Below are 236,893 nucleotides of genomic sequence, written 5' to 3' on the forward strand. Positions count from 1 at the left end.
CAGACACAGGGACCAGCCCCTGTGGCATGCCCAGATGCCAACACTGTCCCTGTATATGCTCTGGCAACATTATTACAAGAACTAATGCCATCCACAACATTGAGCTCATTCACTTGCTTGTCTTCCAATTTGATATCTGCCAGCAGTGCCTTTCTGCAGTCCATGTAGGAAAAACAGGCCAGCCCACATGTATAATTAGGCCCAGTAGGCCATTTTGGCACAAACCATGCCCACCTGCCATTCACCTGGTGTCAAGTGGCAGGCAAAAAGGTTGGCTGGCTTGGGTCAACAGGGTGCACCATGCAGGGCTCTTTGCAAGGGGCAAAAATGCTTTGGAGTCCCCCAATTGGCACCTTCAAAGCATTATGAAAGGCTCTGTTGCTCAAAGTTCCAGGTCACTTTATGTCATTGTGATGTGCTGGAACCTGTCAAAATTTACTCACTGGGCAACTCAAGTTCCACACACTTGCTCTACACAAAAGAATGACAATTATATATATATATAAAAAAAACTGAAGTAGCAATTTTCGAAAGCTAGAGGGAGAATATTTCAACCTCCCAGGGCACTCTGTGACATTAGAGTGACCTTCCTAAGGCAAAGGAGTTTCAATGGGAAACTATCACTTGTGGTCTGAAGCAAGAAACAGGGAATTTTAGCACATTAATCATGTTAACTGGCTTACCAAGACCAGGATGCCTTTGTTATCAACACCTGCTTTGTGAATTACCAGTTAATTATGTTATTATCATTCCCTGCATTTTTCTGCAATTCACTTCCCTTTAATCCCACTGTTCACATTCCCCGCCCTAAAAAAACCAAACCCACCAGGTATACTTGCAATTTAGGAGGACGCTTCATGCATATGATGAAGTGGCCTGTAGTCCACCGAAGCTTATGCTGTTTGTGAGTCTTTATAGTGCAACAGGACTTGCATGCTTACCCCCCTGGGCATATCCAGGATTTTGTTTGGGGGGGGGGGCCGCCAAAGTTCTGCTTCTGTCGGGAGGGCAGGCTTCCGCTGGGGGGGGGTGGACCTCAGATAACTGAGTAATTTCAATGCGTCTCAATAATCTTTGTGGATATTGAATATTTGTGAAAATCCCCCCCCCCCGGTTCCCGCTAACACATGGTTACCCCATGAAAGTAGTTACATCATAATTAGCTTCATAGGCAGAACAGAATAACAGTGTCATACACAGAAAAACAATCTCTCAAAGAACCTGTTGATGGCATTTTACCATTGTACTGTTGAGAGTGTATTAACTTATGCTCTGTGTGTGTGGTTTGGGAGCTGCACGGTCAGGGGGAAAACAATGCTGTCCAGGGTTGTAAAGACTGTGGAGAGAATAACTGGGTGCACTCTTCCCACCTTGGATCAAATCTATGCTTCCAGGTGCTATAAGAAAGCTGCAGAGATAGCGCAGGTTAGTGCACACACCCCGGAAATGATCTCTTTCAGCTTCTGCCTTCTGGAAGAAGGTACAGAGTTATAAAGACTAAGACTAGCCACCTGAGAAACAGTTTCTATCCGAATGCAATTTTGGTTTTAAACGCAGTGTAAGGAGTCTCTATGGGAGTATATTGTATTTTTAAAATGGGGTGTCAGAGTTTTTAGGGGGCTAACCAGGTTGGGATAGCTGGGATAGCAGGCTTGTTGGTTTTGAATTTCTTATTTGGTTGGGTTTTTTCCCCAATTTCGTTGTTCTGTATGGGACAATGACAATAAAGATTATTGTATCATATCGTATCGAGCAGGAACATTGTACTGTTTACAACTTGTAATGGTTCTAATCCTGCCCCCCTTCCTTTTGCCCATTGGCATGTGTAATCCAGAAAATGTGCACATCCCTTTAACATTTTTTAGTCACTTCCAGCCTCTTTGGTTCTCTCCCTTTCCCCCAAATGTCTGTGGGCCCCTCCTTCTCCTAGGCCTGCCTGTTGAAGACTTACCCTGAAGATAGGAGAGAAGGATTGCCAAAGGAATTGAGAGGAGTACAGAGAAAGGCAGAGAAGCTCCCAGTTAATTCAAAATGTTTAACAGCTCTCTGGCTTGCAGCACAGCAGTAAGAATGTGTTTTGACTGATAGCCCTTTAAAAAATCTAAGCACTGTTCCGAAGTTAAGAAAAAAGAAACCTTGCCCACAGGCTCACAATCTAATAAAAAGAACCGCTATATATATTTGGGACAAGTTCGCTACCACTTACTTCCTGACATCCCTGCTGATGAACACCAACACAATTTTATAGATGCTGTGTGCCATCAACAGAGAAGAAACCAGTTTATTGGGCTTGCACTCACTCCATCATCTGTTGGTGTCATTATGCCTGCTATCCAAATACAGAAATAGGAACTAGCAACAGCTGTACTTGGCAATATGTTTCTCCTCTGGGACACTGCACAAGCAATAAGCCAATCACAAACTGGGCCCATCTGTTGGGAGACGCAGCTCAGCTCAGAAGAAGACTTGAAGCCTGGGAGAGAACCATGCAAGAGCAATAGGTGAAATACAAGCGCTGCATGTTATTATGCAATGGTTGGAGTTGCCACCAAAACTAATTAAAACAAAGTGTGCAGTTTTGTCAAAAGCACCGCAGTGTTTCATGTTTACAGCGCTCTCATTGAATCTGCTGCATCAAGCGCACTAGTATTTTTGACATCAAACCAACAAATATTAGCGGATGCAAGTGGCTGAGATGGCTCAGTACTGTGTGAACCCCACACAAGGAGGGCCCAGACTGCATGCAATGCAACCCTAAGCATGTCAATTCATCAATGGAGATTGATGGATTGGATCCAGACTAAGCAAGGTCCCTTTGGGGGCGGGGGATAAGGTGAAAAGTTGGCCACAGCTAACTTTAAAGTCCCATGGATTTCAGTGGGAACAAAATAGCATAGTCTGGATCCAGCCCAATGAAACTAACTCCCAGTATGTTTGCAGCCTTAGGCCCATCACTGTACCTGGTTTTAGAAGGCAAATCAGATTACCGGAGTCAGAAAAGTGTTTTAAAATGGCTACAACATGGACATGAGTTTCGACAGCTACTTGAAGAGCACCCTTGCCTCCCACATTTCAAGATGGGAAAGACTGATGCTCAGTGGCAGAGCAAGTGCTTTTCATGCAGCAGGTCTCGGGTTCAATCTCCAGCATGCGCATATATATATATATATATATATATATATATATATATATGCAGGTTTTGGTGTCCTCGGGTGTCTTCCCGTGTAAATGTTGGGGTGTCTAGGCGACGTTTCGACGAGGTCTCACTCGTCATCTTCAGGCTGGTGCTTTCGGCTTCTTGTATTTTTCGCCCTATAGGACGCACTTTTCCCCCTCTAAAAATGAAGGGGAAATGTGTGTGTGTCCTATGGGGTGAATGCAGGCTTTCGCTGAAGCCTGGAGAGCGAGAGGGGTCGGTGCGCACTCCAGGCTTCGGGTAGCTCCGCGCAAGCCGCGGGAGGGCTGCCCCGGCTTGTGCAGAGCTGCCTCTTATCCCGAAACCCCGGCGCGCTGAGCAGTCGCGCCGGGGCTTTGGGTAGCTCTGCGCAAGAGCAGCCTGTTCTGGGGGCTGGGGTCGGAGGAAGCTATTTCTTCCATCTTCCAATATTGTGCAATCAAGATTCTTGCCGCTGTTGTAGCATACATAAATAATGTCCATTTTTCTTTTGGTAGCTCTTGATTTGAGATACCTAATAAAAAGGCTTCAGGGTGTTTAACAAAATTCATTTAAAACATCTTTTTCAATTCATTGTATATCATTTCCCAATATTTTTAATGCATTTGCATTCCCACCACATATGAGAAAATGTTCCTTCCTTTTCCTTACATCTTCAACATATGTTATTTTCTTTCCTAAACATCTTTGCCATTTTCACTGGTGTGATATACTATCTATACATCATTTTCATGTAATTCTCTCTTAATAGTATGCAATCTGTGAAATTTATATCAACTTTCCATAATTTTTCCCAGCTTTCAAATTGGATGTTGTGACCCACATCCTGAGCCCATTTAATCATAAATGATTTAATCTCTTCCTCTTTGGTTTCCCACTCTAATAAAATACCTAATGCTTTTTTTTAACAATTTAAAATTCTCTTCCACTATTTCTTTTTGAAACCTGGAGATTGTATAACTGAACCCTTTTTTATTGTCTTCCTTAAAAATTTCATTTAATTGCCCATGGTGTAACCAACTTTGTAAATAACCTTTCAGCTCATCATACTCTTTTAGTTTGAGTTTAACTTCTTCTTCTGTTAACAACTCTCTATATATCAACCAGCTTACCTTTTTGGTCGACTTAAGTGAAATGCTTCAGTGGATGACAGCCACCGTGGTGTTTCCCGCTCTAACAAGTCTTTATATTTTTTCCACACTCTTAATGACTTTCTTATTATATGGTTTGAAAAGCCTTTGTGTATTTTCCCTTTCCCATACCATAAGTATGAGTGCCAGCCAAATCTATTGTCGTGGCCTTCTAATTCTAACTCCTCTTCTTTTTCTAATTTTATCCAATCCCGTATCCAAACAATTCATGCTGCTTCAAAATACAATTTCAAATCTGGGAGAGAAAAGCCTCCTCTATCTCTTAAGTCTGTTAGTATCTCATGTTTTATCCTTGGTCTTTTCCTATTCCAGATAAATTTTGAAATATCTTTTTGCCATTTTTTGAATATATTGTTATTTATCACCGGGATCATCTGAAATAGAAATAGTATCTTTGGCAAAGCACTCGTCTTTATTGCTGCAATTTTCCCTAACAAGGAAAGATTCATCCTTCCCCAGATTTCTAGGTTTCTTTTAATTTCATTCCATGTTTTCTCATAATTATCTTTTTATATATTTATGTTTCTCGTTGTTAACCATATTCCTAGGTACTTAACTTTTTAATGAATTTCAATTCCTAACTATTGGGGTAGTTCTTTCTTCTCTTCTTCTTTTTGATTTTTAAGAAGTAGCTTAGTTTTCTTCTTGTTAACTTAACTTAACTTGGCATCCATCTGTCTGGAGAGACAATGGAGTGCACCTCCAGGGGTGAAATCAAACTGTGTGTTAGGAGCTATGGATGAGAGCTGAGTGCAGGGTAGGGACCAAAGGTGGGCAAAGTATCCCAGAAGGACTACAACATGTCCTCCACCAGAGGTACTACCCCTCCCCTAACACCCCATACACCCTCTGTGTGTGTGGAGGGATGATAGATAAATAGATTACTAAGCTATTTCTCATGGGATCTAATACATCTTCATATGTCCTTCCTTTAGGATATGTTATGCAATTCAAATTCAGATCCTGCTTACACTTTGACATCAATTTCAGCCATACCCCCTTGTTTCTCCTGTCTACCTGCTTCCCACATAGCCAAGTACCTTGCACTCTCTGAAAGTAATAATTTGATACCTGGGCTGCCATGTTTACACTGAGAGACTCTATGACAAAGGTTGGAGCAGACCGCAAGCTACCGACATTGCAGGCTGGGTTTAATATGTAACGTGAACTTCCACTGAATGTTGGAAGGAATGTTGGTGTCTTGCCAGCTGTGCTCATGTTCAAACAAGGATGCAGCCTGGAACAGGTATGAGTCATACATACGAATGAAATGTGGGTGACAATTGTTCACCAAACAGGTTTCCTCCATTTGCCATTCCTTTAATATTGCTTCAGACTTGGCACCCTGGCATGGCACCTGCAACATTCCCATGGAGAACCAAAGGGAGCAGAGATGTTACCAAGTCCAAAGGCAGAGGTAATCTAGGCTTAGAGGTGTTGAGGGCAGTCTCCCATACACCCAGTCAACCTACTGGATGAGTCACACACTTGTGTTCATCATGCAGCTGTCATAGGATAGCAGTTTTCCAAAATCATGAAAGTGGAGATTCACAAGCTAGGAGCTCTCTTATCCTGTGAATATATTTTATCCTATCAATGGGAGGCATGCTTATTGCTGCCATGTTGGTCAATCATAACCCGCAGCCTGTTGTGGCCACTCTTGGCTGAACCATCTCTTTACAAAGCTTCAGCTTCTAACGGCAGCCAAAAACACCAACGATCCTTATAGCTGCTTCCTTGTCAGGATTGAAGGGAGTTTTATGTTGCTCAGCTGAGTTTTTAACTTAACCTCATTTCTAGCCGATGAGTCATTTCAAAGTGTGCAAAATAAGCTGCCTGTTCTCCCCAGCTCTGTCGCATCACTTGGAAAATGGATGTGCTGCATAGGACTTAATGGGGAATGGGGGCAGTCAGGACAGGGCAGGATAGGCTAGGAAAGACTCTCTACTAAGTCCTGGCTTTGTAGCAAGATAACCTTCTACCTCCCCAAACTGTCCAAGGTAGACACACACACACTTTCAGCATTTTGGGAATGCCCCTGAAAGGATGCGGGGTGGAAATCAGCTGCTGATCATGTGACCACAACCTGCATCCTTCAAGGCCAATTCTAACCAGATTGGTTAGAATTTATTAGTAAAACAAAAAACAAGACCAAATGATCAGTTAATAGGTTATAGAAGGGATAGTAACCCCCCTGCCTCTTCACCAAAAGGATGGGAGGTAATTGGACTCTCTCTGTTACTCAAAGGGATCTGGGGAGATTTCTCTAGATCAGTGATGGGGAACATGTGGTCCTCCAGATGTTGTTGGATTTTAACTCCTTTCACCCATGATGTCCATTGGCCATGCTAGGTGGGATTGAGGGGAGCTGGAGCCCAAATACATCTGAAGAGCCACAGGTTCCCCATCCTGTAGTAAATGAAAATGTTACTGCTCTTCATAAAAAAACAGACACCTAGAGGTGCTGGTGTTAAAAATGTCCTGACCCGAAACCATTGATCTGCCAGGTGATGAACCAAGAACATACAACCTAATTTTTCCAGCTGCTGGCTCCTCCTTAATGTGTTCAGCTTTTTATGATCAGCGGGATTTAAAAATGGAGCTTCTTTCAAATAACCAGGCCCCTATGTGCAGGCACTTCCAAAGATGTACCATGTGCCCCCTCCATTACATTTGAATCAAACCTTTGGCTGCCATGCACAGGTGATTTGCAGGTGAGCCACAGCTCTTTGGTCCTTCGGCGGTGTGTTCACCTCTGACAAGAAGCCATCCTCTAAACAAAAAAATCCTCTCACTGTGCCATCCAGATTCCCCAGCTCTTTCGCTCTTTCACAGCTGACTCACTGAAAAGAACTACCTGGTTTGTGGTGTGGGGCTTTTGTAAGCATTGTTGCTGCCTCACACCCTTAACAAGTTCCTGCTTTCTCTTTACTTTGGGCATGTGTGCAAGCATACAAACACACACCGAGTGTGACCTAGAAAATGCTTATTAATTATCCACAGGGTGGAGATAGCAGGGAAATGAGGCAGGCAGTTGCTCAGAGTTGTTTGTGTGAAATAGTTACGTAATATCTCCCTCTTGACTCCACAGAAGTTTCAGAGACCATTAACTAAATTCTCTGCTATGAGAGAGGGAGGGAGGGAGGGAGGGAGGGAGGGAGGGAGGGAGGGAGGGAAATAGAGTAATTTGTCCAGTGCCATAGGTTTGTTGTAGAGATGGGGACAAGTGTTTGAAGCTGAGATGCTCAACTATACAAGCACCCCTGCTTGATTGATTGCAAATGGACTATTGTGGCTGCCTTGAGCAGGTCCCCTGCCTTGATTCTGCTTACACCTCCTCTCTGGCTAAGTGGTCCAGACTGCTTTTTGCAGCCCAACACCATAGCTATTGTCAGTGGTGCAACTAGCACTGGACCTTGGGGCCAAAATCCAGAGCCTCGCAGTGCAGGGAGCCCCCAAAGGACATCCATAGAGTGCCTATGGCAGTGGCAAACAGGCTTCACATCACCAGCTGGGCTGGCCTAGGAACGTCAGGGCCCATTAGCTATGATGCTTGTCACTGCAGCATCATTTTTTATTTTCTTAGAAAAGATATATAGCCAGGAGGACAACCAGGTAGGCATCTACAGGGTTTCAGGTGCTCATTTTATTACTTCTACATTATATAAATACTACCCTTTTCTGCAACAAAATGGAGCTTATTCCCTAGTAAATGTGTGCATGAGGCAGCAGAAGCAGACCCCATTTTAATTCTGTAGTCATGATGGTGCTATGATTTTGAGTGGGTTTAAAATGCTCAGAATATATACACTTGTTTAATTGGGAGTTGGCATCTGTGTTTGTTTGTTTGTTTGTTTGTTTGTTTTTTCTCTAACATATCAGGAATTAGAAGCAGATGTAAAGCATGGAGCAGCAGAGGAAAGTCCTCTTGAGTGTGTGCTTCTCATCTGCATCAATACACATGGCTATCTAAAGGGTCCAGGGTCTAAATTACCTAGCTGCATCACCGGCTGCTATGAGCATCCATGATCTTGGGTTGCAAAGCTTGCAGCTCTGAAAATGGCTGCAGCAAGATGAAAAGCTGAAGATCCACTACTGAAGATCCTCTTGGCCCAAGCAGGAGGCTGAGTTAAGCCCTACTCCAGCCATTGTTGGAGCTGCAGCATTTTTAACTCTACCCATTCAAGTAAACTGAGACATGAAGCTTAAATTATCTAAATTCATTTTAATAGGCAGAGTTAATAGGCAGAGAGTGTTGTGTTTTTTTAAAAGTCAAATTTGCCCATATTTGTGCATCCCTACTTTGTGGAGACCATTACTGGATGGCCAGATATTCTGCTACAAATCCTTTACTACATTTATACCATACCTTTTGACTCCAGATGGGTCCACAAATAAATTTACAACAACTAAAAATAATAAGGAATTATTTGCATTGTTAAAGCAAATAAAAACAATGAAACCCAAGAGTCTGGCAAAAGCAGCAGCAGCAGCAGCTAACATAAATCCGTAGCTCAATCGATCCTGAAGGCTCTCTAAAACTAAATTGCCATGATCAGATGTCTAAAACTTACCAAAGAAGGAGCAATGTAAGCTATCCTGTGGAACAAGTTGCATAAGCTTGGTGTCACAGGCAAAAAGGACCAGTTTTGCATGTTTATCCTTTGCACCACCATCAGAGAAGAAGCAAAGAGCAGGAGCATTTGTATGATATAGTGGTATACAGTTGTACCTTGGTTCTTGAACAGAATGCATTCCGGGAGTCCATTCAACTCCTGGAACTGTTCGAAAATCAAGGCGTGGCTTCCGAATCAGAAGCCACAGAAGACACACCAGACATTTGGCTTCCAAAAATCATTCGAAAACCGGAACACTCACTTCCTGTGTTCAATCGTTCGGGAGCCAAAACGTACGAGTTCCAAGGCGTTCGGCAACCAAGGTACTACTGTATAATGACTTTTTTTATAACTAACTAAGTAAGAAAACCATAGGCACATAAGAAGGCACATAAGAAACCATAGGCACATAAGAAGAGGCCTGCTGGATCAGACCAAGGGCCTATCTGGTCTAGCATCAACCAGATGATACTACCTTGAGTTGGGAGGGGAAACCTCCTGGAAGCCAGAGAGGTTGTTTTGAAATTGAAGATAGATGTTACATGTAGTTTGTCCCTAGCAGCCAGGGCCAGCTGCAGTTTTAGGGCATAAGGAAAACAAATGTTGTCAACATTGATCAATAGGTGAGCTGAGGAAATAACAGCAAGGCATTTTTTTTTTTTCAAAGGAGGGGAGGATGCCGACCACCCTTTGCTGCCATTAAGTGACACCTCTGTTGTCAGACATCCTGGCTGTGTGGTGCTCCATCTTCATGGATGGTTTCTACCACCTCAGAATGTATGTGGGAATTTGCTTGTTTAAAAAACCGCCCCTGCATCAGGTTAAACTATGGAACTCTCTCCCACAGGAGGCAGCGATGGCCATCAAATTAGATGCCTTTAAAAAAGTATTGGACCAATTCATGGAGGATAAGTCTATCCGTGGCTACTAGCCCCAATGGCTATACTTCAGGGACAGTAACACTTCTGAATTGCTGGAAACCACTGTGAGAATAGGATTCCCGACTAGATGGCCCACTGGCCTGATCTTATTATATTATTATGTAATTCTCTCTGCATAAGAAAGCTTAGCACCTCAGGTTTAGATCCTGAGATATAAGTACCTCAGAACACGTACGTATGACTGTGCAGCAGTGATTCAGGGAGAAGGCTGCTTCTTTGGTCAAGGTTGCATAAGAAGTCTGAGGAAAACAGAAACCCAAATTCAACCTTTCCCAGCCAACACCCTTACTCTCAGGCCAATACTGCTCCTTCGCTGTTGAAGTGGAACACCTCACTGCTAACTGTAAAGGTTTCTGAGGCCGAGGCATTTTTATTTGGCCAACGAACTGGGCCTTTGAGCCCAAGGTTCAGGATCTGGAACAAATCCTGACTTTCTAGACAGGGTGTGCTCAGAGTGCATTTCAAGTCCAGGGCAGGCTTCAAGAATAGGGAGTTTCCATTTCCACACCAACCTGTTAAGTGAGTCTTAGCCTAGCCACAAATGTTGAAAGGCTTTGATTTTGAAGTTCACACCCCTAAGTAGGAAAAGCAGAAGCTTAGGCATCTATTGTGTAAATAGTCCCATTGTATAAAGATATCCGTCTGTTGCCTCAACTAGGAAAAACTGATTTATTTTTGTGGCTATACTGGACTAGATGGAGCAAGAAGGCTTCCCCTTCAGCAATGAATTCCCCTGGCTGGAAATCTCTTGAGTGCTCAAAGGAAGCACCAAATTAATAATTTTCAGCAGGGTGGTTTCCCCCCCCCCCCCAAATGTCTTGCCTTGAACACTCAGAAATGTAAGTGTTCTTGTCACCGAGTAAATGAACCTATCACAAAACAAGGAGTAATAACTTCCCACTACTCCAGACAAACCGGTTATTTTCCCTAAGCGTTTAGAAGTACCTCAGATTCTCAAATAAAATCAAAATATACATTTATCAGTAAGGTACAGCACGCAGAGCAGGGAGCAGTTAAATGTGAGTGGGTGTGCTATAAATATAGGGAACACGGTACAGATTCAGAAGAAAACAGGGATCATAATCGAAATTCATATAATGGGGATTCTGCTCTATAATAAATATGTAGCTGCTACCTGTGAAGTCTGAACATGTTATTAAATAATATCTCTGAAGTTTCCCTGCTCCAAAATTCCTCTTCTGTCTTCCAAGGTGAGTTATCCTCAATGGTGGAGAATTCTTATTCTGTAGCACTGCAAGGTCCTAATTCATTTTCTTTTAAAGCTACCATTTCCTTTCTCCTTTAGAAAATGGTCCAGTGAGAGAGGTAGCAACAGAAACCACACCATAATCACATTATGCTGAATGCGAGCATCTGGCTTCCTGCTGAGAGCACTATTAAAATGCAGTCATTGTAAGTCACGTCCCATTACATTAAACAGGCTTTGGCTTGCGCCAACTGCGAAAAAGGCAACCATCTTGCAATAATGAGAGACGTTTAATAAGAAAGAGAGACTTTTGTGCTCTTGCAAAAGAAAGGCTCGCGTTCTGGGTAGTGGAAGGTGTAACTGCAATACCCACCTGAATGTATCAGACAGGTCCTGGTAGCTCCCTGTGAAATGGGGAGCTGGGTGATTTTTAGCATTTAACATGGGAGAAGAGGAGGAGAAAACTGATCCCTTCCTACCTGTCCTGTTCTCTTACTATCCACCATCTCCATGTCCAGCACTTACAGAATAAGGCAGTGGACCTTTAAATGAGCAGACTGCTCCTCAGAGGGGGCGGGGCCAATCGGAGGGTTCAAGCCAGCCTTTAGAAAGCTTCAGCATACTGCTGAGGTAACAGCTCCCTCTGAGTGAGTGCTACGCTTCTGTGAGCTCTCCGGGGTGCTGATAAGGTATTTTGTGCTCTGCCTGGCCCTGTCTGAGCTGTGGTAGCATCTAGTCTTACTGGAGTTGCCTTGCTGTGATTCCTGCTCTTTGGGATGTTACCTTTGTTCTAGGAGTAAATGCCCTGCTCCCTTTGCCAGGGAGAAAGCAGGGCACCGTGGCGCTTTCCCTCCACAAACCACTTTTTCGGTCTCATTTTCTTTCAGCTGGGATTATGTCTGCCAGAGCAGAAAATGGCTTAAATGTAGGTTTGGGGGAGAAGTACAGGTGTACCTTTGCTGCTTCATGGGGTTCAGGAGCAGTCCTGACCCTCCATATCTAGTTTAGCCCCAGTGGTGCTAATCTCAAACCCACTGAAGTATATACCAGCTTACATTATCTCAATTTTGTGAACAGAGAAGCAGGCACAGTAAGGTTCCATTAGCTAGTCCATGTTGTTTTAAACATCAATAAGAGTTTCAGCAGTTAGAGACAGGCCTTTTCAATGCCTTAGTCCAGTCCTGGCATCAGCTCCTGACATCCTACAGCTGCTGCCAGGGCCCCAGTAGGGTCCACCTGCAATGGCATCTTGTCCTAGGCTTTGTATGTTATGCCTGTGAGCTTCATGATGCCCCAGAGTGACACTATGTTGGGACACTGTGGGAAATGTAAATGGCAGCTTCCAGCCTCCCTTGGGCAATGTTGTTTCTGCCACCACTACTGCCATGTAAGCCTGAGGGGACTCACCAATGTAAGAGGGGGCCCGCCAGAGTACATGTACTCCAGAAGTCCCTCAGACCTGGAGCTGAACCTGACTTAGCTACCCTGGTCACCAAAAGTAGCATTTCCCTACTTTTTTGCTTATCAGTGGTGCAGCGATTCTAATTTGCAATGTGAACCACAAGTTGTACTTATTCTGTTAATCAACCTGGAGTAAATGGATAAGATCTGACGAATGTGCCTTCTGGGTTTCCAGTCACTTGACATTAAATCGCCAAAAAGGCCTGAGTGACATGGCAATCTATAATTTTCAAAAGTGAAACATGATATCATTGATACCCCACTTAAAACTTGCATGCTGTTCAGTCCTTCAAGGACTTCAATGTCACTGAGGCTACTGAAACAGCAAGGGTGAACCATATTATTGTTTGCCAGTTGCAGCTTTATACATTGTTAGATAGATTTGCACCACAAGCATACTGAGGGAGAGAAGCTGCTTTCAGGGGGAACTGAAATGTTCTTCCCCACCCCTCTCCATTCCAAATGTTCATCTTTTTCATTCCTGTTTGCAGCCTAATCTGCTACTATTTTGGCACAATTCCCACCTGCCCCTTGGTTAGGGAACTTACTTGCAACCTTCAACTTACCTGCCCCTTGATTAGGGAACTTACCCACAAGAAATGTGATGGCATCGTAGTGTGAAGTAGCTAATACTCTCTGGCTCTGTGATGCTATAATGGGGGCAAATGAAGCCGGTTGAGAATAGGGTCAAAGAATGAGGTTGCACAGAGAACTCCAGGGAATCAGAACCATCCCTTGCCTTTATTCTAAAGCAGCTCCATAGAGAAATGCATCTGCAGCCTTTTGAAACATACCCAAAGGGTTTAAAGGGTGACAGGATGATCAGTACATTAACTAATGATACTTTGCTCTGCTTCGCTTCATCCTTAAAAAATTGCTGTTAAAACAACAAGGCTAAGCACTAAAGTAACTCTGCTCAAAGCATGCCTATAAAGAACGATGCACATTGCAAGTAGATACAGGAATGGGACTATTTGGTATCTGTTTCCATTCTTTAAGCTGCCTGCTATGGTAGCACAAGCAAAAGGTTCCAAGTTCAATCCCTGATGTCTCTAGGTAGGACTGGGAAAGGCTCCTCTCTGAAACCCTGGAGAGCAACTACAGCCAGTGTAGACCAGTCTTTCTCCAGCCTGACACTCTCCAGATGTTTTGGGCTACAGAGGCTGTGCTGACAGGGTCTGATGGGGAGCTGTAGTTCAAAGCATCTAAAGGTACCAGCTTGGGGGTGGGGGGAGCTTGTGCAGACGATGCTGAAGTCTGGCTCGGTATAAGGCAACTGCCTATGGTCCTATCTGCAAACTGCATCTAGTAGCAATTCTCACTATTGGCTTAGATTGATCAAATACCAGTTGCTGATTGGTGGCGAGAAAAATTCATACAACTTCTGACTGAATCCCATACTCTGCTTGGAATATCTCAACAACATTTCAGCTTGAGACTGGCCTGCTGTCTCTTTCCCTTTGGCTCTGCTTGGTTAAGTCCATTGAACCTTCTACCGCTTTGCTTTTAAAGATAAACTTCTATCTTTTCCGATTTTGAATCTGGCCTTCATCCTCCCTGGGAGAAAACAAGCCAGAGATAGTTTTGTTACCTGGAGATGAGAGGGTACTTGGAAGGCCAAATGTTGCGGATGTATTCTCTGCGGACAGATTGTTCTTAATTAGGCCAGATGGTGTATGACAAAGCACATTTTCATGCTTCTACTCGTTTTCATGCAGTGATCTGTTCTGTGCAGGAAAGCATGTTAGTGACTTCAGGATATGGTGCGAAAAGAGCTGGACAAGGGCGGCTCACAAACATTTGGACTTCAACCTGTGATGGGATATATAAAAACCAATATAAAATCAGCAGACACATTGGTTCAGTTACAAAGAGCCTCACCAATCAAGTCCTGGTTCTCCCAGTTGCCAGCCAGGTGCCTCTGCGAAGCCCCCAAGCGGTTGTCCCTCCTGCAACTGATATACAGTGGCATGCCACCTCTGAACACTTAGCCATCTTTCAAAGTGGGCTTCCCTTGCTTTTTAGAAGCCTGATTTTCCAGGGAACCTCCAGAGCTCATTCAGGGCAACAGGAATAGCAATGGGAAGTGGAACTAGCTAACATTCTTGTCCACACACACACACACACACACACACACCCTTGTAGATTTACGAAATGAAATGAAGAACAACTCTAGAGGGCCACACCTCTCTTCTGAAATGATGATGTCCCATAAGGCAATTGAAAGGCATCAAGGTCATGGGTGAACAGCAGAGAGGGGGGGGGTATTTCTGACTGTGTCATTAACGTATAAAGGACTTGCCCAAGGCTGTCTTTCTGCTCCAGCCATTATTCCTCCAGCAACTTGGTAGATGACTTATGATCCAATGTTGTTGAGATACCTCCTCAGTTCAGCCTCTGAGTGGTAGGTTCAAAGTTGTTTATCAACTTGGCCTGTTTACCTCCTTTGTTCCGCATGCTAATCAATGCTATAAAATCTTTTACAACGAGGCCTGATCTACACTTTAAGAATCCAACATACTCTCCTACCTCCCACTGCACCCTATTAGCTGCAGAGGCTGTCATAAGCATAAGAATGTTTTGTAACATGCACACCACTTCTAGAGCATGAGTCAAAACCAGCCACACACTCTTCACCCGGCTAGCGCATTAACCTAAATGCAACGATCCTTCCTTTAATGATGGTTCCCTTTGAAATTACTGTTTTGCACTAGTGACATGTTCTTGCCACTCCTCTTAATTAGCACTAATATAAATGGGATCTATCTAAATGTTTTGATTCTTAAATTTATTTACTTGCTTTATCTAACATCTTTCTGCCAACGCACTCCCAAAGTTGTTTGCCGTTTAATACCACAGCTTACAGTCTAGGAGGCATGCTACTAGAGGGAAAAGGGGTGAAGAAAATAAGCAAATTAAAGTCACCAACTATTTCACAATGTTGTATTGTGGAGTTGCCTAAGCAGGACTACTGGAGGCAGTTCTGGGGAGGAAGGAGCTAATTGTCAGCTGGTCCTGGCTGAGCCAGTGGAGGAGGCCTTGTTGCCTTATCTCTCACTCTGATGCAGCTGGAGGAATGACCACTGAGAGACAATCGAATAACAGAATCAAAGAACTGTAGAGTTGGAAGAGACCTTGAGGGTCATCTAGTCCAACCCCCTGCAATGCAGGAATCTCAACTAGATCATACATGACAAATGGCCTCTGTCTTAAAAGCTTCCAAGGAAGGAGAGTCCACCACCTCTCGTGGGAGTCCATTCCACTGTCGAACAGCTCTTCCTGGCAAAAAGCTTCTTCTCAGATCTTATGTTTAGTCAGATTCTCCTTTCAACTAAATCGAACTAAAACAGGCCAAACAGATAGAGCAGTGTTTCCCAACCTTGTGCCTCCAGCTGTTTTTGGACTACAATTCCCATCATCCCTTGCCACTGGTCTTGCTAGTCAGGGATGATGGGAGTTGTAGTTCAAAAACAGCTGGAGGCACAAGGTTGGGAAACACTGAGATAGAGAACCTTTCACACTCCAGATGTTGCTGAACTACAATTCCCATCAGCCCCAGCAAGCATGGCCAGTGACCAAGGATGATGGGAGCTGTAGTTCAGCAACATCTGTAGGGCCAAAGGTTTCCTACACACATAATGGCTTTCTAGTTTGATTTTCTGAAACCTCCCATTCCCTACTCAATTTCCACTATTCATTTTGGGAATGCATACTAACTTTTTGCAATAGAGAATGTTTTTTAAGACATATTTTATTTTTAATTTTTTTAAAGATATTTATTAAAGTTTTCAAATTTAATACAATCAAAAAGAATCAAAAAGAAAAAAGCAAAAAAGTTTAAAAACACATAACGTTCACAATGCTTATTTTTCAATAACATATTTCCCTGACCTCCTCATACCTCCCCTTCTTGTATTCCAATTCAAATTGTTAGTTCAGCAAATCCTTATCCGTAATTTTTAACCTATTTCTGTACCCTATTTTTTTCCCCATATCACTCACAACATTACAGCTAAAAACCCCTTAATTTCTGTCCGACATCATTCAACATTCATTAATTTTACAATATTTCTGTAAATAGTCCTTGAATTTCTTCCAATCTTCTTCCGCCGACTCTTCTCCCTGGTCACGGATTCTGCCAGTCATTTCTGCCAATCCCATGCAGTCAATCATCTTCATCTGCCTTTCTTCCAGAGTGGGTAAATCTTGCGTCTTCCAATACTTTGCAATGAGTATTCTTGCTGCTGTTGTAGCATACATAAAGAAAGTTCTATCCTTCTTTGACACCAATTGGCCGACCATGCCCAGGAGAAAGGCCTCTGGTTTCTTGAGAAAGGTATATTTAAATACCTTTTTCAATTCATTATAGATCATTTCCCAGAAAGCCTTAATCCTAGGGCACGTCCACCAAAGGTGAAAGAATGTACCTTCATTTTCTTTGCATTTCCAACATTTATTATTGGGCAAATGGTAAATTTTTGCAAGCTTGACTGGGGTCATGTACCACCTATATATCATTGTCATAATATTTTCTCTTAAGGCATTACATGCCGTAAATTTCATACCGGTGGTCCACAACTGTTCCCAGTCCGCAAACATGATGTTATGTCCAACATCTTGTGCCCATTTAATCATTGCAGATTTAACCGTCTCATCCTGAGTGCTCCATTTCAACAGCAAGTTATACATTTTTGACAAAATCTTAGTTTTGGGTTCTAACAGTTCTGTTTCAAGTTTAGATTTTTCCACCTGGAAGCCGACTTTCTTAACTAAATTGTAAGCCTCCATTATCTGATAATAATGAAGCCAATCTCGCACTTTATCTTTTAATTTCTCAAAACTCTGCATTTTTAAGACATATTTTAAAGATGACTGATACATAGTTTTTATTTGGCTGCATATGTTTGCCTACTTATGCGCTTGTTACATTTTATGTGAGTCATGCTAGGAGACCCTCCTGGTACTAGAAAGTGTCCTTCAAATTTTAGTATAAACCAGGGTGGGAAACCCTGTGGATTTTGTTGAACTACAACTCCCTTAATCTCTTGGCCATTGGTCATGCTGGCTGTGGCTGATGAGAGTTGCGGTCCAACATCTGAAAGGCCAGTTTCCCTGCTCTTGGTATAAACATGGACACCACAAGGAACTGCAAGATTAATGCTATGTTTGCACAAGCCTCCAGATAACTATTGCCAGGCATGCTGCCCTTGAGACAGAGAGGGATAGCTAGCTGGAAGTGTGTTTGTATATGTGTTTTTGTCAATTTGTGTGATTTTGAGGAGACACGTGTTCAGCTGTAGCACCCTAACTATCTCAATACTTCCAGTTACAGATAGGTAGCCGTGTTGGTCTGCCATAGTCAAAACAAAAAAAATTCCTTCCAGTAGCACCTTAAAGACCAACTAAGTTAGGTAGTTCTTGGTATGAGCTTTCGTGTGCATGCACACTTCTTCAGATACACATATATCTGTGTATCTGAAGTATCTGAAGAAGTATCTGTGTATCTGAAGAAGTGTGCATGCACACGAAAGCTCATACCAAGAACTAACTTAGTTGGTCTTTAAGGTGCTACTGGAAGGAATTTATCTCAATACTGAAGGAGTTTGAGCCTGCTTTCCTACTAGCCTTGTTGCAAGGGCGTATTTATATTGCTGGTTTTAGCTTCTTCTAACATGATTTGAAGGTGCCATGCACTGAAGTGCTGGAGAGCCTGAGCACAGTGATCTACTTCCAAAAACTGGACAACCATCATATATACTAATATCTATGGGAATGTTATGGGATGTGGGTGGCGCTGTGGGTTAAACCACAGAGCCTAGGGCTTGCCGTTCAGAAGGTCGGCAGTTTGAATCCCCACGACGGGGTGAGCTCCCGTTGCTCAGTCCCAGCTCCAGCCAACCTAGCAGTTTGAAAGCATGTCAAAGTGTAAGTAGATAAATAGGTACCGCTCCGGCAGGAAGGTAAATGGCGTTTCTGTGTGCTGCTCTGGTTCACCAGAAGCAGCTTAGTCATGCTGGCCACATGACCCGGAAGCTGTACACCGGCTCCCTCAGCCAATAAAGCGAGATGAACGGTGCAACCCCAGAGTCGTTCGCAACTGGACCTAATGGTCAGGGGTCCCTTTACCTTTACCTAAGGGAATGTTATGCATGTTTAGGAAAGGGCTGTGGCTCAGTGGTAAAGCATTTGCTCTGCAGCCAGATTCAATCCCTGGCATCTCCAGGTAGGCTGGAGAAAGACTCCCTTCCTGAATCCCTGGAGGTAACTGAACTGTTTCGCAGATCTGGGAACCTCTCACCCACAGATCCTCTGTCCATGTGGAGAAGTATTTCTAGCCAGCATTAGCCTGCATTCAATCAAACTGAAGTATGTTCTCTAGATTATATAATCTGGATTCTGGGACACACACACAAAATGTGGGGGTGTTGGCAGCAAAACCGCCTCCCACACATTGCTTGGATGCCTGGCAAAGGAACAGGCTGAGGTAGGTACTGTTTAGATAAGATGAGCTTTAAAACAACAATTGCGTCGCACAAATTGGCACCTTCAACCTGTCAAAACACACATCTCAGGAGTGGGCAATGACATTACGTGCCTCCCCAGAGCACTCAGGCACAGGAAGAGGAAAGAAACCGCAAGACGCTCCAGCATGCACTTGAATCAGCTGAACACGTCTGTGTATTGCTTTGCCTTGGAGAAGAGAGAGGAAGCAAAGCAAGAGCGTTCTAAAAATTGCCAGTTAGCGTCTCAAATGCAGCAGGTGAAATATTTATAAACTCAGCCTCCTCCAGAGGGAGTTTTCTGCGTAAACAAAAGCATCAACCACTCCAACCCAGCCCCAGATTTGACAGTCATAGTAGTTACATATATCCCTTAAGCAAACAAATGAAAAAGCCATGGAGAATCGACAAAAGAAAAAAATATTTTTCTGCCTATATCGCAAGTGTGCTAATTACAGTATTAGTATTCAGAGGTTGCCGTGTGTGTGTGTGTGTGTGTGTGTGTGCACTTTCTGCCTCCTTTCTGCACTTTGTGGTACAGAAAGGCACAAGATTCCTTATTACCATTTCAAGGAAGTCAAGCAGAGCTGAGGTTTTTTAGTGATGCTGGATCCCAAAAAGTCCTTCAAGGAAGGCTCATGGCCTGCTGTATAAATACCCTTGCCCCAGAACATTATGCATCACCGGAAGTGATACATAATGTTCATGGCTGTCTTTTTTGTTACTCTTTACATGAAGTACAGTATTGCACATCAGACTCATCGTCAGGTGAGCCCATTTATGTTGTTGTTGTTTAGTTGTTTAGTTGTGTCCGACTCTTCGTGACCCCATGGACCAGAGCACACCAGGCACTCCTGTCTTCCACTGCCTCCCACAGTTTGCTCAAACTCATGCTGGTAGCTTCAAGAACACTATCCAACCCATTTATATCTTATTGCTATTTTCTGATATCGCACTCAGCTAACAGACTGGGTGGAAAGGCCCAAGATTAAGGGAAGTCAGAATCCCCAAGCAGGATCAGTAAAGGGTTCAACTGAACTCAGATGAAAGACTGGTCTTTGGCTAAGTGTAGCTTCTGCAGGCTTAGGGCTAAACTAGACCCAGTGAGTGCAAGTATCAGTGTGCTGCCCCTTTGGGTTTGTTATGTACACAGCAGCATACCCTCCAACATTTCTATATTAATAATAATAGCAATAATTTTATTATGTATACCGCACTCACCTGACTGGGTTGCTCATGTCACTAGGGGCAACTTCCAACACAATAAAACATTAAACATTACATAGACTTCCCTATAGGGCTGCCTTCAGATGTCTTCTGAATTTGTATAGTTACTTATCTGCTTGTCTGGGGGGGGGGGGGTCACATAGCTCCACACCCTCTGACATTTCTCTGATGAAAATAGGGAAGTCCTAAGGAAAAGTGGAGCATTCCAGGATCAAATCAGAAATCGGGACAGCTTCTGTAAATCCAGGACTTGGGAAACAGGGACACTTGGAGGGTCTGCAGGGGAAACCTCTATATTCTCAGAATTGTGAGTTTAGGAGTCACCTCCTTGGGGCCCAGGAGTCTTCACCCCCCCAATAAAACATTTAAGGGGGCCAGCCCCCCCATACTTGATGGGCATTGCCATTTAAATAGTGTGCATGCACAATGTCATGTGATTGATTATGCGGGGCGGGGCTTACCAGCCCCCTCCCCAATCTTTTATTCAAGTTGGGCCCCCTGTTTGCAGGGGTGGGAGAAGAGAGGAAATATAACAATTTTGCTGCCCTGGTCTCCACAACCATCTCCTCTCCTAAGCTTCTATGTGCATTTCAAGGGACGTTTCCACGACCTTTACCCACGTGTTCAACTTGAGTCTCTCCCTGTGAAGCGAATGGTAAGTAAGCTACTCGTGTCAGTAGCGCTGACTTCAATAAGGGAATGATGATGGTGTGGATGAGAGACTGAGGTCACCTGCGAGTCTCACTTACGGGTGGGGGGAGGGGGAGAGAGAGAGAGAATAAAGGAGGGAAAAGAAACCAGCGCAAAAGAGTTGTTTCAGACGTTACGATTTACTTCCATCCCGTGTACGACAAATGATCGTCGCGTGTAATTACTGCGGGTATTTTCAACTGCCTGCAAAACGAGATAAAGGCAGGTAGCTGCGGTGGGCCACGCCAGCCCTCTCGCAGGCGGGCCGCGTTTCCGAAGTGATGGAGACGCGTGTGCAGTGATCACACCTGGCGATGGGTAGCCGCGCAGGTGTTTTCGGTTGTAGGGAAACCACTTGCAGCTGCTTCCTCGCCCGGAAGGTTTTGCTAGCTGGCGGCGCCCCTTTTGCAAAGCTGACCCCGCCGGGGCTTCGCCTGGGAGCTGGCCGGGGGGAGAACCAGAGCTCCCCGTCCGGCGAGCCCAGCTTGGGACCCTCGCCGCTCCGCCGGCCCGGGAGGCGGGCGTTGCTGGCGCCTGTGCGCGGCTCCCCGGGCCGAAGGGGCGGAGCCAGTCCCCGCCCCGCGCGCGGCACTCCGCCTGCTGCTGCTGCTGCTGCTGCTGCCTGCAAGCCCGGCGAGCGGGACGCGGGCAAGGCTGCAGCGCCCGCGGAAGGAGGCGAGCGCCGGATCCTCGGGGCGGGGGCGGAGGCTCCTCGCATGTGATCGACGACGGGCTCGCCCAGGGCGGGACGCGGCAGATCCGGCGGGCAGGTGTTGCTCTCCGAGGGGATTCCAGCGCGAAGACCGGGGCAGCAGCGAAGACCCGGCTCTCCCTCTCGGCCGCGGCGGATTGCGCGCGGCTAGGGGGCGCCACTCGCCCGCTCCGGTTTCTCTCTCGGTCTTAGCCCAGGGACTTGCTCTCGAGGGCAGGCAGGCAGTGGCGGGAGAGCGAGCTGCCGCGGACGCTGCTTCCTGGCGGGCGGCGGGAGCCGAGGATGTGGTGGTGGGATGCGCGGGTGACGACGCTCTTCAAGAGGAACCTGCAGCCCACGCTGACCTACTGGAGCGTCTTCTTCAGCTTCGGCCTCTGCATCGCCTTCCTGGGGCCCACCCTGCTGGACCTGCGCTGCCAGACCCAGAGCTCCCTCTCGCAGATCACCTGGGTCTTCTTCTCGCAACAGTTCTGCCTGCTGCTCGGCAGCTGCTTGGGAGGCATTTTCAAGAGAACGTAAGGCGACCCCCCCCTCCCCAAATCTCCTCCTCTCTCCTCCCCCAGTTGCGGGCGCTTCGCTCTCCGGCCATTAGCATCGCCTGCCTGCCTACCTACTCCCCCCACCCCCAGCCCGCTTTCCTTCTGGAATGAGAAGGGTCCTGATGCCCCTGAGAAGCTGTCTCCCCCCCCCCCCATCTCTCACCTCGTCCCCCTTTCAAAGCCTCCAGAGAGGTCTACTTTGCAACGTGGTCTGTGCCAGGCTTTGCCCTGCAAATCAGCACCCCATCCTTACAGTGATCTATTCCTATCACCCTCTGTGACGCTCCAGCCTCTCTCTTGGGTCTCTAACCCTTCTTACTTAGGGATCCCGGGCAAAGTTAGGTGCGCCTGAACCCAGTGGGAGCAGTGCCCAGCTCCTCGTAGAACCGGGATGCTCAGCTGCATTTCTGCCAGCGCTTGGGTGAATGAACTCAGCTGGGTTTGTTTCAGAACAAATGGATGTGCATAGGAACCGCCGAGCTTGAAGCAGCCTGGGGGGGAATGTAGTCTGTGAAAGTGACCTGGTGCCTGTTTATAACGTGGGCACCTGAAGGTCTCTTGATGGTTGCTACACATTCATCACTGTGGCTTGGGGAATTTGATTGAAGTCTCCAGGGACAGGGAGTTCTGGTGTTGTTGGGCAGCCATGCAGAAAGCCCAACGGCGTGGCTGCTCAGACCTTGTGCATGGATGGTAAGATGAGATGCACTGTGCCTGGGTTAATTTTGAGTGTGTGCATTGGCAATGGAACAGAAAAAAATGGGAGATATTGTAGAACGGTGGTCATGTAGAGCTTTGGTGGTCAACAGCTCTAGTTCAGTGGTGTTTACTCAATGCCATGACACCTCTAACCAGTTCTAGAGACAGAGTGGCCAAATTTATTTTTTGCCAGACATGCTTCTGTGCCTGTAGTAGCAGCCCCCCATGTCAAAATCTTGCAGCTCCAGCAGTACATGTTTATCTGTGTAGACCACTTTCAAAAATAAAGTAAGAATGAGGCATATTTGCAGTACAATTTCAGAAGAAGTGAAAATTCAGTTGCCCTGGGAACAATTAATCACTTAAGCTTCCCCCAAGACTTTCTTGTGATTGTCAATACAACAGAGGCTATCTTTTTCCATTTTGTTGCCTTTTTAGCAAGTCCAGGTTCTTGCAGATGGGTCCTGTTCAGTGAGCATGTCGTCATCGTCCAAGCAGTGGCGTAGTGTGGGTTGCCAGCGCCTGGGGGCAGGGCAAGTGTTGCACCCCCTGGTGGACTGGGCAGCTGGGGTGGAAGTGCGCACCCAAGCCTTGAATGCCTGGACACAGCTTGCCTTCCAGTGCCTCCGGAAGGTGGCAGGAGCTCAGCCACGTGGTCTTGATAAGGGAGCCTGTCATGGGGGAACCTGTTTGCGCCTCTCTCCGAACTTTACACCCAGGGCCACTTCCCCTCTGTCCACCCTCCCCATGCTACGCCACTGCATCCAAGTCTTTGCTTCTGAATTCTTTATACAGTGGGCATTGGGATAAGCAATGTGGCAGGTCTTGTACAATGTCTCAGATTTTAAAGGAATATTACTGTAACTACTATCCTGGGACTGTGCCAGGCATCTGCTGAATTGCACGAGGGTCAGAGGTTTCCTGGTTGGGTATTTTTGGAAGAGCTGGTAGCTTTCTCATCCAAAATGTGTGTGAGCATATGATTCCAGGAGGCAGCCTTGACTGAACTTGGTTTTAACATCTCTGGTTGTGTATGCGTGAATGCATCTCTCCCTCTGTCTTAACTAGAGATTTTGCTACTGCAGACCTTATGGTCTTGTGAAACCAAGAAAGCCCTCTTTTTAAAAAGACAAAGCTTACAATACTCTTGACCATAATGTTGTGTCTCCTATGTCTGATATTTGTATCAGAAGTTAAATAGCTTAATGTGGACACCCATTTCAATGAGTAACAGTTCAGTCATAAGAAGTAGGAAGAATGCATTTTGGAGAGTTCCTATTATTGATCAAAGGGGGGTTGTATTCTGAGTACTTTTCAAGATTTGATAGCTCATAATGGCAACACATTCCATCCTTGTTGTAGGAGTAAATGGGCAGGTAATACCTGCTATTCCACATTGAAAAGTTGGAGGTTTTCCTGGCAAGCGTTCCACCATCAGGTTGTTTAAAGGCAGCAGAGGCAGTAAAACAAAAGTTGACTAGTGTTGGTAGCAGCGTCGTGGAATTTGTTCACCTATTGTGAGCTAAATTCCCATTTAGCTCAATACTCTTCTTTGCTCCTCTCCTGCTACTTTCCCGTCTTTCTTTCCCCATTGGCCTAAGCCCATCGCCAGTGTCTCTGTTCCACTGGCATCTGAGAAACCTTTCCCCACCCCCACCCCATTCCTTTCCGTCTTCCTTTTTTGCCTGTGTTTATCTCCTCTCTTGAATTATTTAAGGGCATATCTTCAAAAGCATTCAAAGGGCTCATCTAAATAAGATCAAAGTAATCTGGGTGCTTCTTGATCGATCCAAAAATAATTTAGACAGGTTTGACACAGAAGCCATGCAGAATGAGCTTTATATAACTTCTAGAGCCCTGAGTCACTTGAGTGACTCCCCTGAAATCACCACGGCTGCAGGATTTTTGCTCTGTGGGACCCTGGCTCTGTTGCAGGGCCTACGCAGGCAGACTCTCGGATCTGCTTGCTGTTCCTGTGATGTCAGCATGGATATCTGAGGTCTCTTCCCACATGGAGCTGGTTTCAGAATTTGGGGAACTGGGGGCATATGGCATGATCATGCAAAAACATATGTCGTTGAGGAAACAGAACATTGCTGTACATTGACAAGGAATCCTCAGGCTGCAGAAATCAGCTCAGGGATTTCTCAATGTGTTTTTCTGTAACCCAGTGGTTCTCTTGTAAAGGACCTGTTTTAATAACCTTGATGTCAAAACTCAAGCTGGCCTCCCATTCTCCAGAAAGTTGGCAAGCAACATCCAGTGTCAAACAAGCACTTAAAGGTTGACGTAGGATAAAACAGGCACAGTAAAGATTCCATTGTCACACAGCGTTGCTGGAAAGAATAGTGTTATGCTTGACAATTCATCAATGATACCATCAATGAGGAATTAGTGTCTCTCGCATAGAGATCACTTTAAAACAAACAGCTTGTGAGTGGTGACTCCTCTCTCTCTCTCTCTCTCTCTCTCACACACACACACACACACACACACCAATCTTCCTTTGCTGTAACTCCTTAGCTGCTGTCGAGCACCAATCTTGCTTGGATTTGTTTTAGGACTGAAACTTCATGCTAATATTTAAGTGCTACTTTTGAGGCATTTAACTTATGAACATCTTCAAACTACTGTTTAACTGGTCTGCAGATATATTGGCTTTCTCAGGATTATAAATTTGAGAATTGAACCCAGGCTAAAGTCTGCTGTTCTAGGCAAGCCTCAGGGGACACAATGGATTTACTTATCTGTAAACATTCATAGGATTTTGCTGTAAAGTTATTAGCACTTAGATCCCTTTGGAATATGTAAAATTAATCCCGATTTAGTTCTCATTTATTTCAGTGGGAACGAATTCATGGTTAGTTTTGCATAGATTCTAAAGGGACCCAAGTGCAACTTACTTATCCTGGATCTAATCTTGAGCATTTTAAAGATTGGAGTTATAGTTGATTAAACCAGTCAGCTGATTATTAAGCAAGGCATGAAACTCACTGAGGGACCTTGGGCCAGTCACTCACTCTCAGCCTAACCTACGTCACAAGGCTATGAGCATCTGTGTCACCTTGAGCACATTGGAGGAGAGGCAGACTATAAATGTAAAAAAAATGAATCCAGCAGAAAACCCTTATCTTGCTTATAAATATTATATTTACATTATATTTAAAGAGCTGTTTCCTTACTGATTCATGCTTTAAAGATCCCTCTGAAAACACATTGCTCCAATCAGGGCAAGCATGTAGAGTAATCAGAATAGTGTTCTAGATAGAGAGCACAGTTCAACAGGGAACAGTTCTGATTAAAATTAATTACACCAATTATTATTTTTCAGCCCTACAATTATGGACTGGGTTACTCAGCTATCATGGCTTACTAGCCTATATAATTTTACGTTGTTTGCACAGCACATTAGAAGTACAAGTCCAGCTCTTTTAACTGTTGATATGCCCAGGTTTGCTTTATCCCTTATAACAACTTGGCATAAACATGACGGTGTTTATGGGAGTTTCTGTCCAAAACATCAACACCAGGTTGACGTTGGCTGCTATCATACACACATACTGACCTGCTGCAACATTGGGCTGTAGTAGTCCAGGACACTGTTTGGAAACAGAGGCAGAAAGCTGCTCCCTAAGCTGCAACCATAGAATCATAGAGTTGGGAGGGACTGTGAGGGTCATCAACCCCCATGCAATGTAGGAATCTCAGCTGAAGCATCCATGACAGATGGCCATCCAACTTCTGCTGAAAAACCTCCAAGGAGGGAGAATCTTCAGCCTCCCGAGGGAGATGGTTCCACTGCCGAACAGCTCTTACTGTCAGAAGGTTGTTGGAAATTTAGTGCAGAAGACCCCTTGCTTCTGCCAACTAAATGCTCGATTGTGCTACCTGCACTGCTCTCCTTTGATGCAGTCATGCCAGATACGTGGGCTTCTGGTCTAATAGATACTTAATGTCTTCTGTGGATCTGGTGACCTGGTGAGCAGCATACCTTTGAACTCCTCATGAGAGCTGGGGATGCGCTGACAGTGGGTCGTAAGTGTGCTCCTTCCATCTGAGGTCACCGAGAAAACATTGAGCACAGGCCTGTCTCTGCAGAGCATCTGGAAAGTGCATGACTCCTTAATTTCCTTCGACTCCAGTTACTGCCCAAGATACTATGTGTTCAGAAGCTGGCTTCATCAGCAACATTTCTTCTAAGCAGAAAGTATTTCCATGATGCAGGAAGTAATTCACCACCTCCTGTGTGCAGTTTGGCAGCTAGAAGTGTGTGTGTGTGTGTGTGTGTGTGTGTGTGTGTGTGTGTTGCTTCATACAGATGTACTGTGACACAGCTCCTTACCATACACACACCATAAATACACCCAGAGAACTCTGTTTTTGTGCATGTCCTATGTACACATGGATTTTGTGCATGAGCAGCTTGACATAGGAAGTAGGCACTCGGTAGGCAAACTTATCTATGGACTCATGAGCAAAAATATCAAGCTTTCAAAATCAGGGATGTGGCAACCTGTAGCCTTCCAGCTTCTCCTGGACAACAGCTCTCCTCATCCTTGCTGGCTGGGGCTGATGGGAGTCAGGATCTGACAAGATGGAGAACCACACACATTCACCATCCATGTTTTAAATCTACATATTCACAGCAGTACCTATTGAGAGGGGGAAGCCAGTTCCCCAACATTTAAAAGCTGTAGCAGAGACTAATTCTTTGGCTGCAATCAGGCTGTGGTCATTATTTCCTATTCTGTTATGTGGTTTCTTGATCTTGAGCTGGATTCTCCAGCCTGTCTGCACAGTAGAACTAATTAGAACGCATATTTTAGACTGATGCCATTGACGAATTTGTATCCCATTTACTGATTCTCAGAAGTTCGTACAAAACTTACAAGACAGAAGGCAGCTAATTACTTGCCATCCTACAAAAATGCTTCTAGGGGGCTTTTCTGCCCATCCTATGTAACAGTGCCAGCTCTCAGCATGGGCATATATGAATTGGTACTTATTTATTTCATAATGTAAATTCCATTCTGCTAATACTTGTTTAAAGGAGCTTTAAAACGTAGCTCAGTTATGTAAATGATCAAGCACACAATCATTAAGCTTAAAACAAATAAGCTGTGTCCCATCCTAATAAAAACTATTAGTCACTAAAAAAAAAAGCATCTCTCAAAGCATGCTGAGAGGAAGTTGCATAGTCTGAATGGATATGCACTCTTTCCCCTCACATCCCATTGGAATAGTAGTACTTGTATATGGTCCTGCCAACCTAGCAGTTCGAAAGCACGCCAAAGTGCAAGTAGATAAATAGGTACCACTCCGGTGGGAAGGTAAATGGCATTTCTGTGTGCTGCTCTGGTTCACCAGAAGCGGCTTAGTCATGCTGGCCACATGACCCGGAAGCTGTACGCCAGCTCCCTTGGCCAATAAAGTGATATGAGTGCTGCAACCCCAGAGTCGGTCACGACTGGACCTAATGGCCAGGGGTCCCTTTACCTTTACCTTTATATATGAACACAACTGATCAGTCCCCAGCTCTTCCAAGCAGGACGGGGAAATACTTGGCTTCTGAAACCCATGGAGGAAAGCTACATCTAGTATAGGCAATAGGGAGCCAAATGAACCATTGACCTGGCTCTGTGTAGGGCGGTTTCCTGTGTTCTTCACTATATTTTCAGTGACTCTTTCATATAATCATAAGCATTGGAAGATACCTCAAAGGTCCTCTAGTCCAACTGCCTGACAGTGTAGGAAATCTGGTGCTGCAGCCTCACTGATAGGCAGCTATCTAGTCTCTTATTAAACCTCTAACAAAGGAGAGTCTTGTCACCTTCCACGGCACTGTGCTTCACTCAGTGTTTGAAACTCCCATTGTTCTAGGCGCATTTTGTGACAGGGAAAACTGCCACTGCTGGAAGGAAAGGAGGACCTGTTTCTGCCTCCCCACTTCCAGCTACTCTCTGAAGACTGCAGAAGAGACCCTCTTAAGAATATTAGGGGGTGGGCAGGGGAAGGACTAGACCACATGAAAAATGAACATTTTAGCTTAGTTTAGTTTAGTTGCAGTTCATTCATTTTCAGCTTTGTATTCTTGTTATTTAAAAAAAGTGCCTAGACATTCTGTTGTTGCACCCATAACCTAGGATTAAGGTGCCATTTAGCTCCTAGCTTTCATATCTCAGTTTCTAACACTGGTTTCACTGTTAAACAAGTTGAACTGTGAAGACCCTACAAGGAGGACACTGGTGCAACAGCCCTCCCCATTTGTATACAAAGCACCTGGTGTTCAAGGTACACTGCCTTTGAACATGGAGGCTCAGTAACATGGTTTGAGTGTTCAAAATTCCATTTAGAAAGCTTTACTTTGATTGTATCCTCTAGAGACCTTTTGCTAGCCTTAATGGCTTTCATAAAAAGCACTTTCAACCCCCTCTTGCAGTGCTAGTGGGAAGCAAGAGTTCTAAGGGGAGGAATGGACATAATAGTGAACAGAGTTTTTATATTTGCAGCACAGACACAGGAAAATACAATACGTTTATTTAGCAATATGTGTGAAGGAGCCTATACTATTCTCTCTTACTCCTGGATTCCAACTTACAGTGGGGAATGTAAGTGGGGAAACATGCCGTTCTTCAACTCAGAGCAGTTTTATTGTGTGGTGACACTGTGTTGATGCAGATGGCCAGGTTTTGATGCTAAGCCACTGAGCAGCCACCAAGAGCCACTATGTCTGCATCATCAAGTTAGAATAGTCTCTAAACACTGCTGCCCTGATGCTCCACAGTGAATGGTGCTGTTCCAAAATCTGGGGCCACCACAGAAAAGGCCCTCTCGCATGCTTCCACCTTGCAGACCTCCAAGGGCACTGGAGTTGCCAGCATTGCGTCTGTTGTGGATCTTAACTCCTGAGCTAGTGTATAAAGGAGGAAGTAATCTTTCAGGTATTTGGAAATCAAGCCATTTGGGGCTTTGTAGATCAAAGATAAGATATTAAAGTGGCTAGGCAGCCAATACAATTATATCAGAAGCAGTGTGATAGGAGTGCCAGTCATTAGTCCAGATGCTGTTTTGCACTAGCTGCAGCCTCTGAGCTGTCTGCTGCCCCTGTTGACCCTGCTGCCCAAGGCAGTTGCCTCACCTTGCCTTGTGGCTGGGCCGGCACTGCAAGCAAGTGGTACAGAGAGGACTGTTTTGTGTTCCTGGTGCCTCTAGTGGGCCCTGATCGATACTTAGCATCTGCCCCAGAGAATCCTAAAAATCTCAAAAGAATTTGTGGCTCTCCAATTGAGGTGGCGTCTTGCTCTTAAGACAAACAGGCAATTGAATTCCAGATACGATATTAGGAGGCAAGCAGTTCCTCCATCTTCCTCATGGCCAGGCCCAGGGGATCGATGCAGTGGAGCAAAAAGCAGGCTATTGCGATGGTTGCTGGCAGTGCATAACAAAGCTTTTTCATAATCTCTGTTTTAGATTAGGGAACGAAACTTGGTCTTTACTCCCCAATTGCCACCATCGCCACACACACTCTTTTAAGTAGCACAGATCTTTATGCTGCTGCCCACAAGCAATGATTGATTGTTTAACTGCTCTGTGTGCTCTTAAGCCAGGCGAAGATAGAGGGGGAAGCTGTTCCTGTTAATTCTACAGAGCACGCATTGAGTTCCAGTCTTGGCGCAGTTCCCATCTCCAGCGTATCTGCTGCTTGCACCTGCATCTTTATCCCCTGGTGTGCTATTTTGTCTCCCAGAGGTGTCATTCTGCAGTTCTGGACCTGTTGCTGAGGCAGCATTAGCATTTGGCAGTTGTTTTTCGTCTGGCGATCCTAAATTTTGTTCGCATGGCTGTGTGTTTTTACGTTAAGCACCAACTTAGGCTGCTTACATGATGCCCTCCTTTGTAAGAAATTGCATGTGTGGAGTACATCCATGTAGCTGCAAACACAGCAAGTCTTTCCTATGTAGGAAATCTGTTGCATTTGGAGAAGTCTTGAGGACATTTGCTATTTCAGAGTGGGTTGGGGGTTTTGGGGTTTTGTTTTGTTTTACTAGGTTCATCTCAAGTGTTGTGAGTAAACTGGTCCAGTTTGCTGATTCATCACTTGCATCAAATTCATAATTAGGCCCAATATTAATTTATTTATTTGTATAAAATGCTTAAATACAGTTTACAGGATGGAAACATACCACAATGCATTAATAAAGGCAGCCATAGACAATAAAATCATCCAGAAACACAAACGTTCAATATCAAATGACATTCGGTAACAAAATGCAACTAAAACCAATTGTGGCTCAGTTGGTCTTCCTGGGGAAGGCCAAGAACATCAGGTGTCCCTTCAGAGTTTTTGAGTAGGTCTGCTGGCCTCCAGGTGTCAGGGCATTCCAAAGGCACGGGGACCACGGTTTGACTGACTTCAGTGGGAGAAAGTAGAAAGATATCACCCTCTGGTATCATGATCCCAGCAGCTGGAGACAGAGCTGTTGCGGTCTGCTAGCTGCATTGGACCTAGCGTGCAGTCCTTGTATGGGATTGCAGGCACATAATGTGGCCATAACTGCACAGGTGAACAGGCTTTTAAGTATGAATTGCATTTCCTATCCAGTATGGGAGCTGTAGCCCTTATTTCTTTATTTGTAAGAATACTTTTCTACTGCAATTTCATACACACAAAGAGAGAGCTTTTTATTTTTTAAAAATGAGGTGCTATTACCCATCTTGATTAAAGTGGCATGGGTCCTGGCACAAAATGGCTACTGCAGGCAGCAGGAAAAACATGATGGTACTCCACACCGTGTGGGGGGGGGGTCACAAAAACATACATATTCTCCCTGCCCCCTCCCCCCGGCAATCCTTTCTCTCTGTATATAAATATAGATATGTGTGAATTGTTGCCCCTTTGAAATTTGACCTGTGCTCAAGGGAAGCCTCATAAAAAAACAAAGCCACCCAACCATTCTCTGAAATGTATCTGCAGCTACACAGATGTGCTCCCTACATCTGACGGCCAACACACAGGTTCACATGCTTGAGGCATTGCTGCCACCCACCACCCATTGTACCTGGCCCCTCCCTTCCCTAGCTGCCACTACACGGGCTTCTGCAGAACTATCCTGCCCTGAGGGACACAGAAAGAAGCAGTCAGTTTCTACTAAACATAGAAGTTTCTTTTCCATTTTATTGTAATTTTTTTAAAAAGCAGTGTTTATTGCTGCAATAAGCTTATGTAAACCACTTTTTTATGTACACCGGAGAAGCAGTATATAAATACCTCAAATAAATGAATAAATGCACACTCACAACCCCATGTGAAAACAACCAGAATTGCAGATCACCCTCTAGCTGTGAAAAAGAGGCATGTCCACATAAGCCATGGCAGTGTAAAGTTTTCAACCATCACCTAAAATTTAGTATTAAAAGATGCCTAGTGAATCTCTGTCGGAAGAGCGTTCCATAAGACTGGGTCAGCGATACTGGAGGCTCTATTTCATGTTCATATCAATGAGCCTCACCAACACAGGGCAGAGGGGATGGGCACAGCCAGAGATGCTCCTGCAAATGATCTCAGGGAGGGTTCAGGTGGTCGCTGAGGCCCAAGCTTATGCAACCCTTAAGCATTCCATTTTGTCCCAAGTCATTCTGAGCCCATATAGTGCACTTACAGAACTGCTGCTAAAAAGAACTCTTAAGGATTTCACCTTCCATTGTTCTTTTAAAGTTTCTGGTCCTTAACATTACAAAGGTAAGCTTTAAAGTGTGAGTGATCTCTGGCTCTGTTGCACCAGAGGGATGCTGAGCAGAATTCCTCCCATCTGCTGCCTCTCACTTCCTGCTCCTTCCCAGGTCTAGCAGAAGCCGAACGTTGACCTGACAAATGCATGTCCCTGTTCAAAGCAGCAGTGTGCCCTAGAAACCACCGAGAATGAAGACATCACTCTTCCTGTCTAAGGGAGATTTATATGTGGCTGCTTCTGCTGCCTGACTCCACACTGATTTTGCTTCTCCCAGCCTTTCACTGCCTGGTATCTTATTGCCTGCCTGTTTTCAGTCTTCAGCAGCTTCCTCTTTAGCAGTGGGCTGATCAGCTCCTTGGCCGTAGTGTGAGGTGTTCTGCTTGCGGGAGGGAGCTGGACCAGGAAGCGCCAGTCTGGGTTGTTGTCAGCATTGCTCTTTCCTTCACTGTGATTTATTCGTTGTTATATTTATAGTCAAAGGCGCCATCTTCTCCGGATGATTGAGGGGGCCCAACGCGACGTCTTGGCACCACTCGTGTGATGTCACAGGACATCCTGACATCACATGTGTGATGTCATGAGGAGCCAGAGGGTGGAGCCAAATCACTCTGAGCAGTTTGTGTGTGTGCACAGCCCTCAAAGTCCCCCCCTTCTTGGGGACCCAACTAGGCCTGCCTCCCTCCCTCTCTCCCTGCATGTAGCTCTTGTGTGGGGCTTTCTCGGCTGGTGGCTGGTGGGTAAAGTAATGGGGAGTTGCCATTGCAGCTCCTTGCCAGGGACTCAAGGAGCCCTAGATATTCCTCTGTTCAGATCAGCTCTCCTCATAGTATCTTGTGATTACATATAATCATTTTTCCATGTCTTTCTTAATTAAGACTTTGAGCAATTTTCCTGTTCGTTAAATGTTTCCCAGCATCCTCTTTCATCCGTCTACAAAACAATGCAAGATGAAGCAAAATTGCCACACCTAGCAGATTTTATTTTAATGCATACAGTGTTTCATGCATCCCATCAGTCTATTCTTTCAGCATTCCAGATAGAACAGGCATCACATAACAGTACTGTACTGGAAAGCATTTAGTTGGTTCTGCACAGTAAAAGTTAGGCACGAGCCTTTCCAATTTAGCTAGACCACAGGCTCAAAAGAAAAAGGAATCTTTAAAATGATACAGTTTTATAAAATTATTATTTTCTCCATCATGCCTACTAGTTAGGAAGGTAGTAACAGTGCCTTCAGGATAAGAGGCCGCATTGGAAAGCCCAAGTGAATAGAGATCTACACAATAGAGATCTTTCCCGTGCAAGCGTTCATGCCTGATGCATGGCTGCTGGGCAGATCCAGAGGCAGGTTCTGCCCCCCCCCCCCCAATTCTAAATGCAGTTCTTCCTGCAGTGTATGTGGCAGCCTGAGTATATTTAGGCTTTTTTCTTTATTTGACAGTTGTATAATTCAGAATGTGAGGCCAGTTTCTTTAATGCAGCCTCTTTTGCAAATAGGCAACTTATATGCACCTAAAGCCAAAATCGTGTATAGTGAAAACACATTGAGTTCAATAGGGGGTGGGATTACAAAAGTATTTTCCCTGAATTTCCGCCCCCTTTTTATTTATTTATTTAGCCAACTCCTAAAGCTGAAAGCACAAGTTAAATGTGCGTGAATTGCGGGATTACTGTAGCAAACATAGGAAAACTTTTTTTTCCCTGTTGAAAGCTGCTATTGTGTTAGCTTATTAACAAGTCCATCCGTCTCCCTTTTCTAGACATTGGCTGCAATTCTAACCTCATCTACATAGAAGCAAATCATACTGAATTCAGTGGGTCTTACTCCTAGGCAAGTGGGATTGGGATTGCAGTCAGATTCAAACTTCTTCTTTTTTTAAAAAAAGGATGGTTTTGCCTGGTTCTCTATGCAGAATTAATTGCATGTCTTGAATCACTAGATTCTACAAGTGTTACAGTCAAAATGCACCCACTCCACCAGCTGCTATCCAGTTTTATTGATGCCTCTTATAGCTGTCCTTCCTGGTTTTTCTGCATTTTGCTAACTGATTATAGCCTTTTATGAGGTTAGCAAGATTATCGTCTCACCTCTGTAACACAAAACCATAGAACACAACAAGGCTTCCTTTATTTTACCTAAAGGCATTTGACTTGAAGTTGTTTTCTATTTTTATTTTTTAAAGATTTTATCCCACTCTTCCTTGAAGGAGTTTAGGCAAATATACATGGCTGTCCTTCCAGTAGGTTAGGTGGAAATACTGTTTTGCCCAAAAGATACCCCAGTTGAGCTTTAAGGCCAGGCTAAAATCTCCATGTGAGATTGGAACATGGTTCTAGTCTAAGGGCAGAGCCATACTGTGGGTATTTGGAAAGCTCCGAGGGAGGTTATTTGAGGATTTGGAGTTAGGTGTCATCAGCATAGTGGGGGTGGACAGTTCTGTTCCTTTTTTATATCAAATACAGGTGAAGTGATGTGTTGAAAAGGTGGTTGAAATCAATAATGGGCTCAATGGGGTGCCAGTAAACTGGGTCATCCTATTGGCTGGTGATAAAGTTGGTCAAAGACTTGGGATACGGCTTGTTCTAGGTTGGGTTGCACTGCCCCCAAAGCAGCCTTCGTCAACCCTCCAGCGCTTTTGGACCTATTTGCTCTGGCCAGCACAGCTGTCAATGGCAGATATAGTCTAAGACAGCTGGAAGGTGTCAAGTCCCAAGGCTGCCCTAAAGAATCAAACTTGGTACTATTAGTTCCAGCCCTGCAGACACTCACGTGTCATTTATAGCGTAAAGCACCTCTAGACAAAGTTGATTGGTTTATAGCTGTGACTCATACTCTGTTAGCATTCAGGTGTGACTACAGTAATGCACTATATGAGGAAGTGCTCATGAAAGTTTAGTAACTTTGATTGGTCCCAAATACAGCTGCTACTGTGCAGATTGGTAGAAATAGGAGGCAGTATGTCTGGTCCCATATTAACATCACCAATATTTTTAAGATTGGGACGGTAAACCTGGTGATCTCCAGATGTTGATGGACTCCAGCTCTCAACATCTCCAGCCAGAATGGCGAAGGGTCCATGATAACGGGAGCTGTGGCCCTCTGGGTATTGCTGGACTGCAGGTTCCCTACCCCCTGGATGGTTGTTTTTTTTAAAAAAAATGGAAACCCACCTTTACTTTTGGAGGTAAAGTAGTGGCAACCAGAGACGGGGCCTTCCTTCTCTGTGGTGGTGCCTCAGCTGTGTCTCCTTTATACATTACTCTGATTCCTACACTGATTGTTTTCAGGTACCATGTAAACATCTTGTTGTACCGGAGGTCCAAGTGCTCAACTCTGCTGGTAATAATAATAATATAATAATAATTTATTATTTATACCCCGCCCATCTGGCTGGGCCTCCCCAGCCACTCTGGGCGGCTTCCATAAAAACCAAAAATACAATAAAATATCACATGTTAAAAACTTCCCTGAACAGGGCTGCCTTAAGATGTCTCTTGAATGTCAGGTAGTTATTTATCACTTTGACATCTGCTGGAAGGGCGTTCCACAGGGTGGGCGCCACTACCGAGAAGGCCCTCTGCCTGGTTCCCTGTAGCTTTGCTTCTCGCAATGAGGGAACCGCCAGAAGGCCCTCGGCGCTGGATCTCAGCGTCCGGGCAGAATGATGGGGGTGGAGACGCTCCTTCAGGTATACTGGACCGAGGCCGTTTAGGGCTTTAAAGGTCAGCACCAACACTTTGAATTGTGCTCGGAAACGTACTGGGAGCCAATGCAAGTCTTTCAAGACCGGTGTTATATGGTCTCGGCGGCCGCTCCCAGTCACCAGTCTAGCTGCCGCATTCTGGATTAGTTGTAGTTTCCGAGTCACCTTCAAAGGTAGCCCCACGTAGAGTGCATTGCAGTAGTCCAAGCGGGAGATAACCAGAGCATGTACCACTCTGGCGAGACAGTCCGCAGGCAGATAGGGTCTCAGCCTACGTACCAGATGCTGGTGTTTTTAATCTGCAGAAAACTGTACATTTCTGTTTAGTCCTGTTATAATATATGTGTGTGCGATATAGTTTTTCTTTTAATGCACAATGCCTCAAAGGCTACAGTTGGACGGTGGGATGTCTATATTTTAAATAACGAAACTGCTTTTTTTCTCTCTCTCTCTTTTTGGTCCAGGTTGGCTCAGTCTCTGTTCGCCCTCTTTGTGTCATCACTTGCGATCTCTGTGGTTTTTGCCATCATCCCAGTCTGCCACAATGTGGTGGTGCTTGCAGTGGTCATGGCCGTGGCTGGCCTGGCCATGGGCTGCATCGACACCCTCTCCAATATGCAGCTGGTGAAGATTTATCAGAAGGACTCTGCTGTCTTCCTGCAGGTTAGACAAGTAACAGGGGGCGGCTGGCCCCCCTTTTTAACTCTCTCTAGATGCTTGGAGATTTTTTTCCATCTTGAGCCCTTGTTAGGGACCCACACATGTTGGCTGGCCTGGTATCCTTGCACCCTCCCACCAAGGAAGGAGTTGGCCATCTCCTCTGATTTGCCACACTGAATGTGACCATTAGTGAGGAACTCCTGCCAGCGCTGCCATTTTTTAGCAGGAGAGGAGGATGAAGGGTATGTTTCTGTTTTCCTGAACACCAGAGGCACTTGGAAAAACTGGCCAGTCTTGCTGCTTTCTTGGGTGGCTCTGGAATCAATGCAGCCAGAAGAAAAGTCCCTACCCTGTCTTTAAACTTGGCAGAACGGTAGGACTCTCCCTAATTCAGGACTAGTGGCCAGAACAATCTGCAGTCACCAATGGCAGGTGCATTTGTGGACCTTTGATCTTTCCTTGTGTCCCAAATCCTTGTTCGTCTCTGTCCACACACACACTGTATTTTGTAAGGTTGAATGCTACCCCTATTGTACAGCTAGAATCGTTGAGTCACATCAGGACAGAACCTCTCCTGCTTTCAGCTTAACATTTAATTGTGAAACTGGAAACAGTTTCCAGACATCACTTTCCAAAAGAAGGTGCAATTTAGCATCAGAATCTAACCCACAGAGTGTTCCTTAGTTGCTTGGATTGTTCCTTCATTGCTGTGCTGCCTCCATGTTCTGCCCATCTTTCACATAGACAGTGAAGATCACCAGCGCATATGTCTTTTGAGAACACAGGAACTGAATGCCCTCTGTAAGCACATCCCATTACCTCACACATGCACAACGTCCTGTGCACAGAAGATGGTGGTGTAGCAACACTTGCATCAACATTGTCTTCCTGAAGTTATTTGCACCATTATTAATCTCACTCTAAATAAGCAGGTTCAGATATAACTACTCAATTCTGTTTTGGAAGAGTTCATGCTGACATTGAATATCTGCACAGAAGCTGGTCTGTGTAGGTATTGCCAATTTTGTCTGTCTTGGGGCATCTCTGCACAGCCCATGTCCCCATCCACATGCTTTGACATGGACTCAAAGTGGAAGAAGCAGCACTTTTCTTAAAAAATGCTTAGGGGTACTCTCATTTTCCTACTCATATTGAAATACTGCCCCTCAGTGAGGTCAAACTTAGATCCACAAAATGTTTAGGGGTATGCATACCCCTGCATCCACCCCCCCAGCAAAAAAGCATGCGAAGAGGTAACCCTGTGGTGCAAAGCTGGCTCCCTTCACACTCACCCAATACTATTGCAGCAGTGATGCCATCTTAATTGTGCTAGCTGAAGTCCTAGTTCATACTGTTTGCAGCACATCATATGTCTGCACACACAATACGCCAGTCACTTGTATCACAGCAGCAAGAGCACTTCAGTTGCTGAGGATCACATATAAAATCATTTGCAGACCTAATGAAATTACACGTTCTAACCCACAAAGGATTTGTGTGCCATTAAAAGTTGCATGTTGGGAGTTTTTTGGAGATAATGCAGCAGTGGTGATGGGAGAAGGCTTGTCCCAGGAAGGATGCTAGAGCAGAACCTTCTGAGTTGAGGGTTCTTACTGTTAAGGGTTCTAACGTGCTGTCAGAGGTGCTGTGTGTGCCTTGTTGCTGGACATCATAAGGATATTTTCTCATTCCTTTGTGTAGGCCCTTCATTTCTTTGTGGGCTTTGGTGCCCTGCTGAGCCCTCTGATAGCAGACCCTTTTCTCTCGGACACCAACTGCATCCTGACAAACAGCACGGCCACTGGCAGCAGCAACCTCCCTCACATCCGGAAGTCGCTCGTCCCCCATCATCCTGGAAACTTGTCACACTACGACCTGCCAACAAAAGGGCTGGTGGTGACGCGGGTGTCTTACGCCTTCTGGATTATGGCCTTGATCAACGTAAGTAGTGACACCCTCCTCCTGGCTGATCATTCCAGCCCAGCGCTTAAAGTGGTTTGACCAGTAGGGCAGCGGGGGGGGGGGGGCAGGGATGTGTCTCTTGGCCGGCTTCTTCAGAGGAGCCTGCATAAGGCGGTGTGTCAGGGAAAGTAACTTGATTCCACTTTGCACGTCTAAAACCGTTTTTGGTTTTATGTTGGCACCAAATCAGCTCTTCTGTCTTCCTGCCTTCATTGTTCTCTCATTAAAGTGAAATAGTATTGAAAGAAATGTTAACTGCAACAGAATGTGGCAGTGTGGGATGCTGCTGTCCAGGATTTCAGCCACTGTGTTCCATCATTCGTCGTTCTTTCCATTATCCTTTCCCACATCTACCCACACACCCCATGCAGCCAGTCAGCGTTCTCTGGCCTCTGGGCTTGTTCAGTTCTCATTGGGCCATTTTGAGAGTCCACACCAGGTTTATTTCTTTAAAAAAAATTTAAAAAATTATACTTCTGCAAATCTTTGGGCTTTAATATTTTATATTTTTTGTATTACGATCAATTAAAATCCACTTTGATACCACCTTTCATTCAAAAATATCAAGGAGGTTTACAGCCATCTGAAATACAAGCTTATTAAGATCAATACTTTTAAAACCACAAACACAATATAGTCAATACCCTGCTAATATCCACCTATTGCCAAGCAACACACAGCTACGTTGCCCCCATTAGCCACTGAAATGAAGTCAGAAATGCTAATGGAGGTCCAAAGAGCAAAGAACTGATCAACCACTTTTGAGTGGCAGCACAGGCAGTGATAACCTTGGCCTGGAAAACACTAGAAGGAATTTATTTAGACAGGGGGCACAGACAGGCATGGCAAATCACCCTCCTGGGAAAGTTGACCTTTGTTATGAAGGTCTCTAGGACAAAATAAGCATGACAAACCTATGGCACGATTTTATTGTGTACGCATACCATAGGAAACACAGGCAATCACCCCCCTTAGCATATAGAAGGCTTTGGACATACTGATATCAGGGGCATTGTTGCCTTTCCGCTTTTCTTCCTGCTTTTGGAATTGCCTGTGTGTAGCTTCCAGTCTTCCTGCTGGTTAGCATGAATCAAAGGGCTCTGTGTTGCTTTGGACGTATGGTTGTGTTTCTGTTGGGGTGTGAATGATCTGCACATACATGCATGTGCAAAAGCAGTTGACGTGAAACTCCAGTGCAGCCTTCCCCATCCTGCTGTAGCCTCCAGACGGTGTTGAACGCCATCTCCTGTCAACCCCAGCCAGCATGGCCCATGGTCAGGAATGGTGGGATCTGTAGTTCAGCAAACTTTGGGGACAAATGTTCTAGAGAGGGGGCACTACAGCCCTGTTCACCAAACTCCTCCCGAGATTCCGCACAAGCCATAAGTGTGGCAAGCTTTTGTCTGGGAATCAAATGGAGAAGTGGAAGGTTTTCACTGTCTCTGTAAAAGTAGGGATTCTCACAAGTTCCCTTCTCCAGGAAAATTTGGTACTGCAGGCAGAGCCACCCCATACATTTAAGCACACCCAATGCAAGTTAAAAACATGTGATTTCCCCCAAAGAATCTGGGGAATTAAGAGTTTTCCCCTCACACAGCTACAGATCCCAGTACCCTAAACAAATTATGGCTCCCAGGATCTTTTGGGGCAAGTCATGTGCTTTACATGTATGTTTAATGGTGTGGATCTCCATCATTGAGTCTCAGCAAATGTGCTTAGTGCAGCCTGGCTAAGCTGGGTGGCAGGAACGCCTCCATCTTGAACATTGTCTTGTATGGTACAGCCTCCACTGTGAGCATTATGCATGGAACAGCTGTCACACATGCCTCTTGGTTTCTAAGATGATAATACTCACTATGCTTGATTCATGATGAGAGGTAGGAAAGACTTGGGAGACAAAGGGGAATATTAAAGGAAATGGAAATGCTTTTTTAAAGCATCTCTGTTATTAAGGTTCTTGCTGGTTTTTGAGTGTCAAGTTCAAGCACAGGCTCTTCTCTTCTCTTCTCTTCTCTTCTCTTCTCTTCTCTTCTCTTCTCTTCTCTTCTCTTCTCTCCATCCCTCTCTCTATCTTTTCTCCCTATCTCTCTTCTCTCTAGCCTCATTCCCTGTGCTTTGCAGTTAGTTATGAACTAAACCAGTTATTCGAGCTCTGTGAGAAGCAGGGCGAGATTCAGAAATATTACTGCCACGTTACTGAGAAAATATAGGTGTAAACTAAGCAAACAGGACAAGAGTTCACATTTAGCGAAAGGCTTTGTTTTCTTACATCATTGATTTGTCCTCACCTTGCCAGCTTCTCCTTGCCAGCTTCTCCTTGCCAGCTCTGGCACTGAACCTAACCTGGCTGGTCCCCTAAGCTGCCTGGATGGGAGACTGTTTGGGAAATAATATAAGCCACACTGAACTTCTTGGATGAACAGAAGGATGCAAAAATGTCATGCCAGAGTTTTTAACTGGCTTATCAGAATACAGTAAGATCCCTGGTGCTCACTGCCCAAATTTTCCCCTCCTCCTTTTGTCACACTGGGAAGGTGAAAGCTACAAGAATGAGCTAAGAATAAGCCATGGTTTGTTCTTGGCTTGTCCCTGTTGTTTGTTTGAGAAGAGCAAGCAAGGAATACTGGTTTGCCTGTAACGGTTTGTTCCCAGCACAGCAAAGGAAGGGTGGGCATCAGTGATCTGTGCAGTGTTCACCAGCATGTTTGCTGTTAAGATGCAGATTAACTGTGCCTTATGCTTATGTGTGTCCTTGGGTTATTGCACACTTCCCGTTTCCTTGACTGCTGAGAAGATCCAGGGACAGGGCTGCCTGGTTTGGATGAAAGAGCATCTCAAGACACAGGGTATCTTTGCCTCTATAGTTTTACCTAGAGCAAAAATTACAAACAGCAGGTGTTCCTATGAGGCAGCTGGTCTGCTGGCCCACATCACATCTTCAGGGTGAGACTCCCTAATTCAAAAATAGGGTTACAGCTGTTGCTGAACTACAACTCCCATCATCTCTGGCCATTGTTCATAGCAACTGGGGTTGGTGGGACTTTGAGCCCAACAGTGTCTGGAGGGCCACAGGTTTCCCATGTCTGCCCTATATCCCAGCTTTAGTGAACATGTAGTTCATTTTCTTCTCCATGCGTGCGCACACACACCCAGTTTTTCTTGCAAACTGATATCTGTTCATGTGCAGACACACTTCTGCCCTTTTCTCTTAGCCAGGATGGGGACAGGTGAAGTCTCTTTCTCCAAGACCTGGTAGGTGTCTCATTCAACCCAGATTTCTGACCGTCTTTTGACCATTCAGTTGCAGGAGCTAACTGTTCTGGGCAGAGAGCCAGCAATCTCTGGCTAGTAGCCATAACAGTATTGCGTTATTAGGTAATTAGTGTCAGTCCCGCACCCCGAATACATTCAGAATGTATTTCTGGATACATTAGAAAAGTATTCTGAATACATTTTGGAGGTATTCTAAAGCAGCATTTTGGTACCAAATTATGACTGAACTTCAGCAGCCGAAGTAATTTTTTCTGGGTAGCATCTCCATAAGTTCTGTTGCTAGAGGGACAGTTGGTTATATTTATTTCCTCCTGATATCATAAGCCTCTTCTTTTTAAAGATATCCCATACAATATGCTTGCATAATTTTTTAACACTTCGCAGCCTCTGCAAGGATTTCTAGCCCTTGGGTGGGCGTTGAAACTTCTATTTTCTGCCTCGCCTGTGAAATATTAGAACCACCTGCTTGTATGCCAGATCTGATGTAGTCAAGCTAAACATATGGAGCTGGTTGGATAAGGAGGACATGAATGTTCTCTGCCTAAAGAGGAGGCTGGCGAAAAGCTCCAGCCTGAGATTCTGCAAAATGCAACAGAAGCACTATAACCAGGTTCAGTAAAAAGTGCAAAATCTCTGGTCACAGAGGAAAGAACAGGTGAAAAATGAGCATCAACAGTCAACATATTACATGGAATTTATTAAAATGATGTGAATCATGTAGCTTCTCTTTAGTAGCGGAATACAGGGCAGTTTACAATATACAAAACAAAAATATGTAAGATAGTGACAAACAAAAACAGTTTAGAAGGCCACTGATTGCTTAATTAGCCCATGGCCTGGTTGTAGAGGAACATTTTTGCCTAACACCTAAAGATATGTAACGAAGGTGCCAGGTGAGTCTGCCTGGGGACAGCATCTCACAAGCAGGAAGCCACCACAGAAAAGGCCTTTTCTCATATTGCTGCCCTTTGTGGAGGAGGCACATGAAGAAGAGCCTCAGATGATGATTGCAAGGTCAGTTAGGCTCAAGACACAGGAATTACTGAATCCCATTGCTCAGGGAAGACAATATTGCATTGGATAGCTCCTGCATCTAGCAGAGCCTTTGCACAGCAGCTTTTGAGACAGAGCAGTTGTATCTGATAAGTGGGAACTTAAAATTTCAGCAGTGGTACTCTTAAAGGTCCACAGTCATTCTTAAATTGCCTGAGTGCTGGTTTTGGGCAAGGTTTGTGTGTAAGTTCATTAACCCTCTCCCCTGGTTATAGAAACGAGCAGTTGAAGCACTCTTAAAACAGGTCTTGGCTAAAGGGAGAACCTCCCGCCCCATGAACTCAGAGACTTTGTCATAGTTGGCACCTGAGCACGGAAACACTTGACAGCTCTGCTGAAAATGGTTACGTTTTTCTTCCTGTTACACCAACCTGTTGAGTAATAGAACCTGGAGGTGAATGCAGCAGGTGACAGCAAAAAGAGCAACTGGGCTTATCTCAATGTGTTGCGTGAACAAGCAAGTCCTCCTCTGTGCTGCCTGATGCGCAATTCAAGGCAAGCCTTTGGGGGCCTTTCTAAAAATGGACCCTTGTCCCAAAGGCTTTTGTTTGTTGAAGCAATGGATATGGCCATATGTTGGTAATGAAGTAATGAAGAAAACAAGGGACTTTTTAAAAACTGGGATGATAGTCCATAGAAATCTCTGTGTTTGGGGAACTCAGAAGCTTATACAGTCATACCTTGGTTGTCGAACGCCCTGAAACTCGGACATTTTTGCTCCTGAATGCCACAAACCTGGAAGTGATTGTTCCAGTTTGCGAACGTTTTTGCGAACGAAGGTCCGATTGGGCTTCCACAGCTGCAGCCAATCAGAAGCCGTGATTTGGTTTTCGAACGTTTTGGAAGTCGAACGGACTTCCAGAATGGATTTCGTTCAACTTCCAAGGTACGACTGTATCTATATCTATAACCTCACTTCTTACGGGGATATACTATATCTGGGCTATTTTCCTGAAGGTCAAACACACCAATAAACTGAGTGCATTTTGCTGAAAAATATGCCCACATATTGGTAGAGGCACCTTGAAATGGGATCATGACTTTTTTAGAATTGGGACAGAGGGCAGGAGGTACTAAGTGAGGGTGGGGGTGCTAGTCTTCTGCTTACAGTAGACAAACGAGGCAAAATTTGTACTTTTTTATACAGTGGACGCTTGGGTTGCGAACGTGATCTGTACGGGATGCACGTTCGCAACCCGCAGCGTTCGCAACCCATGTCTGCGCAGGTTGCGATTCGACGCTTATGCGCAAAGTGCAATTTAGCACTTCTGCGCATGCGCGACCGCCGAAACCTGGAAGTAACCCGTTCCAGTACTTCCGGGTTTCGGCGGTCCGTAACCCGAAAAAAAGGCAGCCTGAAGCGGCTGTAACCCGAGGTATGACTGTACTAGCAGCAAGCTTTTTCTTGAGCAAGCTTGGAGGTAGAGCACTAAATAAAAACAAATGGGTGATGGGTCAAGGGATATAATGGGAGAGGACCAGTTCAGTATGAGAGTATCTGCTTTGCATGCAGAAGGTCTCAGGTTCAATCCCTGGCTTCTCCTTTCCTCTACTAGTTGTTTGATATGCAGAGATTTATCAAATGAAGATATTCCGGAGCCGGCTGTAGGGAAAGGTTCACCTGCCAAATTTTCCGTGACAGACTGCTGTAAATAGCACAGGAGCAGGGCCAGAAGAAAAAGCTGGCAACTGAAGTTGCATCACTCAGCCCCTGATGATCACCTGAAAATTACCCAGTTCAAGGCACCCTTAGATTTGTGTGTGTGTGTGTTTATCATGTCCAATGTGCATGGCTGAACACCACTGGTGTTTTTAAAAATTTGGTGTGTGATTTACTCCTAGCGGCAGATGTGCGACCAACAGAACCCTTGATGTTCAGAAGAGCAATGTCACCCAAGTGTGAAACTGCTAGTTTTGTTAGAGAGGCAAAGACCTACTTACTTAAATACTATTATACTTTTCAGATCAGATCAAATTAGCTGTTTGGACCATATGCCAGCAATAACAATAAATACTTGTTATACGGCATACCGAATGTGAATTCATAATTAAGCCAACCCACTGCATCCACAGGATAGCAAAACCTCTTAGATGAGCATTCTCTGCCACAAAGACATATGATAGGTAGAGCCACCTTTTCCGTGACCTTTTTCATCAATGCACAGGCTGGGTTTTGCTTCGCATTGTGGGCAGAGCATTTAGCCATGAAATGATTTTGCTGTTTGTTTAGGCTGGTGAGGCCTGTGCCAAGGCCTCGCATTAAACAGTGTACCAGGAGGTCTAGTATATTACCCCAAAGCAAGCATGCCGAGTTGTGAGATCCTGTAATAAAATGCCTTGGCCCTGCCTGTGTGTATCTTGGCAGATGAACCCAGCTGTGGAAGCCAAACAAGCTCATCAGCACCATTCAGCCTCCCCTCCCCCCCCCTTTTTCTTAAAGGTGAAAAACACAAGCAGATATTGAAAAGGGGTCGTTGTGCCTGTGAAACACTTGGATGGACTTAGAAGAGGGATTTCACCCAAGCATAATATTCAGTTGTCCATCTGAGACTGTGCTATAATAAATCTGTTAAGTCTTTCAGGGGCCACAATATTATGTTATTTTCCTTTTTTTAACAAAGAAAAAGAAAGAGTTGCCTGCATGGAAGCTTCACTCCCTCCAAGTGGAGGCCTAGCTCCCTTGCCCCAGATGTTTTGAGTGGGGGTTGTGCTTATTCAGGAGGGGAGAGGAAAGCACAGCACTCTGCCCATGCTCAATAACATTTGTTGCTTTTTCTTAACATTTGGATGCCTTCCTACCAAGACTTTTTGCACCTGGAACTTTGCAAAATAAAAATTGCATTTGCAAAACTGATCCTTCCACCTGTGTGTTTCCAACGTGGTTGATCTGTGGATTGTTTCTCCTCACCTGCAAGATGGCTGCCCCAGCACCACTATTGCAGAAGTCAATGGTGCTCCCACTATCGGGGAGGCAGAATGCCATCTGCCATGTGGCATGACAGTTCAAATGCTAGACTAGATCTAAAGGACCCCTGGGCAGTTAAGTCCAGTCAAAGGCAACTACGGGGTTGCGGCGCTCATCTCGCTTCAGGCCGAGGGAGCCAGAGTTTGTCCACAGAAAGCTTTCTGGGTCATGTGACCAGCATGACTAAACTGCTTCTGGTGGAACAGAACACCGTGACGAGTGCTAGAGCGCACAGAAATTCTGTTTACCTTCCCTATTTATCTACTTGCACTGGTGTGCTTTCGAACTGCTAGTTTGGCAGGAGCAGGGACAGAGCAAAGGGAGCTCACCCCATCACACGGATTCGAACTGCCGACCTTCTGATCGACAAGCCCAAGAGGCTCAGTGGTTTAGACCACAGCGCCACCTGCATCCCAGATGACACCCATATTCAAATCTTCATTTGTTAATGAGGCTGGGGGCAGGACAGGGAGATCTTGAGCCTTTCAGCCAAAACTACCAAGCAGGTCTGTTGGAGGCTTAATTGAGAGGGGAAAAGAACAATGTATAGTGTTCTTGGAGGCAGGGTAGGGTGGAAATGAAATAAATACATAAATCACAGCCCTGTGCATTATAAAATTGCTTTGGGCATCGTTTTATGGAAAATCAGGACCAAACAGCAACTCCTCTTGACTAAATATTGATTTCTCAATAAATACATGATAAGTACCCACACTCTTCTGAGAGAAGCTGTCTGTGCAGGTATGCAGGCTTTAGATCTCATTTGTTCTCATAGCTCTACCAGCAATAGCCCCAAATTTCTCTTTAAGTTTTAATTTCTGGAAAAGGAGGATATATGGCAACCATAGAATGCATTCTGGAGCTTTGTTGATACTTCTGAAGTTCTGGAACAGTAAGCCTGCAACCTACGCACATTGAACGTGTGCATTCAGTTTTACGTGAATGAAAGGGTTGGGGTTCCAGGGGAAATGACATTGGCAATCAGAGCTGCCATTGCACCCAATGAATTTTGACTCTACATGATTTTGGCTTTAGGTGCGATCCACAGAATGTAACCTCTGGGTAAGTTGCGGGCTTACTGTAATTGTGGATCAGGATCAAAGTTCTGAGTAGGGTTTTCAGCGTCCTGACTATTGGCTGATACTGGGAACTTTCCAGGGGTGTGTTCAGAAACTTTCACCCCAAGGAATTCTGGCAGTTGCAGCTTCAGGGCTCAGAATGTGGCTTGCATGGGCAAAAGTTGTGCCAGCTGCCCCCTGCAAAATGAACCATGCAGATCTAGCAGACAGTAGTGCTGAAGATTCCATTAGGGTCACTTTTCCCCCCTAAGAGCAGTATCCAATATTTCAGCATAGGCAATATGGCTCGTACTCCCAGTAGTGTTTGCTGCTCTATAGGCAGAAAAGGAGCTTTGGCCAACAACAGATTAGCAGACCTTGGAGGTGCATCATAAGCTACTGAATGCTACCTTTAAAAATTATCATTTCAGCTTTACTGCACCAGCACTTAAACCAGAAGCAGGAGACGGTTGTGCGTGTAGGGTTTGTGTGTCTGTGATATCTGTAGACTGTAATATCTGAAGGCTGTGCTGCATGTGTTTTCTCTAATTTGGCTTTGTTTATTTTTAGAGGAGCTAGCAGAAGAAAAGCTGTAGCAAAGATTCTAATTACCATTTTCTTGCTTTTGAACTGGACTAACATGCTGACCCAGTTAAGCAAATCACCGCAATTTGGGGATAATCTTCCAACCTTTGCTCACAAAGGTGACACTAGATGAGATTCCTCTTCACATACTGTATTTAATTCTCTGTGTTCATTAAAATCCAAGCCTTCCATTTGTCTTGAGTTTTCCATTCTTGGGAGCCTGAGATTGATTTCCTCATTTTATTCTGGAGCATTGTGATGGCTTGTGTGCAATTCAGAGACCAAATCTTATTTATATCCCACAGGGATCCCACAAGAAGATTAATAGGGATATTTTGTATGCTACTTTAATGTTTGGTGGTGCTTTTCCCCAGCCAGAACTCACCTTTGCAGCATTTGCAAACGAGGTCACTATTGCCATTTCACAAAGTAAAGGCTGAGACAGTAGGGGAAATACAGGATACCGGCCTTATACATGTCTAGCCTGCTGTTCTCCCAAAGGGCAGCGTGAGGTCTGTTTATTCTGCTCTGATTTTTGTGGCCATTAACGCAAACTGCTCCTGACCTCCGGAAGGATTCTAACTATTAGGGGAAAACGTTTTTCTTCCATGGGACCGAACTGGCTGTTCTTGTTCCTATTGTTCTGTGAACAATGGAGGGCTCTTAAATGAATTCAGCTGAGGAGGGGGAATCAAGAGGGAGCAAATGCTCCATACATTGAAAGAATACCTCCAGCCAACAAAAACCAGGAAATGTGCACTTGCAGCTCCTGCTCATTCACAGAGGAGAGCAAAAACAATATATGTGAAACCAGCTGGTAATGACAGACGACCTGGCTTCTGCCATCAGTCTGGTGGGGAGAGGAGGAAGATGGCTTCATTTATTCCTTTCATGCCCCACCACCATCCCACACATGAAAGAATACACCCAAGCAGATATTAACACTGTGACATTTCAGAGTTTTAAATTCATATGTTCTGTTTTGGGACCGCAGAGGAACAGCAGAGGGCGCTGCTTCTGTGTACCTGAACACAGAATTACACAGCGGTCTCTACAGTAAAGCAGGACTGAATTGTCCCATGTGAAAGCTTAGGCAACGCCTGTTCAGATTTGTGGGGAGAGAGGCGAGGAGACACCGTGGCTTGTAAGCCCCTGCTTTCTAAATGTGTAGCTTCTCAAGGCAGCTTGGGTTGGACACAAACGCTGTGGGCATCTATGCTGCTCGCCTACCATCTGCTGGCAGAGCAAGAAATGGCACTGCATTCTGGACGTCAATATATCAGCTGAAAACGGGTGTATTCTTTATAACTCACAGGGAAAGTTAGGTTTTAAAAAAGGGAATGAGCCATTTAGTGGTGGTGAGCTGCAGGAGGAGGTCTTTCCAGAAGATGTCTGAAATGTTAAGTTCCAGGTTAAGTTTTTTGCAGCTTGGTTTGCCGGGAGTCCCAGTATACCAGGGCAGAACTGAGGAACCTCTTTCTTTCTCTTTCTTTCTCTTTCTTTCTCTTTCTTTCTCTCTCTCTCTCTCTCTCTCTCTCTCTCTCTCTTTCTCTCTCTCTTTTCTTGTGCAGTGGGTGTTATTGTTACAAAACTGTTGATTTTAAAGTTTTATAGCCCACATTTCATCAACTCAGCTACAAGCAATGTTGCTGGACTCGCAGCCCCAGTGTGAAACAGAGTGCCAGACTTGGACCTGGGAGGCCTGGGTTCAAATTCCTGCTCAGCCATGAAACTCACTGGGTAGCCTTGGGCCAGTCACTGCCTCTCAGCCTCGCCTACCTCACAGGATCGTCGTGAGGATAAAATGGGGAGAGGAGAGCCATGTAAATCACTTTGAGCTCCTTGGAAAAAGAGATATCTAAATGCAACAGATAAATAACTCCAATCATTCCTGACCATTGGCCATGCCAGCTGGGACTGGCGGGAGCTCAGTGGCATTTGGAGGTGCAAAGGTTTACAAGCTCTGGCTTTTAAGATGTGCCCTGCATAAATAAAAAATCTGAGCCAACAGCAGCCCCCTCCTGTGGAGAAGGGCAGGTATCAACCCTAGGGGCTGAAAATTGTTATAAGACACACAACTGACTTTTCTTTTTGCCTGTTTTTCTGCAGCTCCCAGTCCCCTTTGCCGTCTTCCTGCTGCTCTACAAGGAGAGGCTGGTGCCTTGGTGTCAAAGCGGCAGCCCCCCACTACTGCCTGCGGATGAGCTGGCACTGGAAACGCGGATAGCCGACCGGGATGACTCTTCCACCTCCTCGCCAAGAACTCAGCCAGAAATAGGTGAGAGCTGCCAATCCGGGCTGTGCATGCAGAGCCCATTGCCATGGTATCAGAGCCCACTTCTCTCCACAGGTTGTAGCAAGAGGGTGTGTTGTTTTGCTGCGGGAAAGGGATGAAGCAAAGCACAGAGGGAAATATTCTGCATTAAGCTTCCCAGGTTTACCTTGTCTGTGGCTACTGCCTTGATGGTTGTGTTCTACCTCCTCCGACAGAGACAGTGTGCTTCTGGCCAGAAACTGCAAGAGGGCAAACCCTAACCCTAACCCTGTCAAGCTCAGGTCCTACTTGTGAGCTTCCCATGGGTGGCCACTGAGACAGCGGCATAGCAAACCCTGCTGCCACCTGGGGCGGAACATTTTAAGAGAGCACCCAAAGTGGTTGAGCTTTTCTAAGGACACCGGTAAAAGCCGTCAAGCTTTTTTGGTAGAGCATTGCCAAAACCTGCTCAGCTGGCACCCTGCCACCACCCACCTGGTGCAAAGGCTGAGCAGCATCAACAAGGCCCCCGCTGCCCCTCCGGTTTCTTTGGGGCTTCCTCCACCCTCACTGAGGTCCTCTTCAGGCTCTGTGACCTCATGAGCCACAAGGACTTTTCAGCTCTCTCCTGCCATTTCTGGCTTTGAATTGGATCATTTAATTATTTCCTGGCGCCGCATGTATACACGGTTGCGTGCAAGTTGATCGCACATAAGTTGAGTGAATACCTATACAGGGGGTTGGACTAAATGGGCCACTGGACCTGATCCACCAGGCTCTTCTTATGCTCTTATCTTCTGAAATGTTCATGGACAAGTGAGTCAAACACATGGAAACAGTATTTTGGAAACTGAAAAGGCTTGAGTACTAGGCTAGAACCCTATTTGTGCTATCAGCTACATAGTTCTGCTTAGGAAATTGAAGCAATTAAATGCACAAATTGTCATCTCATCTGTCCTCCCAGTTGAACGACGTGGCCCAGGGAGAGAGGGAAAAATAGTGGAAGTGAACAACTGGCTTCGCAAATGGTGCAAACAGGAACGGTTTGGATTCTTAGATCACGGAATGCAGTTTCTTGAAGATGGACTTCTGGCAAGCGATGGGCTGCACCTCACAACGGTTGGGAGGAATGTTTTTGCAAAAAATCTCAGAAACCTCATCAGGAGGGCTTTAAACTGACTAATGTGGGGGAGGGAGACAGTGCTCCTGAAGGTAGGAGCATGAAGATGATCATCCAAATGTCATAGACCGAATGGAGCAAAGAGCATGCAGACCTAGTGGTGGGAGGAGAAAATCCTTAAATAAGAGACACGGGGGAATGATTAATGGACTTCAATGTCTGTACACTAATGCGCAAAGCATGGGAAATAAACAAGATGAGCTTGAGCTCCTGGTACAGCAAACTAAATATGACATAATAGGAATCACTGAAACCTGGTGGGATAAATCCCACGATTGGAATGTAATAATGGAGGGATACAATCTATTTCAAAGAAACAGACCAGACAAGAAAGGAGGAGGAGTGGCGTTATATGTCAGGGATGTGTATACATGTGAAGAGATCCAAGATTTAGAACCTCAAAGCCAAAGTGAGAGCATTTGGGTCAAAATTAAGGGAGAGAAGAATAACAGTGACCTCATTGTGGGAGTTTACTATAGATCCCCAAGCCAAACGGAGGACATAGATGATGCCTTCCTGGAACAGATGGCCAAGCATGCAAAAGGAAGGGAGATAGTAGTAATGGGGGACTTCAATTACCCGGATATTTGTTGGATGTCAAACTCAGCCAAGAGCATAAGGTCAAACAGATTCCTCACTGCCCTTGCAGACAACTTCATTGTCCAGAAAGTGGGAGAAGCAACAAGAGGAACAGCCATTTTAGATCTGGTCCTAACCAATGTTGATGACCTGGTTAGTGGGGTAGAAGTGGAAGGATCATTAGGCGCGAGTGATCATGCTCTTCTGAAGTTTACTATACAGCGGAAAGGAGCAGCCAAGCATACTAGGACTCAATTTCTCGACTTTAAGAAAGCCGACTTCATAAAGCTTAGGGAAGTGCTGGGTGAGATCCCATGGACAGTAATACTAAAAGGAAAGGGAGTTCAAGATGGCTGGGAGTTTGTTAAGAGGGAGATAGTAAAAGCACAACTTCAGGCAATACCAATGAGACGGAAACATGGAAGGTGCCTAAAGAAGCCAGGGTGGCTATCTAAAGAACTTTTAACTGAGTTAAGATTAAAAAAGGATGTGTACAAAAAATGGAAAAGGGGGGAAACCACCAAAGAGGAATTCAAACAAATAGCCAGCACGTGTAGACACAAAGTCAGAAAAGCTAAAGCACAAAATGAACTCAGGCTTGCTAGAGAGGTTAAAAGCAACAAAAAAGGCTTTTATGGGTATGTTCGTAGCAAAAGGAAGAACAAAGAAACCGTGGGGTCACTCAGAGGAGAAGATGGTGAAATGCAAACAGGGGACACAGAAAGGGCTGAACTCCTCAATGCCTTCTTTGCCTCAGTCTTCTCCAATAAAGAAAACAATGCCCGACCTGAAGAATTTGGAGCAAATGATTCAGCAGAGGAAACACAGCCCAGAATAACTAAGGAGATAGTACAAGAATACTTGGCTAGTCTAGATGTATTCAAGTCTCCAGGGCCAGATGAACTGCATCCAAGAGTATTAAAAGAACTGGCAGATGTGATTTCAGAACCACTGGCAGTCATCTTTGAGAATTCCTGGAGAACAGGCGAAGTCCCGGCAGACTGGAGGAGGGCAAATGTTGTCCCTATTTTCAAAAAGGGGAAAAGAGAGGACCCAAATAATTACCGCCCAGTCAGTCTGACATCAATACCAGGGAAGATTCTGGAGCAGATCATTAAGCAAACAGTCTGTGAGCACCTAGAAAGGAATGCTGTGATCACCAATAGTCAGCATGGATTTCTGAAAAATAAGTCATGTCAGACTAACCTGATCTCGTTTTTTGACAGAATTACAAGCCTGGTAGATGAAGGGAACGCAGTGGATGTAGTCTACCTTGATTTCAGCAAGGCATTTGACAAGGTGCCCCATGATATTCTTGTAAAGAAGCTGGTAAAATGCGGTCTTGACTATGCTACCACTCAGTGGATTTGTAACTGGCTGACTGACCGAACCCAAAGGGTGCTCATCAATGGTTCCTCTTCATCCTGGAGAAGAGTGACTAGTGGGGTGCCACAGGGTTCTGTCTTGGGCCCGGTCTTATTCAACATCTTTATCAACGACTTGGATGATGGACTCAAGGGCATCCTGATCAAATTTGCAGATGACACCAAACTGGGAGGGGTGGCTAACACCCCAGAAGACAGGATCACACTTCAAAACGACCTTGACAGATTAGAGAACTGGGCCAAAACAAACAAGATGAATTTTAACAGGGAGAAATGTAAAGTATTGCACTTGGGCAAAAAAAATGAGAGGCACAAATACAAGATGGGTGACACCTGGCTTGAGAGCATTACATGTGAAAAGGATCTAGGAGTCTTGGTTGACCACAAACTTGACATGAGCCAACAGTGTGACGCGGCAGCTAAAAAAGCCAATGCAATTCTGGGCCTCATCAATAGGAGTATAGCATCTAGATCAAGGGAAGTAATAGTGCCACTGTATTCTGCTCTGGTCAGACCTCACCTGGAGTACTGTGTCCAGTTCTGGGCACCACAGTTCAAGAAGGACACTGACAAACTGGAACGTGACCAAAATGGTCAAAGGCCTGGAAATGATGCCTTATGAGGAACGGCTAAGGGAGCTGGGCATGTTTAGCCTGGAGAAGAGGAGGTTAAGGGGTGATATGATAGCCATGTTCAAATATATAAAAGGATGTCACATAGAGGAGGGAGAAAGGCTGTTTTCTGCTGCTCCAGAGAAGCGGACATGGAGCAATGGATCCAAACTACAAGAAAGAAGATTCCACCTAAACATTAGGAAGAACTTCCTGACAGTAAGAGCTGTTCGACAGTGGAATTTGCTGCCAAGGAGTGTGGTGGAGTCTCCTTCTTTGGAGGTCTTTAAGCAGAGGCTTGACAACCATATGTCAGGAGTGCTCTGATGGTGTTTCCTGCTTGGCAGGGGGTTGGACTCGATGGCCCTTGTGGTCTCTTCCAACTCTATGATTCTATGATTCTATGTTCCCAGAACACATATAAAACTAAGGAAGCCAAACCAGTCCAAATAGGTTGAATCCTATTGATCCTAGAAAATTGTACATTATTCATTCTTGGCTTCTGTTTAGTATTAGCTCTGTAGGTAATGAATTGAAATCCCTGGGAGCAGGTTTCTCTGCTGGCATTTACCCAGGACTCAGCTATACAGCTGCAAATAAAACGTTTTAAATCTGTTTTAAGTGCAATATAAAATGTGGCGCTAGATGGCGATCATGAGCCTTATAGAAAATTCAATGTATTTTTAAAAACGCTTTTTTAAAAAAGCATTTTCAGAATGATTTTTATATGTTTGTGGATTCCACCCCAGTTTGTAGCAGAGAAGGAATGTTGGTGTGATTGCAAAAGCTTCTCTCCTGTCCTGCATTTAATACCAACCTTTGTTCCGGTCCATGTCAAGGCCTTTGCCAAATTGGGAATGATGTTTTATGCCCACTCTGGCCTCCTAGCAAGGAAGGTGTTTCCTTCTGGGCCAAGGCATCTGTTCCCCTGCATTGCGATAACTCCCATGAGCAAAAGGGAGGCAATTATCTCACACACCAAGTGGTTTGAAGATGAAAAGCAGCCTGTCTTTCTGCCAAGAAGGTTATTACTGGAACTCTGAAAGAAGCAACTTCTGTGCACCTTCTAAAAATGTCTCATTTATTTATTTGGTGGCTTTTGCTGCGGTGTGTAGCAGCTTACAGATGCATTTGGCCATATGCATCAAGAATGCCAGGTGTTGCATATTTCTGTCGTTTTCTATGCACACACACTGGGATGCATTTATATACATGCAAACATTTCTGGCTGCTCTTAACCCCACAAGCCAAGCAGCAATGACATGGAACACATCATCATCATCATTATTATTATTATTATTATTATTATTATTATTATTTATTAAATTTGTATACTGCCCTTCATCTGAATATCACAGGACATTTTACAACGTAAAAAAACAAAATGAAAACACATAATAATACATAATAAAAGCAAAAGCAAAATAAACCAATAGCCCGTCTCCCACAGACACATTTTTAAATGCCATAGAATATTAATGCCCATTCCACTTTGGTGCATGTAGAAAACCAGTAAAATGGTGGTATCTGCCTTGGGGCCTCAGCTCCCATAGTACCAGCTGCATCAGACCAAAGGTCCATCTAGTCTAATTATGGGCAGCCTTTATCCTGCCAAGGACTGCATTCCTTCAGAAGTAACCTGTCAGAATAGAAGAAGACATCTTTACCCTGGTATGGCTCCCTTCATCACATACACAGCCCAACAAGACAACGACAAGAATCCACCAACAGCATACGAATCAATATGGCTAACCTGATCCAAAAACACCCACTCACCCCACTCACACACGAAAACAAAGTTCACCACAGTCAATCACAAACGAACAACCACACCCTAGGCCAACCCCAACTTCTCTTACCACCAAAGGAACACAAGCAATTAGTAAAGAGAACCCACACAAGCGATGCTAACACAAAACCCCACACATACACTAAGGAGAACAGAAACATCGCCTCCTGAGCCCATCCCCACCCACCACGGCCCCCTCCACCTCTTCCCCCCTTTTCTTCCTAATGTAACCTTAATGTCTCAACAAATGAAACTGACCTATGGAAAATGTAACTTGAAAATGAAACTGACCTATGGAAAATGTAACTTGAAAAAAAAGACATTGCGCATACTTTTGTAAACCAAGGAATCTCAAATAACTAAATAAATAAATGTCTGTCAGGAACCATATTCCAGTGGTGGATGGGGCTGAAGCCATCAATTAATGTGGGGCGATCCATTTCCTGCTTTCTTTTTTCCACCCTCTTCTCTTCCCTCTTCCTCCCTGTCCAGTAGGCTGTCGAGGGAGGAATTGTTCTTGCTGGAGGTGTTAACCAATTGCTTTCAGGGGGCTTTTTAAGTTAAACTGAGGGCCACATGAAATTAAGCCCAAGGACCATGCTCGGTTCTAGGGCTGCAGGCTGCCCACCTACGATCTAGTCCCAGCATTCTGTTTCCAGCACCATCTAACCAGACAACTCCTGGCCACAAAAGCAACAACCCCCCTCTGCTACCCAAATTAATTTTGTGTGACATTCCTGAATGTGATTTTTTCAGTTGGACCACTCTGAATTCAGAAGCACTTCTATAGACGAGGAGCCGAGACAGCAGGAATAGAGTCCCAAGTCAGGCCTCCCAAGGCTCACAGACTTCAGCCCTGTGTGTTTGTGTGCTTAATTAGTGTCAGGCCAGCCTCTCCCCTGTCTGTGTTCACCACAATTTGGTGGAGTTGGGGAGTGACAGGGATGTAGTCTACTCATTTTAACCATAATGCCACATTTCCCAGCCTTCAGTTGTGGGAAGTGGGTTGCAGGAGTGATAACCCCTCCTTATTATTTACCAGAGGAGACCTCTTGAGTGGTTTGGAAGGTAGACACAATACTTTAGTCATAAACTTGTTGCTGAACTCTGGAGCCTGTTCTGGGGCAAATCTTTGCTGGAGAGAGAGAGAGAGAGAGAGAGAGAGAGAGAGAGACCCCATTTGGGAACCCAAGAAGCTTCACTACTCTTGTGTGCTATTGTTTTCTCTACCCAGGGCATGAGGACCTCTTCGGATGCTGCCAAAGCAAGAATTTCATAGGAGCTCCTTGCTCTTACTTTGCTGTCCATGTGATGGGTGCCCTTCTCCTCTTTATGACCGATGGGATCCTGGTAAGAGCAACAATTGAGGAGTCAGTGTCAGACCTACCCAATTTTCACTACTGGGGCACTCCAGATTCCCTAGAATGGGCTGAACAAGTGCTTTCAAGACTGTCTTTTACTTGATCTGTGTAGCTTGGCTTGAGTGCTCATGGAGAGCCTTTAGCTAAAAACTTGTCTCCCTCCACTAATTGACACTCATTCCTGATAAGACAGAGGTGTGCTGTGTGGGTCAGCAGTTTGTCTGCCCAGGGAGGTGGTGTTCAACCAACTTTGCTGAGGATTGTACTCTCTGTGAAGGATAAGGTGCCAGTGTGGGAGTGCTGTTAGATTCATCTTTATCTCTTGGGCCTCCAGGATCACGAGTTCCTTCTGTTGGTTGTGGCTAATCCACCAACTGCAGTCCTTCCTGAGTAGATACAATCTTGACCGTTGCCCATGCCCTGGTAACTTTGAGGGTGGGCTGCATGGGGCTGCCTTTGAAAACTGTTCAGAAATTGCAGCTAGCCCAGCACACTAACTTTGTTTCCTAACATGGACTGAGTGAAGAGCTCACATCTGGCTGCACTGAAACACCACCCCTGGCTTCCAGTGAGATTTAAGGTGCTGGTCTTAACTCTCAAAGCCCTTCATGGCTTAGGACTCAAATATTTTGTGGCATTGCCTTGTCCCATCTGAATCTGTTCATTCGCTGACATCCCCATCACAGGCCCCTGCTGTCTGAAGTGTGGTGTGTAGTTACTGCACAGATGGAGGGCCTTTTTGTGGTGGTTCCTCATCCTTGGAATGCCCTTTTCAAGGAATCCCACCCAGAGCCCTAATGTCTAGAACTTAGGTGCCAGGCAAAAGCATTTCTGTTTCCCCCAGGCTTTTCAGAACTGCTAAGGCAAGCATTCTCAAACGCTAAAAAGTAAAATAAATTTAAATGCACTATTGCGATTTCAGTTTGTTTTAATTTTGTATATAGGTTCACATGTGTTAGTAAACCAATTATTTTACATTATGCTTTTTCATTTCTTTTTACTGTGTGTGTGTCCTGGGAATATAGATCTATATTGGAGGTTTGTGTGATATATAGATTATGTAAGTAAATCTGGTCTCTCCTGCAGGGCGAGTATTCTGGGTTTGTGTACAGCTACGCCGTGGAGGAACCACTCTCCGTGGGACACAAGGTGGCTGGTTACTTGCCCAGCCTCTTCTGGGGATTCATCACTCTGGGCCGGCTCATCTCCATCCCTGTGTCCTACAGAATGAAGCCAGCAACTATGGTTTTCATCAATGTGGTATGGCGATATCTTCTTCTCCCTCTCTTCCGAGGTAGCAGACAGACTTATTCTGGCTATGGCGTGTCTGGCAGACCAGTAACATGGATATAACCAGCGACTGGCACCCTCATTTGGAAGCAAGAGCGTATTATTTCTGCAGCTGAGAGCAATGCAAGCAAGTTGGTTAGAGCAGGAATGGGAAACCTGTGGCCCTTCAGACATCATTGGCCTCCAGCTCGAAGCAGCTCCAAGCAGCTGAACAACCTCTGGGTGGCCCCAGGCTCCCTATTCCTGGGACATTTCATTCAGAGAACCCTGGAAGTTGTGCTGAAGGGGGGGGGGGCGACTGGAGATCTCTAGCAAAGCAGTCTCCTTATCCTTGCATGCCTTCCAATTCCAGGGTTTCTTGAAGGAATTGTTATTAGGGTCGGGCGATATATCAATATACTGTCTTATATCGATATTAAGAGTAGTTTGTGATAACCGTTTTTTAAAAAAAAATTACCTGGCAATACAGTCATACCTCATGTTACATTTGCTTCATGTTACGTTTTTTCAGATTGAGCCCCAAGGCGACCCGGAAGTACCAGAAAGGGTTACTTCCGGGTTTCACCACTCGCACATGCGCACAAACGCCAAATCGCACCATGCACCTGCGCAGATACGGCGCTTCAGGTTGTGGGCTTTTCGTGTTGCAAATGGGCCTCCGGAATGGATCCCGTTTGCAAGCAGAGGTACCACTGTATATTGTGAATTGTGTGTGTGTGTGTGTGCTTGCTTCCAATAGTGAAAAAACACGATACGGTGGTACCTTGGAATGCGAACAGGAACAGGATCCGTTCCGGAGCCCTGTTTGCATCCTAAATAGAACGTAAGATGCTTCTGTGTGTCTGCGCATGTGCATGTCATGTTTTGCCGCTTCCGCGCATGCATCTGTGCATGCGCAAGTGGCAAAACCCCCGAAGTAACGCCCTCCGTTACTTCTGGGTCGCCATGGAGCGCAACCCGAAAATACTTATCCTGAAGTATATTTATCCCGAGGTATGACTGTATTGCAAAAATTGGGAAGCTGGTGCTGCTTCCTGTCCTGTGCGGCCACTGCTATTGCTAACTCTGCCTTAGCTACATTTCCGTGCATCCTGTAGTGGCAGCAGCAAACTGACGCAAAAATTGCTCTTTGAGAAATTGTGTGTGCACTCTTTACCATCTCCCCTGCCTGCCTCCCTCCTCAGCGCTCTTGTCTCCCAAGCAGGCTGAGCTTGACAGCCTCCAAGTGGGAGCTTCCCTCCCTCAGAGACCCCAGGTTGTTGTTGAAAGGCAGGCACCAGGCTGGTAGGCTTCTTAGGTAGAAGCATGGCTTCTGGAACCAGGCCCCTTCTCTCCTCCTGTTCTCACGTAAAAATATAAACTGGGGTAATAATAAAAAGAAAAAGACACTGCTCTAGCATAAAAGCCGATTCCCTCTTTCCCCTGTTGTGTTTGTGGGTGTGCGATTGTCTGTGTGTATGTCTCCCTCCCACCCCGTGTTTGTGTTTGTGTGTTTTGTGAAGAAGCAGAACACTTAAATTAATTAAATCAACCCCTCTCTGCTGGCAGGCAGCAGGATGTCTCAACTTTACTATAAAGTAGTTATCTCCCCCACTCCCCGCTTCCCGTGTCCCAAGCAAGCTGCAGAGAAACTGCAGCCACCAACAAACACGTTTATTATGCCTTAATCTTATGTTAGGCAGGAATGGATTTATGCCACAGTAACTGTGTATGCTCTTACCCATGTTCACCCCTGAATTCCATGGGGCTTACTCCCTGACCCTGATAAGCGTGTATAAAAATGAAGCCTAAATTGGTTGGTCTCAAAGGCCCTAACTATGCAGGACTGTCAGCAAGGGAAGTAATAAGCTTCTAGTCCTTAAGGAAAAGAGCATCTGCCCCCCCCCCCAACTTCTTGTCTTCTTCATCTTCTTTTCAAGAGTGTGGAGTAAGGTGGAAGGATATTATCTGGACTAGGATCTTGGAGACATAAGTCCACTTGGGCATGAAGCTCACTGGGTGGCCCTGAGCCTAACCCACCTCAACAGATGGTTGTGAGGATAAAATGCAGAGAAAGGAAACCATTAATGCCACCTTGAGCTCACTGGAGGGAAGGTAGATACACACACACACACACACACACACACACACACACACACACAAATAAGGAGTACAGCCAGTGGGGCAGACATGCAGAGTAGAAGCAATTTGCTGTGTCCTGGGTTAGTGAAGTGAGCCTGCTCTTTGCTCCCGCTGTGATGTCTGCTGGGGACATCAGATACAGTAGTTGAGCTTGGTGGCCATATCTGTAAAATCAAAGGGGGATTTTCGATGTGCTACACTAGTAGCATCAAGTGGTGATTTTCATGCATGAAATGGCTCAGATCAGCCGCCTTCTGCTAAAGCTCTCTTATCTAAGACACACAACGTGTGTCTTTTCTGAAGCAGTTTCCATGTTCAGCTGGGCATTATCGGGAGATGAGATACCAAATGATGCCCACGTGTCTGTGGCTCATACAGGCTCATACAGTCAGGGTTGTGTGTCCCCGTCCCCCCGGTGGCAGTGGTGGTTACTCAAGTCTTTTTAGCTGAGCACAAAAAAATTCTTACTCCATATTTAATTTAATTTTTTTCCCCGTTCCTTTTATGTCATTGCAGCTTGGAGTGCTTGTAACATTCTTCCTGCTCCTGATCTTTTCCTACAGCGTTGTCTTTTTGTTTGTGGGGACTGCCTCCCTGGGCCTGTTCCTCAGCAGCACTTTCCCTAGTGTCCTGGCCTACACTGAAGACATTCTCCAGTACAAAGGTAAACCAGATCTCTCCTTGTTCTTTCTTTCTACCAAGAAAGAATAGCTTCAACAACCACAATAAAAACAGAGCCCTTTAAATGAGGCCCATGCTTTTAACTTTCCCATTAAAGGTAATCCCTGGTTTGTTTTTATTTTATTTTATTTGTCACAAGCTAAGCAAACAACTAAATCCTCTGCGTATTTGTTTAACTGTAGGCATAGTCTGTGAGTTGCTGCCAGACTACAACTCCCATCAGTCCTGACCACTGGTCTTGCTTGCTGGGACTCATGGGACTTGTAGTCCAACAGCATCTGGAAGGCAACAGAATGGTGACCATAGTCCTGTTATGTTCACTGGAGCTTACTGCCAGGGGAATGTGCAAGGATGACTGCTTTAAGCATTTGGTTTATCATAAAAGAGCAACATTCATGTATCTTACTTACTTGCATAGGAAAGCCTTCGTCCTTTCCGTCAGCATAGCATTTGTACCACAGACTTCTGCCATTTACATTTGGGTGCCCTCTTCTGTTTCATACTTTATCACACACCCCGGGGGGGGGGGGGAATATGTGTATATTTAAAATAATAAAAAATAAAAAAAATTATTTATATCCCGCCCTCCCCAGCCGAAGCTGGGCTCAGGGCGGCTAACAACAATAAAATAGTGCAACATTCTAAAATCATTTCATTATAAAATCAGTTCAAATCAAATTAATGGCAACCATTGGGCTACAGTTCTGTGAGGATTGCCAAAGGAGGGGGTCAGGCTGTGCCCTGGCCAAAGGCCTGGTGGAACAGCTCTGTCTTACAGGCCCTGCGGAAAGATGTCAAGTCCCGCAGGGCCCTAGTCTCTTGTGACAGAGGGTTCCACCAGATTGGAGCCGCAGCCGAAAAAGCCCTGACTCTAGTTGAGGCCTGCCTAACCTCTCTGTGGCCTGGGACCTTTAGGTTGTTTTTATTTGAAGATTGTAAGTTCCTCTATGGGACATACCAGGAGAGGCGATCCCGTAGGTACGAGGGTTCTAAGCTGTACAGGGCTTTAAAGGTTAAAACCAGCACCTTAAACCTGATCCTGTACTCCACCAGGAGCCAGTGCAGCTGGTATAGTACCGGGTGAATGTGATCTCGCAGCAAAGACCCCGTAAGGAGTCTCACCGCGGCATTCTTCACCCGCTGGAGTTTAAAAGCATTTCTATACCGCATAACATTTCAAAAATCTCCAAGAATCCTTTGTATCTTGCTCTTAAAGATGGGACATGTGCATCTTGCTGCATCTGTTCAGTCTCCTTTATCTGCTTCTTGCAAAAAGTGTAACGTGGTGCCACTTTCATTCCAGGCTGTGCCACTACTGTGCTGGTGACAGGAGCAGGTATTGGAGAGATGGTTCTGCAGTTGCTGGTAGGGTCGGTAAGTGTGCAGAATCCACCAACGCCCTGCTGGGCGTAAGCTTTCTTTTGGTCAGAGCTTAGGAGACTGATTCTAATGGCCATCAGCTGGAGCACCAGTTCAGTATTGTCTGCAATAGGGCAGAGAACCTGCTTGCTGGTTTCCCATGGGCATCTGGTGGGCCACTGTGGGGAAAGAGGATTTTGGATTAGATGGTACATCGGTCTGATCCAACAGGCTTCTGATGCTCTGTGGCCCTCCAACTGTGGTTGGATTCCAGTTCCCATAATTTCTGAGCATCTTCAGTTATTCCTAGCCAGCACGGCTGGTGGCCAGGAATGATGGGAGTTGGGAGTCCAGAATATCTGAAGGTCTGCAGATTCCCCATCCATGGTCCAGCAGCTCAACCTGAGACTTTCCCAGCCTTATCTACAGAAGCCAGCAATTGACTCTGGGACCTTCTGCATGCAAAGCATGGATGATAGCCTGTGTACTTGTTCCATTAGTGCAAGGATTTATACTTGTGCAATGCAACTTCTCCTCTTCTCCTCCCTCTGTCTGCACCCCATGACTTCCCCAAATCTTTACCAGAGGGTTGGGGGGAAACTCAGCGCAGATTGGGGGCAAACCTGGGGAGGTAAGCAGGAGAAGCCCCATTGTGCTAATGGAATACATTGCTTAGCGCTGCTTTGGCTACAACCCTGTGTGTCCCACCACATGCTTCATAATGCTAATGACTGTCTCTATCCAAATACTCCTGCAAGAAGGAACTCACCATGTATGGAAATGCTGCTCATGGTTTTCTGGAGTTTTTAGAAAGTCAAGCTCATTCTGAAGCTAAGACTGAAGCAAAGGGCAATTGATCTGTTTCTAATAAAGTGTGAAAGGAACAGAGGAAGCAACCTTCTGCCAAGACAATTTGTCTACCTAGGCCAGGACTGTTTGCAGCTCTCTGGGGTCTCCTTAAGAATTAGTCCACACCCCTTGCCACTTTTAACTGGATTGAATCTCTTATCTCCTGTATGCAAAGTGTATGCAGTACCACTCATGATGGCTATCACCTGGCGGCCTCTGGTGGCAGAACATGCAACCTGCAGCTATCCTCATGTCATCAGTCCTGCGGCATAGCCCCTTGGGTGGTATTCTTTCAAACCCTTCTTTCAAACCCTTGAGGAAGGAACCATCATGTGTGCTCAAATCCCTCAGTGGCATTTGGGGTGGGGGCAGTCTTCCTCGCTCAGCCTAACCTACTTTGCAGGGTGGTTGTGAGGATAAAGCTGGGGGGGGTAGGTCAGAGGCGGAGCTAGCTGCTCCAGCACCTGGACCAACCCACATGCTATGCACCCGGGGGTGGGGCAAGCGTCCCACGGGGCTGCTGCGGCTATCTCCACCTCTGTCCCACCGGGGGGGGGTGTGCCGCCTGCGATGATGTAACCCCATCTCAAGGATGACACCTGGGGCAGACCACACACCCCTTCCTCCGCCAGTGGGGTAGGATAAGAATGGTGTGTATTACCTTGAGCTGCTAGGAGGAAGGGCAGGATACCAAATTAAGAAATAACACAGAGGTTTAACTCGAGCAAATTTCTTGACAGAGAGCCTCCTCATCCAGTGGGTGAAAAGTTTTTCTGTTTTGAATCAAGGCGTTGCATAGAGTGGCTCGAGACACCTTTGCAGTTGAAAGCCGGGCAGTACATTTCTTGAACTCCTGCTCTTTCCCTTCTGAGATAGGTTTTCTGGCAGGTAGACACCCTGGGGAAACAGATGGCATCTGCTGCTTTCTCTGAAGGTCAGACAATCTGTCTGAAACAGCCCACTCATGGGAAATGGATCATATCCAACCCCCGTCAGCACGGCTGGTGCACTCTGACGTTATTCCTCTGGCTTCCAGGCCCATTCGAGGCAATGTGTGGCTCTCATTAGGTGCGAAGGCTGCCCTGAACCTTGCTGTTTTTCTTTTGCAACAGATCATTCATGACCAGGGCAGTTACAGTTTCCTAGTGTGTGGGACCATCTTTGGAGCCTTTGCCTTCGTTTTCTACATCTTCCTTCTGTTCTCCCACAGGATGCACCCTCAACCACAATCAGGTAAGGGCTGCCAGCCCATTATCCCAACCTCTCCCCCTTCCTTCCACCTTCTGAAAAGAATGGAAGAGGGGGGTACGGCATTAGTGCAAAGCAAGCCAGGGTGTCTTGCTCCAAGGAGAAAATGCAAGGAAGTGTTTGCTTTACAGCTGCTTCCTGCCTGTTCTTCCTGCCTGGCTTGGCCCACAATGATCTGTCTGGCACCCCGAACTTTACTTTCTTTACTGTTGGACAAAGTGGCTAAGGGGTGAAATAAAGCACTTTTTAAAAACAATATAGCAGGAAAGTGGGGGTGGAGGAAGAGCTTAAAAGGTGCTCAATCAATTTTTAAAAACAAGCATGAGTCAGCTTTCCTTGCTTAAGCTGCAAAGAGACTTCAACATTTCAAAGCCAGGAGTAGCCAATGTGGCATCCTGGAAATGTTGGGAATTCAACTCCCAACAGCCCCAGCCAGCATGGAGGACCATCTTGAAGGCCACAGATTAGCCATCCTGCTCTTCAATCCTAAACTGGGAGGTAGTGGTTAAGGTGCTGCACTTGCACATGAGAGACCAGGGTTCAAATCCCCCATTCAGCCATGAAGCTCACTAAGTGGGTGACCTTAGGCCGGTGATCAACTCTCAGCCCAGCCTACCTCTCAGGGTTCTTGGGAGGCTAACATGGCGAGGGGGAGAGCCATGTACACCACCCTCCAGCTCTTTGGGGGAGAAGTAGGATATAAATGCAGTAACAACTAAATAAGCATGGTTTGTTTTACCCACACATTACAGCTGGTGCACACAACTCACCCTGTGGAATGGGGATAACATGCCACAAAGCTGTCAACTCACCAATAGAGAATACAAGATTGCAGTCTCGGTAGAACCAATAATTTAAAAATTAGAATCTAAGTCATGGCAGAAGACAGCTGGTGTAGCTTTGCATCTGTACCAGCACTTGTAGCATAGAGAGAAACAAAAAAGCCACAATCTGAAGCCAAGGCTTGTTTCTGCCTTCCCAGTCGTGGTTTTATTTTATTCTCTCCAAAAGAAACCAGAGTTTGGGCTGCAGCCAGTGGTTCCATGAACTTTCCCTGCTTGGTTAAGGGAGGAGAAGAGCAGGTGCGCTTTGAGCTTTGTGCATAGGATGGTTAAACTAATCCTATTTCCACTTCTTGTTGCATCTGCACACAGCCGCTGTCAACATGAGCATCTTACTACAGTGTATTAAGTCCATTGTTTTTCCAGATAAAGAGATATGAGCTCAACTGAGTTAGGTGTTGACTGTATTATGCAAGTAGTAGCAAATGTCCCATTATGAGCTGAAATGGCTCACCAGGTGGAACAGAGCCACTGGCTAGCTTCCTAACAGGAGGGTTGCTATTGCTTACCAGGAGAGAGATGGATGAGGCAGTGGACACAGTGCAAATGCACTGGTAGGAGCACCAGATTGACTCCACTGGTGCGTTCATGCCATGCCGATTTCCGCACGATCTCACCACCCTCCCGCAGTAAACAAGAGTGACCCACCTGCTGGGAAGCTAACGGAGCAACTTCACCCCGCGACCCGATTAAGAGCCAGTTGTAGGCAAGACTCGGAACCACCCAGTGCAGTGCCATGAAGACACAGTGAACCAAGAAAAGTGAAATGGAAATGCATGTCTTAGAACATGCATACAGCTAAACCTAGCTCTCTTTGTTGTGTGCACATGGTTGTGTTTGGAAAGGGCAGAAGGTACATATCCTGCCAATGACTTCCACCTTAAAAGTCAAAGCTCATCCACCGGCTGTTTCGTTTCTTAATGAATGCTGAGTGGAATCTTGTTTTACAGATTTGGATCTGTCACCGGACAAGCCGCCACCATCAATGGAAGAACCTGGACTTTATCAGAGCTAAAGGAAGCCGTGAGTTTTGTATTTGGATCAAGCACACCGTCACACCAACCAAAAGAAAGATTTGCTCTTACCGTCTGGTTTAAAACTACCTGGATTTTCTATTCTCAGACTTGTCGGTTACAACTCATTCACATCAGCCAGTCGGTCTGTCACTAGAGAAGAATCACTGTAGCAAGAATGAAGACTAGAAGGGCTGGAATCTTGACATGTGAAAGTTTAACTCCTCTGGTAACCTCCCATATCCCTTCAGGAACACAGGCAGTGAAAGGTGTATTCCTGTCACTTTAGAACCTTGGGGGTGGCGGGAGGCTTCCTAAAGTTCATTCACTGCAAACCAAGAGGCAGCTGTAGATATTTCTAATTTGATCAAGTTGCAAAACGTTTGCTGCAGCATTATGAACTCTATTCACTGATGCTGTACAACAGGCATCCAGAATTTTATTTTTAAAAAAATACTGCATCACCCGGGTTGAAGTATTCAAGTTTTGTGCATCTCCAGATGGGATTTCACATGGCGGAAATGCCAGGGCAGTGGGAAAGCTACAGTGAAACTAATAGTGGGTTGAGGTGAGTGGAACCAGAATATACTGACGGTTCACAATTAGTACAGTAGAAGGAACAGGAGAGCTGTAGGCTACTTCTGTTGATGGGACAGCTTTACCCATGAAGTATGAAAATTTTGAAGTACATGAAGCCAAACATCAAGTCTCTTCCATTTGTGCAATATAATGAGGTGCCTTCCGGAAGCAGAACTTGAGAGGTACTGAATATTAAGAAGGCAGCCATGTTCTTGACTGTTCTAGAGAGAGAAGGTATTGGGATAGTTTAAAACTTAGCTTTAGCAAACTTGAGCTGGCTTTGTTGCAATTTCTGTCCCACAGATAGATATACATGTGTGTGTATATATAAAGGAATGTTTAATGTGATTGCTCTTGTCGCATGAACTCGTGGAGTAACTAAGATGGGACTCAGCAACTTCACTCAAGTAGAGCTATTTCCCCCTAGAGGCTTGTTGCACTGCTCATTTCAAAATTGTGCATTATACTGAATTTTTCTGTTGTCATTTGACTTCAATTGCTATGTTGCATGGGTATGCGCCCTCATCTTTGATTTTCATGTTGTCCAATCCTTAAAATATACCCGCCTTGATTACAGAGCTTGTGTCATCTTGTGCTCTAAGTTTATATATATGTGTGTTGGGCCACAGCCTTTTCCAGTGGACTACCTACAGCAACTGCTCCCTAGGATTCTTGGACAAGGCGGCAGAACCAGGTAGACCTTAATCCGATTAAGCAAAATAGTGTATTTCTCATGTGAACCTGAGCAACAATATAATTTGTCTTTAACAGAATGTTTGCAAGAATATTGAGTTATCATGCTGGTTTACAGCAAGCCATGGTTTACCAGGTGTGAGTGAAACAGCAAAATATCATTTGCCATAAACCAGCAGTGGGGACTTTTAATTTCATTCCACTGTGCAGATGAAGAACATGCTTGAGCAAAAATTACACCTGCTTGTTTATGGCAAACCATGCTTTGCTGTTGTATCTGACAGCAACCATTGTGTTAACAGCAGGAGTAAAAGTTGCATTCCTGATTTGGCTTATTTTGAGGTTACACCTCACATGCAATTAATCCATACCTACTTCGTTACTTATTTAACAAGCATAGACACTTTACATGTACTGCAGCATCACTGTTCATCCCAGTAGCTAGCAGCCTTTATAGAAAGTTAATTCTTTCGTGTCCCTTTCAAGTGTAGAGAGAAAAACAAGCATAATTTTACAATTATTCTACTAAATAGGTATAGCTTCTGTAATAGCTAAAAATAACTACAAAAACAACACATGTGCCTGCTCAGGAAATATCAGTTAGAAAACTGGAACCTTGATAAATTCTCTTGAACTGTTTCAGATGCACCACGGGTGCAAGGCAAGAGACATGAATGCAGAAAGTCTGAATGAGTTAAAGCTTTAAGGTATTGGGCTCTAAGAAAAAGGAATCTTTTTTTGGGGGGGGGTAATTTAATTCAAGCAGAAAACTGTCGTAAACTGGCACTGAACGGCTGTATATACATCATCCCTTTAAAGCACCCCAAAATCCTAGGCACTGTGGTTTACCCCTCAAAGCTATACTTCCCAGCACTGTTAAACTACAGTTTCCATTATTATTTGGGGCAGGAGGTGTTTTAAATGTATGGTTTGTAAATAGCCTCGATCTTTTAAATTTGCTTCTCCAGTCTGATTTCCTTGCTATTCATGTTCTTCAAACCACAAATGGGTTAATAGTTGCAGATATTTCAAATGCCAGAAAGCAAAAAGAAAGTAGGAGGTTCAGTCTGTTTCTTCCAAAGCAGGTTTCTCAAATTGTACCACGATGCCACCAATCTATTTTTGCTTACAGTGCTACAGCTGTGGCTGAGAAACCTAGAACAGTACTTAGCAATGAATAGGCATCATTTGAATACATTCAGATCTTCGAGAATGGTACCATCACTACTGATAGAGAAGAGGCACATCTACATTTATATATTACATGGTTCAGACAATGCTTGGTGATTACACTGCTACTACCTCTATTTCAAGAATCCAGAGTGAAATGGCTATTATAACTGAACTGCAGTGACAACTTCTTTCCACTGCAGAAGAGTAACACTCCAAATAATGACATTTGTTAAAAAATATTTATTTAAAAAAATACAATTATTTTGCAAGTCTGGTTGCACATATTAACATGATTTGCTACACTGTTTAAAGCCATCTTGCATTATTATACAAAACATATCCCTCTGTCAGTTCTTAAACAAAATAAGCAATGCTTCCCCCAAACTTTTCTTTTTTAAAAAAAAGATTACCCTAAACCTTTTTTGCACAAAAGTCTAAGCAATAGAAAATAGTCACCTGATTTTGCAGCAAAGACCTTCATTATGTTTGGATGTGCAACAGCCAATATATACCGACTTTTAATAGCAAACCAATCCACAAAAACGGCATCACTTTACAGTTTCTTGAAGACTTTTAAGACTAGCTTTTGACCGAGAATTATACTCCTGTAATAAAATTGTTTCTTAAGAGGCAGATTATTCTTCCTTTTCTAAATAACCTGTTAACATTTTGAAGGCCTCCCTCCTATCTTAACCAGAGGTGCTTATATAGTCAAAACAATAACACTGAGAACATACTTAGAACTTTGGCTATTATGCAATTGCATTACATATCAGCAATATTTTACAGAATGGCATTAACATACTGGATATATATCAAATGGTACAGATTTTCAGTTTTTTTAAAAAATGGGAACAAAACATCAACAACCTACTGTCCCCCAGCTAAATTCACTTATTTTCCTAATAAATCCTGTTTAGCCAGCCAAGCCTTCCGCACACAGGCTTGTATAGTGCATCCATTCTAAGATGCACCAACACAGTCCCCTCCAGGTTTGAGACTGCATGCATATTGCAGAACATGCATGCAACCCAAGGTCCTCTGTACTGGAATGAGTACTTGCCTGGGAGAAGAACAGGGGCTTTATTCCCAAAGGGAGCTAAAATAAGAAAGCCCTTTCCCTTCTGTAAACCTGCTCTGTTACTTCTTGTAAGTAACAATAACCTGAGGACCTAGCGTAATCCACTGCCAGTGCTCTTCCCTGCATTGGTCTGCTTGGAGGATAACCAATTGGAGCCCTTAAGTTGAAGACTCAAGACAGTTCTACTTTTGATGCCAGAACTGAGCAAAAGCAGAGATTTTGCTCTAGGAACAGCAGTCATTTAGAAAGCGGGCCGGGGGGGGGTGTGTGAAGAGAAATCAACAGTGCATGAACTTATAAGTAAAATGGCAATTGCAGGAACATGCTCTGCCATCTTAAAACAGGTGTAACCCAAACAAAAAGAGATGGAAGGCTCAGATCTGAAAAGTAATGTCTCAGAGCCACCACTTGAAACTCATCAGGAGCCTCCAAACTTGCTCCTCCTGCCACAAAATGGTGCTTATAAATGCACTAGGACCAGGAGTCCTCAAGCCTTTTCAGACATAGCATTACCTCAAACATGCATTTGGAAACCCATCCCCTTGAGTGGCATCCAATGAAGTAATTGTTTGTGCAAGGACTTCCAGTTGTGCAACAGAACTTCTCTTGCTTCTCCTCTGATGCCCCCTAAATCTGTTTGGGGGTTCCCTAAGTCCTCTGAGAGGTAAGGGAGAGAAAGCTCCATGGCACTAACAGAACTAAGTCGATGGATACCGTCCTTAATTTTTACCATATATTTGTATGGTGGTAGAGCTGCTGCTGCAGCCAGCTTCAGATCAAGTCTCCATCATGGTAATGACTCTCAACCCACCAACTGAAAACCAATGCACTAGATAGTGTCCTGCTGAACAATATAACACAACACAACGGCCAATAACAATGGCACTAAACACTATTTATAGACTAATACAAATAATCAGAAATTACAACCAAAGTCTCTAAATCTTCTTCACCAGTCGGAGTAGAATAATTCAAAAGTTCAATACACAGTGGTACCTCGGGTTACATACGCTTCAGGTTACAGACTCCGCTAACCCAGAAATAGTACCTCAGGTTAAGAACTTTGCTTCAGGATGGGAACAGAAATTGTGCTCCGGCGGCGCGGCGGCAGTGGGAGGCCCCATTAGCTAAAGTGGTGCTTCAGGTTAAGAACAGTTTCAGGTTAAGAACGGACCTCCGGAACGAATTAAGTACTTAACCCGAGGTACCACTGTATACATAACCTGTCGCCAAATATCACCGGAACAGAGTTTCCGGATAACCAATCTGTTTTGTTCAATGCTTCATCAGCCGAGACAGTACCATATGAGCACTGATCCAGAGCACATTTTCTACAGCGTTTATATTTGCTTACATGTAAGATTGGCTTGTTAAGAAATTGAACTGCATCCTTCTCGTATTAATTCTTACAAGTCTGGCTGATGAAGAATTGATCAAGATTGGCTGATGAAGCAGATTGGTTATCCGAAAACTCTGTTCCGGTGATATTTGGTGACAGATTATGTATATATCAAACTTTTGAATTGTTCCCCCGTGACTGGTGAGGAAGATTTAGAGACTTTGGTTGTAATTTCTGATCATTTGTATTGGTCTGTAAATAGTGTTTAGTGCCATTGTTATTGGCCATTGTGTTGTGTTATATTGTTCAGCTTGTCTATATTGCCACACAGGGGTCTGTTTACAGACTAGATAGTGTCGTGACAGAAAGACAGAACATTGAAGCGTTTTGGAGTCCTGGAATTTATGTAAAGCCATCGGCTCCTTCACAATATTAACTCTGGCTTTTTTCATTTGCCAAGTATTTCATGCTAGAGCACTATGTTCTAGCTTCTCTCATTAGCTTCCAAGCCTCTACCTTTTGCGTATTCTTAGATACACATGAGCATACTATTTACGAATACAAATATAGAGGGGGGGGGATGCATGAATTATGCTACTGTACCCACACTGTGACGTACATAAGGCCATCTGGTAACACTGCTATAAAAAATACAAACACTATTTTAAAAATACTTTAGAACAAGACTTTTCTATACAAGTTTGAAAGAGTAGTTAAAAAACAAACAAAAAACTTCTAGTATGGAGCATTTAAAAGTGGTGCAACTGAAGAGCAAGACCAAAAGTCAACGCCAAGCCACAGTTTCAAAACATTTCCCCAAAGAAATCTCACCACTCAAGAAGGACCAGCTAGAAAACCTGTGCATTCAACTCACTACTTGCTCCTCTGATCACACAAAGCTTCCCAAAGAGAGACTTTCTAAAGACTCCCACATGGGAAAAGAAAAGCTTCCAGTTATTAATACAGTGCTCCACTTACGTTACGGAGCTCACGGTGACAAGATGTTCTGATGGCCGATGGCTTTAAAGCGGGGATAGGATCAATTCATAAAACAAGAGGGAGGGTCTTCTCCTTTCAGGGAAAAGCTGTCACCAAATATCAGTTGTTAGAAGCAACACTAAGTTCCTGCTTTGGGACTTTCTGTAGCACCCATTTAGCTATGCAGGGGGAGATAAGACGTTGGCTTATATAGACCTTTTAGCAGGATTCAGCAGGATTTTGGCTACTCACTGATCTTCTGCGAGAAGCTCTGAGACCAAAATGGTTAGCCAGCCCTGATCATAAATCCTATTGTGGTACTGCCCAGCCCTGAATTAAAGGGAAGAAAGCATTAATATATATCTAAGCAGATACTGGCCCATTTTGGATGCTGAGTTCGCAGCTTGCTTAAACCACTGTTCAGTAGCTGGGAACAAATGACAAAACTGTGTGCTCCAGCCACAGCAAGCTGTTATGTCAAAAATGGGGAATTGTGGTTTAATGTTGATTTACTAGCCAGGATATTAAACTAGAGTTTGAAGATGGTTTAAGATCGGGGTGAACATTCAGTTCCCCATTTGGGATGCAACAGCTAAACGTCGCTTTATTAAACCAAGAAGCAAGCAGTGAAATAGTCACGCTGCTCAATTCCACCCACTAAGCTATGGTTTAGCAAGCTGGGAATTAGCACTGTTTAAGATTATTAGTAACTTTACCCAAGCATCTCCAAGCAACTAACAAATATGATACACAACATGTGAAAAGCAAAATAAAGCAAAGCACAATACAAGGTAATCAAATATTATCCATCCATCTTTTAAGATAGGTCTAACCACTACAGCCCCTGGGGGGGGGGGGGAGAAGATGCGTTTCCAAATCATACCACAACCCATTAATTGTACTTCAGTTTCACTTTGCAAATGACTGTATTAAATACTCTCCTCTACCCTTGAGCCCTTTAAGGACCACATCACACTTTTCTCCAGGGCCACAGACATCAGCCTAATGCTTTCTCCACAAGAAAAAAAGGCTGCACACATTGGCAAGATTAGGAGCTGTTGTGTTCAGCGGCACTAGATTAGGTCATTCCCTTGTGGCTTACTGATACTATTTATGTTCCCGTTAACAGCCGTGGAGAATTTAAAGTTCTCTGGCATTTCTTAGAATCACAGAATTTAGGGCCCTCTAGTCCAACCCCGTGCAATGCAGGAATCTCAACATAGAATCAAAGATAATAATGGGTTCATTGCGCCCTCTCACAATCTGTTTCAGCTTCAACTGCTGTAAAACTTGGTGGGATGACTGTGAATGGCGGCTGAAATCCAATACACGTGCTTGGGGAAACTGACACAAGGTAAAAGAAGGAAGTCCTTTCTGCTTACTTAGAACTTGAAAAACAACATTTAGTTTCTTGGGCATCCCTTAATCACTCTTTCTGTTTTAAAAACAAACAGCAGCCCTCTTGCTACAATACAAAGATGTGCTGTGTGAACAAGTGCTTACATGCAATTAGATACTTCAAAAGGCAATAAAACAGTTGGCAACAATATAACTCTAGCAGATACAATGAATGATTTAGGCTACCCCAAAGACTGCCAAAACTGAGCAAATGAGGTAAAGAGCAATCGGACACCAATTCATGCCAACATAGTATGCAGAATACAAATCAGAATTGCTCTTCTCTCCCAAATAACTCCCAAATAAGAAACAGTTAACTCCCTTAACTCGGTGACACACCTGGTTATTTTCCTTTCCGCATACATACACACACACACACACACACAAATATAACATCCAGCATTTAATGTTAGATCAGACCCTAACTTAAGTTTGCACACAGTTGAAAGCATAAGAAAAACTTCTTGTGAAAATTAAAATGTTTTCAACACATCAAAAAACAAAACTAAAAGAGAACATGCATGAAAGTAAAAAGACCTGTCCAACCTTGGAACTGGCTGAAACACAAATACAAAATATATATATTAGCTGGTTATCTCTTTTGAAACCTTGCAGCATGAAATCCCAATTCTACTAGCACTTGGATCACTGACAGAATAGAGCTGCACCAATTCCACCCTTCAAAGGTGGCACTGGGGTCGAGGGAGGGTGCTGTAGCATAGTGGCTAAAAGCACAAGACAGTTGTTCGCTGTAAGCCCTCCAACAACCTACCAAGTCAAGGATGAAGCAGAGAGCTGGTCAAGACCAAATAGAAAAGCAAAGCCTCCACAAAATGAAGCCACGGAGCTCTATCAAATCACTCGAAACAGAAGAGCAATAGGTGTATGTATACCTCAGCCCAGTATCACAAGCCAGCTTACAACAGTGCATCTTTTTGAGACTGGTGGGGCTAGATTGTGAAACCTGGATAAACAAAACTGCTACCAAGATGGCCCAACTTTGGTTCACTTACATGTTTTTAAATATACATGCGGCACAGGTGCACCATATACGACACAAGAAATATCTGACGAAAGATACCCTGCCTGTTTCCTTTGGTGATGGAAGAAAGAAGACAAAAGAACAAATAGTTTGATTGCATTCCTTTAGCACTCAAGAAGAAATGTAAAGCAAAACAAAACCTCGCTCTGACTTCTCTCCTACCCCCAATACATATGCCAAAAGCAGCCAGCCTAGATTGGCTGCTATTAAAAAGTGCTGTCATTACTTTAGCCCATGAGGCAGAATACAAACCCCCTGTGCAAACTCGGGGGCGCAGGTTGCCTCCTCTCACTTACTACTTGCAGCTATTTTTCTGCATGTCTGCATTAAACAAAATATATGGAAATATTGCACATTCAATTTAGGCACAACAGACATGGACCTTTCAAATGACTTAGCTGATCACGTCTGGAAAATGAATGACAGCAATGCACCTTCAGTAACAGACAAGAACACACCTTCTGCTGTCTCTTTGGGTTCTAAGCTATATTACACCATTCCTTTCCTCTTACCAGAAGTGGTTTTGGAAGGGTAGTCCAAGAAATTAACTTCTGACTGTTCTTGTGAATGGTGCATCACAAACTCTATGGGAGAAGGAGAAATTTAGTATATCTATTTCAGTGGGCGTGGGGGGGGGACCAGCTAATGTCTTCTCCTTTAGCATGGTACTCAGCCCTAGGGGACTCTCATACATAGGTACATATTTTGAAATTGCGTTTAGTCCTTAATAAGTAGCGGGTCAACACTTCCCAATTAAAAAAAAAAAAGCAAAACCCTGCCGAACACCATTCCTGGTATTTATCTTACCTTTTCATCAAATAGCTATGTGACACTACAGGTCTTGTGGTACTTTCGGGACTTTGGCCCAAATCTAGAAGATAAGGGTAGCACTTATGCAGAAATACTATGCCTCTCACTGCATCTCTTTCTATGGAGAGATAACAACGAATGCTGTAAACATCTATCCAGGTTCCCATCATACTTTCAATTTCCAGTCATATAAGCCAGACCGCCACATCAGGAAGCCAGCATAACATGACCACCAAATTACCTCTAAACTATCCTCATAGTGGAGACATCCAAGAACAGTTCAAGTATGGTTTAACCACTCCCTTGCCGCAAGATTAAGTGCAGTCTGAAAGCAGCTTTTAGCTCTTTCAGGCTATAAAGCAGCCCACACCACCTTGCCCTTTCCCACTCACACCCTCCTCTTCGACAGGAACACTTTCAAATAACCACACATTATTTCTACTTTTAGGAGCATCAACATGCTCAAACTTTAAATCCGAGTGAGAGTGTGGCCAAAAAGAAAAGTGGATCACCCAGAGGTATCAGGGGCCAAGAGCAGCACTGACTGTTCTTTGGATACCTTATTTGTTGAAAGGGGACAGGGGAGAATAAAATAATAGAATACAAGCAAACATTCACTGCTCAAATGTCAGATCTACATACGACCTTATCAAGCATCAAGACAACACCACACACAGCATATCAGATATATGGTTACCCCAATGCCACAAAACATCAGTTGCCAGGATCTGCAGTTAAAATGGTGTGCTTCTTTAAATACCAGGGTTTTGTTTTTTAAACCTACCAAGCAATATCAGACGTAAAACATCCAAATATTTCTAAAGACCAAAACAATTCATTCATTCCATGTGCTATGCATTTCTCTGGAGATGAATCAACAATTTTGGCTAAAGGATACACAACTAGATCTTCTCTATTTACAGGCAACACCCTTAAAATTTTGCCCAGTTCTTCTAAATCACCATAAAATGCTCCTGAAAAGTTTCCTCTTACAAAGAGATAATATATTTTCGTACAGCATTCCTGCATTACTAATAGAGAAATTATCAACCCTAAAGCAAGCCTTAAAAAAAAAACAAAAACATTTTCCAAGTATTTCTTGGAATGCCAGCTTCCAATGGAGATTAATATTTTGATAGGTTATACAAGAAGCAAAGGGGCAAAAGGTTACCAGTCAAAAAGGAAAGTTGTGACTGGTATCAGCTGCTGCAGAATCAATCATTGCATTCCACCCCCCTCAAGAAAAATCGCTTTACCAAGAGAAGCCTTCTTAAATCAGAAGAACCAGGTGAGAAAAGTGATCTTGGAGAACAGTCTCCAATTAAGGCGTTTCCATAAAAATTCCCTTATGTCTTGAAAGAAATTTTTGAAAAGGCATTTAAACCGGGAATAGCAAAAAAAACCCCTAAGCCTCTTCATATTGTCTCTGTGGAATTGCAAACCCCATATTGAAAACAGATTTCATCATTTTGATGAAACCTCTTTATCTTGATTTCCACCTGTCCTTTTTCCAGAAGGCCATACCCTATGTCTTCTGCAAATCTGGGGAGAAAGGCCCAGGAGTGGAGGGGCCGTCCATTCCGGACATCGTAAATGGTCCATGAGTACTCAGCACCGATGGAAACTGAAAAACAGAAACCGATACCAAGATTGCACCAGTGTAAAAGGTTTTCTGTGCACTAGCATTTATCTTTTCCACTGATAGCTGGTGTGTTGAGACTATTCATTTCAGCAGAATAATTAACAATTTAACATTACCATTTCTAAGAAGCTCGTCTGTTCATACTTGCCTTTTCAATTCACTACTCACACTGCAAAATGATCTTACAGAAACAAACCAGGGGAGCAAAGCCACCAGAGATGACGTGGCGACAAATGCCTCCGTTTTTCTAACCTGGTACTATAACAGTTTGTCACTAGAGGGCGCTTTCACTGGGCCACTTTTGACTACAGTACATGACTGAGATAAAAGGCTATCCTGGGTTGAATTCTTTTACTCCAAAATGCTTGTGAGACTGTTATTTTTTTTATTCTGCCAATTAACAGATCAACTGGAAAACCTTTTTAAAAGCAGCTTTGGACAGCTGTTCTTAGCTCCTGCCAGCACATAATATATAAATGCCACTTCAAGCTTCAAAGTTTGTAGATTACGTTGAGTATTCTCTCTCTCTCTATATATATATATATCTCATACGCATACCTGAACCTGCATATCACAACCTTGGTTCTCTCATCTCAGCATCCATATACAAGAACTGAGTAATTTACTTACGCCATTTTGATGTACACACCACGTCACACAAATTAAAGATACAAGCTGTACCTTAATTTTTCTGAAAGGCTTGAATAATAGTGAAAAATTGTACACCACCCTTCATCCAAAGATCACAGGGCGGTTACAACAAAAAAATTTACTCTTATGTACAGTGGTACCTCGGGTTACATATGCTTCAGGTTACATATGCTTCAGGTTACAGACTCCGCTAACCCAGAAATAGTACCTCGGATTAAGAACTTTGTTTCAGGATGAGAACAGAAATTGTGCTTTGGCAGCAGCAGGAGGCCCCATTAGCTAAAGTGGTGCTTCAGGTTAAGAACAGTTTCAGGTTAAGAACGGACCTCCGGAAAGAATTAAGTACTTAACCCAAGGTACCACTGTACACAACATAACAACATACTCAATGTGTTCCTATTCAATCACTAAACGGTATCCTTCACCTGGAATCGGGTGTGGCACTCAAAGCGAACAATTATTTGCTCATCTTACCATTGGATTATCCCAATGACAAAACTATGCTTACTCTTCGGAATTAACACAAGGTCTCCACTGTGCTCATGTTCCATGTTTCATTAAGGATTTTCCATTAAAAGAACAAAGCTAAAAAGAACACATTAAAAGAACATTTTCCAATCCATTGTGCTTAAACTGGAAGGCTTCCAGAACTAAGGGTACTACAAAGTCTGGATTACATGGACTATTGTTAGCACTCACCCTCCAAGTCAGAATTGGAAAAGCATGCTTTTTAAAAATTCTGGTTTGCAGTGCAAGTGTTAACCACAGTTTTCTGATTCACTGTCACGGAATCTAAAATCAGCAGTAAGCTGCAAAGTGAAAGTGAAACTGTGCAGAAGAGGAGGGAGCAGAGGAGCCCATGGCTTGTTTCTCAAATGGAGAACCATCTGAATTGAGATGAACTTCTAAATGAACCTATAAGAAGAGGAGATATTTCTATTTTTGCAAATCTTGTTGGCTCTTTTACATAAGTCATCCACTGGTGGAGTAAGGGGGGGTGCGGTGGGTGCGGCCCGCCCCTGCTGTTATCCCTGAAGGGGGGGTGATATCGCCCCCCATCCCCCATTCCCCTGGGATGCTTGCCCCGCCCCCCGAGTACACAGCAGGTGGGACACTCCAAGTGCCAGAGCAGCTAGCTCCACCTCTGAAGTCATCCACTGGAACTTACCTGGAAAAGGGTGTTAGCACCTTGCAATCTTGCTGGGCTGAGAGGGGCAACTGGACTGAGAGTGCTCCAGAAATGGATACTGGAGAGCAAGGGGCTTGGGGTCAGCAAAATAGGCGTCTGTGAGACATACAAAACAATGTCACAACACCAGTTTAATATAGGAACTTAACATAAGAAACCATTTAACACCTGAACTTCCATTACCAGCAGTATAACTAGCAAGCATTTAACACTTCCAAGCCACCGAGGTCACCTGGGCTTAGAATCATTGAATTGTAGAGTTGGAAGGGATCCTGAAGATCATCTATGCCAACCCCCTGCAATGAGGGAATGTGCAGCATACGGGGAGTGAACTTGAAACCTTGGCATTATCAGCACCATGCTCTAAGGAAGCCAAGGCAGTTGTTTCAGCATCAGTTGATGGCACCAGACACCCAAAATAGCAGGTGATCAAGTTTGGAAAGTCACTACTTCAGTTTAATAGCTTTTGGTGAATGTGTGCAAATCTACAATCGAACATGAACTAGATAGAACAGATTCAAGCAAAGACGGTCACTTTTAACAGTGATCTGAACTAATTTCTGACATCTAAGCTTTGTTCATGCTGTACTCACACAGCTAGTATTTTTTAAAAAAAACAAACCATGCACCTAAACCTTGCTGTATACTTTCTCTCTTTGAAATTAAGCTAGCACAGAAATTTCTCTCTTTGAAATTAAGCTAGCAAAAAGAGCATGACATTTGCATTGGCTTTTCGTGTATCCAAACATGAAAAATCAGCTTAGGATGTTTGGATCTCTCAAATGATTTTCATGCCACCCTTGCCAAAAAGTTCCAGAAACGTGAGGCATTCTAAACTGACTCTATGCTCTACCTCCATCATGTAAAGATCAGTGCATATTACACTAAACACACCTTGGTCTGGTTGGCTATGTACCTGATCACAGGCAACAGGTTAGATTTCCATCCAGCTTAGAAAAATCCCTGTCTGCTCACTCATAACCTTTAGAAAAGTTAGCACACCTCTTCTGAAGAGGTCATCTCTCTGCCATGCTTCCTGCACACATACGGGATTTGGTTTAGAAGTAACGGAAGACAGGATTACCTGTGAAAAAAGTGCTGGTGTAAGAGAAGCAGTAGGGAGAGAAGGGCTTAGTATCCCCAGCGGACTTGGGTCACTGCCAGTAATGACCAGAGTGGGAGCAATTTCCAGCCCTTTAGGCTTTCTAGTTCGGCTATGACGAAACTCCTTTTCTAGCATGGAAGAACCCTGCTCTTTGAACTCCAAGACTTGGTTCTGAGAATGTTCCAGCTGCTGGCACGACACAGGCTCAGGATCTGTGTCTATAGCCAGATCAGAACTTAAAGGTGGCAAAGGAGACCTGGGAGGAACCTGGAGAGGAGGAGAAACGGAGGCTGCAGGAGGAGTAGGGGCGAAATTGGCGGTCAAGCACGGCAAGGATGTGGACGTCTCAGCTTTCGGTGTTACCAGGGACTCCAAAGCCTGGAGACTCTCATCTGAGCCAGAAGGGAGAGTGGAAGCAGCTGACAGAGTAGAGGGTGGCTGAGCGGTAGAGGCGAGGGGGGAGATCGAAAGCTTTCTGGAGGACACGGTCACAAATTTTATGACCGACGGTGTCGGATCCTGAGGACCCTTTTTCTCCACCAGTTTCTCAGTCGGGTTCTCCATATTGATTGGCTTAAAGAGTTTTACACAAGAGGAAGAGTTCAGGGAGTTCAAAGTGAATGAAGAATATAGGCCTGAGTGGATGTAATCGTTGCGGCTGGAGGACTTTGCACAGGGCTGAGGCTTCTCCTTCCCACAGTTCTCCACGTCCTTTGCAGCATTGCTAACATCTATCAAGCCCGCCTGAGACTCGGCATCACCCTCAATCCTGCCAACCGCTAAGGGGTCCATATTCAAAATCTCCGGGTAAGACACAAACTTGTAAACAAACTTCTGGCCATTCACTTTTTTGATGATGTTCTGTGGAAACATCAAACAATAAGAAGGCGTCAGGCACTCCTCTCATTTGAATTCTTGCTTCAGCGCCTCAACCCAAGGACGCCCCACTTCAATAAGAAAATTACTTACATTTGAGGACAAGCTTAGTTACATAGTTATTATGTGTTAGATCCAGGCTAAGTTGCTAACACTTCATCAGCAACGACCAAGCCCCATTGATTTTAATGGAAATGAAGTACAACTAGCTTAGCCTGGATTCTGCCTACATTTATATCCCACCCTTCCATTTAGAAACTCAGAGTGGCTTAAGGGGGTGGGGGGAGTCCTAGGTACTGTTCATCCCTGCAGCAATCAGGTCACACCCAAAGTTAGCTTCAACAAGGCTACAGCACTGGCTGAATCCAGAACATTCACCGATCATGGAAAGTTTTGCCATTTCTCTCCTGTCTGGCCACCCACACACTAAAAAGCCCATCCGCAATGTGCATTAAATCATAATGGCCCTGAACTTATGTCACACATAATAGGCCCAGACTCAGTCTACTACCTACACATTTTATGGCCTTGATTTAAAAGGCAAGGAAGCTTAAGCCCAAATACTGAAGATGGGCACTGTGTTTGCATCTGTGGGCGCACTGTGTTACAGCACCAAGGTTAAGTACTCAAATGAGAGAAGATTTATGTAACTTTTATGTAGCTGATGGGAAATAAGCAGCTGACATTCAGCAAAACAGCATGAACTGCAGCCACTTCAATGCCTCTAAGCCGTATTCAGCAGCACTTATTTCCTTCTGTACTTACTGAAGTACTGAATTGTAAGTTTAATGAGCAAGCCAATGTTATCTCAACTTTAAGTTCTAATCTGCAGGCCTCCGGAACATTTATTTTCTTATCCCATGCACCCACACAAGGACAGTTTGAAAAATAAGATCATATGAAAATATCCCTCTTCCTTCTACTTGGGTAGCACTGAATAGGCTCCTTCTAGGGGGGAAGCAATGTACTTGCACAGGAGGTGGGGGAGCTTCCTATGTCGTTCACTATTCTGGAAAAGGCAGTGCATGTATATGTGAAGTAAAAGGGTGGGGGAGATTAAAGTCTATTTGAATTCAGACTTAAAACAAAATATTTTAGGACAGTGCCAAATACAAAATGGCATCACAGGAGTATAGCAAGTTGTAATTACTTTGTGTTTTTAGGGCTTTCATTTCCCCGAAATTTGTACTCATTTTTGGCAACCTGACAGGTGATTTTCTTGGAAAGCCTCACTTAAACGTCTAAGACACTTAATAACTCTTTAGAAGTACTTCAGGGCCTGAAAATCTAAACTCTCAGCCACAGAAAACAGCTCTCATGATACCCAAGCTTGTACAGTGGTACCTCGGGTTACACACGCTTCAGGTTACATACGCTTCAGGTTACACACTCCACTAACACAGAAATAGTGCTTCAGGTTAAGAACTTTGCTTCAGGATAAGAACAGAAATCGTGCTCCGGCGGCGCGGCAGCAGCAGGAGGCCCCATTAGCTAAAGTGGTGCTAAGAACAGTTTCAGGTTAAGAACAGACCTCCAGAACGAATTAAGTACTTAACCCGAGGTACCACTGTATAGCATTGCATTACCCTTGGAACACAGAAAAGCTCATTAGGCTGGGGCAGAAGGAAAGGAGGGTTCCACATCTGATACAAACTAAATGCTGGAGTTACCTTCACATAGTAATATCTGAGAGCACGACTGAGTTTGTCGTAGTTCATACTGGGCTTGTTTTTACGGATCCCCCAGAGGCGGGCCACCTCTTCCGCCTGCAGCAACTTGAACTCTCCGTCATTGGAGGTCCAGCAGATGATATCCTTGTTCCGAGGCTCCTGGAGGAGTTGTAAAAGGAACTGCCACAAGGTGATCGCACTGTCCATAGCAGTGAGCTGAAATGCAGAAGAAGAGAAGCTGAGAAGATTCTCACAGGGGTCGTACACAATGCTTTGGGGGGGGGGCACATGCACATCCCTCCTAAAATAAACGGTATGTTTGCAATAATTAGTACTGCCGGAGGAGAAACACGAGTTACCAACAGAAACAAAAAACAAAAGTTTAGGAGGGCCACATTCTCTACACTGGGACTATTAAGAGTCTCATTTTGTTAAATCAAAACCGTTTGGAGAGCCACACTAACTCATTACATTTATCTATGAAAAGTCCCTCCATAGGTCTAGCTTTGCTCATCAGAAACTGTGCCAGTTCAGCAGCCAGATTAGACTCTTTGCAGAACGTTCAAAACAAAAATAGCGCAAATAGCACACAAAGCGAAACAGCCACAATTACAATTTACATTTTTTTTCTCTTAAGAAAATGCATTACTACTGATGCTGGAGGGGCAAAGGTTGTCGTCTTGTTCAAGGACTGGCCACCATGTTGCTTTTTATTTTAGCACTCAAATTCTACTTCTGAATGAAATCCAAATTATAAAATAGAACACATTAGAGAAGGGATAGTCAGTGTGGTGCCCTGCAGATGCTGTTGATCTCCATCTCTCATCAACCCCTCCTAGCATGGCTAATAGTCAGGGATAAATCAAACAACATCAGGAAGCTACTACATTGGCCAGCTCTGGATTAGAGAATGAAAGGCGCCCAGGCCAATTTTCATATTATGCAAACAAATATACCCTTCATAAGCAACCACCAATCCTGGCTATCTGATGAATGTTCAAGTAAATCCACACATTTGCAAACATGTGTTGGGTCATATTCACATGTTACCACCTTACATGTACACCTGAAAAACTGCCGTGTCTGAACAGACAGAAACCTGCTACCACATCCTCATTCAAAGAAGGAGAGATGAGCAGCCAGGCTACCCACTGGTGCAGGCACCTTGCAAGTTCTAGCCTTAATATTACATTGTCCTCCAAACTCCTACAACTGAAGAAAGCAGGAGAGGTGCCCAGTTACCGGTAGATATGCAGCACACTGAAATAAAGAGGTTCTTCAGTGGTGGAAATATTCATCTCACCTGGCTCTTATTTCACCCAAGTGAAATTTACCATTGGCAAACCATGTGCAAAGTCCAGTGTAATGGGGGCTATCTTTTCCTCTCACACAGGCCAAAGCGAGATGTAGACACAGCAGAGGCTGTAGCAGCAGGACTTATTGGAAGGTCACTATGAGGATGGAGCTGAAGTCTTGGCCCACCACTATCCTCAAGGTCCTTTCACTAAACTACCGTATTTTTCGTCCCACAGGACGCTCCATCCCATAGGACGCACCTAGTTTTTTGGGGGGAAAATAAAAGGGGGGGAATTTTCCTTTATTTCCCACCCAAAAGCAGGTCGGGGAAACCAAACCAGGTCGAGGAACAGTGGGATGGCGGCGCTGCGCCTCCCAGCTGTCCCCCGAGCTTGTGGGGCTGGCCGATGTCTGCCCGGCGTGAGGGGCGCCCTGCTTCAGGGCGCCCCGCCCACCCGCCGGGCGGGAGTCTGCTATCCGCAGCGTTGGGAGTCCTGCGGGGAACTCCTGCAGGGCTCCCCACGCTGCGGATGTATGCCCGGCGCGAGGGGCGCTCTGCTTCAGGGCACCCCGCCCGCCAGGCGGCAGGCTGCTATCCTCAGCGTGGGGAGCCCTGCGGGGAACTCCTGCAGGGCTCCCCACGCTGCGGATGTCTGTCCGGCGCGCGGGGCGCTCTGCTTCAGGGCGCCCTGCCCGCCGGGCGGCAGGCTGCTATCCGCAGCGTGGGGAGCCCTGCGGGAACTCCCGCAGGGCTGCCTAGGCTGCGGAGGTGTTCCCAAAGCGCCGGGCGCTCTGCTTTCAGGGCACCCGACGCTCCGGGAAGCAGGCTACTATCCGCAGCCTAGACAGCCCTGCGGGACCTCCCACAGGGCTGCCTAGGCTGCGGGTGTGTTCCCGAAGCCTGGAGAGCGAGAGGGGTCGGTGTGCACCGACCCCTCTCGCTCTCCAAGCTTCAGCGAAAGCCTGCATTCGCCCCATAGGACACACCCAGATTTCCCCTTCATTTTTGGAGGGGGAAAAGTGCGTCCTATAGGGCGAAAAATACGGTAACTCCTGAGATATACAAACTGCCAGTTGCAGGGCAGGTGGTGCAAACTGATACCCAGAATAACTTTGGTAGCATGTACACATTACTGAATCAAGACAAAAAGTAAGAAATAATTCTGTAGGAGAAACTCTTCGGCCTATTCAAAGGAGATGATTGAATGTAGTTGGCTCTATAAAAGGATTCACAGCACAATCTAGCATGACAAAACAGGGTTAAGCATTCCTAATTAAATTTTGCCTTGGGGCAGGTACTTCTCCCTGCTCCCCCTTTAGGTAGAGTCTGTCATTCCGTCTGTTTTTAATGGGACCTTGCCAAAGGAAGGAGTCATTTAAAGAACTCAAGGCATGCACCACACAGATATGCAACACTAGCAGACTGTACTGTTAAAAGAACAGACCTGTGTTGAGTCTTTTAATCTGTTTCTTGCTGGATATTCAGAAGGAGCAGATCACAACCCCCCTAAACTCTACTTCTGACTAGAACCAACAGGATTATCTGCCTCAAGACACAACCAGGTAAGATAACTGAGGAAAACCCAGTTTTACATGCAAAGGATCAACTCTGTCACTTTGCACTAATCCAGCTAATAAACTATGATTTGGTTTTTACTTTTCAGTATAGAACCCACCTTTCTAAGGAACTGCTTACCGTTTTGCTTCTGTTCAGGCATTTTGCTAGCAAATAATGATGTCTTATAGGAAAAAAACCAAGCTATAGTTATGCCACTATCCTATAGCTAGGACAAAAATACACATGCACCCTCACTACAGGGATGGGTGGGAGCTTTGTGCACTAGTACACTTTCCTTTTTATCCCTCAACAACTCTGATTCTACTCCAGCACAGCTGCAAAGGTATTCTTACTTACTGGACCTATTAGTTGCTTGTTACTTAAAAGGTCTCCAGGTGGTTTACACTGAAAACGGAAGCATAAATTCAACTAAGTTGTTGCATGTGCCATGGAACAAGGTCTGCTCATGCAACTAAACTTTCCTCCCCTCACACACACCCCACCAGCTCTGGAGGGTTAGGGGGCATGGAGGTCCTATTATGCAAGCATACCCCAGTCACAGCTACGTTCAATTCCACCCCACATTACACTGACATTTACATTCAACACCTGGTGCCAAAAGGATGTCAGTATGGGCTTACTTCAAATGGTGCCTGCACATTTTGCTTCATGACTTTCATTCTACAAGGTTTAGTGTCTAGGTCCCCTACTGGGGACAAATAAAGCAGCAGCTCCTGTTCCCCACCCCCTTTGATGGCTCTGTCCTTGAATAGGCCAAAAGTATTCTCCCTGGGTGGCCCCATTTCAATGCCTTTTTTTGGAACAGAGCCATTCACTTTGTTATTATAGGGGGGAATATTTATAAATGCATCCTTATTGTAGTTCAGATATTTTTGATTTAAGAAAATGCTGTGATCTCAGTAAGCATTTCCGGGGAGGAAATCAAAGTTCACAGGAGAAAGGGTAGGCTTGCAGAGCTGATTACAAATAGCTACCATAACCTTACAGAGATCAAAGTCCTGAACGGAACGGCAAGATTTCAATGCTTTTAGCAGTTGCTTTCATTTTACAAGTTCCTGGCTTGTATATGCGCGCACGCACACACACACCAGACTTCAGACCTAACACCACAAAAATGAAGCCCAAGGATTTTCATACAAATAACTCAGACACTGACAGAGCATCCCATCTCACCGATTGCTTTCAGAAGCATTTCTACAGGGATCCTGCGCACTCAATGAAAAGTTATTAACATACTTTTTGCAACTTTTCCCAATGAAAGAGAGGTAGAAAGATCCCCATAATAAGCAAATTCAAGTGTTTGCAGCAGTTTGCAAACATGAACCCCTCTGCCAGTTTACGTTTTCAAAAATATACATTTGTTTATTTTTCTAGTTTGCTCCTACCAACCACAAAAACATCCCGCTCTGTCTCCCTGCTCCAGTTCCTGCCCACAACTGCTGTCCCATCTCTTGGCCAGGTTAGCAGCAGCAAACCAAACACAACACAAAGCTGGGCAGCTGGGTATGAAGCAAGCAAAGTGGAGCAAGGGATATTTTGCCACAATAGCAGTAAGAAGAGGGTGACAATGGATGAGGGTCACGTGCAATGAAGCAAATGGGGATACTTAAGGAAAGATAGGACTCCCTTAGAACAGAAGCAGACTAGTTGCTGCAGGAGTAGATTAAAGTAAACTTAAAGTAAAGTGTCTTATTTATAGGTAAAGAATGCTAATTTGTGTTAACGACTGGAAACCAGAGGCATACCTTAGTTATCTGTGTAAGGTTGTGAGTTTAGCCAAGAATTTCATTGCTGAGCAGTAGGAGAAATGGCAAGGCGATATAAAGGCAAACCATGGGAGACTATGGAGTGTATGGCATATACGTGTGTGGCAACATGATGCCACTGTTGTGCCAAGATCAAACACAGCAGTGATTTATTTATTTTTATTTTTTGCAGGGGGGAGGTGATACAGCTCCTTGCCAAGCCCTAAGTATGCCTCTGCTAGAAACACAGAACTAGGCTTAGGGTATAATTCAACCCCCACTGCCCACACTGGGGTATGTGTGTGTATTTGGATTGCATCACTCCATTGGCACAGAGCTCCTTTTCCCCTCACAGCAGCTGGTATGGGGGACAGGGCTATAGATGCAGAGGTGTCTCTGCCACACTGTGCAACTGCCAGGCCACAGTTCAGATTCTTTTGCCAATCAATGTGATCTTGTATAATGGCAGGCTCTGCAGGGGTGATTAACCTGTATTTGACCTACAACTCACATCATTTGTGACCACTGGCCACACACGCTGGAGCTGATGGGAGTCCAACAGCTTCTGATAAGCCACAAGTTAGCCACCTTGATACAGATCCAGATCATATTCGCATTAGGAATTTCAGCTAACAAATTATTTTTAAAGTCACAACCTCTTGAAACATGCAAAAAGAGAAGCTAAAGTGAGCCCAGACTCTTCTTTAAAGAGGTGTTTGTTCACATGAGCATTACAAGAGAAGGGCTTATCCTTTTCACTCCCAAACTGTAAGTTACAGACTGTATTTTAGGAAGGACATAACTCTGGGATAGCTGTGTATGACATCCTGTTGTTATGACACACACAGCCAGTATAGAAGCTGTGTAAACCCTGCAGAAATACCCAACACAGTTTACTCACATTCATGCAAATGCAGCCTCGGGTAACAAGAAACTGACTATCATAAGTGCTAGAAACCAGAAGAGACAGACAACACAAAATAGGGGGACATGAACTCCAGGAAAGCCATGATGAAAGATTCTGAAAAGCAAGGCAGCTGGGAAGATAACAACATATTTGAGGAACCACATTTTAAGATTTCTGCAGAAACCAGAAGACAAAAACTGAGATTAAATTCCATAGGCTGGGTCTGTAGTTAAGCCCCAAGGGATGCAGGGCAATGTATAAACATCAGTTATAAAGAAAAATAATGGGCTTCTGCCAGTATAGTCCAGCAGACAGATTTCAACTGCTCGGGCCAGGAAGGAATTTCCGAATTATTGCTTAGCCAGAACTCTCACACCCATTCGCTCCTTCCTTTACCTGTAAAAAAAAGGCAGTAGTTTGGGCAGGGCTGCTTGAAAGAAGCCAGCGAGATAACACGCTGTAGAGAAGCCTATGCACCAGCAAGTGGAACTAAAGTAACTGGCAGCAAATGCTGACCATTTTGATTTTACTAATTACAGAAGCGACTGGGTACAACACAGCCAAGTCTGTGAGTAGAGTTGAGAGAAGGAATGGGAAGAAACCCATAAAGCAGCTGCAACAGGGGGAAAGTGGTTAGCAGCCCCACATGGAAGGGCGATGGGGGGTGAGCTTAATCTTGTACGAAAGCCCCAGTTTAGCCCCTGGATTAATAACAAGGCGGTTCCCCTGAGCATGGGCAGAGAGCACTTCTGCCACCCTTGGAGGACACAGCCGACCGTCCCACCCAGGGAAGAAGAGGCCACCGCGCGGGCTGAGCGTCTTCCAGGGCGATCCTGGCCGGGCCGGGGTGTGTGGCGCCGCGGCCCGGGGCGGGACGGAGGTCGACGGGGAAGGGGTCCCGGCCCGGCACTCACCTAGGCGGAGCCCGCCCGCCCGCGCCAAGCGGTCCCCGTGCGGCGGCAGGTGCTGAGCTCCCTGCCGAGCCCCTGCCTTTCATGGCCGGGAGTCCCCGCGGAGACTCCGAGTGCGAGTCCCCATCCCTTCGCGGCCGACGCGGAAGCAGCGAGCCGCGTCGCGAAAGGGGGCTGACGGGGCAGCAGCTTCACTCCCTAGCAGGCGGACTCCGCGGTCTCATTACGGCCGCCGTACCCGCCACTTCCGCCCCTCCACCCTCCCGGGAAAGGGAGGAATGGAAACTTGCGGGCCAAGCCAATCGTAAGCAGGCGCAATTGGAGGGTGGGCCAATGAAAACGCTCGGCCCGCCTCCCGCCCGCAGGGCACTGTGGGGGTTGGAGTTTTTTCCCCAGTGGTTGCTGGCTGCCTCTACAGGCCAGAGACAGAGAGAGGGGAGGAGCGTATGCTTGTGTTTTGTCATTTTGTAATATTTATTGCATGGACTCGAAGCAAGTGGCCAGGGCGCCCGTGGAGGCACGCCCACTTTCTTGTCGATTATCTGTTTAGTTTGCTTCTATACACGTTTAATGCCACAATCATTTTGCAGAGATTTAAAGCGATAGACCCACAGACCAAAACCCATACGAAGCATAGGAGCCAGCTCCTGAGGTCCCTTTGCACATACACTCCAATAAAATATCTGAGGGGCCAGCCCCCTCCCCTCCCAAGTTGTTGGGCATTCCATTCAAATGGTGTCTTGTGATTGATTATGTGATAGAAGGGCTTACCTGCCCCCCCTCAAAAAAATATTTTATTTAAGTTGGCACTCCGGATAGAGGCCAGTGGTTTCTAAGCCAGAGGATGTGATTGCAGGATGAATAGGTAATGATTTAAGAGGAGAGATGGTGTTCTGCCAATTGTCTGATGTTAGAGAACAAGCAGGAGATAACTTTCAATAGGGAAAAAGGCAAGGATTCAGAGACAAAGGAGCATGGGTGGACATACTCTTTCTAAAGTAAAATTCATGTTCTGAACAAACTTTGCCCCCCACCTGCCTGTGGATACTTTGCCAAAGTCTGTGGCTGCAATAAAACACTGAAACCTGTGGTGTTTTTCGATTTATTTTTCTCACTTTATTTAATTGGTTTACAAATGATGATGTGCCTTCCTCAAAGGCAGAGGTAGGATGAGGACATTGGATGTCTTGCTGTAAAACTAGAAAGGTAAAGATTGATTCTGCTATATTGGATTATATAGCACAAGTGTCCATAAAGGCAGCCCAATTATCAAGTAGCTAAAGTGAAAATTCTAAGAGTTACAGAGATTGCACAAAGTAGGCAAAGAGTAACTTGTTTCACAATTATTTGGTAACCCTGCTCACAATAAAGATAAAAGGCACAAGATGCAGCCATGAAAAGCCACTTTTTTGAACTCTCCTCTGGGCTGCTTTGCTTAGCACTTTAACCTCTAGGTGCAATCTAGATGAAGTCAGATGAGACACAATTCAGATGAGACTACATGCTGTTGGAGCTGTTTCATGCTTCGCACGCTAGAGCATCTGCCACTGCGTGCCAGTTTTTGCTGCAGGAAACACCGTAAACTATAAAAGAAAGGCACACAGCATCGGCATACGTGCAGTGGGAATGCTCTGGAAGTTAAAATTGTGGTTAGACTCCTAGTACATGCCAATTGTGCATTTACAAGCTTGCCTTCTTCACACTTTACTGCTACAAACACCAGTGTGCAAGCACATAAAGAGCCTGAATTATATGTTGCTGTTTGCATCCTACCCTTCTTCCAAGGAATTGAGGGTGCTAGGCATGGTGATTTTATCCTCACAACCACCCTAGGAGGCAAGCGTACAAGAAGAGAAAGTGGCTGACCCACAGCCGCAGAGTTAGGTTCATAGCAGAATAGGAATTTTAACACAGGTCCAACTAGTATCATTTAAGCTGTGCTTAAGGATTTATTTATTTAGCTTTGGCTTCGCTGACTGGAAACGGCCGAATCAAAGCACGCAGATAACCAAGTAGCCCCATGTCATTCAGTGAAGCAGGCTAAATAAATAAATACTTAAGTACAATCCTGCATATAAAATGGGACAATATCTTCTAAACCAAGGGTCAGCAAACTTTTTCAGCAGGGGGCCAGTCCACTGTCCCTCAGACCTTGTGGGGGGCCGGACTATATGGGGGGGTGATGCAAGAGCACCATGAGCCCCGGTGGCTGCTTACCTATGTCTTGCAAGCGGCAGGGGCTGGCGGTGGCAGTGGAGGGACGATGAGCAGCATGCGAAAGGGCTCCGGAGAGGGGCAGCTTAAAATGGCGGCGCTTGAGCGCTGCTGCTGCTGGCACCAACAAAGCCCAGACACTTCCTCCTCTAGGCAGGGCAGGGAGAAGCCGGGAGGAGGGAGGGAGGAGGCGGCGGCGCCTTGTGAGGTGGAGGGAAAGCATGTGCGTGCTGGCGATCCACACAGTGATTCCTGGACCGTCTGCAGGCTGGATCCAGAAGACAATTGGGCCTGATCCGGCCCGCAGACCTTAGTTTGCCTACCCATGTTCTAAACAGTCAACAGTACAGTGCATATGTGTATTATGTGCCTCACTTGCCTTGTATTCTGCCTGTGGTACATTTGCAGTGCCACACCTTCCTGAGCTGCCTTTATATGCCAAGTCACACCCCAGGGCCCACCCAAAGACATATTCACAGGTCTAGGCCTATTTTCCCCTACGAAATGGTGGAGGATATGAGGAAAATTGTGACATGTGAGTTCCAAGTAATTCTGTCGGACAAAATTGCATATAGCTGACCCATACTTTATTGTAGGTAGCTGGAAACCACACAGCGGTAGGTTTTTGTATTGCCTCCTTCTCCAGCACTTGTATAAATACACTCAGAGCTCTCATGCATCATGTAGCAGTCCAAGTGCAAGACGTCTCACACACAGGAGCAGGCTACAGCTACTGTGTGAAGCCATACTCTGTCCTCCCTATCCAACATGTATTAATGTAAATATTTTAAAAAAACCCAGGCAATTTAAACAGACCTCAAGAATTCCAGCCTTGACAAGTCTGACACAGATAGCCAAGCGTGCACCACATCTCTTGCCCTTGCCTGAAAAACTATTGCTGTCAGCCAGACATTCCTTTCTTTGAAGCCCAACATGCAGGCTTCTTTGAGAAAGTAAGAATTCACTCCCACCAATGCCAAAAAAAGGTCATCATGCCAGTTTTATCACAGTTCTTTATCCCTTTAAATCAGGGTCCAGGAACCTGCAATGGGTTGTATTCCTGTGAAGATAATATCACAACATGCCAGCACCTTGCTGAAGTTAAAGCAGAGTTCTTTAATGAGTGCCTCCCTGGAAACCAGATATACACTGCCTAGGGCTCCATGAAGGAAGAAAGACAAATTGTAAGTGTCATGAACAAACAGAGAACATATTGGCAGCTGAATGTTGGTAGTGGGTAGGGATAGAGTTAAAAGTAGGAAGGAGTACCCTTCCTCTGTGGCTCTTCCCCTCCCCTCTCTCCCTCTTTCATTCAATTTTCTCTGTCTGTAAACCCCTTTCCCCCCTCCTTGTCTCCCAAATTGAAATTGGGCTGATGGCGTGTTGCTTGCCCCTGATTGAACTTATGTTATATCTGAAGATACTTGGGTTAGCCCATCTATAGGTTGATTCAGGCAATGGTACCTGCTATCTCAGGGTTGTTAGCCCAAGGTTGTTATCCTGAGCTAACCACCCATCTGCCTAAATTGATAATCCAGTCTGTTTTCCAGCCATCCTTCCTTGTGGACTGAATTTAGAAAATCACTGCGATTGGCAATCAACCTATGAAACTGTGAACTGTTAATGACCCTGGTAGTATTGACACGATGGTGTCATGCTAGGATGAAAAGGAAGGAAATGGGGATTCCACTATTGCCATGGATTGTGGACTCTCTCAACTTTCAGCAACCTCTGATTGAACTTTAGAACATGTACTTTATTTACACAGCCAAGAAGTTAATCTGAGGCCAATGTGAGATAAAGGGCTTTTATCACAGGATGACTGATGGATGCCTAAAAAGAGATATTTATATGAAAACTAAGAAAAGAGTGAGAGCGGGGAAGAATCACACAGATTGCCAAAACTCATTTTCCTTTCCGAGAGGGAATGCAGCAGTTGACAAGTAACTCTGTCAGCTATGACGACTGATTCAGTTTGTTTTTCTTTACTGTGACATATGCAAATATATCTGTCTGCATGGCTGGGCATGAATCCTGGATTTCTGCACCTGTGAGCACAAGTTCTTTTTCAGGGCTTTAAATAGCTAGAATTGTCATAGCACAGTTTCCCGTAGGAGGTGCTTTTCAAACATCCTTTTAGACTAAGTCGATATTGCCAACAAAAGCTCATTCTGTGGGAGGAATAATGGTGACAGAGCTTCTTTAGATGTTCATTTAGAGCCCAGTTCAGAGCCTGAACATTAGTACATGCTCTACCTTGAAAGCACATTCAAAACACATTCTTTCCCTCAAAGAATTCTGGGCACTGTAGTTGACCTCTCTCAGAGTTAGAATTCCCAGCAATCCTTAAACTACAGTGCCTATGTTTATTTTATTTTTTTGAGAGAAAGAATGTGCTTAGAATGTGCTTTCAAGGTATAGTGTGTGCAGATCCAAAGAACGTAATGTGAGATAATGAAGCTGGAGAAAGGAAAGTTATTTTTATGTATAAGGAAGCTGGAGCAAGGAAAAGAGAAAGAGGTGGTGTATGAGTCACTCAGGCTGGCACAGACTGGAAAAAAGAAGGTGCCCGCAGGGGAAGGAGGCTTGAATAACCAAGGCAGGCAACAACAAGAAGCACACTCAACATATGTATCGCAGAATCAAAACACTTCCAAGTAAACATGTTTGAGAGCAGGCTACTAGACTTGCACTTGGTAAGCTATTGTTCTCAACTTCTGGCAAGAACCATTGCATCAAAACAGGGTGGAGACACATAACAAACAAGGCATCTTGCCACGTAGGTTCAAGACACATGAGCATTGGAAGCTATTTTATACAGGGTGAGGCTATGAGTCCACTTAGCTCAGAAATGTCTACACTATCTGTGGCTCTCTGGGGTCTCCACCCCTACCAGGAGATGCCAGGGATTGAACCTGCAACCTTATGCAATAACAACGACATAAGAAAAGCCCTGCTGGGTCAGTCCAAAGGTCCGTCAAGTCCAGCATCCAGTTCTCACAGTGGCTAACCAGATGCCTGTGGGAAGCCCACAAGCACAGCCTGTACACAACAGCAACCCTCCACCTTGTGATTCCCAGCAGTTGGCATTCATAGGTAATACTGCGTCCAACAGTGGGGGTAGAATGTACCCATCATGGCTAGCAGTTACCACCCCTGGCCACTGAGTATGCTGGCTGGGACTGATGAGAGTTGGGAGCCCAGCAAGTGGAGCACTGCAGCTTGCCCACTCCTGCTTTAAGGTGCTGCACAACTCTTCGTCGTTTTAACTAAAGAAAGAAATCATCAGGTGGAAGTTGTCATAATGGCTACCACAGGGGACCTGGTAAAGGTAAAGGGACCCCTGACCATTAAGTCCAGTTGCGGACGACTCTGGGGTTGCAGCGCTCATCTCGCTTTATTGGCTGAGGGAGCCGGCGTACAGCTTCCGGGTCATGTGGCCAGCATGACTAAGCCGCTTCTGGTAAACCAGAGCAGCGCACAGAAATGCCATGGTAGACCTGTGTTAAATCCCCACCCAGTCATGAGACTGACTGTGTTGGGACTTGCATCAATCACTCTCTCTCTCTCTCTAACCAGCCCTGAATTCCATGGGTGCAAGGTAAGTTAAGCAACCTGAATAATAAAAGCAAAACAAACCATAATGACAGCTCTGGTGGATTAACAATGCTCAAAATAAGTTCAAACAAAAGGCATGTGAGGCATTTACAGTGCAATGCTATAAATGTCTTCTCAGAAACAAGTCCATTGTATTCAGTGGGGCTCACTTTCAACAAAGTGGCATAGAATTGTAACCATAGGCAATGTGTGCAATACTTAAGGCTGTACCACCAAACATCATAGCAAGGATGGGGAATCTGTGGCCCTCTGGCTTTTATTGTACTTCAACTCCCATCAGCCCCTGCTAGCATGACTAATGGCTAGGGATAATGGGAGCTGTAGTCCAGCAATCTGGAGGTTCCTCATTTCTGCTTTACAGTCTGGGGCAGACTCAGGACACTCTTGTTTGTCTTATTTCAGAGACAAATCAGATTACATTTCCCACCATGGATTAACATGTGTACAGGTTAGGTCTTGGACCCCAAGTCCCATTCTCAGGCACAAGCAGTGTACAGCTCACAGAATAAACATTTAAATTGGGGCTATAGAATAACAACTCACAGTAATCCATAATGCAATTCATTTTCCTAAAGACAAACCATTACGCATCACACAAATTACACTATCTGAAGAAGTGTGCATGCACACGAAAGCTCATACCAAGAACTAACTTAGTTGGTCTTTAAGGTGCTACTGGAAGGAATTTTTTTTGTTTTGACTATGGCAGACCAACACGGCTACCTATGTGTAACTGAAACAAATTACACTGAATGCCATGAAACCAATTTGGCTTTAGAGAGGTATAGTCTGAAAATAAAGACTTGGGAAAATATGATTTCCTGGTACTGATATTCAAGCTCTGAACTTTGAGATTTGCCATTTTAGTGAATATTTCACCTGTAATTTCATTGCATTGGTTATAGTTTCAGAATCAGTGGCTGAGTGATCAAGCAGGATGCTAACTCAGAAAGAAATGCAAAAGAACCCACACCCTCCCATTCAAATACTGTTCTATGTGTACACCACAGGAAAAAGCATTAGAAATGACTAAACCATAGATGGAGAACCTGTGGCCTTCCAGATGTTGTTGGATTCCACCTCCCATCAATCTCACCGAGCATGGCCAATGGTCAGAAATAACGGAAGCTGTAGCCCAACACAATCTAGAAGACCAAAGGTTCTTCCATCCTTGGCCTAAACAGTCCATATTCTAAAATTCAGATCTAAACAGTGAATCTCACCCTGCCCACCCCAACATCCTTTATTGTCACATCTTTCCCACAAACTTAATTACAAGTTTTACAAGAGTTCACAAGTATCAGGGACCTGTTTGGAGGCAGGTCCTGATTGAAAGGCATGTTCAGGTAGAAGTAGGCTTTGGTCTTTCCAATAGACTTTACACAAGTCAATTCCTTTCCTCCCTTCCAAACAAAGCCGTCTTTTATATTTGCATTTGTCATCTCACTTGAGCAGGAATTATGTTCTTGGCAAGGCAGCAAAAGCAGAGTCAGCTATGACCACAACCCTGAGCTGTCCGGATTCCCAAACTGAATGACCCTTTGTGGATCTTCATGTGTTTGGATAAGTGGTCACTGCGGGCAAATTTCTTCTCACACACTTGGCACTGGTAAGGCTTGAGTCCAGAATGGGAACGCTTGTGGCGAGAGAGCTCATCCGAGCGGGAAAACCTACCAGACAGAAGAAGATATGTTTACTGCACAGTTGCGTGAACCAAGAAGGTTGTTCTCACCAAATGGCTTCACACACAGTCAAAGCAAACTACAAGAGAAGATTCTGGGATATAAAGCAGATTTGTCTAGCAGATGCTGCTCTAGTGTGACTCTCAAGAATCCAGTGTCTATTTCAGAAATAGAAAAACATGTGCCCTACTCACATTTTGAAACCGCAAGATGCTAGAAAGCAGCTTCCCTAGACATGAATCTTTGCCACTTGGAAACAGGCAGGTGCAATTCATTGGCTTCTGGTGCATTGGGACTATAGGTCACGAACCACTCTTGGGTTCAGGCAGGGCAGGGATGGCACAACCTGATGGTCCTTCAGATGTTGTTCATCTTCCACTCCCAGCAGCCCCAGCCAGCATGGCCTATGATCAAGGTTGATGGCAGCTAGAGTCCCAACAGCTTGTGAAGGGTCACAGATTTACCATCTCAGGTGAAAGGGATAATGTAGTAGAGTGAGATGACTAGGACTTGAAAGCCCAGGGTTCAAAATTCCCATTCAGTCATAAAGCTCACTGGGTGAGCTTGGGCCAGCCACAGTCCCTCAGCTTAACCAAACTCACAAGGTTGCTTTGAGGACAGGAAGGGGTCAGGGAGAACTATGTATGTCACCTTGAGCTCCTTGGTGGGATATAAAGGTGATAATAAATAAAATATAACCTCTCAAAGGTGCACAAAGACAGAGGTTTAATTGCCCATTCTTGACCCTTTATTCTTGTGTACCACTGACATTCTGTCTGTCTCTCTCCTTCCCACCCCTTATTGGTTCCTTCATTTCTTTTCACGTATGAACCAAGGCCGACATGATGTAGAAGAAAATCAGCCTTCGACAAGAGCAGTAAGCCTTAAAACAAGTTCAAGAAGTGCCTTCCAACAAAGGAACTCAAAGACCTTGACAAATATTAACAAAGTCATCAAGCTTCTGTGAAATACTGTCTCTCTGTTTGGAGTGAGGAAAACAAAGACGAAGAAGGAAGCACAACTTGTCCAATGTTACATAATAATTCAGGAACAGACCAGACATGATCTCACTGACAATCCACTCAGAGTCACATCAGAAACAACCCTGGACAAGATATTTTCCTCTCTTTTTTTAATTGTCAAGGGGCCTTGATGGAACCAAAGTGGTGCCATTGAGTGGGGAAATGTAAGGGAATAACTTTGTCTCTTTTTCTAATCTCAAAAAGACTTATGGGCAGACAAGAACCCCTGCAACGTCAGATCGTGAGAAATAGCTCATGACTAAGGATGATTAGAAATCTGTAACTAGGAAATAGTGCCTGAAATCATCCCGTCCCGTCCGCCGCCTCGTCTCTCCCAATCCCTTTTCTTTCTGTGTTTTGTCTTTTAAAGCCTGTGGGTAGGGTTTGTCTTAACACGGACCTTTGCAAGCCACTCTAGAGGTCTTTTTTGGCTGAAGAACAGAATAAAACACTTTCAATGAATATGTCACATACTGTACATACAACATACATTCTTGTATTTCAAATGGTATGTGTCCATCTCACCCATGAGTACATGCCACTGAGTTTGGCAATTGGCAACAGATCCTCAGGGCGCATATGAATACAGGTTATATGTTTCAAATATGCCAGTACATGTGCAGCCTTTGAAAGCAGTTCAGAAATCCCAACTGGTACACTGCCCTTTCATAACTCTCTGCACCTTGTAAAGGCAAATATACAATTACGAAGGAGATCTCACAGTAACCTACCCTAGAAAGAAGGAATCCAGTTGGATCATCTGCTTTCTCAGATTCCCTGGATGATCTTGGGTAATCTACTCAGTGGCAGTTATGAGATCTACTCTAACCCACTGGGCTACTGAAAACTTATTTAATAAAAATAAAATAAAATTTTATTTATATCCCACCCATTTTGCAGGGTTTCCCCAGCCACTCTGGGTGGCTCCCAACAGAATATTAAAAAGGCGATAAAACATCAAACATTAAAAACTTCCCTAAGCAGGGCTGCCTGCAGGTGTCTTCTAAAAGTCAGTTGTTTATTTCCTTGACATCTGATGGGAGGGCATTCCACAGGGTGGGCGCCACAACCGAGAAGCCCCTCTGCCTGGTTCCCTGTAACCTCACTTCTCGCAGTGAGGGAACCGCCAGCAGGCCCTCAGAGCTGGACCTCAGTGTCTGGGCTGAACGATGCGGGTGGAGATGCTCCTTCAATCTTATTTTAAAATCTAGAAAATATAAAGCCAGGGTGGCTAACCTATAACAGCCCTCCAGATGTTGCTGGACTACAACTCCCATCATCCCTAACCATCCACCATTGTAGCTGAGCCTATTAGGAGTTGTAGTCCGGCACATATGCAGAGCCACAGGCTCCCCATCGCTGATATAGGAGATGCATACATGCTGCAGGAAATAACTAAAAACCATGCATTCTCAGTGACCCAGACATATGGTAGAGTCATTAGATGAGCCCATCCATAATGTCCACAAAAGAATGTGGAATCAGAAGCTTGTTATGCTCACTGACTCCTCCTCCATTTGCAGCTCATATCTAATGTAGAGGAGAAGTCTGGTTTTATAGAGCACTGCAGAGATCAAACAGATTCCTAATACATTTACCAGAGCTACAAGGGGGAGAAAGAAGCCCCACTGACTTCACTTTCTGCAGTTAAGCAGGAATACATTCCAAAGTCTCAGGTCATTACAGCCAAAAAAGCTGGAAGGAAGCAGATCAGCCAAGATCACACAGGACCCCCTTAAGAATGATTCTCAAGGAAACAGTAAATTCAACCCTATATGTTGTTAAGGATTTCAGGTTGCTTGAGAGGAGCAAATATGTGCAACCCTTGCCTGGGGGCCTGTTCCAGTCCCTGCCCTTCTCCCCTGTTTGGTAAGCTTGGAAACTGCACATGCCCTCCGTATTTTGGAAACAATATCGATATTTTACTGAGCTCCTCTTTTAACAAGATGCCCTGAGCAATGGCTGCAAAGCCCCTGCAAAGTCTGTCAGCTGCAGGTTCACTAGGAGCAGCCTCTCCACATTTGGAAAGTCCCTGCCACCAATGCCACGACAGCTGGAGGCTTTCAAATTTTAAACAAAACCGTCTGCTTGAGGAAAAGGTACAAGGGGCAGCATGGGCAGATACAAATGTAATCCCTGAAGGCTTTGCGACTTCAGCACATCAGATGTATTCCCCATGGGAAGGATCAGCAAAGGGGGGAACCTATTAAAAGAAGGAACTCCTTGCCACATGACTGTCTTGAGCTTCTACCTGGACTTATCAGCTGCACCGCAGCAGGGCACAGAAGTCTGTGAACTGCAGCTAATCTACTCATGGAATTAATTCTGAGAAATGCAGAACGAAATTATTCACAAAGCTGTTGAAAAAGAATGGTGGGTTGCACAATTACAGTGCATGGGGAGGCTAGTGCACACCCCCTTTCATTTTTCTCCCCCATCAGGGAAGAGGTCCTATGCCTTTGAACAGTTGCAAGATTAGCAAAAATGCAACGCAGGAAGCCTTTTCCCCGTACTGCTAATAAGACAGACAGCCACCTGCTACCAAATCAGACCGTTGGTCCATGCAGCTCAGTATTATCTACAACTGGCTCCAGGGTTTTAGGCAGGGGTCTTTCCCTAGAAAGCTGGGAACTGAACCTGGGCTACTTTCCATTGAAGCATGTGCTGCGTCACTGAGCTATGGCCTTTCCCCCAAGGAAAATAAAAACATAGCAATAGAAGAGGAGGCTGGTGGATCAGGTCCATGGGCCATCTAGTCCAGCATGCTGTTCTCACAATGGCCTCCCAGAGGCCTGTGGGAAACCCACAAGCAGGACTTGAGCACAAGAGGGCTCACCCTCATTGTATGCAGAAGCATTACTGCCTCCAGCCATGGAAGCAAAGCAGAGCCACCATGGCTGCTAGATAGCTTTCTCCTCCATGAATTTTCCAATTCTGTTTTGAAGGCATCCAGTTAGGTGGCTGTCTCCCGGGGGAGCGAGTTCCATAGTTTAACTATGCACTGGGTGAACAAGTACTTTCTTTTATCTGTCTTGAATCTTCCAACATTCAGTTTTATTGGAGTTTCACAAGCTCCAGTGTTAGGAGAAAAGGAGAAAAACTTTTCTCGAGCCACTTTCTCCACGACATGCATCGTTTTATGAATGCCTATTACATCACCTTTTACTCACTTTTTTTTCTGTACAGTGGTACCTCGGGTTACATACGCTTCAGGTTACATACGCTTCAGGTTTCAGACTCCGCTAACCCAGAAATAGTGCTTCAGGTTAAGAACTTTGCTTCAGGATGAGAACAGAAATCGTGCAGCGGCGGCATGGCAGCAGCAGGAGGCCACATTAGCTAAAGTGGTGCTTCAGGTTAAGAACAGTTTCAGGTTAAGAACAGACCTCCAGAACGAATTAAGTACTTAACCCGAGATACCACTGTACAGTGGTACCTCGCAAGACGAACGCCTCGCAAGACGGAAAACCCGCTAGACGAAAGGGTTTTCCGTTTTGGAGGCGCTTCGCAAAACGAATTTCCCTATGGGCTTGCTTCGCAAGACGACAGCCCATAGGGAAATCTCCGGGACAGCGGGGAAGCGCAGCGCGTCTTCCCCACTGTCCTCGGACCTCCTCCGAAGCCTGGCGGCAAGGCGGGGACACCTCCTCCCGCCGCCGCCGGGCTTCGGAATGATGCCCCGATGCCGGGCGGCGGGGCGGGAACCTCTCCCCCCGCCGCCCGGCATCGGGACGATGCCCCGAAGCCGGGCGGCAGGGCCGCGAAACCTGGGCGCGCTGATCTCAGCGCGCGCAGGCTTCGGCATGCCGGCAACTCTCCGCAAGCAGCGGCAGCGCTGCCGCTGCTTGCGGAGAGGTCCGCGAAACCTTGGCCAGACACCTTTTGAAGGCAGGCGGGGGGGGAGCGAAAGTCTTTGTCCCCCCTGCCTGCCTTTAAAAGCCCTCCCGGGACAGCGGAGAAACGCACTGCGTTTCTCCGCTCTCCCGGGAAGGCAGGCAGGGGGGAGCAAAGACTTTTGCCCCCCGCTGGCCTTCAGAAGAGGTCCAGGACCTCTTCTGAAGGCTGGCGGGGGGCAAAAGTCTTTGTCCCCCCTGCCTGCCTTCCCAGGGGCTTTTAAATCGCCCCGGACAGCGGAGAAGCCCTCCGCTGTCCCGGGGTTTTTTTAAATGCTGGGGGTGGGAAGAAAAGCCCTTGTCCCCCCCCCCCCCAGCCTTCAGAAGAGGTCGGGGGACAGACTGTCCCCGGACCTGGTCTGAAGGCGGTTTCCCTAGGAACGCATTAATTGATTTTCAATGCATTCCTATGGGAAACCGTGCATCGCAAGACGAAAAACTCGCAAGAAGAAAAAACTTGCGGAACGAATTAATTTTGTCTTGCGAGGCACCACTTTAGTTCCATATTCTGCAACCTTTCCTCATAGATAAGTTGCTCCGTCCCCTTGGCCAGTTTTGGTTGCCCTTTTCTGAACCTTTACCAGCTCTACAATATCGTGTTCAAGGTGAGGCCACGAGAACCGTATGGAACAGTATTCCAAATGCAGTTGCACCATAGATATGTATAACGGCATTATGGTATCGGCAGTTTTATTTTCAATTCCTCTCCTAATGATCCCTAGCATTATCATTTGTGCGCTGCCTGGCAGTCAAAGGAGGAACAGAAACCTTGCTGAGGAAATAAAAGAATAAAATATGGCAACAGTGCTGTGTATGTATCAGTCATTATCTGACCAGGGATGGAAAAATAACATGAATTGCTAATTGAATCCCATCAGTGAAAGATTCATTCACTGTTGACTAAATATGAGATTTGTTTGTTTTCATTGGAGTTGTTTCCTTTAAAAAGACGCAGATGGTAATATTAAAAAGCACCAATGATGACCACCGATGTTCTTGAACAGCTCCAATCCATTTCAGCAGAGCTTGTAGAGAAATGTCTAGTGGGTTGTGTCCAGGACGCATGTATACTTCAGTTCAGGCAATACATTTTGTTATGTACTGAAATTCTCACCCTGGGCCAGCAGGGGGGATACTGTAGATAGTTATGCAAATGAAGGGTCAAAAGTGACGTTCAGTGATTGGCTAGTTACAGAAAATGGTTACTGTTGCATTCTAGTGGAGCTCTATATAAGCAGGCTGACGAGCTCCTCAGTTCAGTTCTGTTCCAGCTTACAAATAAAGAGCTGCTTTGGAAGAATTGCTGTGTCGTCTGATATGTTCGCCCACAACTTAACACATTTTAAATTATTTCTCAACCAATAAGTAACCTTGCAATCCTAAGGACACTTGTACAGGATTTGGGAGTAGGCCTTGCTGAACACAATGGGACTGGTGCCTGAGAAATATACATGATTGCACTGTTGGCTGGAAGTACTAGTTTATTCTAGTTGTTAAGTGAGCCTATCTGATCCCACAAAGCTTTCATTGAGCAACGAAGTCAACTGTCAACTTTCAAAAAAATAATCAAATAACCAGGCCGCTTTTTTATTGCCACACACTTACCTCCAGCCACAGTTGGGCCAAGTACAGGTGTAAGGCTTTTCTCCAGTATGGCGTCGGAAGTGTGCCTTGAGGTGAGAACTCTTAGTGTACATCTTTGTGCAACCGGGATGTGTGCACTTGTGGACTCGGATGACAGGAGGGGAGGCTTTGGGGGCCCTGGCCTCCACATTCTTCACGCTTCCAAGAACTCCAGGCCTCAGCGTCCCAGGCAAAGGGGCTATCCGTACATATTTTTGTTCTGTGCCTGTTGAAGGGCTTTGGATGACCTGGGGAAGAACAGTCAGGCTCTGCCCTTGCATTTTGATGACCAACTGAGCCACCCTAATACCACCAACAGAGCTCTGGGTTGGCGAGTTGCCTTCACTCGCTTGGTTGGGCTGGATCTGAAGGACAACTGGGACAGGCCCCGCAGTCCCTGGGATGCCTGTACCACCAGAAAGCACCACTCCTGACTGAGCAGAGCTGGAAAGGCCTTCATCCGGAACAGCTACAGGAACAGACTGTTCCCCGGGGCTGCCCAAGCTGATCTCAGACTTTCTCTTAAGCTGTCCTCCTGCCTGCTGCTGGTCATTCAGCTCATCTTTGAGAATTGCCATTTTCTCATTCAGGAACTCCTCAATCTCCTCCAGTGTAGGGCTAAAGTCCCTGGAGAGTTCCGGGCAAAAATCAGGAAGTCTGAGGTAGGCTTCGTAGATAGTGGTCTGTGGTTTCTCCCCATCCTTCTTTACCTTGGACTGCGAAACACCCGTCTCTGATGTGCAGATTAAGTTGGAGATAGCTGATGGGTTAGAAGCCTGCTCCCCGCTGCAATCCTGCAGCAAATTCAATGGTGGCATCTCATGCTTGAGAGCAACTGAAGCGTTGGCTAACTGAATGGGAGCTGAAGCAGTCAGCTGACTTGAAGCAGACACCAGTTTGCTATGATTTACTGAGACCATTGGTTTGCCGCCTCCTCATAAAAAGACGTATTGATAGCTGTATATAATATATTATGCCAACGAGCTGAAAATTATGAATACTGGTTATAGATCCACCTGCAGGAAGACAACCACAAGGAGGTTCCTTAATTTAAAAATAGTAATACAGGGAATACAGAACACCTGAAGGGATCTATAAACTACTTTGATTTACTACTATAAACAGAATCAGTATTAAAAACAAAACAAAACCACTTCTCCTCCCCCTTTTAAAATCCTTATTTTGGAAAAAAAAGATAATACAAATTCAAATTTACAAGAATCTGTTTGAGAATCCACCCATTGTTTGAACTCTAGCCAACACAGTGCATTGAATGCACTCATTCAGAACCATCTGGAAGGATGTGCCCTAAGGGTTTAACAGACTGAAGAACAGAGGCAATTTCTTTAATGGGGTCCAACTCAAGGCCTATCTGCCAGGGCTCTTTCCCACTTGAAAGCAAGAATGTAGTTCTTTGAAACAAAATAAGGCCTGCATCTGATAACCGAATCAAAAGAAATATTGGTTAACCTCAAACAGGTCATACTATGGATTACAAAACTATGTGGTAATGATAGACAGGTTTGCCTGGGAAAAATCGTATTTGTCTCATTAGTGGTTTCTCAATTTCACCCAAAGTTAGAAAGGGTCAATGTGAAAAGCATTTAAAAAAAAAACTATGGTTACCTCAGATTCTGTTCCATGTCTCTGTTCACACTTACATCAATATTAGTTTTAATGGGCTCGTATTGGTACACCATGCTTTTCTCTGGGGGTATGCAGGGGTACTCATACCCCTAAACATTTTGTGAATCTAACAGGAGAAGAAACTTCAAAAAATTAAATTTTTAGTTTCTTCTCTAGCATGGTTAATTGTCAGTTCCATTCTTACCCCCCTTGGCAGCTTCCTTTCCTTTCCTGGTGTTTCCGAAGTCTCAGACGGAAGTGAGAGTACCCCAAAACATTTTTTTAGGGAAAAAAGCACTGGGTACACCCTATACGTTCAAGGTAGATGACTTCCAGCAAATCATCCTGGGAGCTGCAGTTTCCCCACTGGGAGCTCTAGTTCATCCTGGGAGATGTAGTTTCTTAACATAATGCAGTTCCCAGGATTCTTGGGCTTTAAATATATGATGTGTACATAGCCAAAGGGGTGTATGGGATGTTAGGGAAGGATTGTAAAATCTGGTGGGGCGTACGTTTGCTCCTTCTTGGGCAGTTTCTCCATCTTTGGTCCCCACCCTGCACTCAGCCCTCACCTGGGCTCCTGAAAGCTGGCAGCATGTGACAGTGGCTCCACCCCAGGAAGTGGTTTCAGCTGGCTGTCTAAACCAGGTGTGGGTAGCTGATGGGTCTCAAACCCTTGATGTGTCAGGGACTTCCCCTACATGAGAAGACAGACTCCAGGGGACTGAATGGATGAGACCTGTCCATTCAACTGTCAGGAAGGCAGGTTCTGCACGTGCTGCAGAGGGGAGTGAGAGGCAGATGGTCAACCTGGGAAGGAGGTTTCCATCTAGGAGAAGGAAAACTCTCACCCAAACCTCCACTGCCTTGCAGGATATCTTTGAGAGAAGAAAGGGCTAAGGAGTAAACCCTACACAAATCGGGAGTGAAGTCCCTACAATGGTTGGATGATGCCCTCTGGTAACTCCTGCAGCCCAGCTGGTGCCAAACATACTGCTCTGCTTTCCTTTGGACTACATCAGCAAGGCTGAGTGGAGCGGTCTTGTAGTCTGGGCAGCCCAGGACCTCCAAACACATTGCCCTGGCTTGCATCCCAGGAGATCATTTCGGTCTTGCTAAAACAGCAGTTTGCTGTATTAGCAAGGTGCCAACAACATAGCCAAAGTGGGGAGGAGGTAACCCAGACTGGATCAAGAGAACCCACAGCCTCTGAGAGTGTGAAGGCATGAAATTCCTTCAGCTTTGTCCATGCTGCTCTTTGCCACTGCTATCTTCTCAAATTGCTGAAAGCCCTGCTGGAGATTGGGGAAGCATTCTTCAATAAACACACCCAGCCTTTAAGGGAGCAGCATTTAAAGTATTTCAAGGTCTGCCAGCGGCAACACAGGGGTCAAAGACCTGATGTTGCTCAATGCATTTCATAACCCCATTCACAAGATTGGAAGTGCCTCTTGTCTTGCTCCCACACTAGATCAACACCTACTCCAGGTGTTTACAAAGGACAGAATGGGAGGAACCAGCCTCATTCTTAATTTCCCCTCCCTCTAGGAGTGTTTGGTAGCAGGCTTTGATTAAAATTAAGTCCAGAGGTTGTTGAATCTTAATAATTCCATTTGTGTTTCCTCTACAAATCCACAGCATAGAGATAGTAAGAGCTAGAGACCTGGCCATTAGTTTTATACAGGCCAGTTTTCAGTCGACACCATTCATTTTTCACTGATAAAATGTTTCCTGTTTGTAATTACATGCCTCTTCCTTCCTTCCTTTTTTCCTTAAAAAGGTGTTTGGTAGGGCTTTTCACGTATTAATGTTCTGGCAGGTGGTAAAGAAAATGAACACTGTCAAGGCTCAGTCCCACTTTATTTTTAGTAGGCAGGAAAGGTACATTTTGTATTTGTGGGAATTTTGCTACAATCCATTTTTAAAATCTCACCTGTGTTTTAAAGCATCCTCACTTTATCTTTAATGGGGCACACATTTATTTTGGCACTGTAATGGCCTTTGCCTATATAGACAAAGTTGTGTACAATTATTTTGGATGTTTGTGTGCATTCCCACGAACAAACAGTCAAGTGAAAACTGGATGTGTGAACTGGGTTTAGATACAGGTATAAGTAAAGTTTTGTGAGCAGAGTTAAGGTGTGCTCTGCCTATTTTTGTCAACAAACATAAATTATTATTTTTTTATTCCCAACTTACCAAACTAAACACTGAAAAACAAAATAGCCAGTTGCATTTTTTAATTACTGTCATGTCTCTATCATATTTTTCCTCTAACGTGTATGTAAGCATATATCTAAGATCCTCTAGCAACCTGAAGATTTTCTGTATACTTCATCATAATATTACAGTTCATACTTTAATAATCTGATGAACATCTTTGATAAATGTTTCTGCATATGTCACTGATTTATGAATGTGATAAAATTACACCACACTATATACAAGATCAAATATCTTATCCCTGCCTTTAGCTAATTTAAGCTGTTGGTCAATTTTTCTGCCATAGCTATTTGCCACAGCTCACTGTGCCAAGCACTCAAGGCCAAAAGTCCTGTAGCTTCCCAATTCTGTGGTTATCTCTGTTGCACAAGGCACATAAAGGAATGGAGAGCTATAACCAAGATCACTACAATATGACCTCAGTTTTTAAGTTTTGGGATTTTTCCACGTTCCATTTAGGAGAAGAACCACAGCTCAGTGGTAGAGCACATCGCTTTGCATGTTAAAATTCTTGCAATGTTTTTAAATGTTTTACTTATGTTTCTTATTTTACTTGCATAATTGTTCCACTTTGGTGTCTGCCACCCTGGGCTCCTTTGAGGGGACAAGTAGGATAGGAACTAAATACCATATTTTTCGCTCTATAAGACGCACCAGACCATAAGATGCACCTAGTTGTTGGTGGAGGAAAACCAGAAAAAAAGTATTCTGAATCCCAGAAAAGCAAAAGGGATCTGGCTTCTGGGATAGCTGCGCGAAGCCTCTTCAGGGCAGCGGGATGAAGGCTCCCCCTGCCCAGAAGAGGCTGCGGGTGGCTAAGGCAGAAGCCAGGACAGCAGGTGGGATCACAGCGATCACTCTTGCTGTCCTGGCTTATTGGCTGGCCGCATGCAGCCTCTCCCGGGCAGCGGGAGGAAGGCTCCCCCAAGAGCCGCGCTCCCTTTAAAGAGCGTGCGGAGCATGTGTGCGGCTCTTAGGGACTTTTCCCCAAGGAGGGAGAAGGGCAGCCTTTTCCCCATATTTTATGGGGGGCCCCTGCACCTCAGTTGGATCCTCTAACTGCTGAGAGATTTCGAGAGTGGTGGTTGTTTGCACCCTGCCCTTGCCCTGCACCCCCAATGGAGGCAGGTTTCGCCAGCGTCTAGATATGCCTCTGGCCTGGGCAATGGTTAAACACGGGGTGGGGGAGGTAGAAACCCTATGAAAAGTGTCTCTCACTCCAGCAACCACCGGACTTGGGGAATGGAGAAGGCGGGGCCGAGCTTCTCGTCTACCTATTTGTCCCGATCAGATCCTTAAGGGCATAAATAGGAACCGCGCAGGCCACGCGCACCCTGCTCAGTCGGAAATCATGCGTTTGCCCGGCGCAGATCACCCCCTGCAATCGGGCAGCGCTCTTGGCAGCGCCGAGCTCATGCGACTTGCCCTACGGAGAGGTGACGACGCCACCCTCTCCTTCTGCCCTCCCCATTCAGGGCAGCCTGGAATCCCGCCCTCCAATCAAGCAGCAGGGGGCAGGCTTGCCGTCAATCAACGGGTCCTCGCGCTTCCCATAGGGCGGCGCAAGGCCGCATCCCGCCCCGTTGCCACTGTTTGTTGAGGGACGAGCGCGTCGAGTTTCTCGCGTCCGCCAGGCAGCCTTTTTTTCTCGCTCCACGCGATTGCAACACGTCTCCCTTGCCCTAGAAGTTGAGCGTGCTTGGCCGGATTCCCGCACTCAAAACCCGATTGCATCTGTCAGCGGGGAGGGAGCGACGCGCATAGTCTGCATTTCTGGAGTAGCGCTTTCGCAGGGCGAAGATCGGCTGGAAAATCCGCTCGTCGTCCAGATTTCCCTCCGAAGGTCATGGGACTCAACAGCAAGCCCGAAGTTAACTTGGCGCGCGAGATTCCACCCCCCGCCTTTTCCCCCGGGCTCCAAATAAACTCAAGAGGGGCGGATAAAAATGAGAATAAATCTACAGGAAGATCCGCCTCCTGAGCTCGTAAGATTTCAGTGGGAGCGATTGGGCAACGTCTTTTATCACATTCATCAACAAACACATCACACACCTCGATTAGCCGGGCAGGTGAGCCCAAATTTCCATCCCCGCCACTTAGCCAGTTGTGATCAAACTTCTTAGCTTGGGAAAGGGCGCGTGCGCTGAACAGGATGGGGCAAGTCGCGCGCGCCCCAGCGATCCCGACACTTAGTGCCCCGTCCCCACCAGGTCTCTAACTCGGGGACAGAACTCCGCCGCTGGCTCGCTCCAGGCGCGCGCGCACCCCAGCGACCCCATCCCTTTTCACGGGCCGTATCCGGGGGTCGGGCCGCTTATCTTGCACCCCCGCACCGGCTCGGCTGCTCCGCTCGCCCTTACCATCGCCCAGCTGCCAGCGACGTCGCGCTCCTTTCCCTGCTGGCGCTCGGTCTGCCTCTAGCGCTCTTGCCGCTCACATGACGCGGGGAAAGTGCCAGCTGGAGCCAAGGGCGCCGCCCCCTCGAAGGCTTGGCTCCATCCTAGCTGCCCCATTGGGCCGGTCGTCGCAGGGGCTCGCCTGCGTCCCGGGGAACCACGTGGCGGCCGCTCGAGGAGAACACGGCCCGGCGGCGCGTGGCTGCAGAAAGGGGCGCAGGCAGCTAATTGGACTTAATGCGCGCGCGTGTGCGCGCACACACAACGTCACCTGATTGTGTATTAGGTCATTTACTTCAAAATGCGATAAGCTGTCCCTCTTGAGGCTGGAGACCGAGCTTATTTGACTCATTTGAACTGATTTTAAGCTTATAATGCCGTAATTAAAAGTTGTGCAGCTGTTGGGTCACACAGCTTGGCATTAATTAAAGGACACATCTGTGGACACATCTGCAAGAGCTGTTTATTAGGGTCGGTATGGGTTTCATTGGGGAAAGTCCTTCCCTTGCTCAGCTATGCTGAAATCCCATCAGAGAATGAAGTCTGATAGCATGCAAACCTTCTGAATTAAGGCAATATATTCTTCAATTTAGCTATATCTGTGTTTCTCAACCCGGTGTGTGTGCCTCCTCAGACCTAGGTATGTGAAGATCGGGGTGCATGTGTTTCCAAAAAATATATCCCATGTAAGTTAAACATTATCAATATTTTAAAAAAATGAATGAATGAAATGTTATACTTAGAAGGTGGGAAGATCATCTGCAGTTTATTATATGATCTGCACATCATATGTATTTCATTAAATTTATATTCCACTTGATTGTAGAAACCAAACAAGAAAACCTCAAAGTAGTTCAGCATTGTTTCACAAGTAGTGTGGTGTACAATATACACAGCACAGCACGGTGCCGTAAATTGGTCACATGTTTATTGGTGCTGTTCATTTCCATTAATTTTGAGAAGTTTGAACATACCATATGCTACTGCAATTGCATATCAGATCATCAATTTAAGGCAAGGTTTTTTTTAATGTGCAGTTGGAAAAATGGAGAGAAAACTAGGCATGCTGGATGTATGTCCTAAGCATTTATTAAATGACAGGCAAAGTCAGGAACACTGTGTATTGCCATTATTATTAGTCTATAGTTATACCCTACCTGATTTTTATTTCTGCTTTCTTGGAGAAGCACTACCCTCAACACACACACCCCTCCAAATATGAGGCCATCTAGAAATCCTCTGAAAAAGCTTCGTTGTTTGGCGACTTGATTCTGCAGTCAACAAAAAATACTCTTGCTGAGGGAACTGAGCAGACTATCCTGCCAAGGGCACAGCACACGGTGAGGAACACTTTTATCAGTGGTGTGCAGTCCTTGCCAGAGCATCTCTTATGTGATTCAACTTCCAAATATGATTCCAAACAATTCGCTTGGTTTATGTGGGGTGGAAGTATGAGGTTTTTTGGGATTTGATATCCCGCTTTATCACTACCCGAAGGAGTCTCAAAGCGGCTAAGATTCTCCTTTCCCTTCCTCCCCCACAACAAACACTCTGTGAGGTGAGTGGGGCTGAGAGACTTCAAAGAAGTGTGACTGGCCCAAGGTCACCCAGCAGCTGCATGTGGAGGAGCAGAGATGCAAATCCGGTTCCCCAGATTACGAGTCTACCGCTCTTAACCACTGCACCACACTGGCTCTCCACACTGAGGCCATCCATATACCTCACCCTTCCCGGTAGCCTTCTAAAACGAATAGCCATGGGGCTACTACAGTGTGGTGTAGTGGTCAGAGTGTTGGGAGCCCAATGTTTAAATCCTTACTCGGCCATGAAGTTGACTGTTTGACCTTGGGCCAGTCAATGCGTGTCAGCCTAACCCAGCACCCAGGTCTGCTATGAAGATAAAATGGGAAGGAGAACTATGTATGCCACCTTGAGCATCTTGGAAGAAACATGGGATATAAATACAAGCAATAAATAAGGGGGCAGGTCAGACCCTCTTTGGCAAGTGCAGCTTTGAGACAGTTCTCCTAAGACCAGCCCTACCATTAGGTAGGGCAGGGTGGCTGCCTTAGGTGGCAGTTGCTGGAGGGCAAGAACTAGTGGCAAGGTGTTTGAGAACAGCTGTGAGTGCCCTGCACCTCCTAAACAAACTTGCTGCCCTCACCTGATGGTCCAATCAGTTTTTGCATGGGAGTTTGGGGCATGTGGCTCACCAATTCCCTTCACCTCAGGCAGCAAAATGCCTTGGTCAGGCCCTGGTCCTATGCAAACTGGCCTCAGTCTGGTAGGCTTCCTTCTGTGTTAGGCCTAATGGGCAACAGTGCTGTAATGTAGGGCAGCTACAATGCCTGAGTTCCTTGTGAGAAATTTTAAATGGTGTCTCTAAGACTGCCCAGTATTGGGGGGTGGGGGCAAGGGAAGAAGGCAGCACCAGTGGGACTTAGTGTCCTGTCAGTTGCCCAATGATGTTGGGTGCGGATGCCAGTCCTTTCCTTTCCTCTCTCTACCCCCCCCCCCCAGTGATTGAAACACTGGGCCAAAGGGATGTGGAGCCTGTGGCTCTCCAGATGTTTCTGAATTGCCATAATCTCTAGTCATTGGTCATTCTGGGGCTGATGGGAGTTGGGAGTTCAGCAGCACTGCAGCATGTCTACTGAGGAGTAAGCTCCACTGAGCTCATGGAGACTTACTCCCTGGTAAATGGGTGCAGGACTGCAGCATAAATAGCCTTCCGCAAGCCACTGATGCCTCAGCCCCCTCTCCCCTTGCAGTGTGGGGATAATCACAATGCCCCATCTTACAGCGCTGTCTTAAGGATTATTGAGACAATGTGTGTTAAATGCTTCAGATAGCAATATTTTAGTGCTAAGCAGCAGCAGCAGTAGTAGAAGAAGACAGGGCTTGTCTATAGCAGCCTTCCCCAACCTGTGGTGCTCCCAGACAGTCACTGTTTTCAGGTGGGATTCAATCACATACCAGCAAATTGAGATTGCAAAATTAAAACTGATTCAAAGCTCTTGAGCAACAAACCCACTTCACCAAAAGATCCATCTTTTTCCTATAAGTAGGAGCACAGAGGGGAAATGCAATGCAACAGAAAGGAATAATGGTTTGAGTGATGCAACATCATCCAGCACCGTTGCAAACTGGGTGGGAACAAATCGGGATGACTGCTCAGTGAACTGCCTTCATCCAGAAGGAACCCTAATGTTCTCTAGATGTTGGAATACAACTCCCATCTTCCCTGATCATTGGTCATGGTGGCTGAGGCTAGAGGAAGTTGGAATCCAGCAACATCTGGAGCAGAGTCAATTTGGTCCCTTCCAGATGTTGGCCTCCAACTCCCATCAGCTCCAGCCAGCATGACCAATGGTCAGGGATGGTGGGTGTTTCAGGGCACCACACTGACTGCCCCTGATCTGAAGGGCACCAGGTTGGGAAATCAAGCATCCTGTCAACAGAGGACTGCTATGTCTCATGCCACACACGACAGGATGAAGTTCTTTAATTCATTCACCATGGCAGTTGTACTCTCTCATCCCTAGAGCATGATCCGGCATGATCGTTACCATTACCACTTTCTCCCCAGAAGGCTTTAGGTGCTTGCATTAACTTGCAGTTAATTAGCTGACTAGGAGTGGTAATGAGAAGTTGCCATCGTTAACTTCTCTTCTGCAGGCTGCCGGCATGCCTGATCTTTCTTTAATTTATTTAGGGAACTGCCCAGATTTCTGCCACAGTGAAATTGCATGTTTTAACAGGTAGTGCCCCCCAAGGCAGGGAACAGCCATGAGTTTTAATGGCCTGAAGCTTTTACTTTTGGCCCATTTTTTCCAAGGCAGTAACTTACAAGCAGTTGTGCTATTGACATCAATGGGACTAAATAGGCTGAAACAGTTTTATTGTTGATATTATGGTTTTTGGTTTAGTTGTTGTTGTTGCTGTTGTTTAAAAAAGTAAGCCACCCTGGGAATGTCAATTGAAGGTTCAGGTATGCAGACAAAATAATAGCATGACTGTGATATTAATGAAATTAAGAAGATTTCAATAGTAAACATGAATGGAATGATGATGATTATTTTGAAATTTTCTCACCTGCCCTATATGGTAGGGGTTTGGACTAGATGACTCGTGGGGTCCCTTCCAACCCTACAATATTGTTATTCTATGGCTGTAGGTTTTAAGGCATGTAATCATGTAGCCTGGGGCTGATTCATGGTTTAATGTATCAAATTCACGTGGTGAATAGCTGTATGACACAAATAATTCCTAGGGGTGCCCCTTTTGCCATCCTGGAGATGCACCTGTTGAATTTGTCCCTGCTCATCTGCAACTTGGAGAACTAGCAACTCCAGCATTCCTAGCAATTGCATTGCGATTACATAGGCATTGCCCTCTGCAGAGTACAACTTTTCTGTGATGCTCAGCCATGATGTGTGGGAATGCCGGGGAAGAGATAAACAAAGGCGGATACCTTGAAGAGGGCTTAGAAACTTCCATTAATTCAAGGCTGCCAGCCTGGCAACATGTCTTGTCAATATTGGGGGGGGGGGGACTTCCCTGGTGCCCCATCTGCACTACAACATTTAAAGCAGTATCATACCACCTTAAACAGTACTGGTTTCTCTCAAAGAATCCTGGGAACTGTAGTTTGTTAAGGGTGCTGAGAGCTGTTAGGAGACCTTTTCCCCTCAGAGAACCACAATTCCCATAGTTCCCTGGAAAAATGGTATTGGCTGTTTAGAATCTGGCAACATCTTGAGGACCACAGTTCCCCACTCCTGCTCAGGAAGGTGTTTTTTGTACTTCTGAAAACCTTGGGATGTTCCTGAGTCTGCAACTATTTTTATCTCATGTACTGATGATGATGCCGCCTAAAGACCCACAAAGAGAACCAAGTGTGCTGTTGTTATATTTTATTATTAGTTGCCCTTGAAGCTTTGAAGAGGAGTGGCATATGAATCTGTTAAAGTAATTAATTAATTGCTTACCATCCAGAATAATCAAAAAGTGGCGTAGTGGCTTACCTAGACTGAGAGAAACCTATGATTATTCTTGTATGCTAGAGAAACAAGGCAAAAATAGGCTTGCTGAGCAAAGACTCCATCATAGGTTTAACAAGCTGGCAGCAGCTTGTTCCAGAGTAGGAACCTGCTGGATCCCTAAACTGGGATTTATGACCAAAAGTTTAGTAACATAGAAGGGACTGATGCACTGACAGTAACCAGAGGACTAGCTGAAATCCACAAAATAAAGGGACTTCAGTGAATGTAAAATCCTAACCATAATGCTGCTTTCTAGATTTTACAACATCTTATGGCACCACCTACTGGACAAGATGTGTATCAGCCTCAATTTTTGATGAGTTGAAAAGTCAAAAACGCCTTAGTTAAAAAAGCAAGGCCACCAGCACTGGAGCTGGCCAGAGCTCCTGGCTGAACATAGTACATAGTCGTCGTCCTCCCCATTTCATCATCACAACAGCCCTGTGGGGTAGTTTAGGCTGGGATACTGTGACTGGTTCAAGGAACTACTCTGTTGGCCAATGTCCAATATATATTTTAAAGTAAAAATACTATACCAAGCATATACTGTAGTAAACATAATAAATGTACATAACTGGCTGGTCACCTCCTGTCTACAAAAGATATTTTTTAAACATGCCCACTTGGGTCTAGGTGCTGACATAGGGCTTGTTTGCTGCTACCCCCATAATCTGCCACTCCCTGGATACTAATGTGAGGGGGGAGAGCTAGACTGTGGGACACTGGACTTCAGCCCTCACTGTACCACTTTCCCCAACAGGTACCTGTTGCCAAAGGAAGTTGTTCTGCAACTGAAGCAGTGAAAACAAACCAGATTTATTTCCAAGCCTAAAGTTGCATGGGCCTGTATCAGTGGGTTGGTTGCCAAATTTCTCTGGCTCTTGGGCTGTTCCTCCTTTTTAAATGCTAAAATAAATGGAAGCATACCCCAAAGTAGTCCCTCCTTCCATTTCTCAAAATCATCATTTATAGCTGAGATTTCCCCCTAATTTAGATCTAATTACTACTGTTAGTTTATTCAACAGCATAGCATTCCACGCTTTAAGCCACTCCTCAGCCAATGGCTTGTTGTTGTTCCACTAATTTCTTTAATGGCTTTGAAGATATGCTCAGCTTTTGGCAAGATAAATGCTACACTCCCAGCATACAGGCAGCTAAGAGCTTATTAGTGACAGCATCAACTAGGGAGGGAAACTGTACGTTTTCTTTATACTCATTGGCATACAATACTAAAAGGTAAAGGGGACCCCTGACCATTAGGTCCAGTCATGACCAACTCTGGGGTTGCAGCACTCAGCTCGCTTTGCTGGCCGAGGGAGCTGGCGTACAGCTTCTGGGTCATGTGGCCAGCATGACTAAGCTGCTTCTGGCGAACCAGAGCAGCGCACAGATATGCCATTTACCTTCCCGCCAGAGTGGTACCTATTTATCTATTAAGACCTTAAAAAAAGGTTTTAAGTGCGACATTACCTGTTAAAGCAGAACCCTTTGCACATATTCATCTCTACTAGTCTATATTATATCTAGTACTACATCCCCTATTCCCATTTTGTCTTCAATATTTATCAGTGCTGGGGCCTAGGGTTACCATACTAGATAAGTGTTGGTCAGATTTCTGTTCATAACGCCTTTATTTTTGCAACCAGATCCTTTGCAGAGGAAGGCCACCAAGATGATTAAGGGTCTGGAAATCAAGCCTTATGAGGAACAGTTGAGGGAGCTGAGTATGCTTAGCCTGGAAAAACAGAGACTGAGAGCAGATCTGATAGCCATCTTGAGATATCTAAAGGGCTGTCACATGGAACAAGCTTGTTTTCTTCTGCTCTGTGGTGTAGAACTTGAACCAATGGATTCAAGTTACAAGAAAGGAAGGAGATGCTGACTAAACATCAGGAAGAACTTTCTGACAGTAAGAGATGTTCAGCAGTGGAATGGATATTGTGGGCTCTCCTTCCTTGGAGGTTTTTAAGCAGAGGTTGGAGGGCCATCTGTCAAGGGTGCTTTAGTTGAGCTCCTTCATTGCAGGGAGTTGAACTTAAGATGACCCTCAGAGTCCTATCCAACTCTACCATTCTATGATTTTATACTTGCAAATTCAGAAATAGCCTCAAAGGATGATCCTGCAACTTTTTTCTTCATTCAGCGTTGCAGTAGAAATTAGGTTAATATAAAATCTCAGGAAGAAAAATAATTCACCATCCTTGCCTTAGCAAATTCTGGGTGTTCGTTAAGAGAGGCCAAAGGTTGTTTTGAGGCAAACATGTTCTACTTCCTATTGCCTTGTTCTGTTTGTGTACACTTTTGCCTTTCTGACGTTGTGCCACCAGCTGCATGACAGACAGCAATCAGTGGGTGGTTCTGCCCCCCCTCCAGGCATGAATATTCAGTGATGGGTAAAATTTAAATCTGCCATCCCCACCACACCCAATGTAGTTCTCTGGGAAGCCTAATGGAATTCCATATAGAAGCTTTAGCAAAGAAAATACTGAGCTCAGTTTTTCACATGTGTGTTTATACCAGTGGTGGGGAGCCTCTGGCATGTGGGCCAATTTGTGGCTCTCTCTAGGCCAGGCATCCCCAACCTGCAGCCCTCCAGATGTTTTGGCCTACAACTCCCATGATCCCTGGCTAACAGGACCAGTGGTCAGGGATGATGGGAATTGTAGTCCAAAACATCTGGAGGGCCGAAGGTTGGGAATGCCTGCTCCAGGCCATTCCTTTTCTCTGTAGGCCACACCTTTCACTGCCCCTGCTCAGTGACTTCCTTGAGCATCTTTGCCTGGCTGGAATGCACCTTTGAACTGTGTAATTCTCCTACTTACCTGGATGAAGGCTCGCAGAATCATAGAATTGTAGAGCTGTCTGGCATGGCTTGTTTTGGAGGAAACCCATGCTGGGGCTTAGTAATCACAGCATCCTTTTCTAAGTGCTTAAAGACCAACTGTTCTAGGACCCTTCCTGGTATTGACGTCAAGCTATAAGTTGGTAGTTACCTGGATCTTCTTTTTCCCCCTTTTTGAAGATGGGGAGAACAGTCTCCAGGGAGCTCACCTGTTCTCCAATAATTCTCAAAGATCTGAGATTACATCTGCAGGCTCTTTAGTACCCTTGGGTGCAGCTCACCAGGCCCTGGAGATCTGAATTCATTTAAAGTAGTCAGGTGTTCTCATACTCCCTCTTTTTCTATCTTGGGCTTCATCTCACTCCTTGCGTAGTTTATTCTGTTATCACAAGCATGGGCACTGCTTTCCTTTTGATTGAAGACAGAATCAAATAGACATTGAGCAGTTCTGCCATCTCTGTCACCCATAGCATTTCTCCTTCTCCATGCAAAGCACCTACTTGCACATTCTTCGTCTTGCTTCAAACATGGCTGAATAAGCCTGTAATATTATTTTTAACCTCTCTCATTCTGAGCTTCAGCCCACCTGACCTTCACCCTGCAATTGCTGGCTACTCATGTATACTCTTTCTTCACAATTTCCCCTTTCTTCCATTTCTTATGAATGGATGTGTACGGCTGGAACGTAACCTTTCTTTCCACCACAAGGGTATTAGTCTGTTCTGAATGGGGTTGCACTACCACTGAAAGAACAGGCTTAGATTTTTGGGTTGTTCCTGGGTCCATTCTAGTGCCTTTTACCACCTACAGTTTGTGCATCAACGACAGCCATTCTTGGAAAAGGGTAGTGCGGCCACAGTGATTCACACATTAGTAACTCAGGACTTGATTATGGCCATGTGCTCCATGAGGTTCTACTCTTGGGCCTGGTCCAGAGGCTCTAATTGGCACCAAATGCTGCAGGTAAACTGTTGATGGGGAAAGACTATTGTCAGCAGTGCTCAAAAGCTTGCACTGGTTGCCCATATGCTACTAGGCCAGGTTCAATATTCTTGTATGAATTTATAAGGTCCTTAACAACTTGGGTCCAGGGTGCCTCAAGGACACCTAATCCCTTATATCCCTGCCTGATCACTGAGGTCTTTGGGGGAGTCACTGTTAGTGGTCCCCAATGACTTGGGTGCATGGTTTGTATCTACCACATGGACCCAATTTTGTGGAGCTCTCTTCCAGTTGAGGTCATCCAGTGTCTATTTTATATTTTATATCATTTTACCAGCAGGCATTTTGGCTGAAATCAGATTTTATAGTTTTAACTGATTTTCACCTTTTCTGTATTTTATTTCTTGTATACCGCTTAGAGACATTGTAGTAAAGCGGTATACAAATTGTTTTTAATAATTAAAAAAAAAACTTGGCATCCGTTAATTTAAGAAACAAACACATACACTTTTTTTAAAGGTTTCCACTCCTTAATAAATTTTAATACCCCCTGCACATAAACTGTACAAAATATTTACTTCCCTAAATAAATAGAATCACAATTTGTTTGCAGACAGTGCTTTGCAAGACACAGAATGGGAAATACATTCCCCCAAAACAAATGATCCAAAGGAATCTCTTGTCGAGAAGTAAAGGCACCACCCAATCACTGGCCCAAACAATGATAATAAATTCCCTTTAAATAAAGCTGGAGGGTGGCAGGGGGGATGACGACAGATGAAGCAGATCAGTAACATAGGAGTCAGAACTTGCCACCCAACTGATCTCTAAGAAAGCTTGCAAAATGGACCCCATATGTATCTGAGCTAATACTGGCCATACAGCAATAGTAGGGATGTGTCCATCCGTTGCCCAATGGCTGGATGGATTCTTCAGTGATCCATATCAAGTGTAAAAAGAGAGCGTTCCTAACAACCGTGCTTATTTAGAGCTGGCTATTTGCTAGGGGATGAAGGTTTGTGGCTGGTTGCCGAATACAACACTGCAGATCACTGGAGCTGGTGGATGCTCAGAACAGACTGGGAGGTAGAGAGGTCTCCCTCACAGGAAGCGTTTAAGCAGAGGCTGGGCAACCTTCTGCCAGGGATGCAGCAATGCAAGCTTCCTGCACTGGACAGTGTTGGACTAGGCAGTGTCCTTTCCAACTATTAAATTCTTCTAATCCATCTTGGGGCAGGGTTAGAAGCAGCAACATTCTCTTCCCTCCCAAATTAAGACACAAAAAAAAATATGGTAGAAAGCAGCAGCCTGGGCAGTTTTAAGTTTCAAAATATTCTTTTCCAGCTGCACAACCACAGAAACTTCATTGCTTCCAGGAAACAGGAAATTAAGAGGCTCAAAGAGGATGGCACACAGCTTCAAAGTTTCATATTGCAGAATACAGGCACAAGTGACATTTCTCTAGTCCCCATATCTGATATATTTGCAAGTGCTCAAGAGTGCAAGACTCTGCTTTTAGGTATCATTTTGGCTCAAGCTTAGATTTTGGGCAACAAGCTCTACTTGGGAAATTCGACTCAGCCCTTATAGCCCCCACATCTAAACCCATCCCTCAAGCCCTTGGCTCTCTCTTGTTAGCTGCAGATGCCAGTGTCCTCGAGTACGAATAGCTTCAAACTTTTTTCCACATAGTAATCTGTAACCATCACTCGGACCACACCCATAATGCGCAATTCCCCGAGAAGAAAGCTTGATCTGATTTATTCCAATTTGTACTCATGCCAGTTTCCAAGCACAGTCGTCGCCCTTACTTGCCCAGTAACAGCATGCTATTCTTCTAAGAAGGGACGCACCAGACAGTGTTGTGTGCGCATCTTACACACACACACACCCCTCCCCTGTCACTGGAGATGGAGTGGAGCCTCTCCCACTTCCCAGCTTGCGCTCACCCTCTAAACCTGCTTCCTGGCTAGCACCACTCGCATTTTCTCGACTTCCTAGTCTTCAGCTGGTGGGTTGGGACTCACTCCTGGGTCACAGCCTTAACTAAGGTGGGTCATGACAGCAGCAGCAGAACCAAGTACAATGGGAAAATGTTAAGGAGTGGGTCCTCCGTTGCACATTTGGGCTTAAGGTGGATCCTTGATTTCAAAAGACTGAAAATTCCTGACCTAGATGCTGGGTTCCTAAGCCATCAACAAGAATTCCGTAGAGCAGCGGTTCTCAACCTGTCGGTCCCCAGATGTTGTTGGACTACTCTATCCCTGAGCTCTGGCCTTGCTAGCTAGGGGTGATGGGAGTTGTAGTTCAACAGCATCTGGGGACCCACAGGTTGAGAAAGGCTGCTCTAGAGGGTTTGTAGAATAGCTGTGAGAGGAGAGGTGTCACAGGTGTTGGGGGGGGGGGGTTTGCTGCTTGTAAGATAAGCCCTCCCATTCTCCCAAACCCTGAGCAGGAACTGCCACCACCAGTTGGTGAAAGCTGCTGTTCTGTTTGTTTCTATTAGGTCAAGGTCAAGAGCAACTAGGTGAGTCCACAGGCTGAGTAAGAATGTGGAAGAGGCAAATTAAAGGAAATGTCTCCTTCGCTCTGGTCGACACGCTCCTACGCAGAGCAACTGGATGCACACATTTACTCAGGCAGATGGGGTTATCCAGGACTGGAGAAGAGTGTGTCAGAGCCTCTCCCTGCCCAAGTTGTGGAGAACTTTGGCCCTGAACTACAACTCCCAGGGGTGGCCAGTATAAGGAAAGAGTGCTACTGTGCTCAAATCATGTTTTCAGGCTTCCTGTGGGCATCTGGTAGCCAACTGGGAGAACAGGATGCTTTTCTCCTCTCCTAGCAATTTATTTTTGGTGCCAGTGGAGGCTCCCTGTGGCACCAGTAGAGGTTTCCACTGACAAACAAATAGAAGCTTTAGAGGGGTAATTTTTGTTAGGACCACAGCAGGGAGAGAGACAGTGGTCCCTCCAGAGACTGTACAGGCTTCTTTGAGGCTGCTAGTAATATAATCCCACCCACTCCACCCCCCACAAAGTGCACCTTAATTGAATTCACATAATTAACATCATATCAAGTTTGGTCCTGAGCTAGTTACAGCTACTTCTTTTCGTTCAGATTTCTTGAACCCAATAGGACAGGTTATCTTACTTTGGGGGAAGGGGTTTGGCTTCTCAATCGCAGAGTTTTACATTCCCTGAATTTTTTCGGTACTGGATGTGCAATTTCCACACTCTCCAAGTTACAACTGCCTGCACTGCATGGTGCTCTGCAAACGGCTCATTGAAAACTGCTTTGCAGCAGCGACAACAGCTACAGAATATGTTTCAAAAGAGAGCAGTTTGCTTTGCATAGCTTGCTCAACCTAAGGAGAGCCTCTACACTATCTGGGTGGTAGAAATACTGGATCACACACTGGAAAAAAACCTCTGCCCGGAGCCTGCCTTGTGGTATACAAAAACACAGTTGGGTGGTGTGCTTTAAAAAACAACAACACAGAGCCCTTTAGCACAACCAGGCTGGCCACATCACCTTAACGGGAGCAAGGTTTTTATTTTTTCAACCTTGCTGGCACACTAGGCCTCTTTTTTCAGGACTGCACAGTGGAAGGTAGTGTAATGTGTTTGCGCCAGTCAGTCACTTAAAGCCAGGTCCCCCAGAGGAGCATGTTCGTCAACCTACGTTTATGCGAGCCTCTCTGTTTGCACAAACAGCAAGCTCTATTTGGGGCATACACAGGGGAAAGTATCGGATGATGACCAAGGTTTTAATTTCCGTCACGCCACTGCAGACTTGCCGCCAGCTCAACCGCAGCATCCTCTGCTAAACAAGCCCCCTCCTACGGAGCCCTGCTCAGCTTATTTATACCACCTTGATCTCGGGTTCCGACCTGCAGCACATCTGGAACAGCTACTATGGGGAAGGGGTTGCTTCTACAGATGTGCCCATCTGCAATCTCCTTCACAAATTTTTTTCCCCTGGCTCACACCAATACCCAAAATGTTATGTTACATGGGCGTGACGACTCAGTATTCCCACATGAAGACCAAGCAACAGCAATGTATTAAAGGCACAACTAAAGTCCTTGCGAGGGCAATTGTGTCCATGTCTAAAGCACAGGGCGTGCAATGTTAATGAATCCTGCTGAAAGCCCACTCGTGCCAAGCAGGCTCCCTTGCTTCAGACAGCGTGGGGTTGGGGCCTGCAGGCCACACAGCTCTGGAGAGAGAGTCCAGCAAATGCAGCTCAGCGCCCACCCCCTTCCCATTTGCAATGGTGTGAGCAGGGGCTTAAGAAGTGAGGTTAATTACAGCTTTGGTCCCTTCCTGCACTGTGTCACCATCCCGCCATGCCATGTGACAAAGCTATCAGAGCAAGTACCCTGTTGCAGAAAGGATGGCATTTTACTTTTCACACCCGCAAGCGTCTGCTGCGGGCTTCTGTGCAGAGGCACTTCAATGAAGGCATTACGGAGAAACAGACAACAGTAAACCAGACTCCCTTTCGTTAGATACCCTGAGATCAGCCTAGCACTGCTTTTCCTTCAACCAGAGGGAGCCGGGTTTCTTTTTCTTTCTGTTTTTTGCACGTCTCGTTACAGCACAACCTGGCAGGGAGAAAGAGGCCGCAATGTGCACCACCTGACCCGTTTCAATGTGCGAAATTCCCTCGGCAGCCTTTCCTCCTCCTACACAGAGTACTTGGCCATGTCACTCTTGTCGAAGATCACTTTGGTTGCAAAGTAAATGGCCACCAGCCCAAAGCCAGTAGCTGATGCCATGTAAGCGGTGACGGACTGCGTGAACTGGACAAGGGAGCCCATGAGGAGGGAGGGGATGACCTGAGAAAGGAGGAATGCACTGTCCAGGATGGCCAAGTCCGAACAGATGCCTCGGCTTGCTGCTGCTGCTGCCGTGTCCGAGTCTCCCACCATCATGATGAGAGAGACCTCACAGGGCGAGCTGACGCACAGAGCCGAGCCTGCGACAGGCGGGGAGAAAAGGCTTCCGCTGTGTCCATTCTGGTAGGTCACTTTTTGTCCAGGAAGGTGGCTCTTGAGGAAGCCGTGTTTCTTCTCCAGCTGAGCTGCGTCTTCTTCTTTACTTTTATATTTGGGCAAGTATATCTGAAATGGACAGGGGGGAAAGGGGGGAGGGTAGGGTAAGATGCTATAATGCAACATGCTACAAAATATAATGCAAGATGCTACAAAAACATTGAGAGCAACAGAATGTGAAATTTGCTACAAACTAAGCAGAAAATGATCAGTGCTTGATGGAAACAGGAGTTCACTTCAGTTCCAAACACATGGAAAATACAACCCGTTTAAGGGCTGGGCAGTTAAAACAAGGCCAGTGAGTGTGCAGAGCAACACCTTGTAGAAGGCAGCACTTTTGTGGCTGCAGCAGCAGCAAAGCACTTTTCTTTTGACACATCATTAGCAGAAATTGAAGAAGACCCAGACTACAGAAGATGGCAGCTGAGTTGGTGAGCAGCATCAGTCTGTTGGGACAAGGACCTAAAGCAAGGAGTAAGTGACAATATAATCTTTGCCCAGCTAAGACCAACTCCAAAGTCCAAATAGATCCATAACCATTTGGAGAACAGAGGGAGGGGGAACGGTGTCTTTTAAGAGTGTTTCACCAACTGCATCAAACAGGTGCTACCTGAAATCAACCAGTTCGAAAAAAATGATAGTGTTCCTTGCTCAATGGTATTTTCAGCATGATTCAACAGAGTGCGTGGCTCGTATCACTACTTGGCCTTTTGGCTAAGATCAAGCGTAGTATCTGACACGGCTTGTGAGCATGAAGCTTCAGAGATGTTTAGTCTGAAGGCTCTCACAACACTGGGCTAGCAGCTGTTATGGAGTAACTCACTTGGGAAAAGAGGCGAAGCAAAAACAAACAAACGATGGAAATAGACACAAAGGGTTGACGACAGGCAAGGGAGAAAGAAGCTTAGAGAGCAGTAACAGCCTCCCAAGAGGGGGATAACTCAGTAAGGAGAGGGACATCTGCCTCCAGCACAACCTGAACAAGATGCAATACTGTAATTATATCACTTAATAGCACGACAATTAGGTAATACAGTGACATGTAAGCATTGTAACAACTGTTTAACACGATTATAGTGAGAGTGTAACATAGTTAGAATTATTAAAACACTGGATTATGGCTTGCATCCACCGCAAAGCTAAGTAAACATCCTGTCAGCACAAAATTCAGAGATTTCCACAGACAGCCCTACCTCGGAAGTCAAATGCCTTGAGAGACGAACATTTTGGCTCCCGAATGCAGCAAACCCGGAAGTGATTGTTCCGGTTTGTGAACATTCTTTGGAACCCAAATGTCTGTCACAGCTTCCAACTGGCTGTAGGAGCTTCCTGCAGCCAATCAGAAGCTGTGCCTTGGTTTCTGAACGTTTTGGAATTCAAATGGATTCCGTTTGACTTCCAAGGTACGACTGTATACACACTCTTCCAGTTAAGCAAGCAAGAGTTATTATCCCATATCACAGTCCAGGGGGACCTTCTAGACAGGCAAAAGCCCATTAAGAGGGCACAGAGCAAGGCCAATGGTGGTGTTGCCTGAGGAGGGGGTTTTGGCAAGTGAGAACCCCAAGGTCCTGATAGACAGAAATAGAGGGCCACATTTGATACCCAGGATGGAAGCACCCCATTGAGGTCATTGAGAATTTAGCTGTAAAAGGCAGCTGCCATCATCCCTGACCATTGTCCTTGCTTGCTAGGGCTGATGGAGCTCAGAAACATCTGGAGGGCCAGATGTTCCCCACTCCTGCTTTAAAAACCAATGGATTATTCAATCTTCACTACCACTAGTGAGGCAAAAAAAGAAGGCTGATCTACCCCAAGATGTAAATGGCTCAGACACATGAGTCACATAGTTGTTAGGCCCTATTAAAACCACTTTGGTCAAGACTCTCTGGACTTTCTCTCTCACACACACATATACATACACATCCCCACCTGTTTTTCATGATGATAAAGCGATGCCAGTGTGTACGGCAAGATCTGCAGCACTGAGAAAGGGAAGCCTGTCAGGGCAGCAGAAACAGTGACGATGACAACACTCTGAGAGAAGCACATGATTATGGCCATCAGCGGGAATAAGGCCACACTGGCTAGGTAGACCATTCGTGTCCCAAACTGCTTCACCATCCGGTCCATGATTGTCGAGAAGATGATGGAGATGATGCACTGCAGAAAGAGGCCCAGGCTACCCATCCGAATCCCTGAGAAGAGACGTGTGTACATTGGGTGAAATGGAGAAGAGCCAGGGGCCACAATAACAAGATAGCCAGGTTCATAAAGGCAAATAGCTGCAATGCTTTGAGTGCTAGTTCAGCTTTCAGTCTTATCAATTTTTAAGAAGCGTTTCTTAACTGTTCCAGTATAGAAGTTCCCATTTCACAATTAAGAGGTGGGCAGGATAAAAATATGAATGCATGAAAAATGAAATATGCTTCAATAGCAATGGAAAGGCCAACACAGAGTCCAGAAGACATCTGTCACTCCTCTTGGCAGAACCAACAGATGACCTACATGCAAAGTCATCAGGCCTAAGTAGACTTCAGTTACAGGATTTGTCATCATGTTAATTTAAGGAGGTAAGTATAGTCCAAGACATCCACAGATTTGTTTATTAATTTATAGGACAATGTCCTCTGAAGACTTGGACTTTCCTTTATTTATTTCCAATAAAACAACTTGACATTGGCCATGGCTCTGAGATTGTTGAGCATCATTGTGTGTACACAATTGACCCTCCAATTCTGCAGAGCCTCAAAGGCACCACCAGGATATAAATGTTAAATATTACTTACATTTAAGCTGGGTCACCCAGACCTTGAAATGAACTATTATATGGGAACAACAGGAAGGCAAGGGGCCAAGTAGCTTTAGCAGAAGTATTCAAGAAAGCCTATTACCAAAGCACCCTTTTAAGTTAAGGAGAAGAGGCAATAGATCAGGGGTTGCCAACAGGTGTTCTCTGGGTTATGTTTGCCCACAACTCCCTTTGGCCAGAGCCAACGTAGCCAGTGATGATAGCTGTTGTGCCCCAGTAAGATCTGGAGGGCAGTACATTGGCTATCTCTGGCTTTACTCCGTGCTGGTCTCCAAAGTCCATGCAACATAAAAGGGAATCTAGCTGGAGCTGATGGGAGTTGTAGCTTAAAATGTCTGGAGAATACCAGCTTGGGGAAGTCTACAGAAGAAATGCTGAATTCCTTTTGAGATGCTAACACTCCACATTTCCTTATTAACCTCCACAGGGAGCTTTCATGGCAAAATAATGTCCAAAGCTGCTCTTACGAAAGGCAATTTTGCTTATTCATTATTAATCTGATATACCATCTTTCTTCCCAAAGGAGCCCAGGTCAACAAATGAATTTACTGAGCAGAGAATATGCTCCATAGGAGTGACTTTATGTGCTGGAGGATGGCAGCTAGATTTAATGCATTAGTTAAGTGCAATTAAAAAGCTGTACAGCTTTGTACATATGAGGTCCCTGGCTCAGTCCCCTTCATTGCAAAAATGGTCTTGGTTTGCAAGATAATAAATATACTTCTGTCCAAGATTCAGTCATTAGTACTCTACTTGGTCCAACAGTGGACCTAGTTCAGTAGTACTCTGGTCTGGTATTACTCTGTAGAAGGCACACCCGCAACTCTGTTGTACAAACGAGAATGGTAAGCTACACTCCTTAGCTGTCTTTTCCCACCACCACCCAAGGGGGGTTTCATGGATCGGTGCCAGATTTAGGGCGCCATGGGTGGCTCACCGCATAGGGTGCCAAGCCGAGAGGACACAAAATTGTGAAGATCCATTTGGGGCGCACCAAATTTTGGTCTAGCACAGGGCACCATATTGCAAAAGATTAGCAAAGTCTGCTCCTGATAGGATCTTAACAAGACAGTGGTTTGCAGAAAGATATTCTTAAGTTTCATGTGGCTAGCACATCCTATGTTTTTGAGGTCTTCTCTTTCAAATCACATACACCAGGAACAGGGAACCTGTGCCCCTTCATATGTTGTTGGGGCTCCAACTTCCATCAGCCCCAACTAACACGGCCAATGACAAAGGACATCTAGAGGGCCACAGATTTCCCATTGCCCAACTTGGCTCTCGTCCCGCATAGAAATGACTATACAGGCCAATGAGTCTCCCAGTTCTTTTTTTTTTAAAAAAAACACCTGTCTTTAGATGTTTGGGGTGGGGAAAAGATTCCTTTATAACACAGTGGGGGAATTCAGGCTATAAGGATGATCACTAACCCAGGGCAATTCAGCAACTGCACTGCTGAATAAGGTTTTAGAACTTGGTTTCCCAGATCTAGAGCCAACACTATCACAGGACCACACTGAAACCAGCTGGCCTCATTCCACCACCCATTCCTCTTTCACTCCACTTCCTGCCTCCTTCCCAAAGAATCCCACGTTGAGCAAGAACCAAGAATTTGCAGTAAATAGAAAGGGTAACTTTATGAAAGTCTGCTTTGCTTGCATAAGTTATCAGAGGTAGGAGAAAGAGTTTTCCTGTTGCATAATTCAAAGGGTCTAGGTGCTGAAACTTGCTGTATTGGAAGGACATAAGCATAAAGCATTTACCCCCCCCCCAGAAATCAAATTACCTTCATCGTAGTGTCGCCTGGCTTCTGTGCCTGGCTCAGCTCTGGGAACTCCCTGATACAGTCCTTCCCCAACAAAGTCCGTGTAGAACAGCATGAAGGTCATGAGGGCCATCCAGCTGCAGAGCTCGGCCACAAAAAGTTGCCGGATGACCTTGGGGATGCGGCAGCAGACTCCGTGCAGGCGTGGGGCTAAGGCGCAAAGGCTCCTGAAGGCCTGGACCAGATGCCTGGTCCTCAGAAAGTTCTTTGGAAGCCAGCAAGAGCAGCAGGCCAGAGGCGGGGACTTGGAGGAATCCTTCATTGCAGGGCCTGCCAGCACTTCTACCTGCGCTACCACTTCCTCCGTGACAAAGGCAGTGGCCAAGACGCAGCTGAGGAAGATGATGGTGAGGAGGCTGAAGAGGCACTCCTCCTGCCTCCCCAGGTAAGGCGCCAGGAAGCTACTGTCCCAGTCAATTGCCGGCAGCAGGTACCCAATGCAGCCTCCCAGGCTAATCATGAAGGAATACATAGCGAAGGCCTGCCGGCAGTTGTCGGGCTCCTTGAAGAGATCGGAGAGAAGAGCCTCCAGAGGGGTGAAGCAGACTTGGCCACAGAAGTCAAGCAGGCCAATGCCCATTATAAGGAAGGCGATCTCCAGGGAGCGGGTATCCAAGGCAATGAGGCTGGCCAGGCGTTGTGCATGAGGGATGATCAGAAGGCTCAGTAAAACTCCCAGGCACAGGACCCAGATGAAAGGCCGGCGGCGGCCATAGCTGCTATGCCATTGGTCGCTGGCGGAACCGATGAGTGGCACAAACACTAGGCCCAGAACTGGCCCAATCCCTGGAATTAATGGGAGGAAAATAACATCATTTCATCAGGTGGAAGAAGTTGACAAGATATTCACTCTATAGGCCCATTAGATCACTCATATAATCTGGGGAAACTTTGGCCTGGAAAAGCAGGGCTCCGGCCCCAACCCCATGCGGCTCACTGGGCCAGTCTTGGGCCAGTCACTGTCACAACATAAAAACATAGTATTAAAAAACAACAACCCTGCAGGCTTCCAGGGAGAGGTGCACAGCCACTTTGCTGCTTCCTGATTTATTTTTTAGTCTTGTACCTCTTGTACCACCTAAACCAGACTAAACCTTGGCTACTGCTCATAGTTAGTGGCTTACCATGACACGCAAACTAGGCCTCAAGTTTCACTAAGTGGGCATGCATTACAGTGTGCACCATATCTAGAGATTCCGTTTCACTACAGATAAAGCCCCAGTTTCCAGCGCACAATTAAAACTGTCTTCTCTTCCTCCTGGAATTCAGGCTCTTAGAAGCCCTCATGTTTGGTATCCAAAATGAATTCACTATTACATAGCTGTCAACTTTCAGATTTAAAATAAGGGATCAGTAGCCTCACCTGTCCCAGGAACAGTCTACAGGATATCTAACAATCCAGGATAGCAGCGGGAAGCAGTGGGAACCGGCGCTGGAATAAGGGAATTTCCCGCAAAAAGGAAGGTTGACAGCTATGTCATTCCCTGAAAACCAGTCTAGTTCTCTCTTAAACCTGCCTGGCAGGTCCTCTGGGGTCATTACCATATTGAGGCCCTCCCTGTACATACAACAATAATGGGCATTGTACATAGCAGGACTACAGTAGACTTCTTTTCCACCACACTAGATCTCACACAGAAAATGGCCATCTAACAATAACATGAATAATACCACCTACCCAGAACCATAGTCATGAACTTCTCCTCCACTCCCACTTCCAACAAGAGAGGTGGCACGTAAGTGATGCCGGCAGCCAGACAGACTTCCAAGCCAAAAGTCAGGGAGTTGACCAGTAATAGCTGGGCTTTGCGGTTCTGGAAGAGCATGCTGACCCAGGCCCTCTGAGCCATGCCACCGTTGCACCGCAACATCAGAGAGTTGTGCGCACCTAACACTGTTCTCCTCAGGGTGATCCAGAGCAGGATTTCAGAGTCCTATGTTTTCTTTTGTGGCTCAGTAGCAAAAGGTCTGCAGCCATGTTATAGCCAGCAGTGGACAACTTCTAAAACGTTGCTCGCTGGTAAAAATCAAGAGTTTTGGCTCAGGATGAGAAGATTAATAGCCTGGACATCTTCCAGTGCTTCACATTCTGCAGAAGGAGAGAGAGAAGGGAAAAACTGAGCATAACATACATCAGTAGCAAATTTTCTGAAGTGGAAACACTGCTAGATTGCTATGAAACCGTAAAGCAAACTCCTCTCGCCCTCACTGCAACTCTTTCCCACCTTCAAAACATGTTTTAACAGCAGCTTCCTTGTTCCCAATAAAGAATGATCTTCCTCCACCTGGCTAAATCAGGGGTTGGGAATCTCTGGCTCACGGGCCTTCTCAGGCTTGGCACAGATCCCAGTTTGGCCCACAAGGCTGTTTACCCACACACAATGCCCACCTGCCCCACACCTGATGTCATACGTGACATCCTCAGGAAAGGGGCAGGTGCAGCTGCAGCTGCCAATGCACAGTCAGGAAAGAGCCTTAAATTGTGCTCCCAACTGTAAATTGGAAAGGGAGACTTTCTCTCACCACCAGTCAGTCAGTCAGCTGGCTGGCCAACAGCACAGTCAGTCCTAGCTGAGTTGCTCTGGCCACCAGGCACAGCAGAAAAACAGAGTTTGAAGTCAGCTCTTATCAGCTGATGGGTGCTCAGCTCAAGCTCCCTGGAATCAGCTGCACTACTAAGTTCCCCATGGGGAGCTCCATAGCCAGCTAATCTTTGAAGGGGCTTGCAAGGAGCCCTTTTGAAGTGCAAGGATCAGCTGATCTGCCATGCTTCAAAGCACTACAGGTCACCGGATGAATGGGTTACAAAATGGGAAATGTAGTCAAACATGAGCAAATATAGAAAACGATGCACATTTGGGCAAAAGAATCCTCACAAACCAAGAACGAGATCCAGAGTTAGGGTGGAGAGCTCAGCGAAAAGGTCAACTCAGTTTTCAGCAGCTATGGAAAAAGGCTATGGAAAAGGCAATTTTCATGCTAGCAATCATTACAAAACGGATCACTGCACCGCCAGAATTATAAAGCTCTTCTACAACTCTATGGTGCGGCCACACACTGTGTACTGTGTACAGTTCCAGCCATAAAATCTCAAATAAATCATTGTAAAACTGTAACAAGTGAAGAGAACAACAACTAGAATGGTGGGGTGGGGTGGAGTGGGGGCTAAAACATCTCCTTTACATCCAAGTCTTTTTAGTTAAAAGAAAAAATGTGAGTAAAACAGACATGACCGAGGTCTGTAAAATTATGTACTTTGTGCAAAAAGTGGACAGAGAAGACTTTCTCTATCTCTCATCATACTTGGACCTGGAGGTCCTCCAATGAAGCGAGCTGGCAGGAAATCCAGGACTTAGAAGAGGAAGTATAAACACAGTGTATGATTCATCTTCGGAATTCACTGCCCTGGGAATGTGGTGATGGCCACTAGTTCGGTTTTAAAAGAGGAAACATCTAGTTGGCAAACATGGGAAATAGGATGCTGAACGATAGGTCTTTGGGCTGATCACGGAGAGCTGTTCTTATGTTTCAAACATGCATAAACATTAAACTCAGTAGGACAGGCTTCCAAGTAAATATGGACATGATGGCACTGCAAGGGTATATAACCCTTTCTGCACCTATTGGGGAGTAAGTCCCACTGAACTCACACACACTTACTTTTAAAGAAACACAGTGGCAGATGGTTGCACCAAGCCAAACTCACCACCCTCTGGCAACAGCAACACAACCAGGGTTTTTTTCTCCCAGCCAGAACTCAGTTCCGGCACGACTCAGGTGAGCTCTATTGCCATCGTAAGAGAACAAAGGAGACATCCGTGTTGAGTTCCAGTACCTCTTTTTCTAGAAAAATAGCACTGAATACAACCACCCAGAGATCAGGTAAGCGCCACTGCCCCTTAAGTCTGATACGGAAGAAACACAAATAGGATTGAGCTTAGCAAGTTTCCAACCTGCTGCATTTTCATTCATGAAGAATGAACTTGTTGCGGAGAGAGAAGATGTGAAGTGCCATTACTACATACCTGTACTATTAGAACAGCAGTGCTGTGTAAAGGTAAAGGGATCCCTGACCATTAGGTCCAGTCGTGGCCGATTCTGGGGTTGCGGCGCTCATCTCGCTTTATTGGCCGAGGCAGCCGGCGTACAGCTTCTGGGTCATGTGGCCAGCATGAATAAGCCGCTTCTGGCGAACCAGAGCAGCGCACAGAAACACCGTTTACCTTCCTGCTGGAGCAGCACCTATTTATCTACTTGCACTTTGACGTGCTTTCGAACTGCTAGGTTGGCAGAAGCAGGGACTGAGCAACGGGAGCTCACCCCGTCACGGGGATTCGAACCGCTGACCTTCTGATCGGCAAGCCCTAGGCTCTGCGGTTTAACCCACAGCGCCACCCGCATCCCTTGCAGTGCTGCTTAGGAACTGCTAAATAGAATATTGTGGCATATGCTGGATATTGAGTGAAACGAGTGGGAGGGGAATGATCATTAAGAACCATGAACAAGTAAATTATGTGGAAGCAAAGGAGGCAGACTTTTCTATTTAATTTTTGCTTTTTGCTAAAGGCCCTGCTAGCAAAACGGGGGGGGGGGGGGGGAGGAGAGAGAGAACTGAGGCTTCCTCCTCCTTCCGAACGGGTTTCATAAAAATAAGACAAAAGTGTATTTAAGGGGCTGACGAAGAACCTGAGCCTCAGGTCTTTTGCGATGGGCCCTGGATCCTTCACACACACACACACACACACACACACACACACACACACACACACTTTTAAAAACATTTCTTCTCTTTGCTTACAGAATGGCTTTGGGCCTAAACCCAGATAAACATATATAAATTAGCATATGCAGCTTTTATGCAAGGTTGGTTGCATAGACCTGTGCCCACCCCAGTCCTTTGAGGAACTAGCTGTGACACCCACTGTCCCCAGGGCATCCTCCCAGTGCTGCTCCCATTCAAACTCAAAGCTTCCTCCTGAGCCCTTCCCAGCAAAGAAAACACACCAGACCTTCTTATTGGTTGTCAAAATGGGGGCACATAGCTGGACAAAACAGATGCTGTTTTGTTCCATATCCTCCAATAAAACCAACCCACTAGACTCTGATTGTAGTTAATATACTGATTAATCTGATGCCCAAATTACTTCCATTTATTTGCCTTTCAAACATTTCCCCTCTCTACCAGGCAACTGCTCAGTCATGTATATGATAAGAGCAAAGAAGCATGCAGACAAATAAGCATACACTTCTTTTGAGAGAGAACTTTAACCCTAACCATCATGTGCCTGATACACAATCCACCTTTGCTAAGAAACAAGTTAAGAGAAACACCAAAACATAACAGTAGGTGGCGCTACTGTCTCTAAGACATGCCTTACCTGTTGCTATAAAACTGGAAGTTTAATATTCCATCATAATGAATCCCTTTAACACGCAGTTTATCCTTAAACCACTGTGTCTTTGCTGGAGATCTGAGGCTATTACCCACAATATATAGGCCGCAAAGCAGTTTTCCCTTACTAAGGGGACTAAGAACAAGCAAACTTTCCACAATGAGCAAGTTTAGTCTTCTGTTAGAGGCCAAAATCCAGTGTGCATCACATGCACTCAAATGCCCCCCCCCCAAAGAAAAACCTGGGGCAAATGTATCCTACCAATTCCTGAACCAGCATGCAAAGATCATGGGCATTTACAGTTTTTGTGCTTCTATGTCAAAATCCACTGGAGTTAGGGAGATGTGGAAGGAATACAGCTCAGTGGTAGGACATCTGCTTTGCATGCAGAAGGTCTCAGATTCAATCCCTGGTATCTCCAGGTAGGCCTGGGAGAAATCCCTGCCAGAAATCCTGGATAGCTGCTGCCAGTCAGAGTAGACAGTATGGAGCAAGATGAACCAACAGTCTGACTTATATGGCAGGCTGTAAATAAGAATTCTACAGCCTTCTAAAAGGGTATGCTAAAAAGTGGGGGGTTTTCTGAGGTCACTTAACCACAACGCATGAATCAGACACATCTGGTGGCCACAGATACTCCCTTTTCTTTAGAGGAATACAGTATTCTTCCAAATTTAAGGTTTGTTCTTCCTTTCTGGACTCTTTGGGTCATTTAATAAAAGGGATAGAAATCTTAAGTGAGAAACACCCTTAAAAGCAGGCAGGAAACAGCCCTCTCAAGGCAGCTTGAGGTAGTCCCGTTTCCTAGAACGGGACACACAATGACACAGAGCCCATGTGACTTAGGAAGCATCCCTCTCTTGAGCAGACCACGGACATCTGAATGGGTTTGTTCAGGAGAATTAAACCAATGGCCAGTCCCCAGCACTTGTTATCATCATGAAACCTGCCCATGTCAAATTTTATTAATTGACTTAATTAAAGTATTTTAAAAGCCTTTCAGGAGAAGTATCCTCATGGGCTCATCACAATGATGTTCAGTTTAAAAGTCAAATGATAAACTTCTAAAACAGGCATAAGCAAACTCGGCCCTCCAGCTGTTTCGGGACTACAACTCCCATCATCCCTGACCACTGGTCCTGTTAGCTAGAGATCATGGGAGTTGTAGTCCCAAAACATCTGGAGGGCTGAGTTTGCCTATGCCTGTTCTAAAACAAAATTTAAAAGGGGGACCAAGATACCATACACCGCAAACATTCGGGGTTTGGGAAGCAGTTCATGGAAAAGTTGCCTGAATTTTTCAAGTGTTAAAATATGAAGAGTTCTGCCTTTACTGAGCTGGCCGGCGGCACCTCTCATTTGCAAGGCGTTCTCCCTGCAGACTCTCCGGAGACATTGCCACATCAAGACTTACCTATCTCAGCTGGGAAAGTGATGACAGGCCTGTCACTGAGCTACGTTCTCCAACAGCCAACCAAGGCAAACAGCTGCATGATGCGTGCAGGTAATCCGCAAGGCCCACGCCTCTCTAACTTCTTCTGAGGTCATCGTACATACAGAGGAATAACCCAGGAGAAGCCAACTCCTATTAGTTAGTTAACAGCCTGAAATTTATGTGGCTTTGGAGAAAGCCTATGTGTACAAGTGTATCCCAGGCACACCAACCTTTCCCCGGAGAAGCAATTACGGCCCTTAAAGGCTTTGCTTGGAGTTGAGAAGTTCATGGGGCTGTCATCTTCATTCTACACATAACCGGTGCAGACATTTTCATGCCTGACATCCTTCCCTTCTCCAAACAATTCATTTACCTCTCACCCATCTTCATGGTTTTTAATGAGACTACAGAAGAGCACATTTCCTTCTTACGCTTAGGGGGGAAACCATGACCAAGGTAGAGGGAGAAGATACACAAGCCATGTACAGCAAAACAGGGGGAAAGTTAGCGCACGGCACTTTGAGGATGGAAGCCAACTGAAGATCCTTCATCTCCTAAAGGGAGATGCTATAGACTCCCAATGGGTTTGTTTTCTTCCTCGAATATGGAAACCCATCTTTACTGTTAACTGCGGAGGGGAGAGGGTTGGAATGTGGGCAGATATCATCATGCAGATGAGAGGAAGTTTCCCCAGCTTTCAAAGCTGGAAAGGATAAAACTATTTACACCCCAAGTCATGTTTCTTGCAGGATCACAGACTTGTAGAGTTGGATGAGACCAAAGGGGTCATCTTGCACAACCCCCTGGAATGCAGGAATCTTTCACCTAATGTGGGGCTCAAACCCTTGGCCCTGAAATTAAGAGTCTCATGCTCCACAGACTATTTTCTAATAATTCTGAGTAGTGACCCACTTGGCAAGCGTCAGTTCTTCACATCTGCAAGATTTACTCAGTCGGCGAATGAACCCACTCATCCACATACCCCCCCTCCGTACATATAAAGGACGCCATTTTGCTAATTACACTGTTGATTAGGATGGTTAGTTGGAGCACTGGTATGAGATTACTTGCCACACACAGTCACAAGCGCTTTGAATTCATCAACTCTATATGATTCAACTGAAGATGAAAGCACGGACTGTGATGAAGGATGTGTTGAGAACTTTTGATCTTACGCATTAACTAAGTCCTGTTAAGTTCTCTTAACAAGTTCGACAGGTGACAGGTATGGTTAGAGGACACACATTTGAGATACTGTAGCACACTGATTCATATACAGTGGTACCTTGGGTTACAGACGCTTCAGGTTACAGACTCCGCTAACCCAGAAATATTACCTCGGGTTAAGAACTTTGCTTCAGGATGAGAACAGAAATTGTGCTCAGGTGGCGTGGCAGCAACGGGAGGCCCCATTAGTTAAAGTGGTGCTTCAGGTTAAGAACAGTTTCAGGTTAAGAACGGACCTCTGGAACGAATTAATTACTTAACCCAAGGTACCACTGTACCACTGTAGTACTTATTGGGGAAACTGGTAAAGCCTGAACCAGACAATCTTCTAGGTCTCTCCAGTTTCTGCAGTTCCCTCACCAAGATCAAGAGCATAGCTCAGTCGGTAGGTAGAGCATGTGACTCTTAATCTCAGGGTCTGGGTCCGAGCCCCACATTGGGCAAAAGATTCCTGCATTGCATGGGGCTGGACTAGATGACAAGTCTATTATTCTGCTTTGCTTCAATACTAAACACCAGACAAGTCAAAACCCAGGATCCTGATGTTCTCCCTCACATGCAAGCCTAAATTCATACCCTTTAGCCTGGATTTACTGGCACACATTGAAAGCAAGGATGTGTTAACAGGCAGAAACTGAGAGAAATTCCTGGCTACCACATAATTCCTTTCCCCTACTATAGTAGTTTATGGGGTGGGGGGAATGTGTCCCCAGTAGAATTTCCTGCTGCAATATTTCAATAATTATATGTCACACAGCCGTCAAGCTTTGGATGTGAAATTCTGCTTCTCTCAAAACATTTGTCTCTCTCTTCACGGAGGGGGAGTGGGGAGGGAGATCAGAAGAATTAACAGGATGAAACAGGAAAACACAGCACACAGTTAAGAAACAGCAGGATCATGCTATTCCAGCCTCCAAAAACTTCTGAAAAACCACCACTTGTCTCTAACATGAAGAACAAACTCACCCGATTCTCTTCTGAGGCTGCGGGGCAACAGGTGAGCTCCCAGCACACTGGTTTCATCCCCTCAGACAAAGCTTCTTCAACAAAGTGAGCCTGACCCAGACACAGAGAGTGCACCACTCTAAGAGGTAGTGCATTAGTTTGCAGAAAGGAGGAGGAGTTAACCTATACTCAGCACACCTATCCTATTTGGTTTGGGAGCCCTCCCTGCCTTTTTTTCCCTCCAGCTGCCATCACCAAAGAATCCACATTGCAAACTACTGTATACTGCAGGCACGAACAGGCGATAGATCAGGATCTACTGGTAGATTTGCAGTAGATCAGCAAGGGTTCCTGGCTCAGCAATGGTTTGACAATAGCACCAACAAAATGGCTTTTTAAAAACAGCAATTAGTAATGCAAACCAATTCCTAAACTCGGAATGTGCTCCAAGAAACCCTGAGCGAAATGCCTGTTGCTCCTGCCTTTTTGGTAGGCAGATCTTGGGGTTCTAGAAAAAAACCAAAGCTGAAGTCTGCCAAACCCTGTTTTACAGAGAGAGTGCCAGATGCAACATTGGTGTTCCACTTACAATGTGCCATGTGCTTCTCTTTCTGGAAATATCACTGTGACACGGAGCAGAAGACCTTCTTTAAAAGCCTCCCAGTGCTAATGACAACTTTCCCTGTCCGGAGGGCTCCTCAGTCTTTCGCACTAGCATTACAGACAGTAATCCGACAGGTGAATGAAATCCCTGGATTTCATGGAAAGCAATGCTTCATTCTGCTGAATTTCTCGCGCAGATGTTAAAAAGGCGCAAGAGCCCTACCCAGGATGGGACTGTGGGGGCCCCAGAAGTGGAAAGCCCACCTTGACAGCACAGGTTACTGTGAGCACTGTCTTCAGAACAGAAGAGTTGGTACTGAAGTGGGGTGCAAGATCATTTGCAGAGAACTGGCATGGAATAAAAACTATGCCCCACTTATGTCCTCCATGAGCAGCTCACCCAGTACAGAGGTACCTCGGGTTACATACGCTTCAGGTTACATACGCTTCAGGTTACAGACTCCTCTAACCCAGAAATAGTACCTCGGGTTAAGAACTTTGCTTCAGGATGAGAACACAAATCATGTGGCGGCGGCACAGTGGCAATGGGAGGCCCCATTAGCTAAAGTTAAGAACAGTTTCAGGTTAACAACGGACCTCCAGAACGAATTAAGTTCTTAACCCGAGGTACCACTGTACAATGTCACTGTATAGCACTCACTGACTCAAAGCCCCTATATAGGAACTGGTCTGCTTATCCCTGTTTTCATCCAAGTTTCATAGATGCCAAGAGATCTGGCTGCTACACCAAGTTAAGACTTTGGTCTGGGACCGTTTGAATTATGACAGAACTAAAAAGGAAGAAGTATCCAAGGCAGAACCAATGTTGTGCTGTTCCTAATACAACTGCGGCTTATTTTCGAAAAGCTCCTTTTTTACTGCATGGAGAACAAGCAGCATGACCTGGGCATTGCCCCCCATCATTAAATGAATGGGGTGGAGCTGTCCCGGGTTATTTCTCAGTTGTATGGAAAAACTGTGGCGGAAGGAGGGAAACTGTTAGGATAATTTGATACTCTGCATTTGGCAGGTGCCAGTTTGGCTACAAATAACAGTCCCTGCGGAGAACAAGCATATATTATAAACCACTGATCTCCACCACAACAGGTTTGCTGGCAGACCGGATCTGTAGGCACACAGTCAAATGAGATGCTATATAGGGGAAGAGTCCCAGCCACAGAGGTACATTTGGAGCCCACCACGCTGAAAATAAAGCAGTGGTCCTGTCACTGTAATGAAGCTGTCCTGTTCACACCTTTGCTGGCCACATGCCCACCTGCCCCTCTCCAGAAACTCTGCGTCAAAGACCCGGGAAGGACTGTAGCCTGTAAGCAGAGGACATGCAAAAGTTTCCAAATTCAATCTGCTGCATCTCCTTATCTGGAGCCTTGAAGAGCCACTGCCCATCAATGCACAATTGACAATGCTGAGCTAAATGGACCATTAGTCTGGCTTGGTATATGTTCCTATTTGGAGAGGCAGTGTGGTGTAGTGGTTAGTGTGTTGGACAACAACCAGGAAGACCTGTAGCTGAATCCCAACCCAACTGGAAAGGGGCTCCTGTGGCAAGCTGCCACTCAGTAAATGACTTGTATTCACATTCCTGGCAAAGAGTGTATCGTGATATTCTGTATACTAACTAGCCCAGCTTACTAAATAGATGCTAAATTTAATGGTACAATGAAAACTAAACTCCACACTCAAACTGTCTCTAAGTAAATAGATGCAATTTGTCCCAGTGTGTTTAATCCCCTCCAAGATTTCCATTTAAAAAAAAAAAAAACCACAGTCAGATGTTATCTTGCTACTTTAAATGCATATTCTGTTAAGCTGTGAATTATGAATACATTCATAAACCATCTGCTCTTTGCATTTTCCTTATGCAACATGCAGTTTTATTAATAAAAAAATAAGCAACTGCCTTCTATGAATGCAGTATAGTCACTGGTGTCTAAACAGATCAGGCAGAGAGCTGAGACGGGTCTGCTTTCTCCTGAAAAGAGTATACACAGTACAGTATACACAAGCCCTACCTGATGAAAAATGAACGACATTTCCCCCCAAGAAACAACAGAACAACTCATCAGAACTTCCTCACCTGGAAACCAGGTAAGTGGGCTGGGCCTCAACTTGATTTAAAGGGGAAGGCTAGACAAAGGGAAGGTTTAAAAGCACAGCTTGGAAGGACAGCACAGTTCTGATAATGGCCAGGCAATCAAACAAGCCTGGATGTTTAGCATTCCTGTAGTTTCAGGACAACTCTCCTCCTATTTTGCTCTGCAAAGTCGTGAAAAACAGCTCTTTTTCTTCATGGATGTGCAAAGTGGACAACAGTGACAGAGCAAAAAAGATAGTGAGGATTCTACAGCAGCTGCCAAGCCCAGATAAAACACTTCCCCATTTAGACACACACACACACACACACACACACACACACACACACACACACACTTTCCAGCTTTCAGTCACAAGTTTTTTTTAGAAAATGTTCTTGGGCAGGGACAAAATCTTCAAAATTCAAAAAATCCTTCCAAGAGGAGTTACTCTCACCGAAAAAGAATAGGATTTAACACTGTGCTAGTATCCAACTGTATTGTAACATCAAATATGCACTTAATTCCCTTATCATTTACAGCATCTGTTGAGAACTGGAACTTTTTTAAGTATTTGCGGCTTTTTCACTTTCACCTCTTCAAGGTGGCTCACAATAATAGGATTCATGAACCTTCACTCTATATCTGAAGTTCAGAGGTGAGTGTACCCCAAATCATCATCATCATGTACCCCAAATGGCACCATCTACACACAAGGAAAGTCAGAAAAATATATTGGGGGGGAGGAATGCCACACCTAAAACAGTCCAATGTATACAAGGCATGCTCAGTGATCAAAGATTGTTGGGTGGCGTAATGGTTAGAGTGTTGGACTAGGACCTGGAAGAGCAGGGTTCGAATCCCCACTCAGCCATGAAGCTCCCTGACTCCCGCTGCTGCCATGCTAATGGGAGCTAAGCCATGGTTTGTACATGAACCCAGGCAGGCTCATGGTTTGTCTCCCCCCAAATAAATCATGAATTGTAAACTAAGAACAAGCTTTGGCTGCAGTTCATGGTTTGTTTGGAGTGAAACAATTCACGAGCTCAAGTTCTCTCAGTAACAGGGGAACAGCAGAAGAGGGACAAAGCAGTGGCTTTTTAATTATTATTATTATGCACCAGCACATTTGCTCATTCATGCTAAGGCATAGTTTGGCTTAGGGATGTGGGTGGCGCTGTGGGTTAAACCACAGAGCCTAGGACTTGCTGATCAGAAGGTCGGGGGTTCGAATCCCCGCGACGGGGTGAGCTCCCGTTGCTCGGTCCCTGCTCCTGCCAACCTAGCAGTTCAAAAGCACATCAAAGTGCAAGTAGATAAATAGGTACCGCTTCGGCGGGAAGGTAAACGGCATTTCCATGTGCTGCTCTGGTTCGCCAGAAGCGGCTTAGTCATGCTGGCCACATGACCTGGAAGCTGTACGCCGGCTCCCTCGGCCAATAAAGCGAGATGAGGGCCACAACCCCAGAGTCGGTCATGACTGGACCAAATGGTCAGGGGTCCCTTTACCTTTACCTTTATGCTTACCTGGAGATGCTAAAGGTTGAACCTAGGGCCTTTGCATGAAAAGCAGACGCTCTTCCATTGAGGTACAACGCCTTCCCCTAAGTTATCTTCTTTCAGCTAACCATAATTATGACTAACAACAGTCATAATTCAGACATAATATTTACCTCCATTTAAGGAGCGCAGCTCACTGTGGCTTGTCTCCGGTCATGATAAACCGTAGTTTTATCATTAGTCCAAACAAGCTGCCTGTTAGTAACACGTTTATGAAGACTGTACTCCACAACTAGGCAATATCTGAACCAATATTAATGGAGTAAAGGCAGGGCATCAGTGCAAATTTTGAAACTTATATCCCAGCGCAAAGTACAGCAATTCCCTCAGGGCAGCTGTGTTAAATTAAATTCTGGCATCTCTTTTGGGTATTTTTACGAGTACGAAATTGGAACAAATTTGGTTTTTAAAATTAAAATAAAACATTGTGGGACATAAACGTGTGAAATTGTGTGACTTGGCAACTATGCAGTGTTTTCTGTTTTTTAAAAAAAGATAGATTTTAAAAATGCGAGCCATGATCCAAATCTGCCCTCCCCACATGGAAAGCGGGAGGGCACAAAGGCCATACCTGTGAAGGACAGAAAACTGGAGCCAATGAGGTGGCAGGATGGGCCAAAAGCAAATAGGAACTGCAGCAAATCCTCTCCTCCTCCCCACCTCTGTTCTGCTCATACTCTCCAGGATCCCTCAGCTACTGATCTACTACTAGTGCAGCATTTGCCAACCTTCCAAATGTTTTGCACTGCAACTCCCATCAGCCTCAGCCAGCTGGCTCGGGGCTGATGGGAGTTGTAGTCCAAAACATCTGGAGGTTACCAGGTTGGCAAAGGCTGAAGTAGGGGCATTGTACTGTGACTGGTTTCTTTTTAAAATAGTTAATTATAGTTGATGGAATAATTTACCCCCAAAAAAGAAAAAGAGAGAGAAGGGTGGTTTAGTACAATCTTAACAGAGGCATTCTTTCTTCTCTCTCTCTCTTCACGGACACATTCACACCTCTTCTAACACGGTGCCTGCCACAATGCATGCATTCATCATGTAAAAACATGCTCCTTTCCCATTCAAAAGTTCACTGTTATATATAGATTTAAAAGCCAACTAGAACACATGTAATTAATTGACTAGTACTCCTTTATTTGGGTAACAGTCCAGTAAGCTTATACATGCTGGATCGCAATCATGAATGGAGGGGGGCAATTGTTATATGCTCAGTCCCTTTCCTTTCCAGTCTCTGGACTGGAATTCAATTTTCCCCCAGCCTTGTCCCTGATCTCTAGCCCAGACTGTCGCTCTTGACTAGAATATGGCTCGCGTGCAGAGCAATTTGTTTACATTTAAGGCCAATGTACCAAAAAATCTGGAACCAACTGGCTGAATATGAAATACACCATGGTGTAATTCTGGCTGTTTTGTATGTTGGAATGGAACTCACCTGACCCTGCCCCCCCACCCCAGCCCCACTCCCTAAAATGTGTTCTGTAGCAGGGAAGGGATGGAAGCACAGTTGTAATTTATTTCATTTCATCTCCCTGAATTAGCTCCAGGTTTCCGGTGAGCTGAGGCCTCGATTACATTACTGGCCCTACACCAGGCAGCGAGGCTAATGACACGCTGCTGGAAATCCCTTATTATCCAAAGCGGAAGGCAGAAACATAGGTTTGAATATAGAAGCTTCCCTGGGTACAAACGCAAAGTACCAAGAAACCTCGCAATCTGGAAATGTAGAGTCTCCTCTCTAAGATTTACGAATCAGCATTCGGTTGCCAAGTGGAGGCATTTATCAGTACTTCCACGAGAATTTAACTTAAGGTTCTGTACACATGTGGGCCTTAAAATGCACAGGGGTCATTGTTTCGCAGTGTGCTTTTTCACAAAGCAGTTTGCAAATGTACACACCTTTGCGCAATAACGTCTTCTAAAGTGGCAGCTACTATCTGTGTATAAAGGTGGGGATGCGTATACAGTGTACAGTATACCGTATACAGTCACAGGTTAATGTGCTGCCTCCTATTCTGCCTTTATTCATGGACAAGTTAAACATGGTGATGGGGCATGGCATAGCCCAGTGGTTTTCAACCAGTGTGCTATGACACACTGGGCTGCCTTGAAGGATGGTCAGGGATGCCGTGGGCAACACTGGCCTCTGCCCTTCTTTCCTTCCCTCCCTTCCTGTGATGCCCCTCACATCTCTGTCTCCCAAAGGCTTGCACAGCTGTTTGTTGCAGCTCCCCAGGCAAATTGTGCCTCTAGGGTTGGCCAGGGGGTGCTGGTTACCAGAAGCTGAGGTGGCCTTGGGGTCAGCAAGCAAATGGGTGCGGGAGCCCAGCCAGCCAGTCTGCCAGCCCTTGTTGTTGGAAATGGACAGACAAATCTCAGGCTCTTGTGGGGCAGTGTGAGGAGGTACCTCTCTTTGGGGCAGGGGCGGCAGCTCAGAGGACTCTCAAGGACAGGGGAGAGGAAGCTGAGGGAATACTCCACAAGGGAGGGTGTTCAAAAAAGGGTGAGAGGCTGCCAGCTCTGCAGGCAAGGGGTGACATAACTGGGCTCCTGAGCCCCACAGGAGTGCCACAGAAAGAATGTAGTTGGTCAAGGGAGCTGTGGACTCAAAAAGGTTGAAAACCCCTGGTGTGGCCTATTCCAAAAGAAGGTGATCTGAAAGTGCTCTCTGTGTACACATGTATGCAGCAAGCACTTGAGAAGTACATTCTTGGCACAAAATGGATTATAACTGTTCCAGGAGAATGAGCTTTAGATTGAGATTTTAGATTGGCAAATAGTGCGAGACAGGAATGCTATGGGGATGGTATCACATGTATGGCAACCCCAAAAGACACCTGCATCCAGCTCTAAGCGCACATTTGCACACCATGCGTACACACGCTAAGACTGCGATTCTCCCCATACTTAACTAGGAAATAAATGCCACTTGACACAGTGGGTCTTTCCTCTGTGTAAACATAAACAGTATTGTGCAGTAAATCGTAACATCTTTGCCAAAAGACAACCAACAACACCCACCTGTCAATTGTTTTGACTTTCCAAAATAAAAAATGGCCATTTATAGCACTGAGATTCCATTTTGATTTTCAACAACCTACGTTCACCAGAAAGGAGGTGGGGAGTGCCAGTAACAGCCATTTGAAAACTATTTCTGTTTCAAAACAAGAGTTATAAATAAAACTGAACGATTAAAAGTAAGGCAAGCATTGGATGGAACATTTTGAAGCTACTCAAACAGGAGTGAATGAGGGTTTATGAGTGGGGGCACTGAAAAAAAGGGGGGAGAGAAAGATCTGGCTACCACCTCATTTTTCCACAGCATACCTCATCAAAAGCATTAAATATGACCACAGCAGGAGGAGATAAAACAGGTCAGGGGGTCTGGTACTAACATGATGGTGAATAAACAAGACCCTCCAGAAAATCAGAGGCAAAAATAACAGATTGTGGTACCAGTAAGGGTTCGCATGGCAGCCCGCCTTTTCTGAAACTAAGACTTCTTTCGTAAAAGGTACTAGAAGCTATGCCACAGAACAGGGTCATGTCTCAAGAGTAGCCACAAAACGTGGGGACCAAGTAGGCAGAGTGTGTATGGCACAGAGCCCTAACAGCCACAAAGCTCACTGGGTGGCCTCGAAGTCTCCATTTCTCAGCCTAACCTGTGGGGATAAAATAAAATCACCTCATACCCATGCCAAATTGAACTCTGCGGAAAAAGTGCAGGACACAAGGGTGATGAGAACAGTGATGTAATGGTAGCAGGGACAGGGAGGGACACAGTTTCACCACGTATTTTACATCAGGGACAATGATGTCATCTCCTAGGGGGATATTTGTCACTTCTATGCATGCCAAATAAATAAGCTTTTCTCAGAAAGAAACCCACCAAATAAACTACGCAGAGAAAGAGATGGCCTATGTTAGAATGCATGGCTAAGGGTTAAACCACTGCGCTTTTTTTTAAAACCCTCCAAAGTCCCTTTACTATGAATTAATGACCAACCAAATTGCCACAAAGCTTTCAACTCCACCAAAACTTCATCAGGGCGAATGTTAAGCAAAGCAGGAGTGAGTGTGTGCTTCAGGCATAAAGTCCGCATTGGCTATCCATTCATTTTTACTGTACAGTGGTACCTCGCAAGACGAATGCCTCGCAAGATGGAAAACTCGCAAGATGAAAGGGGTTTTGGTTTTTTGAGTTGCTTCGCAAGACGATTTTCCCTATGGGCTTGCTTCGCAAGACGGAAACGTCTTGCAAGTTTGTTTCCTTTTTCTTAACACCGTTAATACAGTTGCGACTTGACTTCGAGGAGCAACTCAAACTTTTCCGACACCGTGCTTCGCAAGACGAAAAAAATTGCAAGACGACAAAACTCGCGGAACGAATTAATTTCGTCTTGCGAGGCACCACTGTATAGTCTTAATCCCCATTGGCACCATACATTTAAAGCAATACCATCCCACATTAAAGAGTCATGACCCCCTGCAAAGGATCCTGGGAACTGTAGTTTGTGAAGGGTGCTGACCCATTCCCTGGGACTGGTTGTTCTGCTACTCCGGGAACTGCAACTCTGTGCAGGAAACGGAGATCTGCTAGCAACTCAGCGCCCGTAAGGTTTGGTCAAATGAGCAGCCAGAGTTTCCAGACACACTGGCATCAAGACAGGCCCCACCCTTCGGCCTATGCCCATAGCTCCAACATCTTGTCTGCTTCCCCCCTCCTGCTTCTCCAAGTTATTATTAACAGAAGAATAAAAATGTAAATCAAACCAAGTGGGAAAAACATAAAGCAGCCCCAAACAGGTGCCCCCCCTAACCTCTAGGCCATGGTACTGGGCAGGGATTAAAGCCCTGCACCACATGACCAGAGTCCTTGAATTTATATGTCAGTGTGTAAAACCCACCCTGCTGAGCAGCCTTTTCTCTGCCTGAGGCTAGGGCTTCTGCTCAGCGTCTAGTCCAACAGACACACAAAAGGGATTAGCCAAGAGCCTCTCAGCCCTGCAGAGTAATCCATCAAATTATCCCCTTGTTGGCGTGGCTGTCCTCTTCAGAGGGGAGAGCGGGCCGGGATTGCGGGAGGGGAGGGGGGGGTGGCCTCTAAAGGCTTTTGAAGAAGCTGAAATTACACTTGAGCCTGAAACAGTCCACCCAGCTGCTTCCAGCCCAAGAACCACAATGGGATGGTTGTAAACAGAACCCTGAGAGACGGGAGGGAAGCAGCGAGGGAGACAGGCAGGGAGAAAAAGAGGACAGGCAGACACTGTTGGAAAGGGCAATGGCCTCCCCCCGCCAAGTGTCAAAATCCAACAGGTGGCTTCGCTCCCCTCCCTCAGCCCCTTTCTGTATCCAGTAACAGAAAACAGCAGCGCTCAAAAGGAGCTGACAATATATCTTGACCCCCTCCCCACCCCTTCTTCATTTAGGGGGAAAGGGCCCACATTTCAAGGAGCTGGGTCATGTATTATGCAGCAATGCCCAAAGGCGTTTTTCCTCCTTTCTAAGCAGTGCCAAGTTCAGGGCCTCTGCATCTTCCTGGAAAGTCCCAGCCTGGACCATTTATCTCTGGGACATCCTGATCCATCCCTTGCTTAGCTGCAACTTGTATTTAAGTGACACAAGCCTGTCAAGAGAGAGCTCTCAGTGCGCCCCCAGAAATGCCATTGGGGGAGCTTCGCCCACAAATTCCCCACACGATGCTGGAAGATGATTTCGTTTTGTGCAAGAGGGTTTTGTTTTTCCTGAAACACCAATAAGCGAGCAGCATCTAAGTTTGCACCAAATACTTCCAGTTTCCAAGATAAGGATCAAGAGGTTGTCCAGAGAAGCAGAGCTGGCGCATGCAAGCTCTATTGGTTTCAAGAGGAATTCGAGGAGGAGAGGCCTTCTGTCGTTCCGCTCCGTGCCCACTGTGAAGATGTTTGCTTTCAAGTCTAGATTGCTTCAACCCACTTTAAAAATCTGGGCCCAATCGCAAGATCAAAGCACTTCAAAAGGTATTGTCATAAATTTGTATCCTGAGAGGTTACTTGAGAAAGTGGGGAGGGAAAATGACATTTCCTTTACTCCAACTTCCTACCAAATGTACAGATCAGTGACACATCAGACTCATGGCCAGCAGACAACTGATACATGTGGTCTGCACTGCAGATGGGTGAATTTGCAGGGGTGAATTTTGGGGCTCCACTGGGCCTTGGGCTGTCACAGTTATTATTATTTGTTATTTTTATTTAGTTGTTAGGTTCCCCTCATAGAGCTATGCTGCAGAGTTCCCTGGGAAGAACGACTGACTGTTAAACCACTGGGGGGGGGGATAGGGGTCTCCTAACAACTCTCAGAACCCTTAACAAACCACACCTCCCAGAATTCTTGGGGGGGGGGGAGCCATGACAGCTTAACGTGGTACAGTATTATGGTAGTAAAATGTATAGTGTGAATCTGGCCTTAGTACATTTTTATTCCTCCTTTCCTCCAAGGAGCACCAGACTGCATACATGCCCCACCCTAATTACAGGGCTGGCCCAAGACATTTTGGCATCTGAGGCAAACCACAAAATGGTACCACTCCCAGCCCACCAGGGAAGAAGGGGGCGAGTGAACATCTACTTACCAGATGGCTGAAGTAGGAATCAAAGGCCATTGCGGGAGGAAGGGGCCTGCTCTGAATCACCAGCCAGGTGGGTGCAGACCCCAAGCGACCCCAGAGGGCAGCTCCTGGCATTTCCTCCCTAGGGGTGAGAGGAGACCAGAAGCACCTCCTATTCTCAGACAGCCCACTGTAGAAGTGGCATGGGGGGGGGTGCCAAGGAGGTGGCAGATCTGGCCTCCAAAGAGCACACTGCATCCATCACTGTGGTGGGCAATGCATTCCTTGGATGCTGAATCTGCTGCCCCTGTGGATCTTGCCACCTGATGTAGTTGCCTCACCTTGCCTCATGAATGGGCTGCCCTTGCCTAATTCTCATCACAATCCAGTAAGGCAGGCTTAATGGAGAGCATGAGGTTCTCAAGGTCAGCCTAGGAGCTTCTAATGGTTTAATGGGGATCTTCTCAAAGCCTCCACACTTGTTAATAAAACATAACTTACTGAAAAGAAGCTTTCCAAAACCCTATCCACCGTTCCCCGCCCCCTTCAGCCCCAGGCTCAATGCACACTTGCTAGAAAGTTAGAGGATACAAGGTCATAGATAAAAAGAGGTCAGCTTCAGTGTCTGATCTCACACTCAGGCTAACCAGAAATTGGAGGGCACATGATCTGAAGAATTTCAGGCTCTGCCCCCCCTCCACCCCCACCCCACAGCCCCAGCTCTAGACAGAGACAGAGACTTTCTCAGCTTAACATCACTCCATGGTGTCAAGAATCTGAAAAATGCAATAGGCTTCAGGAAGGTCAGGCTGAAGACAGCGGCATCACAAACCCTTGTGACCATGCGTGGTCACGCTGTCAAAGGCAATTATTGACATTTTCTCCTCTGCTGCCAGCCAGCGGCATGCAAGCCTTTGAGCCAGATGTACAGTGGGGAACGCCTATTGATGCAAGCAACACTTTGCTCTGAAGAGGTTTCAAGCAGAAAATGCTGGAAATTAATCTAGAGAAGGGATCCCTCTGGCTGTGGATTTCTCTTCCCAAGCCACAGCTCTACAACCCCACATATGTAAGGAACGTAGGAAGTTGCCTCGTAACAAGTCAGATCACTGGTCCAACTACCTCGGCATTGTCTATGCTGGCAGGTCAAGGTTCTCAGACAGGGGTCTCTCCCACCCTACCTGAAGATTCTGGGGATAGAACATGGGACCTTCTGAATGCAAAGCAGATGTGGTAAGAACACTGGGAGTCAGACCTCATCCATACAGTTGGCAGTAAGCCCTATTTTGTATGACTTTTTTGGTAATCCTGTGAGCCTGCCTTGGTGAAGAAAAGGAGAAAATTGTCTTTCAGAGCCTAGTTACTAGGATGAAAATATTACAGGAAATTAGTCAATTTAATGCTTGTTTGGCTTAAGTTACCTTCTGAGCCAGTCGGGGTTTTATTATTTCATGCAAGCAAGGAAGGAAAAGGGGAGGGTAATGATAAGAGGAAGGAGAAACGTTTCAATAGCAACTAGAAAAAGGAACTGAAATGTGAACTTATCTAAAGCAGAAATCTAAAACCCCACATGTTACGGAGTTTATGTTCCTTGGAATTATAAAATGCCAACCCAGCATTTGCATATTCAGGTCACCCATTCAGGAAGTTCAGTTTACTTACAGTCACTTCATGCAAGGTTGCATTCCTACGTGAATATTACTGCTATGCAAGAAAAAAATATGTATATACACAATCATATTTGATGGACAGGTGCAGTTCAGCATAAGGTATCACAGGAACTGACACAACCCCAGAGTCTCTTCTCAGGCTCACAGAATAACGGGGACCTGCAAGGATTTTGTGATAGTAGTGCACGCAATTATTTATAGCAGACAGGGTATCAAGGTAAGAAGCAGTTTTGGGAAACATTTACTTTAGCAAAGACTAAAGTCTTATAAAGTGCAGTACAGAGGTTCCCAAACTGTGGTCTGCGAACAACAGGGATCTGCAGCCTTCATTCAGGTGTCTACAGCGTGTCTGTGGATTTGTGGTTGCAAATGGGAGACTGTACATCCATCACATTAAATACAGGAAACCCCCTTACGTTCTGGGTCTTTGTGTGTGTATGTCAGCGGAGCATTCCACCTCGTTCCACCCTCTTCCAGTGCCAAAGACAGCATGTGCATACACAGTTGCACATGCAAACGCAGGCAAATTGAGAGTTGCCTGTATTCATTTTGATTTTGAATTGTTTTTAGATTGCTTCTTTTGTCTATTATGTTGCATTTTATTATATTAGTCTGAATTCTATGGAATAAAAATACAATTAAAAACATATAGCATCTAATGCAGCTGCTACAACAGGCAGAAAACTCAGTAAGACTCTGCACAATTTTTAAGTGGTTCATGTGGGGGGGGGGAGTTTGGAAAGCACAGCTGCCATGGATCCCAAAAGCACCCACCAAAAAGTGCAGCCTTTACTCGAACACTCAAGCATTTCCAGTGGGCAATCTCACACAAGGAAAGAAGAGAAATACTAGTGTCTAGCACAGGCATAGGCAAACTCCGGCCCTCCAGATGTTTGGACTACAGTTCCCAATATCCCTGACTACTGGTCCTGTTAGCTAGGGGTGGTGGGAATTGTAGTCCCAAACATCTGGAAGGCCGGAGTTTGCCTTTGTCTGGTCTAGCGTTTCACAGCTAGGAGAAGCAAGACCCAGAAACCAGAAGACTTTTTCTCAAGTTCCCAAAAGGCACGTAGCAAAAGGAATAATCCCAAAGCCACAGTGTGCCATAGAGTCATGACACAGTAAGCAAGCTTTCAAATTCTCCAGATCTCTTTTAATCATGCTCTATGAATGTTGGTTGGGGTGGGGGTGGGGGAGCTGGAGAGAGAAAAAGCTGGGCATGTTGTCGTCCCAAAGTCTGCAGTTTGTAACAGTCTTAAAATGGAGTGCAGGAGGAGTTATGCAGTCATAATTGGATTAGCTTTACTAGGGGAAAGACAGATTTGCAAGATGTACCCAAGGCTACTGAGACAAAGAAGCAAAAATGCTGTTTCCCCATTTTTGAAGATATAAAATTTAGCAGTTACTTTGGTTATGTCTCTAATCCTCGTCAAAACACAAGGATGACTTCAGCTTTCTGACATCCAGACAAGATAAAAATGAAAGTATTTATATTAGCAAAACTGAAGATTTCTTTTGAGGGTGTGCACTAGGTACAGAGTCAACAGAAGCCAAACTAAGAAAAATTACCTTGTATTTGGAGGACATGTAACCCCCTCAAAATTTAAGTCTCTGGCACTGAAAGTTCATTTCTCTCCACTCTGAAGACCCCTCTCCTGGACAGAGAAATGCAGTATTCTTTAAAGCACATAAAAGTTGTAGGTAGTCATGTGGTCTTTACCATCCTGTGGCTCCTGTATCTGTTTCTCCTCTTAGTACCAACACTGCCATTTATAATTTGAATATAAGGAATGCAATCCTTGGGTGTCTGAAGTGCATCTCTCTAAAGGTTTCTTCTCTAAGGAAGAACAGTTTGATACCGTTTGTGTGTACAATATAGAAACAGATATCTAAAGAGATAAAATATAGAGCAGTTCCCATGGGATGGTCCAACATAACTTTTCCCCTGCCAAGTCCAAACACACCACTGGCTAGATAGGGGAGGTCTGGGTTGGAGCAGACTTGTTTGTGAGCCATTCCAAAAACCTGCTTTTCAGGGTTCAGGATTGCATTCCAGGACACAACAGCAGCTCTGATCACCCAGAGAGAGCATCTTCTTTGGAAAAAGCCATAGCCAACCGTCCGGTCAATTGAGTACTAGCATTAACAGGGCAAAGCGGAGTTCAGTTGCAAGCTTGGGATAGGGAGACTGGTTTTTTATGCCAACAGAAAAGTCATATCTGACATGCACGCCGTTATAGCAAAGACAGGAGGAAGACACAGTGTTCAAAGTCTCCACTGTAAGACGCTTTGAAGAGACTATGACAGAGGGCTCCACATTTTATTACTTTTTTCTGACTGAACTTAAGAGCATGACCTTTTGCTCCTAGTCGGAGAATACACTTTGGATCCCAGACACAGACAGACACACAATACTAATGGGCCTTTTTGTGATCACGTGGTAGCTAATGCATTTTTCCCCATGGCAATTTTCTGGTCTGCAATTCCAGCTATTTATATCCCTGCCAGAGAAGTTTAATGCCATCGCGCGCGCACGTGTGTGTGTGTGTGTGTGTGTGTGTGTGTGTGTCTTCTTTGACCATAGCCAGCAGGTTCCCTCTTCACAATCTCCAACGAAAGAATAGATTAGAAACAAAGATCATTTGCAAACTGGAGGAACTGGGTACTTTTCACCGATCTCATGCCCTCCAGATGTTTTGAACTGAATTCCCCATCAGCCTTAGCTACCACCCTGTTGGTTGAGGCTGATGGGAGTTGTAGTCTGTCTGACACATCTGGAGGGCATCAGGTTGGCAAGATCATACAAAAATGGTATGAAAAGAGGCAAGGCTCGTCTCTACAGCAAGATTGAAAGTTACATAATTTGTAATGGGCTGCCTTACTTTGCTCCCATGAATGAACTTAATACAATTTCTACAATCCAGCATTACAGTATTTTCAGAGCCAGTTTGTGAATCTCCTAAAACCACATCGGGCTTATTGTTAATAGGAATTATTAACCAGCGCCCATAAATCAATTACAACTACTTACTGATGGGACTAAATAATAATATTTGGGGTTTTATGAAAGTTTTCAGCTCTCCCTGAAGCCACCCACAAAGCTAAAAACTGCTCAGTGTTGACTTTATCATTCCAATCATCTGCCAAATGTTTTGGGTATGATTTTGGCCTTTTTTGGTCCAAGTTAATCCACTTCTGCCAATGGCACATCAGTTTAGCCTCACAGAGAAGCTGAGATGATAACTGGCTTCATGGCTGCCAGATGATCAGATCCTGCTTTGAGGACGGTATAAAGGATCTTTTTTAAAAAAATAAAAGGAGTTGGGTTCAGCATTAGATTATTGGCTCATGTCCGTCTGTAGGCTGATCTTGTCTGCTACACTCGTAACACAAACAGTCCTGTGTTGATACACAGCATGGCTAAACAGAACAAACAAGGCCAGTTATAAATGTTCTCACTTACTGGTGCGTCACATGGACAGGGTGGCAATTGAGAGTAGTCTTGCAGACAGCCTCTGGAAATTGCAAGGACACACTTTCTCTCCCAATAGCCCTTTATGTTTCATTTGTTGAGATGTTTGCCCACCTCTAGCTGTGTTTACCATATCAAAGTTCATGGGAAACGCAGGTGAAGCGGAAGGGTAGCTGGGTAACAGATTATCCCCAATCACAAATGAGTCCTGACATCTTCACGGTTAAGTTCAAGCATGCATATGGAAAGCTGAACTTCATCATTTATAAAGCACATAATGTTTTGACACTGAAGTTCACTTTGTATGGTATGTAAGAGCATGCAAAAAGTTACAGAGCAGGGATGAGGAACCTGTGACTCTCCAGATGTTATTTTATGTCAACTCCCAGAAGAATGTCCAATGGTCAAGAATTACTGGAGCTGTATTCCAGCAAGATCTGGAGGGCCACAGGTTCCCCAGGACATCCACCAATGTCCACAACTGCTCTCAAACCAGCCAGGGTTAAAGATGAGGTACCCCCACAGAGATGCACCAAATTTAATCAGAATGGGTATTTTATGTCATGTTTCCCCTGCGTTCCATATGAAAATGGAAATAATTGTGCAAGACACAGATCACAACCAAAGGTCACTTCATACTTGCATAACTGTCACTTGATGAATGCATTGTCAGGCAGTGTCTTCCGTGTGTGAATGAGAAATAACGCCTATTAAGTTTAGTAGGACTTACTCTGGAGAACGTGTGCACAGGATTGCAGCTTTGACCACAACCATTCATTGACTGGTATAAGGCAAGCAAGGATGGTCCTGCTACAAATATGTAGTAGAACAGAGTTGGCCAACTTGTTTGTACAGCACTATCAATGCACCCACTAACTCAGCACACTTATCTGCAGCTGAGGAGAGGTGAAACAGTGGGGTTAAAGTATTATACGCTTTATAAATAATAAAAGTTCAGCTTTCTAAAATTGCTTCTCAGGGTAACCCTGAAGTTCCCTCCATCAGCTTGGCTGGGTAACACTGCCATTCGGCTTCTCTACTCTTCCCTGAACTGTCTTCTGCAGCAACCACTTCACCTGGCTATTATGAAACTTCATTATGTAACACGATGGAAGACCAGAATGAAAATTGGCTTGTTTTCCTCTTCTTGCTCTTTGTATCTTCATCAAGCAAAAGCTAATAAGAAAGAAAGAGAAAGGAGGGGAGAGACAGACAGACAAATACCTGCCCCAAGGAGTTTATGATCTGAATGCTTCAAGAGGGAGAGGAAACATAAGATGGGAAACAGTGGGATGAAGGGGCAAAGCACAGCTAACAGCAGATGATGAATATGGGCGAATGCAGTTATGTGTACTTGGGGTTAAGCCAAAGACATCATAGAAAAGTTAGGTTTTGGATAAAATGGAAGGTGTCAATATGAAGGTACTCTAGGAAGGATGCAACCAGTGGAAGATGTGATTCAGATGGGAAAATTCATCCACTGAAAATGGGAGTCCACTGCAGCATCATTCCTTCCATTTCAAGGATTTTAAGTTCTTCCAGCATGCCCCTTGGTGTCCTGGATCTACTGCTGATGGGTGGAGAAACCTGGGGACCCTCCAGGTATCACTGGATTCCCAACTCCCTTCAGCCTAAAACAGTGTGACCAATGGTTAGGGCTGATGGGAGTTGTAATCCAACAACATCCAGAGGGCCACTCCCTGCTTTAGAGGGAGGTGAGGGCCAGGCCAGGATCCAAAGAATTGAGAAAGTAGTTCTTTGTGCCCAATGGATTTCAGATTTCTGTTTCTCAAACAGCAGCACACGTCAAATGTTCACATTTCGTGTGTGTGTATATATAAACACACAATCATGTATCCTCAACACCTTATTAAGTTAACTTTGTAACAGGTTATAGTTGCTTTGAGAGCCAGTCCTGATTAAAAAGTGGGAAGGGAAGGAAGATGCTTGGTTTGTGTGTAACAGTAAGTCACAAGCTATAGATTCCTGTGAATGATCAGTGTGCTGGTTCATGTCGTTCAGTTGGGTCCACCCTTCTCCTCCCTGTCCCACCCCAGGAGGAAAACAACAACCCCCAGCACTGACTTAGCATTATGCGTGAAGTAGCACTTGTGATTTGTTTCAGTCCAACCAAACCAAAAGTGGAAGTCAAGGTTTGTACTTGGTTTACTGCTCCAAGAGGAGGAGTAAGGAAGAGGTTCTCACCAACTGGAACACTCAAGCTTTGGTCTCTGCTGGTTCTCAAAATGTGGCACAGAGGAATAATTAAGGCATAATGAAGCAGCAGCTTCTGATCCTTAGATGGCAGCCATGACAACATCGCAGCAGGGAAAGTTGTTTTGGCCTTAAAACCATTTTGGCCTCTGAAGTTCAAATTAACTGAAAACTTCAGGTTTTATTTGGATAGGAAGTTAAAATCTAGCATGCATGTTCACTGATATACATTAACTTGTTAGCACTATCAGTACAGAAACTCTCATCATAGCACAATAGGGAGGAGATGAGCTACTACCTCCTATGAACTCTACATAGCTCAACAAATTTCTATATTTTAACTTTTAAGTGAACTTTTGGAACGTGAACATTCCATTTTTAGAAACTGCCACACATAACTCCAGATTCTGCTGCAGGCCTCACTACAATCCAGTGGGGATGTCATGGGCTTGGCAGCTTTCTAAGCTGCTAGATCACACCATAAATCACCAGAGCGCTGCATGCAAAAACAGGCCTGGGGTTCATTGAAGTTTGCATGATTAACCCCACGGCTTGTTCAAGTCAACCCAGAGCAGGTGATTCTGACTATAAACAGCTGGAGCAGAGATTGTTTCCAGAGCAAGGAAGGTCAATGCCATATCTCACCGAAGGAACTGCTGCTCCTCTATGCTCAATCTCCTTGTGGGAAATACTTTTACGACCAGAATGCAGCCACAACACAGGCATTAAAAGATGTTTTTTTATGGAGCGCCTGCGGACCTGGCACCTGCTTGCATATTCCAGTCCTCACACTCTGCCTCCCCAAACAAAACAAAAAAATGTTATTTGAGCTGCCTTCCTTCTATTCCGTTCCTTATTTTCCCAGGGCCTGCCTTTTCTCATATTCAGACTGGCAAAATGTTAAAATAAATATTTTCAGACTTAAAGCAGGAACAGATTCCTATTTGGGTAGGAGAAGAGACACCAAAGGTGCCACAAGTTCAAAGGACCTCCTAGGAACTAGCAGAAAGGATGAGGAAGAATAAAGAACACACAGCAATTCCTTGGGCAGTTCCACAGAGCCAAGAATTTGGTTCCTTACCAAGGTGTCCAAGTCTTCACAGCCTTGCAGTTTAGAGATTTTTTCCCCCAGCCTCAAATTAAGCCTCATGTAATGAAAATACATGCCAGTGAGATGGGGTTCCTACAAACCATCTCAAAGCCACATTATGTACATGTTTTCCTTCAAAGCAGTATGAGTATACTTGGATCTCATCTACTGTAGTTTCAATAGCAGCAGCTTCAAAGCAATAATTTCTTTGCCTTTTGACCCCAATGCTTACAATTTCCCTCCTACACTCATGTACATGCCCACCATATACTCACGTACTGTACACACACTCTATATATTCATGTACACATGCTTACCAATTGAGAACAGTGCTTTATTGCATCTAATGAAATGAATCCATTCCACAAAAGCCTTATGCCCTAATAAATAGGTTAAGGCTTGCATAGGGATGGACACATCTGTCAAATTCAGTTCTCTTAGATTCTCATCTTTCTGAACTAAAATTCAGTTCTCCATGACATTTTGCGGCAATATGAGAATTATTTTTTTTAAAAAATCCTCACGAAAATCCAGCAGCATTTTGGTGTGAATTTCTCCTAATAAGCACATTTTTATGTGCAGTTTTCACTAATATACACATTTTTGCAAGCTGTTTCCCCTAATATAATGCATTGCTGTGTGCTATTTTTGCAAAAATATTAATTTTTATGCACAATTTTTTAAGTTTAATTTGAAAAACCAAATAAATAAAGTTTAGAAAAAATTATGCACACTTTCACCGAATGCATGCATTTTTGTAAGCATTGTTTACTTGGCAAACTGCATAGCAAAATTTGGATGAGTATGAAATTTGACAGATATCTATCTTTTGGTTTGCATATTGTTTTGAAAAAAGTGAATGTGATAAATTCAGCTTCAAATGAGACATGAATTCAATCCCTTTCCCCATCCCTAGTCTTGAAGGTGCCATAAGAATCATCATAGTTTTTGCAACCACAGACTTAATGTGAATTCCCGTTTGGAAACCTGTTTTTTTCAACCCTGCTTCAGGAGAACTCAGGTTGAGTTCAGCTATGAGGAAAGCCTCACTGGTCCAAATGGGTCAACTGATTACATCCCCAGACAAGGTTCCATCAAGAGTAATGCAGTGCATGAAACAGACTACATTCATCCCCAGCAGAGCTACATGGCAGTGAAACAGATACCATCAAGGAAGGAAACTGAGCCTTCCAGCCATTTGACAATCTCTTCATCTTTCAAATTAGAAGTTTACGTAAGAAAGCCTGAATTTTGTTACTTGCATTATAGCAGTGGTCAAAAGTTAAGCAACCTACGAGATTATATTGCTAACTCAGACATTGAAAAACCAATAAAAAATTAGCTTCACTTTGCTTGTATATAAGAAATTTTTGCAATAGTAAGAGAAGCCACTGGCACTTAAGACTGTTAACATACAGTACTCCGGAAAAGAACTCTGCACTGTGCTATTTATGCAATTTATGCCCATCGTCACAATATTTAAAACAGCACACGTAAATAAAATGGAGCTTCTAGCTCATATAGGTACCTCATGTGTGAAAAATACCTTAAAATACTGCTGATAAGCAGGCTTTGTGTAAATGTCTACAATGAGGGGCTGCAGCATTCAAAATTAAAAACTCAAATGCAGCAGCCAGAGAAGTCAACTGAGCAATAGCTGTAGGAAAGGGCATACTTGATTCTGGGAAGAAGATTTGAAATTTTGCTGATTTAGAAATTTGGCAGAGAACAGGCTGGATAAGCAAGAAGAAAATGAGGAATTCTTGCATGAATCACTGGCACAGGAGAAGTGGAGTCAATGAGGCAGAAAGGGAGGAAGGGGCAAGAATGAGGTCCTAATCTCCAGTGGCGTAGCGTGGGGGGTGCAGGGGGGGCCGGCCGCACCGGGCGCAACATCTGGGGTTAGGGCAAATCCACAGGTTAGGGGGCGCAAATCCACGTGTTAGGGGGCGCAAATCCACGAGTTAGGGGGCGCAAATTACTTGCCTTGCCCCGGGTGCTGACAACCCACGCTACGCCACTGCTAATCTCTAGCTACTGGAAAACAGCACTCACACCTCTTGTTTGTGCCCACAAGCACGGCAGCAGCAACTTGTCCTTTAAGTGGAAGCTTCCAGGCTCTCATGAAGGTGTTGTCTTAACATGGTAGACAGCTGCATCCTGCTACTTATTGCATCATAGAGGCTATTCAGATTTCTGGCCCTTGCCTGTCATTTATTTAAAGCATGTACAGCCCACTTGTCCAGCTCATGAGATATGTACAAAGATCAACAGCAGCAACTTGAAAACAACAACTAATAACAACACCACAGCAAATAAAACAATCTGAAGGAGGAGAAAAACCCAAAGGACAGAAGACAAATCTGGCAAAGGACAGAAAACAAATTTAAATGGTATTTAGGTAGTGTCTGAATGCAGTCAGTGAAGGAGCCAAGTGGACTTCCTTAGACAGGAAGTTCCATGATGTTGGAAGAAGCCCCTTGTTGGAATCACCAACAGCCCAGCTTCTTATGGCAGGGGATATGGAGAAGGCTCTGCTCCCAATCACCTGACTAGATGGGCAAGTTTAGGTAGGAAGAAATGAACCTCTAAGAATCCTGGTTATGAGCCACAGAGGATAAAGGCCTTAAACAGGTCTGGAAAAAGACTGGAGCCAGCAATGGATACAAACAGTAATGGAGTCACATGCTACAAAAGAACTAAGTAAAGGTAAAGGGACCCCTGACCTGGTCCAGTCGTGGCCGACTCTGGGGTTGCGGCGCTCATCTCACTTTATTGGCCGAGGGAGCCGGCGTACGGCTTCCGGGTCATGTGGCCAGCATGACTAAGCCGCTTCTGGCGAACCAGAGGAGCGCATGGAAACGCCGTTTACCTTCCTGCTGGAGCGGTACCTATTTATCTACTTGCACTTTGACGTGCTTTCGAACTGCTAGGATGGCAGGAGCAGGGACGGGAGCTCACCCCGTCATGGGGATTCGAACCGCCGACCTTCTGATCGACAAGTCCTAGGCTCTGTGGTTTAACCCACAGTGCCACCCGCGTCCCTCCAAAAGAACTAGCTCTAGCAAAACCTCCAACTGCTGCCTTCTGCACCATCAGAAGTTTGCTTACACTCCTCAAAGGCAACTCCATGTAAAGTGTGTCACAGGAAGCCAAACCAGATGCAACTAGGGTGGTGGCAACTATGTATTCTACAGAATGCCCTTCAAGGCTACTTTATCCAACTACTGTATGTTTGCTTTCTTAAAAGTATTTACATATCTAGGGGACCAGGCAGCTTGAGCTTCTATCAAAACATGAGAAATGTTTCAGATTTTAAAACAAATACTGGCGTGCTGTGTCTTACGGACAATCTCTCCTTAAACATCATGCTAGAATATGCCTTGATCATAGAACAGACATTACCAGTGATCAAAGGCTTGCCACCTTTATAGACAGATGTACAACTGCATTTTGCTCTAAACTGACTGCTTTGTGAGTGTGTCCTAAAGATGCTAACCATTAGGTTAGACTTGTAACAGAATACAGCAGTCAGAAATAAGCTGGGCTGCGTTAAACACTTGGTAAGAACCAAGTGTACTGTACTGTACAGTACCACTGTACTGATCCAATTTTTCAAACATCTCCATATTCTGTCCTGCTGTCTGTCACATTTTCTGAAGATTTGTAGAATGACAAAGGATACATAAGCATCAAAGAGCATGATATACTGTAAACCACCCGGTGATCCCCAGATGAACAGAGGTATATACATTTAATAACTATTTAAATTTATTTTATTCTATTAATTAATGAGCACCTAGAACACATCACTATAACCTTAATCCAATGTCTCTTAGCTGACCACTAGGCACAGAATATACCAATGTTGACATGTGGAATACTAATGCTGAGGCTCAGGGGAGTTATAGTTTAATAATACCTGCTCTTAACTATTCATGCAGCTTTCTTGAAAACACTCTTTCTCAGCCTGTTTCAGAGTGCTCTACCAACAATCCCTTAAAGCTATTGCTTAGCAGTACAATCTCCTTTTGATCATGTTCCCCCCACCCCAAAACACACACACACACACACACACACACACACACACACAACATTATGGACTAGCTTCTGAAAGGAGAACGGCACCACACATTATCACAGAATTTAAACAAAGCAAAACTGCTGGTCCCTATATAAAGTTTTCCTACAGAAAAGGGAGGAGTATGCGGAGAGGAGTATCACATGTGGAAAAAGCACAGCAATTCCATGCGCACCACACAAAGGGGTGCTGATGTGGCAGCATGCCTGAGCTTCCTTTGCATTCATCATCGATGAATTTGTCCCCCAGAGTGTGTTAGGAACCAGGAACCACAGCCCTTACTCAGGCTACTGAGGTTTCCAAGAGTTTCTGTACTTCACACAGAAGAGAAAAGGAAGAACTGCAAAGAAAAGTTTTACGAGGGAGTCAAATAGAACATCAGCACACTGCTTCTGAGCTGAACGTGTAAGCTTACTCATTACTCAAATATTTGCACTTTCCATCATCACTGCACTAAACTACTGCTCTGTGCTTGCGTTAGCAGGTGCGCCGTATCTCAGATAATCCTAACTAAAACACTAGGGTTATATCCCATCCTGTCATAAAGGCTTAGTGCTACTTAGAATCCATTACTCAGGCTCCCCAAAGCTAGAAAAAGAAGGAAATTAAGGCAATAGCTTTTATTGGATTAGCTTCGGCTGATACTGAAGAGTGCAAACTTGATTTACACAGCGGCATTCTACAGGCAAAGGTGAAAAAAGGAGCACAGAAATTGCAAAAGCTTGTGATACTACATAAAAAGTGCACAGCTGAATTATTCCTTATTCTCTACAGTCAATAGCTGTTCTGTTTCAAAAAGAGAGAGAACAGTTGCTTACTCATTGCCTATGGGAACACAAGTTATGTCAAGATAAGAGTTTGATTAACTATTAGGAAAAGGATCTTAACAGCGGGACAAGTTGCATAATCTGAGCTACATGTTGTCTGTCTGTGGCACAAACATGATGAAATCCTCCCAGGAGTTTTGTGTTTGACAGAGAAACATGGGTAATCAACTAGAGAAATAGTCAACAGCCAATTCCCATTGTGTGGCAATCTTTTGCCTGGCAGGATGTGCTCAGACCTTGACTTTGTAAATAAAAAAGTGAGGTGGGGTCTTCATGATTCCAGGGTCCATTCTTGTCCTTGCACCCCCACCCTGGAGATGGGTGCCTTGCACAAGGCACATTCAGATTCCATTCACAGTTCCAAAGCTGCTTTCAAACAGTTTCCAAAAGCGCAGTGGGGAAACACGGCCCGAAATAGTAAGTGATGTTACTTCAGTTATACACAGCACTGGTGCCAGCACCTGGCATCTTTGGCCCGCTGCTGGGGGCCCAGCACCCTAGAATCAAAGTTGGGGGGACCCCAAACCCTCCAATGCAGGAATCTGTGGCAAGGCCCACTGCTGACACCTACCTTCCTCCCACTTGGGGGGGTGGGCGGATATCAGTTCAGTGCTTCAAGCAGCACACTAGATGGTAGGCTCTAGCTGCCAGGGGTGTCAACTTGAATAAAATATTGGGGGGGGGGCAGGTAAGCCCCACCCAGTATAATCAATCACAAGACACAGCGAGCGCACATCATTTGAATGGTAATGCCCATTAACTTGGGGGGCACCCCCTCAGATATTTTATTGGAGGGGGAAAGGACCTCAGGCCCCTAAGACTTGGCTCCAATGCTAGCGGCCATTTAAATTTCCCATAGTTCTTCTGACATAAAGTCGCTCTGGAAAATTTAAACCACCAGCTGCCCAGCACTGCTTGGTGTCCGTCAATTGTTGGGGGGGGGACGACCCAGGGCCCCCGAATCCTACCATTGTGTTGCTACCTATTCTGCACCCAGAAACCTTAACAGCATCACCAATGTTGCACAGTAGGGAGTAAGGGACATGCTGCCAAAGAATGAAGGATCTGTACTCTCTCCCTTGACACATGCCAAGCTTCTTAAAAGCGTGGTGTTTGGACTATACGGGACAGCCGGCAACTGGACTGTATCAACTCGTGGCTCTCTCAAGCGACGAGCGGCCCTATCGCTTCTCCGGGGGTAATTCATCCCACAAGCCGGACTTCTTGTTTAGAGAAGTCGATCCGATGGCAGCGCACGTGCTCCAGAAAGGCTGGAAGACTTGGGAGGATGAAGTTCGCTTGTTGATCCGCTTATCCGGAGCAGACGGGGGTCCCTTGGCCAGCCAGCAGCCCGGCTCTTATTAAGCAGTCAAAGAGCAAGGCAGGCACCGGCAACATCCCCATCGCCCCCGCCCCGCTGGACCGAGGCGCCCTGATTCAGCCCCACCTGCTCCAGGTTAAAGGCAACCAGGAAATCGGAGCAGCCGAGCAGGGAATCTCTGACGCGTCCGTCACCAGGGAAGGCTGCCGCGAGTTCAACCAAAATAAACACCCGGCGGTTCAGTGCGTGACTCACGCCTCCTCCCCCACCGCCCCCATCTCAACTTTTCCGGAGACGAAGATTTCCCAAAAGAGAGATCCGGCATGATCGCGCCCAAGAACCTCGCGGGCTTCTTGCAGAGCAGGCGCGGCGTGCCTTGGGCCGCCTTGGGCTCCCAGGCCGAGCCGGCTGCTCCTCTCCCGGCGCGCCCTCCAAGCAGCCGCCCGCCCACAACGGAGGACACGCGGAGCGCCTGCCTGCAGCCGCCCCGTCCCGCCAAACTCCGGAGAAGCGCCGGCCGGGAGGGGCCGCCGGGCCCCCCTTCTGCACTCGCCCCCTCCCTCTGCAAGGAGCATCCCCGGGGGTTTCCACCTCCCTCCCTCCCCCCGGCTCCAATTCAAGGGCAAAGACAACTCTCTACTTCTGGAGAAGATGCTTTGCAGTCTTTAAAAGTGGTTGGGGATTGCCCACGGACTTGGCAGGAGGGGGCTCGGCCCAGGCGCACGTGCTCTTCGCGTACCTGGCATAGAAGCAGCAGCGCCGCCGCCAGCATGTCTCCTTCCCCGGCGAAGCCGCCTCTCCGCTTCGGCCCCCTCCGCGCCGGGATTTGTGCAGAGGCGCTCAATACCCGCCAGTGTCTCGCTCTGCCGCCTTTTAAATTGGCCAGCCCCAGGGCGCATGCGCCGAGGCCGCCAGGGTGGAGTGAGGTTGGCTTTGGTCGGGTTCGGCAGAAGGGCTTCTCCCGACCCCGAGGCATCGTCGAGGGGGCGGGGCGGGGGCTTCTCCTCCGGTCCTACCGGCTCTGCGCTTCCAGGCGGCGATTGGAAGAGACTCGGCGACCGAAGAGCGCTTGGGGGGGTTGCAGACGGCGATGTTTTCTGCAGGGAAGGAAGGGAAGGGTAGACCGAGATTATACACACACAATCTGTCGAGGGAAACATAGGAAGTTTCCACTCGTTTCAGTGAAGTCTATTTTGCAGTAAACAGCCCCGTCCTGAACACACGCTGCGATGCAAGCGTTATGATGCAAGTAATACTCCGAGTAGACCCACTGAAATCAGTGAAGCAGAGTTAGCCACACCCATTCATTTCGATGGGTCCAGGTAGGATGAGTGTGCAAGGCAATCCCTAGCTTCACTTAACATGATATTTAAGGATATTATGTTGGGCTTAATGTTTTGTTGTTAGCGTGGGGGTTGCCAGCATTTTATTAGTACTTTTGGGGGTGATTCTGGAAGCTGCGTTGAGAGGGTCTGACCCAGAACGATGACCTTCAAATATTAGTTGTTAATGGCAGCAACAACAGCAGCCACCCAGTTCTACTCTGTGAGAAAAGTGTGAAAGATTTTCTTGATGGAAAGGAGGTGGCAGAGGGGAAAAGCTAAGGTTGATTTCAGTGGAACTTACTTGCACAAATGGGGGTGGAGGAGCAATTTCTCCACTTTCTTCACTCTGCCCAATACCTTGATGAAAATAGACAGAATTACCTAATAGAAAATGTATGTCATTTATTTTAAAAACACCACTGGATTCAAAATTTCACCTGGATTAAGTGGATCTCAAATGGCCTTCTCTCACAGGCTAAACTATTGCCTCCAAACACACATGATGTTGCTAATTTATTACTTTCAAATCACTTGACTTTTGTATGTCCAGGTATTGAAGGAGAAACTAAAGAGAACTGCTGCACGACAAACATTTCTGTCCTTCCCTCCTTTGGAATCTACAACCAGCATATGGCCTCTCTTACTTAATAACTCAATGGACTGAGTCAGGCATCCCCAACCTTCGGCACTCCAGATGTTTTGGACTACAGTTCCCATCATCCCTGACCACTGGTCCTGTTAGCTAGGGATCATGGGATTTGTAGGCCAAAAGATCTGAAGGGCCGCAGGTTGGGGATGCCTGGACCTTCTTAAAGATGTGAGGTGGATGGTTACTATACTGTAGAGAAAGAACTTTCTAACCTAGCTATGTCAGTGGAGATTCCTTGTATCTTACCCTCCATTTTAAGCCTGTTCTAGTAGAGTGGGGATCAGGAGAGTAATACTATGCACATTTACCTTGGAGTAAGGCCCACTGAGCATAGGGTTTCTCTCTCTGTGATGCCCATGGCTTTTCCTGCATAGGATGTTGCCTATGGCACTGGTGTCACAAAGTTACTTTGGACAGCCAAATGAAATGCTGTTAGCTAGATAGGATGTCATCACCATTTTGGCTAAACATTGGAAGAAATTTCCTTATGGTAAGAGCTGCTCAAGCGTTCAACAGACCGCCTTGGGAGGTGGCGAGCAGCCTGTTCAGCAATATCATCTTTGAATGGTGCAATGCCCTGTGAATCTTCTGCCACTCATGCATCATTTGTGAATGCTACAAGGGCAATTTGTTTTAACTCCGTGTAAATTTGCATAGAAATTGATTTCACGCTCTGGTCCATTTAGAACTTCATGCAGCATGAGGTTGTGACAACTCTTCAGCCATACATGAATGTGGACATTCCCTGAACATATGTGTGGCCAAATAGATGTTTGCCCAAATGCTTGCAAACAGAGGCACGGACGCATTTGGGGGTGTGTGACATCTGTTCTCCAATTAGACAAGCACTTACAGATACAGTATACAATTCAGTGGAGCCGAGCCAATTTATTCTCGCTCGTGACTGGGCCAGGACTTTAGCCAAATGTAGTACCCACTAAACGAAGGCCAGTTAAAATATTGCAAATGCCAGATATCATTGCCTCCTCTTCTTCACTTACCATCTCATCCCTTGCACTTTTAATTTAATTTTGGATTGACTGCACAACAGTCGCCTTGTTTTCCATGCCGGACAGCTGTTCCGTCCAAATTGCTTGCAGACTGGAACCCGCACTGCATGGGAAAAAGCATGTGGAACACCTGCACTCATAGTCACTTGAACCAATGGGAACAAATCCATTGGCATGGCTCTTGGAGGCAACTGAAGGGTGCAAAAAGCCAGCACTGTTTCCTTTAGAAGCTCCAAGTGCTTCCCAGCTCCTGCTCATTGTGCAATTGTAAGAAACCAAAAACAAAAAACCCACAATTCTATTTATATTTGTAAAAATAACAGGAGTTCAAAACTGGTGTGGAGAGATTTCTAACCAGGAAGCATCATTTATTTTGTGTAAGAGAAAAGTAGTTAGGTAAATGTTGATGTTAGTTGCTTTTCCTGCACTTTGCGTTCCAGATGGAGTTTGCATTTTTTTCAGTGAGCCAAGTCTAGAAATGCCACCTGCAGGGAATTATTAACATGAACACATTCTCACAAGGGGGAAAGAGTTAGGGACAGAATGGAAATAAGAATGAGTAGAAACTTAAGCTGTAAGACTTTAAGGGCTGCTGCTATTGAATAATTGTCTTCCTTTTCAGATGTTACTAAACCAGTTAAAATAAGATTCTAAAGACAGTCTACAGGCCATACATTAGATTTTCCCAGCTATACTCTACTAAAAAATACCCACTACCCCTTCTAATAACATACTGAGGTGGTAAGTGCCCATAGGAATGGTGCTCCAAAAAAATAGAGCCACTGAGAAACATGGGTGAGGTATTAGCAAAAAACCCAACCCCTCCAAGAAACCAGCTCAGTGATAACTGAGCATGCCCAGTACTCATGGAATGTTGGAAAAGGGGAACAGAATGGAATATCCTAAAGGAGGGACATGGTTGGCTGGAAACCTCAAGCGCTGCTGTTAGGAGTTTCCACTTGACAACAGTGAAGGTCTCATATTCCATATTGTTAATGGCCTGAGATACATATTAACCACTTGCTTCAAGCTTAATAGCCACAGCCCAGTGCCATGTTGCATGTGCACAAGTCACACTGAAATCAACCTTAGGCAAGCTTGAATCATTACACTGGATCATTCATAGCCACTGACATCCAAGCTCAACCAGCACAGAGTGTTTTCCATTGCATGGATAATTATTAGCTGTGATTCCTGCATTGCAAGGGGTTGGACTAGATGGCCCTTGGGGTCCCTTTAACCCCTACAATTCTATGATTCGACATTTAAGTCTCTATTTGAAGTTTTGTGTTTGCTGACTTTCATATTCTAAGCATAATACAGCAGAAATATTGTGCTTATCGTGTATACGGTTATGGAAAATGCCGTTTCAGTGGTCAGAAACAATACAGTTGTAACTGCCTAAGAAGTCAAGGAAGAGGAAGTGTAACGGCCACATCAGTTGCCTCATCTGATTAGATGTCTTGACATAGTTACCCTATTATCTAACAATGACATGCCCCAGCAAGCTGCAGTCACCAAACTGCCATAATGTGGTCCCTTTCTTTGTGGTAAACAGATTTCAGACACAGAAACATACAGGTAGGGTTTTTTTTTGTTACCAGAAATGTACAGAGATGGAAATCTGATCACAAATTTCCAATGCCTTATGTTATTCACAACTAACTGTTACTATTAGCATATAAAGCCCTTAACAACTTGGGAGCGGTTTACCTACAAGAGGGCCTTATTCCTCATGTGCCCACTCAACCGCTTTGATTGGCAGAACTGGCACTACTGCAGATGCCACATAATACCCGTTCCACATTTGTAAGAACTCAGATCGTTTAGTGTGGCAGCATCTGCCTATTGAGATCAAGCAGGAACCTTCACTGAACTCTTTTTGGCGCCTGTTGAAAACATTCTTCTTTAGGAAAGCCTTCGCAGGTGCTTGGAAGGTTGGGGGAATTTTAATCTGTTTTAGTATTTTATATTTTGTATGTTCTAAAGTATGGTTGTGAATTATTCTTGATTTTATTATCTTTTTGTAAACTGCTTTGAGGTCATTAACAATCAAGCGGTGTATAAATCTTATGAAATCAATCAATCAATCAGTCAGTCAGTCAGTCAAGAACATCTGAAGAAGTGTGCATGCACATGAAAGCTCATACCAATAACAAACTTAGTTGGTCTCTAAGGTGCTACTGGAAGGAAAAAAAATTATTTTGTTTCGACTACGGCAGACCAACACGGCTACCTACCTGTAACTAGAATCAAGAACTGAGTATGACTTAAGTCAGCTACCACCCAGACACCACAATATTCTGGCTTGCATTTACTCTGGATCCCCAGTTGGTTTCTAGTAAATATTGGAAAGCAAATTAATGACAGTGGTTCAGAATTGCTGTGCATTGTAACATCTTAAAAGATTAGAATGCCCCCAGAACTTAGACAGCCCGGGTCCTTGACATTGTCAATGCATGTGTCTCTTGGACTTAACTTCCCTTCCTCTCCAAACAAAAAACGTAGTCTCAATTCAAACATCCCACCCATAAAACGAGTAATCAGAGACAAGAATACCCAAAAATCAAGGGAGGACTAATACTGAACTCCCATCTCCTCCAAAAGTAGAAAAATCTACAGGCTACTAATCAAGTCAATGAAGATTGTTGGGTGCCATGAAAAATTAGGGCACTGATTCAGGAGCCTAAGTATGTGTTTGGAAGTCTATTTTTAGACATCAGCGCTTCACTACTAAAGGTTATAACCAAGACTGAAGAACTGTTATTATGCTAGTTTAACCTCCCTCTTCCCAGATTTACTAACTTTCAAGAGCCTTTTTAAAGTACTGAAAACCCAAAAGGCAAGCCTTATTTCCACTGCTAAATCTAGGAGCCATCCTTCACCCACAGTGCCAGCCTGTGCATGTTTACTCAGGAGTCAGTCCCACGGTATTCAGTGGGACTTGCTCCCAGGTAAATGTGCACAGAACTGCAGCCCCAAACATCAAAGGCAGAGGGGGGTGTCAGTGTGTCAGCAATGAGACCCAAGAAACAATGATGATCGGAAATAGCAGAGAAGCTTGCTATACAAACGCTGACCGAGGAGTAAGAAGGCCAGAAGAAATTAAGTCTCTTGGTCAAGGCAGCCAGCAAATCAATTAACAGGCTTTTTAAGAAAATGACACAAAACTCAAGGCCCACTGACCCTACCCCTGAAAGTTTAGCTCACTAGGCTCTAGATCAGGGATGGGAAAGGACCTGTGGCCCTTCAGATGTTGTGAAGACTCCAAATCCCATCAGCCCCAGCCAGCAGGGCAACAGTCAGGGATGAAGGGAGTTGTAGTCCAGCAACGCCTGGACGACCACAGGTTCCTCACCCCAATGAAGATCCTTCGTAAATTGTAGTACATGGTTTTGCAGCAGTCATACAGGATGAGTGAAGACCAATGTTATGTTTCAAAGTACCTTTTCTGCCCTCAAAACACATATGTATCTTTGGAGCAAGTTTGGTGGGGGGGCGGGGGGGATGAATCTGCAAGCTTTTGGTTTGGTTTCAAGTCGAGCAGAAGAAAAAAGCTCTGTGGGTGCCTATTTGTCAGTGCCCAACAAGCACACCCATCCCCAGAGAAATTAGAAAGAAATTTGAAACAGGAAATATATTTTGAACCAGGAAATAAGTATATATACGGTAATTTCTCTGGGGATTGGGATGTGGCAAGGATGGGCACTGACAAATACACACACATATACATCATAGGCAGAAACACATGTGCCTCTTAACTAAAGTCTACTTGCTGTAAGAAGGAAGGAGTAAGTCTAAGGAGTGACACACTCATTGATCCAGCATTTGATGTACTGACATGTACACAAGGCCGGCTCAAGACACTTCACTTGGCAAAGAACAAAATGGCACACACGCACACCCATGCCACACAAAGTCAACCGAACTGGCTGCTGAATCCTACTATAGGGCAAACCCTGAGGGAGATCAGCAGGGTAGTTATAAAGGTGGAAGGCATGACACACAGCTCTCTTCCCCAACAGAATGGTATAGTCAGGGTGCTCAGGAGAGAGGGAGCTGAGGGGCACTACCACCTCCCAGCATATGCCGCCTGAGGCAGTCGTTTCATTCTGCCTAATGGTAGGGCCAGCTGCAGAAGCAGGTTTACCCTGCAGGACAACTCAGAACAACTTGCAAATAATAATAGTAATAATAGAAACAAAAAATTAAAAAATAGTAGCAGTAAAAGTAATACTTTTTATACTTCCCCCCACATCAGTCTCAATTCAAAGCAGTATACAAAAGATTAAAAATTAAATATATGCTTTGCAGCAATGGGAATCTCCCAGCAGAACTAGTCAGTCGTTTTTTTAAAGCTGGGGTTTTTTCCTATGCTGTCTTTCAATGCAAACCGATCTGTGAATGGAGAGAAGAAAAACGAAGGTGACGGGAGAGAAAAGACCAGAGTTGGAACAGCAAGCCACACCCTGACAGTGAGGAAAAAAGCTGTTTCCTGAAAGAACTTCTGCCTCTGTGTCAGTAGAGAGGCATGGGAGCCAGAAAGGCACTTGGAGCTAGTGAGTGTGGCCACTCCATTCTTATACATCTGCAGAAGAAGAGAGCAGCAAGCCCAGATGAAGGAACTCAGAGCCAAATTCATATAAAACATTATTTTATGTTGAAATCCGTCGTGCCGAAAACAATGGCACCTTCCTTGGAGACGGGGACCCCTATAGGCAGCACAGGATGGCAATGCCACTTGTCCTCTGAAGGAATGGAAGTGGTTTGGGTGGGATAAGGGATCACATCGTGCAAGTTGCCTTTGCTGTGTGGGCACTTAGGGTGTACGTGGGTGTGACTACTCTGTACACCATGCATATTCTGTGCACATGCTTCAGTAGGTCAGATGAGGTGTGCACATATATACAAGGCAGGAGCCAGCATGGCCAGTGGTCAGAGATGGTGGGGGTTGTCGTCCAACAATATCCGGGAAGCTAGGGAGGGTGGGGTTGCAGTCTGTCATCTCCTTCATCAAAAGACAATTCAGCTTGGGGGCTGTTTTTAAGGATTTGTACCTTCCATTGAGCATTCTGTTTCTTCCTGAATACATGACGTTGTAGAATACACCAACTCACACACAAAAAATGTTGTTTTTTAAAAGCCAGTCTGGAAGGCCCACAAAACTCTTAACTTCTGTGCAGCAATGACTCTAAAATTGGCACATACCCATAAGGTACCTGAGGGCAAGAGGGAAAAGCCCACAAGACCACAACTCATTTGCACACAATTCATTGAAAATGTACAGACTAGACTGGGGCAGAGCTAGAAAAACAGCCAAGAGGCAAAAAATAAGCAACACTTTAAAAACAGTTAGGCCTCTATTACACTAGCCACATGGCAACCACTTATATGCCCCAACCTATCATTATTGCTGTGAATCACAAGGATCTCGGAGAATGAAGGCAAGTTACATCACCCTAGGACTGCCAGATCCCAAATCTCCAGATATGGGGACTTTATGTGCACTCTCTGCACATATTTGCATGCCATCAATGTGGCATTTGTTTAAATGGCTCACTGACTAGTTTTTCCTGATTTTCTAAAGGCATGGGAGAATAAATGTCAGGAGAAACCTTACACTCACCTCTTCTCTATGTACTGTACTGCTTTATTGACGACACCACGTAACCTACAAATTTGGTTCTCAGAAGGGCTGCAAATAAAAATAGTTGGGGGTGGGGAATAAAACATTAAATTTGAAGTAGACTCCCAATGACTCATTTTGGAGTAGTTGTGTTTGCTTTTTAAATCCCTTTATCTTGTGTTCTTCCTGAAACACAATGCAGGGCAGAGGAGGCTACACAAGAAAGGGTTGAGGGTGCAAAGGCTGATGCTCTCCTGTAACTTTCCAACAGTTTCCCTTCACCCCCAAAGGTTCAGTCTTCCATTCTCTACCGAGACAGACAGAGGGGTGCCGCCAACAACAACAGTAAGAGCCGGAAAGTCACTTTTTCAAATCTCACTTGAACCATGAACTGATTTACAAAATTGTTGTGAAGATTGCTAAAAATGTATGTGAAGGGTTTTAATCCCTTCAAAATGTTATACTACCCAAATGCTAAGGACAGCCCTTTTGGTGTTTTCCTTTCTGAGGCACCATTAGGGAGCAAGGACTGCACCCAGATGAGAAACCCCAGAACATCATGCAGGGAAGGGAGATTGTTTCACCAGGCAAACAAAAATGCTTGTGAAGACTGAGCAATCCCCTTTGTCCTAATCTGAATTCCTCCCTTTGGATAACAGTCATCTAAGTTCCACTCGGAGCAGGCCCATTGTAATTAATGGTCCTAACTTAGTTGTGTTTATTAATTTCAGTGAGTCTACTCTGATTAAAACTTAGTTGAATACCACCCTACATTTCCAGAAAAGCCAACTACCTTGAGAATTAATTGAGAGCTTTTTTGGCAGTACATATCTATTCAGTGAAAGAAGGTTAAGCACCTAAAAGCAGAGTTACATACATACTATACCTCGAAAGCACATTTCCCCCCTCAAAGAATTCTGGACACTGCAGAAACGCCTCTCCTGAAGTTATCAGGCCACGTCCAGAGAATTATGGAAAAATGGAAGAACCCATCATGACTTTACTAGCTCCTATGTGAAGTTTCTTCACATAGGGAGCTGGTGTGGTTTAGTGATTAAGAGGAGGAAGGGAAAGGAGAATGTTAGCCGCTTTGAGACTCCTTAGGGTAGTGATAAAGCGGGATATCAAATCCAAACTCCTCCTCTTCTTCTGACACAGAAGGATGCAAATCTCACTGCAGTCATCAACATGCCTAGTGCCCTTTAAACCCTAGACTGGCACCGGGCCAAGCAGAACTGGGGAGACTTCCAGGGAACCACAGAAATGCAACTGTGGGCACTTATTGTCAAGGGAAAGGCTAGAGCTGGGCTTTCCCTGGGAGGCAAATTAACTGCTGCTGGATCACTGCCAGGCTGAAAAGTGCCTTGTCTTGGATGTTTAGGAAGAAACAAAAAAAGGAACACCCCTATGACTTTCTTTTTGTGCGCGCAAATTATGGTGTTCCATTACACCGTGTCTTTATTCATAGCCTTTTGATGGCGGAGCTATTTGTACGGAGTTGTTCCCAGCCTGGCTCTGCGGGGACTGCCGCCATATTGAACTGGTCTCAGGGGAAACTTTTCCCTTTCTGGGTCAGCCGATTGTGGGCTTCTTGCAAATGCTTCAAATCTCAGGACTCTGCCCTCATTGTCTCTCACCTTCAGCATGTTAACAAGTATCCGCTTATTCTTCTTCCAAGAGAATTTGACTCCCTTTGACTCCCACTCTATAAGGGAGTTCACGCCAGAAAATTCTTTACATTTGTAACGTCAAGACATCCCTATGGGTCTCCTTCGGTTTGATTATTATTATTTAATCATTTTTTAAAATCATTGGTTAACAAAAGGGCTAATTAAAGATGATTGGATCTTATCGGATCAGCTCTAGCTGGCGAAAAAGATTCAGAGGAAGGGGAAAAGTAAATGCGGGCTGAGGTTTCTCACCTGATTGCTCAAAGAACAAAGAAGGTCTCTGCCGGCTAGACTTTGTTAATTGGATTACGGTTCAGATTCGGCGTTGCCCAGAGGGAGACGGCTGACGGCTCCGATTTCAAGCTATTCATTAATAATGCGGGGGCATTCTACTTCCTTTGCAACTCATGCTTAATAGACCAGAGTTGGCCCCGTCAAAGATCTCCTCTTTTATCTTTCTCACAATACGATCCCAAACTAGTTTTACTTCGAAGTAAGCTCTGGTCTGTTCAACGGGGATAGCACCCCCCCCCCCTCTCAGTAAATGCCTTTAGAACTGCAGCCTTACCGTGTAGGAATAATAGGACTGTTGATCAACATGCTAAAAAGGCACAATGCTCCCCACCCCCCAAAATCTGCTAGAGATCATTTGGGATGCTTCACTACAGTATTTGGGGGTGGAATTCAATCACGTGCTGAACAATGCAGGTTTGCAGGGTTAGTTGATTGAGAGGGCTTGCCTAACAAACGCTCATCTACACAATTTGACACTTGCTTAAGGCAACATTACCTAGTCTCCCTGCAAACAAATCAGGGTGAAAGCTCAATAAACAGGTCATCAGGAAACACCCATAACGCAATCAATTGGCGCAACTGGGGTGGCAGATTTTGAGACAGGGGAGTGGGTAGGAGATTGAGGGCCACTCTAAGCAGATGAGTGAAAATGAAGAACTGAGCAGAGCAAGATGAAAAGGACTGGTAGTCCTTAAAACCTAAACTCTGTGGCAGAGTGAATCTCTGCTTTTCCATTATAAACAGTGTTCACATTGATACATACATGTAGGCAGAGTTAGACCAAGACATTTTGGCACCTGAGGTGAACCACGAAATGGTGCCCACCCACCCCCAGCCAAGCAAGAAGGGGTGAGTGAAGATTTGCAAGGGGGGGTGTCAAATCATCCTTACATGACAACTGAAGTGGGAATCAAAGGGAGGGGCCGCTCTGAATCATACAGGGTGGGTGCAAAGCCTAGTCACCACCTCTTAGCCTAACCTACCTCACAGGGTTGTTGTGAGGATGAAATGGGGAGGAACAAGAACCATGTACACCACCTTGAGATCCTTGGAAGAGAAAGGTGGTATATAAATTTAATTAATTAATACCAATGGTGTGAGGGTTTTGTACATGTTCAAAAAATGACCTACACCTTGGGCAGAACACCTTGCAGTAAAACCAAAGATCTGTGTGTCATGGAGTAACTTGCGTCAATTAAAATCAAAGGAAAAAACACCACGTCCCCCAAACAACAGAGTTTTGTGGCACTGTTGTTATTATGCTAAAAGCTTTCATTGACTAAAGTCCGCTTCATGCAATGGAAATTGTTACTAAAGCATTTCTCACCCTTATTTATCACGATGCAGATACAGGTTTTCAGCTCAGAATACCAACTGCTGAACTTGGATCACAGGAGGGAGGTCAGAATGGCTCTCTAATATGGAAACAGGTCCACTGCTTGTTTTGCCTCCTGCTTGCTGTCTGCTCAGACATAGTAAGCCCCACATAATCAAGGGGGACCTGCGTTCCCAAACACACCAAGGGGCTGGTTGGGCAGCACTGGGAAAGGCTGCTTTCTTTTTAGATTTCCAAGGGCCTACTATAAACGTTCACAAAATGCCAAACAACCATTTCACTGAAGGACAAACATGGATTGACTAGAGCTGAGCTGAGCTGACCTCCCATATGTCTCTGGCCATAAAAAGTGCTCCAGCAGAACTCTCCTCAGTGAGGATGGAAGGAGTTATAGTCATCACCATGACCCAAGAGCACTAGAATACATGGTCCTCTGAAGCTGTGGAGGAAATATTAAAAGGTCAGTCACAGGACTCTGAAAAGCCAGTTCTGTTCAGGAAAAAGAATCCTGCAACTCAAACACGGAAGTGGCAGATGTTTGCTTTTGAATAGAGATGGGATTGTTGCATAAGTCCCAGACCTTTATCAGGCACTCAAGTAAAGCTGTTCCCCTGGCTAACATGTTATTGATTCTGGAAAGATGCCTAGCACCTCTGCATAGAGTTGTGGAAGAATGAAAAGCTGCTTGTGGGATTTACCTTCGCCTCATGGGAGATCAGGCCTTTAGCTTTTCAGCACTGCACACCCCCCAACTGCATTCTTAACCTCCACCTCCTGCCTGCCTTTTTTATTTTAACGGAGCAATCACATGCCTTGCATCATGCACACGTCGTTCCCTGCCAGCAGTGTTGCAATGGGTGAAATATGTCTGCCATACCCAAACAGATCTAATCTTTGCTCTGTTCATAGAGGAACAGACAGGTGAAAAGGCTGGGTTTTAATGCGAGAATTGTTTAAGCTTTAAAGGTTTTCTAGTCTCTGTGTCTGCACTGAGGGTTAATTAGACCCAAAACCACCCCTGGCAGAGGCTTATCCAATCTATTTTTAAAAATGCAAATGATGGTGCCTTGATTCTGTCTGACGAACTCAGCTCTTGAGCCTTGATACACCTTGTAGAACTTGAGCTGCTAGATTCAAATCTCATCATTTACAAGATCAGAGGTCTTGCCTGAGCAAATCTAATCACCAATACAAGAGACATGCAGATATGCCTCGAGAAGGCCGTGCAGGTTTGCTGAACTTGAAATGTTAGAGCAGCACGATATCCCATAACAAGAGGCACTACCCTGCGTCTTTTGTTTTGCATGCAAACTACAAGTCAGTGTCAGGAGAGGAATAAAAAGAATCATAAATAGTCAATCAGTAACAGTTGATAAGACCTCTGGTGTCAGGATTATGGGCTGTGGTGTGAATGTCCCAGGTGGGGAAAATGTGTGCTATCTCAACCCCACACAAGACAGTAGGCTGTAGCTCCCAGGGTCTATGGCTGAAAAAATTGAGATGATTGCACATAAGGCTGCCAAGCTGATACAGATGCTGTCAGAGCTGTAAAGATGGTTGAGACCTAGCTGTGCTTTCTTCCAGCTGTTAATCTGTGGTTTCTCCGGTGCCTTGTGTAAATAAGCTGTATGGAATGTTTTTGAGTTTTGCAGTAAGAGACAGAGACTTTTTGTAACATTCAAAATCAATTTAAAAACACACATCTGATCAGATCTGACCATTACAACACAACCTAATGTCCCACTATGCTTGGTGAGATTGATAGCAATCTCACCAAGCATAGTGGGACATTAGGTTGTATTGTGTTGTAATGGTGTACTTCCAGTTTGACAAAAGCAGTCATATGTTTTGATTTATGGATAAGATATTTTCAGCACTGAAGGAGATAACATTCTTGCCAGATCTGCTTTGATAATAATTTGATCACATTTGCTGAGTTCACTCAAAACAGCATTTTTCAAATTGCACATTAAAGGCTGTGTACGCACATCTTATTACAGAATCAATGGAGACTATGTCCCTGCTTTTTCTATGCAGTCCACACCCAATCTCGATCTACTGCATATTTTTTGCCCCTGAAAAGCAGCTCTTGAGAAACTGGTTTCATCCTGAAAATTAAAAAACAAAACAAAACCTCATTGCAGATTGATTCTTTATTAGCTTGCCCAAAGATAAAGCAATGGCATCTGTCTAATATTAAAAGAGTGGATGCTGCCACACAGGATCAGCTTCCCCCCAAGTGCAGGATGAACTTTACATGCTTGCAACAATCCCATTTTCACAGATCTGAGTGGACACATACAAGGTAAGGTTGCCTTTCATATAAACTGGTCCCAAGCTTTTGAGGGCTTTATATTATTATATGATCACCATGAACTTGACAAAGTAACAAATCAGCCGCCAGTGCAGATCTGCTGACAGGTTCCCCCAACCCTCTGGAGCAGATTTGGGGATAATATAGGGCACATGAGGGGAAAGGACAGAGAGGAAATCCCCTTGCACTAAATTCCAATCCTTGTGCTAGCACAAAAAGTTAGTTGAATACCATCCTTAACATTTGTATAAATCACCTTTATTTTAAAAGAGATGAAAGACATGATGAGGAAAAGATGAAACAATAGCTGCTTGTTTTAAAGAGACAAGTGGTGCTTTGCACACACTCATGTCCTTTTTACCTAATGGGGCTAACACCTGGGTTGTTGGTACCCAAGTAGAAATCATAGTGTCAGAAGTGCCCTTCAAACTATAAGCACAATCTGGCAGTCCCTGTGGTCTGCTGATGTCTCTTCTCAGTTGGGTGCGCTGCTGCTCTCCAGTGAAAATATATTTTTATTGATACTGGAAAGTCTCCCAGCATGAAACTAAAATGTTCTTTGGCCAGAGGACCTTGTCTTCTTGACTCATCTTGGCCTGCTGTTTGATCCCATTATTTTTCTCAGAATTTTCCTATTGTTAGTTTTGAGGAATACTCAGAAGTAATCCAGCAGCAGAGCACCATCTCTTTGCAGACATAATGTTTACTCTTTAAACCAGCTTCTGATCTCTGTACTTGATTAAAAATTGTAAGAGAATGTGGCATTTGTGCATTCCAGAAGGAATGATGCTGGAGAGAGAGAAAGACCCTTCTCCTAGATATTTAGGATGAGGAATGAATATTATGTCAGGGCCCTGTTGGAGAAGCCAAAGATCTAATCTAGTCCAGTAGTCTTGTTTCCCATAGTGGTTTTCCAAATCGTAGAATCATAGAGTTGGAAGGGACCCTGAGAATCATTTAGTCCAACCCACTGCAATGCAGGAATATGCATGCTTGGCAGTGTTTAAACCACTAGACTTCATTTCCCATCCTGCAAGAGGAGAAAATGCCTATCCTCTTCAATGTCTGACTGCATGTTAGGAAGAAGCTGCTCACAATCTCCAGTATAAGGAGAGGCAATATTGCAAATACCAATCTCTCCCCTTTGAGATGTACAGCTCCATGCCTATCAGCCGGCTTCCTTAAATTCTCCTGTGAGCCTCTATGGGACTATAGAGACTAGGTCAAAGTGACTTTGCACCAGCCTGGGCCTTGGGCTAATCCGATGGGACAGAGTTCATACTGCTGCACGGCTCTGCCCTTCCTTAAAGGCTTCTCGCATAGCAGCTGCACACAGCAGGAGACAAAAACAAGAGTCGCCGAAAGGGAAAACATGCTGCAGAGCTTGTGGTTTATTCGGTACCATGCATCTCGTTGGGACCCCTTTGAAGTGAACATCTGAAATAGAGTCTGAGTGCAGCAGGAAGAGCAGCGAGGCAGAGGACCACCCCAGAGGGTGACATTGATAAATGGAGAGACCCACCCACCCAGTCAGCTCTGCCAGCTGTTCCTGCACTCAAAAGAAACTTGACTGACAGTCTAACTTGCTGACACATGGGTGGCCAACTGCAGCATCCATGCCACAGATGGTAAGCTATGTGGCATGTCCAGGCAGGAGTGGGAGGAACAGGTTACGGCTCACACTGGGGTGGGCAACCTGTGCTCTCCAGATGTTGCTGGAGATTGCAAAGGTACAAGAAGAGCCTGCTGAATCAGGCCAATGGCCCATCTGCTCCAGCATCCTGTTCTCACAGTGGCCATCCCACAAGCAAGACCTGAGCAAAAGAGCCCTCTTTCCTCCTGTGGTTTCCAGCAACTGGTATTCAGAAGCATTGCTGCCTCCAGCTACGGCTAGTAGCCTTCAGTAGCCCTCTTCTCCGTAAATTTGTCTAATCCTCTTTTAAAGTCATCTAGATTGGTCGTCATTGTTGCCTCCTGTGGGAGAGAGAGTTCCGTATTTTAACTATGTTCTGTGTAAAGAATGTTTTTCCCCCCTGTTATCTGTCCCAAATTTTCCAACATTCCGTTCTAGTGTTATGAGCGGTGGGGCAAAAAACTTTGTTCTCTCCACTTTCTCCCTGCCGTGCATAATTTTAAATACTTTTATACATCATCTTACTTGCCTTTTTCCCTAAACTGAAGTCTCAAACTCTGCAACCTTTCCTCACGGGGAATTGCTCCACCCCCTAGATAATTTCCAGTTCTACAGTATTCTTTTTGAGGTAACCAGAACTGTACACAGTACAGTGGTACCTCGGGTTAAGTACTTAATTTGTTCCGGAGGTCCGTTCTTAACCTGAAGCTGTTCTTAACCTGAAGCACCACTTTAGGTAATGGGGCCTCCTGCTGCTGCTGCACCGCCACCACACGATTTCTGTTCTCATCCTGAAGCAAAGTTCTTAACCCGAGGTACTATTTCTGGGTTAGCGGAGTCTGTAACCTGAAGCATATGTAACCCGAGGTACCACTGTATTCCAAATGCAGGCACACGACAGATTTATATAATGGTATCAGTAAGGCTTCATCTATGAGAAGACTTTTACTTCAAGATTTTACTTCAAGAGCACAGATTTAAAGAGAGTCAAAACACTGGAAGATGTCAAGTTAGGGAAGCTATTGGTCCACTAACTGGGCATGCATAAGATTTGTTTCCAAAAGATCTGTTGCAGCCTTCCAGAATCCAAGCATTAGTTCACTGGCTGAGAAAGGAATCTCTGAAATGGTGCCCTGGACCACCTCCTGTTTAGAAATCAGAGCCTGCTAGATGTCCGTAGAGTCACGTAGCTACCTCATTCAAAAGCCAGGGCAAGGTAACAAACAAGGAATGTTTTGCTGAAGCTACTCACTCCCCCCTTTTTGGAGGAGCAAACATTTTAATGGTCAAACAAGGCAGACTGGATCCATATTTCTAATTCTGATCCATCTGTTCCGTCATCTTGATTCTTGTACAGATGGCTCACAGGCAGAGATACAATGTTTACTTCAGGTAAACATCATGGGCCTGTTTATTGGATGCCGAGCAAATATTCCCCAGCGTGTTTATTCAGAAAGAGCTACACCGCATGAGCAGGAAGTGACTGCAGAAGAGAAAGCAGCCCAGCTATGATCATTATCAACATGTTGACTCAAACCAGCACACAAAATCCTTGGACAATGACAAGTCAATGTCAAAGTATTCCTGGGACCTTTTAAGAATACAGAAGAGACTACAGACTCTTTCCCCCCTTTCAGAAGCAACACCATACCTCTCCAATGAATAAACAAGAGGGAGGCTGCTTGGCAAGAGTGTTAGTTCAGCACTCAACCCCCCAAAACTTATTAGTTAGGAAAGGACCATAGCTTGGTATTAGAGCAAGACATATTTTGCATGGAGAAGGTCCTAATTCAACCTCCTAGCCTCTCAGTTTTAAAGATGAAGTAGCAGGTGATGTAACTGACCTCTCTGCAATCCTGGAGTCCTGCTAGTCAGGCTAGTCAATAAAGTCCGGAATCTGTTCCGGAAGTCCGTTCGACTTCCAAAACATTCAGAAACCAAAGCGTATCTTCTGATTGGCTGCAGGAAGCTCCTGCAGCCAATCGGAAGCCACAGAAGCCCCGTCAGACTTTCGGCTTCCAAAAGAACGTTCAAAAACCAGAACACTCACTTCCGGGTTTCAATCGTTCAGGAGCCGATTTGTTTGGGAGCCAAGGCGTTTGAGATCCAATGTATGACTGTATTGGGCAAGATGGTCCATGGGGGTGACTTGGTGTAAAGCAGTTCATTATGGAGCTTATGAAGGATCCACTACAGCTCACCTCTTATCACAGACAAGCCTTGCAGTCCCTACACAAAAGACAAATAATACCAAGGGGAAATGACTAAAACGCTTGCACTAATAGAGTCAAACCAAGACTGTGTTCACAGCATACATTTAAAGCACCAATCTCCCCTTTCCAAAGAATCCTGGATACTGTAGTTTGCCCCTCATAGAACTACAATTCCCAGTACAGTACTTCATTCCATTCACACACACATCCAACTTAGTGCTGTGTTGAATTATACCCTTGGCTGTCACATGGTTACAAGAGTGCAGTTTTACATTTAATGGCTTGAATATTTTTATTTTTGCAGTACATATGTAATACAGCCTTTTGCCTTAATTCCATTTTGAGCCCTGCCATCTGCTGCCCAAAGAAGTTGCTTCACTCTGCTTAAGAGCCATCCCAGCACACCCCAAAGGTAAATTTACAACAAGGCCTTTGATAGGAAACCTGCCATGTAAAGCCAAAATACTTGGATTTGAGGTGCCTCGGTTACAGCTCAGGTCAAGAGGATGAAAGTGGGCTCAATCCAAAAATGAGTTTGTAGACTACAGTTTTAATAATCTTTAAAACAAATATTTAACCATACCTCTGGAATCTTTCCCCCCACCTATTCAAGCACTTCTCATCATTGTTGTATTTACTCTTTGAACACTTGGACAATGTCCTGATGATATCTTTGCTGTATAACTAGGAACTTCCACACATAAGCAATGTACAGGCCTAGCCCAAGTCTAAAGGTATAAAATAAAATGAAGGCCAGTTGTGAGATCGCAAGCAGTTGCATCATGCAATATGATGACTAGACAGGCCGTCTTCATTTTTCTCAAGCAACTCAGTAAATATATCTTGAAGAGAAGTAGGTGCCTCCTGATCTAGCAAGCGTGCAGCTCTACACACAGAATTTGCCTGCAACTGGGTCAGAAGCAGGTGCCAGGATCAGGTCAGTAACAACTCACACAGTGTCAGTGAAGTTAACTCAGAATAAAGAATAAAGAATAAAGAATAAAGAAACAAGACTGCTCAGGAGCCCAGGCCCAGAGATCACAGCAATTCTTCCTAGTACCAATTACTAATTAAGCTTTTTGTTGCACTAGCCATAGGCCATGGCATCATTCAGAAGGAGAACAAAAAATAAATAAAAATAAAACCAATAACCATAAAAATCATCAGGCACAGACATACAATAAAACCACGGTCACGGCTACTAAAATTATTTGTTGCATTAAATAGAATAGCAGAAGATTCTCAGGTAAGATGTGCCAAATTAAATATCCGAATGCCCTTTGCAGTTGACCGCTCGTTTGTCTAGTTCCTTCCTCCTGATCTTCTTAGCTGCCAGTGCATAGAGTGCTACTTTATAAGTAACAAAGTTGTCAGTGTCGCTCAGCAGCCATTTCACCCTTTCCACCCTACTCAAATGTGTTCCATTTGTAAACAGGGGTTTTATAAATCAGTCTCTTGGGTCTATATATAATGGGCACTGCAATAAATAATGGCACAGGTCCTCGACGCAGGGTTGTCCACACAGACAGAATCTCTCTTTGTAATGTACTTTGCCGTACTGTCCATCCAACACTGCCAAGGGCATCAACTGGAATCGTAGTTCTGTAAAAGCGATTCTTAAGTGGGAGCTTTGTCAGGTATCTGGCTCGGGCATGCTCCGTTTTGATAAGTGGGAATCATGGTGAGCTCTTGGTAGAAGCAATAATGGTTAGATCCGTTTCTGCATCGGACCTAAAGAGACAGTCTCTTAAGTGCCTCTTCTCCATCTTCATGGTCACCTGAAGATCTTGTAATTGATATTGGACAAGAGGCGTTGGATGCCAGCCTTCCAGCATTTGGTCTGTTCCCGTTCTGTGTAAGACATAGTGGGGAATCTCTCCTCCAAAAGAGATTGAAGTCTTTTCACATAAATAGGCACAGGTAATCAATTCTAGCCTGTATTGTTGAACTCTTCCTAATAGGTCTTGCCCAATGAGGCAGTTGCAAGGACTAAAGTACCCTGCCTTCCCACAGCTCCCTAAGTCTCCTCCTCCCCTGGTTCCTTCCCAAGCAATCTGAGGCTCCTTCATCTTGTCTGTCTTTGCTCTGCCCTCTTCATACTTCTCTGGGTTCTGGGAGACCAGGAGAGAGGGGAGCTGGTCACCACAGGAGGGGGAGACAGTTTGGCTTCCTCACCAGCCTGACTCATTGCTGCCTCTTGGCTCCCCTCCTCTCTAGCCTCTGCTTCTGCCTCTGAGTCTGAACTGCTCTTTGCCCCAGCATCTCCCTGCTCACTAAACCCTGTTACCTCTTCAGCTTCCGACACATCCTCCTCCCAGTCTGTTCCTTCTCCCTCTGACCATGTCCCACCACCAATCCCCTGGCTCTGAGTCTGCTTCCCTTGAGGGTTCCCCAGCTGGTACTTCCCACCACTCCTCTGCATCCAGCCAGTCCATAATAAGCCTTGTCAAGAATAAGCCTTGTCAAAATAAGCCTTGTCAAGAAATGAATACGGCACACTTAGATACATGATGCAACACATGCCTACACTGCTGGCCTTAGTTTGACATTGCTTGTCGGGCTGAAAACGCAGCACCCTCTGTCCACATCAGGGATCATAGCCTTTTGAGTGATCATCTGCTTATCAGAGAATAGGCAGCCCTGAGACTGGGGAAGAATCACAAACATCTGCCTATGACCTGCAAACCTCACGAGGATTCCCTCCATCTGGAGAACATCCAAGTCACACAATAGGGTCTATCAAAATGAGGTCATGAATTGCTTCAGAAGATAGCAGCAAGGAGCAAATGTAGCCCACATCAGGAGCAGAATTATTTGCAAATGAAGCCGGCTATAATATAGCTTTTTCTTTTTTAAAAATAATAATACTTGCAATCCATCTTAATTTTTAGAACATTTTCTGGGATTTTCCGGGGGGGACGGACGGGGACAGGACACAAGATGCTGTCTTATACCACTAGTCCATTTAGCTTGAGTGTTGTCCGCACTAGCAGTGGAGAACTGGATTTGTGCGGTGAGCCAGATTCTGACGTCCCCAACTACCAGGGGCCACTTTGACAGGTGGATGGGATGACAGGTGGGAGGGTCACTTTGACAGGTGGGCAGGACTATGTCAAATGAAATGTTTTGCTTTGCCCGCACAGTTTGATTTCAATCTATGCAGACGAAGAAAGTCTTTCCCTGCGGAGCGAACTGTAAGCGACCGTCAGCTAATCAGTGCTTACAGCAAATCCCACTTTCAGAAGGGATTAGCTGCACTAAGGAGCTCCCAGTTGGGAGCATTCTGCATGCGAAGCAGATGCTCTGCTGCCGATAGGGAAATCTGTAGTGCAGCTGATCCCTGCATGACTTGCTTGGGGTGCCAACCAGATGATCAGTGCCTAACAGCAAGCCTCACTTTGTCATGGAGCAATTTGGAGCACACTTTAAGGCTCCCCACTGTTTCTTTGCAGCTGCATCTTTACCTGCTCCACACCTGATATCCCATGTGAACATCAGGTGTGGAGCAGATGGGCATGGTTCGGAAAGAACAGCCTTACAGGCCCAATTGGGATTCCCTGTTGGGCTTAACTTGAGCCGTGGAATAGAGTTCCCCCACTGCTGATCTGCATGGAATGACAGTGGCTTTTCAGGATTTCAGACACAAATCTCTCCTAGCCTTAACCTGGAGATGTCAATAATTGAACCTGGGCATTTCTGCATGCCAAGCAGATACTCTGCCATTGAGCTATGCCCCTTCCCTGAAGTTTTGCTTGCTCTAAAAGTTAAGATTGCAAGGTACTGTTACATTTCCTTTACTGCGTTAGAAAAATGTAGAGGGAAAAGAGCCAAACAGTGTGCCTGAAAGGGCACATGCAACAATTAATGACACAAACCTCATTCTTTTAATATCTTCAGCCATTTTCCTACACGTTTTAATAGGAACCTTAACATCAAAACAAGTCCTGCTTTCTGCAATGTACCCCACTGTGTTTTCCCTGTCTTCATGCTCAACAAATGTTTGTTGAAGGAGCTCAAGAGTTTCGGCTGCAAAGGGCTAAAGTGTTTCTTCCCTGTGGCTGCCCAAACTTGGATTTTTGCCTTGATTCATCTCATCTAACTGGGAAAAGGGCTGTGTACACACAACTCGTATGCTCACACCACTGGTTTCTGAAGCCATATACTCACAAGATTAGCCACAATCCACATCAATCCCATAGTTTCTTGAGACATAGTGTGGTTTGATGGATTCCTCCCAGTGGTGGCACCAGAAAGATAAAAAAGGTGGGTGGAGAGAGAATGGAAACAGAAGTGCAAGGCTTGTAGGTGATTACTGTAGAGGTATTCCATAGTGAATCACCAACACAGCCAGCCCACCGATGAGGCACAGGGAACTACCCGCCTCAGGCAGCAGAAGCACAAGCCTGCCCCACTGGTGCCGCTACCGCCAGAATGTCTTCTGCTGCCCACTGTCCCCACCCCACCCTATTTCGCATGTAGTCCACCCATCTCCAGTCCATCATTGATTCCTTTGCTTATGGCAGAGGCAGCGACAGTGATGGAGAGAAAAGATGGTGTGAGATGAACACGCAGTGGGGCAGAGCACTGTAGATGCCTGTATGGCTTCTCAGAGAGCACCTGATGTGGGGCAGGCTCCATTTGCCACCATGAGCGGCTTGACAAGGGGCAGTGAGGCAGTTGTTGATGGCCCTCCATAAGCAGCCAATTACAAGGCTTATATAACAAACTTCTTTCTTTGCCCATTCTTTGTACACCGGACACTTAATCCCAAGGGGTTTTCAGCCAGTGTTGTGGCCTGTGGCTTAGCATTCAGGGTCTTGCATTTCATTGAGAGGTATTACGTGCGAGCATGGATTATCAGACAAATATGACAATCTACCCCCAGGGCACTCTCGTGTGCCAAAGCATTTAGTCAGTTCTTGCTTAGCTCAGAGCCTATCAATTATGTAAGAATATATTCCAGACCTTGAATAGAAACCTCATTGTCCGCTGGTTGTACCATAAAGAGGGCTCCTGAGTCAGACGTAGCTTTTGGCATGTCAGGTGGAGAGAATGGAGCCAGCATCGAGATTTGCACCATTTCATAACCATCCCCGTCGCATGCTGAGCTCCCCACACTGCACTTTCCTGTTACAGCTCTTGAAGTGCTTTTTAAAAAGAGACAAGCATCAAAGCAATTGTGGGGATTTAAAGCACGGAGAGGTGATATGATTTTTCCCATGAGCATTCGCTAGATTGGTCGTAATGCAAGTAATAGAATCCCAAAGGCTGCACGCTACATTTTCTTGAATTCTCCAGTGTCTATCTTTTTTTTGAAAAAAAGCTGTGATTTTAGATGGTGATGTGAGGGGGGGGGGAGAAGTGGAGCACACACACACTACAATATTTTCTAGAAAACCTTTCCATTCCTTGTGTAACTAAGGCCGCATCCATCCAAACACTAATGCTTCAGTGTGTTTTTAAAATCCCACTTTTTTTCACCGAGCACGTGCCAGGGATTCTTGGGGCGATGGGAGGTGGAGCCCAACAACTTGTGGAGGGTCAGTTTCCCCGTTCCTTGTTTACATGCACAGATGTGAACCTGTGACCCTCCAGACGTTGGCCCCCACCTCCCATCAGTCCCAGCCCCCATAACCGTTGGTCAGGAATGATGGCAGCTGCAGTGCATCAACGTCTGACAGAATTACAAGCCTGGTAGATGAAGGGAACACAGTGGATGTAGCCTACCTTGATTTCAGCAAGGCATTCGACAAGGTGCCCCATGATATTCTTGTAAAGAAGCTGGTAAAATGCGGTCTTGACTATGCTACCACTCACTGGATTTGTAACTGGCTGACTGACCGAACCCAAAGGGTGCTCATCAATGGTTCCTCTTCATCCTGGAGAAGAGTGACTAGTGGGGTGCCACAGGGTTCTGTCTTGGGCCCGGTCTTATTCAACATCTTTATCAACGACTTGGATGATGGACTCAAGGGCATCCTGATCAAATTTGCAGATGACACCAAACTGGGAGGGGTGGCTAACACCCCAGAGGACAGGATCACACTTCAAAACGACCTTGACAGATTAGAGAACTGGGCCAAAACAAACAAGATGAACTTTAACAGGGAGAAATGTAAAGTATTGCACTTGGCCAAAAAAAAATGAGAGGCACAAATACAAGATGGGGGACACCTGGCTTGAGAGCAGTACATGTGAAAAGGATCTAGGAGTCTTGGTTGACCACAAACTTGACATGAGCCAACAGTGTGACGTGGCAGCTAAAAAAGCCAATGCAATTCTGGGCTGCATCAATAGGAGTATAGCATCTAGATCAAGGGAAGTAATAGTGCCACTGTATTCTGCTCTGGTCAGACCTCACCTGGAGTACTGTGTCCAGTTCTGGGCACCACAGTTCAAGAAGGACACTGACAAACTGGAATGTGTCCAGAGGAGGGCAACCAAAATGGTCAAAGGCCTGGAAACGATGCCTTATGAGGAACGGCTAAGGGAGCTGGGCATGTTTAGCCTGGAGAAGAGGAGGTTAAGGGGTGATATGATAGCCATGTTCAAATATATAAAAGGATGTCACATAGAGGAGGGAGAAAGGTTGTTTTCTGCTGCTTCAGAGAAGCGGACACGGAGCAATGGATCCAAACTACAAGAAAGAAGATTCCACCTAAACATTAGGAAGAACTTCCTGACAGTAAGAGCTGTTCGACAGTGGAATTTGCTGCCAAGGAGTGTGGTGGAGTCTCCTTCTTTGGAGGTCTTTAAGCAGAGGCTTGACTCCATATGTCAGGAGTGCTCTGATGGTGTTTCCTGCTTGGCAGGGGGTTGGACTCAATGGCCCTTGTGGTCTATTCCAACTCTATGATTCTATCTAGAAGACCACTAGTTCTCTTTCCCTGATGGCACCTTTCCTGCCTCAGGGAGCCATGAAAAGGAAGGCTACTTCCTTTAAGAGCAACATAACAGCCATGCTGGATCAGGCCAAAGGCCTAGGTAGTCCAATATCCTGATGCCACGGTGACCAACCAGGTACATACCCTCCAATATTTCTCCAAATAAAATAGGGACACCCTATTCAATAAAATAATAATAATAATAATAATAATAATAATAATAATAATACCACACCCATCTGACTGTGTTGCTTCAGCCACTCAGGGTGGATTCCAACATATATAAAAACATAATAAAACATTTAAAAACTTGGCTATACCCAGGACAACCTCTGTAAATTCAGGACTATCCCTGGAAAATAGGGACACTTGGAGGGTCTGCAGGTGCCGATGGAATTGCCCTCCAGCAGGACCTGAGGTGGACAGTGCTCTCCCCACCTGTGATCCTCTCTTAAAAACTGAAAAGGCAACACAGGAGATACTGCACACAGCACTCTGGGATACTGCCATGTGATTTACTTTTTACAGACCTTTATCCTATATAGGGAGGAGGAGGAGGAGAAGATGTGCTTTTGTACATAAGAAGCAAGCGGACATTCCAGAAGGGGCTGCCCAATGCAGTTTTGCCTTTCCCCGTGTGAAGGCAGGGTTAAGAAAGCTGATTATTGTTGTCTTATGCATATCCATCCCTCTCTAGGTCAACTGATTATCTGATGAAGGCCAAAACATGTGAAGACTGCACTGCTTCATCACAGACGTTGACTGGTCCGAACAAAGATCCTCTAATACTGCCCCCTGGAGTACAGATTTTACTATGACATGTAGAGATTACATTCAAAGTACATTCAACACACGTTTAAAGAAAACTCCTGGGAACTGTTTGCTAAGGAGAATGATAGCTCTGTGAGGGGAAAACTACAGTTCCCAGAATTCTTGTGGAGAGTAATATGCTTTAAATGTGCATTCAATGTTCCCCTGAGACATGAAAGAGCTCACTGAACTCTCCATGACCTAACACATGCAAAACTTTTATCAATGAACCCATCCTTGGGACTGGTAGTTCTAAACTACTGCTGGAGACAATCCTCAGTAAAATTAAGTATTAAAAAACCAAAAAACAAGCAAGACACAGTGATGACACAGGGACTACTAGGGTAATTATAGGGTTGGGCAGCTGTCATAACTTCCTTACTAAGCTTGATTTTACTTGCCCAGCCCAGGTACAACCCCATGGTTAAATGTCTGCATATTGCAAAGGGTTTTCTAAGTACTATTACTTTCAAGAACTTATATAATACACGCATGAACTGGTTCTGTTAGATCAAAATCTCATATAGGATTCTGCTTAGCTTCCTCTTTAAATTAAAGTTCATATTAATCTCACAGGACTAAGGCAAAAGCTATCTCCTGTTTTGGGGTCTTTGATGGCAGATACAAAAAGGACACAGCAACACAGTCAATTCTAGCCCACAAAAATTAGGCAAGAGCAGTTCTCGTGACCCACAATGTTCTCATTCATCAAAAATATCTGGGGATGGGGAGGGAATGCAAGTTGCACAGGGCAGAGCAGTGCTGGCAGAAGCCCTTAGGCAGAGGTCAGCAAACGTACCGTGCCTCAGGCCGGTGTCTCCAGCGCTGATTGTGCGGCAGGCCGGAGGGCGGGGGAGCGCATGCCCATACGCGTGCGCACATGCTATTTCCAGCACACTTTCAGGTCAGAGGAGCACCAGAAATAGCTTGTGCGCATGTGCATGGGCCTCATCCAACCCAGATGTGCACCAGAAATAACGATTGCGCATGCGCACAAGCTATTTCCGGTGCTCCTCTAACCCAGAAGTGGGCAGTCGGGCGGCGCAGCGCCGGTAACAGCGGGCGTGGCAGTGGGCAGCGGGGTTCGTTGCAGGCCGGATAAACGAGTCCCTCGGGCCTTATCCGGCCTGCGGGCCTTACTTTGTGGACCCCTGCCCTTAGGTCTCCAACCAAAGCAAGACATCAGTTCAGAGGGGGTGGGGAGGTAAAGCAGACTAGCATGACAAAAGGAATCAATGATTGCTTAAAACTGAGCCTCCTGTAAACACAAATGCTGTTGTCTTTCAACCTGAAAGACAGCAGGATTATTTGAAATCAAGACGCCAGAAACTTACTTCTATAAAAAAAACCAAAAATTTGCATTTAAGCACTTTTAACTCCCACCCACCCTTTGAGAAACCCTTTGCAGAATCCTAGGTCTAATTCCATCTCCCCCACCCCTAGTTTAACTGTATCTCATATCCAGACAGAGGGACAAACTTTCCCTTAGCAGGAAGTTGCAAAGACATATGTGAATTTGGCTTGAGATTCACAAACCAGGGCCTGTTTGTTTTAAAAAGATCATTGATCTCTCTTGTCCCAAGTGGCCATAATTGGGCAGTAGATTCCAGAAAGCTGAGAGGGATGAATGGCCTCAGAGTTGTCACTTCTGTACACATAAAGATAAATGCAAGGTTTTCCATCTGGCCTTGTGCTTGGTCTGGCAATTTGTCATCCAGCATCAGCAGCCACTGGGATATCTCACGCATTTGGTGACATCCCCAAATCATCTCCATTCCACTTTTCTTCAACTTATACCCTTCAATAGCTGTGGTGTAGAATTTTAAAGAAGGAACTTTGTTTCATACCTGGCAAAAGTCTGCTAAACTTAGCAAGCAAATAGCCTAGATTAAAGGACTATGGCAATTTTATCTGTAAAATACATCTATAAAGAACACACCCATTATATTTGATTATTTGATAAAGTATTAGAGCAGGATTGATGTAATATTCTTATTGTCAGTGTTGGCTGCCAAGGAGTTTTTGTTGTGTTGTTATTCGTTTTTGCTCCTTTTTGTTACAATTTCAAATATTAAAAATTGTTGTTTTTAAGTATTGAAGCAGGAAATCTGGTACTGGAGCCAAACAGACGTCCGCTCTGTTAGCAGGTACTATTCTGGAGTGCAAAATATTGATACCATTAACATGCAACGATCTTTCCTCCTTGCAATTTGACTAGCAAATGAACACCAAGTGATGACTTGCATTGGAAGGTACATTTGCACATCTTAACCCCACAGGTTGATGTTTCAGCTCATCTAGGGTCTTAAACCATGGGCGAGGAACCTGAGGACCTCCAGATATTGTGGGACTCCAACTTCCATCAGCTCCAGCCAGCATGGTCAATGGTCAAGAATTATGGGAGGGTCACAGGTTCCTCACCCTTGTCTTAAACAGACCACTTGCACTGTCTGCCAAGTCATAAAAACTTAAGAAGAGCCCAGCTGTATGAGACCAAAGGACTGTGTAAGCCAAGTTCCCACAGTGGCCAACCAGATACATATTGGAAACCCAAAGCCAGATATGAGCACAATAGCTGTTTCCCACTGGTATGCAGAGGCAGATCACCTCTAATCCTTGAGACAAGATAAAACCATTGTGACCACTGGCAGCCTTATTTTCATGACTCATCAAGTATATATTCTGTCCTCTTATCTACACAGGCAACAGTATTCCAGGACTTCATGACATCAACAGCTGAACCATTGGGGGGGTCATGCATCTGCTCAATCCGCAACACAATATATATGCCGTTAATTTGCCAACAGTGCCTGCAAGGACTAACAAGGCAAGAATAAATGGATGTTCAAATGTGGTTGAATGAAGTCACTCCTCTTCAACATAGAAACTTCAGAGGGAGAGTTCAACCTGAAATTGCGGAACTAGAATTTATCAGCAAGCTTGACAGTATTTGTTTAGGACTCAGGCTCTTCTACTACAGGTGTTAAATTAGCAGGACACAGTTAGAAATACAGTGTTATCACCAAATGCTGTTGTTATGCATTGTAGCTGTGCTTATCTTGTATACATTTGAGCTTTGCACGGAAATACCACATGCTTTCTCTCTTGTATTTCATGGCCTTTTAGCCTCATTGTTTACATTCCCCCCTCTAAACCCATTTACGTGTATGTATCCTTGTATATGGGCATATATAATCTGCTAACTCAGGATAAGACTTCATGTGTCTGATGACGTGGACATGAAGGCCACAATGATTCCACCCCCCTTATTCCATTCAGTTTATGAGCCTCCTATAAAAAAGCAGGCAAAATTAAAACAAACTCGGTAACACCATACATCAATAAAGCCAGCCTCACAATAAATAAAACCCAGTTACGAAATATAACACAGACAGCCGCAAGTCAAAACCCAAGCAAGCATACAAAACCCAGCTCAATTGCCATTATGTCGCAGAGAATAAAATTATCATCATCAGCGATGCTAAAGGAAATTAAGAGATGTTAAAAGACCTGGGAGAACAAGAGGGGGCTTACCTGGCTGGCACTGAAAAGTAGGCATTTCACAGGCAAGCAAGAAGCATGAAACGGACTGGGGGAAACATTCCAGCTAGGCCTGTAAAAGGGGTGTGGTCTGGAGAGTCCCAAGGGCCAAACAGAGATCCCCAGAGAGCCACATTTCTCCCCAGGCTTAACTTTATAGCCATAAAAAATTGATGCTTAATTTTTTTAAGCTCTCACACACTTTGTATGCTTAAGTTTGCAGCTAGTATCAAAGTGCTTCCAGAGCGAGGCTGCACTCACAACCGGACTGTCTTTCATCATCATCTGGAAAGGCTCCATTTAGTTTTAGACGAAAGAGCAGCTCTCCTGCAAAGCAGGATTTGGCATATTTTACACCACTCATTCTCCTGTTTTATTATTTCCAGCAGCAGGTGACAGCACGCCCTTTGTTACAGTCACCCACCCCATGTGCAAATAGGCACTCCTATTCTTCAAAACAATGCCAATGTGCTCAGAACTCCCAAGTGGCACAGCTTGTACTGGAACAAGGCACAGTTTTAAGAACCAGCCAGTAAGAACCTACTAGGGCTGGAGTCACAAGGACAGCAAGGGGAAGGGAAGGATAACATTTCAAAATGGATTGCAGAGGGACAACATTTTGGGGCCATGTATAGACTGCAATCACGCTGCACAAATGTGGGATTTGGTATTGGGCATAGCATTCAGTTTTAACAGCAGGCTTTCTATTTGTGTGAAGCTTGTAAAGATGTGAACAGTTTCGGGTGAAACTTCGTTTGCAAGATTGGGCCGGGCAGGCTTTCCAATGTTAGCTGTGCGAAAGATGCCCCATTGCGCATCCCACTCATGTCAAACACAAACCGAGAATCGAGCAAGCAAAAAACCATTACAGAGATTTCAAGAATTTGCATTTATGACTTCGGCCTCCAAATTAGTATTATGCACACACATTCTTGACCACACCGTACTGTTTATGGCAAGCTGTATTCTGTGGCTATCCATCAAAATAAATCCGTTATGCACACAAAAGAAAATACTGAGCTGTGCAGTGGCAAGAGGGGACGGCAAGGCAGTCAAAACCTTATTCATGTGGACTAGGACTTGAAACAGACGTGGAGAAGTGGAGATGGTTGCTGCAAAAGTAGGATAAGGAGGTAACCAGTGTGGTGTAGTGGTTAGAGTGTCAGACTAGGACCTGGAAGACCAGGGTTCAAATTCCCATTTGGCCAAGTAGTTCACTGGGCGGCTTTGCAGCAATCACCGCCTCTCAGCCTAATTTACCTCACAGGGTTGTAGTAAGGATTGAAGAAGAGGAGGAGGAGTTTGGATTTGATATCCCGCTTTATCACTACCTGAAGGAGTCTCAAAGCGGCTAACATTCTCCTTTCCCTTCCTCCCCCACAACAAACACTCTGTGAGGTGAGTGGGGCTGAGAGACTTCAGAGAAGTGTGACTAGCCCAAGGTCACCCAGCAGCTGCATGTGGAGGAGCGGGGAAGCGAACCCGGTTCACCAGATTATGAGACTACCGCTTTTAACCACTACACCATATTGAAGAGGGGGAGAAGCATGAGCTCCTTAGAGAAAATAGTAGCATATAAATGCAATATATAAAAATATATAACAACATCATCATCTGCCATGACAAGGCAGGCATGGATTAAATGAATACCAGCAAAGCAGCAACTGCTATCTTTCTACACTCTTCTAAAGTATTTTGCCTGATCTTTTGTTCAACCAGTGATATTAGTTGCATAGATGAGCAATGGTGACCAGCTTCTGCTTAAGAACCTAATGAAGTCACTGAAAGCTTTGCTACAGCAGGATTGTAAACACGGAAAGAAGATGGACCTACACCTAACATCTGTGTTAAAGGTGCTTCATTCCCCAGCTTGTTTCAGTTATTGAGCCAAGAATGAATGGCATTAGCTTAGTACCCAAGCACTGGGGGGAAAGATGGAAAGAGTCATAAAAGGAGTCACAATCACAGGTGCACTTCCATCAAAATTACTTTCACACATTCAAAACTCCTGGATCAGTTCCTTAAACCAAACTAATGGTATACAATTTTAAGGTTTCCTCCCTCTGGTGGTTTTTGATGCATTGGGTCATACTTCTGTCTCAATTTGTGCTCAAGTGATTTATTTGGCCCATAAATTAGTGAGCTTCAATGTTACTACAACTGCCAAAAAAGTTAATTTGCATGAACAAACATTAACCCAAACTGCAAAAGCAGCAAAACCGGAACCAGTACTTTTTGTAAAGCAGAAAGCTCAAAAAGCCAAGATGCTTCTTCGCACAGACACAAGCAATTGAGGTTGAGGTACGCCCTCTGCTGCTTTACATTATGTATACAGCTACGGATGTAAACGCTTGATCCTGCATTGAGTAACATTTGGCTATATGCTCCTTCTGCTTATATTAACAGGAACATTTAGAATTAACTTAACTATAGTCTTGTTTCCCACAGTTTAAATTGTTTTGCAAAAAGCCAAAAACTATCTAGAGCAGATACCCAAGTATATTTTGAAGCAGAAGTGGAAAGCCATGTACAATTTTGCCTGATTTGCTAGGCAAACCATGTTCTACACAGTGGTACCTCGGGATGCGAACGAGATCCATTCCGGAGCCCCGTTCGCATCCTGAAGCGAACGTAACAAGCGACGGCACATCTGCGCGTGTTGCGTTTTGCTTCCGCGCATGACGTCATTTTGAGCGTCTGCGCATGCACAAGTGGCGAAACCCAGAAGTAACGCGCTCCATTATATCCGGGTTGCTGCAGAGCGCAACTCGAACGCACTCAACCCGAAGCACATTCTGCCCGAGGTATGACTGTATTGACTGTGAGCTGAGCAAGTGGACACATGTTGCGGCAGTGTGCTCCTCTTCAGTGCCAGCTTCTATGGTACTTCATTCCATTCCCAGATTTTTCAGTCCACCTGCCTGTGTTCTCTGGGCTACCGAGAAATTGTCCTTATTGGCCTATTCTGCAGTCCCTAGTCCCCCCAGGATTGTCTTACTGCACACCCTGGGGTTAACCAAAGCCTTTTGATACCTCTCTTGTGCATGGGCGTCACCATTTTGGCTACATAAGCCATGGGACTTGTACTGGAATTGGCTGCAGTTGCCTCCCCGCTTCCCGGTCAGTCAGCTGTCCAGTTCTCATCAGCCTGTTTTGGGTTTCCTTCTATGGATGGACATACCTCTGCCCACTGTGTTTAATTTCTTCACTGATGGGCAGCTTACTGCCCCATCCCTAGGGATGTTTAAAAATAGCTTCTAGAATCTGAGATTATCCATTTATAACATCATATTCCAGGCACTCTATTCCCTGCTCATCCCATTGTAAGGTTTCCCATTTCCCACTTAACATTCCATATTATGTGATTGGAACACACACACCTTGCTTTTCCAAGTTTCTTTGATTGTTTGTATCTTGCTACTACCCCACCACCACTACAAGTCTGCTGCTACCATCAGTAATAGCATATGCTGTAGTTAATTATCTCACTTGTAAATCAAAGATAATATTTTAAATACTCATTTGTTTTGCTAGCATTACTATAAAGTTCTAAGGATGACATACTAAGTTCTTAGTTTGTAGCCAACATTGTTCTGCTCGTGTAGACTTCTGCTTGTGTACAAGATTGGATATAGTATCCATTTTGTCCTGCGTATCTACTGAAAACTGTTTTTCAAATTCACAGCAGTGCCATAACTATGCAGGATACTGTGATATGCATATGGTTGTAATTTCAAAGGTATCTCAAATTACCGTATTTTTCGCTCTATAAGACGCACCAGACCACAAGACGCACCTAGTTTTTGGAGGAGGAAAATAAGAAGAAAAAATTCTGAATCTCAGAAGCCAGAACAAGAAGAGGGATCGCTGTGCAGCCTGCATCTATAATTCACAAATGCAGCTATCTGGGATAGCTACGCAGCCTGCATTCGCTCCATAAGATGCGCACACATTTCCCCTTACTTTTTAGGAGGGGAAAAGTGAGTCTTATAGAGCAAAAAATACGGTATTTCACCCTCAGGATGCAACCATAAACACACTAGCAAAGCAGGGAGTAAGACCCACTGAACAAAGCTTCTGAGTAAAGTGTGTGTAGTTATGTATGCTGAAGTAGTTATGTACATTAGAGACTTAGACTGCAGTCCTAACCCCACTTACCTGGGAGTACGCCCCACTGAATTAAAAAGGACTTACTTCAGAGTGGATATCATTAGCATTATGTTGTTAAAGAATAGCTGCACCCCGAACATGAATCCTCAGGACAGAACGTAAGTGGTCTTAACACAGAATTTCTAGGTTTACTTGCAGACTACTAATCAGCAGAACTGATGCTAGGCATTATACAATAAAGAGTGGAAAAACCACAGAAGGCATATTTATGGGTTATAAAAGCCCTTTTATAAAGCCATTTTTAAACAAAACCAAGAAGTTTACAAAAGAAAATAAGATACAGAAGAATAAGTTGCTTAATATATTCCCAAAAAAAGAGAAAAAAATGAGGGGGACACAAATCCAACATGCTGAACAATAAAGGGTTCTTTTCCATGTTCTCTTTTAATACAAAATACAAGCCAAGGATACACATACTTAAAACAGAGCTCAGGAGCAGATATGCAGTCCTGGGAACCCTTCAATAAAAAGCAAAGCAAGGTTTGTTAATTTTTTTTAATTGCAAGTACATACAGAGACTGGAATATGTAAAATTAAGTAGCACAAAAGACCATCACACAATTCTACCAATGCATGTTGCATCTATAATTCACGAACATGGTCAACAACGTCATGTTCACTTCAACCCCCCCTTTCTTTTAAAAAATGCATTTTTTAAATAAAGCATTAATGTTACATTCAAACTGAACTTCTAGTACCATGCTGCAGATTTCATTGTCAAGGGAATGACAACCCTATTGGCTATTAATAGGACTGGTGACTGTGGCATCCTGTCTAGCAATATTCCTTCAGATAACTGACCAGTTGAAGTGCCATATTTGAGTCAGCAGCCTGTCTTTCAAGGCCATGAAAAAAATCCAGGGGAGACCAAGAACTCAACAGGGTAGTGAACACCCAAGACAAATATCCACTGCATTCCATTTCATCAACCTGTAGCTGATGCCAAGGGCAGTTGCCCCACTTGGAGTCTTTCTTTTTACCTCTTTACATTTGAGAATAGTTCAGGGTTTTACTGTGACATGTTCCTGGTAAACAAATTATGTAATTCTCTTATATACAACTTTTGTAATAACTGTTTCTGCGGGAAAAGTAAAGTTCACAAATTTCTAACACACATTAAGTTGTCAGACGGACACCCACACATGCACGCTTACACGCACACCCACTCCCATTCACACAAGATACTTGAAGGGGTTTTCATGTTATTGTGGCTTAAAGCAAGTTTGCGTATTGTTTTGCCCCAAACCCCTATAAAAAAATCCCTCCCCAGATATACAAAGCATATGCACAATGGTATCTTGCAGTCACACCAAGCATGCTCAAACTGATGGAACCATTCCATTTTCTACAGTTTTGTACAGGGGCAGGTGGGGCAACAGGTACTCTCAACAGTGGTCAACACAGCATATAGTGAATGCTTTAATAGACTTGAAAGGCAAAACCTCTGCTTCAAGGGATAGAAAAGTTTCATGAAGAAAAACCAAGTGTGAGCTACCCAGTGAAGCAAACTGAAATGAGAATGGGGGGGAAAGAGGAATACCAATGGCAACTGTCAGCTTAGTGAATTATGGGTCCTTAAATTATTACAAGTATACCCCATGCCCAAGAGGAGATTTGCTATCCAGTTTCCATTTGGGCCCAAGATTCCACAAGTTGTTTGTTCCAAATGCAACCCGAAGAGGAGGGGGAAGAGAAGAGGGAAGGGTTGTTGGGTTTCAGTAACAGGTGGACCCAAGCCCCACACAGAGCCTATTCAATGAATATTTGGAGGGAAGGGGGGAAACAGTCAAATTCCTCCACGAAGCCCTAATGTAACTTTCCAAATAGCTAAAATCATAGGAATCAATTTCCTTTTATTTTATAAAACAATGTGCCAACATTATGATTTGTTTTAAAAAAATAAACACTCCACAGAAAAATTACATAAAGCAAAAGCACCAATTTCTACAGCTCATAAGCTTCCAGCATGTTATAGCTCTTGTCCTGCCCCACCTCCACTCCTTAGTTTAGCTGTTTGTTGTACTTGGGACTCATGCTTTAAAATTAAGTTTTAAAAAGTATTTTCAATCCACATAATTAAACATTTCCGTACTTGGTGCAGGCATATCACAATTGAGTATATTCAGTATCTGCATCACATCTTCCCTACTAACAATTCCAGAAGGGTTTACAGACCACCTGAATGTATATACATTTCCTCATCTCTCCCAATATATTTATACACGATTCGTACGTTAGATTAAACTGAGCACTAAGCCCCTTGATTTAAGTTTTATTGATTTGCCCTAAAACATTAGATTGAAAAGTAAAAGCCATCCTAGAGTATACTTGGATATTCACCTTTAAGGTGTGCAGGCTGTTTCTTCAGCACCATGGCAACCACTATCTCGTCAAGTCCCCAAGGTAAGCTGCAAAAACCCTTTCAAACCCCTACTAAAATTCTGTTTATACCCTTACTGCTTTCACAGTTTCTTGCAAAGCTAAAACTTACGATACACTGAAAATATTTGCTTTTGGTTTTTCAGCAAATTTGTAGTTAATCTTATTAAATAACCTGCCACTCCCAGGAAGCAATCGATGTACAGTAACACACACTGAAGTATACCGATTTGTTTCTCTGGCAATACTTGTTCCAAAGGACAAACTAGTGAACTGATACGGCTATCACATCCCTAGAATACTGCACTCAGAAGCCATATACACAGAGGCAGAGAAAACTGATTTTGCAAACTAGAATTACAAGTTTAAAATATTGACATTATTTTGCTAGTGTTACACGGACTGCAGGAGGGAAACACTTTCCTTCCATCTCTGGACTATAAAGAATGGTGAGAGAAAGCAGTTAAATGTTTTCACTCACCTTATTCTAAATATTTGCTTCCAGGGAGACATATGCAGAACCCAGTAAAATCATAGCATATAGTTTGGGTTTTCACAGATTCAACATAAAATAGCCTGCTCTCCATCATGTACAATATCTGATACACAGAACTGTTTTTAAAAATTCAAGGGGGTAATGGGTTCAAATAAACGAAAAAGAAAAAACAGGAGTCTTGATGACTTTCTTATGCATCCTATACACTGTTGAATGTGTTAAAGAAAGGATGCCAAGAAAAAAAAAGACACACATTTTTCAAAATAAGTGAATCAGCAGCAGAAACATATTCAGACAGCAATAAGCAGTTGGCTGATCATAATGGCTAGAGCTAAGCTCTCAAAAACGTGTACATTTGGAGCAGCCAAATAGACTAGGTCACCAAGTGCTTCATTTGCAGTATAGGATAAGTTTACCACTTTGACCTCAACACTCTGAAAGAAGCAATACAGTCTTCATGCCTGTAGTACCCAGATCACACAGCCAATTAAGCTTTGGCTAAATTGGCAAATGTGAGTCAAGCTGGACTGGCTTCTGTCCACGGAGGATCTCAAGATATTTTTGCTTTCTAGTTATTGTTCAAAAACACATATGCTAACATCAAAACTGTTACTCCAACCCAGGAGAAATTTGTGTTCTTTCACTAAACCCCAAAGCAGATGTAAAGTGGAAGTCATGTAGACACAAGTAGAGCTATTATAAATAGCAAAAGTCTGAATAAGCCAAGGTTGAAAAGCACATACCTATGCCATGTGTGTGTATGCATGTGTGAGAGAAAGAACCTACAGGTATTTCACTGCTTTTATATTCTTTGCATGGCCTTACAATACTAGTCAAGCAGACCTTGTCCTTGAAGAGGATGCTTGTGAATAGCATTCTCTACACTTTTAACCATCTTAGCACAGATGACGAAGGATCTGGCTTCAGAACACTGATACTCAAAATCAATTTGCAAAGAGATTATGGTTGAAAGTGTTATTGCAACTGTACAAAATGAAAGATGTAAAGCAGATGGCACTCCAACTCACACTTAATACTGCAGTTGCTTTACCTGGGACTGAAAAGCAAAGTCTGTCTTGTGTCTAAATTGGCAATACTGATACATCAGTGAAAACTTGTTTTGCGCACTGGAAAGATATCCTGATTTTGAGATGCACTATTTCTGCTACATCATGTCTTCCAGTTCACACTCTGTTCCTCACTTGTCCTAGGTATATAGAATAAGTAAGATCTAGCAATGGAGAAAGCAGAAAGCAGGGGAAACTAAACGAAGCAAGGAAATGATGGGTCAGGATAAATTAAACCCCTTGTTGGTGGAAGCTGTGTAGTCTGACTTTTGAGGATCTCAGGGAAAGGAGTACTTAAGCCATGACTCTTGGATTGAAAAAGACACTGTGCCAATATATAAAGTCACTTCCACGTTTCTAAAGAATACCTCTCTCAGCCTCCCATCCCAACTTTTCAAAACAGTTGTTCCAGCTTCCAAAAATCTCCCTGAAACCAAGCTTTAAATTTTACGCAAAGCTTCAAAGCAGCATAAAAAGATGGACATTTCAAAACGAATGAGAGTCAGGAAAAAAATGAATGCAGTTCTGCCAACTGGAATCCTATCCTTATCAATAAGCAGCAATAGTATCTACGGCATGAACAGGTAGGGTCTTTCAGAAGACTGAAAAATAGAACAGACCAAATGGTCATTAAAACAAGACTGTGGAACAACCCCAAACATTCAGAGTATTGGAACTTAAAACCCATGATGGATTTCAAACTAATTCATATACTAATTATGTCAAAGGAAATGAAATGTGCAATAATATATTTGTTTTGGATTCAATTAAGCAACAGTTGCCTTAGAAGAATTTCTGCAGCTTTGGAAAACCTATACCATTAGTTAACTATGATTTCCAAGTATCAGCCTCATCCTTATTGCTTTACAACTGCAGTAAGCCTTCAAAAATATATCTTTAGTATGCTGTTAATTTAAATCTAAATGGCTTTCAAATTTGGTTGGGGAGAACGGAATGGCCAGTAGAGACTGTGACGTCAAATCAGTATTGTGTAAAGGTTCTCTTAAAAAAAGAAGAAAGTACTGTACTATTAAAACAGCTAAAGTAAAGGTGGCATTCACAGCCCATGAGTCAAGCCACAACCAAAACCATGTTCTACCCCCTAAGTATATTCTCTTTTCCTTACTCTCTCGCTCTCTCAAAAAAAGTTTCTCTCCCACACCACCATTTAATCTTCACCAGAGGGGACTTCATCTTCAGACCCTTCATCCCCAGATTTGTCTGGAGGAGGACTAACTGATTTCTTCTTTCCTGGAGGACTTTCAGGCTCTTCATCATCATCTTTTGGGGATGGGGTCTTTTCTTTTGATGTCTTTGAAGCTGTGGGACGGCCTCCCTTCCCTTTGCCCTTCACTGGACTAGGTGTAACTGAAGGAAGAAAAGCATCAAAATGTAACAAAGAATCTTACAGTTAGTGTTTTTTTAAAAAAATCAGCTTCTGAGCACATTTTAAAATGTGTTTTTCCTTTCCTAACTTTTCAATCTGGTAATGTAGGAATGAAAACGTATTAGTACTATTGAACTTAGCTTAAATTCCTACAAGATGATGCTTGTCAGGGCTCCAAGAAGTGTGTGGCAGAGGCCCCCTGAGCCTGATCCGGGGGGGGGGGGGGTGTCAGTGATTTATGGGGTTTTGTGCCACCTGTGAGGCAGGAGCTTGGTCTGGACCAAGTGTCTGAACAGTTAGAGGCAGTGGAAGGGGTGCAGGATGCGTCAGGAGCAGAGGAAGAAACTGTTGAGAGGGGCAGGCTGGTAGAATCCCCTCCGTCCCCTTCCCTGTTGTCTCCCAGGACCAGGACGGGTTTGAAGAGACAGGCACAGCGGTGATTTCAGTGTAGAAGTCACAGCTTGTTTGTGTGTACCCTGTCAGGGAAGGGAACTTAAGTGTGGGTGGAGGCAGGGTCATGTGGACGCAACAGTCCAGCTCAGAGCACAAGCCCGGGGAAGGAGTACCAGTTATTCAGTTGCCATAAGTGTGTGTGTGTGTTTGGTGCACCTTGGGAGCTACTCTAGTGCATGCTGTCATTAAAGAATTAAGCTACTGGCTGTTTGTCTTCCTTGGGCTTGGTGTGCTCAGGCCAATGCCCAATTCCTCCTAATAAGAACTGTATTTTTTTTAATTATTATTTAAAAAAGACTTATGAGAGCCTGCTATTGTGTCAGCAATAAAATGTGCCCGCAATGAGGCACCCTCTCCCACATCCTTCTTAAAGGTGCCATTAAAACTTTCTTAGAACTGATGCTCACCATCTTTCTCTTCTCCAAGGGTAAGCAGCCAGTTATGATAAAAGCAAATTTGAAACAGAATGACTTTCACTAAAATCTGAGGGCATCATAGGGTTAGTGTAATGTAAGTTGGGCATGTGGCAATTACATGGTTGTACATACTCCTAAATAATGCACAGCATTTCAAGTGTTGTAACTGATTTTAGGCTGAAAACACAGCCAGCGTGAATGCATTTATTCTAAAATTCTCCTTCAGTATAGCAGCTAAAGGTTAGGAGCGCCATCTCTTCCTTTCTCCTAGAATCATGATACATTTGATATTTAAAGGAACATAACAGTTGGGCATACCCGTTATCAAAGTAATTGTTTAGATAATTTAATCCAAGCCTCCAAAAAAAATTTCCACCCACACTGTGCTTACACTTTTGTTAAGACAAGGTTTAACCAAATGAGTATTTATGCTTTCAGGATGTATGTAGCTTTGTGTACACCTGGAACTGTGCTAAGATTCACCATATTATTTTCACGCCTAATGGAACAAGGGGAATTTATTAGGATTGGTAGGCACGAACATCACCTGTTTTAATCAGCACTGGCAAGTGGTCTGAACACAATATTGGTAACCAAGAAGTCATAGAATCCCATCCTGATACAGCCACTAGCTTCTTTGAAATCAGGAGCATACAAGAACTTTCCAGTAATCAGCTCTACCACATTATACAGACTGCCATGTATGTTAATAGGGATAAATTGCTAGTTGAAAATTGATTGCTTCCTATTCTTTCAAGCACAAGAGATGAAGAGCGGAGAAAACATAAGCACTTGCAAGCAAATTTCCATTATGTTATTCCTAACAGGTGCAAAGGGGAAGCAAGCTGAGCTCACCTGTAGCCTTTAGCCTTGGTTTAGGCATTTTCTTTTCTTTCCTTTCTGGTTTGGATTTCTTAGCCACTTTTTTGTTCTTCTTTTTTGAACTGCCATAGTCACTATCATCATCATCTTCCACAAGGAAGTCTTCATCGCTGCCAGACTCTTCTGTGCAGAGAGAGAGGAATGAAATGTCTCTAAGAAGGGCTGTCCTTGTTCACTTGGAAGAGAGACAGAATGGGGGAGAAAGTCTGGTAGGTTGATCAAGGGATAGAAGTCAGCATTCTTGGCTTCTATATCCTGTAACATACTTGCTAGAACTTGGAGAAATCAGGACTTCTGCGCCTCAGTATTTCCTCATGTAAATCTGCTTTATGACTGGTGACAAGCAGCACAATTATTTAAAACAGCAGTGGCATAGGCATATTTCTCCTTCCCTTAAGAGAAATTACATGGAGGCTCATCCTGACCATTTCCTATGCCAGCTGCTGTAGGTTCTATATGAATTCCCTTCCCAGCCTATGTCTGTTCTCTTGTTCAATATGGTCTTCCATCTTGTAGCAAGCTGTAGAAGTGCCCTCGGAAGCAAACACCAGTAACTTATTATATATGGAATAGCAGTAGCTTACTGCTTCCTATAACAGACTTCCAGGTTTTGAATCCAGATGTCCATGATTCTAGTTCATCAGCTCACTGGGTTTCTCTTGTTTATTTGCACACATTCACAGCAAATATCAAACGGGTCCCCACTTTTCATCATTTAGAGCAAGGGTATGTCAATTTGCACAACAGACAAGCAAGAAAGCAAAATCTGAGGTGCAGGCATTTTAACACATATTGATTTTTAATTGCTAGCCATGTACACAAGGGGATTTGAGGCCCTTTACTGTCTCCTGAAGCCAGATAGGATGGTATCTGTAATCAAAGTGGCCTGTTCAGTTTGTTGTCCAGTGCTGAAGATAAAACAGTGACGAATATGGCAAGTTTGTATCTTACTAATAGAAATATTGACTAAAAGCTCTCCACATGTCCTAAAAGATTTGGACCCTGAACTTGAGGAACAGCATTGTTTTCCCTTCCCTCTTTGTTGTCAACAGCCAAGCTGGACACTAAGTACATTAACAATGAAGTGCATTCAATACTCAAGAAGCAGAAATGTCAAGTTTGCCTACCTTGGCAGCTTAGCCTGGATAGATCAAGCATGGATGTAATTTGTCGAACCCACTCCTATTCTACATTTGTGTGTGCCGTTCGGTGCCACTTACTTTCCTGAAACGATGCCTCCTCCTCTTCCTGGTCTTCCTCCTCACTGCCCACATCATCCATGAGCATTTCTCGCTGCTTGGAAGCAGCTTTGGATGCTGCCTGTCGCTGCTGGCGCACATTTTTCTGATCTTCTTTCTCATCCTCACTGTCCTCTGTTATAAAGTCACCAAAGAACACTGAAGATGGACAGTACAGCACACATTTCCAACTGGGGTAGGGAAGAAACTAGGGGGAAATAAAGGCTTATCTATTCATGACATAATTCAGATTTGCTGAACACTGAACTTATCTGAAAGCTTCTAATTTTCAATCATTCCGAAGTTGTCTCCATGCAAAATACCCATCTGTAATGGTAAATAATGGAACACCCAGCACTGGTTAACCTGCTGCTCTCTACACTGGAAATGGAACTCAGTAGAAGCAGGGCTCCGAAGTGCCTGGCGTGCTCTGGTCCATGGGGTCACGAAGAGTCGGACACGATAAACGACTAAACAACAACAAGAAGCAGGGCTAGTTTTTACATAACATACTGTTCATTTCCCTTCTCTGGCTCTCTCATCTGAGAAAAGGTAGCAAAGCTTTGTGGATAAACATCGATTCTTTCTTTCTTTTAAAAAGGGAAGTATAACCAAAATCAGAACAAAGATGCTAATCAAATGAGGACAGAAAAGGATGGATAGAGCCAGGGCCAGCTCACCCAGGAGGCAAAGTGATGCGACCATGTCAGGCAGCTGGATCCACAGGGGCAGCAGATCCCCATGTAGATCATCATTTACTTGTTATACCTGATGTAGATCTTCACTCACTCCTTCTTCCCTGGCGGGGAGAGGGCTGACATTTTGTGGTTCACCTCAGGTGCCAAAATGTCTTTGGCTGGCTGGCCCAGGGTAGAACAATCCCAACCTTCACCAGGCAGCAAGGCACGAGTTGAGCAGCTGATTGGGCCTGAGGCTGCCAAGTGATAGTGGTGGGACTGGCTCAGGATCCCCCCTCCCCAAAAAAAGCATTATGTTCTGGAGATTTTTGTGGGCATTTCAGCAGGCAGAACACGGAGTTCACCCTTGAAAGAGTGACTTCGCCATAACTCTGTGATCAGAGGTCTTTTTGAGCTCAGAGGGGGAAGCCTTCCCCAGCATAGCAGATTGTGGGTTTGTATTGTGGCCTAAGAAGAGTTACTGATGAGTTGTTTGGGGGGGTTGTTTGTTTGTTTTTTAAATTAACTATTTTCATATAACAAATTATTTCAACAATTGTATTTCCCCCCAGTTTTCCCCCTCCCCCCCACGACTTCCCTCAGTTCCTCTTTCTGGTTTGTTAACATATATTGTTCTCTGCATATTATAAAAATCTCTAAATTATCCATCTATTGTGTTAACAAATAAATTTATGTATGTTTATTCAAAAGTGATGAACGTTTTAATGTACATCCTTTGGCTGAAGGGACTGTGCTAAGCAGCACAGGCTACAAAAAGCTTTGAAGCAAGTCCAGTGAGGAAGCAGAATGTGGAATAATATTTATTCTTCAACAAGTTTAAGTATAACTTGACCAGTCTTCCAGTCACACACCTAATATGTATGGTTGCTTAGATATACCAAGTTGGCTAAATTAAGTAAGAAATGGGCCTTCCCTCAGTTTTCTGAAACAGCATTACATGAAATTGTCTATGTAAGATGTTATGCAGGTGATGACATGTATTCAGGCTACAATCCTAACACCACTTATCTGGGAATAAGCCCTGCTGAATTTACTCTGACTTACTTATCAGTAGACATGGCTAAGCTTGCACTGATCTGAATCCATAGATACAAATATATTGCAGGAAGCTGAAGTTTAATGTAGGCCATGTTGCACGTATCATTGCCTACTGCTTCATGCACAGGTGGGGGACATCTTTAGCTTGAGGTCACATCGGAATGGGTCAAATGCCAGTGATGGGTGGAGATTAAAGGCAAAAGTGAGTGGAGCAATGGATATTACTCTTATAGTGGGCTACATTTCAGGCAAGCAAAAGCCAGAGGTTTCTATTCCTTCTCCCATACCTCTCCATCCTCTAGCATGGAAGCAAGAAGCCTCATCACAGTTCAAGGACGTATTCCACTCAAGAAAGTAGAGTAGAACCAATGAGGCTTGTAGCCTGGGGACAGATTTTGGTCTAGAGAGTGTCTTGAGGGCTAGATAAAGAAGCTCGGAGGGCCACATTTGTCCCCAGCACCTGAGGTTCTCCATCCCTGGCTTAATGTGAATGTGCAGGGCACTTCTGCACACTGCTGAAAACACAGACACTTTGTTCCTCCCTTGCTTCTACTAGGAAACAAACTATGGGCTCGCTAGTTATGTCATGTGAATCATGCGTCCCTGGTTTTTCTCCAAACACACCATAAATGGTAAACCAAGAACAAACCTTTGCTTCTGTTCATGGTTTCTTTGGAGAGGAACAAACCACGAGCCAATACAAGCCAGAGCACAGCTTGTTTCCCGGAAACATGGCAGAAGCAGGAGAGGAAAGGAGAAAAGTGAAGTGCCCATGATTTCAGTAGCGTGCACCCAGCACAATGCTCAGTCCCACTGAACCATGATTTTAACTATGGCTGAATGTGACTTGCAAACCAGGTCATAGTGAGTTACTTGATTTACACAGCCTTTACCTGCAGCCCTTTTCCTGGATTTGGAAGTTGCTCTTTTGTTCTTGTCAGGTTTCACTTTTTTCCCTTTTTTGTTCTTTTGAGAACTCTCATAGTCACTATCAGCTTTGCCATCATCTGCTCCTAAGTCATCCTCACTGCCAAAATCTTCATCTGAGGAAAAAATGGTGATAAAAGTTATTCTTAGCCTTCTACTGCAGGGAAGCACAATCAGAAATGGTAGACTATTCCAGGCTTTAATGCTAAAGACCAGTGAGCAAGCGCAGAACAAAGGAAAGTGCATTTGATACTGTTACAGACAATTTAGAGAAGAACACAGTCAACATTTCTGAGAGAAGCAATGGCAGGGAAAAGAACTCCAGTTGGTTATCTATATAGTAAGATGCATAACTTACCCGCTGAGTGAGAATCATCTCTCTTTGTCTTCATATCTTTTTCTGAGTCTTCACTGTGAAAAGGAAAATTAGTAGATCTAATTCAAGTACAACCATGAAGATTATTTTATTATTAGTGCATTCTGAGGTAAAGGAGGAAAGCAGCTAGGTTGTTTCATCTGAACAAAAAGACCTGACTGAATTTATTAATTCTATTCAGTTTATTATCTACTCCAGGAATAAAAAGATATCTACTAAAGTACTTTTATACTGCATCATTCAGACAACAAGCAATTTTGCTTAATTGCTGAAGCAACTCTTGTGCTTCCCAAGTTGCAAGGAGGGAGAATTCTGAAGGAAAAAAATCCAAATTTTAACTATAAAATCTGCATAGCAATGGTATTTATCTTTGAAGTTTGCAACAATCCCCTACTACTCTACCAGCTTATAAAAAATCCAAAACCCATTTCAGAGGAAAGGCAAGAAGTCCAGAATAAGAGAACCACAATTTATTTGAAAAAAAGCTGAAGTGCTTTTATTGAAACACACAGTATAGGGCACTATATTTGTCATTTTCTGTGTATATATAAAAAATCATTTTTCCTAGTCATCCAAACTAAGTTGGAAAAGTGTATAGGTCCTCAAGTTAAAGCCACCTATATAACAAACTTAAGTAGCAGGGAACTTGCTTACCTATCCTCCTGAGAATTCTTTCCAGACCGCCTCTTATTTTTTGCTTCCCTTGGTGATGAACGAATTTTCTTGGCTGGAGGGGCTGAATCTCTGCCATATTCTTCATCTATATTGTAAGTGGGATAAAACAGGTGTTGTGGATGATTACAGGTTTGCCAGTCAGTATAATTAAATGGTATAACCATGAAAGATTAGCACTAAGCACAGCATCCTGCTAAAATGCCATGAAACAACTGAAAATCGGGGCTGCTGAAAACCTAGTAGTCTTTTAGATTGGATTTGATGATTCTCTGCAATTATTATGGTTCATTTTAAGTTGGCTGTATTTTAATTAGTTTGGATATGGAATGCAAGTAATGCCTATTAAACAGCAATTTATGAGGTTTTTAAAATAAACTCATACTTAGAGGAAATTAACACTCAAGAGAATATTTAAAAGCCCCAGTAAAATAACATGGCAGTTTCGTTGAGTTTGGATTTGATATCCCGCGTTATCACTGCCCTAAGGAGTCTCAAAGCGGCTAACATTCTCCTTTCCCTTCCACCCCCACAACAAACACTCTGTGAGGTGAGAGGGGCTGAGAGACTTCAAAGAAGTGTGACTGGCCCAAGGTCACCCAGCAGCTGCATGTGGAGGAGCGGAGACGAGAACCCAGTTCCCCAAATTACGAATCTACCCTTTGAATACAGATCTCTTTAACTCCTCAATTTCTCTGTCTGGGAGACTATCTGGTTTATATCCAAATAGCAGTGAGCAGTTGTCAATTGTTTTTACAACCGCTTTTATACACAGGTGAACAGTAGTGTCATACAATAAGGATTTCTCAAATTATCAGGGTTTCATGTGAAGAATAATGATGGATGCACCACAGTATTTTGCCCACTGCTCCCAATCCACTGCAACTTGAAGCCACAGTGGACCTCTGGATGTGGTGTGCTCTACGGCACACTCAGTTCATATAAAGTTTCCTGGAGGAGGAACAATATACAATACTTAATAGTTGGCTGCAATACTGAGAGCTGCCCTAGGAACCTGTTGAGTGATGGTGCATAAAGCATATCAATTAATACAAAGGAAGGTAGAAACTGAAATACAGGTTTCACAACAATACTGCACTTATGCCTACTGCCACAGTCTGTCTGTCATGATGAATTTTATTGGGGTATGTTTTTGGGGTTTTTTTAAAAAATAAAGATGGTAAATGGTTAAGGGTTGTATCCAATGCTAGTCCTAGTCAGAGTAAATCCACTGGAGTTAATGGACATGAATAATTTACGTTCATAAATTTCAATGGGTCTACTGTGAGCAGGATTAGCATTGGATACAAACCTAATTCATAAGCCAAACTACAATAGGTAAGAGCTCGACAGACACACAAACAGCTGGTTGGCTTTAAATGCCTTGGTAAGTTCTTGTTGTTCCTTGATTGGTGAAGATCTTGCACAAGTTATAACTGAATAGCCAACAAAACAAAATTAGAAACAACATAGGATAGCACCATATTTTGTTTTCATTAATTACCACCATAGCAGCTTCATTCATCAGACAGTAACAGCATGTGTGCTTTCCAAGAAAGGAAGAAAAAAAATCCTGTAGAGGTTCCAGAAACATTAATATAATTCACTTGCAGTACTCCAAGAAGGAAGAGAGCCTCAGAGGAATGGAAATTAAAAAGCCACATGCTAAAACAACGTGTTGACCAAACTAGCAACTCTCAAATACCTATTCAAGATAGCACATCTGCATCACCCCTTGCTAAAACATTATGCTTACTGTTTGGCTGAATAAAACTACACAGCTTAGAAGCACCCTTGCTCTTTAAACCATGCAGTGCCCATTACTTTAAGTAGTTGCCAAAGACTGTCAAGAGATTTAAACTTACCTGCATCATCTGACTCCTGAAACTGTGAGTAGTCCACCACTTTTCTGTTCCTAGAAGGGCAGAAATACAGAAGTTTAAGCAGACTGAAATGTTATAGCATCTACAATTAATGTTAATAACAAAGACTCCTTCACCAATATACTGCTTTCCTAGACTAGATTTCAATCCGTCATACCGCTTTAAAGAGGCATCCAAATGACACAGATGGGATACTCTTTGGTTCCTGAAGGAAGCAAGAAACTTCAGGCAGCAACCTTTGCTACTGATGACTGTATACACCCATTTTTAGAGATGACTGAAGTTATAGCAAATGGCCTGTGGAAGAGGCTTTGCAATGCTGCTAAGTGTGCCCACAATACTTCCAGATTAGACAACATGAGGCCTCAGCTTTCCTCTTCCCCCACATAGCTCCTAAGCTGTTGACAGTTCAAACCTTAATCACCTGGCCATAGCCTTAGTTTGGGGGATGGTTGTTCAGGACTGGTAACATAGGAAGCTGCTCAGCCAGTCCCTAACCTGGACTGCCATGCAAAGGGGAAAGGGAGGGAGAAAGAGGGTGTGTGAGAGAGATTGTGCATGCGCACGCAGGCACACACAGTATCTATGCAGGGTCTCCCTCCCCTTTTGAAGGATGGAGAGGAAATTGGTTCCACTGTGATCTATTTATATCCTGCTACTCCATGGGCTCAGAATGATTTACAACAGTTTTTCTAAACGCCCAGGGGTTCCCACCTATCTTTTGCTTTCTAGTCTACTGAAGCTTTAAACAATTTCCAGTTTCCTATTCATACGAGATAGTTTAAGTAGATTTCTGGAAAAGGGAACTAGAAAATACATCAATGAGAATTTTGGAATTAAAAAATATTGATAAGAAATAGGCTATTTTGAAAAATTAACTCAAGCTATTGATGCACACTACTTTAAGAGAAAAGTGGCATACAGCTGATACTTAACCATTCTAAAACTAAATGAAAAGAATCTTTGATGTTGGAAATGTGCATCTTCTGATGAAATGTTCTTATCTGGCAGGGATGCTCTAAATGCAGACACCCAATTTAATTGTATGCAGTCAATTCACAACTTAAGCACATCTATCTTGCATGAATTTAGCTTTACATGCTTAGCTGATATAACATTGAAATTAAGGTGGGGGGAGCTGGCAATCCTACCCACCATTTCACTCATCTTGGGAGAGCATGTTTGGACTATATGTGATTTCGGCTTTATGTACTATCCCCAGAACATAATCCTAGCATGTTGAGAGTTGACTGTATTACAGTACTTGCTCATATAATTGTAATGGTAATATTTGATGAATATGAAAACTGGACATGGTAAAGAAAATGAAGTTAAATATATATATTACACCCACTTGCCCCACACTTGATGTCATGTGTAGGGCAGGTCGATGCAGTTAAGATTGGCTGTGCAACCTAGTTCCCTGTGGAGAACTTGATCACAAAACTAATCCCTGAAAAAAGGAGAGCTGAAGTCTCTGACCATCAGCTTCAAGCATGATGGAGTTCAAGCCTGCAGGATCAGTTGGGTAACTGAGTTTCCCATGGGAAACTCAAATCACACAGCTAATTTCTGTAGAAAGCTCCTTGCGCTGCAGTTTCCAAGCAGCTGGCCACCAGTTGGCTGTCAAACCCTTGGGAAGTGCTGCGCAAAGGGCTTTGACAAGTGGACATGACAGCCCACCTACCATTCATTTGAGAACATGTTTTTGACAGATGGATTGTCCTACCCACCTGTCAAGTTGGTCCACATGAGGGGGACCAATAAGGATTTGGCCCAACAGGACAAATAGTTCCCCACTCTTGACCTAGCCTTATTATGCAAGACTTTGGAGTATGTTTTAAACAGTAGGCACCTGTTGCCGAAAATCAAGCAAGCCTTAAAAAATGAATTAACTAACTCAAGTGAATTGAGAATACCTCAACAAAATTACTACTGTACTTCACTTACAATGATGTTGCCAAGCACTCTTTACTCACTTTATGCTTTGTATCACTACAATGAACAAAGCTAATTTGGGAATAAAACTGAGGAGTCAATTCTAGGAAAATAGCAAAATAAATATCAGAATGACCCAGATAATTTAATGTAGTTGTTGTGTTCATACCTCACATCATCTTATTTCTTAAACTTATTGGCCCTGTTCAAACCTAACACCAGCTGTTAAAGTTACTATCTGCATAATTATTACTGAGCTAGGAAAGGCATGCTTTCTTCCTCTAAGGCAGGCATGTTGAAAGTCCATTTTGGGGGCCTAATCCAGCCCACTGGTCAGTTTAATCTGACCCTTGTGGCAGTTTATATCCTGAGGTAAAATCCTAAAAAAACCTCAGCAACTTCAATCCTAAAAAAAAGTTTAACAACTTTGGTCGGCCCTTTACTTCATCAAATCTGGCCCTCTCAAAGATGTGAATATACAAAAGGAATCAAAATATTTTTAAATAAAAAAATAAATTCAATTTTCACAATTAAAAGCACTACATTTCTTAAATATTTAATAGTTTAGATGTAATCAAGTTACCCACTGCAGTTACTCTCTAAACTGAATCGGTGCTACTATCTGATACAATGAGCTGAAAGAGGCTTTTCCAAGCAAATGGAGATTCAATCTGACACTTTCTCAAATATGGGTATTTACACTTTGCCTGCCAAATATAGGCTTTTCATTTACACCAAATGAAACTGTTCTAGTCTGCCCAGTAACTTTCTACCTGTTAGTCATTTGCATTTCATTTTTGTTTGCTACTTCATTCTTATGACAGTTGAGTTCGACCAAGGCAAAGTGAACTTAAGATGGTTTTCAAAGTAGAAATATTCCTTTGATTTCAAACAGTGTGGGGCTTACTGTAAGTGCTGATCAGCTGATCGGGAACTCAACAGCACAGCTGCTGGGCTTGCTATAAAGCTGACAATCCTTGCTTGGATGCAAAGCAACAGCCCTTAGTAATCTAGATTGTACATTTGAAGGTGCACCTTTCCCTGCCCCATACCTCATATCACATATGATATTAGATGCAAGGCAGATGGATATGGTTTTGGGGAAATGGTCTCAAAAGCCAAATTAGGACCTCTTCTGGGCCTAGCTTGGCTTATAGGATGGTGGTTCCCTTGCACTGTCATTTGGAGATATTTTAAAGGGATTCCCTCTATAGGTGAAAGCATGCAAAACGTACAGTGTGACAAAGATGAAATGTCTGGTTGAATCCAGTGTAAATAATGCATGTTGATCTTGAATACGGCAAATATCAGAATTATTTTCCCATGCTGCACTATTTCTTACATTAAAAAAACTGAAAAGCATTCTAAAATAGAAATGTTTCGTAAGAGTATGTTCTTTTTTTAAAAAAAAAAAAACTATTTCCACCGCAATGCTGGGGGTGCTGGAGGACAGGGACACAACTGTGGGCTCATCCTGAGCTTAGTGCTGCAATATGAGGGAGGGGCAAATCATACTGGGGTCCATGTTGCTCAGGAGGCTGGTCCATGCAGCGCTGTGGCAACCAGCTGGCATGTAAGGATGAGGCAGCCGTTGAACATCCCACACCTTCTTCTTTGGCTGCATTTATTTACTAGCTTCACAAGAGGCTTCAATCTTTTTTACTAGAAGACTTCTAAAATATTTTTTTATTATTATTATTTATATCTCGCCTATTATCCTGACAGGGACTCAATGTCTCCATTGTTAATGAAAGCACATACATATGTTTGTGTACTAAATTTTGTTTAATAAGTAAACATATTAAATCTATTGTGTATTTAAATAACATTAACTATGTTACAAATACTTTAATTTATGATATGGAAATGTAATTCAGTGTGTGGCCTGCAGGTTCTGTGTCAAAGTACTCTTGCAACCCACTTTGTCTGAGAGGTTGGACCGCTCTGTTCTAGAAGACCATGGGAAGGATCCTGACTTATTAAACAAAATAAATGTTGGCTACATCCACCCATTTTAAACTGACATCATAAATGGCAAACAACTTAATACAAGCATAACAAAAGTAATTAACCTTAGCAAGAATACACATGCAAACCACCAAGACTACTTGTATTTTTGGATGCAGCAAAGGCATTTGACATGGTAGAATGGAAGGATTTTGTAGGGAAACTTTATTTTCAACCTAGACTAAAGCTATTTATATATTCCTTATGTTCAGCATGATAGAAAATGAGGTTTGCTAAGTAATTCACTTCTTAAAAAATGGACAAAGGGTGCACTTTATCCTCACTGCTATTTGCACTTGCACACTTGCAATTGAAACACTTTACAATGCAGTTCACTCCATTTGCAAAATAAGTGGCAGTCAGGCATACTAATCTCAAATCAAAATCTTGTTACATTCACATGGTGCAATGTTATCCATGGAGTAGCTTTGTGAGCGCTTGCCTGTATCATTCCAATTAATAACTAAATAAAGACACTTTATTTTTGTAGCTGAAAATCAACCCACAAAAGTCTGACTCAGGCTTCCAACTCTAACCCCACTTACCCAGGAGTAAGGTTCACTGAATCCAAAGGATTTACATTTGAGTAGACATGGTTAGGGCTGTGCTGTTAATCATAATCAGTTCATCAATGTTGGACAATGTCTATACAGCATCAAAGTATAGGCTCTAATAATCCTATGAGGTATCTGGGAAGTAATTAATAATATAATAAGCAGGTTTTGGCTGGCCTTAGTAGTGAAGCCAAAAGCTATGGACACCAAAGACAGACCCTTTCTCTGCCTATTGTGGTGCTCTACAGCTGAGACAGCCCCCTGACACTCTCCTTCAGGAAAAGGGGGCAGAAAGCATGCTGGCCGGACTGCTGCTTTTGCTGAGGCACATCCTCATGGAAGCAAGACAGTGGCACCAGAGGCTGTGTATCAAGACATGCCTCAAGCAGTGCACTGCAGAAGCAAGGCCCTGAAAGAGACTGAGTACTAGACCAGTCACTTGCTGATGTGTGCACCCATTCATCAGTGTGTGTCTATGTCAGAAAGCAAGCAGAAGAGGGCAGCATCAACAGCAGGGTGGCAAATTACTTACCTGCAAGCAGATACATTATGAATTTTAAAAAAACAAAAACATTTCCTATGCCTTGGCCCAAGTATCCATATGTCATGAATTTTAAACCCTTATTATATGATAATATTTGTGAAGTCACCAAATGGCTTGAAAACTGCACTAAGATTTCTGGAGCCTTACTAGATAATATTAACAATGTGTAAGCTTCTACTCAGAAGTAAGCCCCACTGAGTTCAATGGGACTTGCTCCCAGAAATGTGTGTATAAGATTGCAACCTAACAGCACAACATGTGTCCATTCAGAAGCCTTGTCCATTCAATTCAATGGACCTTGCTCCCAAGTAACTGGGTACAACTACCACATAAGCATAACTAGACAAAAAAAAATGCAGTAATTTTATAAGTATCTATCATATTGGGTTGAGGGGGACAAGTACCACACTGATATCCTGCTGCCCAAGGATCCACAAAACCCTGGAGCCAGCCCTGCTCCTGCATTATTGCATCCCATGGAGAGAATGGGGCTCCAATCCCCTGTAAACCATCATGCTCATTAGGCCTGTCACTCACTTTTAATCCAACCTAGCTCACAGGGTTGTTGTGAGAATATAGGGACACACAAGCATGCCAAACTCAGCTCCTTGAGGGAAGAATTTGGTTATAAATGCCACAGATACTGACATTCAAAGACACAATTAAACACACAAGTTCTTCTTTTCCAGGCTTGCTACAGTCCAAAAGAAGCGCAGCAGGCGTCTAAAAACGGCGTTTCTTGTCTACTTAAATGAAGCCACTGCTGCAAGATGCATCATTTCCAGCCCCTCACGAAATGCACTGATTGCAAACACGCCCGCCTCCCCACTAGGGAGCACTCCCTTGGCTCTACGAACCCTGTCCTCTGGCGAGCGAGCTCCCGCCCCCACGCCGATGTGCTAGCCACACTGTACAAAAAGATACAGAAAAAAGCACGTCGCCCCTGCAAGTTGCAGCTCGGAACACGGAGGCGCAGCAAAGGGCCGTGCCTCTCCGTCACCAGATTCCTCCGGAGGAAGCGCGCAAGTGGCTCTCCGGAGCCAGCGGCGCGCGTGAGAGGCATGCCTCCCGTCCACGCTTTCGCGGGCGACGTGCACGAAGCAAGCCTCGGGCGCAGCCACCCCTCCTTCCCCCGCAGAGACGTGGACTTTGCTTGCGCTAACCTTCAGGGGCAGCATTGCATCCTGTAGGGAAGGGACCTGCAGGGCGGCGGCGTGCGATAGCCTCCCGCTCCCCCCCCCCCCACCGCCGAGCAGCAGCAGCAGCACGCTGCATGCCTGCACACGCCCCTCCCCTCTCTCCCGCCATTCCCGACTCCAGGCCGCCTCCCCTCCCCTCGCGTGGGACCAGGCCCGGGGCATTCGCTCCTCCGCCGAAGGGCCGTGGGTGGCCTGCGGGAGCGAGGGCCGCCAGAGCCAGCCGCGCAGGCCTCACGCCGCTCGCGAAGGAGACTCACCTGACGGGCCTAGACATCTCGGCGGTTTAAACGGAGGCCCTGAGGCGGGCACGGGTGCCTAAGGAGACGAAAGAACCGAGCCCGGTCGGCGCCGTTCTCGCTCGCCCTCCCGGGGGCCGTCAGTCCCCGGGTCCAGCGACTCAGGCCGCCGCCCCGCACCCCAGATCTGGCTCCTGTGCGCCGTCAATCGCCACCACTCGCCTCTCCCCCCTGCAAAATGGTCGCACTTCGTCCAGTAGAGGGGATGCGCCGAGCTGAGAGGGCGGTGCAACCTATTCGGCTGGCATCTCCTCCCTACGCTTCTCGTTGGCTGCCTCGCAGCGTCGCCGCGCCCCATTGGCCTGTTCGAACGATCACGGAAGCGCTGCCCCGCCTCCTTCCCTGCGAGCGGGAGGAGTGAAGGCGGTGGAGGGGAGCTCCTTGCTAAAGCTGATATGAGAGCGGACAGCCAACAACAGCCAGAAAAACCCGCCGGGGTTTCACAATGGCAGATTCGGCAGCAGCTTGCTTGGATTCCGACCCTATAATTCAACAGCCCAGTCCCCTTTCGTGCACGAGGGAATTCGCTTTCATTCGTATTTATTTTTCTTATGGGAAACAATAGGCTCCAGGCCAAACAGCAGATTCGATAAGAAAGGCTGGGCTACGTTTTTGGAGGGAAAGGAGAATCAGATTCAGCCCCTCCCTACGAATTTGTGACACTTATCGCGATACTTTCATAATTAATGGTTATGCTCCCGCGAGCCTTGCTTGGCCCTAGAATTGTCGGAGGGCCGGGATGATACGATGTGCTCCCCTTTCTCCCTCTTCTTCCCTTGTACTACTCTTCACTGCTGTTAGAGACGGTGCTTTGTGCATGCCTCGCTGCATTACACCATTCTCCCCTGGCTGATCATCCCTGTTGGCCAGAAATATAGTTGAAATTGAATAATAATTACAAGCAAAACGGAATCAGGTCTCAGCCCTAGAATATGCAGAGTGCATACTCAACATTGCCCATCTTCAAACCTCTAGAACAGGGGTAGGCAACCTAAGGTCTGGGGGCCGCATGCGGCCCAATCTGGCCTGCGGATGGTCCAGGAATCAGCCTGTTTTTACATGAGTAGAATGTGCTTTTATTTAAAATGCATCTCTGGGTTATTTGCGGGGCATAGGAATTATTTTTTTCAAAATATAGTCCTGCCCACCACATGGCCTGAGGGACGGTGGACTGGCCTCCTGCTGAAAAAGGTTACTGACCCCTGCTCTAGAATGAAGCAGAGCTTCTTGATAATAAAAAGTAGCGACTCTCACTGAGCTCAACAGGGCTTGCGCCCAACTCAGAAGTGCTTAAGATTGCTTTGTTGTTTAGTCGTGTCCGACTCTTTGTGACCCCATGGACCAGAGCACGCCACTGCCTCCCACAGTTTGGTCAAACTCATGCTGGTAGCTTCAAGAACACTGTCCAACCATCTCATCCTCTGTCATCCCCTTCTCCTTGTGCCCTCCATCTTTCCCAGCATCAGGGTCTTTTCCAGAGAATCTTCTCTTCTCATGATGTGGCCAAAGTATTGGAGCCTCAGCTTCAGAATCTGTCCTTCCAGTGAGCACTCGGGGCTGATTCCCTCATTGGAAACAGCAGAGGGTGACATCTAAACTGCTCTAGGCCCCCTGGACCATATACCTGTTCTACTGCTTTTGCCTTTGCAACCTTTATTGTTCTGTCCCAGTCTCCCACATATACATTAAGCAGCAGCAGGATACAGATTTCACTTTTAAAATATGTTGGGCATGCTGTGCAGCACAGCACCCGCTAAATATCAACTGTGCCCCCCTACCCCCTTCTTCTTTTCTGTCACGCCGATGACACTGGGGAAATGAAGATGGCCGTCCTGTCAGCCTGTGCTTTGTCCACATGTTTTAGCCACAGAAAAGGGCAGTGTGGGACAGGAGAGGAGTGGCTGAAGGGCAGAGCCTACCCCTGGATACATTTCATCAAGCTCCACTCACTGGTGTGGATAGCGAGCAGTGGAATAGCCATGAATTGCCATGAGTAAAAGCCACCACACTATGTGGAAGTGAGTCAACTATGTATACAGAGAAATCGAACCACACCATACATATACAGCACATAGCTTCCCATGAAGAGTTCTGGGAAGTGTAGTTCACTCCTCACAAAGTTATAATTTCCAGAATGCTAAACAAATTATAGCTTCCAGGATTCTTTTCAGTTAAGGCAATGTGCTTGTTCCTTACCGTGTGGCTGGATGAAACATTATTACTATACAGTGGTACCTTGGTTCTCAAACTTAGTTTCAGAAGTCCATTCCAAAACCAAGGCACGCTTTCCCATAGAAAGTAATGCAAAATGGATTAATCCATTCCAGACTTTTAAAAACAACCCCTAAAACAGTAATTTAACATGAATTTTACTATCTAACAAGACCATTGATCCATAAAATAAAAACAATAAACAATGTACTGCAGTCACACAATCAATCAGTCAGTAGCTGAACTGGATTCCACACAGTCACAAAAACGGAACAAAAAGAGCAGCAAAAAACCCTCTGCAAAATAGCAAAAACAGACAGACCTCAGCGTAATACTCAAAACAGAATCATAACACTTAAAACGGAGCACATTCAGCTTCTGAAAAAAGTTCACAAACCGGAGCTTCCGGGTTTGCAGTGTTTGGGTTCCAAGTTGTTTGAGTACCAAGGCATTTGAGAACCAAGGTACCACTGTATCTAGTGAGATGGTGTAAAGCTGTTTAGTCAAATAATGCTACATTGGATGGTCACAACATGTTTTGACTGAAATCAGCTAGCCTAGAATCTAGGGTCTAGCAGAGGCATAGAATGGCTGAGGTTCACAACCCATCACCCGAATGCAATCCTACAGACCTAACTATCCAACTCCACCACCTCAGGTTACACACTGGTCTCCTACCCTACTCTGTCTTTTGCCGATTTAATTTCTGACTTTACTCTTGATCTGATGTAAGGTATCACTGATGGGAGCTCTTTTGCATGGCAGCCACTATCAACTCACAAAACAGGACACCTATTTAGTTCACATTCCAAACTTCAGAGGTATTTAAAGCATTTACACAGTGCTTTTTTCTAAAAAAAATGTTTAGGGGTACTCTCATTCCCTCTGAGACTCAGGAAACACCATGAGAGGAAATTAGGCCACCCTCAGGGGTAGCAACGGAAGTGACAATTCATCGTGCTAGAGAAGAAACTAAACAATTTTTTTAGCTTCTTCTCCCATTAGATTCACAAAATGTTTAGGGGTATGCGTACCCCTGTGTCTCCCCAGAAAAAAAGTGCTGCATTGATATATACAGCGTTTCAAAAGTGGTATACAAAAAAGTGAAGTGAAACAGACTCAAAGATTAATACAGTATAATAGAATTCCCTGTGGGTGCTACTACAGTCGTCCCTTGGAAGTCAATCAACTTCCAAAATGTTTGGAAACCAAAGTGTGGCTTCTGACTGACTGCAGGAACCTCCTGCAGCCAATCAGAAGGCACGGAAGAAGCCCCATCGGATGTTTGGGTTCCAAAGAACGTTTGCAAACCGGAACAGTCACTGTTTCAAAATGTCCGAATACCAAGGCATTCGGGATCCAAGATACGACGGTATTGGTATATAAAGCCCTCAACAGCTTGAGACCAGTTCACTTGAAAGATTGCCTCAGCCCATATGTGCTACTTCAATCTGGGGAACCGGGGCTTTTACAATTGCTACATAATGTTCGTTCCATGTTTGCAACAAATCAGTTCTCCAGAGTGACAGCACTTACACCAGAGTATTATAGGCAGGTGCCTTCACTATATTGTTTTGGCGCCTGCTAAAAACTTTGTTTAGGCAAGCCTATCCAGACACGCAATTCTGACATGTATACTAACATGTAACTTTTTTTGGTATGTACAGTTTGAAAATTACTGATAATACTTAGATTTTGGGAAAAAAGTAGAGCAACTTGTTTTTAATGTCCGATTTCATCAGTACTGTATTTTTAATGTGTATTTCATATTCCTTTAATGTAAACAGCTTAGAGGTTTTGATGATTAAGCAGTATATGAATCCTGTTAAGCAAAATAAAATAAACGGCCAGGTAAACCCAGTCATGCTAAACATCCCAAAAAATCTGGGCAAATAAAAATCTCCACTGGGAATAAAACAGTTGACAGACTGTACCAGGCAAGCATCCTTGGGCAGCATGTTCCAAAGGCAGGACACCACAGACCATAAGCTACTAAAGTCAAAGTGTCTCAAGGGGGAAACTGTATTGGTAGCTCTCTGAAGTGTTCAGTGACATTAATACTGATTTAGAGCCAAGCATGACAGACAGTCTCATGTTGGCCAAGTACTTGTCCTCCTATGGCACCACAGCTGCCCTTCCTGCATCATTACCTCTGCATAGCAAATGCTCTCACCACAGCTCTAAGAGCCAAGGATGACTAAATTATAATTGCATTTGCAACATCTACACTACTTACTCATTCCTGTCAGGAGTATTTACAAGGCTATTGACCAAAGCATGATGGCAATTATTTAGGGATGCTAATAATCTGTGGAACACAGAAGAGTTCTCTTCCATAACTGGGGAGGTGCTCAAACACCCTAAAACGTGTGTACATGAGGTACCACCACATTATGCCACCCTGTTTACTCATAGTTTTCATCAGCTTATTATGAACACAATGCTGGAATGGATTCAATGAGAACCTAATAGCTATTGTTATTCTTAGTACCTTCTATTAATTGGTCAAATCTCTTGGTGAATCCAGCTCAGTTATTGGCAAGATTGTATCTGGTACCAGGCAGCACTACAGTAAAAGTGTGCACTGTCCAATTTTTTTTATCCAAGTTCCTAAGCTAAATTCAAGCACCTGACTGGAAGCACAAGGTTGAATAGCATGTAAGAGCCACTGCCACATTCAAAGATCCAGCAAGCTGATCAGGCGCCTGGGGTGTGCCCTGTGCCCAGCCGCCCGTGGGGCGAGACGGGGCAGGACGCTCTGCGGGGCCTCCAAGAAGTCTGCCTGCCTCCTCCCACTCAGCTGCCCTACAGCTGAGGGGGAGGTGGCAGGCAGACCATTTGGGGTAGTGCAGAGCCTGCGGGCGCCCAAGCCACTGCATCACTCCCAGGAGAGACACGTGGCTTGGGTGCGCTGCAGGCCCTGTGGTGCCGCCCATTTTGTCACCCCCCTCAGTGGTAACACCTGGGGTGACCCGCCCCCACTGCCCCCCCTTCCTCTGCCCCTGCAAAGACCCACCACTTACACTGGACACGATGGAAGGTCGGCAAAGAGTAATTGTGCTGATTTTCATTGCACCAGTTCCAGGCTGGCACAGCAGACAAGCACATCACTGGTAGCCAGACCAGCTGAGAATGCAGTGGATCTTTAGCTGACTTAACTCCACACCCTCACTGCCTCCTTTTCCAAAATACTCTGTTCTGCAGGTGCAGATGACACACCTCCGGAGCATCCAAACCCCTTCCAGCAACCCAGCGGGATTGGGATTGCTCTGTCCATCTGCAGTCCTAAAGTCACACACTAGAGTGTAAGTTCCATTGAAGTCTTTTGATTAAAGAAGTCAAGGAATATACTGTAAATAAAGCAAAGAACAAAGCAACCCATGCCATACATTAATTTCACTGGATGCCTCCACATTCCGACTCCATGTTCTGTTCTCCCCTTAATGGGCACCACATACTCATTTCTTATTTCTGCATTTCTTTTGCCCTTTTACATCTCCTTTCTCAATACTCCTCTGCTGATATCTGAAAAACTTCCTACCCCTCCAGCTCATACATCATGACTACTATTCTGCCAGCAATATTAACTCCTATAATTCTTGATCAGCAACCACCAGTTTAACAAACTTTCGAATTCTCCAATGTGTTTCCATGATATTCAGGAAAGAAATCCTTACTACTGGAAGTGCATAGTGATTTATATGGTCTCTTAAAGGGCAATTTCAATTACCTGCTTTATTGCAAATTCATTGTTGCCATTATAGGACAACAGGCAACACTCAGTCCACAAAGGCCAGTGTTCTGTGCAGAGACCAGTGTAATGAAGCCCAATTGTGTATATTGTTGATCCACAATCAAACAGTTGCAGTGGGAACAAAACAGACTTTGCTGAGGGTTATTTTGCTCCTTACACGCAAACTGTCTTGGTCTATTGATAAAAATTAACCTATGCACTTGTTCATGACCAAAAGAAGGCCTCATAAATCATGGCAGTTCATCTTATTCTTATCAGATCATCAAGTGGTAAGTTGAACCATCGTCAAAATGCACACCACCCACATTCAGGGCAGAATGCCAGGACTGACCACTCACCTCTAGTGTGATCTGTGCCAACACAAAATCTGGATTCATACTGATGGAGCTTTTCACGACCAACATAAAGAAGTCAAAACAGATGCCATCATCAGCTACTTTCTTTATAGTACTGGAAGTGCAACTATTTCTGCAGTCTTTGGGGAAAAATCAGTGTACAGATAAAATGTTCAAAGGCAGTATTTCACTAAATAGTTGCACTAGTGCAAGGATTATCACTAGCAGAATGGGATCCCCGCCCTGCTGTCCCCAGATCTGCTCTGGGAGCTTGGTAGAGCCCCCAGAACAGATTCAGGGGGTGAATGGGGTGAGGAGAGGGGAAGATCATTCCATTGCACAAGCAGAAATCCTTGTAGTGACAGAACATTTTGCTTAGTTGAATAGTACAATCAATGTCCATGACTAAACTTAATGCCCAACTGTGAGTAGCTCTCCCACCTAAATCTCCTCCAAAGTTGTGCAATATATTTGGGGAAAACAGGAAGCAATTCACCTGCTATTTTAACCAACATTATAGAAAACCCCTTACTTTACCTATACAGTAGCTGCTAGCTGCCATACCTCCTTCCCAAATTATTCCACAACCACAAAGCTTTAAAAAGCACCCAGTCCAAAAGACCCGATGATTTAACCAGACAGGTTCCACAGTCCTTCAGAATTCATCATTTGGAAATATTTGGAACTGGAAATTTACCAGTTCTAGCAACTTATGTCACCACAAAAAGCTTGAGACACAAAATGGATAAAAGCAGGGACCTGGATTCACCTCTAGTCAATCCCAATAAGCAAAGAAGTCTGGATGACAGACCCAGTTCCATCCCACAACTGCATAAACTGAGAAACCAGTAGATGTGAACAAGCAAAGTCAGGCTGATTTCAGATTTATTTTTAGTTTTTCCAACACTGCATTGGTTATTGAACAGCACAACTAAAACCTCATTTGTCCTTTTGACATAAGAACAAATACCGTTAAACATACAAAACAATGCAATTCAAATGTGTATTTAAAAATATGTGAGATTCTGAGAAAAACACCAGCTGTTTGAGGTGAGTTTTCAATGACCATTGTTCAAATTAATGGAAGGTGGTCCATACACTTTCCCTGTGAATGCTCCACACAGTTGTAACATTTCAATTTCCCTGGGGCAGGGAAGAATGGCACTTTTGTTGTGCATACATGATGCAGTGTAACATCCAGACAAGTAAATGTGACATAGTCACGTAGGTAAGGAAGGCACAAGTAAGAGCATATAATTTTCTCATTTAAAAAAACCCTTTTATTTATACTCTTGTTTTTAGGGATTTGTTCAGTTTATGCTAAAGTGCTTTTATATTGCATGATAACTTTAATAACTTTTTCAAGAAGTAGGTTAAAAATATTTAGCACCAACTAAAATATTGGGGGGAGGGTAAAAACTACTGTGCTAAAATAGTGCTGACTGGTAAAGGGGTGATTAAAAACATTTCTATTTTTGCTAAAATGCATTTTCTTTTATGCATTCTTTGCAAATATGTGTTTTTAAAATGGTTTTAGCAAACTATGAGATTAAAAACACGCTGTTAGAATGGCAGAAACTGGAAATGTGGCAGCACTGAGGTTGAGATGCATGGCGATAGGCTCACTGAGCAGATACAACTCTGTACATTTCAAAACCATGCATTTTAAAAAGAAATGGAAAAGTAACACGAAGAAGACTTAAACCCACCGACACTGTGCTTTCAAAAACAAACCAACCCCAAAGGTGGCTTTTCAGCAGCCTGAGAACATCAGTTTGAGGTCATATAAATGGCCTGGAAAAATGTGAGCCAACAAAACATGGATTAAGCCTCTCATGTGGACATGCCCCCAGATATCAAACCGTATTACTAAGGCACTGCTTGGTGCAAACCAGTGGGGATGGGAATCTTAATTCAGCACATCTAGTCTCTACAGTACCCATGCTTAATTGAGTGTGATTTTGTACTGTCTGGGGAAGTGGCAGGAATTGTGCACTACACATAGGCAATACTGCTACAAAGCAGGATAAGGATTTAATTATACGAAATCGTACATCATACTTTAATTTCGGGGAGGGGTAGAGGAATTTCTTTTGGCCTATAGGTAGCCCTAGAATACCATCTGGATGAAGACAACCATTTATAGAATCTAATGGCTTGCAATCAAAGAACTGCAATCTGATGGAGAGAGGGAGGGGACTGAGCCATAAATAAAGCACAATGAATTTACAAACCCGAAAACAGTTTCGTGAGCAACCTTGCTTAAGGCTAGCAAGACAGCTTTTCTTGGGAGGTTGAGGAATCGCCGAGAAGAAATGCATCCCCCCCTCCCCTAAAAGGAAACAGCAGCCCCCATTTGAGCCTCTCTCTAGCAAATTGCTTTCAGTTTACTTCCAACCAGAAAAAAAAATGGCATAAAAGTTTTAGATCAGAAGCAATCAGTATAGCATGAGTTGTAAAAAACAAAACATACCACTCCGTTTTTATTTTAAAAGCTTACATAAAATAAGCACTTCAAGCGAGGTAACATGTCCATTATGTCTTGGCAGAAAGAGTTTTGCACAGAACTTAGGACCAACACATGCAGGATTTAAACGCTGAGACATTTCTTGTTTGCAAAGCACTCTTTCAAACGTGAAAGTTCTAGTGTTTTGATCATATACCTTGCATTCCAGTTGGTCCTCTAAAGACAGCCCTTTAGAAAGTCAGCTGTTTCCCTAGCTACCTTTATACGCTTGCAAGTCAAGAATATACAGTAGTAGCTCCATGAGATAGTGGCTTGAGAGATTTTAAATTTTCTCATCAGCTATTCAAAAGGCACAAAAATAGAACTGGATGTGGAAAAGATAATGTGCATATATTCTCAAGTGTCTACCTATGCAATGCTATACATGGGTTCACACAGATTGGGGGGGGTCCTACAACTCCACCCAACCTAGTGCTCTATGCCCATCATCCTTGACCATTGGCCATGAAAGCTGGGGCTGATGGAGTCCAACCGTGGTTGGAGGGCAGGCTTATTGACTGCAACTGCCTCCCAGTACCATAGCACATCAACCGTTGTTGCATAGATCTCTCCAGATATATTAACTTAGACAATCAAACAGCAGTTGTAAATCAGTGCACAAGTACATTCGGCAAAGGGAGATATATGAAAACTTTCTCCTATAAATCACAGCTGTCAGTGATGTTGCTTGAAACAGCTTATGTCCAATGGATCTGTGTGCCAATAACCCAGCAGTAATTTCTGCTAGGCAGCTGTCAAATTCTGCATTATATACTGCTTTTCAAAAATGGTACAAAGTGGAAGGGCTAGTGATGTAGTTCAGGTGTATGACTGTATCATATAGACTTTCACCATCATGTGGAAAAGGAACCATTTCTAGAAAGCCCTTAGGTTCTTCTCCTGCCACTTACTTAATTAGTGCAGGCAGAAGTTTTAAAGACCCCAAATCTTTGTAATTTGCACTTCCAATCGCACGGTAGCAATCTGAGGCTAGTTTTGTTGTGCTTCCATTTCAAAGAGTTCAATGAGATATTTGAATATACTGAAACACAACCAAGTTATCTAACATTGTTTTTCTATAGATCCCTCTTCAATAACATGGTGCCGTCCAGATGTTTTGGACTACAAGTCCCATCAATTCCATTTGTTGGGAATTGTAGTCCAAATCTTCTGGAGAGACCATGTTAGTGGTCTATCCCCTTTAAAAGCATTTAGCTTGAATTTCCTCTGTGGTTAGTACTTCTACCTGCAGTTTTCAGAAACAGTGCAAAGAAACTTGCCGATGTCCTTCACTATCATTTAAAAAAATTAAAAATAAAGTTATTACCATCTTGAACGATATCTAGAGAGATTCCAGTTCCCCATCCACTGCTTGTTATCTTTTTTAGCAGCAACTGTTTAATAATCTTTATTTACAAAATACATAACTTGTAATACCCTATAACAAGAATGAGTCCAATGGATAAATAATGTGCCGTCTTGTCTACATAACTGAGAAAATGGTCTGAATATATATTTTACATCTTATCCAGAAGTTGTGCCCATTACAGTATTCGGACAGACAGTTTGAAAGAACTGTAATGTTATCAGGCAAAGATTCAAACATTGCAAGGCTTTAATAGATCTTTCTTTTTTGGCCTGAATAGATTTGCTTATTCCAATCATCCAGGAAATTTCAGAGTTTGGTTGAATATGGACACATTATTCATCCACAGAATCTTTTACCCATTACACATGCATCTCCTCGGCTGTTTAATTTTTAAAAAACAGATTAAGAAATTTAAGCACCCTAATACAACTCACCAGTTTGAAAAGTTAACCTTCCTGAATTATGAATTTTTAAAAACTGGTAAATTACAATTTTGTATTTTCTGCAAAAACAAAGTCTATCCCCTCTATATTAAAAGGGCAGGAAATGACTGGTAGCAAAAAGGTACAGGAGAGATTTAATTCTTGCCCTCTGTCCTGCTGTGTTCCCTATTCTGCGTTTACCCCCTCGGTTCACTAAAACCCATCAACGTGCTTTCAAGATAGCATTGCATGATGGCTATCTACAGCCACATATTACGGCCTCTGAGAGGAAGTAATTTATCAGAATATGAAAGAGGCAAATGAGATCCTACCAGGGAAAGGGCTATAAAAACATAAAAACATTGCTACTGCTCTAATAAGGTGCATCAATGCAAAGCAGTTTACAGCTTTTACCTCAATTCATTGCTGGGCTCACTAATGAAATGGTCACAGGAAAAGGACCTGACAATTGTATCTCCCACATAAAAGAAGGGACAAAAAAGGCCAGAGTCCCTTGTGTTTTTTTCCTTCAGCTTAAATGCAGCCATTCTCAGAAAACACACACACAAAAGCAGCAATAGGCTTATCCTGGCAAATATGGCACCTCAAGAAGGGCCGTGGTAAGAGAGAGTTGTGCAGCTGTGTCACAAGGGGGGGGGGGGAATCACAGCATGTTTCCACAGAGGATACATTAAAGGCAGTCTGCTTCAAAGTGCAAGATTTAGCACATACGCTGGTTAGACACAGCCAGGTTACCCAGGGCTTTGCTTTCAGAGCTCCTTGTGGCCATTCTTCCTGCTGCGTAATCTTCAATCAACTGTGGTGGAGACTTTCCCACAAGTACAGCAGCGAGCAGAACAATCTCCTCCAAGTTAGCCCAACTTGCAATGAGGAATATAGAATGGCAGAAGTGTACCCCAGTGGCCCATAAGCAGGCAAGACTGTGACTTCCATCAACCTTGCTGGGATGCCTTGGTCTTCTATTGCTGCTTACAGCAATGCCATGAGGCAGTTCAGTACTACTTCTTAAGAAAAGACAGTATTAAGTTTCAAAGGACCTCTCGAACTTTGATCAGATGCAGAAGCCTAGGGAGGTGCAACTAGCAGCACCCCCAATTGGGCGCGGCGGCAGCTTGATGTAGATTGATGTAGTCTCCACGGCCTGAAAGAGTAATGTCCGTGTCACCTGACGACGTCAACAACATCATCATCATCTTCTCAATAAGGACTCTAGGAAGAAGCAGGATTAGGTTAGAAAGAAAGAACAGACAGGACACATTCCCCAGCATTCCAGGAACCAAATCACAGGGGAGGACTCTCTGCTGGGGACCCCTTCTGTTCAAACCCAACACAATGTGACTGTGGGGTTCTGCATTTACCTCTGAGAAAACATTACCTTGTTGACAGACATTGTTTGCAATGAAGTTGTTTCTCTAGCAAGAGGTGGGCTTGCTGAGGAATGAACACCATCATGGACCCAAAACAACTTCCGTTTTTAAAAAATAAGCAAGGCTGTGGTGCCTTATCTACAGAGGGTACAAGCTTGTTCCATCTACTGACCTAATCACCTGAGACCAAATCTCTATAGCGCATTGCATCCCAGACCCTGGCCTACAAGCCAAAATGGTAGCCATATCACTGCAAATCACTTAAATACCTGTGGCACTGCCCGTCTCACTCCAAACCTAGCTGCAACACTGCATCATAATGAAAGCATGACTGAATATTTTGGAACTGAGTGAAGTTGGAATTCTCTTTTTAAAGACCTCACCTCTTTTGTCATATGTTATCCATAGGCCCGTACTTAGGGGATAATTACCTCTGGAAAAACATTCAAAAATTCAATTTGCCTACCTCATCGACTCATTTACATTCTTGTTTTCCTTGACAGAGGTTTCAACCCATCCGGTAAAGCCATTCTCCTTACTGAACCGATCAATTTCTTCTCTGGTCACAGCCCATGGATAAAGGTCACACTGGAAAAGAGAATTTAGGAACAGTCAGGAAGAGGTGTACAATTCATTTTCTGCCTCTGCCACAAATCTGCACACAGCCAGATCTACCCAGCAGATTATAAGGCAATGCTATAACTATTTGTGCTGCCACAGTTTGAATTAGTAGGGTAAAATGATGAAAAATCTATGCCTCTTCTGCCACTGAAAAAATTCTTATTACTGTTCAAAACCAACTCCTCAAATTCAGAACAGAGCTTGATAAATGTGCAGATATTTTATATCCTAAGCAGATGTTTCAAATATGTTTTTTTCAGGGTCATGAAAGATGCCCACTTGGGAATTTCCTCACTTCCTTAGTGATATCAGGGACAATTTTAGATGGGGAGGGGGGGGTGAAAGAAAGTAGGGGGAGAAAGGGATCTTTCTCCTGCATACTTTTAGCTCTGCAGCCCTCAAGACCTTCCCCACCCTCCCTTTTAAAAACTGTGGGGAGATGGAACTGGGTCAGAGGCCAGTGAGGGTACACATTCTCCAAGCTCTGTTCCATGCCCCCTTCTTTTTAGGCCCCAACCCTAATTCTCAGCTGCTGCCAGTGTTCACTGATAGCATGAGGACAGCACACATGCACGGCTCTTATCTCCCAGCGCTTTAGGGGAGTTTCAGAGAGCTTATCGCCTTTTTAAAAAGAAAGAAAAACAGCTGGAAACACTCAAGTCTACGGCCACTCACTTTATTAGCCAGCAGCAGACAAGGAACGGGGCTTCCATCCGGCAGCTTCAGTTTGCTGTCCAAATCATACTTCCATTTCTGGCAGCTGGTGAAGGTGCCAATACTGGTGACATCAAACATGATCACACAGGCCGATGCCTCTTTGTAATACAGCCGAGTCATAGACGTGAAACGTTCCTGACCTGGGGAGGGTTGAGGTGACGAAGGAGTTTTAGCATTACCTCAGATTCATTCCTAGGCAGCTTCCCCCTCCACATTTGCTTGATCCAACATCAAGGGAGTTGTATCTACTTTACTGCCTTCTGGCAAGGACAATGGAAAGCTTGACAAAGTGGGATGACTGGTTCACAGGGTGGTCAAACCGTGGTCCGACAGATGTGGCTGAACAACAGCCTCCATTATTCCCAACCATAGGCCATGCTGGCTGAGGCTGATGGGATTTGTAATCCAACAACCTCTGGAGGGTCACAGGCTACCTACCCCACCCTAAAGATTTAAGGCCCCAATAGATAGGAAGATGAAGCAGTGCCGGATTTATGTATAAGCTAAACAAGCTATAGCTTAGGGCCCCACTCTCTCGGGGGCCCCCAAAAAATGCAGAGGAAAAAAACTGGATGTGCATTTCTAAAATATAAGATAAAAAACAAATAAAATAAAACCTACATACAGCAACAGTGTTTTGTGTTGTGTAGGCTCCTATTGGTTACATGCAAATGGCTTTAGATACCTATTAGGTCCATAAATTACCATATAGCATATATTCAACATAAAAAACAGCAACAATTTGTTGTTGACAAAGGACAGCTGGACATATAAAGGGCCCCATTACTTTCAGTAGCTTAGGGCCTCATCAAACCTAAATCCGGCCCTGAGATGAAGGGGACCAAAAGAGCTACCAGGATTCCCCGATGATTCCCTACATCCAAGTTAATCCACAGTTTGGAGTTCACCAATTTCTGTACTGCACCAAAGAAGAAATGTTGTTGCTTTGACTTTTCTGCTTCAGAAAGTCGCTTGTGTCCACCCCCACCCCCCCATTGAAGCTGCCTGTGCCAAACTCACTCTTTTGAGGGAGAGGGGAAACTGCCTCAAGAATATTTTTTTTATATCCGTTATCCCTACTGAGAAATCACACTGGTAGGTAAAGTAACAAACCCTACACATTGCTGAGCTTTGCTTCCTAATTTTATGGCAGCTGCTTCGATTGCTGAAGAGGCAAGCCACTTTTTAAATGGGCTGTCTCTTTGGCAGTAGAATGACAAAGCAAACAAATACACATGCCTCTTAGTCACCGTTAATTGCAATATCCATCTATCAGCACCATTTTCAAGGCGTTCCCCCAAAATTGCCATTTCCAGACTTACACAGGAAATTGCACAAACTGCATCGCTAAAGAGGTGAAACACAACAACACATGGATGAAAATTATACAGCTACTGTGTGGGGGAATTTTCTATCACTTTGGAACTATCTTTGATTGATAGAAAAAGACAAAGAAATCTGGGGGAGGGGGACTCTTATCCACCACAAACCAACAAGTGACTCTTCATAGCTTACCTGCAATATCCCACAGCTGCAGCCTCACTGTCTCAGACTCTGACCACTGTACCACCTTCAGAGCAAAATCCACTGGACAACCATGGAAAGAAAGAAAAAGATAAAATCAGTTAGGGGTTGAATAAAATCACTGTGTAGTATGCTCCGCTTATGAGCACTTCTGTTTCAGGCCTGAGGGGCCTTAAAAGAGGATTAAACAAATGCATGGAGGGTAAGGTTCTCATGATGGCTAAGCTCTGCCTCCATGATTGGAAGAAGTAATGAATCTGAATACTAGTTGCTGGAAACACCAGGAGCGTGGCTTTCTCTTGTGCTTGGGTCCTGGTTGCAGGTTTCCCACAAGGATCTGGTAGGTCAGTGTGAGAACAGGATGCTGGAATACGTGGACTAGATCAGGCATAGGCAAACTCCGGCCCTCCAGATGTTAGGGACTACAATTCCCATCATCCCTAGCTAACAGGACCAGTGGTCAGGGATGATGGGAATTGTAGTCCCAAACACCTGGAGGGCTGGAGTTTGCCTATGCCTGGACTAGATCCAACAGTCTCTTTTTATGTTCTTATAACGGATATTAAGACACTACAGACTTGAATTAGGCTGCTGTGCAACACAGCAATTGCTTCTACACTGCTGTCTTGATGCTATTCACGTTCTTCCTTCCAGCAGATGTTAAGCCCAAGCTATAGCATTTCTTGAGTACTGCTGACCTCAAAGCGTATGTTTATGCTCCAGTAAATCACAGAGAAGTGGTGGAAACAGACAACCATGTAGATGTCACTTTAAAATCCCACCCCATTCCCCCATACAGCTTTAACCACACGGAGAGAAGTCTACAACCATGTGACAAGCCAACCGCTTCTCCAGATGTGACCATCTGTTGCTATCCCTGACAACTCTCAAACAGAAGTGTGTGCACACATTATGTGCATGCTCACACAAGTAATACATCCCAAATCCTGGATGATTGCTTCTATGTTCATGGATCCAGAATTATTTCCACCGGAAATATGATAACAGCAAGTATAAGTATATAATAATTTCCCCTTGAGATAGAAGTCTTACATATTTCTCAGTAAGTCTTTTTTTTTAAACTCCCATCAGTATACCATGTTGATATGTGCAGCACCACCCTGTTCCTGTGAAATGTTTAACTGCTTTTAATTTTGAATTTTTAATGGTTACAGCCCACCCCCGGAACCCGTTAGTGAAGGGTGGGAATAAATTTAATAATAATCATTTATAGATTGATTGCATATTTATGTCCTACCTTTTCTCCAAGGAGCTCAAAGTGGTATACATAGTCCTCCCCCTCATTTAATCCCTACAACAACCCCGTGAGGCAGGTTAGGCTGAGAGTGATTGACCCGCCCAAGGTCTCCCAGTGAGCTTCATGGCTGAGTGTGGATTTGAACCCTGCTCTCCCAGGTCCAAGTCCAGCACTCTAACCACTACACCACACTGGTTGGTTCTCAATCACTCGGGATCATCATCATTATCATGGTACAGTACAGTCTTGGGCAGACATGTCAGGCAAAAATAAATAATAATAGTAATTTATTATTTATACCCCACCCATCTGCTGGGTTTCCCCAGCCACTCTGGGTGGCTTCCAACAAAACAATAAATACAATAACTCATCAGATATTAAAAGCTTCCCTAAGGTAAGGCAAAGAGGAGGTAGATAGCTGAGAACTCTCTCCTCTTCAGGTACTTTTCCCAACCAGCAAGATCAGGTTTATCTTGCCTGGGCCAGATCAGTCCCGCAGAGATCCCTCTGTGTGTGTCTGCGATTTTCGGCACCGCGGAAGCAAGTCACTGCACTGTGCTGGTTTAGCGCAGCGCGTGAGCAAGCACCTTGGTTGGGGAGCAGCTCATGGGCCAGTCAAACGACCTCCACGGGCTGCTTCTGGCCCATGGGCCTTAGGTTAGTGACCCCTGAGCAAGATGCTCTACCAAGCAGCTCTCCCACCTGGTAGTGGTGCTTCTGAATGGCAGAGGGTCCACTGCAAATCAGCAACCATTCACAGTTTAGGAACTTAGGACGATGCCTTATATTGAGTCAGACCATTGGGTCCTTTTAGCTCATTTGTCTACACTGACTGCCAGAGGCTCTCGGACAGGAAATATTTCCAAGCCCTATCTGGAGATGCTGGGATACTTTTGCATGCAACACAGATGCTCTATCATTGAGCTACAACGCTTCCTTAAATTTAATTGTGGATGAGGGAGTGAAACCGGTAGGTATTACTCAGACCTGGGGGGGGATGAACAAGGGGAGAACTGATGTGACCCAGCATCAACATAAGCTTGTAACTGATGCTTGGCCAGAGAGACAAAACAAGAAACCCTCTGGTGTACTGCTAACTTCGGATCCTCTCTGCACAAACTGGTGGTGTCGGAGAAGCCCAGGATGGCTGTTTCAAAGGACTCAATATTCATGGCTGCCATGATATCCGTGGAGCTATTTCAAAACAATACTGACCCACCTTTATGTAAAAGTTTCAAGATGTGTGTTTTTTTTTGGGGGGGGACATCATTGACCCAAGACATATGGCAGGGCATACGTTAAATCTGTGGGTGTGAGTTGTAATAACCCTATTTCCCTGTGACCTTTGGGTTGATGGTAGAAGTCCTTCCCTGAAGGGTTGGAGGACTTGAAAAGCTTTTCCACCCAAGAGACTAATTAAATTGAAGGGATTCCTGAATTTCCGCAATAAATTGCCCATTTGTCAGGTCTGTCCATCCTGCCAAGGCCTCAGTCTCACTGTGGCAACGACAAGATGGAGACAGCTGTCAAAACAATCAACCCCTTCAGCTCAGTGGAACTCAAAAAGGGCTCTTGGGTTTGCTGGAGATAGTTATGAGAAAACTTCACCTGCTGACTTTCTGCCTGTCAATATTATCACTGCATATGCCCTTCCCTGATTTATTTTGAGTCCACCATCTCACCCATTTACAACAAGAAACGGTTTAAGCTGTTGAATTTCTGCCCATTTGTGCCGTTAAAGGCACAAGACCCCTGCTCTTCCCCCCAAAGCCAAGTCTAAACCTTTCAAAGAACTTAGGTTTCACGAGTCATAACCCAGATATGTTACTGGTCATCAATGGACCACTGCTTAGAAATGCAAATAACTGTGAAGTATAAAAAATGTCTTAAATACAAATATATCTTAGGCTGGCAATTCTACATTCAGTGCAAGCCCAGGCATGGTATTTCAGATGGCTGTGTGTGTGTGTGTATGAAGGGATTTGATGTTAATAAGTACAGCAATGTTATTAGCACTAATCAAACAGTCACCTAAATACACCCATTTAAGTGTTTATACCAGAAGCAACATTTTCCCCTTTGAGCAGGAGAACAAGTAATCACCAATGCCCCACCACAGCTGTCTTAACATTCCATACACACACACACACAGAGTATTTCTGCAAAATGCCTACTACGCTGCAGGGTACACTACTCTGATTGCATTCTCACAGCACTTTATTCCAGTTTCCCAGTATTTCCCTAACTGTCAATTTTTGCATTACATTTGATCTTTCACACAATGTAAAAGCAACTTCCAGAAATTCACCAAAATATAGAATAGAGCTGGCTCTGCTTTTGTTTCCATGTTATTTGCAAACAGATTTTTTCTGGAAGCAAATAACACTGAAATGACCCCTACATTTGTGCTATACTCCACTATATTTCTGAAAGTGGCTTTTACGTTGTGCGAAAATTCAAATATAATGCGGAAAGTAACAGGTAGGGCGATGTCGGGAAACCAGAATAAACTGCTGTGTGAATGCAGCATCTGTCTCAACCCCTTCTCCCCAATGTTAGCATATTGCAAGACTGATGCAACCCATACTTTCTCAACCACAATACTACCTTCTCCTCCCCACCAAAGGACCAGGGATATAGTAATGAGGGATTTTATTTGCATTAGCATGGTAATTTAATATGTTTACATTTCCGGGGGGGGGGGGGGACACATCATTTTTTGCATGAAATTAAGCGCGGGTGGTGCTGTGGTCTAAATCACAGAGCCTAGGGCTTGCCAATCAGAAGGTTGGTGGTTCAAATCCCCACAACGGGGTGAGCTCCCATTTCTCGGTCCCTGCTCCATGCCAACCTAGCAGTTCGAAAACATGTCAAAGTGCAAGTAGATAAATGGGTACCGCTCCAGTGGGAAGGTAAACAGCGTTTCCGTGCGCTGCTGTGGTTCGCTAGAAGCGGCTTAGTCATGCTGGCCACATGACCTGGAAAAACTGTCTGTGGACAAACGCCGGCTCCTCGAACTTTAAAGTGAGATGAGCTCCGCAACCCCCGAGTTGGCCACGACTGGACCTAATGGTCAGGGGTACCTTTACCTTTTAAGCCTGAGTTAGAATTAAGTGTTGTCTTTGCTGCGACCTTTTGCTGTTGGGTGGTCATGCTCCTACACAGTCACAGTTACACTGAAATCCTACAACTCCAAAAGTTAAAGCCTTTGCTCACAAGGGAGTTGCTCTAGCCCCCTGATCATTTTGGCTGTTCTTTTCTGCACATTTTCTATTCAATACAAAATCCAGATGTGTCTAGACCTGTACACATGCCTGAAGAGAGTAGGAGGAACTGTTGTTCTCCTTGGTGGTTGTCACTTATTACAGCCAATAGGTGCCCTCAACACTTGTGCAATCACAATCTACGCTGCACTTGCAAAACAAAGATAGCACTGTCTAGTGCTTTTTTTTCCCCCTTAAAAAAAATGTTTAGGGGTATTCTCATTTTCCTACTCATATTGAAATACTGCCCCTCAATGAGGCCGAACTTAGATTCACAAAATGTTTAGGGGTATGTGTACCCCTGCATATCCCCAGAAAAAAGCACTGGCACTGCCTAGAAATCACAACACATTTTTGTTGGCTCAGTACACCATGCCTTGACTGCCAAGAACATACAATATCCCATAATGGAAACCCAACCCCAGGCAAAGAATGTGTGGCCTGCATGCTTCAATTAAGCAAGAAAGGGCATTTAGTTTGCAAGAGAAAAAAATAAGTCAGGTGAGCACTCTTGTGACAAGTCAATAGTATGTTCTCAGGATGAGCTGCAAGTTCATTAATATCTACGTATTATAATATTATATAAACACACACACACACAGGGAAGTTTGAGGACTCTAGCTGAAAAGCAGAATATAAAATCTACCAACAAAATACATATTTGATGGATCTGAGCCTCTAATAGCAGTGTTGGCAAACAGCCATAATGTTAAAGTAAAATAAGCTGCAAACTTGTAAGTGGAACTTTCCTCTCTCTGCCTCCTATAAAGATGAATCTATTGCAAATGACTCCTTGTCCAACTCCTCCCCATTCCCCTCCTCATTGGATCCTCTACCCTGCACTTCAGTGAAGTGTGTTTAAGGAGCATATTCTGTGAAGCCTTAACCCCCAACAGAAAGAGCAGCCAAAGATAATCAGATCATTTTGATTCGGATCACCTTATATAAAGGGGGTAGTTTAAAGTAAGGCGGGTGGCCCGGCTAATCTTGCCCTAGTTTGGTTCAGTTCTTTGACTAATGATCTTATAGACTTAAGCGGAACTAAAGAAAAATATCAAAAGGACTCTTTTATAAACATCTTCTAAACAGAACTAAAGAGAAACATCCAACGTGTTCTTTTAAAATTA

At 44.6% G+C, this 236,893-nt stretch overlaps 5 protein-coding genes across 13 annotated transcripts in view; 1 reads left to right on the forward strand and 4 right to left on the reverse strand.

Moving 5' to 3' along the window:
- The first annotated feature begins 21,582 nt into the window (after window positions 1-21,582).
- SLC60A1 (solute carrier family 60 member 1) lies at window positions 21,583-67,626 on the forward strand. Its single transcript, XM_028734337.2, has 10 exons — window positions 21,583-22,195; window positions 36,818-37,016; window positions 38,715-38,954; window positions 50,019-50,187; window positions 56,942-57,057; window positions 58,155-58,328; window positions 60,996-61,143; window positions 62,464-62,534; window positions 64,481-64,601; window positions 66,409-67,626. The coding sequence occupies exons 1-10, from the start codon at window positions 21,963-21,965 to the stop codon at window positions 66,471-66,473; spliced, it is 1,536 nt and encodes a 511-aa protein (XP_028590170.2). The 5' UTR covers window positions 21,583-21,962; the 3' UTR covers window positions 66,474-67,626.
- ELK4 (ETS transcription factor ELK4) lies at window positions 50,268-109,553 on the reverse strand. 5 transcript variants are annotated; one of them, XM_028734341.2, is made up of 6 exons: window positions 89,139-89,373; window positions 82,698-82,913; window positions 80,131-81,012; window positions 79,026-79,142; window positions 77,089-77,188; window positions 50,268-50,286 (listed from the first exon to the last, which is right to left on the reverse strand). In XM_028734341.2, exons 2-5 carry the CDS (start codon window positions 82,902-82,904, stop codon window positions 77,090-77,092), a joined length of 1,305 nt encoding a protein of 434 aa, XP_028590174.1. In that variant the 5' UTR covers window positions 82,905-82,913; window positions 89,139-89,373; the 3' UTR covers window positions 50,268-50,286; window position 77,089. The 5 variants fall into 5 exon arrangements, with proteins under 5 accessions (XP_028590174.1, XP_028590173.1, XP_077785140.1 ...); XM_028734340.2 differs by lacking the exon at window positions 50,268-50,286 and adding an exon at window positions 61,269-62,698; XM_077929014.1 differs by lacking the exons at window positions 50,268-50,286; window positions 89,139-89,373 and adding exons at window positions 103,727-104,203; window positions 109,397-109,553 and having other exon boundaries at window positions 69,137-77,188.
- A 612-nt stretch (window positions 109,554-110,165) lies between these two features.
- SLC45A3 (solute carrier family 45 member 3) lies at window positions 110,166-163,540 on the reverse strand. 2 transcript variants are annotated; one of them, XM_028734345.2, is made up of 5 exons: window positions 163,214-163,540; window positions 129,633-130,043; window positions 127,916-128,740; window positions 125,250-125,515; window positions 110,166-123,386 (listed from the first exon to the last, which is right to left on the reverse strand). In XM_028734345.2, the coding sequence occupies exons 2-5, from the start codon at window positions 129,823-129,825 to the stop codon at window positions 122,949-122,951; spliced, it is 1,722 nt and encodes a 573-aa protein (XP_028590178.2). In that variant the 5' UTR covers window positions 129,826-130,043; window positions 163,214-163,540; the 3' UTR covers window positions 110,166-122,948. The 2 variants fall into 2 exon arrangements, with proteins under 2 accessions (XP_028590178.2, XP_028590179.2); XM_028734346.2 differs by lacking the exon at window positions 163,214-163,540 and adding an exon at window positions 136,976-137,615.
- Window positions 163,541-200,290: 36,750 nt separating this feature from the next.
- Window positions 200,291-216,613, reverse strand: NUCKS1 (nuclear casein kinase and cyclin dependent kinase substrate 1). 2 transcript variants are annotated; one of them, XM_028734347.2, is made up of 8 exons: window positions 216,360-216,613; window positions 209,843-209,892; window positions 207,960-208,065; window positions 207,288-207,340; window positions 206,896-207,045; window positions 204,249-204,401; window positions 203,002-203,151; window positions 200,291-201,258 (listed from the first exon to the last, which is right to left on the reverse strand). In XM_028734347.2, the coding sequence occupies exons 1-8, from the start codon at window positions 216,374-216,376 to the stop codon at window positions 201,059-201,061; spliced, it is 879 nt and encodes a 292-aa protein (XP_028590180.1). In that variant the 5' UTR covers window positions 216,377-216,613; the 3' UTR covers window positions 200,291-201,058. The 2 variants fall into 2 exon arrangements, with proteins under 2 accessions (XP_028590180.1, XP_028590181.1); XM_028734348.2 differs by lacking the exon at window positions 203,002-203,151.
- A 6,953-nt stretch (window positions 216,614-223,566) lies between these two features.
- RAB29 (RAB29, member RAS oncogene family) overlaps window positions 223,567-236,893 on the reverse strand; it is a 21,932-nt gene continuing 8,605 nt past the window's right edge. For all 3 annotated transcript variants that reach the window (XM_028734351.2, XM_028734350.2, XM_028734349.2), the window contains exons 3-6: window positions 231,237-231,308; window positions 229,680-229,861; window positions 228,850-228,971; window positions 223,567-228,225 (exon numbers count right to left, since the gene is read on the reverse strand). In XM_028734351.2, coding sequence (XP_028590184.2) covers window positions 228,096-228,225; window positions 228,850-228,971; window positions 229,680-229,861; window positions 231,237-231,308 — 506 coding nt within the window. In that variant the 3' untranslated portion in view covers window positions 223,567-228,095. The remainder of the gene's footprint in view (window positions 228,226-228,849; window positions 228,972-229,679; window positions 229,862-231,236; window positions 231,309-236,893) is intronic.

The sequence above is a fragment of the Podarcis muralis genome, chromosome 5, assembly GCF_964188315.1.
Source record: "Podarcis muralis chromosome 5, rPodMur119.hap1.1, whole genome shotgun sequence".
Lineage (NCBI taxonomy): Eukaryota > Metazoa > Chordata > Lepidosauria > Squamata > Lacertidae > Podarcis > Podarcis muralis.

Bases quoted from the DNA above. Each gene is read 5' to 3' on its own strand.
- SLC60A1 (XM_028734337.2), top strand. From the start codon at position 21,963: ATGTGGTGGTGGGATGCGCGGGTGACGACGCTCTTCAAGAGGAACCTG. The intron at 50,188-56,941 runs GTGAGAGCTGCC...TTCTCTACCCAG, and splicing joins AAGAACTCAGCCAGAAATAG to GGCATGAGGACCTCTTCGGA. The intron at 57,058-58,154 runs GTAAGAGCAACA...TCTCTCCTGCAG, and splicing joins TTATGACCGATGGGATCCTG to GGCGAGTATTCTGGGTTTGT.
- SLC45A3 (XM_028734345.2), bottom strand. From the start codon at position 129,825: ATGTTGCGGTGCAACGGTGGCATGGCTCAGAGGGCCTGGGTCAGCATG. The intron at 128,741-129,632 runs GTAGGTGGTATT...CATTAATTCCAG, and splicing joins GTTCATGACTATGGTTCTGG to GGATTGGGCCAGTTCTGGGC. The intron at 123,387-125,249 runs GTGGGGATGTGT...TGTCCATTTCAG, and splicing joins TTTATCATCATGAAAAACAG to ATATACTTGCCCAAATATAA.
- NUCKS1 (XM_028734347.2), bottom strand. The intron at 208,066-209,842 runs GTAAGTTTAAAT...CTTACAATATAG, and splicing joins TCAGGAGTCAGATGATGCAG to ATGAAGAATATGGCAGAGAT. The intron at 203,152-204,248 runs GTAAGTGGCACC...CTCTCTGCACAG, and splicing joins GGAGGCATCGTTTCAGGAAA to AAGAGTCTGGCAGCGATGAA.
- ELK4 (XM_077929014.1), bottom strand. From the start codon at position 104,107: ATGGTCTCAGTAAATCATAGCAAACTGGTGTCTGCTTCAAGTCAGCTG. The intron at 81,013-82,697 runs GTAACTCCAGCA...ATGTTTCCACAG, and splicing joins TCAGATATTACTATGTGAAG to AACATCATCAAAAAAGTGAA. The intron at 77,189-79,025 runs GTAAGTTCCAGT...TCTGTTTTTCAG, and splicing joins GTGCTAACACCCTTTTCCAG to TTTCCATCGGTGCTGAGTAC.